This window comes from Scleropages formosus, chromosome 6, assembly GCF_900964775.1.
Source record: "Scleropages formosus chromosome 6, fSclFor1.1, whole genome shotgun sequence".
Taxonomy (NCBI): domain Eukaryota; kingdom Metazoa; phylum Chordata; class Actinopteri; order Osteoglossiformes; family Osteoglossidae; genus Scleropages; species Scleropages formosus.
In genome coordinates, this window is record NC_041811.1 from 8,168,981 (window position 1) to 8,457,338 (window position 288,358).

The following is a 288,358-nucleotide window of genomic DNA, read 5'->3' on the forward strand; positions in this document are numbered from 1 at the left end:
GCGCATGTTGGAAAGCGTTCCTTTCCAGGCATGGAGCCTATAACCTTCGGGTCACGAGCTCAGCTCCATTTTTCGTCATTAATTTTTGTTTTCCTTCTGAGCAATTTACAGTAAATAACGAACATACCATAAAATCTCATCTTTTTAACAACCCCCTCCACCACGCCACCTGGGACTAATGAAATAAAGTACAACCCTTAAAAAATGTATATAGATAGATATGCATATGCTGGGCGGCATGGTAGCACAGCAAGTAGCGCTGCTGTCTCACAGCACCCGGGTGGCGTGAGAAGATGTGGGTTTGATCCCCGCTCAGTCTGTATGGAGTTTGCCTGTTCTCCCTGTGTCTGTGTGGGTTTCCTCCGGGTGCTCTGGTTTCCTCCCATGGTCCAAAGACATACTGTTCAGGTTCACCCATAGGATGTGAGTGACATAGAGAGTGTGTTCCACTGATGTATGGATGAGTGACCCAGTGTAACTAGTGTATCTAGCAGTGTAAGTCACCATGGTGAATAAGGTGTGTGGGCTGATAACACTATATAGAGTTCATTGGAAGTTGCTTTGGAGAAAAGTGTCTGCTAAATGAATAAATGTAAATATACTGTGTGTGTGTATATATATATAGTGCTGCTTGAAAGTAGTGGGGTGCGGTGGCGCAGTGGGTTGGACCGCAGTCCTGCTCTCCGGTGGGTCTGGGGTTCGAGTCCCACTTGGGGTGCCTTGTGATGGACTGGCGTCCCGTTCTGGGTGTGTCCCCTCCCCTTCTGGCCTTACGCCCTGTGTTGCCGGGTAGGCTCCGGTTCCCCGCGACCCCGTATGGGACAAGCGGTTCTGAAAATGGGAGGGGGGGTGCGGTGGCGCAGTGGGTTGGACCGCAGTCCTGCTCTTCGGTGGGTCTGGGGTTCAAGTCCTGCTTGGGGTGCCTTGTGGCAGACTGGCGTCCTGTCCTGGGTGTGTCCCCTTCCCCCTCCGGCCTTACGCCCTGTGTTGCCGGGTAGGCTCCGGTTCCCCGTGACCCCGTAAGGGACGAGCGGTTCTGAAAATGTGTGTGTGTGTGTGTGTGTGTGCTTGAAAGTATGCAAAGCCTTTGTCTGTCTTGTTTTACCACAGTAGAGTTATTTAATGAGACGCAGTGTTTCTCGTGTGACATAATAGGTGTGTGATGACCAATTCCATATGTTGCTTTAGAAGAAATCGTGTGTGTAGCAGAAACACGCAGGTAGTGCGGGTGCAAAAATAAGCGAACTGCCAGTGGCATTCGCTAAAGCAAGTCGGCAAAAAGGAATCGGGTGCGTAAATCAATAATTTTTACTTTTTCTACGTTTATTTAAAGGATTAATATGCAGATTTTATACATTTATTTTAATATTTTATTCCCATCCCTATAAGGTTCACACATGTTAAATATACTGTATTGCACTGTAGATATACACACACACATCCATGAGTATATCTACATGCTCACTTAAGTAAAAAGTCACAAGTGCGGCTCCTCAGCCGTACGCGCAAACCCGGCCGCTGAGGTCCAAGAAGTCGCCGCAGTTCTTCACGACCCGATGAGATATGAACAGACTCGAAGGTTATGAAGAACCCATTAGGGCCTTTTGATTTACGGTGCGATCAATATTGGCAAGTCGCAGAGACAAAGACCATGAATGTCCATCAGTTAAGCTGAAACATGGCGGTCCATCACGGTCGACGTGTTCGAGCGAGGCGGCGGCTAATGCTGCAGTAATGTGACACACGGGGGGTGTGTTCGTGACACCTCTGTATCAACGTGATTGAATGCTGGATTTCTGCAGACGGCCCCAGGGGCGGCGGGGGTCAGGGGAATGTAGCGGCAGCTCAAGCCGCACCCCGGGAAACGGGCGGCACGCGGTCCGGAGCCAATTCCCGGGCTTAGCCGCGGCACCGTCTTTCTACATCTCTCATTATTTCTCCTTCCTGCCTGGGGACACGAGTCCATTAACCTTCCGGAACGGCCGCCATGTTCCCTTAATGAACGAGCGGGCGTGACATGCCCCGTTCTGTCTTTCATATTTTATACGTCTCTCTTTTCTTTGTTCCTTTCCAGAAGGTTCTCAGGGAGCTGGGGGTATAGCTGATTAATATCCATTATTGCAATCATAAGGGCATGGAGGGAAACTGCACAGGTACCAGATGACTGAAAATCTTTGCAGATTTCTGCAGGTAAGCGGTGGGAGTCCCTTGTAATTATGCACGGAGTTCGGGGGGGGGGGGGGGGGGGGGGATGCTACCATGATGTCACCAGAATTTCAGACCGTTGCTCCATATTTGAGCAGGAACTCTTTAAATTCATTTTGCATTTATTCAGTTTCCCACAAAGTGACTTAGAGTGATTTACCCATTTATACAGCTAGGTAGTCTGACCGCATCAAGGGTACGACAGCAGGAGCTGGGATTCGGAGCCGGATCCTTTGAGAAGAAGGTAGCGGCTGTAACCACTACGCCTCCTGCTGGCCATACCGCTTTAACGTAACTGCGGGAGGAGGAACCTAGAGACAGAGCGGCATCTTCTTTCACCGGAGCTTCTACTAATTATGCCACATCAAGGTGGGCGGAATGAGGCTCATCTCGGCACCAAACAGGGGTTGGGTGTAGGGATGGGGGGATGAGGACCCCGAGTGGTGCTGCTGCCATTAGTAAGACAAATGATCCAGGACTACGCAAGTGACAACAAGACCCTGAGGAACAGCACTCTTCATATTGCCACGCAATGGGAACTGAGAGATGGGGCAGGAGCCCACAGACATGTGCACACACACACACACACACACACACACACACACACACCTATTGATATCAATATTTCAGCAGCGGCAGCAGGTTCTGTAGCAGTTAGACCCATCACCTACTGTTGTACCCTCGACCATGTTGTGGTTTTGGGTGTTGGATACAGTACATCTGGGAGGAGGTGGCGCAGTGGGTTGGACCAGGTCCTGCTCTCCGGTGGGTCTGGGGTTCGAGTCCCGCTTGGGGTGCCTTGCAATGGACTGGCGTCCTGTCCTGGGTGTGTTCCCTCACGCCCTGAGTTGCCGGGTTCGGCTCCGGCTCCCCGCGACCCCGTATGGGACAAGCGGTTCAGATGATGATGACATCATGATGATGATATAGTACATCTTTGCAGTTTGAAGGTGCCGGGTATGAATCCCTGCGCCTGCTAACATAACATTTATGAAGGTACTTGAACTGATGCAGTTAAAATTACCCTGCTGTATAAGTGGGTCCATGACTGTAGTTAGCTCAAAATACAAGCCTTTCGTAATCAGTCACTGTGGATTATTATACATAATAAAACATGAATATTTGATATGTTTACATGCAAACAGTCAACACACATTTTTGTGGTCATAGACATACGTATTACATATATACTGAATGACCGCAACCCTAACAAAAACCTAAAAAAAGGAATACCGAGAAGGTATATTTCATTTGCGCCTTTAGAAATAGCATATTTATTTAATTGTAGATTATGTGCAAAACTGAGATTTATTCGATCAGCGGACGCTTCCTTCCAGAGCGACAGCCTGCGCGGAGTGCGTGACATGAAGCGCAGTGCAGCAGGAGGTCCTGTGATGTTTCAGTGCGGCAGTTGTGCTCGGTTTGCTTGTCCCCGCTGCTCTGCCTTTGCCCCTCGTGGCGCTCATCGCTCAGCATCTGTGCTAATCGGGAAGATTTTGTCGCTGCGGATTTGCCTCCCGAGAGGCGGCTCGTGTCTGCATTCATTGCGATGCGAGCTGCGCCGCAGCCCGAGGGTGTCTGGGTAAGTGGCTGCTGCGAGTGGGCACGGAGTAGGCGCTTTGACACCATGTGCCACGTGGCCTTGCTGGAGGAAAGAAGACTAACACCATGTGAAGGACCAACTTACTAGGCTGAAACCAGAGCGTCGAGCCAAAAACAAGGAGACGAGGCGGAGCTGGGCTTGGGGGGAGGGATGGGACCCTCGTAGCACGGAACTGAGGGTGTGTAACCTCTACAGGCCCTCCGGGTGACTTAACCTCATGGGCTCCAGCTAAAAATCCAGCCGTACAAATGCGTGAAACTGTAAGCTGTCCTGGCAGGGAAGAAACGCTGAATAAACAATGAATTGTGTTGATATATATCAGATGCGAGAGAAATACACCTTTCCCCAGTACAAGAGCCCCACACGATGAAAAACTACTACACCGGCCAATAGAAATATTTTTCATACATTGGACTGTTTATTCAGTACATTTTCTCCCAGTAATGCAGTCATTTTACTTGCACGGAAGTTATTTTATTCACGCCTACTACGTGCTTCACTCATCAAAGCATGTGGTTGCTATGCTTCTTCCTTCACAAAACAAACTACTGTATCTACTTCCTACTTCCTGCTTCCTACTTCCTGTAGCATTGACAGCCTCAACCAATCAGAGCCTAGCTTATGGTAAACCTAGCTCACAACTAAAATGGCACAGTCAATATTAACTAAGAAACAATCTGTAAATATTAACATGTAAACATTAGCTCAATTATTTAAATCATATAAAGACGTTTTATAGCATAAATACCCTTACACTACGGTAAATAAATTGTTTCTCTTGTGGTTTACAAGTAAGATTCTAAAGGTGACACTGAAAGTCCAAAAATTATTCACTCGCCACAATTTATACTCATATTCCATATCCATAAAAATTAAAAAAAAAACATTAGTGATGGAATTCAATCATTTTTTGCAGATATTATAGAATACGTCGGTATGAGCACTCCCACGCATAAAAATAATATTTATTTTGGTTCATTTTTAATGTTAGCTGACATGTCTTTTGCCAAGGAATCAAATTTTTTTAACATGAGAAATAATGAAGCAGCCCCCTAATAACAGTAATTTGCTAGACAGGGTGATTTTACTCAACAAATAAGACGAATCTATAGAGGGAAAGGAGCAAAATGGAAAAAAAAAACAATATGTTGTCATGTTTAGTTGTTATCGGTCCATATCTGCGCCAAACACTGCAGGAGTTTTTGACTTGAACAATCAAGAAAAGGTCAAAAAGGGGCCCATAGAAAAAAAAAAAAAAACAAAGCTCTTGTCTCACAGCCTTAAAAAGCCACAGAAGCACAAAACTTTCCCGCAGTAAGGAACCCCTGTAAATTAGCACAGGCAGGACACCAGGTGGCGCAGTGGTCAGAGCTGCCTCTCACCTTGCAGTTGAAGGACCTGGATTTGAATCCCTTCACCATCTGGAGTAGCTTTGACCAAACTACTTACCTTAAATTGATACAGTAAAATTTACCTGGCTGTATAAATGGATAAATCACTGTAAGCAGCTCGGTGTGCAAACCCAAAGCTGGAAGTCGCCCTGGAGATCGGTGTCAGTTTTACTGTAAAAACTGAAATGTAACTCAGCTTCGGGATCTAAATTTACGTGAGGAAAATATAAAGAAATAAACATTTGTGGGACTACTAATAGAAAAACTGGTGGCTTTGTCCAACACGCGAACGGTATGCTCCTCTTCTCGGGTCCAGGCGCAGAAGGGTGGTCACGGGTCAGGTGTGGCTATCTGGAGAGGGGCGGGTCGCCGTCTTCCCCATCCTTTCTCGCTTTCACAAGTGTCCCGGCACAGACACGGAGGTGTGTGTCGAGACACCTTTCGTGTCAATCAGAGCGTCCGTTTACTCTCACAGCCACGGTAAGGCCTGGAGTTATGCAAAAAAAACTGGGATTTTAGCCATTATTCACTGGGGTTCTGTCTGAGCGCGTGTGTGTGTGTGTGTGTGTGTGTGTGTGTGTGTGTGTGTGTGTGTGTGTGTGTGTGTGTGTGTGTGTGTTGGGTCGGCTACGCTGCGCCCCTCTGAGACCAATCAAACTTGTGCGGAATGACATTTTGTATTTAACAGTATATGAACTCTGCCTTAATAAATTACCTTTCTGTTATTTAATTGGCGTTGGCTCACACCAAGCAGACTGCTAATACACTTCTGGATTTCCATATTTAATGATGCATAATAGGGATGATAAATGATCTTTCGCAGACCCAGGAGAGAAACCTAATGGCCATCTTCGTCAACAAACGCACGGGGCCTCGCTGTAAACGATCCTTTGGTCTATTTTGCAGATTTGTCCCTTTATTCATTTTAACGTGCCCTTCAATTCTGTTATTGGAACAAGCCAAAAAATTTTACTCTTAAATTATTTAAATACTCTTTTAATTTATAATGTCTTAATTCATAATTTGGTCTCAACACCACTTCACTAGAACAGAGTCACATGAGGGTCCTGTGATTGACTTGCGGGGTTTATATGTTTCACACCCAGTGCTCCCAGGATGGAGGGTGTGGTGGCACGGCGGGTTTGGCCGGTGCCCCCTTTGTGGTGCATCTAGAATTCGAGCCCTGCTTGGGGTGCCTTGTGATGGACTGGCGTCCTGTCCTGGGTGTGTCACCTCCCCCCTTCAGCCTCGTGCCTTGTGTTGCCAGGCAGGCTCTGGCTCACTGCGACCCTGCTCGGGACAAGAGGTTGTTGCCATTGGTTGGTTGTTTCCAGGATAGGCTCTGAACCACCATCATCACCCTGCACTGAAAAAGTGGTTATAGGATGGATGGATAATATTTCATATTTATGCCAAAAAACACCCAGGCTGACAATTAAACGCAGTCCTCATCCCCCCGCCCCCTCCTGTTGGCCGCACCAGCCGCCGACTCCCATACTGATTCTTTGCTCCAGGAAATAATGGGGATAAATGGCAGTGCATTCCCACTGTAAATGAACAGGCAACGACCCGTGTGAGTGGACCGTCCACCTGGGAGACCGGCCGCCTCCTGAGTCCATTCCGCTGAGCCTCCACATCAGGGTCGGTGAAGCTTTCATCACCTGGGGAAATCATCTTGAGCAAGAAGGTCACTTCATATTGAGAATTTGCTACACAAAATAAGAAAGTCACAGGAACCTTAGTACTGATTCGCTGCAGATCCATAATAATAATAAGAATAAGAATAATAATAATAAAGGGGGCGCAGTGGGTTGGACCAGGTCCCGCTCTCCGGTGGGTTTGGGGTTCAAGTCCCGCTTGGGGTGCCTTGTGATGGACTGGAGTCCTGTCCTGGGTGTATCCCCTTCCCCTCCAGCCTAACGCCCTGTGTTGCTGGGTTAGGCTCTGGCGCCCCATGACCCCGTATGGGACAAGCAGTTTCAAATGGTGTGTGTGTGTGTGTGTGTGTGTGTGTGTGTGTGTGTGTGTGTGTGTGTGTGTGTGTAATAATAATAATAATAAATGGCACTACAGGTAGGGCACATAGGACCCTCACTTTGGAATCTAAAGGTCAAATCCTCGCTCAAGCAGACGTACCCTTGATTAAAGTTCGGATTAAGGTTAGGATTGCTCAGCACCGATACAGTAAAAATATTCTGCTGTGCAAGTGGGTAAACTAAAGGAGATCATCTACTACTGTAAGAGTCATAGAAATGGTATCGGTAACAAACGATAATGTGCAATTTCCAGTACCAGTCCTAGTGGTATTAGACAATATCTACACACCTCTCAGTGCTTTCTTTGTGTCGTCTGGCATCTTTCTTCAATTTCCACTATCGATTCGGCAGACTGTCGTATCAGCACCGATTACTGAGGCTCGTACCACTGACACGGTGCAGTCCAGCACAGGGACAACCTAGTCCGGACGGCTGTCGGGCCGTCATGACATCACAGTCGCCGCGAAGGGGTATTCCATCGTCCAAATAAATCACGTCTCCATTTCGCCGGCACCATCCTGGGCTCCAAACTCGGCGAGGTCCGTTTCGGCAGCTCGAAGAAGCGCCGTTTAACTGCGATTCAAGGGGAGGCTCAGGGCAGCACCTCTTGTGGTATAATTACACAATATAGTATAAATACACAATAACATGACTTACAGCATGGGGTTTGTAGACTAATTATTTACCTGTTTATACAAGTGGGATGTGCCATGGTCTCTCGAGACCGACGATTGCCAGTTTTATACAACTGGGTAATTTGGTGAAGGGGACTACGGTCGAAGTAGGATTTGAGCCTGGGTCTTTTTAGCAGAAGGTGCTGAAATTAACCGCTACGCCCCCTGCTGGCCAATTAAATGTTTTCCAACAAAACTTTGTGCCATGAACGTTTCTGACATTTCATTGCTGTTGAAGGGATTGTGAGACATCCAGCTGCGCAGCTTTAAGTATGTAAAGTTGTGTAACGCATGAGCCACTTTGGATGAAAATTTCGGACAAGCAAATCCATAATGATAATAATAACGGAAGGAACCACATGCCCCTCGCATCACGTTGCGAAGGGTGTGTAGGTCAAGCAGCCACTGCTGAGCCTGCGCTGATTTTCCATTTCAATACGGGGGCACTGGGCCGACCTCCTCGGGTGTTTAAAAAAAAAAAAAAAGTAAAAGTAAAGCTTCAGAGCTTCCGAAGTGAAACAAAAAAGGGTTTATTCATATTTGAAACGACACATAAAACTACCACAGTAAGACTTCTCAGTCCGGGTTGTAGTCCGTTTATAAATGAACACAAAACGTTGTTTTTAATACAACATTAGAATCACTGGCCACAAATCATGACTCGAATCAGGTTCCAAATTGCATACGATACAAAATCGGGAAGAGGCGAGGACTCGTACCTTCGGACGGGGTGTGCGGCGCCCCGATCGCAACACCGTCCAGACCTCTGCAGTGCTTATACACCATGAGCAACGTTCAAAATGGTTGTTTTTGTGAGTATTTACAACAGTTTTACTGTTTGCCATCCATGTCTGCAACTGTGTCATCTCACACACACACACACACACACACACACACACACACAGATGGCATCTGTGTGTTCGATCCTCATTTTAAAAGCCGCAGCGACGCAACTTCGTGTTCTTAAAATATACACTTGATTACATGACGGGACACAAAGTGACGTGATGAAAAAAAGTACAACTAAATTAAAACGTTAAGAAAAATCCCCCCCCCCCAAAAAAAAAAAAAAAAACCATAGAAGAGATATCATTTACAGAGGTAGTAAAGTGAGCACTCTAAGATAAAGAACATATTGAACTTCTATTGGTTCCTATGTGTTTCAATGAGGTAATAAAGCTGTGTTTCTATTGGTGGGATGGACACGCGTAAGATACATATGGTAATTTACAAGAGATTTCGTGAGGCCAACATGTCTCCGAGCCACATCCAAGACCAGGGTCGAGACGTTTCAGACGCACTGGGGGCTTCTTGGTAAAGCGTGATATTAAAGTCTCGATAAAGGACTAAATGTAATAACCTAATGGAAGTAAATGTGCCAAGACCCACTAAAATACATTTTAAAGGATTTTCCCTGTCTGCAAAGCATTGTCTAACGACTTCAGAATTATTGCGAATTGGTGACTGCGAGGCAAAACAATATTAGAAAAATAATAAACGATTATACCAAGCTGCCAATAAGTGCGACGCTTCAGCCCCATTAGATACACGCATCAGCACAAAGCTGCCGGGGTTCCATACTCGAACCCCGAAAATTTCCCAGCGAGCCCCTGGCTTAAAGAGTAAAGAATAAAGAAAAACGCAAACCAACCATGAGAAAAGACAACACGCCGACTGCTCGTATAAATTTCTGTACCGCGGTAATACAGTCCCTGGTGCGATATGTGGCAGGAACAGCAGCGCGCGTGTATTCCGTACGGCGAGCGGCAAATCGGACGGCGTGTCTTGATCAGTTCTGGGACAGCCGACTCCCGTTGACACCTGTCTCGGCGACGGACGGGGAGGGAACGAAGAACGTAAAAATAGAGCCCAACAAACAGGCCGGTCCAGAGGGAGGAGAACACGACAGGCGGTTCGCGGAGCTCAGCTCGCAGAGCTCCGTGGCGAGCCTGTCGTTGGCTGGTCTCCACGACAACGCTGCAGAGGATCCTGGGAGAGGTCCGCTATCGTCGGTTTTGTGTCGTAATACATACATATGCAGTAATGCAGTCATACGCATACCGTATAGATGTTCGTATCTGTATAAAAAGCATCTTGGAAAAAATAAATCAAACTCCATTGAAAGTGTGAAGCGGGTGCGAGCGGAGACTGCCGATTGGCCCGGAGAAACAAGAAGGGCAAAAACGTGATGGTCGCGATCGTCCAGGAGGGAAAATACGTGATCATCCAGAAAAGAGAGTTCGTGCGGGCACGCGGGACTAAATCTGCGGTTTGGCCTCTTGTGTTTCACGAGAGTCCGAGGTGAGGCGAGCGGCGGAAGAGGTCAGTTCGAGGTGTCGGAGTTCACGCTTCCGGGCCCCTCCGTAGGGGAGGTTACGGAGCACGGAGCGGGCTCATCCTGCCACCCCCCGTTGGTCTGCAAAGACAAAAAGACAGAGCACCATCTCTCATCGCACGTAGAAGTACAGAAAGTCAGCAATCACAGAATATTTAGACGACAGGAAGACGCAGGTATAATGGAGTACGGTAACGTCTGCCTACGCACACTGGCTCCTTCAGCTTACAAACATCTGGGACTGTTCAAAACTCCGTTTGTTCATAACTCCAGGAGTACTTTCACTTCTGAGGTTCTTTCACTTCACAGTCAACAAAAGCTTGATACAGCTGTCCTGTGATTTATTTACAGGTTAGGTTGTGTAAGTAAAAGTCCAGGAAAAAGCCATAAAAAAAAATAAATCGTACTTTTTAAAGCTTTTTAAAATGCTTTTAGGAACTTTGAGCCACAGTAAGGCATTTGCGGTACCTGGAAATGATTCATCCCATAAATATATGCAGCCTTTGTCATCTCTTTATTGATCGCAGATCCAGGCACATCAAACACGAGCCGTAAACACCGTGGAAGCGAGTTGAATTAAGGTGACCCCAGGCTCGTCTTCCGTTTAGCTGCATTTTATCGCCGTCAAACTGGCTGGCCATGTAAACATAGGATAAGTTCACTTTGCAGCAAACGGAAATTTTATGAAATAGATTAATTCGTTCATTCGATCGTTACTTTCTAGTTACCGCTTGTGTCCAATGCATAACGAACTGAAAAACATTTGTATCTTGGAAAATTTATAACCCAATAGTTCCTCACGTGAGGAGTCGGTGTACACCTGCAGAATGTACGTAAGTCGCAATCAAATTTAAAAAAAAAAAAAAAAAAAAAAAACCAACAACAAGATATTGCCGTAAAATCTAACTGCTGGGATGCTGTTTCGATCACGAGTGTTTCGATGCGGTATGGAATAAACAAAGTGAAATAGAGTTTTCCCTGTCGCAGCAGGCAGCTCGCTGGCGGCTCGCGTTTCCGTTACGCAACGGCGCCGGGGAGGGCGGCACTCAGAACTCATTTGCTGTACGTCGCCGCCGACGGAGGACCGCAGACGTCGGTGTTCGATCGGATTTCCGCCGGGGCGGAGAAGCTGTCACTGTGTATTCCTGTATCGCCAAGGGAGGACGGGGGGGGGGGGGCGCAGGGCCCTATCCGAGGGGGATACTGAGTGGAAGTGACGGTACGGGACGTTCCGGCAGAGCCCACCGCCAGTCAGCCTGACTGCGTTTCGCCAACGGTGGGAACGGGCCTCCGTGGGGTACCGCCAAAACCACGCCAAGGTTAGCGCGTGCTAATAATTCACGTATAATGCGGTTCATTTTCGGAACATGCATTGCTGCAAAAAAAAAAAAAAAAAAAAAAAAGTCTTGGAGAAAACTAATTTATGTTTCAACATCAGACAAACATATATGGAAAATGCATCAAAAGCAGCAGTCCAGTATTCTTCACTCACCATACAGCGTACGTCACATTTTAAAAATATTTTTTCAGCACAGACTATGAAAACACGCATGGATATGGCCAGATAGACCACTGCTTTGTTTCAAAGTAAGGCAGCATGTGGCATAGCGGTTAGATCCTATAATCAAAGGCTCTGGGTTTGAATGTCACTCCTGCTGTTGTACCCGTGACCAAGGTACTTCCTCTAAACTGACAAGGTGAAAACCAGCCATATATGGGTAAATGCTGTATAAAAGGGGAAATCACTGTTAAGTCCCATTGAAGAAAAGGCATCAACTGAATATATAGATATACTCACATACACATTGTCTGAACCGTTTGTCCCATACGGGGTCACGGAGCCTAACCCGGCAACACAGGGCGTAAGGCTGGAGGGGGACACACCCAGGACGGGACGCCAGTCCGTCGCAAGGCACCCCCAAGCGGGACTCGAACCCCAGACCCACCGGAGAGCAGGACCTGGTCCGACCCCCTGTGCCACCATGCCCCCCTGTAGATATACTGAGTTGCTAATAACTATAAATGTGATTCACAAATGTCCTACATCTCTGTGAATATTAAGTTGCTCTCCCATAATGCACTGCAGTTTGACCTAAATGGCAAAACCAAGACAAAGGTCCCGGCACTAGCAGGCGGAAAAGGGTGCAGATTGGCGGGGCGTTCAAGGTCACCTCCACGCGGTCAGGCGAAAAGGAAACGGGCAAAACCGATGTGACACCTCAACGTGCTAGTGCCTCTTACCGTTACTGCTTTTCCTTCTTCTGCTCCTGTTTTTCTGCCCGTGAAACACGCGATTAGAGCCAACGGGAGGTGAACGCACGGGCTCGGCCGTGACGCGCGTGCCAGGCTTGAGTCACCAGAGCCGCGGTTATCGGCGTCACCAACGCGGGCCGCAAAACGTTAGAAAACTGCCCGACCGACCACAGCAACGCTATTTTCATCCTTTATTTATTTCATTTATTTTATTTATTCTGTCCAAGGCAACATATAATTGCAAATCATTGCTCTGCACTGATTTGCAATAGATTCTGAACGAAGAGGTTCTTGGTTCAAACCCCCTGAGCAAGACGGTTAACAAACATCCACTGTGAAACGTGCAGTTATACGAAAGGTTAAGTATAAAATTGTTATTAGAACTAATCACCACTTAGCTGCCACCTTACAATGATTTTCCCCATTTATAGTCGGGAAATTTTTACAGTATCAAGTCAACGCAAGTGCTTTTCATCAAGGCTACTGCAGCAGGACAGACATTCGAACCCGGGTCCCTAATCGCAACGCCACCAGCTCGGCAACAAAAACGGGGCGACTGTCACGATCCCCGTTATAAATGCAAGAACAAAACTCCAAAAGAGGGCTATCGAAGCCATACGAGAGCAGCGTTCAGAAAATTACTCGGAACAAAGAAACAATAAAGAGAAACGCGACAAAAAAGACGACAAAAACATCCTTCGACGGCAGCAATTTGGCGAGAATTGACGAAGGGAGGGAAGACGCAGCGTGGGGCTGCGTGGCGACAGCTCCCCACTTCATCGCCGGATAAACAACAGAAGCCCATATTTCTCTCGGATGCCGCTGAAGGAAGGACTGTCATCGGGCGCCCCCCCGCCGCCGCCACACACCCCTTGCTCTTCAAATAAATTAATCTTTGCTCGCGTGGACTCCGATTGCGCTGCGCATTACACAATGTGTCTTATCAGCCCTCATCAGGCGAGATGGAGCTCGCCCCCAACAAAAGGCCGCGGGCGACCGCGGCTTCATATTTCATCATGTTGATAAGTTTACGGCAAATTCTCGGAAGCATTTCAATACCCTCAAATGAAAACGCGGCGGCCCGACTAAAAGCCTTTTCATACTGCTTTGCGACGCAGGTTATTACGGAAACGTCTGCGGAAGGGAAAAGGCAGCGGGGGGGGAAAAAAAAAAAAAAAAAAAACAACATTTTCATTTGAAAGGCTTTATGTGGGAGAAACACGGGCTTCTCGTTCTCCCCTGGCGGGTGCTGACAGGAAGTGACACGGGGAAGCACGGCGTCTGCGTCCCAGCTCATCTTCGTGGCTCCGCCCTTCATTAGCATATCAATCCTTCCCTGTAGGCCGTTAGCTAGAAAGATGTGCTGTTCTCCAGACAACGGTAAGGAAAAAGTGAAATATCCACACACAGTATCTGTCATCATCAACAATAACAACAACGGTTTGAATTCGGCATCACTACGAACATATAAAAAGCACTTACGTTCAGTCCATGTGGGCTGTAGAGAGAGTGTCCCCGCATGGCCTCACTGTATCCTGCTGTCTGACTGATAGCATGCCGTAGGGTATCCACCTGGGCCGAGAAAGAGGGCGGTCAACGCTGTCGCGTCATTCGTTGACCCGACGGCCACTTGCGGAGAAGACCCCGCCCACATCCACGCCGCGCAATGCCCTCATCCGGCGGCCAATAAACGATCGGCGTCCGTCACGGCAGCGGTCAAAGCTCATTGGATTTCGATCAACCGGTGCCGCCCACTTTACCGAGCGCGCCAATGATGTCACGCAGTTACAATTTTCTTTGCTATTATGCTGTGCTCAACATCTCGTTGGGCTAACAATGCTGTTCCAGCTCAACGTACAATATCAGACTCGTAGATGCGCAGCCTTATCGTTGATCAAACTTTTAAAATGAGCTGAAAATTGCTGCGTTTGCTGTGATTTAGCTAAACGGTCGTAGCTCTTGCAGCTCCGCTCCTATTTCTCTAAGAATCGAGATTGCCGGGACAGAACGGATCCGACAGAATGGTGCGAAACGTTACGAATGCTATATCGGGGGTCAGAACAGGAGAGGAATGAGAGGAATCGGCGAGGGAACAGAGAGGGAAATCTCCACCCAAGAGCTGAAGTCAGAGCCGTACGCATCCATGAACCTAATTAAGTCAAAAATAGGGAAAGTCTACGCACGTGACAAACCCAGTAATGCGCAGGTATTTCATATTGTGGTGACAAGCTCTGTTCAGACTGCCAGGATCTATTTTAATGGTAGCTGAAGCCGTGAGTGAAATACAAGCTGGAGTCGCGACCGGTGGAAAATGGACTCCAGTTGGTTTGGTCTCGTCACCACGGAAACGGCACCTAACGTGCGGGTTAAACAGTCACGTTCGGTGGGAGGCACGGGGCTGGTGTGGGGAGCGGAGGGGGTTCGGGGTTCGGGGTTCAAGCAGGGTTGGATGCATTCACTCTGTCGCTGAGGACCCGCACCCGTCCGAGCCTCCTACCTGCGACTGCACACCGGCTCCGACCTGAGCGCCCGGGTAAGAGTCCCCATTCAGAGTCGACATGCTCATGAATAAGTCACCAGAGTTTGGAAGGCTAAAAGAACCAGAGGAACCTGGAGGGGAGAGATGTAAGTGAAAAAAATAAAGAGGGGGGGGCGACAGCAAGAAAGACAGCGCAAAGGGCAGCAGACAAAGCAGGAGTCAAAGATGACAACCAGAACGGAAAGGAAGTGGGTCACGGGGTAAATATGTATTTTGGTAATTACCGCTTTATGCATTAGGAATATGCAAATCCGAAGGCATTTAAAGGTGTTGAAGTCGCTGGCTTGTCCAAATGTAGGTCCGTATCTACTGCTCAACCTGCCTCTGTGGGCAGCCCTTCCGGAAGAGTGATCCGAATTGACCTTTCACTGGTAACTGAAAACCTCCCCCTCGGTCACATCATCCCTTCCGTAGTTAATATCAAAATCTCGACAGGTAGTGGGAGTGAGCTCGAGTACACCCGAGGACAGCGAGTAAAAGTCAGGAGTCAGGTACCGGTAAACATGTTGGTCAAAAGGCTGTTCTTGCTTTCAGCAGAATCCAGCTGAAACTCCTCGTCTTTCATCTGGAACCCTAAGAGGGAAAGAACAGGCAAACGGGAGCCGTTTTAAGCACCTTCGCCAGCCTTGGGTAAAGGAGTGCGCAATACACTCCGCAATTAGCAACTGTGCGTCGACCGAGGAAGGAGGGGTGGAGCCTACCGGAGTTGGGTGTGCTGGGAGAGCTGGCCTGGCTGTTCTGGACAGCGGCGGCATGGGCGGCTGTCACGGCGGTCTTGGCGGCATACAGGTTGGCCTCCTCCTGGAACTTGCCGATATTCTTCTTGTACCGGATCCTCTTGTTGCCGAACCAGTTGGACACCTGAGGGGAGGGTGAGAGGCGGGAAGGGGGCGGAGACCGGGTAAGGAGGCGGAGTCAGGCATCAAGCAGCCCTGCAAAACGATGCAGTCAGAAGTGGGATTGTTCCAAGACGAGCTAATCGGATGCGTGGTGCATTCAGTCCCCGAACGCCTCCACGACTTCGCTGCAAAACACAGACTAATTAAGAAACAATCAGGGAGCCCCTGTGCGCCGCCGCCGATGTGAAACAGATGCCATTTTCTGCACGTCTCCCGGAAACACCGTGGCATACGAGGCCGCTTACGGCTAGAAGCACGCATCTTACGGTACTCCTGACGCAATTACAGCACGACGCCTACGGTTAATGGGAACGCGCTCGTTGGTTTGATTAAGACGTGAGATTCCTATCGCTGGTGGGTGGGTGAAAAACACTGGTTTTAGTTTAATTGCTGGGCTTTAGCAACCTGGGAAACCTGTAGCGGACTGCGAATGACAAAAAAAGGCACAAAGACACAAGGGTGCCGGCACAACGGAGCGTCGGGATGTAAATCACAACTGAGATGAGATGTGCTTTTGTGCTCCAGCATCTTCCGGAGAGCGGCAGTGGGAGCGGAAGACATTGTGATGCGAGTCGGGATGGGGACGCGCACGGGGTGCACCTGAACCACACCGAGAACAAAGCATCGTTCTCTCTGGACCCCCCATGGAGCCCAAAGCATGTTCTCTCATTGTGACTCTGGGCTTCACATCCACGTTACTGTGTCATTAGGAGTACTACTGCTACAAGTTATGGACAAAACTGTGTAGAACGGACCTTTTTTTAAACTTTAACAACCTTTGCATAGTAACTTTAAATGAAAATAAAACAAAAGCTTATTGAGCACATTGTTTATTTCAAAAACTAAGAAAAATCCTGTGATGTACACTACACTCGGCATTTCTTAATTATGTTACAAAAAATTACTTGTAATAGTTTGACACATGAAAATCAACAGCAGCAGGCGGCCCAGTGATCAGTGCCAATTCCATGTAATATGAAGGTCCGCTGACCCCGCTGCAGGACCCTAGATCAACGTATTTACCATAAAATAATACAGTAAAAATGACCCTGCTGTATAAATGGGTAAATCGGTGTAAGTCACTTTGTTCAAGAGAGTCAAATACAGAATACTAATAACAGCACTGAAATGCTCCACAACAGAATATTAAAGACAACCTCATTATCACACTATATATTTTCTTTTTAACCCTCTCCAGGCAGATGCTGCAAATTAGCATTAGCTGGTACAGATTTTCCCTACTGCTTGTATTAATTTTGCCTAAGAGAGGGTTAAAAGAACAGAGGATTGAGCCGTGTCCTAATGAGGCCCGACTTAAGCAGCGTAAGCACAGCATTACACTTGGTGTCGTTTGCGAGACGCTCATTCGTTAGGTGTGCCCATCGCCACCCCAGCCCCAGGCTTCTCCTGGACAATACAAACAGCAGCTGTCCGTAATGAGGCTTTATGTGATTTCCTTCCCTGCTCTGAAATTTTAATATCCACGGAAGCCTGGCCGAACCAGCGGAGACGGAAAGGCACACGAGACGGCGGGCGAGACGCATTTAAATCTTTAATATCGAGGCAATTAAAATTAATGAGCACTCAAGCGAAGGCACCCCTGGCAATGCGCGGCCTTGATGTCCATTGTGTTACCGGTTTACCCAGAGGTTAACCTAAGAAGCCGGGCTTAATTGGATGCGGTGAGAGGACTAGTCATCATCCCCTCTGCTTAACCTCCCGTGTGAGACTTTTCTGAAGGCAGAAGACAAAGAGCATCATTGACATTCAACCAGCTATGAATGTGGACAGAGGAGAAGGTTTAAAAATGTCTTAGAAATATTTAATTAAGTAGTAAAAATTATAAGAGCAATATTACGTCTAAACATTTATTTAATTTAAGGGCAGCAAGTGGCATAGTGTCACGCGGAACGCAGGGAGCCGGGACGGCTGAACCCAAGTGTAGCGTTGTTCGTCTGAAGTTGAGGGAAGAGGCAAGTTCTCAAAACCGGGGACGGGCGAAGGGTCGGTCGATCGGCGAACGGGACGGGAACGAGGATCCATGGACGTGGTCGGAGAACAAAGCAAGGAGTCAAAAAAATCCGGAGATCATGGACAGAGCAAGAGTGTGGTAACACGAGGAAGGGCAGTTGTCCCAAACGAGATTCCGCAACGGTACGGGAGCCGAAGAGGGTCTTTATAGGGTGAGCGATTACTCAAGAGCTAGTGCGGAGTTAGGTGTTGTCGCTTGTGTTGTGGGCGTGGACGTGACACATAGTAGTTAGAGCTGTCACCTTCCATTTGGTGAACCCAAGTTTGAATCCCACTTCTTACTGTAGGACCCTAGACCAAGGTATTTACTCTGAACTTATACAGTAAAAATGAACCAGCTGTATCATCAGGTAAAGCATCAATCAATAAGTAATTTAATAATGTAAGTTGCTTGGGAGAAAAGCGCCATCGAAACTATCATTATTAATCACAAACATCTGTCCACTGAAAAGCACAAAGTCTAGGGCACATATTGGATAGAAAATGTGCAAACAATCACTAATGATGATAAAGCAATAGAAAGCATTCAGGTATATAGATTTCATGGAAAACCTTGGGGGTATTCGCAATGGGATCCACACCTCATGGGATTTTGAGCTATAAGGTGAGGATCAGCAGACAGCGTCTCCCAGGACTTACAGAGTTGGGGGGGAGGGGGGGTCACAATTAAGGAGTCGCTCATCACCAGCAGAGTCTCAGCATGGAGTCTCATCTCTGCATGCCGCTTATGGCACAGTGGCACATTGCGATCGCACTGATTGCAAATTTATTCCGATGCCTGCTCGTTGCAATCACGGAGACGCAGTAATGACAGCGCAAATCCCCAATAAAAATAGTAAAAATGGCAGCACATTATTGCCGTCGTCTTCATCTTCATCATCATTATCATTACCAGCGCCATTATCATCAGTGTAAAATGGATACCTTACGAATTCTTCCTATTGCTTCTACAAATCTCCAAGAGTCATAATTCAATTTCATTACTATGTCATTCATTAAAGTTTGTTCCAAAGACATTTAAAAAGTTTTTTCCACAGATGAAAACTTTACAGATGTATAAGTGTAATCCACGATTAATATGTGACCCAAACTCAGACATCTCAAGGTTTTTCTTTTTGTGTTTATCAGGAAAGATGCAGCAATTGACCATCTATACAGCTGGGTATCCTCGCAAGAGGAATTCAGAATAAGTACCTTGATCAAGGAGTGGATTTGAACCATGAACCTTAAGTAACCCTAACCACTATCCTACCTGGTCCCCAAAAAAGAAGGACCTCAGGGTTAGGGTGGGGTACCCCTGATCACTTGGACACCTCAGAACTGATACGTGAAATAGGTTCTTGTGGTGGTGCTCATGAGGCTCACGTTCTTTCTTTGTTATTACTCTTTATTTAGCTAATGCTTTTGTCCAAGGTGACCTGCAGTGCTAGACAATCAACTTTGCAATGATTTACATTTTACATTTACTCATTTAGCAGACGCTTTTCTGCAAAGCGACGTACATCTCAGAAAAAATATAATTTGTGCATTACATTAGGAGAAAGAGACATGGCTGCAGACATGTGACTCAAGTAAACCTAGTTTGTGACTAACCGCTTGACGCACCGATGTTCATCGCTCTAGCGAGTGCATAAAATGCAGGATAGATGAATCCTGATCACCTTCCTACAAATTTTTTTTAGGTACACAAACATTTACATACAATGCCGGAGTAGCGGCTGTGTAAAGGCACATCTGGGGATGATCACGAAGTTACGGTGCGTGAACATTTACACCGTACGTGAGCCGGAGAGATCTTGGGCGAAGCGAGTCCGGAAAAGGTGAGTTTTCAGACCCTTCTTGAATGTAGACAGAGTTTCAGCAGTTCCGAGTGAGAGGGGGAGGTCATTCCACCACAAAGGAGCCAGAACCGAGAACCTCCATGTTTTACCTTTCGTGTGCAGAAGTAGACGAGCGAAGGGGTCTGGTTGGGGTGTAGCAGTTTACTCCTTTATACTGCGAGGTATTATTAGCGTATCCATTCAGCGTACATCGATCAAGGGTACTATACAGGAGTGGGAAGTGGAACTTAAACCAGCAAATATCTATGCGCTCAACTCCAACATTACCTGGTGCCCCCAAAGTAAATATGCAAAACTATAAAATGAATGTACAGGTGGTCCTACACTTACATGACTTACGACCAACTGGACTTATGGAAGTTGTCCCATCAACGTGAAATTATTTTCAAGGCAGGCAATTTGGTCACAACATCTAACGAAAACCGCTCCGCGTGCCGAACGATAACTTCGGCTGGTGGTGCCGCGGCGAGATACCATATTTCTTATTTACTCAGTCAGTGTGTCTGTCAGTAACTGCGCTTCATGTAGAAAACAATTGTTTTTCAGAATGTTTCCTTTGTGGTTCCATTCAAGATACGTTGTATTTACAGTGGTCAGCAAGCAAAAACGTCAGTATTCTGGCGGCACGGAAAAGGAAAAGTGAAAGAAAACTAATTCTGAAATGAAAATAAGAGTGAAGCGTGAAAATATATTATTAAATTTATTTACATGACACTTTTTTCTCCAAAGTGTCTACAATTATCTACCCACTTATACAACTGGGTAATTTTTACTGGAACAATAAAAAATTGCAAGTACCTTGCACAAGGGGTACTACAGCTGGATGGGGGATTTTTACCTGACGCTACCAGTCGGCTCCATTATCTTCTGATTATAATGCTGTGTTGTATTTATATAATTATTTCTCTATATATTAGTATTATTTTAACATGAATAGCATATTAAATTAGTGAAAAAATGTAACAAAAGCCAAATATAAAATATAATATTCATGCATATTAATTATTCTCCGGGCAAGTGGGTGATGCATCCTTGGGCAGGAGGCGGGATCTGCTCGACGGACGGTTCCCAACAGCCCATCTCGCCATCGTAGCATGATGACGACCAGCTGCTGCAAATGGGGGGGGAATCACGGAGGACTTAAAAGTGCGTGGGTCATTTTGTGTCTATTTCTAGTTCTTGTATATTATCTCTGAATGGGGCCATGTCACCATTTCCAGTTGGTTGTCGTTTGCAGTAATGCTCCTTGTTGTTGGACAAACCTGCTGTCCTGTGCCTTAGTCCCGCCCATGTGGGTCCCCATAAAAGACCAGTATAAGGAGATCTGGGACTTAAAACAGATGAACTCACTACGCGGATGTCGGAAGAGAACCCCGTCGTAACTGGAGGATCGCCCGCGTGATATTACCAGGCAGCAGGCCTGGGACCCAGTTACCATAGAACTGCGACATTATAGAGCCTTCCACCCAAAGACGACTGTTTCTCGCACCCATGAAAAGTGGCCACTAGGAAGTGGTTGACATCTCACCGAGTTTTCTTCATCTCCTTTGATCTACGGTGTGAAGATCTTACTTCCAGGTACTCAGTCCATCCCGATTGACTGTGCCTGCTCTGAGGAGGCCTTAATGAATCCTCAGATCTCATCTAAATCAAAATGCCACAGGTTGATTCCGAGACCCGGGGGAACGAACATTATTGGTGATGAAGTGGAGTTCATTAATTCTTAACGCATGCCTCCACTAAATATGTAATGGCTTGAAATATTGATGCTGCGTTTATTTAACTTTGCTTGGCTAGAGGACTACAAATGACTTTTCATCAGTACCTGCCCTTCCTCCACACAACCTCCCGTACTACAAAGGGGGAGTTGGCAGGTGGACTACCTCGATTCACGATTCTACCGCCAACTCACCCTTGTTCTCCCGGCAAGCCGTGACCAAACGGAGCGAAGTGACCCGTTGGGTTCGGCAAAAAGCTTCAGTTTCTTCATCAACGATCCTCCCCAGTACATACGGGACTTGATCACTCACTACACCCCAGCCTGACTTTGCTAAGCTGCTCCACCTCTCTTCAGCCGTGCACAAGAGGTTCGAAATCAAAAGGCGAAAGCCTCTCAACTTTGACTCCGCTGCGGTGGAATTGGCTCCCTCTGTCCCTCAGAGCCGCTGAATCCTTCCAGCACCGAAGTAGTGTCTCCAGACACATTTCTTTCAGACCCACTTCTCTCAATTTGTAAACTTCCACTACATTTTCTGTCTTTCCTATCAATTCTGTAGGCAGCTATGTTTGTACATTCAGGGGACAGCTGATAGCGTAGTGGTTAGAGGTGCTGCCTTTAGATCCAAAGGTCAGAGGTTTGATCGCCACCTCTGGCTGTAGTACCTGTGAGCAAGGTACTTACCCTAAACTGTTCCAGTAAAATTACCCAGCTGTGTAAATGGGTAAATAATTGTAAGCAGCTTAACGTTTTAAGTCGCTTTGGAGAAAAGCGTCGGCTAAATGAACGAATGTAAATATGTAATGTACGCGGCCAAAAACGGTTGTATTAGACAAACTGACTGTACTTTGAGAATTGTGCATCTGTACCTCTCCGGTAGAGTGCACTTTTCTTTACTCCGAGTTGTACGTCGCTTTGGAGAAAAGAGTCTGCTAAATGAATAAATGTAAAGGTAAGAAACGGTTCATTAGCCCCTCCCACCCAGCCACACTCGCCTTGACAGCCACCTCCACGACTTTCTATCAGCTTACGCTGATAAACAACTCATCCTGTTGCCATCGAGCCATTAAAGGCCCCAAGATGCATATCCCTCCCATTTCCGCTCTTGTACCACCACTGAGCAAAAGATCAAATTAGATTTAATATGCCCTGTCATTCTCACGCCTGCTTCTTCTTCTTCTTCTGTTCAAAAACACGCATTTCCCAAACAGGCTGTAAAAACATTTTCCCCCTTTTTTCCATGCTAATTTATTCTTTCGCTCGCTCAATACCCAGGGGGTGTTGGGCAAAAGCAGTTGCTTTTCATCTAATGGAAATGTCTCCGTTCACGCATGGATCTCTGTGGAAAATATTAGATTTTACCTCAGCAAAAATTTACCAAGCTCTGCAAAGACAAGATCCTATCCCAGGGATGGGATGAGTGCACCACTGTGTCAGTTGAAATCAGATCCTCGCTCTAAAATTTGATGGATTCTTTTTTTCTTTTCATTTCTATCCCGTTTTATACCGTTTAGTTGCAGAGCTCAGATCACTTTGTTTATTTAATTTGGACAGTCCACCTCCTCATGCACACTGAGCGTAGTAGGTGGTGTAGTGGTTATAGTTGGAGCCTTGATATAGCAGGACTCAGGTTTCAATCCCCTCTCCTGCTCTATTACCCTCGAGTAAGGTATTCACCCTGAACCGATGCAGCAAAATCTACCCAGCTGTATAAACGGGTAAACCACTGTCAGTAGCTTAGTGTACCAACCTTGCAGGCTGCCTTGGACAAACGCGGCAGATACGTGAAAAAGTCTAAACATGTGCCAGTTCGCCTCTTGTTTCCCCATCTGCTCAAGGGGTCGGATGGTACAGCTAAGAAAAGCGTGATGCTTTCCATCACGCAGGCTCCTCTGCTGAAAGATTGGCACCGAACAAACTATCACTATAACAGGAATGAAAGCCAGAACCAGGCAACGGTAACGCTGAAGACTTATTTCGTCAGGAAAACGAGCTGGAAATTCGGATAGCGGTCCGAGTAGATCGTGTAATGCTCAAAAAGATCAACATTACAAGAGCCGTATGCAAATAGCCTGGGGTCGTCAGCAAGCACTTATCCATAACGTGATTAAAGAGTAAAACCGAACATACTGTCTCAAAACCGTTTCCCAGGTATGCGTCTCACCCGCAGGCCCGGTACGAGCAAAGGACTGAGTGTGTTCTGGTGTGTTTGTGAGCGTGAGGGTGTTTGTCATAGTACACGCGCACGGAAGACAGGAAAACAACCAGTCGCTCAGTTGAAAAATGAGAAAAGGAGCAGCACGGCGCTGGCCCGGAGATGTCTGGACGTACCTGTGACACTGTGATGGTGCTCCCCACCCCCTGAAGGCAAAAAAGAACGGCTTTTACAGTATGACTCTTCAGGGCTGCAGCCAGACACCCTCCCCATACACACTGACACACACTCAGACTGTACACACTGGGAGAGCACAAAGGGAAGCACAGATGTTAGATCTGGGTCAAGACCAGCCTTGCTTCCGGAATAAACTTATACCAAGGCCTGGACCAAATAGTGACCTCACTCTGGGCACGCTTTGGGGACTCTGGGTACTGTGGTGGGGAGTTAAGGATGGATGGGAAGCTTGAAAAAAGAGCAGCTGGGGTATTTTTGACCAAAAAAAGATCCATGTTCGGAAAAAAAGCACTTGGGTAAATAGATTCAGCGCTGTATTTCAACCTTGCAGACAAAACTGAGCAGGCTGGACGAACAGAACACATGCACGGCAAGGGGAAATAAAGAGAGAGGTGGGGAGTGGGCGGGGCTAAGAGCAGGTAACCATGCCAATGGGAATTCAGTTGTAACTGTAGAGCCAATCAGAATTTGAGGTATGATGATGTCACCAAAGTGTACCACTACTGGCCCCCCTTGTCACCCACATGCCACCATGCCTTGCAGTCGGATATGGGGGCTGCCACACCCACCTGTGACACGGTGATGGAGCACTTCTTGGCCAGCTCCTCCTTGGCCTCCTCGCTCGGGTAGGGATTGCTGAGGTGCGAGTAGAAGTACTCGTTGAGGATCTCCGTTGCTTGCTTGCTGAAGTTTCGCCTCTTCCGTCTATTGGATGCGAAACGCATATGAAAAAAAGCCAAAATGAGACCAAAAAAAAAAAAAACAGAATGAGTTTCAAGTTTCATTCAAGCGATCCCTTCGGGTGGCTGAAGGAATCTGCGATTGACGCCTCTCCACATGTCCTTTAATTGGATCCACAGCTCGGCGATCTCCAGCCTAAGCAAAAAATTTAAATGTTTATTTAAAGCGGTGGACCGATGCAGAGAGGCTGAAACAAGCCCGGTCATGCTGGAGCATCACCACGTTAACTAACCGCACCACATCCAGCTGACCGTCCACCCGAAAGCATCCCTAATAAGCCCTGCTAATGATCTGGGCATCTTGCCCCAGGGTCCAGCGCTTCATTCCGCCGAACTCTCGCTTGTTATTCCCGGCCGTTTGCTTGTCTTCGCACACGAGACACGGGAAACGGCGCTTCCGCTCGATTTGCCTCTCCATCTGAATCACGCTCCACTGTCCCCGGGTGTCGCTAAGCGTCCACCACTGCAGCAAATTTGGTAAACCTGCAGCAGTCGGCCTCCCGCAAGCATTAGAACCTCTCTCATCGGTGTGTGAACCCAAATGGAGATGGCTAGGCTGACTGGACCACCATCAAGACTGCTTGCCTTGCGGTGGTCGGAGGTTTGGAGGAAATTGTCCAAATTCAGCGTAACAGCGTACTGGAAGAGTCGGCAGATCACTGGATTTTATGAAGGCAGTGTGGTGAAAATGATCTGGAGCAGCTCATCTCAACATGGCGACTCCCTGGGCCTTCTTGTGTTTGACCAGTGGAGTGTCTCTGAAAGAATTTCCAGAAGCCGAAGCCAAAGAGCTGAGAGAAGGTACGCAGCAAGGAACACGCGCTGTAAATACGCCTCGAGCCACAAGCACGCAAAAATGAACATCAAAAACACACACACATTGCAAAATCGAGAGTGTCGAACGGACTCTAAGAGGTGCTTCTCAGAAAATCCAGATCTCTTGTGATCTTACAATGTGGACAAATACATAGTAACAACTCGACACATGGAGAGAATGGTTGACCACCCCCGTGTCAAAGGAGGCACGGAAGCTGGGCATCATGCGCACGCCGAGATGCACCTGGCATCGAGGAACCTGGAGCGTAGGATCATGACGGCCTCGCAGGTGCTCTGCTTGAGCTGCATCTGGATGGAGCTGAACTTGCGGTGGATGATGCCCACCATGCGCTCGATCTCCTTGGGCGAGATGGGCCGGGTGCGCGACTGCTCCCGCAGCAGGTTCATCACGTGGGTCGTGAACTCGTTACACGCCTGTGGACCAGGGGTGAGGTTTGGGATGTGGAGATACACCAGTCAGACTAGTATACAGCATACAGAGAACTCATAAGTTCTCATTAAAAAAATAATTAATAGACTATTAACAATACCAGCTATTTGCATTTAGACAATCAGTTCCTGGATGCACCCAAAAGCGAGATATGTCCACTTCTGCAGAAAGTGTTTTTTACTCTCCAAAAAAGCTACTCTTAACCAAGCACTAAAAAGTTCCACAAACACAAAGCCCTGAAATACAAAAAGAAAGAACAGCCAATTGAAGACACTGGCACGTATGAATTGTATGCTTTCCCCAACTTATGAAAACATTTTCGACCGCAAAGTCCGTTTATAATTTGTTTCCTTTGCAACTCCAAAGTTTCTTTTACCACTGTCACAACCAATCGAATCAATAATTCACACGACTTTAAATTTATTTATGGTTTAGGTTCTGCACAAAATCTTGGATATAGCTGTAATAAATAAGAAATATTTTGCAGGAGTTTTAAAAAGAAGCATTAACGTCAAGCGCCATTAAAATTAAAAATAATGCAATAAAAATCTCTACTGGTGACCAGTTCATCCTATAAATAAGTATGTTCTTCATTTTGTTACCAAACGAAACCTATGAACAAAAGAGGATGGAAAATGAATGTAGGAAATCCCACACTGCTGTTCCCTTGGGTACTCTTTATCGCCATCTAGCTGCTGGTTGTGTAAGCACAAGTGGCATGAACCACCACAGACAGAAATTTCAGAAAACAGATATGTGGATAACCTGCCACTGAAAATAAATAAAAAAATAAACCGGAAGACGTTCGGACATGAAAACGACATTAAAAAAAATTACCGACGACGTGACCGGGCCGTTCTTTTAATGACGAGCCAATGAACACGGGCTCTTGCGTACCCTGCAGTCGGAGAAGGGTGTGCAAAAGCTGAAAGCTAAACAGGACATTGAAACGGTGCTGAATTAAACAGTGACGCTATTGGAAATGTGACACTGTGTAATATAATTCATATCCATCCACTGCTGAACCAGCGCCTTGACCAAACTGCCGCAGTCTTTATGTCGGCTACGAATAAATAAATGTTCAATTAGATGGGCGGCGCTTTGGCGCAGCCCAGGTCCAGGCAACAGGGACTCGGCGGGTATTTTAAGCCATCTCGGTCCCGTGGCGGAGCTGCGATATGTGCCGCTACAGTACGGAGGCAAGGCGTGCCGCCTAGGGAGTCCCCCAGATTCCTACGACCCAGGGGAAATATTAAAATACAGGTTCCCGCTGCCCAAAAAAGAGGCAGGGCAGAAAATCCCAAGGCAAGGCATCGCTGTGATGCTAATTAAAGTCTAGTAGAAATTTCCCCACGGGCGGAGGTTCCACATAGCGTGGGATTTGGGCCGGCACAACCGGAGAATGCACAAGGGCATGCGGCAGCTGAGGCAACTTCACGGCTATTTCTGGAACGTGCCAGTTGAGATTCCTTTAAAATAAACCCAGTCCTCATGTTACCGACGGCCGACTCGCACATTTTCAAAGTTGCTAATGCCCTCCGCTTCATTTATTTACTTTCAGTTGTACGTTCTTCGCATTTTCAAAAATCGGTAACGGAGCGAACGTGAGCTGCGCTTACCTGCTGAGCCGAGCGACGGCAGTAAACCTAGATTTCCGACTATATTCGAGATTTTTACATTGACATTTACTTGTTTGGCAGATGCTTTTCTCCAAAGCAACTTCCAATGAACTCCGGGTAGTGTTATCAGCCCACGCACTTTATTCACCAAGGTGACGGAACCAAACCCATAAATAAGTCAAGGCATGTATGATATCATCAAGCCTTTACTGATTCTGACTTAGTAACAGTGACTTTGACAACTCAAATAACTGACAGACCTCCTGCCAAAACTGTGTTCCAAAATTGAGGAGCCAGTGTAAACAAGAGTTTCAGTACCTTTTTATTGTCTTCTATCTATTTCATTCTATTATATTCTATTTTGGTAACAAGACATCCTTATCACCTTGCAGCTGTGATAAATACATCTACTTAACTGTATATGAATATTAGCAATATGGGGAACGCGTAGAGGGGGCGCGGTGGCGCAGCGGGTTTGGCTGGATCCCGCTCTCTGGTGGGTCTGGGGTTCGAGTCCCGCTTGGGGTGCCTTGCGACGGACTAGCGTCCCGTCCTGGGTGTGTCCCCTCCTCCTCAAGCCCTGCACCGTGTTGCCGGGTTCGGCTCTGGTTTGCTGTGACCCCCCCCCTCGGGGACAAGCGGTTTCAGACAATGTGGTTGTGTAGAAATGTTGCATCGGCACTTTCTGCACCACAGTGACAGAACCTTCTGGAACCTCATTACTTATAATGTGTGTAATGGAAAAAAATGCTGCTAATGCAAGACATTTACCCAGCTGTATAAACTGGTAAATAACTGTAGGAAGCCTCACACTGTGTGTCACTTTGGAGGAAAGCGTGAGAAAAATGAGTCAATGAGTAAACGTAAATGTAACGTACATTAGAGCCAAATGATGACCTCTTCCTGAAGAGACGGTTTCCGAAGAGTTGGGAGTGTTTTTTAAAGTGGTGTATCACGGATGCCTTTCAACCTTCCACAGCAAGCCTTCAGTGCAGTGCATCATGGGATCTGGCTCACCGCCCCCGCTCACCTGCTCGTACTTCTCCAGTTCCGTGTGGTAGATCTGCCGGATCTGCGAGAGCTTGGCCCTGTAGTCCGAGTGCTCGATGGAGTTGTCCGAAGCTCCGCCCGCTGCTGCTGCGGCTGCGGCTGCCGCTGCCGCCGAGCCGCCCCCTTTCTCCGGGCCCGACACACCCTCCGCCAGCAGCATGTTGTCCAGCCGCATGAGCTGGGGGTCCGGGGGGTCTTCCTCCTGGGCGCCTCGGATGCTGAGCCCTGAGGAAGCAGAGCGAGGATCAGCTCAGGAGCAACGAGGGCAGAACGCCCAGCCATCCATCTTATGCAGCCATACGACGAAAGGAGTCGATCAGTCAAATTCCGGAATTTTCCACGTCGCTCATTTGTAAAAACTCACCTTGTTTGTTTGCAGTTTGTTTCTTTCCACCATACGAACCAATCACACGAGAAGCTGCATAAAACTTTATGAGAACATCCACAATTCCTGATCGCCCTCCAAGTAATTTTTTAAGATACATAGAAACATTTACGTTACATTACAGCAGCTACATAAAGGTTTATCCAGGCCTTAAAGTTATAGTGCGTGAACATTTACACCTTACATGAACTTAAGAGATCATGGGTGAAGTGAGCCCGGAAGGGGTGAAATTTAAGACCCTTTTAAAATGTGGACAGAGAATATTTAAATCTACTTTAAATCTACTTGTTACTCTTAAAATGTATCAAATATAATCAGAAAATGAACCCGCCGCGCCCCTGCCCACTATGCCATCTGCTGTCCTATATTTACTTATGCAACATACCTTTATTTGTCATGCATAATATGGTTTGCTATGAGTGTGGGAAGAAAAGGAGTTTTGAGCTTGCAGAATGAGGGAGAACTGGTGGCAGCAGGTGGAGTGGTGCTTGGAGGCATCAGAGGGACCCAGGTTCACATCAGTAGACATTGGATAAATCACTGTACGTTGCTTTGGACAAAGGCATCGGATAAAGGAATGCTTGTGCAAATAGAGTGCAGAAAGGTATTCTTACTAACTGCATGAAACATGCATATTTTCCCAACACTGGTGCCTGTTGAAGGGGGCGCCGTGGGTTTGGCTGGGTCCTGCTATCTGGTCGGTCTGGGGTTCGAATCCTGCTTGGGGTGCCTTGCGATGGACTGGCGTCCAGTCCCGGGTGTGTCCCCTCCCCCTACAGCCTTGCACCCTATGTTGCCGGGTTAGACTCCGGCTTACTGTGACCCTGCTTGGGACAAGCGGTTTCAGGCTGTGTGTGTGTGCCGTCTGTTGGGGTGGTGAGAGAAGGAGGAGATTTGGAACAGAATGTGTTTCCATTTGGAAAAAATCAGTGTGTCCGGAAAAAACTTATACCAAGCAGATTACATGATATTTAAACATGATGCCCTAAGGAGAAAACGGGCTGCGGTGGAGGGGTGGGGAGAGTATGTGTGTGTGTGTGTGTGTGTGTGTGTGTGTGTGTGAGACTCAATTTCATTTGCATGATGTCCTTAATGTCTTATTAACTTTGTATGAGCCATACAGAATAGACTGAAGACAGCCCTTTTCATCATGCCGGACACCATTCCTGCCCCCCTCCTTGCGCGTGTGTGTGTGGATTTTTTTAGCGATGGGCTGCTCCCTGCCAGCTTGAGCAAAATGAATAGAGAGATGAAGATGGAAATGTCTCTCTATTGCAGAAGATTTTAATCAAGCCTCTTAATGGCAACGTGTGTTTCATTATGAAGAATGTTCTGGAAAGCCTTGGGCAGGAGGCCAGTTGTAGAGTCCAGACCCTGACTTTGGCTCAACCATCGTGGCCCTCTGGCTTCTGCGTCATCTCCTCTGTGCCTGTCTTTCGACAAACCCTAATTAATCGACAGACTAATGCACCTGCGGCAGAAAACAGTGTGAGAACGGATGACATTTAACATATAACAAAGATATGGAATTAAAAACTGAGAAATCGCATGCCCTAAACACAATGACTCGCCCCAATCAATATGATCCTCCGTTAATGCAGTGACCCGCCCTAAACGCAATGACCCAGCCCAATCAAAATGACCTACCCGAATCAACATGACCCGCCCTAAATGCAGTGACAAGCCCTAAACGCAATGACTCGCCTTAAACGCAATGACCGGCCCTAGACATAATGACTCCACCTAAACACAGTGAACCACCCTAAACACAGTGACCCGCCCTAAACGCAATGACCCAGCCCAATCAAAATGACCTGCCCATATCAACATAACCCTCCCTAAATGCAATGACCCGCCTTAAACGCAATGACCGGCCTAAATGCAATGACCCGCCTTAAACGCAGTAAACCGCCCGAAACGCAATGACCCGCCTTAAACACAGTGAACCACCCTAAACACAATGACTCCCCCTAAACGCAATGACCTGCCCTAAACGCAGTGAACCGCCCTAAATGCAATGACTCGCCCTAAATACAATGACCTGCCCTAAACGGAATGACCTGCCTTAAACGCAGCAAACCGCCCGAAACGCAATGACCCGCCTTAAACACAGTGAACCGCCTTAAACACAATGACTCGCCCTAATCGCAATGACCCACCCCAAACGCAGTAAACCGCCCGAAACGCAATGACCCGCCTTAAACACAGTGAACCACCCTAAACACAATGACTCCCCCTAAACGCAATGACCTGCCCTAAACGCAGTGAACCGCCCTAAATGCAATGACCCGCCCTAAACGCAATGACTCCCCCTAAACGCAATGACCCAGCCCAATCAAAATGACCTGCCCATATCAACATAACCCTCCCTAAATGCAATGACTCGCCTTAAACGCAATGACCGGCCCTAAACGCAATGACCCGCCTTAACGCAGTAAACCGCCCTAAATGCAATGACATGCCATGAACGTAGTTAACCGCCCTAAACACAATGACTCCCCCTAAATGCAGTGAACCGCCCTAAATGCAATGACCCGCCCTAAACGCAATGACTCCCCCTAAACGCAATGACCCAGCCCAATCAAAATGACCTGCCCATATCAACATAACCCTCCCTAAATGCAATGACCCGCCTTAAACGCAGTAAACCGCCCTAAATGCAATGACTCGCCCTAAATACAATGACCTGCCCTAAACGGAATGACCTGCCTTAAACGCAGCAAACCACCCTAAATGCAATGATTGGCCCCCATACACAATGACCTGCCTTAAACGCAGCAAATCGCCCTAAACACAATGACCCGCCTTAAACACAGCAAACCGCCCGAAACGCAGCAAACTGCCCTAACCGCAATGACCCGAATTAAACACAGTGAACTGCCCTAAACGCAATGACCCGCCTTAAATGCAGTGAACCACCCTAAACACAATGACTCCCCCTAAACGCAATGACCTGCCCTAAACGCAGTGAACCGCCCTAAATGCAAGGACTCGCCTTAACCGCAATGACTGGCCCCCATACGCAATGACCTGCCTTAAACGCAGCAAATAGCCCTAAACACAATGACCCGCCTTAAACGCAGTAAACCGCCCGAAATGCAGCAAACCGCCCTAAACGCAATGACCTGCCTTAAACGTAATGACCAGCCCCCATACGCAATGACCCCCCTTAAACGCAGCAAACCGCCCTAAATGCAATGACTCGCCTTAAACACAGTAAACCGCCCGAAACGCAATGACCCGCCTTAAACACAGTGAACCGCCTTAAACACAATGACTCGCCCTAATCGCAATGACCCACCCTAAATGCAGTGAACCGCCCTAAACCCAATGACTCGCCCTAAATACAATGACTTGCCCTAAATGCAATGACCCTGCCCATATCAACATGACCCTCCCGAAATGCAAAGACATGCCCTAAACGTAGAGACCCGCCCTAAACACAATTACCCGCCCAAATCAACAGGACCCTCTCTTAACCTAATGACCCTCCCTTAACGCAATGACCCGCCTTAAATGCAGTGAACCACCCTAAACACAATGACTCCCCCTAAACACAATGTCCCGTCCTAAACGCAATGACCCACTCCAATCAAAATGACCTGCCCAAATTAACATAGATTCCCTAAACGCTATGACCCGCCCTAAACGCAATGGCCCGCCCACAGATGAAGGACACTATACAGCTGATTAAAGCCCTGTTAAGAACCCAGCTGGCCTCAGGCTTACTAAGAGATTAGAGGTAAGCACAGTCGCCTGGCAACGACAGGAAGGGGTTCGCCTAGCACGGGGCCGAGACGGCGCAAGGACACACGATGACACTCAAACACGCACATCAGCAAATAGACAGGACAAACATCTAATTGCACACGACCCTGCACTGAGAAAGCAGTAATTAATGGGAAAAAATTAAAAGCATATATAATTATTTAGCAGCGGGTTGGACCGGGTCCTGCTTTCTGGTGGGTCTGGGGTTCGAGTCCCGCTTGGGGTGCCCTGCGATGGACTGGTGTCCCGTCCTGGGTGTGTCCCCTCCCCCTCCGGCCTTTCGCCCTGTGTTGCCGGGTTAGGCTCCGGCTCCCCGCGACCCCGCATGGGACAAGCAATTTCAGATGATGTGTGTGTGTGTGTGTAATTATTTAAGATGTCACAATAATCATTGGCAGCCGACTAAATACTTTGTTCGTACACTCTGCAGGTGTGATATGAGGTGAATCCCACACCTCCTTATGGAGACGACCCCGTGTTCAGCGTATCAGATAGAACGCGGTGTAGGAAGCACACGGACCTGGGGGGAAAACACAGTGAGGAAACACGCCAGATGGACCCAGATCACGTATGTCAGTTTGATTCAGGACGGAGGGATCACGGAATAACAGCACGGTTCCATCGTACTCTATCTCCGTTTGGAGCTCACCACCACCCACGGCGCCAGCTGATTTGCATTCGGGTGAAAAGGGCAAATCAAAAGCCCACCTCTCCCTCCTATTTCCTATCCAAACCCGTGAAACAAAGAGGCCGCTACCCCCGAGAAGCTCAAACCCCAAAGAGGATAACTACTGAACTTCTCAGCGCATGACCGCCAAGGCCCAACCAGGGCTTCCTCACTGCATGTGAGCTCCCACCGGACCACGTCCACGCTCATGTTCAGCGACATTCCCTGCCGTGAGGCCTCCCTCTTCCTCCGCACGCAGCATCTCCCCCGAGAGAATTTCATATCTCAAGACACATATCAATAGAATATTAGAGCAAATCAGGCCTACTTTCCTTTGTTCTTTTAACATGCCCAGCAGGTGGCGTAGTAGTTATAGCCGTCATTTAGCAAAGGGAGGTTCTCGCATTTGAATCCCACCTCCTGCTGTAGTACCCTGGTCGAGGTCCAAACCTCACATTTTAATTTACTTTGGAAAGCGAAGGTTCTGCCTTTCTTTACTCAAGTTGTTATTATCAAGATGTTGTATTTAATATTGTTTGATCTGAATTAAATATATAAATCATCTTCCAAAAGAAAAAAAAAAAACGGAAATTCCAGAGGTTTAAAGGACACCCTCGATGAAGAGGATCTGGAAGACACAGTGCTGGGCAAGCTCCGGGTATCAGGTTCAACTGGCACCGCTTCCTTCGGTTCGGTATCAACCGGACGAGCTGAAGAGGCCCCGCAGATCCGGGTGCGACCGAGGCACTCCCTGCCCTGCCAGTTAGTGACAGCGGTTTCTTTGTCCTGCTTTTTTTGTTGTTGTTTTTTCCATAACGCAGAGAACGAAAGGGTTTTCGAAGGAGCTCCATAAGCGTGCCGTGACGATGCTCACTCGAACCCGAGCCAGAGCAGTAAAAGGATGTAATATAAGCCCTGCTAACTGAATGCACACCATTATCCCAAGTTCATCTTCACCTTTAAACACTTCTCATTCTGGCCTCCCAAGAACCGAAATAACCCATAACCTGATATGGCGATTGCAGCTTCTAAATAGCGGATCCTGTCCCTAAAGTCGGGTGAAGTCAGGTCCCAGGTTCTGCAGTGATTCTGCGCCTTTGAGTTGGATGTCTGAGATGGATAATGCTGAAAATACATGTGCTGGAATAAACATTTCCATAGAAATCAAAAATGATACATAGATATTATATTCTATCTATCCATCCATCCATCCATCCATCCATCCAACTGCTTTGTCCTGATTAGGGCAGCGGTGATCCAGAGCTTATCCATGAAGCACTGGGTTCAAGGCAGAGGGAGGTACAGCCTGGACAGTTTGTTCTATATTTTATTTATGATTGCCAAGTTAAATAAATTCAATTTAAATAAAACTGTCTTAAAAGCACACTTTTAATTCCATAGTAAAACTGGTGAGTGTCATCATCTTCCTCCACATATACGTGAATTCAAGGGTATATCCGAAAGACTCGAACCTGTGTCCCGCGAGAGCAAGACGGGCCGTTAGGTCTTCAATGAAGGTCTTTTTCCATGTGATCTTTGGACGTCCTGGTTTACGCTTCGTCTTATATGGAATCCAGTTCATGGCTGTCCTTGGGAGTCGGGTTAGTGGTTGGCGTAAGATGTGACCTGCGAATCGGAAGCGTCGTTCGGCCACGGTTTCCGACAGCGGGCGCGTGCATGTTTGTTGATGGACTTCTTGGTTTGTGATAGGTTCTCGATGCGAGATGCCTAGGATTCGATACTTACTTGTATCGTATTTATTTCTATTTTCTCTCTAGAATGTTTCCGTGTCGCGACTCACACAACAAATATGAAATGTGAAAAACAGCCGGCCCTTTAAACAGCGGGCACCGTCGAACCCGAGCCCGGAAACCCGCCCGCGTCGGCACCAATCCCGCACCATCTCTGCCGTCCTGAAGACGGCTCTCACGGGAGCCCTAGCCTTGCCCCCGTAAATCCTCTTACGGAGGCCGGTGCTGAGCGGAGCACCCCGCGCAATCCAGTGACCTTTAGCCCGCCCCTTGTTTACTTCATGGCTCGAGCGGCACCAGGAGCGCCGTAAAGGGTGAGGAGCGCTAGCCGCTGGGCCCCCTGCTGCTCAGACAGTGTCAGAGCAAAGAGAGCGTGGAAAAGGGACATGGGCCCCGATTCTCCTGAACCCGAACGTATCCGTGGTACAGCATACTGTAAGTATAGGGTAAAAGCGTATGGGGAGCAGGTGGCGTGATGGTTATAGCTGCCGCCTCCGGACCCAGATGCAAAACCCACCAATCGCTATAGTGCCCTTGATCAAGGTGCTCAACCTGAATTGATACAGTAAAAATGACCAGGTGGGATAAATGGGCAAATCACTGTAAGTGGCTGTGGAGGAAAGCATCGGCTAAATAGTAAAACGGCGTAAAAGGTGAGGAGCAGCATAGCAGTTAGAGCCACTGCATTTGGATGCAAAGGCTGCAGGTTTGACTCATTACAGCTATTCATTTAGCTGATGTTTTCTTCCAAAGTAACTTATACTGCTAAGGTCACAATTATTCACCCATATATACAGCTGGGTAATTTTACTGGCTCCCAGCTGTAGCACCCTTGAGCAAGGTACTTACCCTAAATTAGCTCCGGTAAAATGACTCGGCTGCATAGATGAGTAAAGAATTGTAAGCTGCCTTGGAGAAAAGCATCAGGCGAATTAATAAATATGTGACGTAACTCCAAAATACCTTCCCATATTCGGCGAAGCAAAGGAACGGTAACGAAGGAAATGCTTCACACGCCGACTGTGGTTTTCATCTCCCCGGGAGCGATGACCCCTGACGGTCTCCTCGTACGCTGCTCTTCGGGCCACCCCCGGTATCACCTGCGTTGCACCTCTGTCACCGAGACACCCATTATTATCACGATGGTAGATTACACTACCTATAATTATTGACATATTACTACAGCAGCACAATCAGTAGCTCACATACACACTCAAGGGGCAACCAGGAGTCACCGATCCACCTGAAACATGTCTTTGGAAACCCACGCGAACCCCACGGAGTCAAAGCTAGATTCAAGCCCCATAACCCAAGAGCTCTAAGGTACCAGCACTACCCACTGGGCCATTGGGGCACCCTGCCTTACTCGCCCACCGAGTCACTTGGATTCGGTGAAAATCCATGTGGTCCTGGTATCAGAGGTACAGCGGTACTGTGGTCGCGACCCCCGCGGGGCTCTCCGCTGGCACAAGAGCGAGTGAGAAGACGAGGACTCGAAAAGGAAACCATCGCTCCGTGTTGCAGCATGTCGGGAAACCGCTCCGCCCCGCCTCCTTCCGGAGCTTTCCGCCTGCTCGGCGGCATAGTCGCGGCAGGATGTGCAAACTCAGCAGCCAAAGCTCCTTATGGAAAAGCCGTCGTTCGCTAATCCGCTCTCCGCCGCATCCACCTCCAACCAAATGATGGGGGCGCGTGCGCGCGTCCGCTCGGGTTGGGCTGTCCGTCTCCGACACTCAAAATTCCATACGGATGTGTGCATCTACAAACACGTACGATATGCATGCTGTTAGTCTTTTTCTGGGCGTGCACGTCATCCCGTGTGTCTGCGTGTGTAAGAGTGCTTGCATAAGTTCATCTACCCGTGTGTGTGCCAGCATGTTGGTATGCGTATGTGGTGTGATCTCATTCCATGCGCGTACGCGCCTGTCTGTATGGGCTCTGCAGTTCAGGACAACAACTTCCGTTCAAACACCGGACCAAAGATGATCCAAGAATGCAGAACCTCAGTCGGGGAGGTGGGTTACTCCATAAACACACTTGGTCCTTTCCTGCCCATCACAGAGAGAGAAGGTGTGTTTGAGCTCAGCCACAGTGCCGTTCGCTAACGGTCAGATCCCATCGCGGGACTCCGAACGAAACACCAACAGCGGGAACCGAATTCTACACAGAAAGGGCATTGGTTCAAGTCCCCCGAGTACTGGACTTAACCTAAAATTCTGCTGTTGGCCAGTTACATAAATGATTAAATACAAAACAATTATTATAATAAACTATCATCGACAGCCCCATTTACAGAGCTGGGAAATTCTTTACTGCATCAGTTCAGGGTAAGTACCTTGGTCAAGGGCACTAGAGCGGGAGGTGGGATTTGAACGTGGACGTTTCCAGGTGCGAGGTGACAGCTACGACCACCAGGCCGCCTGCTGCTCCGGGTACGTCGTGTGTTGTGTTATAGATGCCGCACCTTAGGTTAGAACAGCAATAACAGAAGGTATATTAATGCTTCAGGTAATGGACTGCAGGTGCAGCAGCAGGTGACCCATCTTGTATATATAATTTCCACCGGGCCCTTTGGGGGGGGGGGGGGGGTGAAAAATCACATTTTCAGTTGTTTTTATGCTCTTCTGCCTACTCCGCAAGAAAGTTCGCGTTACACCCTGAACTGCGGTCACTCGCCGAATGCGGTTCCCAAAGGCGCTCCGTGAGCCGGGAGGAGGGGGCGCCCCCGGGTCGGAGGAAACGCGACGCGCGCGCCGGCGCGGGGGTTAATGAGCCTGATTAACGGGTTAGAGGGCTATTCCGCAGCCGTGCTAATTAGCACTTAGCCCACTGACAGGAGGAGCGCGAGCGTATCGGCCACTGTCACAGCTCCAGCTGCGTTTCCCGCCTGCTCCTCGTGACGGCGGCCGCAGCGCAAGGACGGTCGCGGTCAAGGTGCGTCCTCATTGGCCCACGTGACTAAACGAGGTGTGAACTGCCATGGGATGTTTCTGTTTGGGGATGAGTAGAACAAGGGTTCAAGCGGGAGGGCTTTGTCAGGACTCATGTTACAAGAGGGTAATTACACGCCAGGTTAATGACCGTTACACAAACAGCCCCATCGCAGTAATTGCAGTGATTTACCTTTAAAAAGGGCAACACGACAGGCGGTGCCGATGACCGATTATTGATCGTAGATTGACTTCGATATGGATTTGCTGACAACAGGTTGCCAATCGTTGATCGTGAACAGCGCGATTTATTGGAGAACGCACCGCGTGCAGAAAAGAAAGCTCCAACAAGGAGTGGATCTCCAGGTGTAAGGTGGGACACGAAGCCACAGGGGGCCCTTTCTTCCTCCCACAAGGAGAAGCTGTCACACCTGAAGTGGCCCTTGCCAGGTGTGCTCTTCCAGGGACCTCCAGTGAAACTCCATCTCCTGCTCGAGTTGCACAGCGCCCACAGAGGGAGGCATTGTGGATTCAACAGGCTGCCCGGTTTCCCGTTACACGCCGCCGCCGTCGTGCGCCAGACCTCATCACGCTGCCCTTCGGGTCGCTTTGATGTTCCGTGCAGGTCGGGTTACAGAACATCGTTCCGCGCCGTTCCAGTATTGAATTCTTCGCTGGATGTCGAGTTCCTCGATGATGTGCCACTCTGCTTCCCTTTGATGCAACTAATCCTTCAAGGTTCTCCATCTCGGTTATCAAGCCACGGAGTAATGAGCGCGGTGGGTGGGGGGTTGGGGGGGGGGGATTGGCGGTTTCCCTACAGATCCAGCTGTCAGTCCTCCCACGCAGCCGACTCCACCCTCGAGCAGGTCGAGTCCCATTTCCTGTTTGCAGCCCCAATGGGGTGGCGATGACACGTGCTGGGGCCCCGATGGAAACGCCATTAGGTGGGCAAACAGCGTGACAAAAGCATCCTTATCCGATTATCTGACAAAACACGAACATTTGCGGTTTGCGAAAGGAGCCCTTCAGAAAAGCAAATGTTTGCCCGGCCACCTCGGCCGTTTCGCCTGCCGTGTTTATTTTTCCTCGTCCCCGCCAGCTGCCGTCGCCACGAGCCGCTCGGCCGACTCTCTCGACACGGAAGCTGCTCCGAAGGATTTGCGCGTTTCGTGCAGAGCGGCGAAACTCCGTGAGAGCGATAATCTGAAGCGGCTGTCGGCTCACCTTCCAGCTCATCTCTTCTCCTGCACCTCCGCCGTCCTCTACCGAGCAGCACTCGGGCTTTGACGCAACTGGCACCAATATCTAATCACATTCAGGCATGGAGCACACAACAGCTGCGTCATACAGACACGCCGTCGGTTAACGTACGACGGGCCCTCCGCTCCAATTACCTCATCGTAAGTCAAAAAACCCTTGAAATCAACCATAAACCTATACAACCAATTAACTACCATAAATGCTACATTGTACAGTGGGCTTTCTTATATTTTTTTTCATTATTCATGTCAAAAGATACTACTGTACAACAATGACCATGAATACTGTACAGTATTATGGTTATAATACTGTATTATATTATAACCATGAATACTATACAGTATATTTTCAAGCCATGCTCTTGTTTTCACTCTGAGTTCTAAGTTTTAATCTTTTTGCTTTTTCTTTCAAAACCACCAGAATACTCACCTTTATTTCCAATGGCTGGTAAGCAGAAAAGAATCTTGAATGGATTCACAAATAAAACATTACGTAAACGAAACATCACCTGTACATACTCCTCACGTGATAAAAAAAGCTGGAAGAGGTTTAATACTTTTTTTTTTTTTTTTTAATAGCATTTTTTTAATTCATCTCTTTCCTAAAAATTCTGAGCGGAAGCGACCTGCGTTTAAGCAGCCAGCTGACAGGTGGCGGTAAAGAGCCCCAGAAACCTAACAGGAGTTCTACAGTGTTTACAACTCATGTCTGGTGTTCCTCAACGTTAGAGATGAGTAAGAAGATGAGGAACACTGCACATGTTCATGCGATGACTCAGGCAACAATCAGCCCTGAATAGCAGTTCGCGGAGACAGTATACAGGTGGTCCCCGATTTAGGATGGGGTTACGTTCCGCGAAACCCATCAAAATTGAAAATATCGTAAATCGAAAGCACATTAACGCACCACGGGAAAATGCACACCTAATCCACACCTCGAGAGAGAGTATCGCTCCGCGTATCGTTTGCCCGGAAAAAAAAAAAAAATCAAAATCCAAAGTGCAGTTTCTACTGAACGTCGTAAGGTCGAAAAAAATCGTAAGTCCAACCATCGTAAATCGGGGACCACCTGTATTTTTATTTTTAGTCATTAGCTATTGTTCAGTATTAGTTTGAATATAGTACGAAACTAAAAACATGAAACGCCATACAAAGCAATTTTTTTTTATCACAGCTTTATTAGATATACCTTCCAAATGTACTCCTTGAACAAAATGAGTTAAATCTATATTATTAAACTTTTCATTGTGACTTATTGGCTGAAGTGACTTGTCATTTATGAAAGTAAACTAGAAAGAGGTTTCTGGTCCCAACTGTATTGGCAAGCTGAGGATCCAGTGTAATTACACAACGCGTATACACCCTCACGACACATTTCAATAGGGGGTTTTGTGCTTCTGAAGAACCATAGCAGACGGTTTAGGTCTAAAGACAGAATCGTTGGCAGGGATACAGGAGACCCAAACACGATGAAGCCACTTCGCTCCTTCGTAGTACCGTATCGCCGACTACGTTAACCAGTGACGCACTTAAAGTCAACATCCTTCAGTCAAAGGATCAGGGTTCAAGTCCCCCTCCTGCTGTAGTACCCTGGTCAAGGCACTTCCCTTGACACGATAAAGTAAAAATGACCTAGCTGAACAAATGGATAAATATTTCACTCTGAGCTGTACTTTGCTTTGGAGCAAAGCATCTGCCAAATGAATAAATGTAAAAATAATGTTATTCATTGGAAGTAGCTTAGGAGACACAACCCATTAGCTAAATGTTTAATAATATACCACAGGCATGGAACTGTGCAGTGTGAGGAGCATCTTCAGCGCAAAAAGCAGAGTTATTTCAACGTTCGCGAGCAGAAAAGCCAGTCTAGTTAAAGGAAGTGGAGAGCAGAGGAGAAAGGAGCTCATATCCCGAGCTGAACTGCTCCAGGGACTTACCTGCACGCCAAAAATAGAGCGCAGCCCTGGGAGCCTGAGAATGGAAGAGCCTCTCTGGTCGACAGTAAACAGCCCGTGAGTCTCAAGGCAGGGAGGGGGTCCGAGAGCCCGTGTTCCGAGTTCATTACGTTTCTTTTTCATTCCATGTTCTTCTCTGCTCCCCCGGTCATTTAAATGCTCTCGCTCCCGGGGTTTCCGCAAACCACAACGAGCTACACGTCGATCAATAGGAATCCATCACGGGGCCCCCGAATGCGACTTTGATTCATTCCTTCCGCGGGTGATGTGGGTTTGATGATTTAAGTCTGTGTTTATCAGCTCGCCCTGCCATCTTTCAGACCCTTGCCTGTACACACACACACAGAGCAAAAAGCAACACAACTTCTCAAGCCTACATAGCAGCGAACAGGGAATAAAGAACATTAGCAGCATAAATATAGTGCTCCGCATTTCCGTAGCCAGATGTTCCGGCATAGGTAGGAACAGTAGGGTACTCTATTTGTATCCTTTCCACAAAGTTTTGACAAGTACTCCTCTACACAGAAAAACTACAGCAGCATGTTGAGAATGTGCACTTTGGGCCACAAAGTCGCTTGGTGTTAAGGATCCAATCCTGGTATGGTAGGGGCCAGAGAGTAGCTATATCGTGAAGCTCAACCTCTGCAAAAGGACCTCCTAATGGGCCTTGCAGAGGGTCTCTAAACCACAGCAAGGGGTTGCATTTGGGAATCCTTCAGGTTTAGGGGTGGATGTGGCTGCATGCAGGAGCACTTGGCTTCTTCCACTTTCCTGGCCAACAGTGAGACGTCAAGTGAGGCCAAGCGCTGCTTGATATGTCCAGTACCGCGATAGCCGAAAGCAGCAAGATCTGATCCTCAGACCTGCGGTATGAGTGGAATACTATTAAAAATGCACCTTGTAAACGGGACATTTATGAAATACCACCGTCCAAATGTCTAGTAAAGCTTCAGCGGGCCCCGAATCCAACAATATGATCCTTTGAGCTACAGGCGTACATGAGTCGTTTGCTTCTACATCATGATTTTTATTTCGCTGCCAATGAATCACTTCATGAAAACATTTCGTATGTCTGCCATCAGGATAAAGCCGATCGTGTCTTCTGCATTCTGACGGAATGTGTTTTATCTAAGAAGTACAACCAATACAGCAAGCCCGTTGCGTAGAGTTGTCCACGCTCTGAAACGGCATAAACAAAACTCAATTAGATTGATGATGCCTATGTTGGCCCGGGTCTCCATGGCAACAGCCACACGGCAGCACGCTTGTTACGGCAGCAATGCCATTAATATGTGTCTTATGTGTCCGCTCCCTTTCCCTGCCTAAGTAAAGCGGTCGCCTTCGCAAACTTGCCGAGCACACGGGGGGAAAGTCGCCGGCGAGCGACGGCTTTATTCTGCGTGACAGGAGTGAGCGCGGATAAATGCATAAATAAATAAATAAGCGGGCGAGGGATCGAAGCCGTGCACGTTTTCACAACAAACCCTCGTTACCGCTCTGTGCTACACAAACACACGTTCCCCCCTCCCGGGAGAAAAAAAAAAAAAAAAATTCAAATCACTTCGGCTCCCATTTCCAAGTATAATTTAATCCCTTTCTTTCCCCTCCGACACTTGACGCTTACTCCATCGCAGTGTAATGACAGATTAAGAAGTTGTTGAATTAAATATTAAAGAGGACTGGGGGCAACTGTGAATTTTTGAAAAGAGAGACACAGATCGGAGCCAAAATGAGGAACCTAACTGCATTTTTTATGCCCCAAAGAAAACCACACATATATTTTCCTGCACGCCACCTACTGCGCGCCGAACCGCAGGGTGTTCTTCTCTTCTCTCGGCATCGATGTTCATCATCGCTGCTGGGCACACACACATTACAGCCACGCCACCGCTGGGACTTACTGTACGAACAAATGCAGTCGTCCCTGCTTATGTATACGGAATGTATTCAACAACGGCGAAGAACATTCCGGGTTCGCCGAGTATAACACGTCGGTTCTGAATCGCACGTTGCTTTTTGAATAGTGCATAAGCCTCATCGAAAAGATGGACCAGCGAGACCGGGCCGGCAGCCAGAATCGTAACCGCAAGCCATTCATCCGCAGCGTTACGAAGAGCGGCCGGACTGCAGCCTCTGCCCTTTGAGCCCTTCCCCTTCGTTTACTCAAACATCTCCCCTGCACTTGCTAAGCGCGAACAATGGCAAGTAAGGATGTGGAAGAGGAAATGTTTTATTATTAAAGCATCTTAAGCTTCGGGGTGCTGAAACAGCATCCTATTTGCCACCAAAATTTGCTTATTTCTCAAAAAAAAAAAAAAAACCATACCGCTCATCCATAAAGAAAAATGGAAATGCCGACCACAGGCCTCTGCCATTAGCAAATCGGATTTATCCGGTGTGCACAATTTTCTGGCTAAACAAACAAAAATCCGCCCCTTTAACATCGAAGCCCGTCACCGGGGCACGGGTAAAAATCACCAGCTGAAAGTCAACAACCTCCATGCTTACCGAATCTCCTCGAACCCCTTATTGGTCTCCCGGAGTCTACGTCTGCAAAGCCGGCACGCCCTATCATCCTCGCCTCTCGCCGCCTTCGCGTTCATAATTAATTCCGCTTCCGATAAACATAGGCGAGCATTGCCAGAGCACGTCGGGCGCGTTCGGTCCGTGCACGCCACCGTTTCGCTGCCCTGTTGATGAAGTTTCTCTCATCATTTTTCCATCGAATCAAAGAGCATCAGATGTTCACCAACTGCGTGCATTTAGCGCGCTGAGCCATTTACGTTAGCTTCCAGAACCCACCATTAGAAAGCGTGCGTGGCGTGGCTCTCTTCTGGCCATTCGTCGCTTAGCCGACACTTCGGTCCAAAGGGACTTACCGTATTTGACACATTTTTACTGTATTTATTCAGGATAAGTACCTTGATCAAGGGATTCAGGCTCAGTGCCAGCTACCTCCTGGTTATATGTCCGTAGCCGTAACTACGACAGTAGCGGCAGTCGTATTCCTCATGAGGAAACGCTGGAACTTCACCTTCAAGGCGATTACACCTTTGAACCACCTTCATATTTCTCCGACAAAAAAAGTGCAGATCTCTCGTGCGGCGGTCGGCCTTTTGCTGCTACCGTGCCGCTAACGCGGACTCATTTGTTTTACTTAGGGAGCGAGGGCGGCGGCGGCACCGCAACGTGCTGACCTTGTTACTTAGCCGCCGTCTCACTGAATCGAGCAGAGAAGCACGTTTCCGCCTTTGCGGTAAACAATGGAACGAAATACTTTAGTGATGAACGTTTTCGGAAGATCGATGGCTAAAGATCCTTCTCGGACGCCTTAAAAGGACGATCGGGCACCAAGGTAACATTTGGGATGTGTGTGCTGCTCTCATCACGTGACCTAGCTAAAGCACCACACTGAATACTAAGCTTCTTACAGTGAATTACTCATTTAAACAGCTGGGTAATTTTTACGACATCAGTTCAGGGTTAAGTACCCTGATCGGTATTAGTAATCAACCTGGAATTCTTTGCACTTCGTTTTTCTCAGATACTTCGACCGCATCGCAATTATCGAAAATCGAGTAGCTATAAAACTACTTTCACGTTAAGGTGACACGTCAGGCAACGACAGTATCGCAGTGAGCTTTTTATAAAAAAATAAAATTAACGGATCGGTCTTTTACTGCTGAAGGATGTTCTGGAACGTTTTTTTTTTTTTTTTTAAACTGTTTGGATCCCGTCCAGCTCCTTCCTGGTCCCCCTGTTAAATTAGCCATTTTATTGCGCTGCCGGGATCTTAAACCGAGTGTTAATGGCTTAACACCTGGGGTTTACAGATCAGGTGGTCCAGCGTGCTCCAAATGAGCCTTTCGTATAACATGAGAGGACGTTCATTTCATGGATGCCAAGGCTCCTGTTTGTCAGTTAAGCTTGCTTAAAGGGCTTGATGACTCTCCATGTTTTTTCTGTATTTTTTTTTTTTTTTTAACCAAAATCGACCACGTGAAGAAACCGGCGACCGCTGGGGCCGTGCTGCTTCTCCCACCTGAGGTCGGCGTGGCGTTGAGACCGCAGAAGCCCACACGAAACCCAGGACGTTGCACGTCTCGTTTGACGGCTCACGCTTCTACTCGGTGGGTCGGGATTTTTACCAAATACGGTCAAGCATAAGCTCTGAGGGCAAATGGATATTCCATATTCCTTAGGGTCACAGTAGACATTATACGATGTGTGCCCGCCCTCTGGCCGCGAACAGCTCATGCCCTTGCACCGCGAGCTCAGATGGTACGATTCCCTGTTTCAGTACCACCGCCAGCTCGCCCAGTCCACCCCCACGCTGGGCACCGATTGGCACGTGCGCCCAGCCTCCCTTCCAAGGCTCCGCCGTCTCCAGCTGCAGCTTAATTTCCTGTGACTCGCCTAATTACTGTAATTAAGGATTAATTGCCATTAATTATTCACACATAAGCTCATCGCAAATCATGGGGTAAATGTCTTGTGAAAGCTGCCATACAAGCCGTGTATAAACACACTGGGATGCCCCCGCCTGCGGGGGCTGTCACTTAGCATCCCACACGCGCGCACACACATACATACATACGCACACGCACCTCGGAGCAATTCTCCCTGGTGCACTTCATGATCGCGGCAATAACTGTAACAAACGCCTCCGTTCCAGCCGGATGACGGAGTCGTAATTCCACTCTCGGCGTCGCCGCCTTTCCTTTTCATTTGTCCTCCGCTTTTTTTTTCCAGGGTTCATGCCAACAACCTCAGGCCACTTTAGATCAGTGTAAACCAGGGTAAGCGCGCTTTAGATCGGCGTAAACCGGTGTACATCTGAGCCCCGCTATAGAAGGGGCCTTATTCGGTGTAACGCCGCGCTGACGCCTTCAGGCTCCGACAGCCTAATCTAAGTGGGCTCGACCCGCGACAGCCTCCTTATAATAACATTCGCACCCAAACCCTCTCTTACATCACAGGGCGGTGTGGTTCCAATCAGAGGAGAGACCCCAGTACTCCTCCGCCTCACACACGTGCTGAGCGGCCGCATGTTCACAAACGCTTAGGGAGCCATGTCAAACGGCACGTAATTTGAGCGCCGAATCATCGGCCACACTTCCAAGGCAATGCTTTTGAAAAGCTCGCAGTTCACGTAGGAGGAAGCCGGACTGCGTCGCAGCACCAGTGCGCAGGCGGCGGAAGCCACGCCACGGTCAGGGGGCATGATGCCACTTGCGAGGTGCAAATTCACAGAGGGACACTCGCCGTGAGCAAGGATGAGGTGCGGACTGCGTCGCCCTTGGCAACCAGCCACACAAATACAGAAAATATAAGGGCAGCGGGCAACACGGAATGTAGAGCTGTTGACTTGCAACGGGAAGGTCCGGGATCTAAATCACATCCCCGATGACAGTAACCTTAATCAAGGTATTTATCCTGAACTCATATAGTAAAAATTACCCAACTGTATAAATAGGTACCATGACTGACTGTGACTTTTCTTTTTAAAACTTATCATTTGTTTGTCTTACAGACATTAATTTGAAGTGTGTACATTAATGAATCTTCCTCATGGGGAAGCCACGAGAGAGTTTATGCAGTCCCTGTGTATCTTGAAGAGTGGATTTAACACAATCGATTTTACTGTGTTTACCACACGCTCAGAACTCTCCTGAACATCTGGGACGTCCGTCATTTGTGTGTGTGAGTGCGTGTATGGGAAGACTCGAAAGTGATTTGTGTGCCGACTCGTCCCCCACGCATTTTTCCCAACGCGACCTACAGCACGCACACACACACACACATACACATACACAGACACACACTCCCCTCTGCATACTGCCAGCCCTTCCTTGCATCAGCAGACAGACTCCTCCATGTTGCATGCTGTTTATGGGCTCCTGTCTCCCCCTTGATGGAGCTAATTAGAGTTTATGTGTTAATTGGCGTAAATACAGAGATGGGAGTCGTAGGCGTAAGTCTCCCGGTGAAACAAGTCCATTAACTGAGCTTCCGATAAGGAGGGATGCAGTGCGGAGAGAAGCCTTCATCACCGACATGTAGGAGTGTGTTGCTGTGCTGTTGCCTTACTGCGATGCTGACCACACCAGAGCGGCTTCCATGTGCGTTCTCAGCTTTCCACATTTAATGTACATTTTCAGCCAATCCGTTAGAAATTCTGTTTTTTTTATCAGTTCCCGGTAGGCCTCCTTGCTCATGGGTTCAATACATTTACTCATTTAGCAGCAACCTTCCTCCAATTATAATTAACTAGCAGTTAGCAGACATCTTCATCCAAGGAGGCTTACAATGTTAAATACGGGAAACTCTCTAGAATCATACACTGCTCTGAGGTTTGAATGGGGAAAACACACACACACACACACAATACAGCCAGTTCAGAGTCACCAATCCACCCGAAACACAAGTCTTTAGACTGTAAATCAGATCAATTACTTCTAATGGAAAACGGTAGGTTTCTATCAGTATCTGAAGAATCAACATTCCGATCAACGCTCCAGCACGACCACGTTTGTAGGCTGTACACTAGAAGTCCCAACAAACCCTGGCACAGTAAAGTACTCCCTTTGCCTTGTTGTTGCTTAGCATTGTTGAGTTGCGGTCCTTGTGGTCAACTTTTGGCGAACGCGTCGTTTCTCCAGAAAGTTCTGTCCTCCAGTTGTGCCCTCAGTGTTGAAAGGGGTTTGCCCACTGTCACCGTGATTGAGTCCATCCCACTGGTTGCTGGTTGTCCTCTTCTTCTTTCCTCCAACTCTTCCAAGTGTCACCGTCTCTTCGAGAGAATCCAATCTTCTCATGTTGTGTCCAAAGTACGATAACCTCAGCGTCATTATGTGTTCTTCCACATGCTCATTGTAGTTCTGATTTGATTTGGTCCAGCATCCATCTGTGTGTGTCCTGGCTGTCCACAGTGTCCTTAAAAGTCTTCTCCAGCACCACAACTCAAAGGAGACCGTGCTTTTCCTGCTCTGCTTCTTCAGTATCCACCGTCCACATTCATAGCGTTACAGGAAACACCATTGATCAAACAACTCCAATCTTCTTTCTTATGGGTATATCAGTACATTTGAGGACCTTCTGAAGATCTTAACCTCAGCTCTGCCAAGCACTGGCTTCCAATATCTCTCACCTGCTAAATCCCTTCTTCTTGCTCAGTATAATTCTAGCAGAAGAAAAGCAAATGCATGACATGTCCAACTAAAGGGGTATCAATGAAGTGACAACAGACAACTCAACAAACCACACTTTGCACACTGTTCTTTTATTCATGCAGCACAAAAAAATAAGCTCTTAGTTCTCCTTGAAAAGCACCCACAATCCCACAAAGGACATGAGGTGCAACAGAAGACATATTGACGGTGGGCAACCAAATATTAGAGATACACATGTACGATAACCCACCCCGGTGACTCAACGATCGCTAACAAAAAAGAACTGACAACAACACACCATATGCCTCCTAAACATAGTTAAAACAATAGATGTACACTAAAGGGCAAGGGATGATGGGAAAGGCCCCACGACCACAGAGCTGCATGCTTTTGTTTTCTTTGAATTCTATTTACTGCATCTGAGAGGAGCAGCAAACACTGGCAGAGCAAAGCCTCGAACTGTCTAAAATCTACACTGAGCCGTAGTTTCGGTTCTATTTCTGTCCCAGGGGTGAGCAAACCAGAGCCCTGAGGACTCCAGGATGTAGCCCAGGAGTAGCAGTGGTTTAACCCCTCCCCCTGGAAGCCAGGCACTTAACCTAAACTGCTTTGACCGACATCCAGAAAATGCGAAAATATACAATATTTACGGAAAGATAAAATATTACGTTTTGCAAGTGGACCAAGCAACTGCTGATCATGCAAAGAGTAACGAATAATTAGTCAGACGAGAATAACTGAAAAGAACAACACAGTACAGATGAAAAGACCTACTACTCAAAGACAGAATGGGGTAAGAAGATGAAAAATGTATAATGAGCGAGACTAACGTCACAGGCTGGACCACCGGGACGAAGGGTTCGAACATCTGGACGTGTTAAACATTAAACAGGAGCATTTCTCTCCCCTTTTCTTATTCCTCGGACTCTTTAGGCCACTGCCAGATGCCCTTCGTCAGGGTGGAGTCAACATCACCATAGAAATGAGCCCCAACCGAGTCAATGACCGCGCCTCCCTCCTGCCACTCAGTTTGCAAATGATGGTGTCGCCCAACACGGCTCTTCCATCAATCAAACCCTGGAACAGGGGGGTGGGTGTATGGGGTGAACAGGGCACATCATGAATATACAGAGAGGGAGAAGCACCCTGTGGCTGCCAACGCGCCTCCACACTCAGCTTTAGTGTGTCTGCGGGCATGTGTGTGGCGATACCAAGAAGCTCCCCAGTGCTCACATGTCCCTCTCCACTTGGGGGTTGGGGTGCAGACACACAAACAAAACCCAGGACGCCAAATGTCACCAGCACCCCCTCACCTAGGGCTGACTGCCCTCGCCTCCTCCACCCCCCCTTGGACCTCCTGATGCCCCATCACAGCTGTCAGACAGCGGGTCCGAATTAGGAGTCCAGCTCGTTCCTCGCTTGAGCCGCGGTACCAGGAGGCCCTAATGACCTCCCCGTGGAAAGCAGACCTGATCGTCGATGGTCGCTGATCAATACCGCACGCTTGCTCACTTCCCTTTGTTTCGGGAAGCCTTCCTAAGCCTCGCAGCGGGGGCTGCTTGTTAATACCAAAGACACAAAGGCAAAGCAACTCACCTAGAGAGCGAGAGTGAAAGAGAGGAAGACATTCTTAGAGGTCCTCGACTTGTTATAGTGGTATTATAATATTACACAAAGTGTTAGGATATATACACAATTAACATGCACGAATGATGCAGTCCATAATAAAACTTTAAATGTTTTCACTAATTTCACACATTATTCATGTTAAAATAATTCTAATAGAGAATAATAATAACATACAGTACAATACCATAACCACATTTCATGCCGGACTATTATTTTTACTTTCATTTCTAAATCTATTGTCATCCGCCTTTTCATTCCAGCAGAAACTTACTTCTTACGCTTGCTAGTCGTTTAAAATAAAAAGTGGCTAGAAGGCGATCGCGAATAAAAAGTTTTGTAAACAATCACTGCGAGCCACACGATGAGAAACTGTGTCAGCTGATGTGACAGTAGACGGATCGTTAGATGTCACGACCCAATGTTGGTACTAAGAAATTAATCAGATTAATGGGAGGGCTGAGTGCTCATAAATTGCGTATGTTTTAAGTCGAAGACCACCTGCACGAGTGGAGATACCCAAAACAGCTCACTGTTCTTAGAAATTGCAGGCAATGGACCCATGAGCAGGATGCAAGCGCCCGAACGTGGAAGCAGGGCAATCGGTTCTTCTCCCAGAAGGGTCGCCCATCGGCCGCCCACGTATTACCCTTCATGGCAATTACTTCCATGAGATTCTTGATAAAGGAAGCACCCTGACTGTGGTTTGCATTTATGAGACAGGTACAACTGGACCTATGAGCTGAGATCTCTTCTAGAGTCCACTGGAGGTGCTGAGGTCTTCTGCGACTCACCAGCTCACGTAACAGGAGGGCCAGGGTTGGAGAAAATGCCAATCTGTGGGGCTTGACTGGCTTTTCTGCCAGCCATTACTTCTCTAAGATGGGACTTTTTCACCCAAACTGGTGGAGCACCTCGTGGGGTTCGGTCCCAGAGCAAAGTTGAGCACCCCCCCAGCTCAGCACCACCTCAACCACCCACGTCCATTATGACTATCCGTCATTAGTCCGATCCCAGGCTGGCTGGCGGCAGAACTACATCGCGCTCAAACTGCACGTTGACTCTGCCAACTGCTAATTGGCCTGTTGCTGGAGGACTTGCGCGGATGCCCAGATTACGGCAGATAACTTCATCAAGAGGCGCTGCAGGAGCGACCCGCGGCGAGCGGCGTCAACAAACACGCTAACACGTCCCAAGACATGCACGCTCGATCCAAGAAATTACGCCGAAAACAGCCAAGAGCCTAGGAAACACGCGTCAGAAGCCTTGGCCCGAAGGAGGTGCGTCGCTCTATTTGCCGTCGGACCTCTGGGACGTCACCTCTCAAGGAACCCGTAAGCCCAGCTACCCTACACTGGAGCAAACGCTCGGGCTGCGGGCTATCGTCCGCATGTGCGGTTGGTTCCTGCTAAACGCTACTGAACAACCTCAATTTTGTCTCCCAGGTTGTACATTGTAGGGGACTCCACTGTCAGCATGAAAACTGCTTCAAGATAGGGTTTCGCCTCAACGGTATTTTGTACCACAAAATATGGCAAAAACAAGGACTTACCAAAGCGTCCCTCCACTGATCGATAGTCGTGTGTTTTGCTTAGCTAAGCAAAACACACAACTATCCATTAGTGGAAGGGCGCAGCAAGTGGCATAGTAGTAGTTCGAACCCCTGCCTTACGCTTATCGGGCACAGGTTTGAACCCCACGTCTTGCTGTCGTACCCTTCATCAAAGCACTTACCCTGAATTGATACGGTAAGAATTTCCCACCTGTACAAATGGATAAATAACTATAAGTCGCTTAATATTCTAAGCTGCTTCAGAGAAAAGAGTACACAAAATAAATTAAGTACAATAAGTAGGCAGAAGATCAGGGGAGCTGCCCTGTGAGGAGACAATCTTCAGAGGAATAAAATTAACTGCACATCGTACCGTAATCTTGAAGATATCAATCGTTGCGTGGACTTAAATTACGGTTTGCTAAGAGCTGGAGGGACGGCGATAGTCAATCCACCTCTTCTTCAACGTTTGCTGAGCTTTCGCTATAAAAGGAAGTATCGATCAGCACCATTTCCCAGGATGCACGGGGAGAGCGAGTGCACGAGACAAGTGAGTCCCAGCGAGGCCTGGCTTAATGAAGTGGGCGAAAGCGAAGCCAAGAAGAATCGCATCGGGGGGAAAAAAAAAAAAAGAAAAGAAAATCTTTCTTTAAAGCAGAACAAAAAATATAGAAAAGCCAAGTGAATACTGTGGAAATTTAACCATATCTATTTCTGCCATCTGAAAAGATCCAAATGAGCTTCTTACACAACTTTCATTCAAACTAAAATGCAACAAACCTGCTTATATAACTAAAACATACTTTTATTTTTTCATCTTACACTTCCCTCCAAAACGACGGCAAACTACCTACAACGACTCACTCGTTTATACAGCAGGGTAATTTCTACTGTATTAATTCAGCATAACTACCTAGATTAGGGGTACTCCAGCATGAGGTGGGATTCAAACTGAGGTCCTTCAAGCGCAAGCTAGTCGCTCTATCCACGATACATCCCGCTACCCTCCACCCATAACCTTTCATGATTAAGAACATGGCTGTAAGTTGACAGATGACACATTAAAACTCTACATTAAAAGTGTTGATCACTGTATCACTGGTCAGTGGTATTTTTTGATGTCAGAAAGGGATTGTCATGGGAAAGACTTTGTCTTGATAATGTGTTTTATGTAATGGTTGCCAGGGGTGTGGTGGTGTGGTGGCACCGTGGGTTGGACCACAATCCTGCTCTCCGGTGGGTCTGGGGTTCGAGTCCCGCATGGGGTGCCTTGCGACGGACTGGCGTCCCGTCCTGGGTGTGTCCCCTCCCTCTCCAGCCTTACACCCTGAGTTGCTGGGTTAGGCTCCGGTTCCCCATGACCCCGTATGGGACAAGCGGTTCTGAAAATGTGTGTGTGTGTGTGTAATGGTTGCTTAGCAACTTTTGTTGACCAACTGTAGGAAAATGGTATTGGGTTTGTTGGATTGTGGATTTTAATGTGTTGTTTGGTTGTGTATTATTGATAACTTTACTAAATAAAGTTTAAGTTAAAAAAAAAAAAAGTGTTGATCACTGTATGGTATGGGGTATGATCAAGTTTTATACTGTAATTTAGAAGTATTTTATGTGTTCTGAAGGATGCATGTATATGACATGATGACTTTGGTTGAGCTGCTATTGGGGGACAGTCCTTTCATGGGTATGTTGGTGTGGGGAAGACGTGGGTCAGTTGTCTATCTTGAAGCCAGGAAGGGGGATTGTTATGGGAAAGACTCTGTCTTGACAATGTATTTTATGCAATGGCTGTTTAGTAATTTTGTTGACCAACTGTAGGAAAATGGTTTTGGGTTCGTTTGATTGTGGATTTTTTTATATTTGTTTTTAGGTTGTGTATTTTATTGATAACTTTATTAAATAAAGTTTAAAAAAAAAAAAGTGTTGATCACTGTGTTCCTTCAGCGGGTAACAAACCCTTTCAATCCCTGGAGCTCTGAATCGACGTTCGTTCAACTGGCAGCCCAAAACGCACCTGGTCGCCACCGTTGAAGACACTGCTCCACCCTAAAAGACCTATGAGCTGTCAGGGCTCATTGGCTACAAGCAAGAGTGGCGTTTTGTTGGGGGCACAGTGAGTAGCGCCACTGTCTCGCAGCACCTGGGTGGTGTGAGAGGACGTGGGTTTGATCCCCGCTCAGTCTGTGTGGAGTTTGCACGTTTTCCCCATTTTCTACAGGTGCTCTGGTTTCCTCCCACGGTCCAAGGACATGCTGTTCAGGTTCCCCCCTAGTGTGTGAGTGACAGAGAGAGTGTGTGTGTGTTCCACTGATGTATGGATGAGTGACCCAGTGTAAGTAGTGTATCTAGCAGTGTAAGTCTTTGGGTGCTCTGGTTTCCTCCCACACTCCAAAGACATGCTCTTCAGGTTCACCCACAGTGTGTGAGTCATGTATGGATGAGTGACCCAGGGTAAGTAGTGTATCTAGCAGTGTAATTCACCGTGGTGAATAAGGTGTGTGGGCCGGTAATACTACATAGAGTTCATTGGAAGTCGCTTTGGAGAAAAGCATCTGCTAAATAAGTAAATGCGTTTTCCAGTTTCAGTGTGTTATTTTGGGGAGCTGCCACCCCACCAGGGGTGCGACGTCCTTCTGTGTGAGCAGGTACAGAAGAATGACTACGGTTTCGGTGCCGCCTCTGTTTGTCTCATTCTATGCGTGTCGCACATTTCTGTCCCCTTGAGCCTCTCAATCCACGCTCTCTCTAAGTTCCATTCTGAGAACCCGCATACGCTGACGCCGTTAACCATCTCTTTTTTTTAGTCGGTGATAGCTGCTCTCAAATTGTCGGCGCTTTGTAACCAGCAGCGACAGCAGGTTTGAGCACAGTGACAGCAGGCTGGCTAACTCTCGAGCGCAAAGGAGCCGCCTCGCGTCTCGCTCAAAATCTCGCCCCACCACTAACAACCTCGAGGGCTGCTGTTCAGATATTGCTGCTGTAATAAATCTCACTCCTGCCAACAGGCCAAAGTTCAAAACTCCCGGGCTAAACCCATAACGTGAAACAAATGCCAAACGTTTTTTGAGAAGCAACCATTTACCCAGACTTGAACCAATGAAACAGAGGAAGCTACCGAAAGACTGTGGAGAAAGGGGAGGGGCTTCACATGGAGCAGAGTAACATAAAACACAGGCAGAACGGGGGCAGAAATAAGAAAGGGGGTGCTGGGCAGCGCAAGGGGACATGGGTTCCATCCCCAATCAGTCTGTGTGGAGTTTGCAAGTTCTCCCCATGTGTGTGTGGGTTTCCTCCGGGTGCTCTGGTTTCCTCCCACACTCCAAGGACATGCTGTTCAGGTTCCCTCATAGCGTGTGAGTGACAAAGAGTGTGTGTTCCACTGATGGATGGATGAGTGACCCAGTGCAAGTAGTGTATCTAGCAGTGCAAGTCACCTTGGTGTATAAGGTGCGTGGGCTGATAACACTACATAGAGTTCATTGGAAGTCGCTTTGGAGAAAAGCATCTGCTAAATAAATAAATGTAAATGTTGCTGATGAAAGTGCATGACTGAACAGGGATGGGGCTGTTGAAAAAGGACAGCTGGCAGCGTAGCAGTTAGAGATACCGCCTTTGGACCCACAGGTTTGAATCTCACCTCTGGCCATAATACCCTTGAGCAAAAAGTACTTACCCTAAATTGCTCCAATCAAAATTACCCAGCTGTACAAATGGGTAAATAATTATAGGCAGATTAACACCGTAAATCACTTGGGAGAAGTTTCCACTTAATAAATAAATTAAGGTAAAAGGAAAGACCAGGAGCGCGGTGTGACTACACAAGGGAAGGGGGCTTCATAGGCACAGAGCAATCGCTCCACCGTATGAACGTTGCTCCCGAAGAAACGCTCATTTGGAGCAGCTCACCCGAAGGCAGTAAAGACCTTTTGCAGGTGGCGTCCATGGCGTCGTTTCAGTTGAAGGAGAACAAAGCGCACGGTCAAAGCCTTGAAAAAAACAGTCGCGGCCATTGCTGCCGCCTTCGCTGGGTCATTATCTTTATTTTTACAGCCACTTGCCGATAAACGTGGATTTTATTAGAAGAACTACCCTTATGTCAAACGTGAGCGAAGCCCAGCCTGCAGAGCTCCGTAGAGCCCAACTCCGATCCTGCATCTACGCCGTTTCATTCCCGACACCGTCCATCATAAGCGAATAACTATTTTCCTCTATTATGTTTCATCCTCCGTTCATTTTCGTTTTTTATTACAAACATTAACAGCTATGGTACAATAACAATAACAGGAAATTGCGGCCTTGGTTTTTTTTTTTTTTTTCCCTCCCTGCCCCGTGAATATTAATATGCATAAGGATATGAGCAGGCTGTGTAATGAGATCGATATTTCCCGTTTAGCTCGGGGACAGACCCGGACCGCAGCTCGGCCCCAGCGCGGCGACGCGCTGGTCACTCCGGCCTGTCAGCGCTGATTTATTGCCTACGAGCCGTTCAATTTCACATTTCGTCCTCGTCATATCCTCGCCTCACGATCGTGCGCCACCGCTGACCCTTGTAGGGCAGGCCAGGAATATTGATAAAACAATTATCTGCTCGCCGTTCATTTGATTTTCCATTTCAATTACGGATCGCGGAGGCAAGGGGGGGGGGGGGGGGGGAGAGATTGCACCATTGATTTTTTTTTTTTTCCTTCTCTCCCCCTCACATCCCCTTCCCCTGCCTTTGACGGGAATCTCTCCTGGAACAAGACGGTCAGCGGGGCCCCGTAGCAGCAAACTACTGGTCCTGGTGGGCTTCCCCATTTATCGGCGAGCGGCTCGCGAGGAGCACAACTGTCGGACCTCGGTGACGGGCTGCTCCGCAAACTGGGTTCGCAGCTCATTCCTTTTGTCTGAGAGTCAAAAATGACTGTTCGCAAGTTAATTTTATCTTCTCCAAAAGATGCATAACGTTACGCTCCTTACAATCATTAAGCTCTTTCCACAGCTGGGTAGTTTTTACGGTTTCAATTCAGGGTAGGGTCAGCGTCATCCATCCATCCATCCATCTTCATTCACTGCTTGTCCCGATCAGGGTCCTGGTGAACCGGAGCCCATACCGGAATCACTGGGCTCCAGGATGAGGGCGGTACACCCTGGATGGGATGCCAGTCTATTGCAAGGCGGCCACACACAAACACACAAATACCAATCATAAATGGCATCTGTGGTAATTTCAGGAACCTAACCTTTAAAAAGCTATTAGTCTTCAACACTATTTTGAGAAACGAAGCATTTATAATCAGACCCTTCATATTTTAGCAATCAACATTAATTTTAAACTGTATTATCAAATTTTCCATGAAAATAAAACGAAATAATCTATAATCGAATGCATAGTTTTTGATTAACTTTTATAACATAAAAAATTAAAACTACAATAAATATTTTATATTTAAACACACATACACACACTGAGTCTGAAACCACTTGTCCCAAGCGGGGTGGCGGTGAGCTGGAGCCCAACCTGGCAACACAGGGCGAAGGGCTGGAGGGGGAGGGGACGCACCTAGGACGGGGCGCCAGACCGTCATAAGGCACCCCAAGCGGGACTCGAACCCCAGACCCACCGGAGAGCGCAACCCAGCCAATGATGCATAAATATTGTTAAAAGATAAAGGAGAAAAATGCTTTAATAGAAACACTGTTGCGAGGACACGTTTCTCATCACGTGACGTTTTTTTCCAGTATTCTTCTCGTATTTCCAGACAAGGCTTAAACACAGCCCCGATTCTTCCGCGGTGCCTCATCGAGAAGTGAGGATTGCGGATAAAGACAAGATGAGCCGATGTTTTGTTTTTCTTACCTTCAAGCGTGATCGTTGTCTCGGTAACCCCTGTAGCACCTTGGGTTCTCAGAACTCATGTAACAGGCTCTTACTGGAAATTTTAAGGACGTTAAAATGATGATTATTCGCTTTGAGACACGTTCAACAGCCTAAGATGACAGCAAAATGTTTCCTAAATCACGCCTCCACCACTGCGAGCACATAGGCTAAGGATTCGCATCACCTGCTTTGGTCTGAAGTTGACAAAACCGACCCGGTGAGCACCTTCCATCAAGGGTACTAGGGCAGAAGCTCTACCCACGACGCCACCTACCGGCCCTGCTGCGTGCCGAAGACGAGCTGAGATTTCTGTCGCCCGCGTCCGAAACGGGACGACGCTAATCTCCTAGCCGGTGACGTTCGGAAGCGAGGGATCTGCATAAATGCATACGAAACGCGCACAAGTCGTCCCGAGTTCAGCAAGTTACGAAACGAGAGCGGAGTTTCATTAACTGTTACGCAGTCGGGAAGACGGGCCCATATAACACAGTCCATTACCGCACGCGGAGCAGCGGACGGTGCGGTAAACGGCGCATTTACAGCCAAGCTGACATTCGATGGGTGTCTGGGGAGCGCGCGTCTGACAGAATGCCTTGCCGGGGGGCATGGGTTCGAGGGAGGGTCTTCAATAAAGTGTAGCGAGCGTGAGGGAAAGACGGAGGAAGTGACGTGAGGAGGGACACCCCCCCCCCCCCTTTGGGAATGATCTCAGGGACAGGCAAAGGGAGGAGTAGCGGACTCGACAGCGGTTAAAGAACTGGAGCTGTGAGCAAACGGTGGCTGAAGGTTCCAGTCCCGGGGACAGAAGCTTTTGCCCGTTGTACTATTTTTTTGCACCTAAATGCCTTCAATGTCCAGATGTATCAACTGTAATTTGCTTTGGATAAGAGTGTCTCCTTTGCTGCCTGTCCAAGTCAGGGTCACCGCGGTCCGCGGCCTATCGCGGAAGCAGGGTGCGCTAGGCTAAGTGGGGTTAACCCTGGAGAGGAGTTCATCGCCAGTCTATCGCGGGGTAGCCACTCACTCGCACATTCACACGCTAAAGGCAGTTCAGTCACCAGTCCACTTGAAACACCTGTCTTTGGGCTGTGGGAGGAAACCAGAGCACCCGGAGTAACCCCACTTAAACATGGGGCGAACGTGCAAATTTCACGTAGACCGAGCCGGACTAAAAGCAATGCCCACGCGGCCCAGGTGCTATGAGTTTGGTACCCACTGCACAACACACTACTTCATTTTTATACCAATTATTTTTGTCTTGCATTAGCGGACAGAATCCTCGAGGCAATATTACATTTATTTATTTTTCTGATGCCTTTATCCAAGCCACTTCACAGCGCTTTACAAATCTCTTCATTACAATCTGGTTTTCAACTGCCCACCTGTTACCAGAGTGACTCTGCTCATCAAGACAGGTAGATATTCCTCAGCCCAAGATCTGCAGTGGGTTCTTCTTTATAAATTGATCGTACATGTCTTTCAGAGCTGGTATAAGGTTTTCATCTAGCAGTGAACTGGTATGACTGGAAGAGGAACCGGAGTCCAGAATGGATCCAAACGGTCATGTTTTCAGATGCGTGCGTCTCCACTGCTCCGAACGGCGTGGACCAAGTTGACTACTTCTCCACGGCTCCTCCTTTGGCTCCTTTACCTTCCTGAGAGCAAGCTGTAGTTAAAACTGGGTAACCCTCGCAGGGCCTTGGAGTCAGACGTGGCAAACGCCGTCACCTCTCTTCTTAAAATCAATACAGGTTGAGAGAAAGGACGAAACTCCGCATGCAGCGGTTTGCATCGTCCGGCGACCATGTGGGAAGAAGCTCAAAGAAATGCCACCAGGTACCAGTGACGCCAAACGAATGGAAATCAAAGCTGAGATTGAGCATCCTATAAGAGTGTGTGTGTGCTTTTCCTTCTGCGACCACCCAGCCCCCCAACAGGCCTGCCGGTCACCTTTTCATTTTAACACTTTTTTCTTTTCCAGGAACCAAACTCCAGTCCACTCCAATCTCCCCTCTCCGCTCCTCTCCATACTACATTAACCCCCAGCAATTGCCTCCCGGATGACCCCATTAAGTCGTAATTGCCTCCGCAGGCTCGTTCTCCCCCAGCCCCTCGAACCTCGGAATCAAATCTCCCAGCTTCTTTTCTCGACGCGCCGGATCAGCAGTCCATCCTTCCTTGATCCCTCTGATTTGGAGACAACGTGTCCAGATATGGACGTCTTGCGTCGGAACGAGCGAGCAGTCGGATCCTCTCCTTCAGGTGTGCCGAGACTCTCTGCCGGCAGTCCGCCTACCCTGGGGGTGGAGGGTGGTGGTGGGGGGGGGGTTGTGTCAAGACCACTAAACTCATTCTGCTGATGGCCTCCGAGTAACCGGACACGTCAGCGCAGGGAGGGCTCGCTGACAGTGATGCATTACAACTGGCTGCAGGTATCACAGCAAGACATGGGGATCCTTGTGGGTGGTTCTGGGAGGGTGGTATAAAAGAACAGCATTGATACCTTGTTTAAGCTACCCCATCGACTCCCAGGCACCAGCCTCTATCTTAAACCCTAACCCCTCCCACAACAGTCCACAGCCCCACCCCTTTCTCTAAATCAGTGCCTCACGGCACCAAATCATCACTACGTAGAGGGACCGCATTATATTTACACTACTTACAGCTATTTACACTGATTTACCCATTTATAAAGCTGGATAATTTTTACTGTACGATTTCAGTGTGAATACCTTGATCAGGGGTTCCGAGGTGGGCTTTTGAACCCACACCCTTCGATTGCAAAACAATTATTCTAACTGCTCCCACTGCAAAAAAAAAAAAAAAACAATACTCTAGTTGCACAGTTGTCATAACAGACCACTGGTCACCTTTGGCCAGAGGGACTTACTGGTACTCAGCACAGGTCTTCATAACTGTTAATTGGGGCAGCAGGTGGCGTAGTGGTTAGAGTGTCCATTTTATAATTGAAGCTCCGCCTCCCACCTCCCGCTGTAGTACTTGATCAAGGTACTCACCATGAATTGATGCAGCAAAAAAATACTGTAACGACTCATGTTACCGGTTTTGTGTAAATAGTTGCATTCTGGGAAATCTGTAAATAACGTGTGTAACCACTGGGGGCACTTCGGGGGAAAATGGTGGGGTGACTGTTTCCCAGTCTGTTTAAGAGAGAGTCTGGAGTGTTAAGCAGGCTGGGAAGACTGGCTGTAAGTGCAGGTCCCAGAGGAAAGAGGGTGCTTGGACTGAGCACCTTATTTCCCTGGTGCTGCTGTTCTAATAAATCGTTAATCATGAACTCTACCTCCGTGTCCCTCTTTACCCCATCCAAATCTCTAGTGCTGTGTGCCACAGTACCTTGCTGTAAGAAAGTAAATGTAGATGTTATTTTGGAGAAAGAAGTCTGCCAAAGGAATATCTAAAAAAAAAAAAAAAATGTAAATTTATTGTTGATGCTTCCATGAGATTTGAACCTTGCGTATATTTGATTTTGATCGCACAGAGCCATCATACGAACAAGCCCCCAGCTCACCACATGCAGTCAGGCGCTAAAGACCCCAACGGCTCGTGCAGACCGCAGATCGAAAGCAAGGTCGCGAACCACACCCTGCCGTTCAAGCGACATCGCATGGTGACGGTTCCAGAGCGTTTCATAGTGGCACCGCTCCACTCAGGACGGCGAGCTCCCTGCCTCCGGCTGACCGCTCACGTGACACAGGCCTGGTCCCCGTGCTTAAAAGCGTCATCAATTCCACGTGTCCCAGGCCAAAGAACGCAGCTGTTTCAATACAAAGCACACACGGACTGAACGACAGCCAGCAATAAACTACAACTGACACACTCTGCAATCATCCAAAAATAGCCCTGGCGTACCGTGTAAGGTCGCCTTGGCAACCGCAAGCTAAACCAATCACAACTGAACGCTCTCCAATACCTAACAAACAAATAAAAAATATGCAATTATTCCGGGCAGGTTTAAAAATAACTGCCGAATTAGCATCTACTGCTTTATTTAATTAAACGTTAATTTACTTGTGACAGACGTTAAATCCCACTGTTTTCTGTGAGGCTTTATGCAACTGCCATAATTTTTAATTAATCCTTAATTAAAATATATTACTCCGCAGCTCCTAACCCATCTCTCTTGATATTCTAACGCAATCAGTTCAACACTATTTACATAGAATTAATTAAAAGCTTTTCTCTCTCATCATTAAAAGCCATAACAGGGCTCTGTTTCTCATTAAGCCTCTGAGAAGGAAGGGAAAGTAAGCAAGGTGCTGAAAATCAGTTCCCGCAAAAAAAAAAATCACGATCGTTCACTTCGGCACCCTAAACACCCACTATTCGTACATTTGTCGCCAGGAAACTTTGCAGGTTGGCTGTTGTTCGTGGTTCAGCGAACAAAGAGAGAAAGTACAACATGACACTTTCTTCTCCTTCCTTTTACTAGAGCAAAAACGTGATCGATTTAGCTATTCTCCCAAGAATCGTAATCGTTTGCTTCGGTACTTTGAAGACCCGCTATTTTTACGCTCGTCGACTGAAAAACGGAGCCAAACTCCACTTCACAGGTCGGCCGTCATTCCCGGTACACCTGACGAAGGGGAATCTACAGCACGACACTTCCCCCCCCCCCACTTGCTGACCTTCAAGAAAAAAAGTAAAACAGTTCACTTCGGAGTGTCAAAGACTCGCTCTTTCTACGTTCGTCGCTTCAGCGCTCGGAAGCCGCCGTGACGTCAGCATCACCAAAGTGCCAAGTACACGCGCGAAGCAACGTCTTCTAAATCACGTGCATTTGTTTCCCCGTCGATCCAATACGAAATTCCCGCTGAAACCGAGCAGCGTGAATTTGAAACGCGACGAAAGACAACGGTAAGAAAAGCGGAATTCGCGGCAAACGCTCAGCGTGACTCCAGAAGATGGACAAGGGACAGTTGGGATTATTGACGGGTAATGTCATCCGCGCCGTGATTTTTGTCACCTGGCTATCGTAAGGGGTCCTGGCATCGTGACATGGCTTAACGAGACCTGCCGGCTTGGGTCATTCGCTCATGGGGACGTGGCTGTGCTGACTAAAACCATACATGACTGCTCTTACACATAGGATAAAAGCCAAAATTATAACTAAGGCCACCTTCACTCAGAAATTGCAGCTCTATATGTGTCACGTCCACTCCCACAACACAAGCGACAACACCTGACTCCGCACTAGCTCATGAGTAATCGCTCACCCTATAAAGACCCTCTTCGGCTCCCGTACCGTTGCGGAATCTCGTTTCGGACAACCGCCCTTCCTCGCGCTACTACACCCTTCGCCCGTCCCCGGTTTTGAGAACTTGCCTCTTCCCTCAACTTCTGACGAACAACGCTGCACTCGGGTTCAGCCGTCCCGGCTCCATGTGTTCCGCGCAACACTATGAACGTTTCATAGACTAATACAACGATATAATCCCCACCGCTTCGCACGGAACAAACACCAGCGCGAAATTCGGAACGATAATGGCACCAAACTGCTAAGCGACGCAGGTGAACCGCGTTGTTAATCGCGAACGTAATAATAAATCCACTTACAAGTTAATAGCCCCACATTACCTTGCAACGCGGTTTTCGAAACACCGTGCAGTTACAGCTCCGAGTGCCTGAGAAATAAGGAAAATGAGATAAAAACTGAATAGATGCTTTAAATAGAGCATGCAATGTTTCGCACCGCATAAATTAGGCTTTATGCACTCTGCCAAATCTTTACATACAACGCTGTGTGTGTGGATGTGAGAGTGAGGAGAAAGAAAAAAAAGAGACTGTGAGGATGATGAACATAAGTGTGATACCAGGGAAAGGAACACTGCCAGCAAAGAATGTAGAGTGCCCGTCGACCCTTCCTCCCGCTTGATTGTAAATGCCCTGCGGACGACCCGGCGCTTTCTAAAGAGAACTCGGGAAAGGCGCTTTCCTTACCATCCCCGTCCCCACGGCCACGTCTGTTCTGCCGCCGCCATCCGTCACGCTTTCCCCCCACTTCGAGCACGTAAATACCCGTCACCCGGGAGGCCGTGGGGCACCGCTCGGCCAGGCGCGCCCTCCGGTTTACCTCGCGGCCGAGGACGACGGCGGCATGGGCCCGATCTGAGAGGTCTGCATCTCCGATGTCGCCGGAGAAGCGAGAACCGGGCCGTTTCGGATGCTGCGGGACATTTATGTAAATACGCACATTGGACATTTGCTGCTCGCTCTTCTGTGGAATTCCGAAGTGCCCAGATCATGTTAAACGCTCCGAACGCTTGGCCCAATGCAAATGTATCACGAACCCGTTTTTCTTAGTACCCCAAAAGGCTACCTACCTCTGATATGTTGCGTAAGGAGCGTTTCTTGGAGTGTGCGTACTCCTTAAATGCTCTACAAAAACATCAACAAATAATTTTATACAGTATATGAAATAAGAAGCTTTTTATTTATACAGGAGCTACAGCTCCTCAAGTCGCGGACGTCAGAATCGCAAATTTCCGACGATGAAAAACGTTTAATCAATTTTTCCCGTTGCCTTCTCTTAAATACTTTTGACTTTTATTGTATCTACATCTGAGATCTTTCTGGAATTAAATAAATAAAAGAAAACAAGGAATTGCTGTATTATTTAGCTTTTAACTTGCATGCTCATACACTCACTTGACAGATGTTAAATAAGATATTAACTCTTCATTATTATAGCAGGAGCGTTTGCAATTCTCTTTGTATCACGTACATGAGCGACTGCTCGCTGAGTATCTGAGTCGGATGCGGTGATTTGATGCAAAGCAGCCTTTTTCACTCCTTCGCCAGGAGGGTGTGGGGTCAACACTGCGACCCCAACCGAATGCATCAGAGCTCAGGAGCCGCGTCACTTTCCGTTTAATAACTGAACAGGCCACTTAGCACTGAATGAATCATCAATTTTGGCCACGATTTGACCCCCCCCCGCCCACCGAAGACCTTGGATCCAGTCCCCGCGTTGGGTTTACCCATTTACATCCGCTTTTAAGTCCTTACGCTCATCTTACCACTGGCTGCAAAGCGGCGCTTGTCAAAGGTAAGGGTGGAAAATCACAGTGTTTGTTATGAATTAAATATCAGACATGGCTAACGCGGCAGCCAATGAGAATTATTTGCCTTATTAAAGCAGCACAGGACCCTGATTAAAGTTTCATCGCGCTGCAGCCTTTCTTGTCCCTTATTTCGGCTTTCCGTTCGTCATTGAAATGCATGAGATGCCTGTCCGACAGCCACGGAGACGGGCACAAGAAGCATGCAAATACTCGAGCCAAGAGATCAGGGTCTCGCCCCTTTATTCCCGTTGCTTATCCGACGTTGTCATCCAGGGCAACTTGCACCGCCTGCGTTGCTTCCCTTTCCAAAGGCCGAGTATTAATTTATCACGTTCAGCTGGTTCGCATCGCTTTCTCAAGGGTATGGCAGCAGGGCGCTGAAAACCTTCAGACGCAAGTCCTTGTCCACAAGAAGTAACTTCACGTGCCATTCTTATAATTTGCAACGCAACAGAATTAGAATTGTTCTTTCTCAGCTTTTTGTATTACACAGTTAAGGAGATAAAGCTCTATTTATATCTTATTCATTATTCTCACACACGCACCATCTGAACCCCCTGTCCCATACAGGGTCGCGGAGAGCCGGAGCTTAACCCGGCAAGACAGGGCGTACGGCCGGAGGGGGAGGGGACACACCCAGGACGGGACGCCAATCCATTGCAAGGCACCCCAAGCGGGACTCGAACCCCAGACCCACCGGAGAGCAGGACCCGGTCCAACCCACTGCGCCCTCCTCTTATTCATTATTCTTCCAACCGAAAAAAAGATCTTGAAAGAAATTGGGGTAAATAATTATGAATTAAGAAGTTTTACAATTATAATCACTCATTCACTCATTATGCTTAATGGTCCGTGCAATTCAGGGTCACGGTGATTCAGAGCCAATCCCGGAAGCACAGGGTACAAGTACGCAGCACTGTGGACAGCACGCCGGTACATCTCAGTTTCTACACTGACCCTCTTTGTGCTAACAATCACGGCATTTCCGCAAGCCCATGCCGGCAGACACACCCGAGCGACACGTAGACAGAACCGGGAAACCGACCCCAGTAACCCGAGAGGACAAACACGGCCCTGGTCCCCTGAAGACCCCTCTTGGTGGCAACTGTCAAGCGCATCAGATTTCAGCATTACGGGTGGCCCATAATTAGTGCGATAACCCATAGTGACACAGTGTTGGTTAGCTAGACGGAGCAGCACAGCGGCTGAGGGACAGCAGAAGGTTGCACGTTCAAAACCAAAGAGTGGCCTGGTTGCTGTCACAACACCTAACCTGCTTCGCTTACCATCTACCATCCCGTACACCGGGTACAACCCGGGCCTCGCGGCTCCTAGGCTTTGGGTTTGAATGTTTTCTCCATGTGCACGTAGGTTTCCTCTGGGTACTCTGGTTTCCTCCCACAGTCCAAAGACATGTTTCAGGTGAAGTGGTGGCTCCAAGTGTGTGCGAGTAAATGAGTGCACGGGATCGGCCTGCGATGGAGTGTTGTCCCATCCAGGGTGTATCCTATCTCACGCCCTCTGTTTCTGAGATAGACTCTGGACCACTGCAAACCTGCACTGGATAAAGACCTATTAAGGATGGTTGATTGGATGGATGGATGGATGGATGGATGGATGGATGGAGAGGGGGGTGCAGTGGGTTGGACCAGGTCCTGCTCTCCAGTGGGTCTGGGGTTCGAGTTTCACTTGGGGTGCCTTGCAACAGACTGGCATCCTGTCCTGGGTGTGTCCCCTCCCCCTCTGGCCTTACGCCCTGTGTTGCCAGGTTAGGCTCTGGCTCCCCGCGACCCCGAATGGGTCAAGCGGTTCAGAAATGTGTGTGCGGATGGATGGATGGATGGATGGATAGACATGTGTAAACCATCATTATGTTTTATATAATATTTGTAAGCAATATATACAGATATGGTGCATGTATATACACACACGTTACATATATATTATGTTGTATATAGCAAATCTCAAAGTGCGCTTTAGACATGTAGATCACACCCAGAAGATGCCTTCTCCCTGCCCCGAGTGAAAGCGAGGTGGAAAAAATGCTTCCGCGTATTCGCTCTGGCAGGGTAGGATGTAACCGTGACTAAGTAATTCCATTATCCATCACAACAGGTGCAAACATGTCTGCGTGCGCATCGCACATGTGAGGAAGGTTGAATTGCCTCGCTAATGTCATCTTTTGCTCCGTAAAATATGCGCCGTAAACACCGCAGCGGGCGGACGAGCGCAAAGCTTTTATCCCCCGTGACAACGTTATTGATGGCGACGCATCACGAGCGCCACTTATTTCATATACATGTCAGGGAGAAAATGTAAAATATTAAAGCAGCCACGGTAGGTGGAACATTTACTTCTTTAAATGAAAATTTAATGTTTTGATGCCGGGCCGGGATTCGGTTAGCGTGGCGAGGGGCGGCGGAGCCCTATTCGTCAGCTGCCCCTGCGGATACGTGACACCGGGCTGCGATCGACGCCGTGGCAACGGATGCCGTGGCGACTGATGCGGACGACTCGCGGAGCACGGCAAGCTTCCCAAAATGCTGCGCTTTCTCCACGTGAGCGGGAGCACCAGGTGGCCGGTGGCACGGTAATACCGTGCCCCTTGACCTCGGGACACTTGGGCCCCAGCTGAGTTAGATAAATAAGGAAATAAGGTTTTGTTTTGGGGGGGGAATGTGAATTAAACCCGATACCAATCCGGAGGAGAGGCTAATTGGGTTGGCAGGTCCTCTGATTAATTCAGCTGTGTCAACGAAGCCCCATTAGCATAACAATAGCCATACGAAGACAATTTAACCAATGACAGTTGGAGGGAGATGGGGGGGGGTGTGGCCAAGTGCGACAAGGAGGAGCCCGGCTGTGATTCGTTCATATCTGCGATTGACAGGCAGCGGGTGAGAATCGGATGGATTCCCTCCGAAATATCAATGAATATTACAGTCTGTTTCGATAGAATTTTCAAATCTCATTGCCCATCAGTGTCTCGCAGAAGCAGGACACCGAAGAACGTAGCGGTGCGGCCGTTTTACGTGTGAAGGCCACGTGAAGACACACGGCGGAAGACCAAGGCACGCGCTCCTTCAGAGTGGCTCTGGCTAACAGTGAGGGATGGTGTGTGTCGAGTGTATGTGTGTGTTTCGGGGGGGTCGGGGGGGTCGGGTATTATCATTCCGACATGGATCTACGGAGGCATCCCGAGACGGTACCCTAAGACCTTTCTGACCCAGTTGAAAACAATCATAACAAAGGGGTAATCTAGAGCGGCATGTGGGCATGGGTTCGAGAAGAGTCCTGGCGTGGATCCTGCATCTTAGAACAGAATTCTAACACGGTTCTGAAAACAGGATCAAGGCAAAGATCTAGATCAGAATCCTGCCATGGATTTGGGAGAGAATCCTGTGACAGGATACCGCTCGGGGTTGGGAACAGGAGGACATTCTATGACAGAACCCAAACGTGGATCTAGGCCAGAATACTCTGTCGCGAAACAGAATCTTCACGACGAAGTTTCAGACCAGAACTCTGATAGAATCCTAGAATCTCACACACGCTGCCTACGACCGCTTGTCCCGGAGGGGGGAGGGGACACACTCAGGACGGGACGCCGGTCCATCACAAGGCACCCCAAGCGGGACTCGAACCGCAGACCCGTGATTTGAGAACTGAAACAGAATCCAAGCGCAAATGCGGAACAGCATCCTAGAACAGAATGACGCGGTTCTAGAGAACAGTCACGGAACTAGAATCAGAATAGAATCTTGATGACGGGATATGGGAAAGGAGTGTTGACAGGGCTGGGGAACAGGAGTCCAGCCGTTTTTTTTTTTTTTAAGAAGGGAACTCGAACAGGGCTTTGAAACCGAATCCCGACATGGTTCTAGACCATGCGTTACATTTAATTAGCAGACGCTTTTCTCCAAAGCGACTTCCAATGAACTCTATGTAGTGTTACCAGCCCACACACCTTGCTCACCGCGGTGAGTTACGCTGCTAGATACACTACTTACACTGGGTCACTCATCCATACATCAGTGGAACACACACACACTCTCTCTGTCACACACTATGGGGGAACCTGACCAACATGTCTTTGGAGTGTGGGAGGAAACCAGAGCACCCGGAGTAAATCCATGCAAACTCCACACGGACTGAGCAGGGATTGAATCCACGCCCCTCTCACACCACCCAGACGCTGTGAGACGGCAGTGCTACTCGCTGTGCCACCGTGCTGCCCAGCTGGCACTAAGCAGAACAGCATGCTGACATGGTTCTCGATCAGAATCATGACACGGTCCTGGAACAGTGCACGGTATGGCTCCAGCCAGCCACGGCGAGCACTGCCCCACAAATCGGGTTCAAGCTGGGCTGCGGTGCTTGAGCGGCACAGGGTAAGGCGGCTCCGAGTAGCTCCCCACCCTCTCGGGATCCAGAATCCCCGCTCTCCTGTTTAACTAGCCACACGTATGTCTGAAACGCCACTATTAACCGGCACGGTAAAAAATGCGCAGCTCTCCCGCTAACAGCGCGGCTGTCTGCCATAAAGACTAATTTGCATACCGTCTGTGCGAGAGGCAATAACGGAGCAGAGATCACGCAGAAGGCTGAGGAACACGCGTGTTGGCAGAAGGAGAAGACAGCTTAGCGTTCAGCACTTTTATTCTCTTGCACCCTTTTCCATAGTAGCCCTCCGCATACGGTCCCTTGCTCTAAGGTCATAGGGACTCTGCAAAGACTTCACCCTAGCAGGTCCAGTAAACAGGGAAGATGATGTTCATCAGTCCTGCTCGATGCCCTGTTTCATTTTTTCCGGGAGGACAATTGGAGATACCTTTCAGTGGCTGGGTGGGGGTGGGGGGCACATGGTCAGCTCCACAGATGACCCCTGGCGTCTGGAATCCTTGATTTCAGCGCAGTTGAATGCAATTTGGCCACGGTGCTCCTTGACTGCACCGCAACGGTCCCCGATGGATCGGGGGTCCAGAAGAAGGCCGATGGACTGGCGAGGGCAAACGGGCGCAGGCCGAGAGAGGATCCCGACGCTGCCGCCCCACTCCGAGGACTATAGACCAAACGCTCCCATGCTGTTACGTGACGGTCGGCAGGGAGGCTTTCAAAATGAGCAAGAAACGGGTGCAATTCCAGTCAAACTGCGTCCCCGTAATTTTAACTCCCGGCCTCGCCGAAGAGAAAGTAGACGACACCTGGCACCGAGTCAAAACGCGCTTCGTGCATCGAGATGCAGTAAAGCGAAGACAGATTTACCGCGAGTTTACCGCGAGCTGCCAACAGACTGAGCGCAGCCTACATCTGACATAACCCACGCTCCCTCCGGCCCCGTTCCAACTCCAGGCCAGACGTAGGCTTAGACTCAAGTGATGCCCGGGGGAAAAAAAAAAAAAATGACCTAGGGTAACACAAAAAGCAAAACAAGTACGATCCACACAGAGGTAAAAACGTTTCGCGCTTCCATGTCCGACCGCGCGGTCGCCCCATGTAAACGCAAAGCGAGAGAGAGGACCGAGAAATCTCCTTATGGAAGAAAACAAACAAACAAAAAAAAACACAAAAAAAAAAATAAAAAATTTGCATGCAGCCACTTAATCTCATTTCTTGTATAATGCCCCCTAATTAGCATATCACAGTAAATTAATGGTTCTGGAGCATTAGTGGCACGGAAATCAGCTTTAGGCATGCAGTGTCAGTTTGGAGGCTGCCAAGGCGCCTTCGCAAATACTTGCGTTTGAAGAGCTTCCGAGCGCCTTCACTCATCTCACGTACCCTCACGTCCCACCGCGTTCGAGGTTCGCGGCGCCAGACGTTGGGGACCGCGAGGAACCAGGGGCACGCACATCAAGCCATAGTGGTATCAATCTATCTGTTTCAGCCTGGGATTATTCTTAATATTATAATAGAGAGGGGACACGGTGGCGCAGCAGGTTTGGCCGGTTCCTGCTCTCTGGGGGGTCTGGGGTTCGAGTCCTGCTTGGGGTGCCTTGTGATAGACTGGCGTCCCATCCTGGGTGTATCCCCTCCCCCATACGCCCTGCGCTGTCGGGTTAGGCTCCGGTTCGCCGCGACCTCGCTCAGGACAGGCAGTTTCAGACAGCGTGTATATTATTAAGCTGGCTCTCTTCTCCAAAGTGATGTATAACATTTAGTTACTTAAACCTGTTATTTAGCCATTTAAACAGCCTGGTAATTTTTACTGCATCAGTTCAGGGTAAGTACCTCAACCCAAGGAGTAAAATCTGGATCCCGCAAGTCCGAAAGGAGCAGCTCTAACCACCGCACCACCTACTGGGAACTCTTGTCGCTGTGCGCCCATCATAATTTTTACATCCGTTTTGCATACATTACGATTACGAAACTGCGCCGCCCCCTTTAGAGATTCGCTTTGGCCGGCTCTGTGTCTGGAGAGAAAAGGAGCAGAGGGTGGACTGTAAACCCACCTGCTGTCTAGGGGTTCCTACCGAACACGTGTAGAGCAGCCCGGAACGGTACTCTCCGCGTGCGCGGTGCGGCCGATACGTGCGGCGAAACATCGGCCCGTTTGGAAGATCGCCTTCAATCCATTAAACGGAGCCGGTGATGCTTTCGGTCTGGCTGGGAGGGTTTAAAGACCGTAGAAACGATGCCACGGGGACCAATGAAGAGCCGCCTGGTTGCACGAATAGCGTCTGGTCAGGCAGACCACAAAACGTCGCTCTTCTTCTTCTTACGGGCGCTGGGGAAGGGGAAGGAGTGCTCGTTCTGTAATTGTAAACCTGCTAAACCGTTTTATTTATCCTGACGCGTGCCCCGGCTGTTGGCGCAACGCCACCAGCCACCACCCGCAAATGACCAGTGGCGCTTGATCGCAAATCCGTGGTGTTTTTTTTTCTATTTCTCTCATCACCTTGGATTTGCACAAACTCAAAAGGACAAAAAAAAAAAAAAACCCACACACACTATTATCACACCCCCAAAGTGAGTTATAAGTATATGCCCATTTAATCCCCTGGGTTATTTTTACTCCATCAAACAAGGGTAAGTACCTTCATGAATGGAGCTTCAGCAGGAAGTGGGATTCGAACCCAGAGCCTTTCACTGTGAGGTGTAAACTCCAGCCACTATACCATCTGCTGGCCCTTCGAGGAATTACTTCACGGGACAGCTGGTAATGCAAAGGTTAGAGTTACTGCCTTTGGATCCAAAGGTCCCAGGTTCAAGTCTCATGTCCAGCTATAGTACCCTTGAGCAAGGTCCCGTCCAGGTGAACCGCTCCAGTAAAATGACCCAGATGTATAAATGGGTAAATCATCGTAAACAGCTTAATGTTAAGTTGCTTTGGAGAAAAGTGTCAGCTAAGTGAATAAATATTACATTAATAATAATAATAATAATAATAATAATAATAATAATAATAATAATAATAATAATAATATACACCATCCAGCAGCACAAACAACACATCTTAAGTCCTGCCGTAAACTATTTTTGGCTCAGACAGATAATACCGCGTGTATACATGATCACACACTCCTGTCCCTGCTGGGTTCAGGATTCATAAGGAAGTATAAATATGATAATTTACCGGGGTTTTTTGAACGCTGCGAGTAAAGGAATCGCTGGAGACAGACATACTTTTCATTTTCACGCTCAATATACATTTGATTAAATATGCAGACGTGTGTTTGATGTATGTATTCGCTTGGAAAAGAATGTTGAAAACTGAATTGAAAGAGTATAAAAATAAAATAAGGGGGGGGAGGGAAGGGGGCACCAGAAGGACGACCGGGCAGCGTGAGGTGGGAAAGCGCCCATATGGGGGGGATGCGGGGCCCCGCGCCTCCAATCCTGAAACCGCGCTCCCACTTCGCAATCAGTGTTTTGCACGGAGGTGAAGATGATGACAATCGAAACCGATGTGAAAAGAATACCTCCCCATAATAACAATAAGTAAAATATCCTATAAGTTTGGACTTTTTCCCTTCTTTAAGCGGGCGAACAAAGCGACTGATAGAAGGAACTCACTCAGGAAGGGCCTCGTCGTGCTGGAGCCTTCGGGAAGAAATCCCCTCAGACAACATGGGGATTAGAGGAGATTAAAACAATTCAGCGGGTAAACAAGCTCATTAAAATAATTACCACACTTAGGGACGGCGTTCTCGGCGCACAGTCAATTACGCCTTTAACGCAGCCGAAGCGGCGTCGTTCTGGTTACGGACCCGAGCACAGATTTGTTAGAGCGAGCGCTACAGGTGGAGCCGGGACTGCAAATTCGGAGCGCGCCACGAAAGCCCCTCGGAGACCCCCCCGGAGACCCCCCCCCCCCTCTCCATATTTAAGCGCATCCTAATCGTCTTTTACGTGTTTCAATTGCGTCCCAACGGGCATTTGTATGAGCGATGGAGAATTTCCCGACAAAAGTATACGGCACCAGGAGTGTCCTCCTTCTGCCTAATAAACACGCTGGCGCTGCTTCTCATATCCGAAATCACTCAACGCAATATCATTTTCGTTCTGGGCGCTCCTGAAAAAGCTAAACGCGCTGTTGCGCTTGCACGGTTCATTAATAAAGCAACCCTTTTATTTCAGGAAAAAGGCCTAAGGTCTCATTTGAATTTGCTTTTGATTTTAAATTGCAAAGTGTTTAACATATAGCCAGGGACATATAAACTAAAGGACCAGGCTGTAAACACATAAATAACAGCAAAGGGCCTAATTTCAATTTGGTTGCAATTTTATTCGCAAATTCGCTATTCAATTTGCAAAGTTCCGACAAAAAATATTCGAATTCGACCTGTTTTTCCTCCCTAAAACTCCTGCAATTTTCCACCAGGAGAAAAAAAAAATACATATATCAGCTCTACGTGACATTTAAATTGCTTGATTTAACTTGCAGGAATACATACATCACATTTTAAAGTAATTTTTTTTTTAATGTATGAAAAAACGTACACGTGACGTACCATATATTATCTAGATGCGATTCTTCCATTGTGGAGACACACGCCGAAGACGCGGCGGCACAATGGCAATGGGCCCACGGGCCGTCTGCACGCGCAGATAAGGCCGGTTAATGTGAAACCCATCTGCGAGATAAGCTCCCGGTGCGCTCTTTGTCAGAGTGATGCTGCAGCATCCCACCGCCATGACGACCACGGGCCCTGCTCGGTATCGCCCCACCCCCCCTCCATCTCTCACCCCGATCCGCCATTCGACAGACACCTCCAGCCACCGGGAACTTCATTACCTTTTTATGATCTTCTCCAAGTCATTTCTGACTGGGAGGCCGCAGTTCTCCAGCGCCTCGAACCCACCGTTAAGGAGAGGCGGCACACGGATGTCAAGTCATTTAAGGTGCGCCGGATGGCCGTGCTCACTTCTTCATGGTCTGTTTAACGCCACTCAATAGCAGCATCTCCTCATTAGCTCCAGCACTCGCCTCTGATTGGCCCACGCTTCCAACATCCAAATGAAAAAATAAAAAAAATCCAAAAACCAACAATTAAAAAAAAAAAATCATAACGTACTGATGGATTCGGCTGGTCTGTGTTATACGACTGGTGACCTTTAACCTTTTTTTTTTTACTTTTTATTCCCAAGTCACTGAATCAAAAGCACAGCTGTCTCTCGTATTTTTGGGACGCACTTTAATTTCAGACAATTTAAATGTCTATTGATACTACTTCTCTTAGATTTCTTAGGGAAAGATATTGTGGATTACAGCTTTTTATATTTCAGCAGCATTAATTTTTCCAAAATATGTCATTTTAATAACACATATGGATGACTATGTATGTTAAACATATATTTCGGCTATAAATATATGGATGTTTAATAGCAAAAGGCAATAAAAGTAATCTAAGGTCTACAATCAGGTAAGATGATGTTTTAGGCATCCTACTTTCATTGATGTATGTTTGGGTTTTACAGTGTGTGAAAAGTGGCCAAATTAAGGATTTACACCCATGTCGAACCCGACTGTTCTCAAGGGCCTCCAGGACACCGGCTTCCTTATTGCTCAGGTACTGGTTTTTAGCCACGAGTTACCCATGCTTTTTAAGTCTATGCCCGATTTAGCCAGTGAATTTTACAGCAGCCCGTTTCATTTTAGGAACATTAACACTCAGAGGAAATCTGGAAAATAAAAGTGGCGGTTTTGGCGGGGCGACGTCCCTCTTCCGAAGTTCGACCCTTGTGCTCATTACACCTGGATGTTGTAATAAAGTGATGCGGGAAAAGTCACGTTTTCCTCCTTCTCTCTGCTCACCAAGGGACCGGACCCCATCCACCTTCTGGAGAAGCCCATCACGAATCACTGAGATCTCGCACCTTTTCTAAGCGCCACTAAAAGTACAGTAGTTATTGAAGTAAACCAGCAATGCCATACCCTACTGCATGCCCTCTTTTTACCCTTATCAGAGCATCGTTTAGCAACAAATCCAAAGCCAACATAAACGTAGACGGTCATCGTGTCCCATGCTGAGCTCGGAATAAATGATGACAAAAATACTACTGTAACTTTAGACACGTACATTTCAGATGATTTCAAAATGCTGACGAAAATGGAACAAAGCTTAAGGATGAACAAAGAAAATACGAGGCTAACGTATCTCCTGCCAAATCACAGAAACCCAGTTATTGCTGTTAACCTATCTGACTCCGCTGTATGACGCGAGTTACAATGTTAGACAATCAACTTTGCAGTGATTTACCCATTCAGGGTATTCTTACTCTATCCATTCGGGGCAAGTACCATGATTAAGGGTAGTGCATTATAAGTGAGATTCAAACCAACAACCTTCTGACTATAAGGCCTTAACATCAACAATATTTGCTGTTTGTTATATTTTGTACGCATACACAGACACACATTATAGAATTATAATCAGCTGTCATAATCCACAACATTAATTTGCCAAAATTACTTTTTTTTTTAAATAATTTGCCTAGAAGGTATAATATTTCTCAGCAGCAATTAAGGGAATTTCTGCCACTTCAAAGTACAGAAGTGCTGTTGCATGTATAAATACTTCTTTAAAAAATAAAAAAATAAAAATAAGGGAGGAGATGGGTTCAGAACGTAAAAAGTCTAAGTCACGCACTGGGTTTACTTCACTGGGTGTGTATGCTGTCCAGCATCCTGGTGTACCACTGCACTCTGTGTGTGTGTGTGTGTGTGTGTATGTATTTGATAGAATCTTGCAAGTCTTCTGCAATAATTTTACAAGTATTTCCTAGAAAAAAATCACCACCAAGCAAAATACACACACACACACACACACACACACACACACACACACACACCATTTGAACCACTTGTCCCATACGGGGTCGCGGGGAGCCGGAGCCTAACCCGGCAACACAGGGCGTAAGGCTGGAGGGGGAGGGGACACACCCAGGACGGGACGCCAGTCCATCACAAGGCACCTCAAGCGGGACTTGAACCCCAGATCCACCGGAGAGCAGGACCCGGTCCCCCCCCCAAGCAAAACACCAGCATCAAATTCTCCCCTGGACACTGTGCTGTACTGCTTCTTTGAGTCTTCCTTGGATGATTAAGCTGCCCGAAGCATGGAAAAGGGGCAGAAGATGGCGGAACAAACACACACACACACTCTCTCGCGCCTCCCAGGCCGTCAAGCCAGCACCACTACGGGCGCACAGTCACACATAACTCGAGCGAAGACCATTCCGTGTATAAAAAAAAGCACTTTTGTTACCTGTCTTCTCCTTGATCTCACAGAGCACGCTGAAGAGAGCCGGTTTCATCCTGTGACAGTTGAGCCCGTGTTTCCTGATCAGCGTAGACAAACGTACAAACAGACAAACAAACAAGCATCATCATCACATTTCATCAGTCCATGCAATAATATGCAAATGAGCAGCATCAGCCCAACCGCTGTCCGCCGACGAACATGAAGCAGCAATTTCAGCACGAATGTGTCACGAGTACAGTAAGTGTGTGTAACAGGATGTGTGTGTGTGTGTGTGTCTTCATCCCATACGCCCAGCCTTCACAAGCCATGCCTCCCTATTCCTGCGATTCCCACACAATCCTGCCCAATTCATGTCTAAAACAGAATGTATTAAACCACCCTGACATAACTGATTTATTTATTGCTGCATTTAACTCTACTTTATTATTAATGACAGGGGCCATAACCTCCTCTCAGAGCCAATAATTCTGCACAATTCCAGTACAACAGCAGAGAGAACTCTGCAGCAGCAACAAGAAAAATAACAACAATAATCACAAGCGTATAAAACTAAGGTGATGGAATAAGTAACATATTAAATATGCATACGCATGCGACGTAATTAAGTAATTAATTTGGACTTGGCAATATATATCACAGCCGTGATTAAGGAGAACTACGGACCTGCTCCGGGTACCACATGTACTGTTAAACGATGCGGTAAAAAAAAAAAAAAAAAAAAAATCAATGGTACCGCGTCGCGCGCAGCGCAGCACGTGGCAAAACAACAACACGCGAAGACGGAACAATAACAGGATTCCTTCATGCGCTGATTGGACGCGACAGTGATAAAATAAGGGATCCGTCACGCGTGGGGGGGTACGCACTTTGCCTGTGCCTCGTCCAGGCTCTGGTCCGTGATGGCCATGATCTGGTGCAGGATGTCCCCGATGTCCTGCTTGCGCGCGTCCCCGTCGGCGCCCTCGTGCCCGTGCATGGCCACCTGCACCCCCTGCATGCCCCCCTGCACCCCGCCCTGCACCCCGAGGCCGACGCCGCCGAGCGCGTGCATGATGCGCGTCTGATCGTCCATCGTGGGCCGCCGCCGCAGCAGCAGCAGCGCGCGCCCCGCGGAAGCGCTCCTCCTCCTCCCCTCTTCTTAGAACGTCTCAAAATTTCAAATAAACCCACATGCGAGGGCAATTCCTTCCTCGAACACTGAAATTTTTTTTTTTTTTTTTACCCCCCTTTCCAAAATTCCTGCCTCAGTTTGTTGGGAATAATTTGCAGCGGAGAGAACGCGCGTGGAGGAAATCACTTTTTCTGGCAAAAAGAAAAAAAAAAAGAAAAAAAAAAAATCCCTCGATCAGAATCCTAGTGGTGCTTGTTTCCTCTTTATCTTCGTGAGTGTGTCGTACACGAAATGGGTCCGAGGTCACTTGAACCGCTGGAAAAAGACAGTAAAAAGAGAGTAAGAAGACAGTAGGTCGAGTTCTCCTCCTCAGCTCCTCGGCATCTTCGCTGTGACTTTATTATAATTATAATAACTGTAAGAGAGTGTGTCCGCGCGGAGCTCTTCCAGCCAACTTGTCCCAGTCTCCGCGAGCATCGTCCCGATCCACTGACAGACAGACACACACACACACACAAAACCCTCAATGTGTAAAAAATGAAATAGCGATCAGCTCAACCGCTGCGTGCGCAACGAACAAGTTCATCGCAACAGGGAAAATAAGAGGGAAAATGCAAAATATTGTAATAAAACGACGCTCAAATGTCGGAAAACTTTGAAATTAAAAGGAAACGTGCAAGCGCACGCGAAAAAATCGCTGGAAGAAAGGTGCCGAGAAAGGCGCTCGCGGACGCGCGCGACGAGGAAACGCAAGTGAGAGCGCGCGCCTGCAAGTTGTGTGCGGAGAAGGAGGGCGCGCGTGCCTGGAACGGGCGGCTCGCGCCGTGTGCAGCGGACGTGCCGAAGCCGGGAAACCGAGGGCGGGAAGGCGGTGCACAAAAAAACGCCACACGGCTCGCCCCGCCCCCACGGGGGAGGGGCTGGGGCGCGCGCGCGGCGCGCGCGCCGAAGCGATGCAACGATAATAGGGATAATGACAGTGCTGTATTATTAACAGAAAAAAGGAGACGTGCAACGACATGCACGCTTGATGTTTTTTTTTTTTTAATTTTATTTATTTCTTCAGTTCAGCATGCTGAGGAATGCCACCCCCCCCCCCCACACATACGATTTATTAGAAAATGGATGAGCTACTACGCGCTGTCCTCGTGCCCGGTGCGCGCGGCTCTGTCCCACGCTCAAGGTCCATTGATGATTCATTCCATGCGGTCCACTCCTAAGATCCATTCTCCCCGCGGGCCTCCCTGTGCGCGAGGAATCGACCCCGTGGACCCGGCGCGCGCCACAGGGTCATGCGCAAGTCGGGCAACTTGCTACCGGCAGTTCGCACGGGTGACATGGACCATGCGTGCCGCTAGGGGCGCTGTTGAGCTTGGCTCTCTGTCCGTTACCATGGCAGCAGCGAAGGGCGGAGGGAAGTTGGGGGTCTGTTCCTGAAGGATGTTCTCTTAAAAATGTAACTCTAACCATTTTGTTGCATGATAAGCGCATTTCCTTTAAAGATGTATTATTAATTTTCTTTTGTTGCCCTTAAATCCTTTTTTATTCTGTTCTGGTTAAAAGTCCGTCACTCCGAGACTTTCTCAAAGCATAATTCGTCTTTCCTTCATCTCTTCATACGGCAATTACGTGCGTTTAAGTGCAAGTTTTTAAGTACAGTACAATGTTTTTCGGAAAAAGCAATAATGTAAAAAAAAAAAAAAAAAAAAACACCAGTGTGTGCTTCTTATTTATCTGAACGTGGCGGTCTTTTAATAATTCATGTCAGTAATCACAATAATTTAAATCTGCTCACATATAAATGACCGGGTTAAACAGGGATTAAATTGTTTATGTAAATAGCCGACAGGGTGGCACAGCGGGTGGCGATGGTGCTTCACAGCGGTTGTGCGGTGTGTTTGGACGCGGGTTCGAATCTGGCTCAGTCTGAAAGAAGAAGGGGATGGAGTGTCTCACAGTGTAACTACCAAGCCGGGTGTGTTACTAGGACAAAATTGATAGACACCTACTGTTGTACCCTAGAGTAATTGATCTGAATCACCACTGTTTCTTTCTCAAAGGTGCTTGTGTGTATTTTGATGATCAGAAACAAGATGCGGAGTCCTCACGAGGAACTCCGATGAAGTGCGATGTGTCACTATAAACACATCAGACAGGTCTCACCTTCGGAGAGCAGCTCCCCCCCCCCACCACTCACCCAGGCCAGTTTCCTTATACTGTATATGATCATCCCAGAATCAGTGTACAAGGATCCAAGAAAAACATGGTTATGGCCAGCAGGTGGCATAGTAGTTAGAGGTGCGGAAAGTAACCTCACTTTTACAAAATGTGTATTTCATTAATTCAAAAATTCAAAAAATAATCTCATAAACACAGTTCATACATAGTGATTAGTGCATCATTTACATTTATTCACTTAGCAGACGCTTTTCTCCAAAGCAACTTCCAATGAACTCTATGTAGTGTTATCAGCCCACACACCTTATTCACCGTGGTGACTTACACTGCTAGATACGCTATTTACACTGGGTCACTCATCCATACATCGGTGGAACACAATCTCTCTGTCACTCACACACTATGGGGGAACCTGAACAGCATGGGTTTGGACTGTGGGAGGAAACCAGAGTACCCAGAGGAAACCCATGCAGATACGGGGAGAAGATGCAGACTCCACACAAACTGAGCAGGGATTGAACCCACATTCTCTCGCACCACTCAGGCACTATGAGACAGGAGCCCCTCTTGCTGTGCCACTGTGCTGCATCATACAGTAAACATGCAGTACAGTAGTTTATCACACAGTTCCTCACTCTGTCAGGGTGGTGCTGACTACTGAAATGTTCCTGATGATCCTTATTTATGATTTGCACCATTTTATATTTTTTGTTATATTTTGTTTTCACCCTTTGATCTTTAGTGTGAATGTGATATTTATTCCAGTGTTCTCGGACACTTCATTGTTGTATATATTGTGGCTGAATCTAATAAACAGGCAAGACAGCATCTGCAGCATTAAAAGTGCTAGTCCATCCCTGAAACTTATGTGCTTCTGCCCAGGGTACGAGGACGGACCCAGGATGCTCCCTCCAATCTTTGAGAACTCCAGCTGGTCACGCATCAGTGTTTTCACAATCTTGTTTCTTTAGCTACAGGACAGAGATTACTTTTCATTTCAACTTTTCTGAAGACGGCAGCCCAGCGAGAAGCACTACTGTCTCATGGCATCTGGGTGGTGCGACAGGACTTGGGTTTGATCCCTGCTCAGCCTGTGTGGAGTTTGCATGCTCTCCTTGTATTTGCATGGGTTTCCTCTGGGTGCTCTGGTTTCCTCCCACATTCCAATGAAATGCTTTCAGTTGGTGACTCTAAATTGCCATAGTGTGTGTGTATGTGTGACAGAGTGTGTTCAGCTGGTGTATAGAGCAGTGATTCACTGTACATATTGCATCTAGCAGTGCTAAATAAAAAAAGACTTTTTAAATATCAATTTATATTGCATGTTTATTTGATCTGCATATGTGTGCTGGTCTGTGCGTTCGTATCTGTCTTTCTATCTGTTGCAGAGAACATTTGCATATTTTATGGCATATTTTGTCAAAAACACTTCTGTTAGTGTTTTGTTGGAAATGTCAGATGAACTAAAACCCCAGACAATGTTAAATTGTGAATTTCCATGCAGAGATTAATGAGGTATTATCCTATATTCCCCTAAATTCCTGCGCTGCATAGTCTCAGTCAAATAAAAGCTACACAAAGCAATTTCTCTAATTTGGTTCTAATTAATTGCTGTGTGCCTATTTAAGGAACTGTAATTAAATTATTTGTACAGGTTCTGCTTTACGACGGTTCCCTCGAGTCCCGCCTTTCAGTGGCATAATCATTGTTCTCATTGGCTAATTGAAGGGGGTAACGTGTTGGAACATTCCGAAAATTCTTTGGTTCAGTCAGCTGTCTGTCAAAACCATTAACGCTACCCATTGGGTGTTATCTTGCAACTGGTAGCTCACTTCCTGCATCACGGTAAACCGGTGGTGACTGCAACGTCAGGCAATGGAATAAACACATTTTCAGGAAGTTTTCTGTCACTTTGTAACAGCTCAATTCGGCACACTAATATTCAAGAAATGAGACATCGTGGTGACGGATATTTACGGCTTACACCGTGCGCCCCGTGCTTTCCTCTTCTTCCGGTGTAAGGCATGCATAACGGTACGTGGAGATGCTTAGCTAGCAGAGCTATCTTAGCATAGCTAGGCTAGAAAGACCACGGTTAGTTTGATAATTCTGTAGTGTATGGCCATAATTTTATAATTGTTGAGGTCATTGTGGATGTAATAATTAATGACATTTTCTTTGAAGTGCTGTCAAGTCAGCCAGTGAAAGCCAAAACGAAGTAATGTTTTTGTTATTAACTAGCTGGTCTGGCTACCTACTTCTGCTCTGGCTGCGTACTAACTGTCTGTGGACTTTTTCTTTAATTTTGATAAAAATGTATTCTTATTTATTTTTATCAGTGGATTATCCAGCTTTTTGTGAGGCTACTGTCCGGTACGCACAGTTTTTAAGTTGTTTGGCCTTCAGTTGAATCGCTTGTGCGCTGCTGTGACTCTGACTATTTCTCTTGTAAATATTGTCAAGTTTAAATCAATGTACATTTACATTGATTGAATTGACCGGTGTCGGAGCATGCGCATTTTTATTTTAGTCTTCGTCATACATGTAACATGTACATGTGCATCGTTAGTAACTACAGCCTGTGTTAACTGTCAAAAACAATGATGACACATGTTTGGTTTTCAAACGTTTCCACAAATAATTATCTTTATCAAATCACTTCCTTGTCACTTTACCACAGGTGTACAAATGATGAAAATCATTTTTCAGTCAATTTCAATTGTTTTCAGTCTATTTTTTATTTACCTGATGTTATTTTTGTCCAAGGCAAACATGTAAGTACTAAGGGTACTTATTTACCATTTTAGACAACATGGTAATTTTTATTGTGTGTAATTCTGGGGGAAGTACCTTGATCAAGGGTACTATAGCAAGAGGAGGATTTGAGTGGGGGGTGTTGAGGTTTTAAGGCAACGACCCTAAGGAAGTTGCCTGCTATTTGTATTGTAACACCATGTTTTTGTGATATCATATGATGGACATTGGGTGTCTGTAGTGGAGGGTAATTATAATGGGGATGAGTGCAGCAGGATAAATCAGTTATAAATTCAGTCTGTCCCTCTGCCAAATTGGAGGGCTGTCACATTCTTGGTTTTGGCGCTAATGTGGAAAAACATGCTCCCTCAGTCCCTCAGAACTGCTGAATTCATCACAGCTTTCAAAAAGAGATGCTACCATGTGACAGCTGGTAGTGAAGTGGTTAGTGCTGCTGCCTTTGGACCCAAAGATTTCAGGTTCAAGTCTAATCTGTAGTACCCTTGAGCAGTGTACTTAGCCTGAATTGCTCTGGTAGAACTACCTAGCTGTATTAATGGGTAAGTAATTGTGAATAGATTAACATTGTAAGTTGCTTTGGAGAAAAGAGTTAGCTAAATGTAAAAAGGATCTCAAACCCATCTCATTTTAAGGCACGATCGTCTGCTGATCTCCTGACAGCTACACAAATGAGTCCAGCTCATATAGTTAGTTATTTTGCAGGGTAAGTGCCTCGCTGAAGGGTACACTAGTGATCTCAAGGGCCAGTACAAAACCAGCAATTTTCAGGGTAATGTCCCTGTCCTTAACTGTTAGGCTACTTGCTGTTTTTGTTCTCCCATCTCAATTTGATGTTGTGTTTCCCCCCAAATAAAAATCCAGTGGCAGCTGTGTGCAGCCTCTCCCATGGTTGTCAAGGTGCTATTGGAATTGTGTCTTTGTCCTTTATGTGTTAAAGCCTGTTACTTTACATGCCATGGGCTACATGAAATCATGATTGCACGTGAGGCACATCTCAGGCTTCACAGGTTTATTAGCTGTATTTTGTGTGGTTGGTAGCTAAAAATGCTTCCCTCCCAAATCAAACCTGCCTACAAAGTGATTTAGTTTCCCACCCCAAATTGAACAGTTGGCATCAGGGGTGACTGTAGTTTGTTGTGTTATGATTCCCAAATCTATGGTTCTCCATCCTGGTCCAGGTTACTTCAGGCATGTTGGCACCCAGTGGAGCTAACAGGCTACAATGGCATCTCGCTGATGCACTCTTGGTTCTGGAGTTATTTTCTTTTTTCAGCTAGTCATATTTGTACAGTTAAATTCTTCCGGGCAAGCCAGTGCACCACAGGATTACTTATTTCTTGACTTTTACTTTAGAAAGCATCGAGAAAGTCCAAACGTTAAGTATAAGTGGTCCCTGATTTATGCTGGTTTGTTTGACTTGCCATTTTTTTAACTTTGTTTCAGATTCAGTCATAGGTACAAGTACCATGTACAAGTATCATGAAATTCTTGAATGCTTCTCCACAGGCTATGAATGAAAACAATAATAATATGGTGAGCTGGCAATAGACATTCAGTAGAAACTTTTGAATTTTAATTTTTTCCCGGGCAAGCGATACGCAGAGCCATACTCTCTCGCGATGTTGGGCAGCGACAGCGATTCGCGTCTCCCAGTCTGTCATGCAGAGGTGTGTCTTAAATGCATTTTTGAAATACAGTGAGTTTTGGGGAACATAGCCCCATTGTAAATCGGGGACCACCTGTAGTTAATTTGTTGGTTTGATAAATCTTATAGTGGACTGATATTTTTTTTTTTTTTTTTTTTTATATAAAAACTAATCATTTGTTATGACCAAACAGTTGTCCAGTACAGGGTTGTGATGATTAGGAGTTTCCCCTGGGAAGTATAGGACATGGAGCAGGGTACACCCTGGATGTGACAATAGTCCACCTAAAGTGGTCTTACAAACACACAAGATGTTTACAGTCAGCAGTTCACCAGAAACATCTGTCTGGACTTTGGGAACGAACCCATGTGAACTTGGGAACATGCAATCTCAACACAGCCTGAGCTAGACTACATCCCACAGCTCAGGAGCTGTGAGGCACCAGCTCTATCTGCTGTGCCACTCTGCTGCCTAGATAAAGTGTTGATTTTGGTTATTATCACTGTAATGCTCTTGTGAAATTCCCTGCCACAATCTGGGAACTACGTAAGACACCTTGAGTTTAGTAGAGGGTTGGGGTTGCATGACTTCAGATTGTCTTGCTTTGCAAGAATGACAATCTGTATTCTCAAACTGAATGCATATGCTGACAACAGACAGATTATACATAGGCTGTATGCTGTGTGTGTATATCTGTTTCTATATATACAGATATGATGGGACATTGTAGCCAGGTTAAAAAAAAAGCTTTTTTTGTTTTAAAAATTAAAAACAAATTATGACTTAACTATGTTTAAAAACCATTTTTTTGCTCAAAATGTGAAATATTTTAAATATGCCTCATTTACTTTCTTGCTGTCATATTTTGTTGTACTTTTGAGTTATTTCATTTTGTGGTATTTTTGAAGAACCTGCATATAAACTAATTGAAACCTCGCATAATCCGTCAGTGCTTTCATCGAACTTGCTGGCTTCGCTCCGAGTTATTGATCATAAGTTAACGTGGATCACTAGGTGCTTTTCAAAAGCAGCAGGAGAGTGTCCTCTTCTTACAATGTTGGGCCACACACGAAATCTTCAGACGCTCATTGTAATACAGCCCCGCGCAGCACCATGTTGTACTAGATTGTCTGCGATCTCTGAATATATCATATTATTTATCAGTAAATAGCTCCAGAGTGGATATTTCTTTCCAAAGAAGACTGCCAATGCTTTTACGTCCAGGTTAGGCTACTTGTTAGACGTTTACTTTTTTAGTAGGTGCTTTTCTCCAAAGCAACTTCCAATGAACTCTGTGTAGTGTTATGAGCCCACACACCTTATTCACCGTGGTGGCTTACACTGCTAGATACACTACTTACACTGGGTCACTCATCTATACATCAGTGGAACACACTCTCTCTCTGTCACTCACACAGTATCAGGGGAACTTTAACAGCTTGTGTTTGGACTGTGGGAGGAAACCAGAGCGCCCACAGGAAACCCACATAGACACAGGGAGAACATGCAAAGCCCCCAGAAACCAAGTGGGGATCGAACACATGTTCTCTCGTGCCACCAAGGCATTGTGAGACCATAGCGTTACTTGCTTTGCCACCGTGCAGTTAGACTGGAAATATTTTGCACTTTGGTCATAATATTTGGTATTGTGAGATTTTGTTTTCTACACTTTGTATGATTAAATGAAAAGATAAAATTATTTAACAAGTCCTTTTCTTTTTTGTGTGTGCTCAGAAACAAAAAGTTGTTTTTCCCATTTTTCTGTTAGTTAATTCATTATTTGTTTTTCATTTGTAAAACAAAAAATTAATGAAGGCATCATAATTCTGGGGGCGTGATGGCGCAGTGGGCTTGTCCGCATCCTGCTCTCTTGTGGGTCTGGGGTTTGAGTCCTGCTTGGGGTGCCTTGAGATGGACTGGTGTCCCCTCCAGCTCTGTGCTCTGTGTTGCCGGGTTAGGCTCCAGCTTGCCGCGACCCCGCTTGGGACAGGCAGCTTCAGGCAAGTCTGTGTGTGTCTGCATCATAATTTGCATTTTGTTGTTCAATTTCGAATAAAGAAATTTAATGAACGCATCGTACATGGACCAGTTTGGATCGATCCTCTGGTAGTGTTAGTGGATCCCTTTTCAGATGAGTGTGCGTTGCACTTATATTTTTGTTGTACTTTAGGATGGACTTGCGTATTTTGCAAGTGACAGTAGCGCAGGCTTCATCTTTAGTGACGTATTTCCACACACTTGATGAACCGCTGCTGGTTTACTGCAATGATCCACCAGGCTCCTCACCCGTTGTCTTCTCGGAGGCGTCCGTGTTGTTAGTGTCATAATCACGTGATCGGTGACTAGTCGACGTGAAGTTTAAAGCGTCATTGCAGAGCAGTAAAGTCAACAAATCGACTAGTCTGTTCAATCCCTAGAGGGACATTTAAGTGAACCCTTAGCCAAAGAGATTTTTATGAAACTGAATAAAAAATATTTTTGACAAGTGGATGTTGAAACGTTGGCCTGTTGCAAAAGATTAATGTTTTTGAATGAGAATCACTGCCGTTACTGGTACGAGTAAAAATCTGAAGAAACCTTATTACATTTATAAGACTGAAGATGATTCGAATGGAATGTGGTTGGGTGTTTGACTATCCTGCTTGAGATGGCTCCATTTTTGGTGTGTCGGCAATAATGAAGTTGAGTGACTTGTTCCTTTCTCCGTATTTCGTGTTTTTGCGCAGAGAAAAATGTGCATTGCTGTGAGCTCCCAGGGCAAAACATAGATTTGAAAGGCAAGCGGTTAGCCCTGTTGTTGTAAGCTGAAGGTTTTCGGTTCAAGCCCCAGGAGGACCCCTCGAGCAAGGTATTTGTACTAAATTGGCCCTTCTTTTGGTGCGTCCCCCCACCAGCATCATCTTTCTCCCACAGCGAAGGAGAAAAACCCCACAAGTGACGTGGTACACCGCGACCTTGTTGTCATATTTCCTTCACAAGCCCCCCTGAAAACGGTAATTGCCTAATTAGCCTGTTAATTAGCTCATTAGCATCGTGCTACATTTATGTAATGGCCTGCACTGGTGTGACTGAAGCGATTTTATAGTCCAAGCAGGGAAATTACGGGTGAGTTTCCTTTTTATAACACATTCGCATGTGCAAAACGAGCCTGTAACTTTGTCAAAGCCATTATTAAATTTCAAGAGCTGTTTATTTTGAGTAGTACCGCAGTATAATAAATTTTTTGTGCTGTCAAGAAGGGCAGTTTCCTGCTTTCTGTCCAGCATTCCTAAATTTGATTTTGTGCCTTCTGTCTATTAATGATGCCTACTGGATCGGCTTACCTGATACAACTGCATTATGGCTTATTTTGTTGCCGATTCCAGTTCTACATCAGTCAAGCGAGCTATACTTAACAGAAGCATCCCTCATGGGCCCATGGTAATACCCCTCCTGGGTATTAGTGTATGTGGCTGCTGGTACTTGGCTCAAGATGATTGTTTTGCCCCAATTCTTTGACTTTTTTCCTTTCCTCAGTTGCCATATAACTTATTACACATTGTTACATTATCTGGTTTTGATGGTGGGCTTTGTTTCTTTTACTTTGTTCACTTGTGTGTCACTATGTGCTATGTTTTTTATTTAGTGTTCCATGTCACTTTTTTCAAATGAATGGTGCAATGGAGGACATAGTAATTCATAGTATGTTCACCAGCTCCATTGTCCTGGTAGTTGCCCATTGGGCCATTTTCTGGTTACTCATTTTTCACAGATCTGTTCCATTTAAAGAATAGATGCATCATGCTTGAAGACCTGGATTGTGTTCAGTGCATCCTTAGGTTCTTCAGGTTACATAATAGAGTAGTACAGTACACACATATTCAGAACCGCTCGTCCCTTAGTAGTACAGTAATGTAATGAAATAAAAACAGATAAGGGCAGCAGGTGTTTGCCTTGCACTCAGTGAACCCAGATTTAAATCCCACCTCCTACTATGTTACCCTTCATCAAGGTATATATTCTGAACTGATATAGTAAAAGCTGCTCAGCTGGAAAAAATCACTGGAAGTAGCTTTGTGTGCTTCCTTAACGTAAGTCAGACTGCTACACTCTTCTACATCTGCCCACTTGGTGGTCCCATGCACGAAAGGTCAAGCACGAAGGTTCTGGCTCTGTTCTGGTGGAACAACCTCCCCATCTCTCTCAGAACTGCTGATTCTCTGCCCACATTTAAAAAGGGTCTTAAAACTCACCTCTTCCAGACTCACTTCTCCCATGATTTCTTAAGATCATGTAAGGTATAAATGTTGGAATTGTTGATATTCTGATAATTGTTAGGCAGCTGCTTGTGCGATGAACATTGGTTCCCATGGTGGAAAGAAACAAACTGCACTTAATCACATGTCTGCATCTGTGTGTCTCTTCCTACTAATGTAATGCACACATAGTATTTTCTATGAGATGTAAGTCGCTTTGGAGAAAAGCATCTGCTAAATGAATAACTGTAAATGTAAGTTGCCCTGCAAAAAGTGTCTAAATTAGACATTTTCCTATTATTATTTATTAATGTGGGATCTTCCAATATGGCTTTTGTAGTTGAGGGGGAAGCGCCTGCTCCCTCTTTGCCTGAAACATAGGAAGACAGAGGCCCAGTGCTCTGTTTCCTGGACTGAGAGAAGTGCACCAGGCCTTGTGCCATTAACTTCCTTGGGACTTGTCACTTCATTTCGCAGGGAGGTGAGCTAGCAGAGCAGCAAGTGTGTCGTAAACGACCGTTTAGTGCCCACACCGTTATGTGACACGTTGATGGGGTGGCTGTAATTTCTGATTGGGACTTTATGAACCTTCTCCTGGCACCTTTCATTGTGACACCTCCTTGGGGGAGGAGTACTTAAATGAACACCTCTCAAAACAGCTGAGTTATATAGGCGTTTAGGGGGTATGTACTCATTATACCTTGGGGCCTTGATCAGCCCTGGTTGAGGGTGCTGTGCTGTGGATGGGGGTGATTGCTGTTAATTTACCTGCTCAGCCTATCTGGGTATGTATGATTTGGTCACAAAGGCACTCAGTACCTTGAACTGTCCAGCCTTATCCGGGAGAAGCGCAAGTCTTAATTGCACTGTGCTTGCTGGAGATTGTGCTTCATGAACAGTATGGGTCTTATCTGTGATTCTGTGATGATCCAAGAACTCCCCCATAAATAATGAATAAATTTAAGGGAGGGGGAAAAAAAAACCAAGACATTCACGTTTCGAACAGAAAATCGCAAGCTCAGCCGAAAGTGGCCGAAAACAATCCGAAGCATACGTCAGTATCCGTGGCCGCCTGGGGCCGTGCGAGTGGCCAAAAGCAACACCTCCGTTCTTTGCAAACCTGGCTGCCCTATGAGATTTTTGTAGCGTTCACTCCTGCTGTGAGTTTAATTACTGTAGTAGTGGTTATGGCTACCTCTCTTAAATGACCAACGCTGGTCATGTTATTGAGTTCAGTAGAATGCACTTCTGGCATTGAGACTTTACTGTATTACTACTACATGTAGTACAATGCAGTAGCGGTACTGTAGCAGTTGTATGAGGAGGACCTACTGTATTATGAATTGAAGTGTATATTTGGCAATTGAGGTGTTTAGAATCACGCTGCATAGTAAAATTATGGTTGAGTGTTAAACTAACATTCCTCCTTTTCTTTTTCACAGGCGGGCACACATGGTAAAGCATGGGGAGGAGAAAATAATTTGTCGCAGAAGAAAAAGACGCCGCCGCCGCAGAAAACCCTCGATTAGCCCTGATCGATTGGGACAGCTGTATTGACTCAGACAGGGAAGGGGAACAAGAGAGGGAAAGAGGGGGAGCGGGAGAATGGCGTTCCTGGACAACCCCGCCATTGTGCTGGCACACATCCGGCAGTCACACGTGACCAGCGATGACACCGGCATGTGCGAGATGGTCCTGGTGGATCACGATGTGGATCTGGAGCGGTGCCTGCTCTCCGCAGTGCCAAGCGGGACTAGCACTGGTTCTGCAGACTCTGGATCGCAGGTCGATGCCACTGGGGAGTCTGGAACCTGTGACCTCTCCCAGTCTGTGGACATCACTTCTAGCTGGGACTTCGGCATCCGCAGGCGCTCCAACACAGGTACTGGGACGGGCTATCAAACCGATGCTGGTTGGGTGCTATTCTGTCTTGCAATGAGCAGGTGAAATATAATCTATTTGATTGACTTTGTTATTGGTTAGCATGCAGCTCCTGAGGCATTTTTTGTGTCATAAGGTTTCAATTTTTTTTTTTTTTGGGGTCAAAAATGATTTCTCTATCTGTCTCTGCTGCTGTGTATTTCTTTCTTCTGGGTTTGATCACAGATGTTTGGGGGGGGTCAATGTATCTTTAATCGGGGTGATTGTGGTTGATTTGGGTGAAGCGCTTCTAGCAGAGCTGCATATCATATGGTGTTTTTTTGCACTGCTGTCGGCTCGTTTTGAACCCTTGCACTCATAGACACGGGTCCCGTCTGCCCCGAAGAGTTGAGTTTAAACATTCAGTGGCAAAATGTTTTAATTGGGAAGGAAAGGAAAACTGGCGGCTTGCTCTGTTGGCCAGTGCTCAAATTCCCCATCACTGATTGAGAGTGAATATACAATGAGAGTCGGTGATCCCAAGCAGCGGTAACCACCTAAACCGTTGCTCTTGAGCCCTGTCCCAGCGATGATTGAGTGGAAGGGGTTGGAGTGTGCCCTGCTGGGAGGTGCTTTACCCTGTCTAGGCCCTGCCAGATGATCCTCATCACTCTGTTTTCAGTACCTCTGTAGTTTGGAGTCCCCTCTGGAGCTCCTTTGGTGGGCCAAGACCGGGGTAGTGCCAGTTTTTTGCATGAGCCCAGGGAAGTCCAAAGGTTTGGCCCTGGTCCTTAACCCCGCCCTCACCCCCACTCACCCTTTGGACTCCGAAGTTCAGGCCTTCTTTTGGGCTCATGTAGGTGTGACGATCCCAGGAAACAAAAGTGTTCCTCCTCCGAGAAATTCCCTGAGAGTGGCTGTCTCTCCAGGGATCCCAGGCAGACGCGGGAGGTCAGGGGCAGCCGGTAAGCATGAAGGGAGAGGGGAGTGCTACTGGGCCTCGCCTCGCTACGGTCTACCATGCAGTAGTTGTATCTGTGACCGCAGTGACCACAACCCCCTGGAAATGTGTCATTTCTGCACCGGCCGGCAACGGCACTGTCACCGGTTACATGGTCACGGTGTACTAGAAACATGGAACCAAGAGCATGCTGCAATTCTGACGACATCGAGCGAAAGGCAGAGAGACCAGCAGAACCATACTGGTGGCAACATGGTCATAGCAGAGCATGAGCCCAAGTTAACCACCTTTCATGAGGCCATCTTAATGCATTTGTAGGTGCCTTATTGTAAATTGCATGCTTTAAGTTTAGGGAGTTGAGCAAATTCCACTTATGATTTTATTTATTGTGGTGCTTGTGTGTTATATGTATTTACATGTACATGAATGTTTGTATGTGCAGTGTATGCAGTACAAATACACTCTATACAAGGGAATGCATTAAATTTGCAAGATAAGACATTAGTTGTTATAATGCTTCTTTCCTGATTTTGTTGTACTGCGTTTATAGCATTTCCTCGTTGCTGGTGAGAATGGACAGAATTATCGTTGATGGAGAACATCTTGATGCACAATCCCAGTGGAAAATTTTGAGTGCACCAGTTACTGTAAACTAGTCTTTTTGTTTTTTTTTTTTTTTTTTTTTTCTTTTATCATCTTTTCATCAATTTGGTGATGAGGAAATGAAGGTCCATGTCTTCCTCGCTCTTCTTCACCAGTTCTCAGAGACGTAGGATGGTTGTGTGTTGCTTTGCTTCCACTCTTGTGTCTAGTTCGCCTCCCATGTAAGTATTATCCTGATGGCTCATGTGGACTCTCTCACGTTTCACTGGTACTGTATACAACGTACTTTGGCCCACTTTGCTGATGCCAGTGATCCTGCAGGATGTCCTGGTACTGGAATTGGTGTGGTTGTGTTGTTGAGTTGAATGCTGAGTAGTTGTTCAGTTCCTGTTTGTTTTCCTACGTACATGCCTATGGTACCAGGCCTTCGCCAGCTACGGCTCAGGTAAGGTGAGCTTCAGCAGCTCTTCGTGGTGCTCTCAACGCGTTGGATTGACCACCAGCACGAACAGTTTCCTCCCAGCACACACCAGTCATCCTCAGCACACCCAGTCAGGACCCACATGACCTGGAACCTTGACCACAAACTAGAGTGTGCCCTGTAAACGCTTAAATTGTACATCGAGTCTTTTTTTTTTTCATGCTTATAGAAGATGACTTGTATTCCTTTTTTTTTTTTTCCCCCCTCTTTTCTTCCTTTGTATCCTCTCAAAGCTCAAAGACTTGAAAGACTGAGGAAAGAACGACAGAATCAGATAAAATGCAAAAACGTTCAGTGGAAGGAAAGGAATGCTTCGCAGTCAGGTGTGTTAATTTTTACTCAAACTTCTTCATTTCACTGCTTCTCTGTTACTCATGATTTAATACTTGCTATATATGTAGTATAACAATATTGATGATGATCATCATCATCATCCTTTTTGGGGTTTGAGTTTGCCGTGTTCTTGGTGCAAAAGTGACCTGTCTGCTGACCCCTGTTGACAGTGGAGGACCTGGGCTCACTGTTCGAGAGGAAGGACTTTAGGGATCGGCCACGCTGCCAGGGAAAACAGTCGGCCCTGTCTCTCCGCCTGGAGCAGTGCCCCCAGCAGCTCAACAATCCCTTCAACGAATACTCCAAATTCGACGGCAAGGTAGGTGCCTTGCCACCCTGCTACACAGTCTCTTGTGTTCCCAGTTGACTGTTTGTTTGAGTTGTTGCATTTTTTTTTTTTTGGCTCTAGTGTATAGTTGAATCTAATGCAACTACAGCAACTGTTCCTGACTGCTGGTATTCCTATAATACAATACCTATGTTTTACTAAGAGGTAATAACAGTAATGAAATTCCTTATTAGTGTTAACAATAACTTTGACATGCGTAGTTACACCCTAGAGGGGCGCGGTGGTGCAGCGGCACAGCGGGTTTGGCCTGTGTCTGCTCTCTAGTGGGTCTGGGGTTTGAGTCCTGCTTGGGGTGCCTTGTGATGGACTGGCGTCCCATCCTGGGTATGTCCCCGCCTCCTCCTCCAGCCTTGCGCCCTGTGTTGCCGGGTTAGGCTCTGGTTCACTGCCACCCCACTTGGGACAAACAGTTTCAGACGTGTGTGTGTGTGTGTGTGTGTGTGTGGTTACACCCCTCGCAAATTCCACACTCTTCTGCCTCTATCCACCTCATAAGGTCTTCAAAATGTTAAGCCCCAGTACAATGACAAACTCTTACTGTTGTTTAGAACTGCTGAATCCCTATAACATTCAAGATGGTTTTCCGTACCCAGGCTTTTAGACCCGTTTTCCTTCCAAGCTCATGATACCTTTGTATCTTAGTCTTCCAACACCTGTTCCTTTTTATCCATCTGTTTCTTAGTTCCTATAACGGTATGACAGATAGCCACTGGAATATATGTGAGCTATAACAACAACAGTGTTATCAAACACCCAAGCTGCGGTTCAGTAATCACGTGTACATGTATCTAAGCTGTCTGTCTGCTGTGGAATGCATGTTCATTTGCTGAGTTGTACAGCTTCCAAATGCAAAAATAGGGAGACATGTCAGAAGTCAGTGTTCCTGACTGATGATTTTGGTAGTGTTTTCATTTGGATTTTTTTTTTTTGATTTTGGGGTGTTTTCGCTTGTGATGTAGCTGGAGAGAAATGGGAAATGAGAGGGTGATCCAAAAGCTGTCATCCGGGCAGGATTTGATGCTGGGGGATGAGTTCTTTTGTGCCGGGCTTGGTGGGGGGCTTTGATTTGAGAATTTGGCATTTTTCAGTTGCTGCGGGTGCAGGGATCTCAGGAGTGGCCTCATGATGACAACCCCACACTCGTCTCAAATGGCTGACGCATTATGTATCTTCACATTCCCTAATCCACACACTCATCAGATACTACTTATATGCTTTCGCTTTTAAATGAACATAAAGTAAAGAAATTGTCTGTGATGCAGGAGCACAAGGCAGCATAGAGGTTAGTCATCAACTTGGAATCAGGAAACCCGGATTTGATTCATTGCTCCTGCTGTAATAGCCTTTGTCCTAAGCTACTTACAATGATTCATCCATTTATGTCCAGAATTGGTACAGTAAAAATTGCAGTGTATAAATGATTGTCGGTGCAAGCAATTTGGTGTACAAACTTTATTGTAAAACACCTTGGACATTATCAGATACATGAATAAATGTAAATCTGGTCTTAATGATCACTATAGTAATACTGCACATAGTGTGCCATTATCAAGGTTTTTTTTCCTCCACCACTTCCTGTATCAAGTATTACAGTTCTTTCTGTTTCATTGACGCTTTCAGTCCCTGTGATCTACAAACTCCAAGGGCATTCCGGAGACTGGCGTACATACAGATTGTCCCCCTCCGTAGTGTAGCTGAATTGCTCTCAGGCTTGAGGCTTTATTTCTTGCCCCCGTTCAGCGAGGGAGTTGTAGGATCTTAAGAAAAGAGCAGGCTCTAAGAGCCGAGCGCTGAATAAATGTCACCGCGAATCATTCGGGCCTTTAACGGAATTTGCAGGCAAGCGCAAAGGTCAGAATCCTGTGCCGAAGCGGCGCTCAAAACCCTCCGGCCAGTTTAAACAAATATTATTACATTTTTTGCTGGATTTGGTTTTTGTTGATGGAATCCGGGAACTGATATTTAATCTAGAGGAAAAAAGTGTTTATCCCCGGTGATTACATTTTGGTAAGGGATGAAGGAAAATCAGTGTTCACTTTCAATTCTGTGAACTATGGATGAATGTCCCTGACGTGACGGATGCCTGGTTATGCTGCTAACCCTGGCAATCAGCTAAGCAACACACTCGTTTGGGCTGTTCCAGAAAGTAAGAGTCGCTACAGGGAAGATGTGAGCGCGACAAGGTTTATGATCTTTGATTTAGTTCTGATTTGGCATAATTTGTTTTTTCGTTGAGAAATGTTGGTTGCTAGGTATTTCGGGCCTCTGTTCTGGCAGATTTCTGCAAGGTCCTTGCTTGGGTTGTTAGATATTTTTGGTATTTGAGCTGTGACAGCTTGTAATGTAAGAATGAGTTTCAGCTGAACTGGGTTCAAAATGTCTTTGTTGGATATTGAATATCTCTGGGTATTCAGATTGTTTTTTTTGTATGTATGCAGCTCTTATAGTTGAATAGCGGTATGGTGGTCAGTACATTCGTCCAGTTCTTTTAAGCTAGCAGTGATTTTAAAATTCCGTTCATATTTTGTTGAACAAGTGTGTGTGATAACTAATGGGTTGGCACCCTGTCAAGCTGCCTCACCCTCTGTGCTTCTGGGTTAGTCTTTTTGAACATCAGTCATGCATTGTGCAAGCAGTTTACGAAAATGAAAAGAAAGCAAAATTTTGTTGGCTCCTTTTGGTTTTCTGATGCTCTGTCCAGTTACCTTTTCTGGTGTTTCCTTGACAGAATTTGTTAAATGTAAATATTTGTAATACATACGTTACAATTCCAAAGCTATTTATCTTCTTTCTTGTAAAGTGTTTTGAGAAGCTGCTTTTAAATGCACTATATAAAATAGCAAGTATCATTATTAGAATGCTACCTAACAAGGCCACTTTTGTTTTTGGAAATCCCTCTCTGCTGGGTGGTTTGTAAATTGTGATAAAGGAATAGTAAATCACAGAAAGTCATTCATAACGATATTACCTCTCAAGTGAATTCTATTCATGTTACTCGATTTTTGAAGACTTTGCAGTTTGAACTTCAGCACATTCTTTAAATCTTTATTTGCTTCGGGAGTTGTTATAGGTAATGAAGTTGCAAGATTTCTTGTAAGCTGGCACGCGGTTGACGTGTGGGTGAAGCCAAGACCTGTGTGGAGGATGAGACCTCTTGTTTTGGGGTGGTGTTGCCAAAGTGCATATTTTGCATTGAAATATTTGTTCTTTTATGACTTTTCTTGAGAGCGTCGATGGCTCATCACCCAACTTTTTGAGCACAAATTATGTTTGCTCTTAATTTGCACTTAAAGTCATGCGCCGTTTAATGACCGATCACATATACAACGGTGGTCCCATAAGATTATAATGGAGCTGAAAAATTCTTTGCGACTTGCCACGTCGTAGCCATTGTAGCGCAACGTGTTACTCTCGTGTTCATGGTGGTGATGGTGTAAGCAAACCTACTGCCCTGCCAGTTGTATAAAATTATAGCACATACAATTATGTACAGTACATAATATTTGATAATGATAATAAATGCCTATGTTACTGGTTTATCTATTTGCTGTACTGTACTTATCGTTATTTTACTGTGTACTCTTAACTTCTAAAAAAAAAAAAAAAAAAAAGTTTACTGTAAAACAGTATGCTGTGTTATACCAGCAGCAGCATCATAAATCTCGCGTCTACCACGTCTCTTGATTGCATCGAGGCTATACTATCTAGGTTTGTATAAGTACGCTCTATGATGTTCGCACAACGTCGATACCCACCGTTAAGCGACGCATGTCTGTATTGTAGCAGCAGTATGCCTTTTATGAAGGAACCTGTATTTTCACATTTTAGTTGTGTACATATAGTATGTAAGCATAAGTATTACTGCAAATGCCTTTGTGTGTGTGGGTGTATGCATGCATGTATAGCTGGGTGTAAGAAGTGTACGGTCCAGATGGAGCTGTCAGCGTTGCGCCTGGGTAACCGCATTCAGCAGGCTCCAGGCCTGCAGCTGTCTGAGCACCCCCAGCTGCTCTCCGACCACCACCACATCCCAGCGTGCTGAACAAGTGGCTGGCCGCATCTGGAGCTCACGGTCCCGCTGGAAAGGAGTCGACGGTACACGCTTCAGAGCTCCATGTGAGCGTGGATGTAATGTGAAGCCATATGCCATGAGGATTTTTTTAAAAAATGGATGGAATGTCTCAAATCCCAGAAAGCTCTCGCGTTTTGTGTGGTTGTCCGGCAGGTTATTTTATTCAGGGGACTAAAAAGCATACTGACTGTACATAATTAATACCTCTTATTCCCCCCCACTAGTTTGGATAAAGAACCTCTCTCAAGGGTAAAACAGGGGTGACCCTGCTTCAAATGTGAATATATAGGCTTTCAAGTTCTTTAACCATTACCCTTCCTGCACCCCACTGTACATTACCTGTCACCCACTTTTGCAGTAATCCAGTACAAACCGGACTTAATGTGAGCACACGGTGGGGAAATGAGCAAAGTACTGTCTGGTACATGAGAGTTACCAGGAGTTACAATCCAGTTTGGAGCAAGAAGCTGCAGGCTATGTTTCAATGAGAGGTCTGTGTGTGGACTGGGGTCTGCGAGAGTAATTAAATCAGACGTCTTTTTCGAGCAGCTAGAGCTGAATTCCAGCTGACACAAACACCTGTGTGCCTGGGGCTGGGGGACAGTGGATCCCCGCGCTCTGTCTGAGATCCCCATCATCCTTCACCCTTCCCGAGATGGACTATCCACCATCCTGCAAGGGTTACCATAGAGCACCAGCTGATTGAACCCCCAGCCAAAAACCAAGCTGAGTGTCCTCACAGATGAACAAAGCAATTGCTTCTCAAACAGCAGTTGCTTGTTGTATTTTATGTATATTTTACAATGGAGTGTTTTACCAGAGAAGTTGAGGTACCTAACTTGAGGGATCAGCAGAGGAGCCCTCTTTGTATTCCGTCTGGTAAGCTTTTGGCAATAAAACCCATTCTTTGACACTGCTCATCCTGTCTGTCAAGTGCACAACATACACTCCCCCCCCAGTACATTCGCAAAGCAGCAGCCGTCGCAGTCTCCGTCCAGCATACTGTCAGAACCTTCCCAGCGACGCAAGATATGAGCGATGCCCCATTTATTTTAGACTCCATTTATTTTAGATTTTTTTTTTTTAGGTATATGAGTGAGGCAACAGGATGCAATATAGTTCAAGAGGAGCTCTGTACAGCAGGAGCAGCAGCGACAACAAAAGCAGCTGTTTATTAGCATCAAGTTTGTTCAACTCTACGTACTCACAAGTCCAGGAGCACTTGGTTAAATTACGCTTCATTGTCACACATGTCCCTCAATGCACCTGCAGTGAGTAACATAGTCTTTCAGTTTAGCCAGTGGTTTTGTTTTTGTACTGGTGTAAAAGAACTCTTCCTGACAGGTTTGGTGTCTAATTTGGAAATTGCCCCCATGAACATAAAACGGATTTAGAAAGTATTTGCTCTTTACTTGAAATTGCCCCAAGCGTGTGTAGGTGTGTGTCATCACCGTGCAAAGTGCTCGCATCCTGTTCAGGATCTTTCCTGCCTCACATCCTGTGCTGCTGAGATACACTCCGGACGATCGGAGGCCTGCGATGGACAATTGCTGTATGGATGGTTTGATTTGGCGAACGAGCATTTTAATCCCTGTCCTACCAGTGTTCATTCTTTCATCCTCCAGTTCATGGTCATGTTCTCAGTTTTATGTGCTGTTATTTGCAAGAAGCCGACCCATTTCTTACTAAGTTACATTATTGAAAATCACCTGTGTTGATGTTAATAGGGGCACGGTGGCACAGCAAGTAGCGCTGCTGTCTCACAGAACCTGGGTGGCGTGAGAAGATGTGGGTTTGATCCCCACTCAGTCTGTGTGGTGTTTGCATGTTCTCCTCGTGTCTGTGTGGGTTTCCTCAGGGTGCTCTGGGTTCCTTCCACAGTCCAAAGACATACTGTTCACCTATACTGTGTGAGTGACGGAGAGAGTGTGTTCCACTAATGTATGGATGACTGACCCAGTGCAAGTAGTGTATCTAGCAGCGTAAGTCACCACCGTGAATAAGGTGTGTGGGCTGATAACACTACATAGAGTTCAGTGGAAGTTGCTTTGGAGAAAAGTGTCTGCTAAATGAATTAATTTAATTTATCCAGAAGGCTTCGTTTAAATCAAGAATATTACATTTACCATGCAAATTGTATAGTATACAGTTCTACACCTGAAGGCTGAGTTTTCACAAGTAATTCACAGAGCACGCGAGTTTCTTTGCCGTACAACGGTTATTCTCTTGTTGACCTTTCAGACACAGTATGTGTGTCCCACTTTGTCTTTCTCACGAACGTTCCTCCATGCTGTTGTGTCACCTGCGTTGTCACTAATGATCAGGCTGTAATGACCGCTTCTGACCAGGGGGCACGAGCTATTGATCGTCACAAGGCGAAGCTCGTAATGATTTACTAGAGAATGTAGCCGAAGGCTCTTTAGCTTTCCCATCCCCCACACCCCATGTGGCTAATTGCATCTTGCCAGCACACTGCTGTTGTCTTAGCATGGGCAGAGGGGAGGTCATCACTTCCTGAATGGGCCTTTTCCTTGGGTTCACCAGCACCCATGCCCTGTCCTGCCCTGCCTTCCCCTTGGCGCTGTCCTTCATTCTTCCCTTTGGCACGTCACCTCTCTGGAGCCTAAACAGTCTTTCTAGCCCCCCCAGCAGCTTTACGGCACCGTGTCAGACATGTGGGAGCATGTGTTCAGATATGAGACAGTGCCCACGGCTGCTGAGGGTGTTGGCATGGCGGCTGCCTGCCCCACGGTCCAGATGGCGTTCGTGTAGCTGAAGCGGCGGGGGTCTGAGCCTGCGAGCTATACCTGTCCGGGCAAAGCTTCCCCAGCGACCATGGCAGCGTAGGTAGGGGTGTTGTCATCAGGTCCTCAGCTCTGGCAGGGCACACAGAAAGAAGTCTGACTTTGTGCTAACAGACATCTGGATGCTTGTTGGTTTTGGCAGCCTGCAGCCCAGATCCAGCTGGGCACGCTTAGTGCAGTGCAACTTCATCATAAAGATGACATTATGGTGGAATGAAGCATTTTCCTGTGGAATGAGCCTTTCCCTCCAAAACATGCTGTCCTGAGATGCTCCAGGATGAGCTAGAGCATGCAGAGGTTTCCAGCTGCACCGAGCCTGGACTCTGTACCCAGCGGCACCATCACGTGCAATAAATGGGGCAGCAAGTGGCCTAGTGGTTAGAACCATTGTCTTGGAATTGAATGACCCAGGTCTGAATCCCTGCTTCTGCTATAGTGCCACTGATCAAGGTACTTACTGTGAACGGACAGCAAATTTACCCAGCTGTTTGAATGGGTAAATCGTTGGTATCGAAGTAGCTTAGTGTATTATCTGTTTTGGAAGTGACCAGGTATGAGGTGACTTAAAATGAAGTTAAAAAGAACTTTATTATAACCTGAAACTTTATGAAAAGAATAAACTCAATCACATACCCCTGCCTAAAAACAAAGAAATCAGTCAGTTCTGTTCCCAAAATTTTAATACTTGAGGCTTCTCTGACTGCACCTAGTGCTCATCTCCTCCCCACGAGTGGGTGATAGTTCAGGAGGTGAGGTATGCTCTCAATTCCTGCATGGCACATATATACAAACCGGTCATCGTGAGTTTCCTGGCACAAAGACACAAGCAACATGATTGGATAATAATAAATAATAGCTTTATGTCCTCTTAAATCTGCAGAAGGAATTTCTGTGCAATTCATACCTCGATAGGGATGTTTATTACCTTCATCATTTCTGTCCACCATCATCATCGCCACACACTCTCGCCTTCTACCGCTGCTCTGTTTGTTAATAAGTTCACGCTCTTATCTTGTTTCATTGTGCCTGGAATACGTTCAGCATTCTTGTACTGCTGTTATTATATTATCATCGTTAAGGAAGTATGACAGAATGATGAGAGAATCCAATTTAAGAAGGCGTTAAGTACATTTGACCTTTCTATACTGCATAGTGCATAGCAACAGAGGAACACAGCCTTCTTTTACGATACCTCATTAAACAATGTCTGTTAACGATACGTATGGTGCCCTGCACCAGTGCATGCGGTAGAACTGTACAAAATGTAATTTACTACAGTGTTTACAGTACTTCTGGACCCTTTGGCCCTAATGGGGTTACTGTGATTTATATGTGATTTATTAGCATTGTTGGTTAAGGTGAGTGTGAAGTGAGAAAATACTTCTTTGGACTACTGATGTGGTTGGAGTGGATGACTCCCCATGGTTGGCTTTTGGCATCTGGCCTTCATTGGAGGGAGGGAGAAGAAATCAGTTATCAGAAGCACTTACACTCCCCTTGGTCTTGTTTTCAGGGGGCTATGATGTGTAATGTGAGTCAGCTTTAACTCGGGGATGTATGATTTAAATGTAGACCTGTCATATGTGTCCCTGTTAGTGTAGATATGGCTTGTTACCACTGATGTTTTTGTTAGGCTTATTTAATTAAGTGGATCTCTATAAATAACAGCAGGAGCAGCAGCAACAACAAAAGCAGCTGTTTATTAGCATCAAGTTCATGCAACTCTACTCTAGCCCAGCCAATGCTGAAGGTAGGTCAACATGCTTTAAGTACAGGTGGTCCCCAGTTTACGAAGGTTCAACTTACGGTTTTTTTCAACTTTACGATGGTGAGCTGGTGGTAGACATTAAGTAGAAACCGTACTTCGAATTTTTTTTCCCCCCGGGGCAAGCGATATGCAGAACGATACTCTCTCGTGATGCTGGGCAGCGGCAGCGATCCGCATCTCTGTCTGTCACTCAGAGGTGTGTTTTAAGTGTATTTTCGACTTACGGTATTTTCGATTTATGATGGGTTCCGCAGAACGTAACCCCATCGTAAATCAAGGACCACCTGTAATTTAATAACGCACTTTTAGCTTAACTTTTGAACTCAGTTGCGACCAGAAGTGGGATCGTAACTCAATTATTTCTAAGTCCAGAAACTACATCACAATCAGTAAAATCTTAATACAGCTTAATTCTTTGGTTTGCTTGTGGGTCAGTTGCTTTTAACATCTGTTAAAGCTAAAACAAACAGAAAATGTGCTATAGGAATTTATTCTGTTTCCAGAGGCAGCTCATACAGTGCACAGTCTGTATTCCTCTATACTGGAAACATTGTTGGTGATGCAGGGCACAGCATGGATGCCAGTTGATTATCTTTTATTGACCTGAAGCAACATTAAACGCTATTTCAAATACACTGGAAATGAAGACATAACTCATGTCCACAACTTCTTGTTCAGAGTACTGTGTCCTGGCAGATAGAGCCGCATTCTTCCAAAACGAGTATCGAAAGTTGGGACAAATTGATGATAGGTGTGTTGCTTTAAACACTGACTGCGTGTCTCAAGTGGAACTTCGCTAAACTGGCCAAAATTAAGTGACCGACACATCCCATAAACATGTTATTTAGCATCTGGTTAATTTTGTTTTTGACAGAAAACAGGCAAGAGAAATTGTCTGAGCTCGTTTTTTTTCGGAAGGTGGAACCGCAGGCTATTTTCACTCTTCCACCAGAGAAAGTTTAGAAAGTAGAAAGGTGAAGAAAACGTAATAGAAATGTTTATGTCTCGGAAAATTAAGTTTATTTTTTCAAAGTCGCCCATGTGTATCACAATGTATTTGTTTTCGGTGGAGGAATCGGGCTTGTTAAGCGGATGCATGTTGGTTCGTATTCGTTCAGACTCCACCTCCACTCTGTTGCATTTCCCTGCAGGTTCAGCCAGACCCCTCTTGTCCTTCAGGTTGAGCGTCACTGTGAATAACAATGGCTGTGCTCGCAAAGGCTGTGCCTGGAGTTTTTCGGCAGAGAAAAAGTGAATAGTTGTTTACAGCTGGAGCTGAAGTGTTCCAGATGAAGAGGTTTGCTAAGAGTGGCTTTCCTGTCGAGGTGATGAAACTGGAGCACTCTTAATGTGTAACTTGCTGTACTCCAGTGCTGGTTGCTGGCCTTCCTTGCCCTCCAGAAGTGTTGCTGCTGTTTTTGACCAAGGTTTGTAAAGATCATCCTTCGCCTTTGGCATCAGTGAGACCCTGGCCAGGTCACTTGCAGCCCTGACTACAATGTGTCCACGGTTTGTTTAACACAAAAGCTGGATGATTCATTGGAAAGACTCCCCCCGTGTTGAACATTTCCAGGGCTTTCCGCGCTGCGTTCGAGAGATGTGCGCTGCAGTGTGAGAAGAGTGTCTGCAGCTCTGTGTCTTTACATGCGGTCTCCGAGGAAACATCTGTCTTAGAAAACATCTTGGAGGTGTTTCAGTGTTCTTTTTATTTGTTTTCTTGCCTGATATTTTAAATCAAACTTCACAGCTTCAGCTTAAGAACCTCCCACACGGGTACACCAGCAGGGTTGTCCAGCAGCTCAGCATGCGACACAGTAATGAGTTTGGGTCCCACATGATGTTGCATTGTTCTTTATGGTCAAGTGGACCAGCAGTCTTACATGTCTCCAATCTCTCTCTCTCTCCCTTCATCCCCGCAGGGCCACGTGGGTACAACAGCAACCAAAAAAATCGACGTCTACCTCTCAATGCAGGCTACACAGGAGAAGCTGCACCCCATGACGGTGGTCACCATGGCCAACGCCCGTGTCCATGACCTCATCGGCCTCATCTGCTGGCAGTACACCAGCGAGGGCCGGGAGCCCAAGCTCAAGTGAGGGAGCACCCGTCTCTCTGATCTGCCCATTAGCTGATATAACTTTGTCTACATACCGTTGCCTATACACTGAATTTGACATGGTTTGATGCTTCTTCAGACACATCTAACATAAACATCATCAAAGTGGTAGGAGTGTCTATATAGTAAAACATTTTGAAGAAGGGTCTATTAATAAATGATGCACCGACAGTGCAGTACTATTACTTGCAGCAGTGTGTTCGTCTAAGTAATGGATGGAAAAAGCGTGAAGTGGACTTCAGAGGGTGATGAGGGACCCTGCTTGAGAGCAAGATACGGTTTTTGTGCCTTGTTGTTTGGGCACTTATTGCCCAGTATTGCTACCTATTAGGGAGGAACTGAGAGATGAGATGTGGTGTTTTAGAGCAGCGTGTCCAGTCACACCCGTTATAACGGTCAGCAGTAGAGCTGTGATAAAGTACTGGACTGGTAGGTGCCCTTTTCCATTGGGATTTTTTTCTTCTTATTACCGCACTTTATACCCCCTCTCCATTTCACTGGTTTCTGTGGACTGTGGCCAAGACTGGCCTGGAATGCTTTTTGGGACTTTAAGCATAGCACTTGAACTTCAGTGTTGCATTAAAAACTGAATACGAGGGAAATCAACAACAAAAGGGTGCTCCCGATGGCTGTGAGGAGGTACCTGACGTGCATGACAATCAGGAGGTGCCTCCCCCCACCCTGCTGTGGAATGGGGCACAGTACACTCTGCAGCCATGGAGACATCTTGGCTGATCAGGGAAACAAATGGATTGCTTTGCTGCTGTTTTCTAGGAGGCTTGAGTGGTCACAGTGCAAGGGCATCATCGTTGTCAGCAGGGTGTTTGAGAAAAGGGTTAAATAGGCATTATATGGCAATGTGTAGAGGAAAAACATTAGGCTTGTTGAAGACCAGTAAATTTTTAGTCACATTTATAAAGCATTCAGATCCAAGAAAGAAGATTCCTGTTTAGGGGCAGCAGGTGGTGTATTGTTAGAGCTGTCACCTTAGTGTGAAAGCACCTGGTTAGTACACCTCATTAAAGTTCTTACCCTGAACTGATGGTGTTAAAATTACACCGACATACACTATAAATAGGTGAATCACTGTACATAGTTTAATGTGCAATCCTAGCATTGAAAGTCACTTTGAAGAAATGTGTGTAAATAAATATAAGAATATCCAACAAATAAGCAAACACAGAATGAAGAGACTGGTGAAGATAAATATTCCTTTGGGCTGCTTATGAATGTCTGAAAATGCATTGCAAATAATGGCGGGATGGAAATAAATGTGAGCTTTGAACAGGAAAGGTGATGTAGTACGCTTATCTCAAATTCTAATGTACTCATAAAAATGATGAGTAGATTTAGAGGTGATGTAAAGTAGAGCAGTGGGAGGTGTAATAGCTCTCTCTCGCTCTGCCCCCTCCCAAAACCAGTGAAAATGTCAACGCCTACTGCCTGCACATCGCAGAGGACGACGGTGAGGTGGACACAGACTTCCCTCCGCTTGACTCCAACGAACCCATCCACAAGTTTGGCTTCAGCACGCTGGCACTCGTGGAGAAGTACTCGTCACCAGGCCTTGCTGCCAAGCAGTCGCTCTTTGTCAGGATGTACGTACCGAAACGGCCACTCGCCCTTTTGTTAATTTCACATAATTTTTTCAGCAGTTGCATATTCTAGTTTTTCCAAATGAATTGCTTGTCCAGAGGATCACTTTTTGGCCCTGGATTTTAAGATACCGGGCAAACATCTGTAAACACTGGACTATCCATCCTGAACCATGTATGTTAATAATGTTTGTGTCATTGCAAGCCAACTTGAACTGGGGCTAGTATTGCTGTATCCCCTTGTTTCAAACATGTTGCATAGATAGGGCTGCTGGTAGCGTAGTGGTTAGCTGCTTTTGGATCAGAAGTTTGCTGGTTCAACTCTCACGTAATGCTGTAGTACCGTTGAGAAATACCCTTAACTGCTCCTGTAAAATTAAATGGTTAAATAGTTGTAGGTAGCTTAATATTATAAGTTGCTTTAGAAAAAAGTGTTGGCTAAATGAATAAATGTACATGTAATGTAGATAGTTCATATTGGAGTCTGGCCTGTAGGTATGACTCCTGCAGTTTTCCTACGTCTGTCAAACTTTCCAAATTGCTATAAAGGGATGGAATAACAATAATAGGTTCACTTGGAAATATGGGGCTTGGGCAAAGCGCATAAAATACACTAGTAATCACCTACTAAGAACTCATTGCACACCCAAAATTAAATTAGAATTATTTGCAGATATTTACCATTTGCAAATTATTACCAAAAACTTCATCTGTTGCCAGTAAATGATATAGTACATGAAAGTAAAGTTTAGCACTTTTTCATTTCTTCTAAAGCAATTTATGACAACCAATTTCTATTCTGCTGTTATAGACTTTCTTTAACAATGTCCACCAATTCTTTGCCCACCAGAATACTTATTTAAAGTCTTATTATTAAGCCTGCAATGTTGAAGTAGTAAAGTAGATCAAAGTTAAACACAATATGCATAATGTAAGTTTAAATTTTCCCCACTGAGAATGTGCTGTTCCCAAATTGCTCTTGGAAAGTTTCACAGAGCCATCTCCAAAATTGAATAATCAAAATGCACATCTTGGCAAAACTTGACTTCAAATGATTTTAGTGCTTTAACTCAGTATAAGCACAAACAATACTGGCATCCCTCAATTTACAATCTCTTTATCTAAAATTTCTGTATGATGGTTCTTGGCTTTTGACACAATATTTTTGATTTAAGGAGGGGGGGAAAAAATCGGTAGAACTAATTTTATCCAAAGGCTGTCTAAAAGAATGAAAATTGTACGTTGCTCGAGTGAAGTGGAAGTGCAGTAATGTAACTGTAGTTGGAGCTCCTGGGTCCAGATTTCTCCTTCTGTTTATGTGTTAGGATTATGATTATTGCTTTAAGAAAGCAGGGCATTATTGGGAAGTTTATGAAATTCCACAGATGTGTCTGTCAGCTTGTCATTAGTTTTCACAAACTGATTGTCGTAAGTCAAGAGGGTGCCTGTATTTGACTGAGGAGCACTGAAATCTCCTTCAGTCTCTGTGAATTATATAGTGTATATAACAATTACAATCTGAATAAATTTTATGTGGAAAAAGTGGAATTTTTTTCACATCAGAATTGCAGTGCATAGTCAGCAAAACAAGAGTAAATCTATAACTGGATAGTGTAGTACTTACAGCAATCACAATCAAATTGAAGGACCCAAGTTCAAACCTCCATTCTTGTACCCTTGATTAAGGTACGTACCCTGAGTTGATGCAGTAAAAATTACGCTGCTCTATAAATGGGTAAATAAATTGCTTAGTGTATAAATGTAATTAGATTTGGAGAAAAGCATCAGATTGATTATTCATTTTCCTCATTCATGTTTGCACTTCTCCCAAAATACATATGTCCCCTTAATATTCCCTAAAAACTTCTCCATCCTGTAATTATTGCATGTGGTGATATTACACATTGAGGGTAAATAACTTAAGATAATAAATATAAACATTGCACATAGTGATGTAATCAGTGGATAAATGTCAAACACCACATTAAACAGTTGAATGATGGCATCAGTTGGACTTCTTGAGAAACTTTAATGCAGTGGGAACAAATGACCTAATTTTTCCTGTCTGAGGTTTCTGAAAAACCTTTTTAATGGGAGAAGTTTAAACTGGGAATGCAGCGGGTACTAAGGCTCAATAATTGCATCAGATTTCCTCTTAACACCTTTTTAAGTCACTGATCAAGCTGTGCCTGCTGTCTGCCTCTAATTTCACTAGCCGTGTTTACCGTTCCTGCAAGTTTATTTATGCACTTTGTACAGAGGTTGCTGTACCGCGGAGTTCTACTAAAAGTTAGGAGGCTGTCCATGTTGAACCACGGTGCCAACAGTATTAAAAATCCTCAGTAAAAGTCGTTTGCCGATCGATAGAACACATTCGTGAAACGGGGTAATCACATCGGTGGGCACCTTGGGTTTGGCTCAGGCATGTACATCTAATTAATGACCCTTTGACCAAATTCACATCCTAAATGTAATGGCCTTATTGACATGGTAAAGGATTTAATAGTGCTTGGTACACACCTATTAGGGCTAAGAGTAGGTACTATTGAGTCAAAGTCGACTCTTAGCACTCGTGGGGTTTCCAAGTTAAAGGAGTGGTTTACCTTTGCTGCCTTCCATGCGTTTGTGCCATGGAATGAAACTCAAACACGTACAAATTCTAAATGAATGAATGAACGTAAATACAGATTCTGCTGAGAAGACACCAAACCCAAGATCTGAACCCTCAGCCCAGGAGCTGTTGGACACCAGTGCTACCTCCCACATACCGAAACACTTTCTTGCTAATTCCGTACTTAGTAACTACAGTGTCATTCTGAGGCTGAGCAAAAAAAAAATGGTTTTGGTTATTTTTTGGAAATTGCTAAGCTCCTATCATGGTGTCAATGAAGGGCATAGAAGGCACTCTCTCAGGTGCATTCGCAGTCTGCATTGTAGCATGTATGGTTTGGGAGATGCACTCAAAAACACAGGTCCTCTGCAGTGGATAGAAATGAATGGGTTTCAGGAGGACAGGTAGCCATTGTCCAGTGCCATTAGTGTTTATAATATTTCCATAAAGGCTCTTGTCTGGCATGGATGGGGCCAATCTGTTGTCATTTTATAATCTACAAATACAGGAAAATAAATGAAACACAATTTGCACCATGAAGGTAAAGCACCGGGTGAATTAGCAGAGATATATTTGGGAAAAGGACTGAATGCCATTAAAGTGTGTACTTCGTTTTTTTTACTGACATAACTTCACGGTGTAGATCTGCAATATGCACTGTTACTCTCTACAAATAACTGATAATTTAGTTGTATGGTTTTTAAATTTGCCATTCTGAATGTACCAATGTGTCTTTTCTTGAGACAGAACATCACACATGTCTAAGAATGCGGTTTGCCCGGCCAAGACAAAGAGTGATAAATACTAAAGAATGTCTGTCCTCTGGCAGGGTTAGTATTAATCACTAGAAGAAAGACCATTAGAATCCAGCTGCATGTCACAAGCAAATATATATTTTGGACTAGAGTTAACATTGCTGCATTGTGGCTTGATTTCCGCTTTGGCACGAGATGGTCTGGATGCCGGTCTCCTGATTTTCATTTAAGACTTGAACCATGAGGAGCCATTTGTAGACAGAGGATCTCCGGTAGAGATGCAGTGCATTATTGTGCTGTACGTCAGCACCAGGTAGACACCCGCTGTGTCTCGCCTCCTTTCTACCAGTTCCAAGACATGCGCGCACACACTTTTTCCACTGCCACTCACAAAAAAGCAAAAGGCTTTCATGTCTTCCAAGAACCCCTGAAGTCAGGCTCATTTTTGCCAGCACTGGGGTGTCGGAGATTCTCTTTGTGTGTTTTGCGTGAGAGATTTGAAGGGGTTCATGTTGCAATGCCTTCCTCTGTCTTAATGAGGACAATCTATAGTCTCTGGTCCTCAAACCAGGAGGTTTTTGAGCTCTCACACATCCTAGTCTGAGTGTCTGCATCTACCCCCTGACCCAGTTCCCCCATATCTTTTATACATCAAGTGTGTCCAGCTGCAGCCCAAGGTTTCCAAACCCTACGCTTCCGCTTGGCCTGTAGGTTTATCCAAATCCATTTGCGGACGCTTAAGTTTTTGTGCCATTTGCGCCAAAAATAATATAAAGCACAGGTGAACACACACTTTTGCTGGCCCTTGTTGAAAAGGGAGCCAAATGGATCTCTACTTGTCTAGCATGTCGTGTGGCGTGGAGACAAATGAATCCATCCACCCACCTACTTACCATCCAGCGTAGGGTCATGATACTCCAGAGTCAATCTCAGAAGCACAGGGTGCCAAACAAATGAGACAAATGAAAAATGGAATTAAAGTTAAGGTTTTGTGAGTCTGAACAGTTAAGACCTTGCCAGAATAAATTGAGGATGGACTGCTGATTGTCTTCAGGACATTTCTGGTCTGTCTAACACCTGACAGGGAGATTCCCACCGAGCAGAAGATGCCTGAATAGGTGGGTTCAGATTGTGAGATATAAAAGGAGTTTGTTGCTATAGTTGTTTTTCTGATCTTGAAAAAAACGCACCCTGGAGCACAGTCTCTTGCCCATTATTTGCTCTGTTACTTGAGTCACATGACTGAGGTGCTACAGGCAGTCCCCGAATTACAAACGAGTTCTGTGTCCTCAGTCCATCTTTAAGTTGGATTTTATCGTAAGTGGGAACGGTTATGTATGGTGGGTATCTGTCATTTTGTCAAATGTTTGACCTAGTATATCGTATATCACGTACCTTTTTATGCATAAAAAACATTAATGAAACACTTTGGATACACTAAAACATTTTTAATATAACAATACAGTGTAACGATGCAATAATAATGAGATGTTCGTCACTTTGGAGAAAAGTGTCTGCTAAATGTAATGATGATAAATATACCTACAGTATTTATAATAGAGAGAGACATAGAAAGGGATAATAATAAATGTTACCACTGTGATGATGAACAGAGGACATGGAGGCTGGACTCAAGTGCAGGATCCTTTATTCAGAATCAAAGGACTAGACCTGTTCTCGTGGTCGGGGACGGGCAAATGGTCGGTCGATCGGCAAACTGAACAGAGGCGAGGATCCGAAATTGTGGTCGAGGTACAAGGCAGGCGGTCGTTATCAAAGAGATGTAGAATGGGGAACGATGAGGGACAGGAGGTGTATAGCAAAGTGAGGTAGGTTTGAGAATGTGCGGCGGGGGGGGGTTTCTCGAGTGAGATTCCACAACTGGGAAGAAGTGTCTTTTATAGCTTTTGTAGAAGTGTCTTTTCGCTTTTTCCATTGTTCGTTGGCGTTTCACCTTTCGTTTCATTATTTACTCTTTAGTTTCGATCGTAATCATTTCCTTTTTCTTGGATGCATCACCATCACTTGCATCACATTTACAATTTGGTGCCATGGCTAGGAGGGTAAACTTAAAGCCAAACGCAGTAAACACGAGACACCGTTAACAGGAAAAGAAGGAAGTGTGTCCTACCTCGGGCTCACGTGCCCCGCCCACGAGCCGACATACCGCTGTAGAGCAAAGTTTTGATGCGCTTCGTGAAGTAGCGCCCCTTTATTACAAACCATTGCATATACAGGAACTTGCCTATTTTATATAATAGGCTTAATTATGAAGTTTTCATTTGATTGTTACCTAAGGGTGACCAAAAAAAAAAAAATATCAACTTCCGGTCACTTAAGGGTTCATTTGTAAGTACAGGTTGTACGTAAGTCGAACGTTTGTAATTCGGGGACTGCCTGTAGTTGCATTTGACACACTCTAACTTGAGACATGGCCATCCAGCAACCGCGTCACTACGTCCTTAGGTTTCTAGACCAGAAAAATAGGCCGCAGATTCAAAGCCCATGAGGGATTGTGCTGTTTAATCCCACACCAAGCAGTGCAAATGGATGGATTATAGAACTGTCAAATTAATGTAAGTACCTTTCTCGCCATAGACTTGTGAATAATGTACAAGTTTTAAATTAGGCAGGGGGTGCAGCAGGTAGCACTGGTGCCTCACAGCTTCTTGGCTTTGAATTTAGATGTTGGTTCAAGTCTAGCTGGGTCTGTGTTGGTATGGGCTTCCTCCCACAGTCTAAAGGTGTGTGCTTTGGGTGAGTTATGTGTGATTGCTCTGTGATGGACTGGCGTCCCATCTGGGGTGTACCCTGCCTCATATCCTACGATTCCACAACAGAATCTGGGTAAGTAAGTAAATTAATGAATAATACCTATTGTGTGGTAACAAGGCACCAAAGGGTATGTGACTATGTAGTGGAAGTAACATCACTCTATGTCGATAACTTAGCACCATACTTCCACACAGTAGGTGCACGGTGTGAATAAGATGAGGAATGCGGCAGACTGGGTGATCGAAATTTCACATTATCTGAGCCAGGGATATTTTGCTGCTTGAAGTCTGTGTAGGTGGGTCGCCAGGAAGTGATCTTGGATACACACTCCAGGTGCCGAGGCTTTGCAGCATTTAACACGGTTGTTCTGGAGATGCTTGCAGCGAATTCACTTCTTCGTTGACTCTTATTGATGATGCTGCACTTTTAATGCACTCCTGTGGAGAGGTTGCCCTTGAGCCTTTTAGAGGGGTGGTGAATCTGACTGAAGGACCGCCCTGTCCCACTTGGCTCCTCCGTCGTCGTCTCCCGTAAAGGTTTTCAGCAGGATGACATGGCAACCAACACTGATCAGCTGTTGCATTAATGAGCTTGGGCAAGCGCTCTTTAATTATAATTGCGTGCTGGATTTGGAGAGGGCTGTGCCATGCCAGAGAGTGCTTGCACTTGGCAGTGTGGAAATGATGATGATAACGATGAGCGTAATAATAATAATAATAATAATAATGTGAACTTAAATCTCAAGGGACCCAGTTCCTGTGTAGCTTATTGAAGTGGAACACAGCCAAATAATGTGCCTTTAAAGGGACAGTTTTTCTGCAATCCAGAACTTGTCAGTTTACATGGCACAGTGCCATCCCACGGCGGTGCTGGGGAACAGCTGGCACCCTGGCCGGCACCCTGTGGTCCGCATGGGGGGAAGGAAGTGGATCTAATGAGTCTTTGATGAGATCAAGGAGACTTGTGTAGAAGCTGTCGATCCAACTGCTCCTCTTTGGCATGTTCCAACTTTCTTACTGGAAACGATGTAGCTTCGGCGAGCCCCTCTGGACTGTGTGAACGTGCCGGTTCATCCAGAACTTTAACTACTTTGGCTTTAAACCAGCACTTTCTAATGCAGGTCTTTTCTTGTAAAAAGGGTACATTGAATTTGATAGCTCTTTTTGAACTTTGTGTGCTACTGATTCCTGGGCATTGGATGGTTCTGTTTTTCATTCTGCATTCTGCTGAAGTCACTTCTTTGAATAATGTGGCCTGAAGAACAGAATTGACATTTTTCTCACATTAGGAACAAATAATTGTTCTTTTGGAACATAGTGGCGTCTGGTATGATTTATTAATAACACTGCAAAGGAAACGGGTGCCCAAATTTTCATACACTCTTAAAGCATCATAATCAGGGTTAAAACAGCAGCGTGTGATGCTCCATAGAGAATGGTGTAAACATGCTATTTACAGGTGTCCAGATGAATTTTATGAAAGGCATCCGAGATCACAAATCGTGTGTTCGTACCCTGAATCGTCCTGCGCTGCTCTGTAATAGTCTTTCCCTTGACTGGTTTGGGGTTGGCTTCATACCTGTGTGTTTGCACATCCTCAAAGTTCACATGTTCTCTCTCACGTTTCCCCCTCCCAACAGAAATGCCGCTCACGGCTTCTCCCTCATCCCGGTGGACAGCTTAAAGGTGACCATGAAGGAGATCCTGCAGAAAGCCTTGAAGAAGAGGAAAGGCTCACAAAAGGGCTCAGGTAGCACTTACCACATGGTTGCTGTCACACAAGCAATTTACCTTTTTGAACACATAGCACATGGACCCAGCAATGCTTATGGTATAGCATCTCCTACACAGTCTATTGAAAAACAAGGACCGCCATCCTGGATCGCACATGTAGCGCAGAGAGCCTGCGGGGGGGCAGGGAGACACAGTCGAGTAATATGGGAAGAGACAGTGAAGTTGAGCAGAGTGGATTATTCAAATCTGCCTCAGGGTCCTCTAAGAACCCGCCGTCACCGCCACGTAGCCACCAAATAGTGGCATGACTTCCCGACTCGCTGCACTGCATTCTATGTGTCTTCTCATCGAGTTTGCTCGCACCTCCCCAACTCCCAGTTGTTTGGCACAGTTATATTTTCAGGATATCCAAATGGAAGGTAACATTTCTGTAAACTGGACACAGCAAAACTAAGGAAAATATTTTAAAAGCTACTTTCAGAATGGACAGCTTATAAATGTATATCTTTTTTGAGGTCTTTTATTTTGAAATTCTTTTGAACTAAAAGCATTTTTATGGAACTTAATGCCACCTCTTCCCTCAGGCTACTGGATGCAGAGCCTCGTCGAGCAGCATAAAATTTGAATGATACTGTTGCAAGTGCTGCTTATGCCTCCGGCAATGAACTTTTTTTTTTTTTTGCTTTTTTCTTTTTTCTTCTCCTCCTTTTTTTTTCTACCCCCCCCCCCAAGTATTTTTACTGCCATCACCACAGACCAACAAAATTGGGGGGAAAAAGTACAGCAGAGAGTTGCCGGTTTTACAAACCTACAGCACATTCTTTTTATCGAAGGAGAAAAGCTTTCATCGTTTGCTACAGTGATCCCCTTTTGCTGGCTTAGGTGAATCTCAAGCTCTAAAGTCTAAATACTAGTTGGGAACATCAGGATTTATTTTAATTCCCCCCCCAGGTCCACTGCAGCTGGAAGCTTTTTGCCATTTTAATTTCATTCATGCCTCATTAAACTACTTAGCATGAGTTTAGACCGTGCTTAGCCTTTGTTTTAGAAATGGGCTTGTCGTTTCTTAATTAACCTCGGTTTTTCTAGTTCAGCAAAATACACTTTGATAATCTTGTAGAGATATTAAATGTAAATTTTTTTTTTTTTTTTTTTTTTTTTTTTTTTTTTGTTTAATTTTTTATTTTCAGAGAACAAAAATACTAACTTGTTTTCAGTGGAGGGGGGAGGGCGCGCAGCAGGTTTGGCCAGGTCCTGCTCTCCGGTGGGTCTGGGGTTCGAGTCCTGCCTAGGGTGCTTTGTGACAGACTGGCGTCCCGTCCTGGGTGTGTCCCCTCCAGCCTTGTGCCCTGTGTTGCCGGGTTAGGCTTTAGCTCACCGCGACCCCGCGTGTGTGCAGCGGCTTCTGTGTGTGTGTGTGTGTGTGTGTGTGTGTGTGTGTGTGTGTTTTCGGTGGTAACCCTTTACCATGAATTCAGATGGTGGACTTTTGGTGGAATAGCACTGCATCTGGATGGTTTTTGTAGTCCGTAAAGGAATATTAATTATTGAAGTAACTGTATGCACAGACATTCTAAGGGCAATTTAGAGTCACTATTTAAACTAAAACATGTCTTTGGACTGTGGGAGGAAACCAGAGCATGTGGAGAAAACCCATAAGAACACTAAGGAACATGTAAACTTGCCACAGGAGCTGTGAGGCACCAGAATTACCTGCTGTGCCACATGTGTTAGTGAGCTCACTGACTTGCTCCTCATCTTCCTTTTCTGTTATGTGCTTAAATACTGCAGTGATGTTGTTTGCCAGCTCAAGACAGCTGTGTGCCTCCTAAGAGGTAATATACTTGACCACATGATGTGTCAGGGAAAGCTGCTTTCTCCACAAATGTGTCTGCTAATCATTAAAAACAAAATGACCACAGAAGTAAATGACGGACGATGTGGCCGCAGTCAGCAGTTCTCACCCCCCCCCCCCCCCAGCTGTTGCCATCGTGGCTGTTGTTCCTGTTTATTACAATCCATTGTGGTTTTTTTTTAAATTATTTTTACCATTTTGGTGCCACTCTTTACTGATTCCAAGAATCTCAGAGTTGTTCCTAAAGATCTTCCGCAGTTCCTAATAGGCCAGGGGAGATCCAGCATGGGCAGTGTCAGCCTTTCAAGGCCAACACTTAGACTTGTTTATTTAGATGATGCCTTTCTCCAAAGCGACTTAAAGCGTTAAGCTGCTTACACCGATTTACCAATTTATACAGCTGGGTAACTTTTACTGTATCAATTCAGGCAAAGTACCTTGATCAAGGGTACTACAGTAGGAGGTGGGATTTGAACCTGCAGCACCTACATCTACATGTCTTTGGTGAACACTTCACCAGTGAGTTCAGTGGTGCACTTTAACTTTTGGGATATTCTGGAAGGAAAATTTCAATGTGCTGTAAGAAGAAGAGCAGGGTGAGCAAAGTGGTCGCTGAGATCATTTAGTTGGCACCCATTCCCCCCAGACGTGACCTTTATTTTCCACCGAGCACTGATGATCAATGACTTTGCAGTGAACTGTGTGTGAGCGTGCGCGTGTGTGTGCTCGCGCTTGCATGTGTGTGTCCACATTATTGTTCTGCCCTTATGGGAAAGATGAGTCACACTGCGGGTATAATTGAGTGCAGATGTGCTACAATAACATGAGGGCCTCCTCCTAATGTCAGTTTCTCTGGGTTTTGATTATGCACAGATTTTTTTTTTTTAAAAAATCTCTAAGATGTGAGATTGAAACTGTTGAAAGGAGTCTTGGGAACAGTCTGCATGCCGTTCCTGATGGGTCTCGACCTGAGCTTAGTAGAAAACGGAGCAGTTTATGAAGTTACAATCTTCGCATAGCTTGAACTAAAGCGTGATAAAGCATATCTTTGAAACCTTCTAGGATAGGGTATAGGAAAGTGACACAAGGTGCATAGTTACAGCCAACAAAATAAACAACAAATACAAAACTGAAACTTACAAGTTAGTTACTCCAGGCAATAACACAATAAAACAAGTGCAACGACTAATAAGGTACCGAAGATACTTCTCTGCATTGCTCATGGTGGTCTTCAGGTTCTGTTTGTCATTCTCCATGATGGACAACCGTTTGTAAAGATCACATTCACCTTAAAGTTCATAAATACTTATTTTTACTATTACTTATCTTGATGCCTTTGTTTGGGTGATGTTAAATATTCAGATTTACAATGATTCACCCATGTATACGGCAGGGTAACTTTTACTGTATCGATTCAGGGCAAGTAGCTTCATAAAGGGTACTACAGCAGGAGTGGGGAGTCAAACCCAGATCCTACAGTTGCTAGGCTGCAACCCATTATTATGAGACCTACTGTTACAGGTGGCAAAGGAATTAGAACATTAACATAAAGATGACGGGTTTGAGTGTCTTTCTGTTTTGCCGGGAGTACAACAGAACTATGTCTGTGTGAAAAGAAATAATGTCCACTTGTCATTCTTGAAAGCACAAACTGTCCTTCATCTGTTGGTGTAGGTGTAGCACTCCAAACGCTTGAGTTCTTCGCGCTGCTCAGTTGGGTCATGTGTATTTGTTCGCTGTAATCGCATGTAGATACAGTGAAATCTAGAGATTAGCTTCATTGCCACCGCAGCAGTGAAACAAAAAAATGATAAACATGTTTGTAGATGGATTTTATAGACATTCCACTCCTGGATCTGACTGAGATAAAGAATGAGATTTTAATTGTGATCCTCATGCCAGCAAGTTCCAAGCACATGGTTCCAGTTGTAAGTCCATAGACCCAATTCCCACATTTTTCTAATTTTTTTTTTATAGTCTTTAGATAAACATCTTGCATCTTTCAGGTCTCAGATGAAAGATGTGGAGAGGCTCGCAGCTGTTTATATTTTTAGGCAGTTGAATTTGTTCTTTCCATTTCAGGCTAGGAAGACTTGTAAGGACGACACTTTGGTTTATATGTCCCTTTCAAGCAAGGCCTGAATGATGGTGATTTGGTTGAAGCCAAGCGTCTGTGGAAAATGGGGTGGTTGATAAAAAGCCTCGCTATCAAAGGGGGGCTTCTTCTTTCTCATTTACATTTAGATGAGTATCGATTATTTATTTACTCACCAGGGAGGAGTCCTTCTCCATTCTTATCTCTAGTTCGCCTCTGCATATCACTGGGGGGCGGGAAGAGATGGAGTTCATGACACCTAAGATAAGAGGATTTTGTGGAACAGATATTAAAAAAAAAAAAAAATTGGGATAACATCCCATCCGTGTTTGCCTGACAGCGTGTTTTTGCCAAACAAAAGAGTTGAGGTAGTTTAAAATATATGGCTGTGTTTCTGGGAGTCTTGGGACATTGTAGGGATCTTCAGGTACTGTGTGTGCAGTAGTCTCATGAAAGACCCCCCCCGCCATAAACAGATAATGTTTATGTAATAAGTGTGACAGTAGCTGGAAAAAAAGGATTAAGGATCAGACTGGCTGGTAGGATCTGACAGGGCCCACCCTTTGTGTTGATGAGTTGGCTATTCCCCCATCGACCTTCACCGTCTCATTGATGGGGAGCTGGGAATTGTTCCTGTGGTTGTTTGACATGCTCCTGCTCAAGTCTTTGAGCTAGTGGAAGTAGTCTCTTTCGACGGGGGCTGGAAGTGTGGTGAATTAAGGCCGTCCCATATTCCTGTTCAGGTGCATTTTATTGACACCTACGGTCTGGGCGCTTAATCACCCGCTGCAGTTGTACTGCCGTGAGCTCTGGATGGTGGGTTCAGACCTCACTGAGCCCTTCAATCCACCTCGCAACAAAATCGACTCAGACTTTGTTCTCCAGAAAAAGTGAACTTTTTCCTGTGTTTTCAAGCCACTTGAATAAACTATTTCTATATGCAAAACTCTTCCAGGTTGTCAGTTTTATTTTTTGATTCCCAGTTAATTCAGAGGTAATAATTTTGACTGACTTTTCAATAGTCTTGAAATTAGGGACATCAGGTGGTGTGTGGTTAGAGGTGCTGCCTTGGAGTTGATGGACCAGGGTTCACTTACCCTGAAGTGATACAGTAAAAATTGCCCAGGTGACTTAAACAAGGGGTAAATCACTGTTGGTAGCTGAACGCTACAAGTCCCTTTTGAGAAAAACATCAGGTAAATGAACAGATAATTTAAAGGAAAGGTGAATTCGTACTTGTAATGCTATCATTCCAGTTTGATTTGCGAGGAACAGAGAGGCTGATGGTAGTCTGCAGAAGGAAGGTGACTTCCTGCTTGACAGTGGGGAATCCATTTTTCTTGATTAATCAATAAATCATCACATTGTTATGAAGTAGGACCCCCCAGCAGCAACATAGGGGGTCTGCACTGTTTCTTCAACTGGCCCTAACCAGTACAACTTCAGGGGGCAACCTTTCATTTACCCAGCAGTCTCAGTGGGTCCCTCCATGGCGTTCTGTGACATATGAATGTTCAACATCAAAGATTAAGACCCAAGAGTTTGAGAATATGGACTTTGTGAAGATAAAGTTCACATGATCCGTTGAGTCCATGACTAGACTATATCAGTTTATAAATCCACACTGTGCCATTTGGCGTGTGGTTAAGAAATTATAAAGCCATAAGGAGTTATGTTTGCCCTGAAACTCAAGAATCAATGAAGGGTCCTTGTTTAAATATTTTCCGTTCAGTTTTCTTTGCTTTGTTCCTGTGACCACAGATCTGTCTTGGGGTTGGGGGGGGGGGGTAATACTGAAATGGGTGTGTGTGCACTCAGACACACAGGCACACACTCTGTGTATGGGTGGATGCAGAAGGTCAAGCCGTGTCCTTTTGCCGAGCTGCGCCGGTTGGCCGCAGAACTCTGCCCAGCTCAGGAAAGTAAAGGTCATGTTTTGTGTCTGTGAATTAGTTACACTGCTCGCTTCCCTGCTGTAGCGCAGAGCCGCTGGCTGCCTCGGCTTCCTTCTTTCCCTCCTTTTTCCGGTACTCTCTCAAGCAGAAATGAAGACATCAAACCCCCGTACTGGCATATACTGACCCCTGCATTCCTTGACCCAGGTCTCCTCAGTCACCTCACCTCAAGTTGTGTTTATACGGACTTTGCCTGGCTTTGGCCTGCAAGGAAAGAAATGCCCCGGAGCTGCGGACACATGGAGGACAGGGTTGAGCACTTCGAGGGCCCCAACTGACATTTTGGGAAAGGCGGAACTTGCGAAAGGGTAACTCTTGCCCACAGTGTTTACCCTACGTAGAGTGACAGCACTATGTGAACAAGCACCAGGTAGGAGGGTGTATGCAGGGCTGACCTTGACACCCCCGGGTTGTGTGCTCACGTAGCAGAGGGGTCACTGGTGCTGAACCCTTGAACATGATCGCCTTGGGTAGACTGCGTACGTTTATTCTTTCATTTCACTATGTGTAAGTCGTGGGGGAAAGCGGTAGCCAGGTAACCACCTTTTTCTTTATTTTTTCTTTCTCTTCCCCTCCTTTCATGCCTGATGTGTGCAGTACTGGTACAGTAAGTCCTGTTCATCATAATCATACTTTATTAGTCCCTCTAGGGAAATAGATTCTGAACCACATGCAAGTCTTTGGGCTGTGGGAGGAAACCCATTTGAGTACAAGGACAAGATGTAAACTCCACACAGACCGTCGAACTCGCGTTCTTTTCCACCATCCAGATGCTGAGAGACAGCTGTGCCACCAGGTCTCACCACCACTTGTTCCTGCTACTAGGTTTGATAATGTACCTGTGGGATAACATGGCTAACTACCTGTAGAGCACCATCGGTACCAGATACTATATGGTCGGAACTATTTACATTTATTTACCAGTTAGTGTTTAGGTACTTTATGCTGATTTGCCAGTTTATACAGTTGGGTGATTTTTTTTATTTTTATTTTTATTTTTTCCTTCTCCCTTCTTGTATCACTTTAGGGTAAGTATCTTGCTCAAGGTTACTACAGCAAGAGGTGTGATTCAAGCCACTCCTGTAAGTTTAAATGCAGTGGCTCTAACTTCTATTGTACCTGTGACCCTGTATGTTACTGAACTGTATTGCACAGTGTTTCTGTACTGTATTACTGTGGTAGTAATACAGTACAGAGCCACGACCAACCAAAGACGTATAGTACTGAACTCAATAACATGATCAACACAATTTTTCAAAATAAGTGAAATACTCTTAACAGAAGTCCTAACCTGCGCTCAGAATTGTTCAACTGTCAGATAAATGAAATTGTTGGATTTTTTTTTTTTTAATATAGAATTTATGGGAGGGCCACTGGGTGAAGAGGACTCTCTGTACTCACTGACACGCTGTACTTATGTCTACTAACCTCCCCAGCATCCAAATGCAATTGATATTGATTCATAAAGACTGGCCGTATTGGATTTTACGCACGAGTATAAATCAGCAAGTGCTCTCCTGCGTCGCACTTCCTTTTACTAATTCACTTCCTTACCTTGTTATTCCTGTAAAACATTTAGTAATGTACGCTAAAGGAGGCACGGTGACTCAGAGGTCAGCTCATCACTTGGCTTCTGGGACCAGTCAGACTTTGACAATGATTTGAAAACAGTTTTTGAGAGTAATATGCTTTTTTTTAATAATTATTTTAATAGTGCAGTTATAATTCACGGTTGAGTGTTAAGAAAATTGCATGGAGCCGTTTGAAGAAAGCTCTTTAAAAAATAATAAGAATTAAGAGTTATTGTCCTTTGAATCTGATTTTTGGAATGAAGTTGAAAAATAACTGAATATCAAACGGGAACTGGAAAAGCCAATGAAATCGCATCTCAGCCTCCGCATCCATCTCCTCCCCTCTACCACTGGAGCTTCAAAGTCCATGTCCTCAGAATCCTGGCCAGCGTGGTCCAGACTCTGCTCGTGACCCACCATTAAAATCTCATTAGCTCTAATCACGTTAGAGCCGCGTTAGAGAGGAAAATATAATAATCAATTAACGTGATTAGTGGTCGGTGGGGAGAGAAATGCTTAACTGGTAATCAATTCTAAAATAGTTCCTTATCGTCCTGCTGTCGTCTTGTTTTGTGAGCATCTAGGAAATTAGCACGGTTGACATAACCCAGCGCTTTGCTGCACCATCGTCAGTCTTTCTGCTTTTCATCTATTGATTTTATCCATATGTATACTATATATATATATATATATATGCTGTACATGTATATGTGTGTGTACTGTGTATATCATCTGCCTGTTTTTACAGCTGTATTCATTTGATGATTAACATAGGGAATGGATTATATAGATGGTTTTTTTTTTTTTTTTTTTTTTTTTCCCCCCCCTGGGGGTTGCAATGGTCCATTTGAGCACATAGTCACGTGTGTATTTCAGGTCCCATGTACCGTTTGGAGAAGCAGACAGAGCCCAACGTGCCCGTTGAGCTGGACTGCACGCTGGAGAGCCAGAGCACGCTGGAGTTCTGCCTGGTCAGAGAAAACAGTGAGTTCTGCTCTATGGTCTCAGCACACACATCCATGAAGGAGATAATCGTAACAGTAGACATCTTGGATGTCATGTCCATGTTAATTGCTAAGTGCCAGCAGGGGGTGCTGTAGTTAAGGGACAGGAATCAAAGTAATGATACTAAACCTTTCAAACTTCAGTAAGTTCTATTTGTGGAACTATAGCAGTCGTTAGTTCCTCAGAACAAGACATTTAAGTAACTAAACAATAAAGGGGCAACACATGGTGTAATGGTTAGAGCAGTCATCTTATAGTCAAAGGAATCATAAGTTCATATTCCATCTCTGGCTGTAGTACCCATGATCAAGGCATTTTCCCTGAATGGAAATTACTCCGCTGTATAGAAAACTTTGAGAATTACTTGGTGTACAGTGCTGATTTTATAAGTCACCTTGGAGAAAGCTGTTGTTGTTGTTATTGTTGTTATTATTATTATTATTATTATTATTATTATTATTATTATTATTAACTCATTTAACTGACAAATTTGGGTGCTTTGGGGCCGTTAAGGCAACAACTCTAACCATTACAGTACATGCTGACCCCAATAAAAATAATGGTTAATAATTTAAGAACTGAAATGATTTAAATGCTGCTGTACGACTAATCATTATTTCTGTTATCAGGACCAGTGCTGGCCTTTTAGTCTAATTGTCCCCATTTCTGCATCCTCCACCCCCGAACTGTTATATCCCTCCAGGTTCCAGAGGCGAAGAGAGCTCGGAGGAGGACCCACCTATTGACATCACCACCGTTCAGGACATGCTGAGTAGCCATCACTACAAGTCCTTCAAGATCAGCATGATCCACAAACTGCGCTTCACCACGGACGTCCAGCTTGGTAACGACAGCGTAGAACCAGCGCCACTAATTTCCACTCTAATTCATGTAGAGGGCTGCCACTGGAAGCCAGGGGTGTCATATGTCCACGTGATAATTTTGAAAAAAGGTCTCATTAGAGCCTTAAGTAAATGTATTAGGTACGACATCTGTCACAGCAATGTTCCAAAAGAAATGGCGTCATTTACCCTATTGGGTTACCAGGGATCTGCTCGTTCTGTTTTGTTTCCTATTAGTCAAGTACGCTTGAAGTTTCTGAGGCCACTCCACTGAGGTGGGTTCAAGAAGATGCATGCAGGCAACCCTTCTGAGGGCAGTGGAGTCACCAGGTCATCCATTGGAGCCTTCAGTGGTTTCCTGTTTACAGAGATCTGTTGCACACATACTGGTGACCTGCAGAGTGGGCACTGTAATCAGCCTTAATTCTGTCCTAGGGTAGGGTCCTGGGGGAGGAGTAAGTGGTGGGTCTCTGCCTCTTTACACACCAGTGTGCTTTTGACCTGATTACTCAGATGATTTACCCTTCTGGAGGCCAAAGGAGCAAGAGCTTTTGAGGCTTTTTTATGTGCAGTCTTCCCAGCATCACAAGTGTAATTTATTCCTGGAAATCTGAATTCTTGAAAAGTTAACTCTTAACTACCTTTAAATGGGGCAGGGAATAAATCACGCAGGTAATATTACCTTTTAAGGAAATGATTTGTCCTTTATCACTTTCAGTTTTAAACCAATAGGTAAGGGTTTCCTTTGCCTTTCCAACTTAACACTTTCTTTTAAAACTTGAATTGATATTTCTAGTCTTGTGAAATGTTTCGCCTAACAAGTTGTTGTGATTTTTTTAGGGTACAAATTATACCTCATAAGCACAATTTCTTTATTAAAAGTATTTAAGTGAGGGGATGCGGTGGCGCAGCAGGGTTTGGCTGGGTCCTGCTCTCTCGCGGGTCTGGGGTTCGAGTCCCGCTTGGGATGCCTTGTGGCGAACTGGCATCCCGTCCTGGGTGTGTCCCCTCTTCCTCCAGCCTTCTGCCCTGTGTTGCCGGGTTAGGCTACGGCTTGCTGCGACCCTGTTTGGGATAAACGGTTTCAGTCTGTGTGTATTTAAATGAGAGAAGTCGGTATTGGCATGTTGATTATTCTTCAATTAGCTTATCATGAAGGGGGTGGGTGAAACTGTGTTTTATAAATCTGGGTGGTGTTTTATGAAGAAAGTTATGTTCATGGTTGAAACCCAGAGGTGCAACTCAGTGAACAGTCATTTGCATAGGGCTGAAGAGCTCTGCCCACTCAGTGTGTCTCTAAGACAGTGGGGGTAGGGTGCCACAGGCTTCTCCTCTGTTGGATGAGCTGTACAATGGCCATGCGTGAGATGGTCCCAGTATGTCAGTTTAGATAAAAGTTTGAGGAGAAACAGAATTTGACAGAGTAGAGCTTCCCTAACGAACCTTTTGAGTGCTTCCGGCTCCCAGACAGCTCGGGGATCAGCCTTCACAACTCCGTGTTTATTATATTCACTTCTCATTTTCTCTACACGTCCCGCTTGTGCCAAGGTGTCAGACGCTGGCTGTGCCAATTTACCCCGAGGGCACAAGCCAGGCAGTCCTGGGCTTCCTCTTCCAGGGAGAGAAAAAAGAAAGCCCAGACATGCTCTGGAAGGCGGCGTGGGCGAGGTGGTGCTAAGCTGGCAGTTTCAAGGTGCCCATCACTCGAGAACAGCCCACCTGTTGTATTGCTAAGAACCTTGGGCTCTGGGGAAAGATGAGGATACGTAGGCTGTCCGTCTCCATGACAACAGCTCTGTTTCCCCCCAGAAGCCGTGTCCTAGCAGCGGGATGCACGCAGCGGTATTTGTTGGCCAGACACGGCCATGCTGGGTCCATTAGCTGGTTCTTCAGGTGCTTGAGTGTGCTGCTTCCCGTTTCTGTCACTGTCACATCTCCGCCGCTGGTCACGGGCCATACAGGTGCTCGGCACTACCTGTAGGGGGCAAACCAAGGTGCCGGACACAGCAATGGCGACCAAACTCCACACAGACTGAGTTAGACATGAAATTACATTGAAACCCACAGTCTGAGAACTGAGAGGCACCAACACTACTGGCTGATCCCCCCCATCACCCACAGTAAGCACAGCTTTTGTACCTGTCCTAGGAGTGAACCCACTAAAGCATCCAGAGACATTTTTACAGTTGTGCTCAGAGAGAAGAAAGTGGGCGGATGCTTTTCATCTCAATTTCACAATAAAGCAGGGCATGATGCACCGTCTGATCATTTTGGATAATGGTCCACATAACTTGACCACCATTCCGCAATATTGCATTACATTTTATTATGCCTGCCTTGCCTAGATGGGAGAGGTTTCAGAGCTGTAATAAGAACAGTAATCATCATCGGGACAAGAGATTGTGTTTCCTATCATTTTGTGGTACAGAACAGAATTATAAAACATGGAGAACTGCAAAACCACAGCTTTAATCATCTGCTAAATTTAGTCTGACGTGAATGAAGAGAAACCCAAATAAAATTTGATACGTTTCTTTATTGCGTCCCCAGTCACAATCATTTGCATTAAAAACAGAAGCAGCTTTTGTAGTCTGCTGGCATCCTTTTACTGTCTGCCATGTGTTTCGTTTACAGGGAAATCTGTACTGCACTACTTCTATGATCACCCTCAGTAACTTCTGGGCATGTCAAGAGTCACCGAAGTGTGTTGGTGCTACTAGGGTACAGTTTCAGATGACGATCTATAAGATGACGTAGCTCGTGTGGGTGGGGATGGTGGTAGAGAGGCGGGGCTGGGGGGGTGGAGCTCCGAAACTGCAGCCGCGTGAAGTACCCTATCCCCTGCGGAAAAGATTGATGCGGCCGGGTGTGACCTTGGCCAGCAGCGGGAGTGGTGATGTATGTACTGGCATCTCCCTGCTAAATGGACCCAGGTCGGCAGCGCTGACGTACATACGGCCCCAGCGCCAGACTCGCCTCGGCCATAAATCAGCCTCCACTTTGGGTGTCATCCCTGCTTTGTATTCCACCGCCACGTTCATTTGTGTCACCGTCAGCTGTTCGTCTGGAACGAGCCTGTGTCACTTCGCGGCGGAGGTGGCTGACTGACGAACGCTATCAACTCAGCCAGACTCATTGGCGGCGTGTGGTACTCTCTCTGCTCTCAGAAGCCTTCAAATGAAAGAGGTGCTACAGTCTTTAGCACTCTGCCTTGCTTTGGTTCTAGGTTCTTGGTTCAGGTTCCTCCCGTGGTCAATTGAGGACACTGCTGATGCTCGGTTCTGTTTCAGTATCTCTGAGAGGTGGCCCCACAGAGTACTGGTGAGGTTGATGGAATCTGATAACTCCTCAGATCCAACCAGGCTGAGAAAACAACAAATGCAGGTAGTTCTCGACCCGGACTTATGATGTCAGTCTCATTAACCTTATTATTTTTGAGTCTACTTTTGGTGGCAATGTCTAAGGGCGACCCTCTGCCTGTCATACGATAACATTGGCTGGAAACGTATTTCTTATTCTTTTGGCCTTGGATAGTGGTTCTTGTGGTTCATCAGCAGTTCTGTTTTATTTACAAAACATTGTTTCTTTTGTTTTCCATTCGTTACTCTTTATTTACAGTGACTAGCAAGTGAAAAAGTGAGTTCTAGGGTGTTAAAGGAAAAAGTGAAAGGTAGCAGATTTAGAAATGAAAGTGAAAATGGTGGAAGTCTGAAAACGTATTGTATTGAATTTATAATCGTTCCGTATTAGTATTTTGAAAGTGTGAAATTAGTGAAAAAGTGTATCAAAGCCATATTGTAAAACACATGCATGTTAATTTTTGATCTCTCTCCTTATGGTTTATATAATGTGGTATAAGGAGGGTTTGCTCCTTACGATAAGGTGGTCAGAATGGAACCCTGTTGTAAGTCCAGGGCCACCTGTAAAACGTTTCACCTAGTGATCCTGGCTGGTGCTTTTTTAAAACACCTGACTGGATCTCTCATGGGATGTGGACCAAATTGCAAAGCCCAGACACCTGACTTTTACTTTTCTTCTGTGTGTTTTGCGGGGCCTCGCTGTGGTGCAGTGGGTAGCGCCGGTTCCTCGCATTAGTGCAGAATACATACCCTGTTTTTATAAATGGATAAATCATTGTAAGAAGCTTAAGTCACCTTGGAGAAAAGCATCAGCCAAATAAGTACATGTTAAATGGTGAAGCAGTTTATGTGAACTATGTGGTTCAGTGGTACAAGAACAAGGTGCCTCCTGGGACTTGAAACTGGAAACCACTGGACTCCTGCTGTGAGTTGAATGAAACAGACAAGCCCTGCAAGGGTGGTAACTGTTTTTAAATGGAAGAATAACCTTAAGTCGTACCCAGGCCCAGAGAAAAAATGCTGCGGGAATAGCTCCGCCCACTGGTCTGCAGAAGCAGGTTATTACTGTCAACACTAATGACCAGCCACACACATTAATTGCCCCGGGTGACAATGGCACTGTCGCTCGGGCGATCCTGAGCTCGGTGACAACGGGGTGCCGCACAAAGTGTGCCCCGCTCTCTCCATTGTCACACGTTGTGTGCATGTGCGCGTGTGTTTCTCTCTGGCAGTGTATAAAAATACTGCTCTTAAGAATTAAACTGTCAGTGGGGATAGGAGCACTTATGTAATTTGGGTGTGTGTTTTTTTTTTTTTTTTTTTTTTAAAAAAAAGCTGTAGGCAGATGTCCTCTGAAAGTAATTTTGTGTAATTATTCCTTAAGAGCAGTTGATGTTGGCCCAACCCTTCCCCGCTGGAGAACTGTAAATCCTGTGTGGCATAACCAATACGGACAGCGACTGCTCTGTCGTTCAGCTCTGACTGGCTTTATGAGTTTAGTTTTGGGCTTTGATGCACACTTCCTGCTTTATTTCATTCGATTGCACCAAACCTGAGCCGCATGACCGGATGTGCACATTCAAGGGAATTTACTGTCCTCTAGCACCGTACCTGAATTTACTGTCTTCCGGCCCTGTACCTGGCTTGTAAAGGAAGCAACCGTTAGTTAGGAAGACGAGGACAAAGCACGGAATATCTGCTGTGGTTGGTTTCCGTTGCGACAGAAAAATGGCATTTTATCTGTGTAACAGTCATTTAAAAGGGTTGGCTTGAAGATCAAAATTTATAAAGAAAAACGATGTTTAAATGTTCCTTTTTCTTGTTGCGAGAGGGTTGGGATTCTCTGCTAGTAACAGGGACACTTGCAGCTTTCCGCATACATCGCGGTGTCCTTCGGCATGCTGTGATGCCTCATGAAACCTGCAGCCCGTACAGTGAAAAGAACTGTGTGGCCCACATCATACACATTGTAGGAGGAGTGTGTTTTGGTTCTGCCCCCTTTGTTTCTGCCAGCGAGAACAATAAAAGGGTTAAGGGGGCGGGAGGTTGAAGGGAAGCAGATGGCATAGTGGTTATAGCTGTCACTTCGAAATCAAAGAACCAGGATTCAAATATCTTTCCCTGATCAAAGTACTTTACCTGAATTAATACGGTAAAAGTTACATAGCTGTGTAAATGGGTAAGTCAGTGTAAATATCTTAACATTGTATGCTGCTTTGGAGAAAAGTGTCAGCTAAATGAATAAATGTATAATAATGCACAAACTGCTATTTGTGTTTGGCCCATGTCCAGGTGTCTCTGGTGAGAAGGTGGAGATTGACCCAGTCACCAATCAGAAGGCCAGCACAAAGTTCTGGATCCGACAAAAACCCATTTCCATCGACTCGGACCTCCTGTGTGCCTGCGACCTGGTGGAAGAGAAAAGCCCCAGTAAGCGCCTTCCCCGCCTTGGTCGCGGCTACGTCTCCTCCTGCTGTGTGTCACAGTATGAATATCGAGGACTGCTGATTCCTTTCTTTATTTTGGGCCCATTTTTAATGCTGCTCAATTTAAGGAAATTTAAATTAAGAGCAGGATAACACTGCAAAGACTAGTGTAGACAGGTAAGCGGAAGTGTGTTACGCGAGCGGCATCTACTGCCCAAACGGAGGTGCTGCTGCGAGGCAGGGTCAGCGGTCCAGTTGTGCTTGTTTTCACCCTCTATTTTTGTCTGTACGCTTGTATGCGTGTACCTGGTTGTGTTTTGACCTTCTTGGATCTTCAAAACACCCTGCACCGGAGTGTCTGCCGTAAGAATAAATGTCAAAACCTACTATCGACCTGTACTGGTGTGTGTGTGTGTGTGTGTGTGTGTGTGTGTGTGTGTGTGTGTGTGTGTGTGTGTGTTTTGCATGGTGAAAATGAGTGCCACACTAGTGTAATGCAGTCATACTGGCAAAACGAAAACACATTCTTGCATGCACACACAAAAATGCACGCCCTGCTTTAATCACACCAAATTAAATAAACTGAGATTACCGCGGTACTCACGGTGACGGCCATCATAGTCTGCTTGCAGACTGCCTTCCTGCCCCCGCGTCACAAGGAAATGACACAAGTGCTACTGACTGCCTGTATACAGGTGACACATGACCTGCCATCACACACCTCAAGTTGTCATCGTATCGCACTTGGCATTCACAGAAACCGCCAACGGAGAAATACTCTTTTTTTTCCATTGTCGCTGTGCGACTCAACTCTGGTTTCACACAGCGGAGTTAACACTGAAGTGTTGTCGGTTTTCCGGAACGCAGGCGAGGGTCCCGCAAGGCCGAGCTGGAACTTCCACACTTGAGGCACACGCCACAGGTCAGTGTGTAGTTGCTGCGCAAGTGTGTGTGGTAGCCGCACTTGATTTTTTTTTTTTAATTTATTTTTTTCTCTCCCCTTCACTCTTTAACACAGTGTGTCACTAATTTGACGCCTCATACATCCTCACAAAGCGAGGAAGCCAGTTCCAGTTCCAGTGCTGATGCACTTACACACCATCCTACCATAAAGCCCTGCTGGTGCAGCCCCGACGGTTTCCCATCAGGCAATGGGGCTAAAGGCTGCATTAACCTAGTAATTTGTACCGCGACACACATGCCACACTGCGCGGCATCCAGCAGTCCTGCATGACCAGTTAGAGGACATGGCATGAAGATTAATGAAGGGCAGCAGGTGGGGGAGGGGACGTGTGGGGTGCTCTGGGGGTGCCTCTTACTCGCCTCCTTTCAGTTTTCTTGTTCTTATTCGTTTTGCATCCACTCCCACATCTCCCATGTTGTCCTTTGACCCCTCGGCCTTTATCTTTGGTGCAGCGGCTATAGTTTGATTGATCTGTTTTCTCAGCGGTTCCAGAGTCAGCCGCCGTTTGGTCAATTGTGAACAACGTGGTGGTATAGCCTGTTTGTCTCAAAGCAGAGCTTTGTTGGGGCCCTCTGGAGGTGGTCTCTCTTCTTTGTGTACATTCCCAAATTAAAGTATATTTGTGATAAACCTCAGGTATGTGTTTGATTGGCCAGGATGTCTAAGAGTATACCATGTAGGCGAATGTCAGAGCTCTGATGGAAACGAAGCCATTGGGTCCACACAGTGGTCATTGGTCTCAGAGTATTAACTCCGTTTCAGAGTGAAATTCATCTCCCATTCTGACTGTTTCCTATTGTTTTCTTTCCAGTGTGTTAGCGTGTGCTTTGACATGTAGCGAAATGATGGAAAGCAAAGCACCTGAGCTCTAATGAGACTTGGGATATTTGGCAGCTCTGGAGTTTGCTCTGGGGCTGCTGGGAAGAAATTGAGGATTTTGTGTGTGTGTGACTGCAGAAAGTTTAAGATTTTGAGAGTTTGAGGTGACAGGAAGTGGATGAGTTTGGGAGTTTGTGGTGGCAAAAAGTAGAGGATTTTGGGTGTGTGTAGTGGCAGGAAGTGGTGGATTTTGGGAGTGTCTGGTGGCGGGATGTAGTGGATTTTGAGACTGTGTGGTGGCGAGAAGCGGAGGATTTTGGGAGTGTGTGGTGGTGGGAAGCGGAGGATTTTGGGAGTGTGGTGGCGGGAAGCGGAGGATTTTGGGAGTGTGTGGTGGCGAGAAGCGGAGGATTTTGGGAGTGTGTGGTGGCGAGAAGCGGAGGATTTTGGGAGTGTGGTGGCGAGAAGCGGAGGATTTTGGGAGTGTGTGGTGGCGGGAAGCGGAGGATTTTGGGAGTGTCTGGTGGCGGGATGTAGTGGATTTTGGGAGTGTCTGGTGGCGGGATGTAGTGGATTTTGAGACTGTGTGGTGGCGAGAAGCGGAGGATTTTGGGAGTGTGTGGTGGTGGGAAGCGGAGGATTTTGGGAGTGTGGTGGCGGGAAGCGGAGGATTTTGGGAGTGTGTGGTGGCGGGAAGCGGAGGATTTTGGGAGTGTGTGGTGGCGAGAAGCGGAGGATTTTGGGAGTGTGTGGTGGCGAGAAGCGGAGGATTTTGGGAGTGTGTGGTGGCGGGAAGCGGAGGATTTTGGGAGTGTGTGGTGGCGGGAAGCGGAGGATTTTGGGAGTGTGTGGTGGCGGGAAGCGGAGGATTTTGGGAGTGTGGTGGCGAGAAGCGGAGGATTTTGGGAGTGTGTGGTGGCGGGAAGCGGAGGATTTTGGGAGTGTGAGGAGAAAGAAAGTGAGAGATTATTGGAATGACATGAGAAGAAGGCTGTAATTTATAAGCATACCACAAGGGCTGTTGATCCAGACGCAAGGTGTGTGTGTGGATGCCTGGTGGAGTTGATCCGAAAGACCCTTAAACAAAAGCTTGGTGTTACGTCAACAGGCGTAGATGGAACTTAATGAAATACGTTGAAATGGGATGTGATTTGAGAGGGATCACATCTGATTTGGGAAATTAAATCAATCACAAAAGACATGTTCCATTGTCCTAGTAAATTAATCCATCCATCCATCCATCTTCCTCCGCTTTTATCCGGGGCCGGGTCGCGGGGGCAGCAGTCCGAGCAGAGTACTCCAGACCTCCCTCTCCCCGCACACCTCCTCCAGTTCCTCTGGGGGAACCCCAAGGCGTTCCCAGGCCAGCCGGGAGACATAGTCTCTCCAACGTGTCCTGGGTCTGCCCCGAGGCCTCCTCCCAGTGGGACAAGCCCGGAGCACCTCCCCAGGGAGGCGTCCAGGAGGCATCCGGAACAGATGCCCGAGCCACCTCAACTGGCTCCTCTCGATGCGGAGGAGCAGCGGCTCTACTCCGAGCTCCTCCCGGGTGACTGAGCTCCTCACCCTATCCCTAAGGGTGCGCCCAGCCACTCTGCGGAGGAAACTCATTTCTGCCGCTTGTATCCGCGATCTCATTCTTTCGGTCATGATCCAGAGTTCATGACCATAGGTGAGGGTAGGAACGTAGATCGACCGGTAAATTGAGAGCTTCGCCTTACGACTCAGCTCCCTCTTCACCACAACAGACCGGTACAATGACTGCATTACTGCAGACGCCGCACCGATCCGTCTGTCGACCTGCCGCTCCATTTTTCCCTCACTCGTGAACAAGACCCCAAGATACTTAAACTCCTCCACTTGAGGGAGCAACTCCCCCCTAACCCGGAGGGAGCAATCCACCTTTTTCCGACTGAGAACCATGGCCTCGGATTTGGAGGTGCTGATTCTCATCCCCGCCGCTTCGCACTCGGCTGCAAACCTCCCCAGTGCACGCTGCAAGTCTTGACTTGATGAAGCCAACAGGACCACATCGTCCGCAAAAAGCAGAGACGAGATCTCGCGGCCACCAAAACAGACACCCTCCGTTCCCTGACTGCGCCTAGAAATTCTGTCCATAAAAGTAATGAACAGAATCGGTGACAAAGGGCAGCCCTGGCGGAGTCCAACATGCACCGGGAACAGGTCTGACTTACTGCCGGCAATGCGAACCAAGCTCCTGCTCCGGTCATACAGGGAACGAACAGCCCGTAGCAACGAGCCCCGAACCCCATAATCCCGAAGCACCCCCCACAGGATGCCACGAGGGACACGGTCGAATGCCTTCTCCAGGTCCACAAAACACATATGGACTGGTTGGGCAAACTCCCACGAACCCTCCAACACCCTAGTGAGGGTATAGAGCTGGTCCAGTGTTCCACGGCCAGGGCGAAAACCGCATTGCTCCTCCTGAATCCGAGGTTCGACTATCGGTCGGATTCTCCTTTCCAGTACCCTGGCATAGACTTTCCCAGGGAGGCTAAGGAGTGTGATCCCCCTGTAGTTGGAACACAATCTCCGGTCCCCCTTCTTAAAAAGAGGGACCACCACCCCGGTCTGCCAGTCCAGAGGCACCGTTCCCGAACTCCACGCGATGCTGCAGAGGCGTGTCAGCCAAGACAGCCCCACAACATCCAGAGACTTGAGAAACTCGGGGCGGATCTCATCCACCCCCGGAGCCTTGCCACCGAGGAGTTTTTTGACTACCTCAGCAACTTCAGCCAGGGTAATGGACGAGTCCCCCTCCGAGTCCCCAGCCTCAGCTTCCTCTACGGAAGGCGTGTCGGAGGGATTGAGGAGATCCTCAAAGTACTCCTTCCACCGCCCGAGAACATCCTCAGCTGAGGTCAGCAGCGCACCACTTCCACTGTAAACAGTGTTCGTGGAACACCGCTTCCCCCCTCTGAGTCGCCGGACGGTTTGCCAGAATCTCTTTGAGGCCGACCGAAAGTCTTCCTCCATGGCCTCACCGAACTCCTCCCAAGCCCGAGTTTTTGCCGCGGCGACTGCCAGAGCCGCGCTCCGTTTGGCCCGTCGGTACCCGTCAGCTGCTTCAGGAGTCCCATGAGCCAGCCAGGCCCGATAGAACTCCTTCTTCAGCTTGACGGCATCCCTTACTTCCGGTGTCCACCACCGTGTTCGGGGATTGCCGCCGCGACAGGCACCGGAGACCTTATGGCCGCAGCTCCGAACAGCCGCACCGACAATGGAGGAGCGGAACATAGTCCATTCAGACTCAATGTCCCCCACCTCCCTCGGGACCTGGTTGAAGCTCTGTCGGAGGTGGGAGTTGAAGACCTCTCTGACAGGGGCCTCCGCCAAACGTTCCCAACAGACCCTCACTATGCGTTTGGGCCTGCCAGGTCTGTCCAGCTTTTTCCCCCGCCATCGAATCCAACTCACCACCAGGTGGTGATCAGTTGACAGCTCAGCCCCTCTCTTCACCCGAGTGTCCAAGACATATGGCCGAAGGTCAGAAGAAACGACTACAAAGTCGATCATCGACCTCCGACCTAGGGTGTCCTGGTGCCAAGTGCACTGGTGGACACCCTTATGCATGAACATGGTGTTCGTTATGGATAAACCGCGACTAGCACAGAAATCCAATAACAACTCACCGCTCGGGTTCAGATCAGGGAGGCCGTTCCTCCCAATCACGCCCCTCCAGGTATCACTGTCGCTGCCCACGTGGGCGTTAAAGTCCCCCAGTAGAACGACAGAGTCCCCAGTGGGAGCGCTTTCCAGCACGCCCCCCAGGGACTCTAAAAAGGCCGGGTACTCTACACTGCCGCTAGGCGCATAAGCACAAACGACAGTGAGAGACCGTTCCCTGACCCGAAGGCGTAGGGAGATGACCCTCTCATTCACCGGGGTAGACTCCAACACATGGCGGCTGAACTGGGGGGCTATTAATAAGCCCACACCAGCCCGCCGCCTCTCACCTTGGGCAACGCCAGAATAGTGGAGAGTCCACCCTCGGTCGAGTAGAGTGGTTCCAGAACCCAAGCTGTGAGTGGAAGTGAGCCCGACTATATCTAGACGGTATCTCTCAACTTCCCGCACCAGCTCAGGCTCCTTCCCCGCCAGTGAGGTGACATTCCAAGTCCCAAAAACCAGAGTTGGCGCCCGAGGTTTGGGTCGGCCGGGCACTCGGCCCCGACCACCGCCCATATCACAACGCACCGGCCCCTTATGGTTTCTCCGGCAGGTGGTGAGCCCACCGAAGAGCGGCTCCACGTTGTGGCTTCGGGCTGAGCCCGGCCAGGCCCCGTGGGCATAGACCTGGCCACCAGGCGCTCGCATGCGAGCCCCCCCCCCCAGGCCTGGCTCCAGGGTGGGGCCCCGGTGACCCCATACCGGGCGGGGTAAACGGACGCCTTGATTTTATTTTCTTCATAAGGGGTTTTTGAACCGCGCTTTGTCTCGTCTGTCATCCAGGACCTGTCTGCCATGGGAGACCCTACCAGGGGCATATAGCCCCAGACAACATAGCTCCTGGACTCATTCAGGCACTCAAACCCCTCCACCACGATAAGGTGGCGGTTCACGGAGGAGAGTAAATTAATCATTGACCTTAATTGTTATGTCACAAAGGTAAATATGATTGGCGCATATTGAATTCTTTTTTGTTTTTTTGCCTTTTTTTTGGATTATTTTGATGTTGAATGTTTTGATCAGATTTCACAAAAGTCATAATTGGAAGCAGCAAGCGAATGTGATGCCGAAACATTTTTCTTTGTCTTCGCCGCCGCTGTTTAATAATAAATTCAGTTTGTTACTTGTATGGACAGAGTGAATGTATTGCGCTGTCCGTTTAACAGATCCGGTCGCAGCCTATTAATAAGCTGCTACATCCACTCTGTCTAAACAGTCTGGCACGGTTTTCCCATTTAATTACACCGGCTAATTAAAAGGGGGCAGAAGGAGGAGGGAATGGAGCAGCATTCTCATTGGCTTCCCCAGTGGTCGCTCTGAGTGGATGTGACATTTACACGCCCCCACCCCATACCCCCCCCCCCCGCCCCCCTTTTCTGGGCAGACAGACAGCAGCATGATTGATGAGGGCCGGGCGGCGGGAAGCGGGCGGCCGCTGTGTGAAAAAACCCGCTCGACGCCCCTGACAGTCGTTTTCGCTGGGGAACGATGCTGTCATCTCACAAGAGGGAGTACTACCCCACCCCACCCCCATATCACCACTGTCCTTCTGTCCTGTTAAACCCATTGGCTTTATTAATACCTTGTGGTGAGGTCAAAGGGTTGACGCAAATACCTTAATATGCGTGGGTCAGATTTCATAAAGGCGTGACATAAATGAGACGTAGTGGGAGGAACTCACTGACCTCGAAGTTGAGCGGTGGTATAGCGTGCAGCGCTGGTAGACCTCCCTGCTTTTGGGCTGTGGGTTCGAGTGTCGCTCAGTCCGTATGGTGTGGGCGTGAATTGATCGTAGAGCACGTGTGTGAGATTGTCCTTAGGAGCGGCGTACCGCGCAGGGTGCCCCCTGCCTCATACTTCCAGGATAGATTCCGAACCAGCATGACCCTGCATTGGACAAACTGCTATTGACTGATAGCTGGATGCATTGATTGGACGGGTTTATTGATTGGTGACTTCTCTACCATCCCTAAGCATATACATGCATTGGATGGTGGTCACTGTTTTTCTGATGATTAGTTTCATTTGAATTTAAATTCCACATTGGATTTATTTAGTAAAATCTGTGCTGTGTGTGTATTAAAAAAAAAAAAAAAAGGTTAAGGGTATTGAATTGAGGGAGTTTGGTAGCTATGCTTGTGGCAATCAGACTCTTTCCTGGAAAACCCTGCAGATGTACGGAGGTTATGTTCATTCAGGGAAGGAGTAAAGCCTAGTAGTTGCCATCAGACAAGACTTCAGCTCTCGGGGAGAATAGCATATTATTCCTTTCATAAATGTTCATACAGAGTGCTGCATTTAACATGTTTTACTTCACAGTTTGTCTGAAAGCCACTCACCAGGCAGTGAAAACTAAAGTGAGAGGAAAAAGTGAAGAAAGCACAGCTGCATGGCGCCCTGATGCGAGCTGGCTGGCCTGTCACTGGATGCACACAGCCTTTGTGATGAAGCACAAAGAGCCGTGTCAGGGTTAATGAAGGAGTGCATCGTTCTCCAGGGGCCCATGCGGAGTCAGTCCTCCAGCGCGCTCTTCTTGCGTGTTTTCGGCTGGCTTTGGTCCGTTTGTCCAGCTTTTACTTGGCCTGACTTTTTAAACACACCCTTTATGTAAGACTAGCCAAGAACATGCTCAGTAGCACTTCTGCCTTTTATGCCACCTTGAACGTTGCGTAGAGCAAGTCTCGCAATATCACTGTGGCCCTGAGGATCTGTGCTCGTTCTGCAGACCCCCGTGAGGGAATTGCCCTGCCGCCCCGTGCGTCTCCTTCCCGGGGTACCTCTGGAGGATTCGTCTGTAGCAGCGACATTTATGAGCGTGTTGAAAATGTCTGTCAAGGTGAAAAGTGCTGTGGTCCTAACGTTGATGAATGACTCGGAAAAGGCTCACAAATGCAGAGTCGGTCTCCCTGGAGCACAGTTTTTAAGGACATTGTCCCACTTTTTGAGGGAGGATCTTACCCACTTTCGGCGCATACCTTCCCGCATAACTCTACCCCCGCTGATGCCCCAAGGGAGCGACTTTTCCTCAGGGTCTCTCGTGGAGTTCTCGATGTCTACAGACCATTCTTCCTCTAGATTCTCATGCAGCAACCTTCCGGTGACCCATCCCAGCCTCTTATGGTGGCAACATAGAGCGTTGGGTATAAGGGGTGCCGGACTGAGGAAACGCTAACTGGCTTTGCAGTTTCCGGAGCCACAAAACAAGGTGTTTTCCGTTGTCTTCCTGAATGGGTAGCTGAGCGGGAGTGACGACCAATTACTTTGATGATAATAATGAGCTCTTTAAAGTAGACTAATGGTCGAAAAGCTATTTTCAACTGAAAATTCCTTAATAGGAGCCACCCCTCGTCAGTTTGACATATTGTCTTTGTATGAATTTTTATTCCCCAGGATACGTGAAAGAAAAGTAAATTAAGTACCCACTTAAATGCCGTAATGGATTATAGCCGTCCCCCTGTACGCAGGAATATGAAACCATCCATTTGGGACTTTTTTTTTTAATTTACATTGTTAGCTTTTACATGCTTTCCACGGCCTCTCAGTTGATTTGCATTAGTATGCATTAACATATGCATTAACATTAATTAATTCAGCGGCGAGACGGCGAAATTGCCGACTTAATATGAAAGAGTTGCGTTTCAAATGGCCTGATTGCGCCATCAGGATGGGCTGATAAAACGGATTTTAATGGAGTGGAATGGAAGCGTGTCTCTCTGTGACCTGCCTGCTCTGGCCTGTGGGAAACATGATTAGCATTGAAAAACATTGTCTCCAATTAAAATCAAAAATGGTGTATTACATATATATATTAAAAAAAAGTCATCCTGTAGTTTCAGAAGTGAATGGCGCGGGGGGGAGCATCAGCAAATGTGTCTCCTACTAGTAGCCGTGAGTATGGAGTTAATCAGCTACCGCATAATGTGCATACATTATCATGCTAATTAGCCTTCAATTAGGAAATTCAGACTTTGCTTTCGTTAAATGAGACTTTTTAAAATAGATTGAACATTAGCAGCACCAGAGGCTAATTTGTCATATTCTTTAAAGGTTTTTGAATTAAATTATTAGACCATTTCTGGGTAGGGAATTTCTGGTAATAATTAGTGTTTCATAATGATGTTTAATTATCATATTATGATAAAATGCACGGCCCTCGTGTTTTTGACTGCAGATTCATCTAAGATGCAGGATATTGAGATGTTTAGGTGCTCGTGGTTAGCTGTTTGGCTGTTACAAATGGGCTCTAAGATCACATTTGTCAGAGTGAATAGATGTTTTAAGAATAGTCTGACACCATTTCCCTTTGCTGTTTTCAAGTTGGGTCTTTTTGACTCACTCTCTTGTGGATTATAGTGTTTATGTTTATTCATTTAGCAGGCAGTTTGCTCCAAATTCAGGACAACTGCATTTGACGATGACAAAGACCTTTAGACACACGATTTTCTTTAGGTTTGTTTAGCCTTTTTGGGGAGCCTTGTGTAAAAGTGTGGAAATCAGCTTTGATTTGTCCCTCGAGTTTCAGCGGGATGCAACCAGAAGTCTTTGTTAGTAGGAGACCGCGTTTCTCTGAGTGCAGGAGGGTAGCCTTCCCAGCCCAGTTTAGAAATTCAGGTTCAAACGAGTGGATGCTGAGAAAAGATCTCTTATGATCACCATGGAGGATATGGCCAAGCAAGTTTTTTAAATAAAAATTGATTTATTGAATTTTAAATTGTAAACTGACTCAGCAGCATTCCCCTGCCCACCACCGAGGGCCAGAGCTGACCCAGTCAGCCAAGAGCAATCTCTTGTGTCCCTTCTGGTGCTCCAAAGGGACCCTCCGCCATCTGGTCCTTCGCTTCCTCATTCCTCTTTGGTCTCGCTGCAGGAGCTAACATTGTCTTTGTCCTCGCTCCCCAGGCCATGCAATATTCAAGCTCACATATCTCAGCAACCACGACTACAAGCCTCTTTACTTTGAGTCGGATGCTGCTACAGTCAACGAGATCGTGCTTAAGGTGAGGTTATTGTTTGCCCACTTACTATTGGATGTGACTTATGAATAATGCAGGACGCATCTCGGCAAAGTTTTGTTGCATTGCCTTAATAGGCAGAAACGACAATAAAGAGGTGTGTGTGTTTGTGTATGTAGATTAAAATGGAATATGATTCATGTTGCAACGGATGACCAGCAGGTGGTGTAGTGATTACAGCCATTGTCTTGCAGTCAAAGGATCTGGGTTTGAATCCCTGCTTCCTTTTGGTACCCTCGATCAACTTACCCTTGATTGCTCCACTAAAAGTTACCCAGCTGTAAAAAATGAGTAAATCACTGTAAGTAGCTTTGTAGAAAGGCATCAGCTAAATAAATAAACAAGAAGTGAAGCAGAACATGGAAAAATAAGTATTTTATCCTGTTCAGAAGCCTCACGTTCATCCCTGTGGTGTTTCATGCAGACACATGGATGTGCTTTTCATATTCAGCTAATTTATTTATTTTTTGTTTGTTAGATCTTCAGTGCAGTACCTAAAGTTTGCTGCATGTATTAGATCTTAATATGGGCCTTTTTAAATTTTGTATTTTTTTTTTTTGCTGCTAAGGTGTGCAGTGGGCACAATGTGCAGTACAGGAGGTTTTGCTGTGTTACAACAGGGGGTGCTACTGCAGGTGTGATGTACCTTACATCTGCTTGCAGGTGAATTACATCCTGGAGTCGCGGGCCAGCACATCGCGGGCCGAGTATTTTGCTCAGAAGCAGCGCAAGCTGAGCCGCCGTACCAGCTTCAGCTTCCAGAAGGACAAGAAGAGTGGTCAGTAGAACATCGCATTGCATCACAGTGCCCCCTTGTGTTCTGGAGGTGCAGGCCAGAGCGAGCCACGCTGCCAGGCACACAGAAGAGCACAGGGGGGACGCCAACGTGTGGGGGACGCCCCGCCATCTCGGCTGAGCCCGGGGAGTCGTCATCTGCTGTTGGAGCCCTCGTTCTCCTTCCAGCCACGGTGCCCCCCGCTACCCTGCTCCCAGCTGGAAGCTCCCTGCTCATCAGCCATAACAGAAAATAGCTGGTTTTCTGCCTTTTTTTTTTTTTTTTTTTTTTTTTTTTAAAAGAAAACTTTCCTGCAGAATGTGCATAAGATAACAGAGAGAAATCAGTGGGTTAGGAACCCTGTGAGATTGCATAGAAGAAAGCCAACGTTTTATTATTTTTATTTTTAAATCTTCAGACTAGGAGACTTTGGAACAAAACGAGGAATGAAAAACACAGCCGCTACGGCGCCTCCATCAGAAACGGACCAGATATTGTCCACTGCGTTCAAAATCAGCTGTACATACACGTGTTCCCGGTGCAAACGGAGGGGTCGAGCGGTCCGGTGAAACGCATCTTGACCCCTCCCTCTTCCCTACCTTATCCGTAAGGGTGCATACCCTTAAGGGTTTCAAGGGAATAACCTTGCGTTCGGTTCAGGGCCAACATCGTGTAAAATTTGTTTCGGCTGTCGAAATTACAGCTCCAGAACACGGTGTTATACCATATTAATGAAATCCCCATTTTACCAGTGTGTCGTGAGGTTGTTTAAAGGCTCCACCCTCGTTGTGTGCGTACGGAGGACACCCCTTGGGTCACGTGGGCTGGGCTGTAGCGAGTGATTTTTACAACCACTGATGTAAGTACCTGTACTTTTACTAGGGTATGTCAATGTATTTCTCTGCATTGTATCTGTTGACTGGAAGGTAATGGGGACATTCTTTCCAACATAACTAAATATTTGTTTGGACTGTCCATTTAGTGGCAGTTAGGGAATGTATGACATTTATACAGCTTTTTTTTTTTTTGTTAAAGCAAAGAAATTATATGAAATCTACTCATTTCCAATGTGGGATTGTTTTCATTTGAATCATGTTGTATTTTTCAGGGCCGGAGACATCGTTAATGTGACTCATGCAAAAACCGATGAATGAATTTTTAGGGTTTTTTTTTTTTTTTTTTTTTTTTTTTTCCCCCCTCCAGGTTCGTGTTCAGACTCAGGTTTCTACTCGTACAACTCATGTTTGATCTTTTTTTTTGTTGTTCTTAATGGAAAATGACAAGTGCTCAATGCAGTCGTTCCCTGGGACTGGTAGTCAGTTGTGCGTGGTGGAACTGCACCAGTTTTTGGATTAAGTGCTAATTAAAGACATTTTGAGTGATTCCGCAACAGGATGGGTTTATTTTATGTATTGTAACCGCTCTACAGAAGCCAAGGAATAAAGAGCAGCCAATGCCAAGGTACAAGAATAGCTCAGCTAAAGACTGGACGTAATGAAAGACTGAGATGTGATCCTTCCTGTCTGTGTATCCATTGCCATTGAAAAAAGGCCTGCAGATCTTTATTGATCTTGAAATAAATTCTAAAATGTGTCACGTGTTGAAATTCAAGTTTCAGAGGAATCCCTCTCGTGGTGTTGCGGTGTGGAAGGGGCTGGGCTAAACAAACGTGAAAGGTTAAAAGAATTACTGTATTTGTAATCATTACAGATCAGGAACGGACTTGAACGTTTAGGGTTGCAGCTTCAAGACCCAGGAAGGATGCACCTTTTGCAGCCTTGAGGTATTTTTCCCCGTTTCTTTCAAGGGTTCTTCCTCATGTCTCGAATCTTGCCCTCAGGGAATATGGCATATCTGATCAAATCCCAAATGAGTAAAACTGCGTGGGTTTACCGACTGAGCCGGCAGATAAAATGCACCCAGACAGAAGATTTTGGGGCCACCTTCGTTCCACTTACTCGATGCCTACAACTCGTGTCCGGTGCTTCTGCATTTTGGTGATCAGTAATGATGAGGAACTTTGTGAAAGGTTTATGGGATAAATCATCCAGCAGTCTGCACTGAATAGAAGTTTGTGGAGACAATGTACCTCTTATCACTCAATATTTGAATAAAAATATTTAAAAATGTGTCCTTCAAAATATTTATAGCAGCTATAGCTGTAACTTTTTATGACTTTACAGAACATAATCCTTGAATAATCTGAAGGACATCTATTGACTGTGACTTCACTGATAAAGTAGATTTGGAATTTATGAACAAAGTGAATTATGAACAGACTTCCGGTCCTAATTTTATTTTGTAAATTGAGGAGCCAGCCTATTAAGATTATTTATTTATTTTTTTTTGGTAGTGGCCATGCATAGAAAACCAATCAGTTTCAAGTTTGGGGGGGGGGAGTAAAATTGCATTTATTCAGTGGAACAACTTCACCATTTGTATGTCACACGATGGTGAGAAATGATACATTAATACTTTATAATTCCAAGGCTTTGTTTCAGCCCCAGTCTGACAAAAGGCAGTGGCTCTTTAAAGGAAGGCGAGAATGTGCGTATCGCAGCGTGTATCGCACAGGGTCCTGCAGCGACATCGCTGGAGCTTCACCCTCCAGTGCTCTCGCCTCTCGGACGCACCCGTCTGGCTCCCCTGCTCCCGCTCAGCCCTACAAGCAGCGCCCCGGTTGTCCGTACCGCCGTCTTCCCCTCCAGCTCTGCAATGTGTCCAAGCCTGAGGGGCGGAACGGGACACAAAAAAGTGGACAAACGAGTGCGGCTTTGTCACTCAATCTGTTGTTAGAGACGAAAGGTGAGAAACGCAATCTGCATTTCACGGCTCTCCTGTTTTCGTGAAGTTGGCGTCCACTGTGTGTAAATTATACAGAGTAGCTCCCTTACTGGTCTCCGCAGAGTATTATATACCCACTCACATTTCACGTCTATCTTATTTATCGTATTTTTATTTCACTTGCTGCTCAGTGCTTAAAATGTGTATATATACCAATTTGTAAACAACTATTTACCAATTAATATAGCTGGGTAATTTTCATCGTATCAGTTCAGGGTAAGTACCTTGCTCAAGGGTACTACAGAACACACACAATGTCTACAGCTACTTATCCCAAGTGGGCTTGCGGCAAACTGGAGCCTAACCCGGCAATACAGGGCCCAACGCCAGAGGAGGAGGGAACACACCCCAGACGGGGCACCAGTCTGCCGCAAGGCACCCCAAGCGGGACTCGAACCCCAGACCCACCAGAGAGCAGGACCTGGCCAAACCCGCTGCGCCACCACACCACTACTCCCTCCTGTCTACTACATCGGTATGTTCAATTCAAACTGGCAGCCATTGGATCCAAAGGTAGTAGCTCTAACGATGACACTATCAGCTAACCAACTCAGGTTAGTACCTTGATCCAGGGCTGTACGGTAGAAGGAGGGATTCAAACCTGGATCCTGTGAGTATAAGGCAGTGGCACTAACCCCAGTGGCACCTGCTGATCTAGTGTTCCCGAAGGGTAGAGCGGCAGGGTCAGTTGTCGGGTTTGAGCTATTGACCTTTTCGGCCAGTTTCTTAGCTGCCGTTTCACCTGCTGGAGAAAAGCTCGTGTTTCACTATGACTCGTTCTTCCTGCGTTGTTAGACAGGAGGCGGGAAGGAGGGTTCTTGTCATGTTCATGAGCAGCTTCCGGAAGATGTGATGAATCCTTGAGGAAAACAGAATAACGCCAGCTTTAGAGGACCTGGACACACGGAATTGCAGCCAGCTGTCCGGCCCCGGCCACACACGCGAAAGCTGTGGATCTCGCTGTCGGCTAGAGTGTGTCTCTGGCCACGGGTGCAGTTCTCCTCTGAGACTTCAGGAAGGGAAAGGCCACCGGTGTAGTCTGCAGAGATGTGCAGTGGGGCAGGTTTGCAGCCCTCGTGTGTTGGTCTTCTGCAGTGTGTCGACTCGTGTGTCACTCCCTGTCCCCTATTTACTAGAGTAAAGATACCTGCGTTCAAAGCCAGCAGCGTGAGCCGCACATAGAGAGGAAGTAATATGAAAGGAAGGATTTGACAGCTTTCCCCCCTCCCCTGCTTATAGCCACCCTACCCCCAGGGAAGGATGAATCGCACCTGCATCCAGTGCTCCAGGTCAGGTGGTATTGGCAAGGGGATCTCTGCCAACATAAGCGCCGTTGTTCTCCACAGTGACTTACACACATTTACCATTTATACAGCAGGGTAATTTTAACTGTACCAATTCGGTGTAATTACTTTGATCGAGGGCACTGCGGCAGGAGTGAAGTTGAAACCTGGGTCATTCAAGTGCAAGGCCATGGCTCTAACCACTGCGCCACCTGCTGGCCCCCGCTCATCGTAGTCAATGTCCCGTTTTGGAGCACCGTGGAGAGCTTCCCCCGGTTCTTCCCTCTCCGCCCTTCTTCTGTCGCTTTGCATCAGTGTGCTCCGACGAGCACGGTGGGAAATGGGCACCGGTCAGGGCAACCGGGAGGAAAAGAAGAAACGCGCCGTGTCGTCCTGCGTTGGGTTTGCACCTCATAGACCTGACGCTGGGCCTTCGCTGCTTGCTGAGGCTATGCCACCTCATCCCTACACTATATGGCGCTCTCTTCGTAAGGAGTGCTTTCTCCTCCCTAGTCCATATCAGTGCCGAAGGGACGTGGATTATGGCTTGAAATCCCGTGGTGCAGCACTGAATGAGTGTCTAGCCCACCCTGAACGTGCTCCCCTGTTCGGATCCGTGGAGCAAAAGCGCAGCCATTCAGCCGTGTTCACGGTGTTGGCCGGTCGAATAAATAGCCTACGAATAATGAGGGAGGCGCGCTCATTTCGGTCAAGCACCCCTTTGAGTAGCCAATTAACCCCCGTCTCTCTCTCGGGGGCGTTCAGGGTGAGGGTAAATCAGCCGTGCGGACGGAGCGCTGATTTGAGCTCGCATCCCTGCTGCAGTGCTCTCTGAGGCGTGGGTTTTAAATTTGGTTACCACACTGCCACTGCTTGTTGCTGCACCCCAACCCCCCGTGACCAGCGATCGGGATCTCCGCAGGACGCCGTCGATGGCCAGGGGGATCAGCCAACCTCGGCAGTCTGCGTAATTTCATCAGCGCGGCCGATTGTACCTCGAAAGCACCGCTGTTCCATTTGCTGCGTCACCGAGCTCCTCCGATAGTCGCAAAAGCTGAGTGAAAAAACGTGATGGTCAACGAGACTTGAATCGGGCGGCTCTTGCTCTTAGTTGGATGGACGTTGCATCTGTCCAGGGCTCGCGAGCATTCGGCAGCTGGTGTGGACTTTGGGGAGTGTGTTACTGCAGTTACTTGGTCCATTTGATTGGAGTGTGTGTGTGTGTGTGTGTGTGTGTGTGTGTGTGTGTGTGTGTGAGAGAGAGAGAGAGAGAATGTACTGTCAGTACATTCCAGTTTAAAAAGGTAATTTGTTCCTGGAAAACCCTTCTTAAGGTGAATTCTCATGAATCAGGTGTAATTACCATTAGTTTTGATGTTAAAAATCCTATTAAATTAGACACGGTAACATCAATAATTAACATTAGGAGTCACAGCACATCATCGGCTGGTTCCCTTTTATTAATTACTTTAAAATACCGTACACGTAGCTGCACTCGCTCAGCCCTTTTTCGGAGCGATTATTACCCAATGCACGTAATGCTCACGAACAAAACGTACGCTACCGGTCAAAAGTTTTAGAACACCCCCATTTTTCCAGGGCCGTGAAGCGCCGCCGCTGAACTACTGAAGACTGGAAGAAGGTCTTATGGACCGACGAATCAAAATTTGAAATCTTGGGTTCGTCGCGCAGGGTTTTTGTTCGCCGTCAAGCGGGCGAAAGGATGGAATTTTCCGAACAATATTTGATTTCCTTCGTAGAAAGAATGCCACGAGTGTGTTCGGCTGTTGCGTCTGCGAAAGGTGCCTACTTTGATGAGTGGAAAAATTCAGATCAAATTTTGTTAAAACGATTCCACGATTTCATTTTTATGTCCGATAGTTTATTTGTCCTATGCTTTAGTTTGAGAGTACACGGAGACGAACAAAAACTGCGTAAATTTCAATGAAAACTGGAGAAATGGAGGTGTTCTAAAACTTTTGACCAAACTCAGTACTGTAGTTATGGATTAATTCAACCTTTAATGCAAAAAAAAAAAAAAAAAACATACAAACGGGACCATGATCACTGAGATGATAACAGGTGATGCTGCCAAACCAGGGCTGATGGAGGGTGACAAATGTAGCACGAGCCAAACTACCTGAAAAGAAGACGACTACAAGGTGGTTCTGGTCTCGCTCTGCTCAGCCGTTGGGTGCAGCGCAACATCCAAATTCGGTCCTCATCAATGGAGAGAAAAACCTTGTTAAGCAGAAGCAGGGACATCGAGCAAAATTCCTCGCGAAGCCAAACTTTCATAGCCCGGACGCACGGATCTCGGGCTTCGACCGCAGTCCGTTTGTCTTGGGTTTATCCAGCTCTCCACCCGCATCGTCCTGGCATCAACTGACCAAAATTTCACCCCGCTACGCTGAAATTCCTCTAGGGTGATGTAATCGGCACCGAGATTGTTACAAACACGGTAACTCTTGCTTTTTACCCTGTGCTGTACCCGGCTGCCGAAGCTCATTCTCCCCAAAGAGCAGCCGACCAATAGGAATCGAACCAGAAACCCTGATGAGAAGATTTAACAACTTGAGATTTTTTTTCTTGAAAGCTGTCATCTCTGCTGTGGTCTCCAGCACCCTGGAGAGACCCCCCCCCGCCCCCCCCAGAAGTTTCATTTTGATTATGGTAATCAATATGATTTCAGTGAGCGATGATGGTGGATATGAATATTTACATGCTGCGCAGTAATGAATAGATTTTAAAGGACATTTATGACTCAACCCAAAGCAACAAAGTGACGAACGTTCCTTTATGTATCCAGTTATTTGCTGTTCTTTTCTTGCGCGTCTTTGCGGCAAAGACGCGTCCGGTTGTCTCGCCTTCTACATTGCGTTCTGCTGCCCAACCAACAGGCAACGTAAAGCATATTGAGTAGAAAAGCGCTTTCGACACAGGATTATTGTCACACAGCCATGGCCTTGCACCACCATGTTCCTGGTTCACATCCCTCAAGCAGCTACCCGATGAAGTGACATTCAAATAGCAAATATGTAGATAATCATAGCAAATGATATTGGACTCATTTATGTATTTGTCAGGAGATCGGGAGAGAAATGGGTCTGAAGAAAGGAGTTCCAGACTCTTCTTGAATACTGGGAGGGATTCAGCAGCTCTGAGGGAGAGAGGGAGCTCGTTGCGCCTCTGAAGCCGAGAAACCGTTGATTTTCGATTTAGGACCGCTTGTCGTTGAGACTACCAAGGGCCAGAAGTAGAGAAGTTCAGTGCTCTTGCGAGGGTCTAGGAAGGGCTCGAGTCCTGTAGAATACAAACCTACGTAGCGGGTGAGGTGGTTCATAAATCGAGGTCCGTCTTATAACTGGGTCGTTCTCCAGCTTCATCTGAGGATCCCACAGCTGTTCGTTACACGTCTGTACTGATGCACGTGAACGTAAAAGCACCATCCAAAGCGCTCGCATACACACGCACGCCTCCTCTTTATTACTCGTGCACTCCTCTTGACGTTCGGAGCGCCCTCCTCAGGGGAAAGAGGAGATTACAGGCCGTGCTCTAATTAGCCAGCTTCAGGGCAGGGGAAATGCGGGGGTCTCCAGGAGGTCCCCCACAGCTAAAATAGAGCGCTCTCGCGGCAGCTCATTAAGCCCACTTCCGAAGTTGGGGGTAGGGTGGAGATGAATAAATACGACCCCGGGGTGTTATTGTTTCACGCTCACTTAGATGAGTTGAATGGGGGGGGGACACTGGTGGTCATCATTATGCATGATTCCAAGTAAGATGACTTGGGCCGTGCTTCGTATTCCGCAATCACCGTAAAGGCACTGTATGCCCATGCTGATATTACCACTTCAAAGCAGCCGTTGTGACGGGGCCTATAAATATGGAGAAGTGTGTGCGACGCGCCCTTATTAAGTGTGTCGTATCGGGAATGCTGGTGGCGTCGCCGCGACCGTGTCATCGGCGATCGCTTTGCTCTTTACCGAAAAGCGGACGTTTTATTTAAATGTTGGAACGGGTCATATTATGTTTTCTTGAAATCCGAGCAGGCGGTTGGGCCATTGCCTTACAAACTGAAGCTCTTGGGTTCAGATCCCTCCTCCTGCTGTAGTACCCTTGGTGGAGGTGCTAATGCCCTCAGTTGATACAGAGGATATCCAGCTGAATAAATGGGTAAATCACTGTAAAGCTGATTAACATTTGCTTTAATTGCATTTAATTTACTTTGTCGGAAAGTGCCAGCTAAATAGATTAATAAGGGTACTGAATCTGTTCTTTTAGGTGTGGTATTATATTTACCGTCACCAAAGGTTGTGATTGACTGAGATTGCATGTGATAGGAAACAGGAAGTTTACACGGGAGGTGATTTTGTTATGAAGAAGTACTCTCATTAATAAGCGGTACTGCGGATAATTTTTGGCTGATCCTGATATTCGCATAAGCCGTTGTAGCGGTTTTTTTATTTGCATGGTGGAGCAGTGAATGCTGTGGTCTCTCAGAATATGGGTGGTGTGAGTGGATGTGGGTTCAATCCCCAATCAGTCTGCATGTAGTTTGCATGTTTCCCCCTGTTGCCATGGGTTCCTTGTACTCTGGGTGCTCTGGTTTCCTCCCACACTCCAGACAAGCTGTTTAGATTCCCCCATAGAGTAGGTGACAGAGAGTGTGTTCCACTGATGTATGGATGAGTGACCCAGTGTATCTAGCAGTGTTAAGTCGCCACGGTGAATAAGGTGTGTGGGCTGATAACTACATAGAGTTCATTGGAGAAAAGCATCTGATAAATAAATAAATGTAAGGTTGGCTCTTTCTAACATCCAGCTGAACACAAACTCATCCCGTTGAAACAAATGCGGAGTGCGCTTGTCTTAAAGCGGTGCAATTAAAACAAAAAAAAAACCTGCATTCAGTAATATCAGCGCATTTCACTGCTTCTATTTTTTTTCCTTTACATAACGGTAGCGATGAAATTATTCAGGTGCCTTTTACCAATGAGCTGTTCCTTTGCTTCGATTTTGAGCCGAACGCTCAAATTGTCTGCGATGCGCAGAACTCGCGGGTTCCTCTCGGCCCCTCGGCAGCCCTTCCTCCCTCGCTCGTCTCTGTGTCGGAGGAATAAGGGCACGAACAAAAGGGGGAACGGAGCCGAGACGCGTTCCTGCCCTCCCAACCCCACTCGGAACATTTATTTAAGAACCAAAAAAAAAAAAAAAAAAAACAGCTTTGTCATGTATCACAGGGATATGGGAACATAGATGTGATTCCCGGAAGACAAAAACCCTGTCGATGTTTAGCTCCTCCATAATTACAAGAAGACACGGGATGCTAAGCTGCTCTTACATTTGGTCTAATGACTGGCCAGGAGTGTGATGTGGAAGTGAAGGTGGGAATATTAAAATGAGCTGGGGTCAACCCAGCGCAGATCAGCCCGAGCCCTCCAGCACCGGCGGCTTCTCGTACCGCCTTCGCTGGAAGAGGACGACGCCCTCAAAATAATACTGGGAGAGCACGTGAGAAAGAGGTGTGGTAAAGTCTGTCCAGGTTACTTGGTTACCTGGTGCAACAACATGGTGAAAACTCTCACTGGGACTAAAACGGGTTCGGGGTTCCTAGTAAACAAATATCTGACTCCGCCGGAATGTGGGTGGAACAATTAATGTCCCGCATTATTAACGACAGGAATTGTGATTGCAGGAACTGTTTTCTACTATAACTACAGTCAGGGCAACGCGCAAGTGTCCCGTGTCTCCGGGAAGTGCTGGGAAGACATGGGTCCTCATTGCATTTATTACATTCATCCTCTATCCATTACTGTACTTCTGCCCATCGCACTTTGTTTACCAACATCTGAATGTGGAAACAAACCAGTCTCCAGCAAAGCGACTCTCACTTTTACCCTGGTACTGGTACTTGGACATAAGGCATCTAAGCAGGACCCTAAATGTGGTTCTTGTTCTTTCACTAGCTGGAGCTGTGTTGGCCTCCTCCACAGGATCCATGTGCACTCTGGCTTCTACTTTTCCCTCTCTCACAATCACACACATACTCTCGATGTCCCGAATGAGGCGCAAGTGCAGCGAAGACCATCCATCTGTTCACAGTGACCCACACTCCCTCGCGGTGCGTCCTCTAACGGCAGCTCCAGACGGTCGACCGGGGGCCGAGGGGATCCCGCGAGCAGCTCTGCATCCTTTTTGAACCCGGTGCCGCAGCAGCTGAGTCGTAAATATTCAGCGCGTTAGCGGGAGGACAAGGGTGGGGATGGAGACAGAGTTCGGTTACAGGAGAGCTGGGGAACACGGCGTGTAACGAGCCCACCCTGTGCAGCTTCGTGGTGGTGGTGGGGTGGAGGCGGCACAGATTGAATTCCTCTTCAGTCTGAGCTGCTCTTCAACACCATGACCATCCTGCTCCCACAACTGCAGCTCTGCATTGCTACATCACCAGTCATCATTTGCACGTTCTACTTCACGCTGGACTCAACAGCAGCTTCAGGAAAACGTCTATCAGGGACAGTGTGGCTCTGCTCCTGCGTGCCATAAATATATATACACTGCTGCTTATTTTTAATGTGCTACCAAGTTTACACACACTCACATCATCTAAAACTGCCTGTCTAATACGGGGTCGCGGTGAGCTAGAGCCTAACCTGGCAACACAGGGCGCAGGGCTAGCAGGGGAGGGGACACACCCAGGATGGGACGCCACTCCATTGCAAGGCACCCCAAGCGGGACTCAAACCGCAGACCCAATGGAGAGCAGGACCCAGTCAAACCCACTGCACCACCACCTCAAGTTTACACCATATATGAAAAGATATTAAAATTATATATATATATAGCTTCCAGTCATAGGCTCATTTCCTGGCTTGGCCGTTATGTGAAAAAACGGTGAAGTGCATCGGTTCCCTCGTTAACTTGCACGGAGTGCCGCACGCTGGCAAGTCTTAAAACGTATTGAGAGTCCCACATAATTGGTGCTCTATAAATCCGCTGGCTTGGAACTGATCTGCATAAATTTTTCATTATAATAGTGATGGTTGAGGGCATGACCTTACAGCCTGAGGGTTGCTGGTTTGAGTCCCACTTATTCTGCCGACACCGGTTTACAAGTGTGTCACAGTAGCAGGAATAAAAGTATAAGCTCGTACCCAAACAGCGAGGAAATGGAGCAGCAGCGATGTTCTAGTGGAACTATGAACACCCTCTGTGCGCCATCTCAAGGTCATTTCACTTAAATTACATTCACACAGTTGCTCTGCAATCTTTACAATTATACATTTCTATTAAAAATGAAAAAACAGCATATTAGGTTAAGTATATACTGTATAACTAGGCTGCTCCTACAGTTTTATAAAGCAATTTTTTCCACCACCGTATTAAAACACTCACTTGCAATTGGAGGAATGAGGCCAACAAAAGCTGCCTAATGATGCAGCAGTTTGAAGCGGAAAAAGTAAAAGCAGTAATAACCGATATGTATATGATTCGTTCCGCCGCCCCGGAAGGCTTCCTACGTGCATTTTTAACAGGGTACAGAGTGGCCACCACCAGGACTCGACCCCAATGCACATCTGCTTATGAATTATAATAGTTAATTATATATTTTTGTGAAGTCAACCTGCTGGGCAATAAATCACCATGTATTACTATAATTTCTTAAAGGGGACCATTGCACAGCGCAAACGAGAGCATTTCAAAACAGTACAGCTACTGCAGTCAGACTACAATACAGCATTAATAGTCCATACAACATGCTAAAATGCCCCTATATGGAACCAAAGGGTAAATAATATTTCCAAGGAGTTTGTACAACATGCACAGCTGCTGCTTTTCTTTAGCTAGCATGTTTGTAGCTTGAAGCAGGACGACGCTGCCACCTGGAGGACAGAAGGAGCACAAAGCCAAGGGTGCGAGATGGAACTGCGCAGCGCGAAGAGCACCAGCGCCCCGATTCAGCAAGTCGACTCCAGCTTTACTCATACGGTATGACAAGTTCAGTGTGTTAGAGTAACTGGCGAGCCTTTCCCTGTGAATGAGAGACAAATGGTTAAGTTCTGTACAGCATATTGGAAACCCTCATCAGTCCTTTAGTGATTTTTAAAGAGCAGGACCAGTAGGTGGTGCCCTGGTTAGAGTAGCACTTGATCAAGCTACACACACCAAATTGACAGTATGGATTACCCTGCTGTATAAATGAGTAAATCGGTGTAAAGCTGACCCAACGCTTGTTCATCGAGGATGCAACACAGTTTGCGCTAAAGCACCTGTAGAGTACAGTGGTATTATCAGGGATGCAAAACCACACCCCTCTGGCTCTCTGATGCATCGGAACACTTTTAAAAGGTGCAATTACCCAAATATGGGTCTTTTAGGCCCCCAATCAAAGAACTGAACCGAAACTGTACTAATGCATCACACTTGTCCTAAATGGTCAACAATTTGGAGATGAAACATGAGTGATGAAACGTTAAGGTTGCACGAGGCACAGCAGCAGCTCAAACACATTTTAATAACTTTCTACAATGATGTACAATCAAATCACATTTAAGTCAACTTATTTCCTCCACATTTCCCTGATTGTTCAAGCTTATAAAAGGCTCTTCTTCCAGTTAGCTTTCCCACACAAAAACTGGAATGTCAAAAATAATTCACGTTCAAATCCAGAAACAAACAACTTTTGGCACATTTTGGAACATGTTCGTGTTTGTTTTTAAGACCAGCTTGTTCCACAAACTCCATTTTATACAAAGTGAAACCAAAGATTTTCTTTTATTTCCATGGGCTCGCAGCTCACTTCTGTCCACAACTCAAACTACACCAACAGGATGCAACAGCACATATAAAAAAAACACACACACTAAACAAATGTAAATATATTTACGCTTGCGTTGTTGGGTCAAAGTGATCTATTGTTCCATTGAGCCACGCAACCATTACTGCTCACGTCCGTTTTCTCACACACGAAACACAGCACTTCGTAACACACTCCCGGCAGTCGACCAGCCCACTTAAGCCTTGTAAAAGTTGACACATTCCTACAGCAACATGACTGCACTCGTGGTGAAGTAATGAACATATTTTGTCATGAGGACTACACTTCATCGTATGTCATTCTGGCCATAATTTTCAAACCGTTCAAATGTAAACCAAAACAACAACAACAACAACAACAACAACAACAACAACTCAGGTACAGGAACAGTGACATTTTTTGGCACTTTTGGGAAATTCAAGTCTGTACCCTGTTATTTTGTGATTTCTTGGCAGCTAACAGCACAGTCAAGTCCTAAGACTGCCTGCTGTGTGGCGCTGTTGTACCATTTCTGCAGAAGGCATGCAACAGCAGCTCCTCACAGCAGGCAGTCTTAGGACATACTGACTGTGGTGTGTATGTAGCTAGGAACTGTGGGACATTCCTGATCCTCATTAACAACAACAATGTGGAAACTGACTTCTGCTGATAAAACGCTTGCCAGCTTCTGACCTCAGACACCCCTGGAGCAATAAAGTTTGTGGATCAGCGCCATCCCTCATAGAAATGCCTCTGCTCATCAAGCACTCGCCCCTAATGACGTACAGCCATATTTTGTTCGCTCGTATCCCATATTTTATGGCATCATGCAGACGGTGGCTGCATCTGAACACCTCGAAGGCGAGCAGGAGAGAGATGAGACAGGTAGCTATGTCCCAGAAGCAGACTGAGCCACTCCTCAGACCGCTAATGTGAGGTATCCTCAGTGTGACAGTTCCGTAAAAAGCGCCTTAGGTAAGGCTCAAGGAGATTTATCACAGTCATTAGAGGCATGTAGATGATTATTAGAGACTAGAGCTGCACCACATGGGTTCCGGTTTAGATGAAGAATATGTATTAATGACCCAGGCAGCTTGACACACACTTCTTTAAACACCTTGACAAGCTATCAGCAGTATAGATGTAACCACAATAGTCAACTTTAATGGCTTCAGCTCAATTAGCTACATTTGAATAATCTGAACCGTTCTATCTTAAATTTGGCCGTAACACAGCGTTAAATGACGTAAAATATGTGGCACACAAGTGGACTGTTCATTGCGAGACCCAGCACTGTCCAAAGGACTCAAAGAACGAACCTGGAAACTACTGCTGCGCTCAACTCACACACTAAATAAATGCCACCAGAGGAGAGCTGAGGACACAGCTGAACAAGTAAGTCGAACATGGGAGGAATTGCAGTGCCCAGTGCGAATGGTTGCTCCGCCTCCTTCACTCGCGGTCATCGATGGTCTTGATGAACTCCACGGCAGCTGTGAACTGCATCCACCAGTAGCTCTCCTCCCCACTGAGTCGGCTGCCATAGAAGTTGTTAATGTACTGGATGGTGGACAAGAGGCAGGGTGGGTTGGCCTAGGTTGTGGGATGAGAGGGGGATTACTACACAGGAGAAGTTACCCTCGGGGTAAACACACAAGGTTAGAAGTGCGCACACAGACACTTGAGGGTACCTGTGGTGAACTACAACGCAACATAAGACACCTGGGGGGGTGGGCGGGCATGAGATCGCGAAGGCAGGTGGCGAAGGAACGCACCTTTATGAGGACAAAGACTAGCACGGGCAGAAAGTCGTCGGCACCCGGCACCGAGGCCTCGTTCGCCAGGCTCAGAAGGTTCATGATGCAGGAACACATGCGCAGCACACACTGCACTTTGCCCCGCGGAGTCTTGTACATACTCATGGTGCGGATCTCTGCCTGTGCTGAAGGCCATGGCGCCTCCTTCAGATACACCTAGGGAGAGTCATGCATGGCACAGGTGTTTAGGTTCACTCACTATATGGTAGTTTTAAAAAAAAAAAAAATATATATATATATTACATACACAAAGGTGTACATGTGTGAATGTTAAGCCTCTTTCAATACAGCTAAGTAAAGATCAAGGGCAGAAGGTGGTGCAGTGGTTATAGCCATCACCTTGCAGTCAAAAGACCCAGGTTTGAATGTCCTTACTGCTGTGTTGGTACGCCCATATTACTCCCACCAAAGTACTTACTCTAAAGAGATATAGTAAAACTACCCAGTTTTATAAATAGGCAAATAATTGTGAGCAGTTTAGTGTACAAACCTCACACTGTGACTTAAGAGATCAGATAAATGAATAATAAAATAGATGGCTTCAAACCAAAGGCAAGCAAACCTAAATGTGAACTTGTTTTCAGTTACAACACTGGGATGGTAATTCATTTAGACAGTGACAAATGGACACTGGTACACCAATCTCCTGGAGATATTAAAAACAAACACAAACTGTGAAAATGCTCATTTAAATTTTAACTACTTGCAGGAGACTCGTGGGATTCCTTTAACGGATTGACACACAAGGTGTGGCTGAGCCATGACAAGGGATAAAATCCCAGGCACACACTGCAAAGTGAAGGATCTGAAGGAAAATGTAATGGGAAGGGGTATGAAAGGGTGGGAACGGTACCTCTGGGATCTGGAGAGAGCGATGGTTGGCTGTCACCACTCTGCTGAGCCGCTCTATGTGTTCCTGCAGCAGCCTAGGAAGCAAAAATTACAGTGTTACCTCACCCAAGTCAGGCTTTCCTGGGGAACAAGATTAACAGCAGAGAAGGGTCACAGACTGGGATTAGGGTTAGTATTGGTTGAGCCCACTGACTGGTCCCTCAGGATGTCGCCATCCTGATTGGGATAGAAAGCCAGCTTGAAGATGCGGTTCATGACTGTGCGCTCGATGGCCATCTGCGCGTCCTGCAGCTGCTCCTCGCTGGCAAACTGCCAGATGGGATCATGGGCCATTGCCCCGTACAGCTGGCGCAGGAACTCCTCCATGGCCGCAGTCTTTTCATCAGCTGCCGTGAAGGCCTGGAACGCTACACAGGTGGGGACCAGGTCAGACAGCAGAAAAGAAACTGCTCCGGAAACTACAATTCTCCTCAGTGATTAGTTACGAACATGAAATGATTCAGGTATGAACGAACATGACGTGAAAATGAGCAATATCTTTATTAAAATTACAACAAAGTGACTGCAAACCCAGTTTTTAAGTGAGAAAAAGGTGCCTTGGTAGCGGCTGGTGGTGCTAGTAGGGCGTGGCAGCCAGGCAGACCTCTGGTGAACTCGAGCATCTTGACTTCCATGCGCCGGAGCAGCAGTCGCACACAGACACCAGTGAAGCAGCGGTTCACCACCTCCTTGTCCCGTAGCACGCGCTGGAGCAGACGCTCCAAGTACGCCTGCGAGGTCTGCAAACCCTGCCGGCAGCGTGTCAGGTAGGCGACGTAGGGTGCCCGTTTCCTGCAGAGGGCACAGGGGCAATGGTGCAGTCTTATTACCAGTACCACTTGTGTATGTTATTGTCACAGTGACCTGGTGCAGGGTGCTCACCACAGCAGAGCCACGTTGGGGCCTTAGTACAAGATACATGGCTGTAGTTACTCAAAATTTACTACTCAAATTTATTCATCTACCTTTCCTGCACAAATACATATATGCTGGCTCTTTGTCTTACAAACACAGCTATAAACATTTTCCAGTTAATCTACTTTAATTACATTTTCTGCACACATCCATTTTCAAAAGTTTCAGTCTGCAGTGGAGCAGACGCAGCCTATATTTACAGATGAAACCAACAGATGGCAGTAAAGCACAGCCAAACAATAGTGTGGATTCAGATTCGCAACTTGCTTTAAGCAGCTTCTTACAGCTCCTGTCTGCTGATCAGACGCTCAGGAACAAGATGAGTAACACGGCACAGGTTTACGGGAGGACGCAGTCAATTGGAGTTTGACCATTATTTGAGTTTAAAAATATCAAGCCTTAAAAAGTATTATAGCGGTATCTAAGTCCTTAACAGAACCTGCCGCAAAAGCTGTAAAACAGATGTCAATTAACTTTTTACCGATTCTGATTTGGTTGTAGAAATTACTAGTTTCTCAAGTTATAAATACACTCCTGGCCCCAGTTATACTCATAAGATTGAGAAGCCAGTGTTGTGCACTGCTCAAAGTAATATATTTCATAAAGCAGATTACCACTGATACACACCAACAAACATGGTCATTTGCACATGCTGGCCAGCTAAAAACAGCACACCCCACCAGTACCTGTGCACTACCACCCCCCCTACCTGTAGTCCTGCGCCAGTTCTGCCAGCAGCTTCCTGCAGGTATCCTCATCGAAGCGGTTCACACAGCGCAGTGTCTCCTGGATTTGGGCCATCAGGTTCTTGTTCTGCAAGTTGATGGCTTCTGCCAGTTGCACCTTCAGAAAGCAGACCAGCTCGCTATCTGCGGGAAGGGGTTGGGTATGGGTCAGGAAAGAAGCCCTCACACCGAATCACAGACGCTCCTGTTCTATCAGGAGATCATGGAGCTGATCAGCCCCAGCAAAAAAAGCCATTATACCTTCAGGTTCGGTGGGGTCAAACAGACCATTGCAGGTGGAGTCAGAGGGCATAATGGGAACGATGACAAAGTCGGCCAAGGACAGGGCCAGCCTGAGCTTTTTCTTGGCATCGCTGGAAGGAGTGGAGAGAACAGAAAGGCCATCAGAGATGGGCAACCTCCACACACATAAATAGCTGGAAATCTACTCCTCTACACTGCCTCTCTCTCTCTCTCTCTCTCTCTCTCTCTCAGCAGGAGAGTGGACTGACCTGAAAGGAAACCTGATGGGCTGAGGCCGGGGCGTTTCAGGGACAGACTGAGGTGCGTCATCTACGGCAATCTTCTGTGACATCTCCCCACTGGATGACTTGGCCACACAGTCTCCCCTTTGGGGCACCTCTGAGCACACACACATTTCCATTTAGACAGGAAGATACACTCCATACTCACATAAAACAGCTGGCTGTTTATTGAAGGTGACACAAGAAAAGTGCCCCACAAAACCACTGAGGGTATTAGTCACATGCGTGTACCGGGACTGCTGTATGCCAGCGCAGGGGCGTCACAGCTTGTTCGCTTGATGTTCCTGTACTTGTCCAGGATGTCTTCAGCCAGGGTGGGTGGGGGGTCATCTGGTCAGCAAAGAGACAAGATGGATGGGGTTACATCTCCACAACCCTTCCTTCCTTCACAGCACTGTTTGGCCAAATCCACCCACAGTCCTGTACATACCCTGCTGCCCATAGGTGTTGCTGTGATCACCGCCAGGGAGAAAACCCCAACCTTTTCATCCACTCAAGACAATACAGTTCAAGTTGTGCTCCTTGGGCACTCAAACCCTTTGAAACACCACAGGGAGATTTGTATAGTGTGAAAAGGTTGTGGGGGTGTTCTGAGACTGAAGTTATTTGGACGTCAGCCCACCTGGTATACTACCGCTAAATGAACATGCATGCCACAACCTTGTGGGTTTCTGTGTTCAAGGATCTGCCAAGCTCCTGATGTACAAATCCACAAACTTCACGATGGGAAGGCACTACAGTCACGAGGCATTGCTGATAGTTGTACAACTGGGATGGGAATGATGATGAAATTTCACACACCTGGCTGGACTTGGGCCTGCCCTGCACTCTCTTTCTCCTGCTTGTCCTTTTTCCGGAATGGTGCCATGTGGGCTGGGGAGACAGGTGTCACTGTGACAACACACACTCATCTACCAGTCACAACACAGTCTAGTGGATCTGAATTCATTTCTGCCAAATCAAGGACATTACACTTTTTGAACAGCAAATAAGTGAGTATTTTTATAACTTATTCCACAGAGATTTTCATTTTTCATAAACCACAGCAAAGAATACAAAGAAACTTCAATTTAGTACTATTTTTAGCTCCTTAAAACACTCTTGTGACAACATGTTTAAATATACAGATGCAAACAGAAAGTTAAGAAGTCTAGTTTGGAAACTTCAAACGTGAAGAGATTGTGATCAATATCTGTTTATGGTCTGGAGTCCAAGACAGACCATAAACATCTTGGTTGTACTTCCAGGACATGATTTATGATTAATTCCCCCGCCCCCTCCTTCTTTCACTTTTAGTCAACAGTATATCATAACAAGCCACTTGCTGAAAAACAGTAATGTCACATCAAAGGTGGGAGATGTCCACAATGAGTGCAGTGGTTCAGAATATTGCTGTAATGTAGAATTTGCACATTCTTCCAGTGTTTGTGTGGGTTCCCTTCAGGTGCTCTGGATTATTCCCACACTACTAAAAGATATGTTTCAGGTAAACTGCTCCTAGTGTGTGTGTGTGTGTGTGTGTGTGTCAATAAGTGTCCACCTGAGAGTTACATAGCTCTCTTGTCTGGATGGGGAGATATGTGCATAGTTCAGTGTAGTGCACCTAGCATAGTCCAAGGTGACTTACAAGGGCTTCAGCCATGGACCAGCAATCACATGACAGCAGTGACTAACACACTGCTATGACATAGCAAGCATACATAGCAAACATATGTTTTACTGTCTCTCACACAGCTGTTGTTGCCCGGACCATCTACCATGAGGAATAGCAACAAACATGTGACAGCTCACATTCAAGTGTTCAATCCATTCCAAACACACCATTCTAGTGAACAATGAAAGCAACAAAACATCCGTTTGATGATTATTAGCTTCCTCATGACTGTAAAAGTACAGAGGACGCTGCTGCTATGTCTGCGACACATACGCTCACCTTTTGGAATGGCTGATGCAAGACGCTTCTTCCACCAGGGCCGGCTCCGGTCCAGCTTCTCTTCATCGTTCTCTTTCTTTTCCCCCAGCTGCAGAAATGAAACAGCGAGCAGCTATTAGCGCGAGACAAGATCTGCTGTTTCTGTGTGGAATAAGAACTTCAGTTAAACAAACACACATGGTAATGACTCAGTATTAATTTTACCAGTTAGCAGGTTGCTTTGAATTAAAAAAGGTAGGAGTGTATGAATGCTTCCCAGGACTGGTGGTGGGCCTTACCACTCCCTTTAGGGAATCCCCAGTGGCAGAGGATAAGGGCCCTGTGGGGAGTCTGCCAGACAGGTCATGACCCTGCAGTGCCACCTGCCGGCAGAGCCCAGGGTCACTGAATGGCCGGCGGGAGGCACCCAGGGCATCACTGTCAGCATCACGTATCTGACTGAACCGGTCTGGCAAGGAGTGTCGCTGCTTGGCCTGGTCCCCTTCAACTCCCTTTGCTCTAACCACTGCACTTGGGACACCTAGACGTCACAGTGACACCAACCACATAAAATTCATCGTAAGTCGCTCGATCATGGTAGAGATGACCACCCTCATAACACACAAAAAAAAAATCTATATTCATACAGATATGTGAGCTCAGTGTGGGTTAGTCATTTATTTTAACTCATTTCCCATATAAAACAATCGCAATGAGTCGACTGATACCTGTGACACTTCCCTTTTCCCCGTCATGACTTTTTGATAGGTACTTCCTAGCTGCTAATCTGACTTTTTGTGCCCTGAAATTTAGCTTCTCCACAAGTGTAACCGTAAACATATTGGTGTGTGATCCAAGCCCCCTTTCTCATTCTCGGATGGAGTCTATTCAAACTGCCAGCAACAGGCACATTTCACACAATTTGTGAGGCTGTTCAGCTCCTTTGTTCTGTAAATGACATCCTGGCAATAACTACCTTCCACTGATGATGGGGGGTTAAACTCAAGCAGGGAGTCAGTCTGGGAAGGAGGACAGGTGGTAGTGGGTTCACCTAAAATAAATACAAGAAATCCAATTAATAATGCAGAAAAGGCAGTTTGTTAAACACACACTTACTAAACCACACATACAGTCTATGTTCTCATACTCTGGTCTAGTTCCTCTGGAAGGGGTTCTGCCATCAGAGTTTTGCTGCCACACTCTGAGCTGCACTCCACTCGCAGATGCTCAGCCTTTTTTGACGTGTCCTCTGATGTTGCGCTATTACCTGAAAGTACAGGAAATGATTCAGTGGTTGACAAACAGGGAGGTTTATATGTATCTCAAAAAAAAAAAAAAAAAAAAAAAAAAAAAAAAAAAGCTACTAGGAAGGTGATTAGGAATCGGTGATATTCTGATAGTTTTATGCAGCTACTTGTGTGATGAACACCGGCGCATATGAAGGAAACTAACTGTACTTAATCACATTTGCAGCTATGCCTCTCTCTCATAAGGTAATGCATAAATTGTATTTTCTGTGAGATGTACATCACTTTGGAGAAAAGCATCTGTTAAATTAATAAATAATGTAAATGAGATGCTTAAGATGGGACCTAAGCCTATATTATTGTAGAGCACAACTTGCCTGTAAACAGCTGGGAGCTGAGCAAGCGTAATTTCCTTTTGATTTCCAAAAGCAGTGAACACTCCAGGTGAAAAGCTACTTTTTTGAAAATAAGGGTGTGTACTGCTGTGGTCCTTGACGGCTAGATCTGGGATTAGGGATATTTAACGAAAAGAGGACATTCTGATACCTGAAACGACACTGAGCTCCGGAGTGCTGGACCGGCTGTTGACCTCCCTGACCTCTGCATCATCTGACACGCTGCCGACACCGGAGCAGCTCTCCACCTCCTGCAGCCGCTCATCCTGTTTGAGGTCAGCAGTGTCTGTGTGTGGAAAATAAATGGAAAGAGCCATGTAATGTGTTCAGAGGCCTGGGTCTTCATTCATATTGAATATGTCAAAGAGAAATATTTCCATAATTTGAGACTGTCAGACTGCTGGGACCTGGAATTTCATTTCTTTACTCTGGAAATAGCTGAATGCCACCTTCATGGCACTGCTATCCTGACTACAGCACTAATTCCCTGGCTGTTTTGGAGAAAGAGGGTGGAAAAAAAGTGCTGCTCAATCACTCTCCTTGGTCTATATCTACACTGCTTTTTTACAAAGCAACTGGTCCACTTAGGAAGGCCTCCACAGTTAGCAGTGCAGCATGGAGAAACTGGACTGGCTGCCCACCAGAATCGCTGGCCAGGACCTCCACGCTCCAGGCATCGCTGGCGGTCTCAGAGAAAATAGTGCCGGTGAAGGGGTCCATGAGGGATGAGGAGGACTCTGAATAGCGCAGGAAGCTCACTCGGGGGGGCTCCGCCATAGCTCCTGGACAGAGCAGAGACCTAGCCATATGAGACTGCTTCCTTGAGAAGGCTTACAGAATCTTTTTTACTGTTTGTCACAATCTGACAATCTAAAGTAACTATGACTGCATTATACATCTTTTAGAATGCATGCTGTGACACCCAGGTTTTAAAGAACGGACAATACTGCAGGTAAAACATTTCAGGTAGATAATAAAAAAGCATCTAAAATTAAACTGTGCAATCAGAGCAGTCACAGAGCAATAAATTGCACAACTTCGGGCAACCTGGGACATTCTGGACTGCAGCGTGACCACGTGTCACCAACAAAGGTTGCTTAAGACTAAGGCACACTGTTCTGTCAGCTGCATAACTAACAAAAGGTGAAAAGGTCTGAGTCAGAGTGCACCACAAGGTGGCAGAGTATCACCAAAAAAATTAAAAAATTAAATTCAAAAGAACGACTAACAATTGCATCTCAAACAATTTACACCCTACACAGCATGTCACAGTTTACAAAGTTGTCCTTCACAAAAAATGCAAAACCTGTGTAGACTACTGGCAATGAATGCCATTTAAAGTTTGTTTTTAAAGATGGAGAAATCTGCCCACAAAGAGGAAAGACAAAGCAAGTAAACAGATGTCAAAAGATGACACTTGGCAAATCTCCAGCTGGGGCAGCAAGTAGTGTTGTGGTTAGAGCTGCTGCCTTTAGACTTGAAGGATCCAATTTCAAATCCCACATCCTGCTGTAGTGCAATTAATCAAGATACTTAATATGAACTGATACAGTAAAAATGACCCAACTATATAGATGGGTAAATCACTGTGAACAGTTCAATACTGAATGTTGCTTCAGGAGGTGGGGGGGGAAAAAAGTGTCAGCTACCTGTGTCCAAACACCACGTCTCTGATCCCCAGATAAAAGCAAAGAAAAAGAGGTGTGCCGAACCTGCAACATCCTCTAGCCGGTCCTTGTCTACACTGAACTCAAAGTTGCTGACCAGCGGGTCCATGCTCCAGGTCTCGCTCACAGTCTCGCTGGGGTCCCTGTTGTCTGCCAGCACAAACTTGTGCAACCTGTCTTCTAGGATGGCCCCTGTGGCAGCTGTGTGTGCGCATGATGAAGGGAGGAGGGAGAGGAGGAAAGGGGGGAAGAAGAAGAGGGGGGAGAAAAAAAAAAAAAAACACACACCACCACACAGCATGAACATGATGTCTGACCACAAAGTGAAATGAACAAGAGGTACAGACCAGGCATTATTTAACTGGCACATTCCAAAAATTTTCTTCTTTCCAGTAGTCGCCTTTAACGAAACTCAACATCCAAAAACTTGTACATTTTTGATACTTGTTTCGAATGTTATGAATCATTTTCTGCACTAATGTGAAAGGAGTTGTGAATGTGTGTCCGTACGTACACACCGTGCTCATACTGGAGCACCCGCAATGCCTCGGCACCTGCGCTGCTCTCAGGCATGCGCTCCTCTCTCTCCGACACAGACTCCACCTCCAAGTCCAGAGAGGAGTCAGAGCTGGAGCGGTTCCGCATCCCTGTATCAACAAACACGTCTGTTTAGGTGACTGCGTACTTCCCATTTCACTTCTTGAAGAGTATGAGGGAAAGGGTGGATCCGCTCACTCACCCTCACTTGGGGCATCATCCGGTGAGAATCGTTGCTCCTTTTCTGCCTTGCTGCAGAGCTCCAAGTTGTCAAGAACTGAAGCATCCTCAGCGCCATTTCCCACCTGCAAGGCAAGTACCTGAAGGTGGAGATAGTGGTGTTAACAGTTTAAAAACTTTACTTTTTCATTATGTTTTATACACCCCAATATTCATTAACCCGCTTCAAATTAAAAAAATCCATAATGGGTCGACGGCATGCCCCACACCTCGGTCTCAGACATCATCCCAGGAATGGTTTGTGAGGTAACTCCCAGCGAGATAACTAGCACTTCTTCTGGCATCCCTTCCTGCGTGACCTCCTGAAGGTTGGTGTCCAGCTCGCCATCCAGAGCCAGGGCACTGCGGCTGAGGGGAGTTGCTGGGGGAATGGGAGAGGAGGATTTATTCAGCAAGCAAAGGTGCTCTTCTGAGCCACATCAAATTCACCACTTGTAGCAGCCTGCTGCAAAATGCTATTTTGGAATTCTGGGTAAATTCTAACTGTGACATCTACTGCAAATTAACGTAACAAAGTGTGCCCAGCTACAATGACAGACTGGAAGACATGATGGCAGTCAGTACACAATGTGACAAGAACAAAAAGTACAGGGCACTACACTAAAGCTACACTAGGTGCTGAAATGCAGACCGTGGTGGGTGTTTGGCAAGCAGGAGTTAGTGGACAATCTGTTCAAGTAGCCCACTTGAGTTACCCTGTTGAGAACCCACCAACTGGGAGAGCTAAAGGGATGTGTGCACAAATACTTGAGTCCTGGAACTGCAGAGGATAATGGTTGTCAGTTGGATGTCTTCATCAATGAGAATGTAATAACAAGGAAGAAGGAAACTGGACTGCAGCAAGCTCACACAAAGGCTTGTACTGTAACTTCAGCTACTCAACTGTGCAACATTTAACAAATCGGGAGGAAGGTGGGGCACAAATGAACACAATGTCCTTCAAAAGTTATGGGTACTGAACCAAATAAAGAGAAGCTTCACAGAGAACCAGAAGAGTGAAATAAAACGTGAAATATGAGCTTACACTTCTGCGAAACACTGAGTCAACTTACTGCACGGATCAAGGGTTTTACTGCAGTCACATGATAAATATCTATAAGGCTAAACTGCATTGACAGGATGTGCATGAGGGCACAAATGTTAACCAGCTGCATGATTTATGAGTAGTTTTTTTATAGAATATAGCTCATATTTCCTTATGGCACACGGATCATTAAGTATCCACAATGCTTGTGTCATTAGGCATTCAGGATTGTCCCGACAGGAAGTATTATGACAACAGAAAGGACTGAATAAAACAAAGCAGTCTAACATGACAAGCTAATCATGAAGGGAAGTTGGTACCTAGAGACACTTTACTCTTCCTGTTTGGAGAGACCAGGGAGGGTGGGGTTCGTTCCAGACTCCCGCAGCTACCAATGGGGGATTGGGGCACTTCAGACAGCAGGCTCTCCAGGGTGAGCTGGTCCTCCTCACATAGGTTACCTACCGCTGCCACCCCACGCACAAAGTCCACCTGGGGAGGGGAAAGGGCACATGGTGTTGAGTGGGCAGGGTATTGTACCTTGATTAGTAACAAAACATTTGCACCCGAAAACGGCAAACTTGGCAGTAAACTAAACATGTCTTTCAGTACAATGTCCAGTTGTATTAAAATGATCTCCTGCTCATCTGTAAGCACTGCATGTCACTCAAAACAACTAGTGACCCAGGAAGGTCACTATGATGTTTAGTGCATTTGCATCAAGCCTCAGAAGTGAGAGTAATGCTAACGTTTAATACAATCCATTTCTTCATTTTTATGTGTCTTCCAAATGTAGTTATTTGAACTGAATACAAATTTATTTTTGGTTGAAAAGACTTTGATAAATTGCACCCTGATGTAATTAACACTGTGGGAGTAAATTATAAAACCTCAACTGGGATGCGATGAGCAGCAGTGTTATTTGCCTAATCTAATCCACATTTAATTGTGTTCATGTAAAAGGATTTCCTGTGAGGGATTCTGGTAGGAGAGGCGGCTGAAATCATTAGATCCAGGCCCCTCCCCCACACTGCAGTGAATGTCACAGACTGTACAACATTGTTCATACACTAAGCTGCTTGCAATTATTTACCCCTTTACACAGCTGGATACTTTTTACTGTATGAATGCAGGCTAAGTATCTCAAACAAAGGTACTACAGCAGGAGTGACATTCCAGCTTGGGATCTTCAGACTGCAAGGTGATGGCCCAAATCACTACACCACCTCTTCCATAAAACCTTAAACACAAAGTGCTTGTATAACAAGTATAAAGAACATTGTGAATAACCTCACCAGCGCGTAGAGCTGGCTCTGGGTCATATATACGGCAGTCCTCGTCAGTCCTTCAAGAAGGTCTGTGGAAGATGTTGGTGGGCTCTCTGAAACCCCTCCACCAATTACAATGTCCAGGAAGGCCGTCACATTGCTCTGGAATACAAACGTCAGCCGTTCAGCTTCCAGAATGTTATTGTTGAGCAAAAGTTTAATTCACTCTCTATTATGCACCACTGTGCACAGTATCCATGAATGCTTCATTTTGAGATCCAGTGCCATTTATTTAAATGGTTCTGTGCACAAGCCCAATATGAGAGACTGATAAAATGCACAAAGGGACAGAATCAAAACTGTAGCCAACATTGGTGTCCTCATCTCTGGAACAGCAGTTTACTTAAATGGACTTGAGGAGCTCTGCAACAGTGCACAGGTATTCAATTTCTTTTAATACTACTGGTCCTGCACATGGCTCTTACTTTATCCACCTTGGACAGGACACACTTCCGCTGAGGGTCTCCATCACTGGGGTTTGCCATGGCTAGCTGCTGTAGCAACTGGGCCACCTACAACCATCAGGGGAAGGGGACAAGATGGTATAATGATAGAGCTGTTGACATTGTTGCATTTACCTTCTGTCAGGATGGGATTCAAAAAGAACCCAAATGAAACCAGTGAAACCACCTTAATTCCATTCGCACTATTTATAGCTCATCTTTAATGTACTTGGGTGTTGGAAATTACTAAGAATGAATGATGAGCATGTTTATGGGATGACTGTCAGTTATCAGCACTGAATAGGAGCTTGTGAAGACATGGCATTCTTATTTTCAACTATTTTAAATTTTAATGTTGCTTGAAGTTAATAAGTCTTAAAACAATTTTTTATTATAACTACATCCCAGATTTCAACATTGTTAATAAACCAAGACAAAATAAGACATCTATATTATTGAGCTTTAACTGACTGACTTGAAGGGACTTTGGAGTTAAACAAAATAGTTCCAGCCCCAGCTGCATTTCTAAGCTAGATGCAAGTAGATCCGAAATGTACCGTTGAGAATTAACAGAACTCTCTAAATGTGCTTAAATAAAACATCAAATCTAAGAGTCCTAGAAATCAACAAATGTATGTTGTGTCTCTCTGGAGGAAAATGTTTGCACCTGCATGAGATTGAAGCGGGCGGCCTCATTGACAGGTGCATCAGAGATGACTCCATATTGCTCAGGGTTCATGATGGCAAGGCACAAAAAGTTGGCGAAAAGGAGCCGGGAACATACAGCACGCGCTTCTTCCTCCCCTACTGACCCTGTTCCCTGGACTCCCACCCGGGCCAGCAGCATTTGGTGCACCTGCGCGAGCACCCAGCGCAACCCGGGAGGGAAGCAACGGGCACTGCTGCGCAAGGAGTTGGCAAAGCGGCTCACAAGGGCCGCCAACTTGACTGCATTGCCCTCGGCAGTTGCCTTGGCCCAACCCCTGCGCTCCCGCTGCGCTGGCTCCAAGCGCTCCAGCAGTTTTCCAGGGTCCGTTTCTAGGTGGTCCTCATCGTCCACTAGCAACTCCATGACAGGTCCGTGCAGGGCAGCTGTTAGGAACAACCTGGCAGAGTACAGCCCCTCAGAAAAGAGGCGAAAGACCAAGCTGAAGGCGCAGGAGCGACGATGCAGCAGCCGGATTGCGTCCCTGCTCTCCTGAAGCTCCACCTCCACCAGGTAGCGAAGCACCTAGATTATAGGAATCATTGTGGTGGGGAAAGGGTCATTTCAGCACTGAACTCCTGTCATAAATTTTGATGTCACTAAAGGTAAAGAACACCTTCAGAAGCAAAGGCTTATGAGACTGTTACAGACTGGGATTTGAAACTGTGACTTCCTTGTCCTACTACCAAGGCAATGCATCAGCATGCTGTAATGCTGCTTTGTGACATGGTGGCCCAATGCATGTGGTCATAATTCAACAGACCTGTAGCAAGTAGACCTCATCCTCCTGTGTGACACAGCCACCATAAAGTGAGGTGAACACCGTCTGCACGGAGATTGGCACACATTCCAGGCTCAGCTTCTGCCCTACTGCCAAGCAGCAGGCCAGCAGTCGGGGGTCCTCTTGTAAGCGGCGCAGCAGCTTGCCGTAGGCCCCCTCCTGGAAGCCCAGCACCCTGTGTGCATCTATGAACTGAGTGTCCTCCAAGAGCTGAGCACTGTGGCAGCACTCGGCAGGGGGCATGTCAGCGCTGGGGGAAGAACTTTATCAGAGTTCCTTGTTCCACCGAGTCCAGGCAAACAACTCACATTTCATTTATTCAGCTCTTCCTCCTTTATTTGGAATGCTTTTGGTCCAGGGAAACTATCCAAATTTACATATTTTATTAAGACTATTTTATCCACACAAACCATGTTCAGGCACATAAGAACAGACCCCACCCCCCCCTCCACAGAACATGTGCAACCTACAGTTAACGACCAATTTCTAACCAATTTACTGCTTCTTATCCCTTAAGCCCCTTTTCCTAAAAACTCTTCTACTGAAGGTATGTGTCATTAAAATTAGGTATGAATGGAGGCTTGTTGCCACAGTAGCTAGCCTGTGTGAGGGGGTAGAGGAGATACCTTGTGAGGTTCAGCTGGTCAAGGTTGACCCTCTGCTGCCTGGCAATCCATGCTGCCTGGTACAACTTCTCAGCAGTTTTAAGCACCTCTGTGTTGAGCCTCTGGATGAGCTGCTTCTCCGAGGCCACATAAAGTCGCTCCTGCTTTAGATGGTGGGCTAGGGTGTGGACTGTCAGCTGTGCCATCTTTGCGAGGTCCACCAGAAGGTGGGACAACTGTCTGAGGAAAAGAGGACTTGTGTGATATCCAGAGGTCATGCATGACTTGAAGACAACCACAATCTGCAAAAGCAATGGTGTCTTCAAGACTCTGGTTACAGCCTCAAGACAATGGATCAGCATGCTGATACCTACAGGATCTGATCAGCAAAAGCACCATACCCCTTCACTTCTCCCCTCTTAGTGAATCCACTCATGAGAATTCCAAAACTGAAAGGTCATCACTTCTCAGTTTTGGCCTTGATATGAATGAACTCCCTCTATCCTTCAAATCTGCAGAATCCAGGATTTGGGTCTAAATCCCACTCTCCGCAAACAGCTGTGACCCATTTCATCATTCAGACCCATTTCTCCACAAACAGCTATATAAATGAGTACAACAATCTGCTATGATTATCTGTGTATTTTCAATATGAATGTCATTTCTATAATTGTGTGGTGCATACCAGCCAAATGATGGTATTAGACAAACAAGCTATGCTTTGGTTATTCTGGGTGAAAATCTCTTTGTTGTGGAATGCACTTTTGTTCACTTTGAGTTGTATTTTACTTCGGAAAAGTGTGCGCCAAATGCATGCTTTAAACCCTTTCCCACACACATTTTGTTTCTCCTCCCGAAGGCGCAGGGCTTCAGCAGACCGGATTGTTCAGTTTTCCTTCATGCCCATAAAGCCCCACACCTAACACAAGCATTAACATGCTGGTTTGTTGTTCATGACACTCAAAAAGTATATCAGTCACCCTTGTGAGTGTTTTCTTATCTGGTTTGTCAGTCTACACACACTACATTGGAAAACTTCAAACTTTTGTTTCTTCAAAATGTGTTCCATTTATAAAATTCAAACTAAACTTCAAGGCACAGCTGATACATTCCATACTCTGAACACAACACACCACATATAACATCAAGTAGCTTCATTACCTAAATATGGGAAGGTCAACAGAAGTAGTCAGTAATAAACCCAGTGGCTAGGAACGGACATCCCTTTTGTGACCATGGTCTCATAATGGAACGGTGACGTATCTGGCCCTCTGACCACTGTCGCTTTCTAAATGTGTCGAGAGACAAAACCATGGTCCCACTTTCTCTTCCTCTGTACCAGGGTTCCAAAAACGGAGGCGGCTCCTGCACCGTATTGCTTCCAACCACATACTCCATGCATCACAGCCCCGTGCAAAACTTCCATAAACTGCTTCACTTCATGTTTCAGTTTCTTAGCTGCTGCATTTTCTGAAGCAAAATTTATAAACAATTCATGTATATTTAGAAGAAGCTTTTCTCAAAAGTGACTTATAATACTCTAGTTTTTCCGCTTATACCTTTTCACCCAAGGTGACCTACAACGCTAGATATCACTACCTACATCTAACCCGCTAAACTAGAATACACACATATACACACACACACACACACACACACAATGTGCAGTTTAGTGTTCACCTGAAACATTTTTGGGCATGTGGGAGGAAACCAGAGAGCCTGGAGAAGACCCATGTGAATACAAGGAGAACATGTTAACTCCACTCAGACTGAACACACTGTTTAAAGATACAATAGTAGGTCCCACCTCATTTGAACCTTCAGCATACCTGTCAGCCTGTTGTGGCTTTTGCATGTTGTAAAGCATGCATTACATCACTATTAAAGAATACAAATATCTTTAAATTGATTAAATTTTTAAAACTTATTACTTTGAGATTTGGCCCAGTAGTGTCACTGCTGAACTGTTTTTTTTCCCCCCTTTTTGTGCACAGATTTAAAAACACAACTGGTCTTAAATATTATAACATCTGTTCATATTTGACCATAGCCAAAGCCCAAAAACATTACCCATAGTTTGCTCTGAGTGGTTATTTCTTTTTAAATAAGTATGCCATAAGCATGACTCAACTCAGTACCAAATGTAGTTGCATTTTTAAACCAAAGGGAAGATGTAAAGCAGACTTTCAGATTCTGCTCTAGTGCTCCTTTGCTTTCTGGGTCATACACCTTGAGAGGAAAGATGGGCAGCAGGGAAACTATGCTCTGACACATGGGCTTTACACACTATCCTATCAAAGTCCTCACTCCAAAACAGCTTCCAAAAGGTGGGTGGAGGAGCTCTTCTGCTTTCCTAACAAATGTAGCCAACAGACTGAAAGGTGGTAAGGCCACCCCCTCTGTGACACGCCAATTGTAACTTCCTGTGGTGATGGCAGTCTACTTCCCCAATCTTACCTTGACTTTACTGAAACACACACTTTGGCTCATTTACCCCTTTGCTCACGCAGGCTCGACTCACCCAGTCATCGCTTCCCCACCCATTCTTTCAAGTTCGATCACTTATACCTCAACCTGTTTGTCACCACACAAGCATTGACACCCCACACGTGTTCCTCACTACACTCATGCAGTCTCCATTGTCCAGGTGAGACAGCATAGCCTAGCTGACCATCTGATCAGTGCCTCTCCACCAGACACACAGCAGAATCCTACAGCAGGCTACTTTACCACTATGACATCACCACAGTGACAACTGACACAGAACACCACCCAGAAGCAAAAACCAAATTTGTTAAACTTCCCTGCTTTATCTTAAATGATACATTTTCAGTAAATGATAAACAAATTTGAAAGGGAAACTGAAAGAAGCCTCTCAAAGGGCCACCACTGAAAATGGACAGTTCCCAAAAACATATATACAGACACACAAACAGTACAGCCACACCTGTAATTTCAACACTGAAGGAAGGAATCTCACCTACAGTATTCCTACATGAGCAACAGATGAGCTTCAATATGTTTTCTATCTGGGGGCTCAGACGCATAAGTTATAAAATGCCAAGTCCAGAAGTGACCAACTTAATTTGAAGAAATTCTGTCTAGGCCACAGTTTCATTGTGTCTTCGTCAAAACAAGTGTTTGATTTGCAGGTATTACTGCATCTACTCAATAGAGAACAGTAAATTGCCTTGTCTGCCATTGTATAGTACCGTAGAGCACTCTGGGTAACGGCACCTGGTAGGAATGGGACTCTGCAACCTGGCCAACCAGAGCACCTTGGGAGGTCATTCTCTGATGGGTCTAGGAGAGCCAAGAAAAGGTGGGGAGAATAGGTTCCTCCAGGCAGATAGATTCTGCCCCCCCCCTTACAGGAACCAACATGACCATACATTTACCTCATTCTGCCTGGCAGTCACAGACTAAGTCACTTCACAGGACATTGTCTTCTGCAACCACTAACTAGGTTACATGATTACGGAAAGAATTTGAGCACAATCTCCTCTGACTCTGCACGGGGTAAGGATTCAAACACCTGTTATTGTGGCTCTTAAGACCATAACATCTAGATGGTTTCGTGACATGGACCTCAGCCCCAATCCAGTCCAAATACTATTCAGTCCTAGAACTATGATAGGCCTCTGCCCCATGAAACAGTTCAAGAGAACTCATCTTGGGACAAATTACGCAGCTGGTTTGCATTGCCTGCATCGGAGTAAAAATATCACTGGAGAGGTAATAAGTAAGCCATCAGCATACTTCGACCTGCTACACCTGACAATTTACAAACCTCAAGATTAGGAAAATTGCCCTCAATGAACAATGGCTCCTGGACTCAATTAGTGAACACTTCCTCTCTTTGGGATTCACCTTAAACAGTCTTTCACCACAGTACTCCAAAGATCAGTCCATCCTGTGCAAATGGCGATGCACGATACTTTAGCAAATACAAATCAGGACTGCAAAAATCAGCCTGAAATTGAGTAAACTGCTGAAGAATGTGACATTATCACACCAAAAACATAAAGTCAGAGAGTACACATTATTATCCATTACAGACATGCGCTACATGATTTTCAGAGAAAAAAAAATTAGTTACAAATCAGCCAAGTCAACCAGACACCGCAGGCACGCATCCAAGCAGAGTGCATGTAAAACGAGACTGTTTAACTCTTTCCCTTCCCACACCTGACTTGGAAAATTGCAACATGACTTTTAGAAGAATCAAATGGTGTACTATAAATTCTAACAGCCAGAAAATCACAGTAGCTTCACTACAATCCAGCACACAGAAGTTAGGCATAGCCCTGTATAGAAGATACAGGGAGCGGGAGACGCTTATATGAATGTTTAACTATTAAAATAACTTTGCCTGTTTAAAAATATGGGTATTTTCCCCAGTGTCAGCAGAGAACAGGAGGACTATTATCATTTAAAAGTACAGAATAAGGCCTAAAAATGGGATTAGGTCTCAGCATTGTGGATGTACAGTTTAGGAGGCGCACTGAAAAACGCATGTCCTCTAGAGTAGACAGAAATGCATGGCTGGATTTCAGGAGGATGTGCACCAAGCTACTGAACAGACAAGTATCAAGTGAACCCATTAGCCACTTGTCACTGTTTTCACAACTTTGTTGCACTGCACAGGCAGCACGGTGAATAGCGCTGCTGTCTCACAGCACCTGGGCGGTGCAAGAGGACATAGGTTTAATCCCCGCTCAGTCTGCGTGGAGTGTGCATGTTCTCCCCGTGTCTGCGTGGGTTTCCTCTGGGTGCTCCGGTTTCCTCGCACAGTCCAAAGACATGCTGTTCAGGTGCGTGAGTGATAGAGTGTTCCACTGAGGAGTGACCCATTGAAAGTAGTGTACAGTAGTATCACTAAGTCACCTTGGTGAATAAGGTGTTTGAGCTGGTAAAACTACATAGAGCTCGCTGGAAGTCGCTCTGGAGAAAAGCAACTAGTAAATGAATAAATGTAAACGTGTAACCAAGAACTTTTACAGACAATATTACAGCTATTTTAATGTGTATTCATTTAAATGATGATTTCCTCCAAAGCAAATTATGACAACTGGTTTGTACAGTAAGCTATTTACAATTAAACCGCTGGGTATTTTTTCCTGTATCAATTCAGCGCAAGTACCTTTATCAAGGGTACTACAGCTGAAGTAGGAATTCAAACCCGGGTGTTTCGACTCCAAAGCAATGGCTCTAAACACGATGCCCCCTACTGCTCCATACTGTTCATTCCCCAAAAGGCCCTGATGTGAGCTGTAGTCAAGACAGCTTTTCTGTCCTGGAGTCCAACCTCAGGCATTTTAATCACATGGAGTCTATTTTTACATGATCTGGACAATCTGAGGTGGTAAAAGCAGGACTGTTTTCTGCATTCCGACTGTAAGTTGCACTCATTCTCTAGCAAGGTATTAGAAACACAAACTAAATATTAGATTAAAATATAAAAATATATATAAACATGATTTTACTTGATTAACACTGACTGAAAATGGCAGAAGAAAAGCTGTACAGGGACATGATGATGAATGGGACATATCACATGCCATGGGTTCTCGACTTTCGTAGCCCAAATTACTTGCAGCTATAAACCCCCGGGGGGCGCGGTGACACAGTGGGTTTGGCCTGGTCCTGCATGTGGTGGGTCTGGGGTTCGAGTCCTGCTTGGGGTGCCTTGCGATGGACTGGCGTCCCATCCTGGGTGTGTCCCCTCCTCCTATAGTATACTATAGGCCTTGCGCGGCCCTGTGTGTTGCTGGCTTAGGCTCCGGTTCACACCACGACCCCGCGGTTTCAGACAGTGTGTGCGTGTGTGTTTGTGTGTGAGAACCCACAGAGGCAAGAAAAACACGATTGGTGCGGGAATTAAACGAGTAATTAAACCAGGATAATTAACGTAAATTTCCGCACTGATCCCAGATCAGTACAATCACAATGAATAAGAACGGAAAACAGCCTCACTCCTCCTCCAACCTTCTGAAGTTATACATGGACCATGGTGGTGGCGAGAATAAATCTACACACACAGGCCTACACATATAAAATATAACTTTACTGCAGCACTTGAACAGATTAAACTGACACCTTACGGTCATATCACAATTCCAATTAAAGCGACGGTCGGTGACGTGACGCCGGCCAGCTTCGAAAAAAAAGGAATATCAATATGTAATGTGGTGAAACAGATATACGCATTTTTTTAAATTTAACCACCACGATTTATTTGTCGTTTGTTACTTACTTGAAGTGTGCCCGGACTCCTCTTACTTCACTTTTTTGTTCGGTTTTCTTGCTTCTCTTGCCTAAAGTCTCCGCTTTACTTTTCCCTCTCGTTCGCCTCAGGAGCGCCGCGCGCGCGCGTCCACTCCCCGACCAGCTGCCTCCCTTCACCTGACCTAGGGCTCGCTGTGTGCGGGACCAGCTGCCACCGCGGAAAGCGCGCCACGCCCGCGCAAACACATTCGCACGCGCTGTGAGGGACAGTCGAGGTGCATCCTGGGAATTGTATTTTTACAAGTTTGAGGGAAAACACGAGACTTTATGACTCTATCCAAACTTAAAACAATATTGACACCAATTGTCATCAGTTATTTTAAATGGAATGCCAATATTTCAACGATTTTTTATTTCGCGGAAATTTGTTTTCACATTTTTATGCGCTGTACATTTTTATTCCGAGAGCTAGTATCTTAATAGAACATAGCTAAAGCTTACATCATGTGAAAGAATCGCAAGAGGACAAGTGATATGGCAGACATTTCTTTATCATAATCAAACAATCAAATATGCAAAAGGACTCAAGTAAATAGTTGAAATGCGTGCACAGAGTAATTGACCGGAAATGTAGATATTATAAAAGTAACTTTCGCCATCTTGTGGTCTCATATTAATTCTTACCACTGTTAATAATAATAATAATAATAATAATAATAATAACAATAATAATAATAATAATAATGCACCAGCTTGGCCAGCAATATGAAGAACATATAAATAAGTTGTAAGAGCATTAAAATCGAGTAGCTTTATTTGTACTGGAATTATCTGTTTATCTATTTACTTTTTTTTTTTTTTTTACTGACTTTAATTATCACATTTTGATGCAAAACAAGTTTTCACACATTTTGATTTGACCACAAGATCTTGAAGATGTGCTGTGTGACTAGAATGTTAATATTTTTATTACAGTCTGCTAGGATTGTGGAATTTTGTGACCCAGGTATCATCGACTCCTACATGGGAAGAGAAGTATAAATGGAAATGAAAATGGAAAATAAAATATGCTAATATTCATTTGATGATTTCACTAAACAGAGAAGTAGCGAATTTCTGCGACGTGCTGCGAGTCCGTTCCTACCAGGAGGTGGCGCTGTTTCCACGCGTTGCCATTTCAGCGCACGCTTCTATTCCCTTGAGGGTTTGCGCTCCATCAGCAGGCACAGTATAGAGGCCCCAGAGGCAGTGCCTACGAGTGTCTATTGGGGCCTACAAGGAGGGGAAAAGGTGAAAAAGGACAATGATGGGAAATACACAGAATCGCTGGTGAATGAATCTGCTGTTTTGCCGGAAGTATTATGTAGAGGTAGGAGGAAGTCATACCTGTACAGGTCATGACCAAGTGTCGAGTCTTTCCCTTCAAGCAATAAACAAGTGAGGTGGAGCCATAATTAGGAATCCATGAGTAGACCTATCATAGATATAAGCTATGAATGAACTGTTTTATTGTGGAATTACATTTTGCATATACAGGTGGTCCCCGATTTACAAGTGCTCGACTTATGATTTTTTCGACTGTACGATGGTGAGCTGGCGATAGGAATTCAGCAGAAACCATACCTCGAATTTTGAATTTTGATTTTTTTTTCTTGGGCAAGTACTATGCGGTGCGATACTCTCTCACGATGCTGGACAGCGGCTGCGATCCGCATCTCCCAGTCTGCCACGCGGTTGTGTTTTGTGCATCCATCATGTCACAGAAACGCCCATCTATGTGTCCCCTTCCACTGGTGGGAAGAAGAAGACGAGGTCAATTACTCTTGAGGGGAAACTCAAGATAATTGCCCAGCATGAAGGCAGCAAGCCAATGGCCATGGCACATACGCTAGGCTATGATGTTTGGTAGGTTAGATGCATTAAATACATTTTCAAATGACGATATTTTCATCTTACGGGTTTCTTGGAATGCAACCCCATTGTAAATCAGGGACCACCTGTATACAATTTCCACATTGAAACAAAGTTACAAAAGAGAAAATGCCAAGCTGTAAAAACAAAGAATTAACTAAATAAATATTTGCTCTATGCATTCTGGAGATTTTGTTGTACTCTCCTGGAAAAAGTAAACGGTGATTTTTGACTGCTGAGGGTCACTGGTGACCTTCATGTTTGGATATTCTTCATATATGCAAATGTGAAATTTGAAATGAAGGAGAAAACCTTTTTAATTTGTTAATTTTGAGAAGTTTATAATTCTGTCTGAAGCTAAAGTGTGAAAATAGCTTACATTCCAATTAATGCAATTACTCCATTCCAATAATTTACTTCCCATTGCATTGTAAAAATGAATTTGGAAATTCTAAGACTAAATGAACCCCTTATTCTGGGTTCAGGAATAATTTTACTCATAGCAGAAAAAAATAGAAGAAATGTTACCAGTTCACAAATTAAAAAAGACTTTCCTTGTCTGTGTGCTTGCTGCAAAAGCTGGAAAATGAAAACTCAGAGTTATGAAAAAAAAAACACTTTTTCGGAATATTTGTCACGCCCGCTGCCGCACCTGCAAGCACTCAAAGTATGCGAGTGTAAAGGGAACAACCAGACCAGGGCTGATTGTGGAACCTCATACAAGCCACTGCTCCCGATGCCTTTCACTTGGTACTTACCTCGCTGTGCTTTTTCCCTGCTTCCTTATCCTGGTTCCCCCATTGACGTCTCTCTCGGCTCCCTGACTGTGTTTCTGTCTTTGACCTTGCTTCTTGAACGCTCCTCTTGTACGACGACTGCGAATCGAACGAACCCCAACTGGCCCCGACTATTCTTTTGGATCTCCCTACAATAAAGCACCTGCAATTGAGTTCACCGCGTCCGTCTCCTGTGTCTGACATGGCAGAAGGTTCTGCTTCCCAACTGGACTCAGCGGTGCTCGACCACCTACATTACGCTGTCTCCGCTCAAGGCGCCATGTTGGGGGCCCATGAGCAGTCCCTGCGCCAGCTGGAGGAGACACTGGAAGGGCTGGTCTCTGCCTTGGAAGAGAATGGGGTTTGAGGGGTGACTCCAGCCTCCCCGGAACCCCTCTGCGCCGCCGCCGCAGCTCCGCCGGTGCCGGCTCCAGCTCTGGACCCCGCCCACACCGCTCTTCACTTGGTTGCTCCTGAGAGGTACGATGGGTCTCCGGAGAATTGCCAGGGGTTCATAATGCAATGTGAGCTGGTGTTCTTGTGCTCCCCGCATCTGTTTGGCAATGACGAGATCAATCAATGGCGAGATCAAGTGACACTCGCTTGGGAGGGAGGTCTGGTTCAGGTACTGACAATGGTGGATTCCTGAGCTGCAGGGTGCTTCATGGATGAGGGGTTTGCATGTCACTTAGGCATCCCCATGAGGGCCTGTGATGTATCATTAAGGATCAGTGCCCTAGATTGCCAGCTGTTGGGTTCCGGAGTAGCGGACTATATCACTGAGAGTTTACAAATCACGGTGGGAGCGTGCCATCAAGAGGGACTGTCCTTTTACGTTATCCAGTCCCCACAGACCCCTGTGATCTTTGGTTTCTCATGGCTCGTCCGGCACGATCCCGTCTTTTGTTGGAGTTCCGGGGAGCTGGTGTCCTGGGGACGCCAGCGTACCCACACATGTTTAACTCTCTCCAGTCGCGCTACCTCTGTGGAAGGTACAGGGGGAAATGGAAACATGTGTCCAACCTGTATTCCCCCGGAATACAGTGACCTCAGCGAAGTTTTCAGTACCACCTGGGCTGTCGCATTTCCCCCACACCGTAACTGGGATTGTACGATCGACCTCCTCCCAGGCACTACACCTCCCCGCGGTTAGGTATACCCCCTGTCCTTACCAGAGGAGAGGGCCATGGAAACTTACATCGTGGAGGCACTGGAGGCGGACGTCATTCGACCACTCGCATCACCAGCCTCTGCGGGATTCTTCATTGTGGGAAAGAAGGATGGGGGGGGCGGCGGTCGTGTAATGATTACGGGGGTTTAAACGCCATCACGGTGCGTTATCCGCATCCCCTGCCCTTGATCTCAGCAGCACTCAAACAGGTTCATGGCTCCGCCTGGTTTACCAAACTTGACCTTAGAAGCGCTTACAATCTTATCCGGATACGGGGGGAGATGAGTGGAAGACCGCCTTTAGCACCACCCTCAGGCATTACAAGTACCTCATCATGCCGTTCGGCCTTCCAAACACGCCTTCTGTATTCCAAGCTTTTGTCAATCATGTCTTGGGTGACCTTATCAATGAGTGCGTTCTAGTCTACCTGGATGACATCCTGGTGTTTTTCCCTGACCTGGAATCAGCATGTGAAGGATGTCAGGGTGGTTCTACAATGACTCTGATTTTTAACCCACAGGTTTTGCGAATGGCTGTACTCTGTTAGTAGAGTTGTTTACAAGCCCAATTCCAAAAAAGTTTGGACACTAAAATGTAAAAAAACTGAATGCAATGATTTGCAAATATTATAAACCCATATTTTATTCACAATAGAACATAGAAAACATATCAAATGTTTAAACTGAGGAAATGTACCATTTTAAGGGAAAAATAAGGTAATTTTGAATTTGATGGCCGCAACACATCTCAAAAAAGTTGGGACAGGGCCATGTTTACCACTGTGTAGCATCTCCTCTTCTTTTAACAAGAGTCTGTATACGTCTGGGAACTGAGGAGACAGTTGCTGGAGTTTGGGGAGAAGAATGTTGTCCCATTCGCGTCTGATATGGGATTCTAGCAGCTCAACAGTCCTGGGTCTTCTTTGTCGTGTTTTTCATTTCACGATGCGCCAAATGTTTTCAGTTGGTGAAAGGTCTGGACTGCAGGCAGGCCAGTTCAGCACCCGGACTCTTCTACTACGAAGCCATGCTATTGTAATAGATGCAGTATGCGGTTTGCATTGTCTTGCTGAACTATGCAAGGCCTTCCCTGAAGAAGACCTCGTCTGGATGGAAGCATATGTTGCTCTCAAACCTGTGTATACCTTTCAGCACTGATGGTGCCTTTCCAGATGTGCAAGCGGCCCATTCCATAGGCACTAATGCAACCCCATACCATCAGAGATGCAGGCTTTTGAACTGAGCGGCGATAACAGCCGGATGGTCCCTCTCCTCTTTAGTTCGGCGGACGCGGTGTCCGTGGTTTCCAAAAAGAACTTCAAATTTTGATTCGTCTGACCACAGAACAGTTTTCCACTTTGCCTCAGTCCATTTTAAATGAGCTTTGGCCCAGAGGAGACGGCGGCGTTTCTGGATCATGTTCACATGTGGCTTCTTCTTCGCATGATAGAGCTTTAACCTGCATTTGTGGATGGCACGGCAAAGTGTGTTCACACAATGATTTCTGGAGGTGTTTCTGAGCCCATGCAGTGATTTCCATTACAGAATCATGCCTGTTTTTAATGCAGTGCCGAAGATCACGGGCATCCAATATTGATTTTCGCCCTTGCCCCTTGCGCACAGACATTTCTTCAGATTCTCTGAATCTTTTGATGATATTATGTACTGTAGATGATGAGATATTCAAAATCTTCACAATTTTACATTGAGGAACACACACACACTTTCAGAACCGCTCGTCCCATACAGCGTCACAGGGAACCGGAGCCTAACCCAGCAACTCAGGGCGTAAGGCCAGAGGGGGAGGGGACACACCCAGGACGGGACGCCAGTCCATCACAAGGCACCCCAAGTGGGACTTGAACCCCAGACCCACCGCAAAGCAGGACTGTGGTCCAACCCACTGCGCCACCACACCCCCCATTGAGGGAACACTATTCTGATATTGTTCCACAATTTGTAGATGCAGATTGGTGAACCTCTGCCCATCTTTAATTCTGCGAGATTCTCTAAAATACTCTTTTTATGCCCAATCATGTTACAGACCTGTTGTCAATTAACCTAATTAGTTGCAAAATGTTCCTCCAGCTGTTTCTTTTTAGTAACACTTACTTTTCCAGCCTTTTGTTGCCCTCATCCCAACTTTTTTTGAGATGTGTTGCGGCCATCAAATTCAAAATGACCTTATTTCTTCCTTAAAATGGTACGTTTCCTCACTTAAACATTTGACATGTTTTCTATATTCTATTGTGAATAACATATAAGTTTATGAGATTTTGAAATCATTGCATTCTGTTTTTGTTTACATTTTACACAGTGTCCCAACTTTTTTGGAATTGGGGTTGTAGTTTTAGTGATTAGTTATACCTTTAGTCAATTAGCTGTAAACTGTGAATATCTGAAACTAATCATCTTTGGTGGGGGTGCGGTGGGTTGGACCACCGTCCTGCTCTCCGGTGGGTCTGGGGTTCGAGTCCCGCTTGGGGTGCCTTGCGACGGACTGGCGTCCCGTCCTGGGTGTGTCCCCTCCCCCTCCGGCCTTATGCCCTGTGTTACCGGGTTGGCTCCGGTTCACTGTGACCCCGTATGGGACAAGCGGTTCTGAAAATGTGTGTGTGTGTAATCATCTTTGGTGTTGATCCATCTGCCATAGCTGGTTATTAGCCTGTGAAGTTTTTCTGCCCCTGTCAGCATGCTCAGACTCCTCAGAATGCTCAGAATGGGGCTGCACAGTGGCACAGCAAGTAGCGCTGCTGTCTCACAGTTTCTGGGTGGTGTGAGAGCATGTGGGTTTGATCCCCAGTCAGTCTGTGTGGAGTTTGCATGTTCTCCCCGTGTCTGTGTAGGTTTCTTCTGGGTGTTCTGGTTTCCTGCCACAGTCCAAAGACATCCTGTTCGGGTTCACCCATAGTGTGTGAGTGACAGTGTGTGTTCCACTGATGTATGGATGAGTGACCCATTGTAAGTAATGTATCTAGCAGTGTAAGTCACCTTGGTGAAGTTACTTTAGAGAAAAGTGTCTGCTAAATAAATAAATGCAAATGTAATCCTGATAAAGTATGCTGCTGTGCAATAGACTGTTCGTTAAAGATAATGAGCCAGAGCAGGTCTACGAGAAAAAAAATAAGAACAACTGAGTTGATAGACTATCAAGTCTTCACAAATTGTCTCATGCCAAAGTTACATCCCAAGTCAGGGATCATGAAGTCTAAGCTGAGTAATTTTTTTATGCACTGTCAAGCAAGCCTCAAGTCCAACAACTTTGTGACTTAAGCCCACCTCGAGTCAAGTCAACTGACTCAAGTCACCCACCTCTGTTTATTAGTATTTTTCTAGTGGTCACACACACATTTTCAGAACCACTTGTCCCATATGGGGTCGCGGGGAACCGGAGCCTACCCGGTAACACAGGGCGTAAGGCCAGAGGGGGAGGGGACACACCCAGGACGGGACACCAGTTCATCACAAGGCACCCCAAGCCCATCACAAGGCACCCCAAGCCCATCACAAGGCACCCCAAGCGGGACTCGAACCCCAGACCCACCAGAAAGCAAGACCCGGTCCAACCCACTGCGCCACCGCACCGCCCAGCTCTAGTGGTCAATAGAATATAAATCAATGGCATTGATTGTGATCTGAGGATGAACCTGATTAATTCTTTTCCTTTGAGTACTGTGTAATGTTACTCTTGATCTATTCATTGTGCGCTCTTGTCTTGCTTATCAATGTAATTATCTTCCATGTGTGATACTTAGCATGCTGCTACCACTTGTTTTCTTTTCTGTCTTTTACACGGAACTGAAACTACTGCCAACCTAGGATGTTTGGTGTATAATAGTTACTTGATACCATTGACATTATAGGACAACCAACAGAACCATCAACCTTGGACTTGGAAAATGAGTAATAGCATCTATAAAAGGTAGCATGATCTTGACAGTTCATCTGCACTTTTTTATATGTATTAGACATATCTACACAGGTCCTTTGTTACCATGGGGTGGGCAGCCATTGGTACTTGGTCTCCTAGAGGTTTATAGCTCCATTACTTTACAGTCAGGGGTCTTTTTGTTTTCCTCTCCTCAGCTGTCATCTGGTTTACTCTATTGTTATTTGTATGTGTAATGCTGTAATTTTAGATTATTTTCAGTAATCTTGTTTAGCACGCTAACCTACTATGGTGCTCTGGTGAAAAGAGTGTTTTATGAAAGTAAATTGAAGTCAGTTTAACCCCTTGTCACCTGGGCAGTCTCAGAAGGAAGCCATTATGCAAGGTTTGTTCCTGTTTCCAACCAGGAAATTATTATACGACTATTTTATTTTATTTATTTATTCATTTATATGAGGCTGTCCTGGGGGGGTGCAGTGGCGCAGTGGGTTGGACCACAGTCCTCCTCTTCAGTGGGTCTGGGGTTCGAGTCCCGCTTGGGGTGCCTTGCGATGGACTGGCATCCCGTCCTGGGTGTGTCCCCTCCCCCTCTGGCCTTGCTCCCTGTGTTGCCGGGTAGGCTCTGGTTCCCCGTGACCCTGTCTGGGACAAGTGGTTCTGAAAGTGTGTGTGTGTGTGTGTGTGTGTGTGTGTGTGTGAGAGGCTGTCCTCCACTGTCTTATAACATGAGGTTTGTACTTTAAATGATTTACCAATTTTTACAGCTGGGTAGTTTTTGCAGTTTCAGTTCAGGGTAAGTACCTTGATGAAAGGTACTGCAGTAGGACTGGGGATTCAGACCCTGGTTCTCTGAATACAAGTTGGAGAGAAGATCAGGGAGCACACATGCAGTTCTGAAACTTTTCAGTCTTTAAAAAGGAAACAAATTGCTTGCAACTTTGGAGTTTTTTTTTATTCTTAGGGGAAAAAAATCAAAGGGTCTTATGTAATATCACACTTATGCCTGAGGAAGTGTTTGAAGCCCATCTGAGGGTTTTTGGCGCTTTGCTGTATTATGAGGTCAACATTAACACATAAGGAAGGCTTAGCTGTTCAACCTCTGCAATACTGGCAGTGTTTTGGACAAAAGAAACAGGAGGATGTTGAAAGTCTTTCTGTTGGTGTTGTCAAGTGTTCTACAGTGCTTCCAGAATGTTCTGTCCTCCACTTGGTTCCTTAACTTTCAAACGGCTGTGTGCCACTGTCACTGTGAGTTCATCCAACTTGTGGCTGGTCGCCCACTTCTTCTTTTTCCTCCCCCTTTCGCAATCACAGTCTTACCACAAGAATTCGTGATTTCCAGTTATAATAGTCACACACCATAGTCTTTCTATTGCATTCAAATGAAGCGGAGTAAACTTGACTCTGTTTGCAGTTTGCCGAATTTCATCACTTAACAGTTTGTTTCTTCCTGAAAGACCCATGCGTGCAGAGCTGATTTCTTGCATGTCTTTCATTAATGATAAATAGCCAATAATCCATACTGAATGGCTGTTGGGGCTGAAAGGCAGGAACTCAATATAAGGGTCACTCTGAGTTTTAAACATCTCCACGGGGATTCCTGGCAGTTATTAGTGCCTGCTTGGTGCCACCCCTCCCCCAAACACATCCCCACTAAGAAACACACATAGACACACGCACACCCCCCCATCCCTCCTCGTTCCTGACCCGACCTATATTTTGGACCACTTTGACAAATGTCCCCATGAGAGCAATAGTCACTACTGGAGCAGAGCTGTTAATGGTTTCAGGCTTCAGTGCTCCTCTGGAGGTAATGCAAGAGGGCAGAAGGCTTTGCTGTTCCACAAGCGCTGACCTCCCAAGCACCCAATACCCCTACCACTCACCTCCACCAGTCTGAAGGCCTGTTCACCGAGAAAACAGATTCTGAAGGATTTCCTGGACAGCCACATATCTCACACTGTGTCTGTGTGTGTATGTGAAAAGCGATGGTAGGGATAGCCTTGAGCTCAAGAAAGCACAAACACTGCCACCCCACACACACTAGGCTCTTGCCACAGTTCCTCTCCAGAGTTATTGGCCTATGGTATGAGAATCCACAGTGACAGAGATAAAAAAAGATGCTGATGCCACAAAGACCTAAAAATCCAGTCCATTCCCCAAGCAAATGAATACAGACACTTATCCTTCAGTTTCCTTTATTAAATACGGATTATAAATAGTCAAAAAACAAATGACATTATGAAAGTAAAAATACAGGTCAATAACTTTTAAGATTTTTTTATTATAGGAAGTTTCCTTTATTTATAGAATTTAAGTAGCTGTTCCAAAATCAAATCCATTTTGGCAGTAGTGAAAATTTAGAGCTCATATATTTTTCTAAAACAAAATATTTTCATCTAAGTATTCAAAAATATTAGTAATCAAGCCATCTACTTCATCTTCATTATGATCGGCCATATTACCCTGGTGAAAATTTTAAATATAAGACAAAATCTCAACGCTTTCAATGAAACAGTTGTCTTCCTTTGCGGGTAATGCATACAATCTAGCATGCACATGATCCAAACATAACATGGGCCTTTCCAATAAAATTCGTGCATGTTATAACATATTATATAAATATAACAGTTAGAACATAATTCTCTGCAAACAATCTGGGTGTGGAACCTTGTCTGTCAAGGCCTGAGAATGAATTAAGGGGAAAAAATAACACAGTTGTCATAGTGGCAAGAAATAAATAGAGAAAAGGAGTAATATACAATTCCATGGGGCTTCTTTAGTCTAATGATGTATTAAATATTAAGCTTTAGAGTATCAAACAACAGTCAAGATATTAGAAAGGACAAAATATTTTTTCTAGAGGACATTTCCTTATACCGCATGTTTTCATAATAAAGTTCAGAACTTTGAGGCTCACAGGATAAAAACAGTAAAGTGTTAATATATTCTGTTTTATTTCACCACGTTAAATGTAAGTCCATATTGGCAATGTTGTAGTAAATAATTCACAAACCAGGCACCAGTTACGTGCTGTTTATGTTAATAATTTAGTTGTTAATTTTTCCCCCAGTAAAATGACCAGAAACGTAAGGAGTTTACAACATACATTATCTGACATTTCAAGAATGCCTTTGAAAATTGTGAAGTATTTGTACCACACATAAGCCAATTTTATATGAAGTTTTTTATGAAGTACAAAGGACAAGTGGTTTCAAACCACTGGTTATTAATATAAAGTAATTGGACGATAAAGTGAAAATGGCGATGTTTAACACTGAACGGAGTGTATGTAGTTTCCCATTCAAACTGACATTACAAATTAATTTTGGTGTTATACAGCAACGTGTTTTTGAATTCTTAGAATCAGAATCTAAAGGTGGACTTCTAAGAGACAGTGTGACAGCAGAGACAGTGTGTCCTGACTATATTATTCGTTGTACCCCCGTTACAGTTTATTTCTCAGATACGAAGATCTAATCACAGCGCAATAACTGTCTCTTGCTGGCATATTTACTTTGCAAATAAAGAAGCCAATGAAAATGAACGTTCCTCTAGAGATTTGGCTTTATTTCTCTGATTCATTTTTCGGTTCGGCAAAAGGAAACTAAGAACTGCGACCAGCACATGGAATAGAAAATCCAATTATATCTGTCAGAGAATATAAAAGGCATTCCTCCTTTTCTGGAAAAAAATTCTCATGGTTTTTTCTTCAGTATGTCTCATCTGATAAAATGCAAAAAAGACCCAAAAGCAAATTACAAAGTCAAACAAAAAAATTTGATCAAACTGCAAGCATTTGAAGCAAAAAGGCAAATGATTTGCCTCCTAAATCATATTACGATTATTACAACCGGCACCATTTTTATGACGAATATTGCTAAATGCTTACAGCCACCAGTGACTGCTATTAACACCAAAAGCTTTGCTGCCCATAATATGAGTTTCATTAAGGACAAATACGAAATGAAAAAATTGAACTGTGCTGTAGAAAAGGTCAGTGTGGTTTATAATCAAACGTATAATAGCATATAGCCAGATAATCTCAAATACTGAACACTCCAAAACTGATACGGTGGCAATCTAATAGGGTGCTGTACATTTTATTATGTAATGTACAGGCAATAATCTGTAAATGTGAATATTACTGGCAACAAAACTATGAATATCTGTTTCTTTTTCAATAGCAAAATACATATCTACAAATATTTGTAATAAATAGACTCATTATATAGATATGTATAACAATATATATGTATTTCTATTCATATGCGTACAACATTTGAAGCTTAAATTAGCTATATGATGTCATCAAGGAGGTTGGGAGTTCCAAGCCAGTCGAGTGTCCGTGGTTCGGATGCAGCCATAATCATGCACATAAACTGCTTGCCAGTTCGCTTGTCAATTGGATAGATGGTGGTAGGTGTGAATCTCCTGTTGCTCTCCACAAACTCGCAGAGCTGCTGGTAGATTGTTGGGTACTCGTGCCGCAGGAAGACCCCTCTGGTCCGGAGTTCACGCTGGATGTTGATGAAGCATATCTCCCTAGCTTTCCTGCCTTCCTCCCCTTCTTTGTCAATGTCTGCTGTCCCTGGTGGTGGAGTGAGGATCAGCGTCTCCATGTCACCATCCTTCTTGGGCACTGTTTTTTCAGGGCTGGAGGAGGCCAGGGACACCTTGGCATACTTCCTGACCGTTGGGGCTTGGACTCTGGGCGAAGGCGCATCAGGCACTTGTTCACCAACGGCAATTGATACATTCAGGAGGAAACATTCACTGGGGTTATACTCGTTGCCTGCTTCTTGCAGCTCTTTGCAATACTCCCCAAGGTTATCTTTGAAGCCCCCCAGCTCTCTGAGGGATAGGTATGTGGGGGCCATAAGGAGGCTCTCAAGGCCATACTGCAGAAAGTTGTTGGATGACCCTGGGTTAGGGAAACCCAGGAAGAGGACTCCTCTTCCACGGGAAAGATAGCCTACTTTGGCAATGCGTGAGAAGGCTTTGTGAACTTCTGGGGTCTCTCGACAGTGTTTAAGGATTTGTCTGCAGATGCTACTGATGCGCCCATACAAGCAGCTCTCCTTGTGCACATCCCAGTCCTCTCTACGGCAGTTTCGAGAGCAGTAATAGGTGTAGCAGCTGTGACAAGACTTAAAATAGAGGCATGCATTAAACAGGGTTTCTGTACGCTGGCATTTACTGTTGGAACATACCATAGTGTCATCCTCATCTGGACTCTGTTCAGGGGAGCATTCTGCACTTTTCTTAAGTCGGTCACAGTTGCTATCTGTGTCCTTTAGATCATTCTGGGTTGTTTTGGTTGAAGCAGACTGTTTATTCATAGGACTGGAATTGTCTGATTCCTTTGAATCTTCCTTTGCTGGATCGTCCTTAGTTGCATCATTCTCATTGATCAGCTTTTTGAGTTGATCCAGCAAGTCCTCGCTGGACCTCCGGCTTGCTGGTGGCTTATAGTCAATTACAAGATCGGCTAAGAGCTCATCAAGCTGCTCCAGACTTTGCTGCAGAGAGGAGCTGTTGTGAGTCTTCTCTTTGGTTGAGTCTATTGAACATGACCTTGGCTCCTGATAAGTATCTTCTACAGTTTGATTTCCAGAATCTAGTATGTCCCAGCTGGCTGAACGCACCTCTGTTTTGTTGAGGTTACCTCCACGTAGGTCATTGTCTGTGATGGTAATCTCAGGGGTTACATACCAGAATCTGCTCACGGGATTCTTCCCACTCTCTGTTGGACTCCTGTCAAGCAAAGAATTTTCAGAGAGTGACAATGCAGCATAACGCCGTGGAGAGCTTGAGAGGTTGACCACTACTGGCTGACGCCTGTTGTCTGGGGAAAAGGTCCGCTTCTCTTGAGAAAGGAGATTTTCATAGCTTCGACCACGCTGAACTGGCATCTCCCTCTCGAGACGCGGACTGAAGATATTGTCCCAGGACTTAGAGAATGGTTTAGCATCTGCACCAAGCCTTGCTGGCTCCATGTAGGGATTAGCATACCATGGTGTGAGCAGTGCCTCTTGTCTCACTCTTGGTGGGGTGAACTGTGAGGCATGAGCTGAAGGATGGACTGTGGCATAGCCGGATATGTCAGTACTATACCAGTCATTAGCTGACTGGGGCACTCTTGGCCCCCTGCGTCCTTCGGTGTGATATGCTCTCAGTGGAATCGTTTGCTCTGGTGGCGGTGCAAAGGGCTCATTTGTATAGAATATCTTAGAAGGGTTAGACTGAATTTGGTAAGCTTTGGCATCCTCCCCATAGTATGTTTGGCCTGACGGTGTCTGGATAAGGTATGGGCCTGGTTCACTTGTGGAGTAAGCTTTGGGATACATAGGGTGTTGATAAGGATCTATCTCAGTGTAGTATCCGCGAGCAGGTGCAGTATGAACTACGCGAGTCCTTGGGTCCCGCACATACTGGACTTTAGGTATAAAGTTTTGGCTAGGGATGCCATAAGGATCCTCCTGATAGTAATTTCTAGGGGTTGATGGGTACATCCTGGGGTCATCTGCATAGAATAATTTGGTTGGCACATTGGGACTAGAGTGAGCTCTTCGTTCTCTTCCGAAGTAGCCTCTGGAATCTGTGGGTGAAGGCATCCTCTGCAGTGGTATTTCTAAGGGTTGAATATAGCTGTTTGGCATGTAGTTTGGATACTGAAACACCTGCCGGTATTCCCCGCTGAAGGAATCCGTTGGTGTTGGTGTTCTGGAACCAGAAAACTTCCGTGGTACAGTCAAGCTCCGGCTGCCACCACTGGAGTAGCGCTGCCATGGGATCTCAGCCCGGTAGGTGGATGACTTCCGTGTTGCGTGCTGTAGCACTGCCTCATCTGGCTTGATGTCCACACGACACCTGACATGGGGAGTGGTAGCCGGTTTGATTTCTTCAAAGTGATCAGACACGTAAATGGGAGAGCTGAGTCTAGCTTCCCCCTTCTGTGGCTGCAGTTTGATCGGGTGCACCTCATTCAAGAGTGCTCGGTTCGGGGTGCTCGAAGCCTCTCTGCGGGGGGATGATTCCAGCTTCCTCAGAGGTTCCCGTGGAGTCCGTTGGACATCCCTCCCCCTTCTAGCCACAGGTGGGGATATCTCAAAGGGCACCGGGGTTAAGGATGTTTTGACCCTTGGGGCACTCTTTGACCGGGCTCTGGGATCCAAAATGGCTCTTGCTTCGCCGGCTATGTCAGATCCAACCATTTGGGTGGGCAGTCTAGTGTTGAGCAAATCTGGTGATGAGAATCGAAGGTGAACCTGCTGGCCTAAAGCATTCCAAGCAAAATCTGGGTGCGCACCATGCCTGTCAGTCTTTCTGTAAGGGTACTCCATTGAAGAACTGTGAGTGATGGGGTCGTCTAGCGACCAAATGAAGTCAAAGCTACGGCAGTGCCTTTTATTGTTCTTGTCCTGCTTGTCTTCCAGTGTGCCCTGGGTTTGGAAATCACATCGTTCAGGGGGAAGGGAGAACTCTGAGTGTGCAGAGATGTGGTTTGCTTTTATGTCTTGATGCACAGTTGACACCAGTATATCAGGCGGGTCTGTGCGTGTCATCTTAAAGGGACTCTTTGTGTTTCCCCCATCAAAATGGACCTAAGGTTTTTGTGCTCTACAAAAATGAGAAAAAAACATTCAAATTAGCAAAACTATTTTTACTAATTTGTTTGCTTATCCTTTTAAACACTCTAAACTGCATATTTAAATGTATTTTGAAACTGTACACTGAATAAAAACTGTACAAAGTAATAACGTCTACAAAAAGCACACAATTTCAATAAATAACAGAAATACATGACAGTGAAGGTAAACCAGAGCCTTCTGAAGGTTGATACTGAGACTTTAAGTAGATGCAGTTATGGTTCAGTAAAGCTGGTTGGTTGAATGACATCCTAGAGGTAGGGAACAAGTTCAATTTTGGTATGGAAGGATACAAGTTCCGATCCCAAGAGAGATGCTTAAGACTTTTAGCTTGTATTTTTTCTGGTAAATTATGAAAAACATAAATGTAGGATGAGGGCCTCTGTAAAAATAGGAATTAATCCATAAACAAAAGGTCTCACCCATCATTCTGACAAACTGACAAAGCTAACTGGAGCACATTTTGCCTGCTCCCCTGTGTGATGTGCATTCCTCATGACCTCCCAATTTCTTCAGTGGAATGGACACCTGAACTCATGCAAAGACCCCTTTTTTATAAAGACTGGTTCCTGCAATTGTGAAGTCTTAAGCGAATGTAAGAGCAAATTCTGCATGACTGCAAAGAACTTAACTGTAATAGGCAGTACGAAACCATAAACTGTGCAGTGTTTTTCAGTCCAGCACAACCACATCAATCATCTAAAAGCATGTGGATGAGATAGCCATCCCTAGTCGAATAGGACTCCCTGCAAAGCGATAAATCTGAAACACTATACACCACACATGGCAGAATCTTGAAGAGCGCAGCATTCCTGGCAGCATGCTTCCGACCTGAAACCACAACAGCTTTTGTGAATCACTTGACTTCACATCTCTCTGGAGAATACAGTTTACTGTGGGATGACACAAGTAGGCAGACATTACTATGCGCCTGCAGTGGAATCTTTCCAAAAACTCCCAGAAGAATATGGCACTTTAATAGGTATACCTAATGTCACTTAGCCAGCCTTGCACAAGATAAAAATCTAATTGCTGATTCATAAAGCATTGCTGGTTGCTGAATAGATGAGTACAAAAACCAAAAAAAACATCACTTGCATCAATGAATAATTTACAGTGGCAACATAGGAGGTGAACCTGGAACCATATCAGTGGACATAAATGTTCTATTAAGAAGCAAATAATGCAATATGAGCTTATGAAGAACTCACCCTTATCATCTGCACCCTTAGATTATCATACTTGAACAGAAGTACTTGTTTCATGTTTGGGAACTATTTTATGTCAACTGCTTTTGGGTTAAAGAAGTTTGTGAACTGAATTCATACAGTGCATGTATGATTCTTTTTTCATTTGGGGGACTTTCCTTCTTATTGTTTTTTCTTATTTTGTCTTGAGAGTAGTTCAGTTCCAGTAGATTATACCAGGTGGACATGGTAGTCTATCTTTGCTATGCAATGGATACGACTTGAGTCATCCACATGTGAGCTGGTGGGGGGTCCTTTTCAATGCACATTTACTGGCAACTGACGGAGCACCCAAAGCATCCATTGCACTTGTTACTATCACTACCGTGTTCCTGGGTTGAACTGATTTTCCTTTTATAAACGTTTCACTAATGTAGGAGCCAAAAAGAGCCTGAAGAGGAGCAGAAATTTCACTGAATTACTGTACATTCGGCATCTGACACTGAATTACTGTACACTTCTATGCGTTTTTGTGTGTGTTTTTCAGGAAGCTACTGTTTGCTAGTATAGGCGTCGTCCGGTTCTGGTACGGCTGTGATAAAAATTTAACTGGTACGGCCTGAGCCGTTCTAGCACTATACTTATAAACAGAAGAAGAGATCTTCTGATACAAGAAGCAGTCATCTTCAGGAATAGGAATCTTAAATAAAGCAATAAACAAAGAGACAAAACAAATAATTTGTGAATCAAATCATTGAGTTCTCTGTCAGGGAAGGACCGCTTGAATGGTCACTTTGTGTGTCCTTTCTAAAAGAGTGACAAATATCCCCTCCCACAGCCCAACAACTGTCCACACTGAGTGAACAATGCACTTGGCTATGATGATTGTGATGTAACATCTCTGCACAAGAAGCGATGTGTGGGCACCATCTTCACCAGATGCACGGTCAATCTGGAGAGCAAGTCACAGCATGAGAGAAAAGTTGTTTACCATAATGCCAGCTCCTACTGCTTGTACGAGGAAAGCAGAGCCATCCTCAAAGTGTGAGACGAAGAGCTCTACAGGGAGCAGGAAGACCACTGAAATCACATTACAGACTCAAATTGCAAATCAATACCATTCTTACCCTCTTCCTGCCAAGTATCACTACAAGAAAATACAACACCATTTTGTGATGAGGAGGAATTATTGTAATGCTGCATGGCCTCACATCGTATCCATGCAAGTTGCATCCTTCATGGGCCTGTCCTTATCTCCTTAAATACTGGAGGGGACTTAAATTGGATTGCTGAACATGACCAGATTCCGTGACTAATGACTGAAAATTTGGCTTGCTCTAGGAATTCTTTGTCTGTCCATCAAACGCTTGGTTGAGTCTCCTTTCAAGGTGACGATCAGGGGTGGCGATGAAGTTAGGGATGGGGGGTTTCGTGGGCTGCTGGGGGAGGTCGTACAAATCCATCAAATCTGTTACAGCTCTCATTATGGAGGGCCAGCTCCCGTCAGAAAAGAGGAGCAAACCATACAGCGGAAGACTGAAGGAATAACCACTATTGTTACGATGTCTCTGCTGGATGTCATTTTACATTCACATTTATTCATTTAGCAGACACTTTTCTCCAAAGCAGAGTAAAACTCAAGAGTAAGCAAAAGTGCATTATATTAAGAGATGGAGAGGTACAGCTGCAGGCATGCACTTTTCACAATTCAACCACTTAGTGCAATGCCATCATTTATCTAGAATACATAACCCAAGTAGATATGCATAGAATTGTTAGAGAAGGCTGATTTTCTTTTTTTAAACAGATAATGTAGTGCAAGTTTATGGAGCATATCAGGAAAGAAATGGGTCAAAAACAGACACATTTCTTTAAAGCTTTCTTAAATGTTTGAAGGGATTCAGCAGCTATGAGGGACAGAGGGACTCACTGCTCATACTGAAGCCAAAACTTAGAACCTTCAAGCTTTTGATGTTGGACCTCTAGTGCATGGGGCCACCAAGTGTCCAGAGATGGAGGAGTGTAGTGGTGAAGCCTCCTTTATGTACTGCCAAAATTTCAAGAAGGTCCATTCCCAACTCAGTCAAACTTTCAGTAATATTTCCATGGACATCTCAGCTGTGCTTCAAGGCTACTCTAGGTACCTTGGTACCTATGTTCTGGGAATCACCATAACCTTGACCCTAACACTATCTCTAAACCTACAGATACAAGCTTATTGGAATGGTGTTCATTCCATCACAATTACAATTACAAGCTTTATTGTCACATCATCATCAACATAACACGTAGATAAGAGTGAAAAATCTTGAGTGCAGCTCCAGAAAGTGCTGTATCATTCAACAGATCTTTAGCAAAAAGTTAAAATACAAAACATAGGTTGATTATTCTTACGTATCTGGCAAGGATATGTACAGCATATTATTGGTATTGTCAAAACCAAACACCACCTCCACAAATATACGTGGTTGGCTTAGCTGTATAATTTTCTTCCACTAGAAAAGTTACCAGTTGACCTGGATTTTAACTGTAATGATATCTGGAAAATTTTAGCCCCTTTCATAATTTTTCAGAAAGTTCTGTTCTTTGGTTAATTAAAAAAAAATATATTTATTATACTCTAGGATCCGTCAACAGCTTTGCTATGAGGAACCACCGAGGAAGGCTGAATAATAGCTGCAGTCAAAACTTAGATGGTCTTTCAGCTCATTCCAAGAGCTTCTCAGCACACTTAAGAAAACCAGCAGTGGCACTAATCAGTTTTTTGAACGAGCCGTCGCCCGCACGCCCAGCTTTTAACCGCCGTCATACTTTTGTCCGAGAAACAGTCCGCAGAGCTGCGCACACTAACCTCTTTCTGTCAGATGGGCTGAGTGTCAAAGTGATGTTCTGTGAAAGGAGCTCTGTACTTCATTATTCTCCATATAATCATTTCATTTTCTGCAGAATCACAAAGGGTTGCAGGGGATCGTAGTGTGTGCGCTCTGTGCTGGGGACATGTATTCAGGAGCGGAGTTCAGTGCTGAGTATTTTTTGGTGGATGTGAAAGACAGACAGCACAATGAAGCAGAGGAGACTACGAGGGCAGCGCGGTGCCAAGAGCAAGTTCTGTACTGAGAAATTACAAGTGATGCATGAGAAGACTGGATTTAGAGGGATGTTTTTCTTCTAAAACCGTATTTCTGGTTTTGCATTTCGGGAAGTTTGGTAGCTTCAATTAATCCCAATTAATAAATGATGTCGCTGGTGACCATGACTTAATCAAAAGGCGTTTTAATTGGACCTTGCTCGGCGGCGCATCCTGGGAGCCATCTGTTTGTCCTGGACCCCTCGATGTTTCGGCCTCCATGCGTGTGTTTTCCGGCTGAGGGACATGAGACAACCCTCACCATCACCCCAAATCAACCAGTGTCTGTGTCTGCCGTCCACCCTGAAGATCTTGCAGTGTGAAAAAAGGGTCATCTTTCCTCGATAAATCCAGACCGCGTTTCCGATCACGTCTCCGAAGTACATCTACACCTATTTCCGACTGTTGTCGTAAACGTGGACCTAAACTCATATGGATCGAAACAGTGGGTTTCCATAGACGGGTGAACTCAATATCTGATGCAAAAGGAGGCATGGGAGAAAATCTGACCTCCACACCCCCAATGCTCCCATTGCCCCATTGCTCCTTTTTCGATGTCCACCTGCTGGTTAACTCAACACAGAACGAGGACCACTGAGACGCCACCGTGGATGCAGGTCGTCCATGTCAGGGCTCTTACAGGGCATGCTGGTTAATGTAATTAAAAAGATGGCAACCGTGAATCGCCCGTGCGCTCTGCAGATGGTGGGTGGAAATGGAAAGCTGCCATCCTTCCATTATTTTCAGACACAGGAACACACATCTCTACGAGTCCCAATTTACAACGACAGGCTGTGCCGTGGTTAAAGAGCTGCACCTATACATTCAAGTCCAGTTTAATGCCAGGGTGGGACCCCAGGTTTTCTACTCTTGAACGTGGAACTTCAACTGAACTGCATCGATCAATTAAATAAGGTACAAGCGGTCCCTGACTTACAACGGGATTACATTCTGATAACCTCGTAATAAATTCATATCATTGTAAGATGAAAACCCCCTCCCTCATAATCTATTATATAAACCATAAGTATATATAATCAATGAACACACATGAATGGCGCATTGTATAATAGGGCTTTGATGTACACACACACATTGTCTGAAACTGCTTGTCCCGAGCGGGGTCGGGGTGAACCGGAGCCTAACCCGGCAACACAGGGCTGGAGGGGGAGGGGACGCACCCAGGACGGGATGCCAGGCCGTCGCAAGGCACCCCAAGGGGGACTCGAACCCCAGACCCACCAGAGAGCAGGATCCAGTCAAACCCACTACATGCGTGCCACCACTAGGATGTACTTTTTCACCAATTTAGCACATTATTAATGTTAAAATAATACTAATATGCAATAATAACACACAGCATGGCATTATAATTATATTTTCATGCTGTACTATTACTATGACTAATCTCAAAATCTGCTTTCTTTCACTTTTTCTTTTCTGCACCATCAGTGTACTCACTTTTAGCTTACTAACTATTGTAAGAAAAGTAATGCGAATAGAACGACAAACTAAATGTTCGGTAAGTAAAACAATGTTTTTGTAGATATAATCCAGTAACTCATAGACACAGTGACCGAGTAAAAAAGGAGTTATTGTGCCCTGCAGGAGCTCAACCGATGCTATAGCAGATGGAGCGGTCGGTTTTAGACGTTACGACCAAACACCGGGACTCAAAAATACTATAATAATGTTGATGAGATGGCAGCGACAAGCTTGAGCAGTTATATGTAGCATATGTTGTAACTCAAGGACCACCTGTAGTAAGCGACGCGTATCAATTTGGATAAAGAGTCTGAAGTGTAAAGTACCTGTTGGGCAGAAGAAAATGCAGTGCTGTAAAAACATTAAACTGACCATATGGTCAGAATGTGCCAGGTGTGAGCACACTCTCCGAAAAGATGAACGCTTTTAATTATGAACATCAGTTCTCCATGTGGGTGTGGTGGTGCAGTGGGTTGAACCGGGTCCTGCTCTCTGGTAGGTCGGGGGTTCGAGTCCTGCTTGGGGTGCCTTGTGGTGGACTGGCATCCCGTCCCGGGTGTGTCCCCTCCCCTTCCAGCCTTATGCCCTGTGTTGCCAGGTTAGGCTCTAGCTCCCTGCGACCCTGTATGGGACGAGTGGTTCAGACAATGTGTGTGTGAATTCTCCATATACATTCTCTCACCGGAATATGTCGATATGTCTTCTATAAACTGAACACAGATGGATTTTTTTAAATTTATTTTTAGATTAGACTTTTGCCCAAAGCAACTATGATTTTTCCCTTTTTTATCGGATGAACAGAGCAGCGCTGGATCAGAGCAGCATAGAGACAGAAACGGCAAATACAACCGCAATACATTAAACAGGATAGGACAGAATATTTAAAGGACAGCATATTTCACAGGTGCGATCATGCAACAGTATCTAAGAGCATCTAAAAACGTGTCCAGACATTCCAAAATTCGTTGGAATTACGCAGAGCAAATGTTAGTTTTTTAGCGGAAGAAAGTAAAAGGTTTTGATCGCTGGCAGAAGATACTTACAGGGGGAACTTCATGTGTGCGATATAACAGGAAAACACATTTCCTTCTTCTTAACAGTTCTGTCTATTTACATAACCGTTTATTTGACTGGAGGTTAGCAACCTTGCGCAAGGGTTCGAGAGGGAGGCCAGCTCGCGGGATTTGACCTGGCAAATGCCCGGTTGCAAATCAGCATCCCGAACTGCAACGCTGCCTGCCACCTCATGATAAGAGCGGACAGCAGACACGCTGGCTGAAGCTCAGCCGGGATTAAACCTCCATCTCCCGCTGGATGGAGGAGGTCCAGATTCCGACTCAGCGGTCCAGTCTTCGCTCACCCAGGCTGCGCCCCGGGTTCGATGTGAGACGGTTCCTGAAGTACTAACCGCTTGCGGTCTGCCGTCCCCGACCATGAACAGGACATGCAACCTCTACCGTTTACATTACCACGGTAATTTTGATGGGGCACTTCTAGCCTCGGGACACATGCCACGAGAAAAAGATGGAACGCCATCTGAGTTTAGACCTGTCATGCTTCATCCCAAAGGATTTCCAGTACGTCTGTACTCAGCCTGTCCCGTGCAGTACTGCAGTCTTACGGCTTGCTCTTTTCCTCTACATCAGCAGCCAACACCTCATTCAGTCCACTATTATCATGGAGTTTTGTTTGTTTGCCTAATGCCTGTGTCTAAATTGAATTAAAATGTCCAGTTATTGCTAAGAACTCATATTTTACAACAATCCTTTTTAATTCTCCTATAATTTGGATTTCTTAGAAACATTTTGAGGAAATGCAAATAACACAAACACACTGGGTACAATATTTTTATGGTGATTAAAAACAGAAGAAGAAGATGCTGATGATATTATTATTATTATTATTATTATTATGTTGGTTTAGCTGACACCTTTATCTGTGCCAGTTTAAAGTGGTATGAGGCATATTGAAAGCAGTTTGCAATAATTCTTGTGTTTTTCAGTTCTTGGCAAAATTCAGAGGAAATGCAAATAAAACTAACACTTTTGGTTCAGTATTTTCAATGCAATTTTTTAAAACGTATTATTTTTTGCTTAGCTGACACCTTTATTCAAGCCAATGTAAAGTGTTGAGTTATACTTAAACAGTTAGCAATAATCTTTATTAATGTCCTTATGGGAAATTAATAAAATTCCCATAATGGGAATTATGGGAAATTAATATTACACACACACACACATACTTTCTGAACCGCTTGTCCCATACGGGGTTGCAGGGAACCGGAGCCTAACCTAGCAACTCAGGGCGTAAGGCTGGAGAGGGAGGGGACACACCCAGGACGGGACGCCAGTCCACCGTAAGGCACCCCAAGCGGGACTCGCACCCCAGACCCACCGGAGAGCAGGACCCGGTCCAACCCACTGTGCCACCGCGCCCCCCAGAATTAATATTATTATCAATTGATTAATATAAATTAATTTTCACTTCCTGGCAACATTTGGAGGAAATGCAAATAAAATAAACACAGTGGATTGAGAACCCAGCTGGCTTGATAGGTCTAACCTGACTGGTGCTCGAACCCACAACCCACCATGCTTTTCATGGAAAGCAAATACTGGGGGAGTAACACAGAACCCCACTAAGGTTTGCTGCAAGCGCCCTACTGAAACGGTACTTGACCGATATGTTTATTCATCTTTGTAACAATTCTCGTTTTTATTCACGCAAAGAAGTCACAATTAGATCACGCAAGTATAGACTTTTCTTTTATACGTTCCCAAGCCATGATGCATAACACGATGGCACCTAAACCTCACAGCTTCGCTTTGTTTTGAATACCAAGCTGTTCCTTCCTTTCTGTCCTGCTTCTAAAATTAGTGCATTTTCCAGCACTGCTTTACTAACCACTTTTTCTCATGCTTCCCGAAAGAAAAAAAAATCCCGAGGTTTAGTTTTGAAAAATATATGACAGTTTTTTTCAACCTGATTTGAATTGCAAATGAAGTGGAATACCAGAGCGCAATTTTTTCCAAATGGCCAAGCAAGATATTAAATTACATTTTCCAGCTCCTTTTATGACCCAAAAAATGTTGATTAGGGCCATGGGTATATTCTAATAATTGCAGAGACCCTAAATTATTCCTCACAGTAATGAGATGTGGATCTCCGTCTGATTTGCATATCGGCAGGTATCATCCACCGGCAGGTATCAGCATCACAGAAGACTTAATGTCACGAAGGTCGTGATGACCTTGGTGTGCCAAGCCCCTCCAACTCTGGGCGGAGTCCAGCTACCGACAGCTGGTGAGAGCGCACCATGCTGGAAATCCCTTCATGATGGAGCAAGCCAACCATAACCTAAGGAGAAGTACGCTGGCTACCCAAATTAGAGCGCTGTGCCGTGTCATTTTTGGACATACATGACATATGACAGCTTGTCTACTTCTCTTTGTGTCATCTTGCGGAGACACGGAAGGAAAACGTACAAAAGGTGATGCTGTGCTCCTGGGGTTGTAACCTGAAGGCTCTTGGTTCGAATCCCAGAACCGGTCTTGCTCTTGCACTCTTGAGCAACCTAGTTGATGTGTGCAGCTATTTGTACAACACGTACAAAATGCTGTACAAATGAGTCGGAAGTTGATTTGGACTAACATATGGGGTATTCGGATATCATAATATTATATCGAAGAATGGAATTTAATCAAGTAATAATATTAATGAGTGGGGCATGGTCGCACAGCGGGTTTGACCGGGTCCTGCTCTCCGGTGGGTCTGGGGTTCCAGTCCTGTTTGGGGTGCCTTGCGATGGACTGGCGTCCCATCCTGGGTGTGTCCCCTCCCCCTCCAGCCTTACGCCCTGAGTTTCCGGGTTAGGCTCCGGCTCCCCGCGACCCCACATAGGACAAGCGGTTTCAGACAGTGTGTGTGTATGTGTGTATGTGCAATCTAATCTGGGCAAGTGAAATAATTTCACATAAAACAGAAAAAATACAGAGAGGGGAAAAGTTGTTTCGATAGTAGCTGAGGAATCTTGAAAGGTTTTGTTTTATAGGATTATATCCACGTTTATTGCGATTAAGCGCAATCCTATCCTGCTCCCCAAGAACGACACGCATTCTCTTGCGTCTTATTTGAAGGGGACAAATTGGCGTTCTCTGTAATCTGATGAGCAGCACTGACAGCGCTGGAATTCATTATTTTTTTCCAGGGCTATGTCTCATGGCATCGTACACGTAAGCATTTATGCAAGTGTTTGGGAGAGAGAGACACACACATAGGGAAAGAGTGTGTCTTTTTAGACTTTGCGCTACCAGCGTATGAAATGAACTTAATTCCTGTTCTGATTCAGCCACAACATCCCTCAAGGACATGAGAACCAGGTCAGTACATGGCACACGAACAAGGGATGCGTTAACGAATGTAATTGAAAAGCCATTGATCTCACAGGCAAACGGAACATTCTAGGCCAAGGACATCCTCTCCGGCGGATGAGACCACGATTACGTCACACGGTCGAACCTGCTTAGCACACGGTTTTATCCAAAGTGACCTCAGGGTGACACACATTAAAGAGCTGGAGTACACACATACTGGAGCATCACGGGTTCTGCACCTGGACAGCAGGGATGCGAACACGCACACTTCTGGTTACAGATCAGTTTATCTTCAGGCAGGACACATCCTACCCTTTCATTATTTTTATTATTATTGTTACTATTATTATTATTATTATTATTACCACTTTTGCCAAGGCCAAATTACTACATGTGTGCTAAGATACTTAAACTGATTTACCATATTTATACAGCTGTATCAATTTAGGTTAAGTACACAGACCAAAGGTACTACAACAGGAGGTGGGGTAAGAACCCAAGACCTTCTCACTGCAACAACTCTACTCACTAGACTATACCCTAAAACTCATGTGAGCTAAAAAACAGTTCAGTAGCTATAGGAGTAGTAATAAAAAATTATAATATAAAATACACACAGACACACACTTTCTGAACCGCTTGTCCCATACGGGGTCGCAGGGAACCGGAGCCTAACCCAGCAACTCAGGGCGTAGGGCTGGGAGGGGACACACCCAGGACGGGACGCCAGTCTGTCGCAAGGCACCCCAAGCGGGACTCCAACCCCAGACCCACTGGAGAGCAGGACCCGGTCCAACCCACTGTGCCATCGCACCCTCCTATAATACACACACCCACACACACATTTTTGGAACCGCTTGTCCCATACGGGGTCACGTGGAACCGGAGCCTACCTGGCAACACAGGGCGTAAGGCCGGAGGGGGAGGGGACACACCCAGGACAGAACGCCAGTCCGTCGCAAGGCACCCCAAGCGGGACTTGAACCCCAGACCCACCAGTGAGCAGGACTGTGGTCCAACCCACTGCGCCACCGCACCCCCCTATAATATATATATTATATTATAAATTATAAGTATGGTTGTGTTTCTGTTCTACAGCTATGTTGACAGATAAAGGTCCATGAGTGTTATTTATGATTAAAGGTGTGAATCTCTGAAAGCACGAGGTGCACCTGTTGTACAAGCCGTGATGGCCTACATTTACAGCACGGTCGTGTAAACTGCCTCCGCTTCGGTCGACTCGTCCCCGATACAGCTGTCGCAGGTGCCCGATCCGTACGGCGCCGTCCCTCTGGCCTCTCTGAGGTCGCGTACCTTCGCAGATGTGTTTTTGATGTCACATGAGCTGATGCTACCTTGCATTTCGGGTCTCGCATTCATCCCATTCTGGTGCGCTCTACTGTGTAGCTGCAGTAGTTACTGTAACCTGTGATAGTGACTTGGAATTATTGATAATTAATATGTCATTTATGGCATATAAAATATGTATGGTGTCTATGACATGATCCACTGTGACAGATAACTCCAAGGAAATTATAACTGCATGCTTTTAGCTGGCCGCACACACACAAAGATCAATGGTGCATATTCCTATTCATTTTTTTTTTCCAAGGAAAGATGCTTTTTCAATCAAAACCTCCAAATGCTCACCAGCATCACTCATGTAACAGTCATCACAAAATTATTTATATAGCAAAACTCCATATAGACTAAATAAAGTAAATGGTGACAAAAAAAAAGCAGCTGTGACCTAGTGGTGGGAATAGAACCTATAACATCGGGAGCTCCTTAAAAAATAATCTACAAATTAAACAAATAGCGATGCGAGGAAAATTAATGAAACAGAAATGATCAGCAATACATAATGTTTACTTAATAATAATAATAATAATAATAATAATAATAATAATACATGTAATTTAATGTGTATATAACATTAAATACGGCAATAATATAAATTAACAAAAAATGGTCATAAGTGTTCCATGCTCCCAATGATAATAATAATAATAATAATAATAATAATAATCAGAAGAAGAAGAATAATAAGTCTAACCTATTTTTATATATTATATGCCTGAAGATATTCTGTTATTATTAAATCTTACCATTTCAGTCCGCAGCACGGCCTTTTATCCTCCTGTTTTACAATACGATCCTCCGCGGTTCGTTTGGTTCACAGATATTTTATTATTCCACCATTTTACATGATGATGATGCTGATGATGATCTCCGCGCTCATCCGTCCTGCGGGTCACTCGTGTCTCCGCCGCGCTCCGGTTGCGTTTAAAGGGGTGTGCCTACGTGAGTGCGCGTCCGCGCGCGCGCATATGTGTGTGTGCGTGTGTGTGCGCGCGCGACCCTATTTGTGCGCGTGTCTGTGGTTTTGTACGTGGAGTACACGAGAGTAGATTGGTTGCCTTGCTTGATGGACGGCCTCCCCTATCCAATGAGATACGAGAAATATTGAAACCCCGCCCACAAAATACAAACGTGTGTAATATTTGGTGGAATACGCCGTTAATAATTGTGGCCGAATTCGGGTACAAAGTCGTGCTCTTATTTTAAGTTGTTTGGTAAAGGTATAAACTGAAACTTAATATATATTTACATTTTGAAATATCCGTTATTGCACATAATAAAAAATGATTTCTATTACTTTATTATCATGTAGGGTTTCTGAAGACCCCTTGCTCATTCCACCCTAGGACTCTGGCAGGGTTGAAGGCCTTATGTTTGAAACCCCCTGCTGTAATACTGTTCATTTCATTTAGCTGACGCTTTTCTCCAAAGCAACTTACAATATTGAGGTTACAATTATTTACCCATTTATCCAGCTGGGTAATTTCACTGGAGCAATTTAGTGTAAGTAAGGCCCATTCCACATTCCTTGAGTCAAGGGTACTATAGACTAGTTAGAGGTAGGAATCAAACCCATGACCTTCGGATCCAAAGGCAGTAGCAAGAACCACAACTCTACCGGCTATCCCTTTTTAGTCATGTACACACCCTGAATTGCTCCATTAACACCCAGCTGTGTACATGGATAAATAAAGAGCAATAATGATCATATCCCATGCAGTTTTGTGTGTATTGCAGCAGTGTGACATTTGGAAACACGAGGGGCCTCCCCAGGGCTCCTTTGGAAGGTGGGGGGGCAGTACTACATCGAATTAAGAATCTATCCAGGTGCTGTTTAATTTATTAAACATTATTCAATGTAAGCAAGGAGTGATGAAGTGTTATGTAAGGCTTAGCCCCTTTCAACTGTGTTCTAATGTCTGAGATCTAAGATGAACACATAAGGCTCATATCTAGTGCTACCAAGTGATTCAAGCTGCACAGGTCCCAGTTGGGACATGATGATGTTTGATATTTGCGTAAAAGAAAAAAAAAAAATTCTCACTGCCTGATGTCTTTGTCTAAGATAATTTACAATATTAGGCCTATACACTAACCTCCCTGCAAATACCGACCCATTCATACAGTTGAAGTATTTTTACTGTATTCATTTACAGTAAGTACTTTGATCAAGGGTACTATAGCAAGAGGTGGGATTTGGACTCAGGACCTTCTGACTGCAAGATGGCACCTCGAACCCCTACGCTACTTGTTGCTGCCAGTGATAAGTGCGGAGCTCTGTGGCGTAAAGTAGCGGCGGGAAGTGAACGTGGTAAAAGACAGAGTGTTGCACTGAACCAAAGCCAACAGATATGAGGATGTTCTCATCGTATCTTGGTTTTATAGACGAGGATCAGTCGAGGCGATTGATGGTACTGCTGTTGATTTGATCTAGACACCAAGTATGAAGAAGAAGTTTGTGCAATACTTAAAAAAAACCTGTTTCAGATGACCAAACACATGACTCTATTGTATGTATCATATGACTGTATTTGCTCAGCCACATCATCACAGCCTCGGACTTGGCAAGGTCTACGAGCCCCGCCATGTCAGGTTGGTAGAGGTGGTTTCACATCGAGTTAATCAGGTTATCCTTCACCAGCTGTGGAGTCTGTGGAGCACTGGGTGTGTTTTCCATGTTTACACACAGGACCTTGAGATCCTCTTACAGTAATTCTCTTTCAAAAACATGCACAGAAAGAGGTCACTGTGCGTTATGCATGCATTTGAGCCCAGTCCCCAGGAAGGCTTCAGAGGGCAGTGAACCTTTCTTAACCAGTGGACCTTGCCTTGATCCATGTTAATATGTAAACTTTGTTTTCCCCGCTGTCAGAGAAAACCTCCATCTTTCTGTTTTACTGCTCTTGATTCAAAGAAAGTATCAGAGGTCTGCAGGTCCCCTTAGGTACTCAAATGTGGTGGACAGGAATTTTCCTGGAAGACATACATGTTGCTGCACCTGTTCCTTTTTCTGAGTTAACAGTCTTTAAATAAACAGAGATGGCAAAGTACTGGAAGAAAAGTATCACCAAGAGACAAAGAACTATGCTGTGGATACACACAGAAGATTACTGTGTGTCTGATGCCACAATATTTCTGCTTCACATCCCTCAATAGATGCCTATACAAGTGACATTCTAATAGATACATAGATAATCCTAGATGGTGTTGGACTCATTTGTGGAGCTGTCAGGAGATCGGGAGAGAAATGGGTCTGAAAGAGATGGGTTTGAGACCATTCTTAAATGCTGGGAGGGATTCAGCAGCCTTGGGGGACAGCGAGAGATGGAAAACAAACACTGGTCTCAAAAGTATACAGCAGAAACTGCTGGTAGTGTAGACTTCTGACACAAGTGTAAGAGGTTAACATCAGGGATGGGAACTTTTCATTGCACTTTTGAGAAAGGTACATACTCTAAACTGATGCACAACCTGAATTGATGATACTCCCAACAGTCTTACAAATATTTATATATTAATCATTTCGTCATATATATGCACAAAGCATGACTCCCATTGAGAATGTACTAATACACTGAGTGACAACAGTGCCAATGAATAATTCTCCGTTAATTCAGAGAAATCTTTTTATGTAAACCTCCCATAAGGGACAACGATTAGACTTTAAGCACATTTATCTGCAGCACATTAAACATGAAAAGCATATAAAAACCTGAAGCTGTTCTGGGTATAAGGAACGAAGGGATTTTTTTCTCACAACCAAGGATGGCAATTTGTAAAAATCCCGGAGCGAGTCATCGATTTCCATGGCACTCTGAGCAGAGCCATCAGCCCTCGAGGGTGATTGCAATTTGTCACGTTTCCATTTTTCTAGGATTATAAAGACTTTACTGTTATTTTATTTAGACTGCATTGTAAAAAGATTAACTATAACAGCCAGGTTGGTCTACCTCTCAAATATGCCTTTTGGTCTGAGATGACAAGAAGCTTCAACCGCTTTGGATGTTTAAACCACTACATTATAACATCAATTGTCAGGATTAATACGTGTAAAAAGAACCAAAAACAGGATATTAGTATATGTGCCATCTTCGGAATTGTCAGATTCAAGGAGTTACCCGGCAAGGGAAGGTTGAAGCAGGACTTCTTATTGACTTTGTTAAAATTTTTCATCTTGTTTATCTTAACCAAACTAAAGCATTCTAAAGTCCAGTCTTCTATAAGGAACTCTTAAATAGTCACTTGGCCACACCTGGTGCTCATTTCTCCTTAAGAAGTTGACTCCAGATGCACTTGTCAGTATTGAGAAAAGGCGTAGCCAGGCTGCAGTCTGCTACGAAGCGTGAATGATAAGCACTTCACATGATGTTGAAAAGTCAACCAGTAAAACATGGAACGTGCAGAATGGGCAGGACTTCTCTTTAATCAACGAGTGTCAAACCATAGACATCTGAGAAGCTCCTGAAGGTCTCCTGGTTCTTTCCTCACGATGGAACTATAATATAATTTTATGAGTAGGCTGAAGATGATTGAGGAGACACAGCGAGGAATGGGCAAGGTGATCAACACCACCCACAAATGTTATCGCCCAGGTAGAGGGAACCTTCACCTGTCACTATAATTCTGGAGAACAGGAAAAGAGGGCACTTTTTCATGGAGAAACCCTAACAGCAAACAAATTACAGCAGAAATTTTTTAACGACAGTACTGGAAAGCACCACAAACACTATGACTGGGGTTCGGGATCATTCAAACCAGCAGGAGGGTTCTGTCATTTTGATGATCATAATGGAGTTGTGCCACCTTCTCCGGCCAGTCCATATTTAACATCAGTTGCTGTGGACATCTCGCTCTTGGAGCGAGTCCCCTGTCCTCCGTACAGATTGCAAGGAACAAGTGAGTGATGCCGTGAGATTTTTCATGCTGTTCTTTTAGCTGGATGGTCACGGGCTGGAGAAGCATGCCTTGATACCACAGTGAAACTGGGAGCAGTTAAAGCTGCTGAGGATAAAAGCATCTTCTGGTGGTGTAAATAATGAAACACATGCACTCTTACACAGATGCACATAACACATTTATAACTATGCACGTGGGCAACACTGGTGCCTCGCTTCTCCTGGGCTGAGGGTTTGGAACGGGGTTTGAATCTGGCCCTCTCTGTGTCAAGTTCGCATATTCTCTCTGTGTTGGTGTGGTTGTCCTCTTGGTGCTCTGGTTTCCTCCCACAGTCCAAATACATGTATTGAAGTAAATTGGTGAATAAATTACCCTAAGGGTGTGTGTGCGTGTGTGCGGGGGAGGGGGGGTTGGACTGGGTCCTGCTCGTCAGTGGGCCTGGGGTTCGAGTCCCGCTTGGGGTGCCTTGCGATGGACTGGCGTCCCGTCCAGGGTGTGTCCCCTCCCCCTCCAGCCCTCTGCCCTGTGTTGCCAGGTTGGGCTCTGGCTCCCTGCAACCCCGCATGGGACAAGCGGTTTCAGATGAGATGTGTGATCGCCCTGCGATGCAGTGGCATCCCATCCAGCGTGTAGCCTGCCTCATGTTCTGTGCTTCTGGGATAGGCTTGTGAACACATCCAATATGTGAGAAGGCACTTTCTCTCTTTTTCCTGGCGCAGCAGTGCAGTGTGGACTCGGGCTCCTCCGCACTGGCACGTGCCCATGAATTATTAAAGTGCCATAGACTCAGAGCACGCTGTTAATCCAATAAGGTTTACACCCCTGGGCAGATGGTAAAAAGGTGGAAATGCACAGTCAGAGGATCGGTGGGGAACCGGAAGGGGGAGGGATTCAGATAGTCTTTCTATGGACTCCTCTACATCCCTTTTGATCGTTGCAGCTTTTGCAGCATCCCAGAATCTTCTACTGTGTAACTTACAAGGCGCATCTGCTTCTTGGTAGGCAATGTTTGTATTGTGGTGGGGAGGAACAGTAGTATTGAATGTTACTGCTCAATTAATGCCATGGATTCATTATCATTCCCATCCCTACAAATGTTCAAGCCAAGGTTATCTGTGCTTCTAGCGCAGTGGGGGATCCATGTACCTAAAGTGACTAATGGCAGCACAGGAGATAGTGCTGTTGCCTCACAGGTCCATGGCTATCAGTTCAAATCTGACTCAGTCTTGTGTCCCACACTGGGACAGAACCTTATGTTACTGGGTGTTTTTTCTTTTTTTTAAATTTGATCATCCTACAGTAACTATGTACTCTTTGCATTATGATTGTCTTAATTTTACCATTAATTAGTCCCTTATTCTTTATGTCTTTAGGTCTTTGTGTCTAGTGCCAGGAGATGCGATATGTTTGGGAAGTATAAAAAGGACCATGTTCCACTGGAACTTTCATGGTAGATAGCATCTGGTGAGCCTTTTTTACACTTTAATTTGTCCTGTGATTAAAACTTTAAAGAACCTCAAACTGGAAAAGATCAGTTCCAACACAGGAAACGCTCCGGACCAACTTGACCCTACAACAGACAAGTGGCTGTTGGTAATTGATGGATAAAGCAACTTCTGTTTCCAGTTCTCCCCATTTCCTACACTGCACACCACAATTATTATTATCGAAGCAGCTCCAGTCGAAACCTCTGCCACATCAGTTCCTCTCTTGGGTCTTGAACTTGTAACCTTCCGGCCATTTCTTCTTCACATGCAGTCCTCTTGAGCTGCAAAGTTTAGCAACATTAGGAAAAAGTGATGAAATACTACACCCATTAATACACTCCCGCACTGCACGGAGGAAGTGGATGGGTTTGCACTCAGAGAGATATTAAAGATGAAAATTTACACCATTTTTCTTTACTCATATGCCACTCGCCGTGGCCTACAGTCAGTCTTGAAGGGTTGCGGTAATGATTCTTGAGATGATGTGTACACTTCTCCAGCTATTCTGTGTTGGTGGTGAGGTTTTAATTTTTTTCTTATATATTTTTCTTAAGTGAAATGGGCTTTCTTCTGGGGCTGATGTTCTTCTTGTCCCTGGTATGCCCTGTGATGTGGCTGCAGATTACCGCTTCCTCTCACCAGGCACGCCAGCATTAAAACGATTAAAGCCCAAAAGCCTGCAGATGGATTTTTGTTATTTTTTCCAGGAGTAACAGGGTTTCGGAGAGCTACGGAGATCGGAAGAAAATCTTTCCCCAAAGTTGTAAGCGCTATAGAAAATGCCCCCCCCCCCACCAATATATATCTTTTTCCAGTTGAAAGTGTGATGAAAAAATAGATTTTTCATACAGCATAAAAAGCTGAACTCTTCTTGAAAAGGACACTCAAAATGTAAGGTGAATATCAGACAGAGCAGCAAAGTGAGTGCAAATTCAAAAAGCTTTCTAACTGTTGGAATTGGACTTTTTGTGAGGTAGAACAGTAAAATTTATCAAGGTTACGCAGCTGCCAGGTAATCGGAAGACTTGGATTCAAATCCCATCTCCTGCTGTAGTAGGCATTTACCCTTAACTGATTCAGTAATAATTACCCAGCTGTATAAATGGGTAAATCAGTCAAGCAGTTTGCTGTACAAACAACATGAGCACCAAACCACCAAGTCATTGTGGAGTAAAATGTTTGATAAATAAGAAAAATAACAGTAACATGGCAGGACGCTTGCATTTCACCATTACTACACGCACACTGTCTAAAGCCACTTGTCCCAAGCGGGGTCGCGGTGAACCGGAGCCAAACCCGGCAACACGGGTCGCAAGGCTGGAGGGGACACACCCATGATGGGATGGCAGACCGTCGCAGGACACCCCTAGCAGGACTCGAACCCCAGACCCGGCAGAGAGGGGGATCCAGCCAAACCCACTGCACCACCACACCCCCTCTAACCAGTTCCACTGCTATACAATCCTATCTATAATGAGCTGGTAGTGTAGCGGGTAGCGCTGCCACCTTTAGATCTGAAGGTCAGAGGTTTGAGTCTCACCTCCAGTTATAACACCCTTGAATTGCTCCAGTTTGCCACAACCTTCCTAGTTGTAGAACTTCTTTGAGACAACTGTCCCTCCTACAGTCATGGCACTTCCATAGCATCTTACCCGTGTACCTCCCTGTTCCTGTCTCGTATTGCATCAAACCTCACTTTGCTTCATCAACCACATCTTTGGATCCTCTCTTCAACCATGTTTGTACCTCAGATTCACCACGCTTGTCCCTGACCATGAGAATTGCCTTGTCCTTAGTATCTTTTAATAAACGATCCCGCAATTGGGTCCACACCCGGCTCTGTTCTGTGCAACACAATAAAAAAAAAACCTAGCTGTATGAATGGGTTAATAATTGCAAGTAGCTTAACACTATAAGTTGCTTTAGAGAGAACTGTCAGCTAAATGAATAAACATAAATATTACAGATTCTGGAGTCATAAGTCCAGAATATATTCAAGCAAGGCAAAAACGTACAAGTGAAATGTAGAACCCATGTGGCTTAAACCATACACATTCCTTCAGGGTTTTTTCTTTTCTTTTTCTGTTCACATTCCTGGTCCTGGAGGTGGTTGGTTCTTTTGACACCTAAAGGGGCATCAGTTGTTAAAACCTTTGAGCCTGAAGGACCCAAATTCGATTCCCACATCCTGCTGTAGCGGCCTTGAACAAATGTAAAGGACTCTGGGCAGCGGAGTTGGGTGTGGTGGAGGGTCATAGGTTGCCAGATGCTATGTGACTCATCTCCATGTCCCTTTATAAGGTCTTGATCCTTGTGGGGGTCCATGGTAGCTACAGCACCACAATGAGCACCAAGGGAGTCATCAAGAGGAAAAGGGCTCCCTGGAGGGACTGGGCGTGTTCAGATATGAACCACGTGCAAAGGCTTACTGCTTCTGAACAAATCCTCTACTTGGAGTTGAAAAAACATCTATTCATTTTTATATTCTACATCAAATATGAAGAGTGAGCTAAAAGAAATATAAAAGAAATGCTGTCAGTGCATTAGGGCGACAAGGGCAATGTGAGATGAGGAGGAGGGGGACAGCAAGGAGATACAGCAAGAGACATGCCAGATCGATGAGCGTGATTAAAGGCCTGGCTGCCAGGAAGTAAGGAGGGGTTGGATCCTGTAGGGCGCCGTGGGCTCCTTGTCTAATTCACACCGCTGGACTCCTCGTAAATCCAGCCTGGGACCATGTCCAGGATCTACCCCCACCTACCGCGCACTGCTGCGGTCACTGCACCTGCCAGGGCCTGGATCTTTCTGAGCTGCTGCTCTGTTCTGTTTTTTTGGTTGGTACTGGGCTCATATTCCATGACTGAGTTGCAGACCCAAAGAGGGAACTCTGACTGGATGAGAAGAGCACCAGGGCCCCATTTCACACAAATAAACAAAGACTAATGTCACAACCTTCCCTGTATTATGAAATGTATTGGATGAACAGTAGAGGGCATAGTTCAAGTAAGGGAATGGTTTATGTTTTACAGTAATTATCATTGATTTAAATAACTTTATTTAAAATGTTTGTGGGGGGGAGATGTGGTGGCGCGATGGCGCTGGGGGGTTTGGCCAGGGCCTGCTCTCTGGTGGGTCTGGGGTTCAAGTCCTGCTTGGGGTGCCTTGTGAAGACCTGGCATCCCCAGCCCTGCGCCCTGTGTTGCCAGGTTAGGCTGTGGTTTACCCTGACCCCCGCTTGGGACCACTGGTTCCAGACTCTGTGTGTGTGTGTGAAATGTTTGGGAAAAATATATTATTATTGAATTTATTTTTATAAAGTGCTCTTCTTTGTATTCACAGTGACACAGAGCTCTGAACACAGACACACACTTTCTGAAACCGCTTGTCCCATACAGGGTCGCAGGGAACCCGAGCCTAACCCAGCAACACAGGGCATAAGGCTGGAGGGGGAGGGGACACACACAGGGCAGGACACCAGTCCATCACAAGGCACCCTAAGCAGGACTCAAACCCCAGACCCACCGGAGAGCAGGACCCAGTCCAACCAACTGCACCACTGTGCCACTGCACCCCCCAGTCTGAACAAAGGCATAAGATAAATCAATAAGACAATTGACTATATACTAGAGTAATACATTATCCATGCAGTTATTAAAGCTGTAAGTATTTCTACAGGCCATGGAGGAAAGGAACAAAAACTCCCAACTGAAAATCAATGGAGAAATAAAAAATCTCTGGGGGTCCAAGTGTCAGTGGCTGCCCACCCCCCCAGGCATTATAGATTGAAAAAGACTTTTAAGACAGTTTACAACTAATAATAACATTGTAGCTGAGTTTTAACTTGATGTCCCAGTTCACATAGGTATGTCTCGTCCATCATGGCAGGCGGTCATCACCTTCAGTCAGCATGGGGTGTTGCTATGATAGCCGGCCAGCCTCCTCAGGTCTTATCATAGAGGAACAATACTCAACAAGAAATAAATTGTTAGTAAATGATGACTTAAAGAGATTAGACAGGTTAATACAGAGGGGAAAAAAGCAAAGTCAACTGGAATTACACTGCTTAGTGATATGCCCAAGTGAACATGTAAGTCTTTAGCCTGGATTTAAAGGCTGAGACAGATGGGGCATTTCTCACACTCACAGTAACTGGTAAACTATTCCAGAGTTTAGGTACTCTATAGCTAAAGGCATGCCCTCCTACCGAGATCTTTTTGATCGAGGGTACTTTAAAGTAAACCGCATCCAATCACCGAAGACACCATCTTGGAACATAAGAATCAATAATCTCACAAAGGTAAACTGGAGCAATGCCACTGGCAGCCTTATAGGTCAAAAATAGGATTTTATAATCAACTCTAACCAGGAGCCAATGCAGCAATTTCAATATCGGTGTTATATGATCGTACTTCCTACTTGTAGTTAATTCTCGAAGCAGCATTTGGTACCAACTGTAGCCTGGATACAGTCTGGTACGGACAGCCCGATAGTAAAGCATTATAATAGTTGAGCCTACTTCAACGAAAAGCATTAACCAGTTTCTCAGCATCTTGTCTACATAGGAATCACCTTAATTTAACTATAGTTCTCAACTGAAGGAAGCACGGCCTAGTCAGTGTACCCACATGAGACACAAAGGACAGCTTTCCGTCCAACAAAACACCCAAGTTCTTAACACAATCTGTACGCATGAAGCTTATACCGTTGGTGGTAAAGATTGGCACGATTATGTCAAGAGTTTTGGCATCACCACCCACCACCCACCACCCACCACAAGGCATTTGAAGATAAAAAATTATTACTCATCCATAATTGTATATTGGTAAAACAATTTGTTAAAGACACCACATGTGATGGGTCATCTGCCTTAAACGAAACACATAGCTGTGTGCCATCAGCATACGAGTGGAAACTTACATTATGGTCACGAATAATATCACCCAATGGTAACATATAGAGAAATGCACATACACATAGTGAGAACAATAATGGACCCAACACAGAGGTCTGAGGCACAACATATTGAATCATAGATGAGAAGGAAGGGGCAAAGTCATGAGATTTCAATACAAATTGCTTACGCTTAACTAAATACAAATGAAACCACTTCAGAACAGCATCCCTTAATTCAGCCAGCTTTTCAAGTCTATTCAGAAGGATGCTTTGGTCAACAGAATCAAATTATTATTATTAATGATAATATTAACGGGGTCGCGGTGGCACAGCAGGCTTGGCCTGTGCCTGCTCTCTGGTAGGTCTGGGGTACGAGTCCTGCGTTGGGTGCCTTGTGATGGACTGGCGTCCCATCCTGGGTGTGTCCCCCCTACACCCTATGTTGCCAGGTTAGGCTCTGGGTCACAGCGACCCTGCTTGGGACAAGTGGTTTCAGTCAATGTGTGTATGATAAAATTAACAATAATTTTTATAATAAAGAGATTTTCTTAACGTTTAAAGACTGTGCCACAGAGCTGTTTCTCACAAAACACTTTGACAATGATCCTTCCAATCCCCTTGGGGCTCACTGTGAGGACCATTACCCTGTCTATGCAGCACAGAGGAAATAAGAGCCTGCTGGGTCTGGACTGCAGGAGTACTGTGCCATTCGGTAGGCAGACCTGCACATGAAGGCTGATAGCTGTGATACGGTGGCTACTGGTCCCGCTGTCCGAAGCTGTCTCCTCTCTTCCCACTGTTGGGTGGTCCGACTCAGATGTACGTCGCTTTGGAGAAAAGCATCTGCTAAATGAATAAATGTAAATGTATTTACCCATTTATACAACTGGGTTACTTTACTTTAGGGTAAATACCTTTCTCAAGGGTACTACAGCTGGAGGTGAGGTGAGGTGAGGCTTCTCTCTTCAATTTGATGACAGGTTCAAGCTCAGAGAAGTGGGAATGAAACGAGTCCTGGTTCCTTCTTTGCTTTTTCCCAAAGGACAACATAGCTATGCTGTAGATGGAGTCCCACATGACATTCTCCTCCAGTGATGTGGCTGTACTTTTCCATCTGTTCTTCCACCTGTTCCAGTGACTTGGTTTGGCTGTCTTAGCTGTGTTTATACGCAACCTTTTTGCCTGGAGTGGTTGAATTTCCTTGGCTGCAGCTGGAATGTGCAGCACGCAATGGAGTGGTTGGTGTCACAGCTGTGTGTGACAAGCACACTGTTAAGGGCAGCTCATCTGGTGAAGATCAGGTTCAGCTGGTGCCAGTGATGAGACCTTGGGTGTCTTCAGGAAACTCTGTGGTGGGGCTTAGTCTGGAAGAATGAGTTGGTGATGCAGAGCTTATGGTAGGAGTACAGTTCGAGCAGCCTCTGGCTATTGTCATTTATCCTTCCAACTCCAAAGTGTCCCAGGCAGTCTGGGAATGAACTGTGATCCACAGCAGCTCTTGCGCTGACGTCACTCAGCAGGAAGAGTTGCTCAGAGTCTGAGACCCTCCTAACAGCAGCATCAAGATCTTCATAAAACTGTTCTTTTGTTTCCTGAGGGGAGCAGAGTGTTGGAGCATAGACACTCAGGATGTTCACTATGCTGGACGATGTTGAAAAATGAAGAAGCTGGATGCATTCTGAACTACAGGCAAGAGCTTCTATCATGGACAGCAGGTTGTTTCTGACTGTGAAGCTGACGCCATGCAGGTGAGGTTCCACAGCGGGTCTGCCCTGCCACAAGAAAGTGTAGTCTCTCTCCAGTAGCGTACCGTAGCAAGCCTCGTCTCTTGAAGTGCTGCAATGTCCACATTGACCCTTCTCAGTTCAGAGTTAATGACTGCTGTTTTCCTGCAGTCATCGATCTGTTCTAGGTCATTGATAAGGCCAGGAGCACATTGTTCTGATGTTCCATGTAGTCAGTTGCATGAGTGTGAGTATGATTTTCTTATTTATATTGTGGTTGCCTGGTGCGGTATTACCCATCTGCTTGTCGATTTAGTTGCACGCTCCAAGTAAAGTGGTGGAGGGTCGACACCTCATTCATCAGGGGCTGCCTGGCTTGAGGCGGGCAGTAGCTGACCAGTGAGATACGAAAATCTCTCGCACTGTCGGAGGCAGCCCATAGCATCCATCCCTTATGCCAATCAGATTAAACGTATAACTCTTATCTGCTGCCTCCTGTGTTTGTTTCAGCTTTGTGCCAATACCGGAGTGACTTGTCTGTGACACAGGCCTGGGCGGTAAGTCTGGAGATCCTGGCCTGCCCAGACATCAAGACCCTCCCCTCAGCCTTGCTGGTGTGGTCCAAAGGAGTGTTAAATGGTGTATTTGGCATCAGCTTGGCTGCAGGAGCTGCCGGAAGATGACGAGTAATGTCGTCCAACCGCCTGAGGGGCTCCGCTCCTGATTCATGTAGGTTTTACTCCTTAGCCTTCTGTCCTCGCAGAGACACCCACAAGGCAGTGAAGCCATTTTCCCATGACTGTAGTACGGTTGTTCAATGCCTCTGTCTTTCTGATCGTTGGAACTTTCTGATCTCTCTCACCCAGTCTGCCAATGCTTTCTTAGCATGCAAGGACAGGGTGTCCTCATTTGCCAAGGGTGAGACCCATTGGCTACCCTCACTTGGTTTTGCCCGCCTGTTGAAGTGGTTTGCCGGGGTGTGGCCACTGTCTCAGGCAGACAGCTACTTGAAGCCACAGGTGAGAATCAAAGATGGATGGGTTACCCTACCCTATAAGGGAAGGGCACAAAATGCCCCTCTCATCAGAGGTACTAACCCTCCTTGAAAATCACATACACCCTGGGTAACTGGACCACAAGACAGGTTTCCCTCTCTTAGAGTGAAAAGCGGGAATGAACTGGATCTGTTCCGGAGTGTTCTGTGGAATTAGTGCTGCAAATACCGCCATCCCTTCTGCCACATGTTTCACATGGACTTCGTGTTTGAAAAGATTAAATACCAAGAAACAAAAAAAACAGTGCAAGCAAACAGTTGTGCTATTACCTTTCCACAAAAATAGGTAATTTTTTAAATCAGCTGATTATGTGGGTCAAGGTCAGGGAGGTTCAGAATCTGTCCTGGAATCAAGGGGCATGAGGCAGTTCATCACAGGGTGTCCATCACAGAGGGTCCAGAATATAACGACTTCTCAAAATCTATGCATACCAGAGGATGTTAAAATACATGATGAAGTTGAGCTTTAATGCGCCTGAGATTTGCTTCCATGGAAACCAATATCAAGTTAATCAGAGGACTGCATGCCCTGCTTATGAGAGAGCAAGGGAGAGAGAGAGAGAAAGATGATCTTCCCCAGGGGTCCTCCAGAAAGCATGTCCTGAAACAGTACAACGCAAGACACGGTTCATGGAGAGCTAGCAGAGACAAGTGTTTTGCTGACGGCCCATCTTCACACGTGGAGAGTGGGGGCGCTGCCTTCACTTATCAAATTTTGCAGAGCTGGAAAAGCAGCAGTTCCCCGTTCCTGAGCTCCTGTTCAACCTGACACCCTTCAGCGGCGACAGCATCGCTCACTGCGGACGCTGTTCGAGGATGCCGATTGCTGCACCACACAAAAGCGGCGCAAAAGCGCTGGCCTGGACTGTAAGGTTGAAACCTGTGATCAAGTGTTGATCTCCTGTGACAATCCTCATCATTTCTCATTCAGCAAAGAATGCAAGTGTGTTAAACAAGTCTAAAACCATCTACTTTTCACATTTTACTCATTTATCTTATGCCTTTCTTCAAAGCAATTTACAATGTGATGTCTGTACTCTAAGCTACATAAAATTATTTACCAGTTTCTACAGCTTGATGATTTTTACTGTATCCATTCACAGTAAGTACCTTGATCAAGGGTATCATACTGGGAATGGGATTTAAACCCATGATTTTCAAATGCAAGGGCATAGCACTAACCACTACACCACCTGCTACCCCATTTGAGTTATTTAACTGGTGTCCCTGCTGGCACTTTTTCTACTTCATAACAAAACTTGATATAGTTAAGAGGGCAGTACTGCTGGGTGGTGGAGGCATCAGTCTAGGTGTCACGACAGGCCAAGAGTACCGGGACGGAAAGATCCAAGTACGGAGTCGTTCATCTGGAGTCAGAGGATCAGGCAAGTTCTCGGTATCGGGGACAGACGGAGGGTCGGTCGATTGGTGGTCGAAGTCAGAGCGGGAATCCATGGGCGAGGTCAGAAGACGAAGCGATCATCGGAGTTGAGACGAAGATCCGTAGACGTAGTCGAGAAACAAAGCTAGGGGTCAAAACCGGAGAACGTGAACTGAGAACTGGAGATGCGTATGAGTGAGAAGTCACAAGAAAGGGCGGTTGTCCTTGACGCGATTCCGCAAAGGTATGGGAGCTGAGGAGGGTCTTCTAAAGGGTGAGCGGTCAATCAGGTGCAGGAGCAAAATCAGGTGTTTTCGGTTGAGTTGTGGGCGTGGACGTGACACTAGGAGGGCTTTAAATGGTCAGTGGTCTATATAATGTATATTCTATAAATATTCTGTGCGGGGGCCACACCATTGAGTCCCCAGGCAATGTGCTAGCACGGCATCAGCTTCCAGTCTGAAGACATGACAGATGATGAAAGCTTCACTCCGCGATGCGGCAGAGAGCCCAGCTCCACAAGGTCACTGCAGACGGCATCGACCGACATCTCCTGATCCCGCTGTGATGGTATCTTAATAAATCAGACATTCTGCAAGAGCTGGGGCGTTTCAAAACACACACTTCATCTACCTGACCATCTGACGCACGTTGGAAGGAAGACGAAGCAGTCGGCATGATGGGTGCAGCTAGTGTTAGCAGAGTGCTAAGAACTATCTTACAATCAAAGGATTCTGCTCCCACAGTCATATCCATGATCATGGTACTCACCATGAACTGATACAGTAAAAATAACCCGGCTGTATAAATAGGTAAATTATTGTGAGTAGCTTAGTGTACAAACCTGACACTGTAAGGTGGTTTGGCAGAAACAGCAAAATTTCTGGCACCCCTTGGCAAGAATCATTTTAGCACCCTTCGGACTTCTTTCTCTGAATTAATAAAGGCACACATACACACAGATATATACAGCAATATGTGTTATACAGTATATACTGTATACCTTGTGTATGTACTGTATATATATCTCAAATATATAGACTTATTATAAGGCAGCAGATCTGTTTTCTGATCTTTTAATTTTCTGATAAAACTTTTTTTTATTAAGCAAGGGTTTTCAAATATTTTTCCTGATTACATTTTGTTTTTTGGTTTTAGTTGCAAAATTTGGCAATTCCAAATTTTGGAACCCCTAGGTGATTGCGTAGGTTTGTCTAATTATAAAATCGGCTCATTGTGTTTTAGAAAAGCTACAAGTAAAGACACTGAATCTTCTACTGCAGTGGGCTAAATTGTTTAATTTTCTAGTCTTGTGAGGCTTATTGTGGGTTTTGACATTATACACCGATAACGAATGAGTCTCTCATCTCCGTACTGATGTATCCTGACTTGTTAAACGGGTCAGAATGACCCGTTCATCTGCAGCCAAACCAAAGTCTTCACTTTTGCTCCTGATCGGTTAATTCCTTCATTTCACTATAATGCATTTTCACTTGTTTTCCAAAATCCAAAATAATTAATCTCACTGCGCAAACCCACACACACACAGATATTCACACAAATAAAATTTTGTTTCTTTTAAATTGTATTTTCTGGTTAAACTTCATATTATTCTTACTATAATATTAATTACAAAATAATCTTGTGTAGGATATGATTGTTCAACCGCACACCCTGGCTGAAACCGCCTGTCCCCAGTGGGGTCGCGGCAAGCCGGAGCCTAACCGGGCAACACAGGACGAAAGGCTGGAGGGGGAGGGGACACACCCAGGACAGGGTGCCAATCCATTGCAAAGCAACCCAAGCAGGACTTGAACCCCGGACCCGCCAGAAAGCAGGACCCAGCCAAATCTGCTGCCCCACCACGCCCCCCATTGGTCAACCATTGCCAGCCAGTGAAACACGCTAAACCCATGTAACAGTAATACATATATATGAGCTTTATTGCTCATATCCAGCAAAAGTATTGAACCCCCACTTCACCACCCACCCTCAAAAGAACTAACCCTTTCCTTCAGCCAAGGCTCACACACACACACACACACACACACACACACACACACACACACACACACACACACACACACACACACACACAGGGAGTGGGGTACCCTGCATGCGTCGGACTGCTGGTTGGAGAGAGGTGTCAGACGAGCTGCTGCACTCGGCCACGTGGACTGGCAATGTGCCGCAGAGCTCAGCCAGCAGAGAGACATTTCGGCAACACGATTATTGCATTTGCACATCAAACGCAAGGTCTCGGCACCAAAGAGAGGAGGCACCGTACTGCAATTTCTCCTCATGGCTCCCTCCATGATGCACGAGATACATCAAAATGAGAAAAAAGATAAAGGCGGACTGCTGAGTGGGTGGCAGGTGGCTATAATTTTACATATTTATGGAATATGGGGTGTATAGGGTTCCATCAACAAGGCTCTTCACCTGATTTACATCAGTTAAATCATCCAGATGTCAGAATGCGTGGTGTACATCCTTTCCAAAACACCTTTTATGTAGCTAAAAATTAATTGCAAAAATTCACATTTTTCCTCACATCACTCAGATGTCATAGTTATCTCAACCCACATACCTTTAAATGAAAACATCCAAGGATAGAGAGAAGACCGTATCGATCGGACATAATATTCTCGACTGGGCAAAGGCAACAAAATATTAACATCAAGAAACGAACCTGGGAAATACTTTGTGTATCTCATGGAATAGTCTGGAGGAGACTGTCAGAGACAGAGAAGATCCAGCAGCATCTTCTGCTCAGTGATCTCCTGCAGAAGCGTCTGGGAAGGAATGAGGTCACCCGATGTGGAGCATCAGAATTTTCCAGTTTCTCTGAGTCATGACACCTTTCGCAGGGCGTCATGGGAACTCAAGAAACATCGGTGAAGAGGCAAACAGTTAATATCAAGGCACCACCGAAAACCACGTTCATTATATTTTATCCGTGTTGATACGCAACAATAAGTTTGTGCACTAAGTTGTTTACAGTGATTTACCCACAATACAGCTGAGTAATTTCTATAGTTTCAAGCAGGGTAAGTGCCTTGATTGCAGGGTACTACAGTAGAAATGGCAGTCGAACCCATGTGCCTTGTTGGCGTGGAGACAGCTGTAACCAATTCACCACCTGCTGCCCTCAGGTACCTCCACTACGCTGCCAGTGTTAAGGTAGACTTCTCAAGGGGAGGGTTCCGTAAGGCCTGGATTTTAACAAGGGTAATTTTGTCTTGAAGATCTGCTCATTAAGGGAACTCTCATAACCTAACGTTCACCTTATGAGACGAGTGTCTGGTTCTTATCAAAAGAGGACGTGGAGACAAAGAGTCTGGATTCTGCAGGGTTTTATTACCAGACTCTGCTCTCCAGTCCATCTACACCTGTCTTCTCGTTGTCAAGGAGAGGTTTAAACACGGGAGCCATGGCAACTCTGTCCTTCTTTAGTGTAACTAGGTATCTCTGTTGGCGAGACATGGCAACCAGCATGGTAAGTGGGTACAGTTGGTGGTGTGGGGATTGTTGGCGTGTGTATACATGTAGCATGTGCACATGCATACTGTATGTGTGTGTATCTGTGAGAACATGCATGGTTGACATTGCATCATATTGTATGATGTAGAACCGGGGGTGCAGTGGCGCAGTGGGTTGGACCGGGTCCTGCTCTCTGGTGGGTCTGGGGTTCGAGTCCCGCTTGGGGTGCCTTGCGATGGACTGGCGTCCCGTCCTGGGTGTGTCCCCTCCCCCTCTGGCCTTACGCCCTGTGTTGCCGGGTAGGCTCCGTGACCCCATATGGGACAAGCGGTTCAGAAAGTGTGTGTGTGTGTATGATGTACATGAATGTTTTGTCTCCCGAGTGCAACACTGTAACTTAAAGTACAGCTGCCAGTGCTGCTATAGCTGTGATGTGTGTGTGTGTGTGTGAGAGAGAGTATGTTACTCTGCTGTAGTGTATAGAGGAGTGATTCACTGTTGGAAGTGTACCGTAGTATATCTAGCACTGTAAATCACCTTGGGTAAAAAAGGTGTCAACTAAACACTACAAAGTGTTCATTGTGAATTGCTTTGAAGGAAAGAGTTTGTTAAAGGAACAAATGTGACCCTAAATGTGTGATGCGAACCACATCAAGGGAAGAGGGGAATTGTGGGTAATGTAGTTTATAGTAGAGCAATAAATGTTCATCTCTGCTGTTTCTGTCTGTCACAGCTTGCGCAGGCTAGCAAAACAAACATGCCTTAATTGTTAACATGAAGAAAATCTAATTCAAAACTGAGTCTGGGATATCAGAACCACTCAGGAAACCTTTAAATTTAAAACTTCAACCTTACACTGACAACCAGGCTAACGGCCCAAGGTGAGATCTCTTCCTTTCTGTCACCTCTTAAGCAGCAGAAGCACCTCTTAGACGGCAAGCGTAGAGCAGCGACAGCGAAACGCCCACGCAGAACAAGAGTGCTGGCCGCAGCCCCCGCAGCCCCCGCAGCCAGAGCCAACCCACGCAGCCAACTGCACGCTCGCACAGACCCCAAATGTGCCGTTCATTAAAGAGAAAAAATGGGCAAAAATGCAATGCAGGCATCTACGAAATAAACTTTCTTTGCTGGAAACACTTGGCCTCGTGTGTATTTCATTGCTCTGGAGCTTCGGGTGAAAACGGACCCAAACCTTGAGGTAGATGCCTTTCTATCTTTTGCATTATTCTCCCGGGGGTGTGGTGGTGCAGTGGGTTTGGCTGGGTCTGGCTCTCTGATGGGTCTAGGGTTCGAGTCCTGCTTGGGGTGCCTTGTGATGGACTGGTGTCCCCTCCCAGGTGTGTCCCCTCCCCTCCAGCCTTACACCCTGTGTTGCTGGGTTAGGCTCTAGTTTGCCTCAACCCTACTTGGGGCAAGTGTGTGTGTTGTTCTCCCAACAAATGCAATTTGCATATGTAATCAATTGCTGACAAATTTTTGAGTGAATGGAAATATTAGTTATTGGGGATTTCATTATTTACCAGTTACCACTCACACACAATGGCTGAAGCCGCTTGTCCTGAGCGGGGTTGCGGCGAGCCGGAGCCTAACCTGGCAACACAGGGCGTTGGGCTGGAGGGGGTGGGGGGGGACATACCCAGGATGGGACGCCAGTCCGTCACAAGGCACCCCAAGCGGGACTCAAACCCCAGACCCACCAGAGATCAGGATCCAGCCAAACCTGCTGTGCCCCCCTACCAGTTATCAATCACACTCTAATGGTAACCACTGGTCCAGTGCAGGGTCACGATGATCTGGAGTCCATGTCTGATGGTTAGAGAGTAGGGCATTGTACTGCCTGAATGGAACAGCACACCACTGAAGTTAATCACACACACACATACACACACACTGGGTAGTTTAAAAAAAAAAAAAAAAAAATCACTCGGGATTTGTGAGAAACTGTTCTTGGCGTCAAATACGCCAATTCGATCAAGCCGGGTGCCACAAGGGGGCGATCACAAAATATGGAACTTGTTATGTAATTTGCAGAATCAGGGTAGCACAGAGGAGCATCGTGCTACATGTGCCCAAAATTTCAGGCTCGCTTCAGCTGTGGTGGTTGTGGTTAGAGAAGGCTGTTGGGTGGGATCTGACAGATTGGAGGCCTGGTGGCTGGGGGAGCGGCGAGGCCATCTGCCGTCGTGAGCTGCTCACCCGTACGTTGTCCCGGCATATGCACAAACACACGCGCACACGCGCTTGTCTGCTTCCAGCCTGAGTAAAAAGTGCCCATCCAATTAGATGCACTCCATCACACTTCACTATAAATTATTTGTGCAAGACAATATTTTTCTAGGCCTTCCGAGCTTTGATCTCCTTTCAGTGATGAAAAGGCACAAAATGAGGCACGGGCGTCCAACCTGAAGGGATTCGGCGTTCCACAGAGACGCCAGACCAGGCTGCTTCTTGTCCTCGCTAACAGCGAGCACAATTTTTCCGAAAAAAATCAGAGTACACATCTAAAGCTAAGAAGAGACAAATGCTGAGATTTCAGATGAAAGACATTTAGTTTTTTTTTTTTGAAACATCTCCTTTTCTAGCCACGCTAGACGTTCTTGTTAGTAACGCCGAAGGAAGGAAATTGCTGGTATCTGTTTACTTATCTCGACATACGGGAGATGTTTGGATGCCCCGCTTGTTTGTAATGAGTTAATCATACCTCACAGTCACCCGATGGTAATAAATACAGACCCCAAGTGGCAGTGCTGGCGTCACGTATACAGCGTCAGCCCCCGGATTCCCTCCCTTTGGAGCTAATTACCCAGGCACGTCTGCGATGCGCGGGACTGGATTCCCGATGAGCGTAAACGGCGGAGACTGGAACAGCTGTCCGCAGTTATACTAATCCAATGTGCACTGTCAAGCTAAAAGCTCAGAGGCTTTGGGACGCTGAGTAGCGAACAGCAACATGCCGCCAGGACCGTTGGCCTCTTCGCTTCAACCTTCGCAAGCTCAACTTCCAGTAAGATTTGTGCTTCACGCTGAAAAACTCAGTTCGGATCACACCACGAGGGGCTTAAGATCGAACGTGCTTTTATGTGGGTGTTAATATTTAATCTGTAATTGCCTATGCTAAAATGATGCCTGGGATCCATCATCAGGGAAGACACCTGAGCTAAAGCACACAACCAGATTCAGAGTATCTCTTTTGCCCTTGTTTGCATCGTACCCATGAGGTCAAACTATTAATGTGTGGTCACGTTTCTAATCTGGACCCACGTTAACACAAGTCAGCCTCTGTTACAAAACTTCCTGTGGTTGATCCATGTGGACAAAGATGTCATAGAGTGCTAGATATTGTGCATTTGAAAATAAAAACATTTCTTAACATACTATGGCATTATTCCATGGTTTACACTCACCGCCACTTTATTAGGTACACCTTGCTAGTACAGGGTTGGACCCCCTTTTGCCTTCAGAACTGCCTTAATTCTTCGTGGCATAGATTCAACAAGGTGCTGGAAACACACCTCAGAGATTTTGGTCCATACTGACATGATAGTATCACGCAGTTGCTGCAGATTTGTTGGCTGCACATCCAACATGCGAATCTCCCGTTCCACCACATCCCAAAGGTACTCTATTGGATTGAGATCTGGTGACTGCAGAGGCCATTTGAGTATAGTGAACTCATTGTCATGTTCAAGAAACCAGTTTGAGATGCTTTGAGCTTTGTGACATGGCGTGTTATCCTGCTGGAAGTAGCCATAAGAAGATGGCTACACTGTGGTCATAAAGGGATGGACATGGTCAGCAACAATACACAGGTGATGCTCAATTGGTACTAAGGGGCCCAAAGCGTGCCAAGAAAATATCCCCCACACTATTACACCACCACCACCAGTCTGAACCGTTGATACAAGGCAGGATGAATCCATGCTTTCATGTTGTTTACACCAAATTCTGACCCCACCATCTGAATGTTGCAGCAGAAATTGAGACTCATCAGACCAGGCAACGTTTTTCCAATCTTCTATTGTCCAATTTTGGTGAGCCCGTGCGAATTGTAGGCTCAGTTTCCTGTTCTTAGTTGACAGAAGTGACACCTGGTATGGTCTTCTGCTGCTGTAGCCCATCTGTTTCAAGGTTTGACGTGTTGTGCATTCAGAGATGCTCTTCTGCACACCTTGGTTATAACGAGTGGTTATTTGAGTTACTGTTGCCTTTCTATCAGCTCGAACCAGTCTGGCCATTCTCCTCTAACCTCTGGCATCAACAAAGCATTTTCACCCACAGAACTGCCGCTCACTGGATATTTCCTCTTTTTCTGACCATTCTCTGTAAACCCTAGAGATGGTTGTGCATGAAAATCCCAGTAGATCAGCAGTTTCTGAAATACTCATACCAGCCCTTCTGGCACCAACAACCATGCCACGTTCAAAGTCACTTAAATCACCTTTCTTCCCCATTCTGATGCTTAGTTTGAACTTCAGCAGATCGTCTTGACCATATCTACGTGGCTAAATACATTGAGGTGGTGCCATGTGATTGGCTGATTAGATATTTGCATTAACGAGCAGCTGAACGGGTCTACCTAATAAAGTGGCCCGTGAGTGTATGTTCTTAAGTAATAATAATCATAATGGAGTTATTAGTTATAAAAACACACCTCAAAATACATCTTGCCATTGTAAGTAGTGTATCTAGCAGTGTAAGTCACCTTGGTGAATAAGATGTGTGGGCTGATGACACAACACAGAGTCCATTGGAAGTCGCTTTGGAAAAAAAGCATCTGCTAAATAAATAAATGTAAAAGTAATGTAGGGTAAGGATTCCGGGTGGCAGCGGGTGGTATCGTGGCTAAAGCAACTACCTTGCAGTTATAGGATCTGGGTTTGAATCCATGTTCCTGCTGTAGTACCCTTGATCAAGGTACTTTCCCTGAAATTATAGAGTAAATGTTACACTACAATACAAAATGGGTAAATAACTGTAATTGATACCTTAACACAGTAAGTCATTTTGGGAGAAAGTATCGGCTAAAGGGATGCTATATGACTAAATAAAACTGAGCGGTGCATACACAGAAATAATGGAGTCCCATTATGCATTAATGAGCCTTTTTTTTACAATTCACAGACTTCAACGTGTGGCTAAAAACCATTTTTAAAATGGACAAGTGGACTACTTTGATGATAGGATGCATCTTTAAAGGAAAATGCTGCCAAAATTCTATTATAACATAGACTGTTTCCAGAGCAACCAACCAAGACAGCCTATGGGACTGAGTCAGATGTCTGATTTCTGATTTTCAGTCAGTGCATCCACCCATTCATGCGTTCATCTGTCCATCAGCATCCCTCCATCCATTATCAATAACCATCTGTCCAACAAAGGGTTTAGAATCTATGCCGGAAACATAGGGTATGAGACAAGGATCACCAGCCCATCACAGGGTAATCTCTCTCTCTCTGACACATACACACACACACACTCAAAGGACAATATAGTCACCATGTCATCTGAAACATGTATTTGGACTGTGGGGAAAGAAACCACGTGAACATGGGGAAAACATGCAAACTTCACCAGACTCAGCCAGATATGAACTCATGTCAGAATCCATGGTTCAGAAGCTGTGAGGTATTATATTAAGTATCCTTCAGTGAAAGTTTTAGACGGCAACATTTCTGAAAGACAACATTATGAAATCGTACAGGAAGGCACATTTAAAATACTATAATATTTTACACTATGTAAGTAGCTGTAATAGTGCTGTTACTATGAAGTTCAAGCTCATGGGAATAAAAAGATGTTAAAAATATCTCTGTTTAAAATATAATGCTCTACCCATTTCCGATAACCTACAAACCTGAATTCAGATCATTCCAAAAACAGCTCTGAGGTGCTTACAGAACAGAGGTGGAGCTGTCAGACTGGAGATCCTCAGCTCTGTGGGGGAACACGAAGGCCTAACACCAGCTGTACAAGCTCACATTGATGTGTTCTGACATGGCCTGTTAAGGTGGGCTTAATTCATGGTATTTTTTTGTGAATAACCTCGGAGAACCGCTGATTTCTACCAGCACAAGTTAATTCATTTTTCCAGTGACCTTAGATCTTTCATACAGTAATGTCCCATCTGTATATTGCACCATAAGGCATTGAGTGGATTCAAAGTTTACCTTTTATTTTTGTAAAGTAATTATAAATGTGAAGAAAATTTTCTCCTTGTTTTTCACTTGGTTTTTTTAAGTATTTTCTTCACTCGCTAACTGTTCATATACAGTCTTGCATGTTTAGCATTACTGAGACTGATGATTTGGAAAACAGAATTATATAGATGGTACAAAACTGGTACATAATAGTATACAGCTAAAGACATGGTAACAATTTTCTGCTTATGAATAAATTAGATTAAAATTTTTTTTTTTGCCCATTGAACTGTGTTTATGCAATTTTATTCTGCATTATTAATTCCAGTGATCTGCAAGGGTATTCAGGTTGACATTGTGTCAGATGTATTGAAATGTGACAGGAAAAGCCAAACAAAAGAATAAACACATGATGTTCAATACGCAACAAAGAACTGAAGCCACTTATACTTGTTTTTTGATCCAGTAAAAAAAATTCTGGTTATGGTTAATGGCTGTGACAACACAAAACACACTATATACTTTCTCCAGGAGTGTTTGCCTTCACCAGAAGCAATGTGTGCCATATGTAAAATTGACTCTCATAAGCATCCAGGAATCATCCGACCTATGGGCCTAATTTAAGGGACCTTATAGGGTTCCTGTGAGCGCCTTCCCTAGAGACTCCACTGGGAGTTGTTGACTGTTTTTCAAAGATGAGCCTCTCTCTCTACCCCTTTCGGGGTCTTTACACATATCCGAAATGCTCAGAGGACGATAGGCAGGGTTCCGATGAGACTATTCAAAGCGAGGCCATCCTCCAGGCGATGAAAAATTCATTTGCAGTGGGGCTGAGGGATTCTCTTCAATTAAATATGCATTGGAATTACGGCAGGACCCATCCCTACGGAGAAGGCCGGCGGCCGACGCGATAATGAAATGCACACATTGTAATTAATACGGTTGTAAAAGCTGCTGCACTTCGCTGAGATGGCATAAATCTGTCAGGCAGTGAAAATGTGTAGCGTCGACAGTGGGTGCAACGTTTTATGACGTGGGAAGTGGTGACCCGCATTGACCGTAAATTTACATTAAAGGCAAACTTAATTTATTGGTGAATGACCTCTTAGCAATAATTTTTAGTCATTGCCATCTTTTTTTATCATACACAGACTTAAAGTCTCTAAAGATTTGCAAGCAAGTTATAAGGATACACTTCAGAATACATGTCGAGCACGATTTTTCTATAAGTGCATCACTTACAGTATTCTGCCCCCTGGTGGTTGGAAAAGGAGACTAGCTGAAAAGTGGTTAGTGGAAGGAGAGTAAATTCATGTGGATGAGGGGTATATGTGAACATGTCATACCTGTGCTTCGAAATCGCATTGATACTTTTAACTTCTTGCAGTCTGAAGTGATCTGAATTTGTGTTCCACAAAAATTACCCAGCTGACTCAATGGCCAAAAGAAGCTCAACACTGTACATCGCTTTGGAGAAAAGTGTGAGCTAAATGAACAAATGAACATGTAAACAGGCAAGTTTGGATGTCACTGCATAGTTTGGACAAAATCTGCAAACCCCAAAACAGCTGCTGAGAAGAAAAAGCATTTGCATTTATTAGACAATTTAAACACAGGCTCACAAACAGAATGCAGTGCAGAACGAAGCATTTCATGGAAAGAAAAGTCTCCTCTCCTCTCTTCTCCCTATACTTTATACACTTCAACAAAATTTACAGCATGTATCCACCAAGATTTAGACAACAACGTGAACGGGCCACAAAGGTCAGCTCTTACCAATGCATAGTCCCAGAATTAAAAATAAACCAAAAAAACTGAACGGCAAACAATCATTTATCATTCCAGGTACAATACAGTACGCAGTAAAAATGTATTATAATGCATTCTTTTTTGGTCAAAATTATTTTAACTTCAAACTGAAGAACAGACCTTCAGTAAGATACCATTCCATATTTACATGTAGCCTGCCGCAATGTGTTCACAAAACAGATGGGCGGGACCGTGCCGCAGGACCGAAATGGAACGTGGAAGCGCTAAGCAACTGCCTGTAATAATTCCTGAATGGCATTTGCAAGGCTTTGTGATGAACGCACATTTCCTCGAGGAGCACAGATTCCCACAAGGCTGTTCTATTCAGGCTCGTCCAGCACCCTCGTCAAATAAAAGTTTTCCCGCCCGTTAACCAACACAAACCAAAACCGGAACAAAAGTTCGAAAACGGGGGGCGGGGGCTAGGTGAGTAAGGTCAACTATGGCGCTGATGGAGGACCGCGTGGAAGTCGCAGGGCATGACGCCACAGGGAACGCCTTAGTCACATTATCGCATGTTTATTCTTCACCCGGATTCGGGTTAGTCTAAACCACGAGGTATTCAGAAGAACAAGATGACAGTTTAACACATTCTGTTCATCCAGAGTTTACTGAGCCCACTCAACTGTGACACCGCAAGTCAAGAGTAGACCTGTAATGAAAACAAACCTCTTTGCAGCTAATTTTGATATATGTATATATACAGTATATAATTCATAATATAATACATATAACTATACAGTATATCACACACACCCATATATAGTTCTTCCTGAACTTGCAAAGATAATTTGTTCCTGAAAAACCCTTCATAAGGAGAACTCTCATAGCTCTAAGATAGAATTACAATTAGCTTCAATGGTAAAAAAGTTTGTGTTCCAGAGAGCAAAATCGACACCTTTTTATGCTAAAATTTCACAAAACTGCATTAAAATGGAGATAAGCTAACATAACAAAGCAGTTTTATGTCATTAATTACTGCATAATACTGTATGGCTGTCTACCTGTACTTGTTCAGCTCTTTAGCTATTAGGTACCATATACAATGTGCAAGATTCCTCCAGGTACTCTGGTTTCCTCCCATAGTCAAAAGACATGTGTTTCAGATGAACCATATACACACTGGCTGAAGCCACTTGTCCTGAGCAGGGTCGTGGCAAACCGGAACCTAACCCGGCAACACAGGACGTAAGGCTGGAGGGGACACACTGAGGACAGGATGCCAGTCCATCACAAGGCACCTCAAGCAGGACTTGAACTTCAGACCTGCCAGAGAGCAGGACCCAGCTAAACCTGCTGCGCCACCGCACCCTCCTCGGATGAATGAGTGACTCTAAATTACCTATAGTTTGTATATATGTGTATGTACTTGGAAAAGTGTGAATGACATTATCTCTGGAGAAAACCATCTCCTAAATGACTAAATGTAAAGGTAAGAAATCCAAATAGTCATTGTAAATGCAAAGAAATGCCTTGCAATCCAAAGCAATTAAATGTTACTCCTCGTAAGGTTGAATTTTAGTAACTCGAGTGAACGTATGTCGGGGTGAAGAAGAATGAGGTATAATATGAGAGATGATAAAGGAAAAAAAAAAAAAATCTCCCTCTCACCCCCACATGGGGTGCTATGTGTGTCTTCCTCAAACTCAGGTCTCCTACCAGAGGCCTTGGGAGTTTGAGGGTTCTGTGCAGTATCTTAGTTGTTCCTACGACTGTACTCTTCTGGAGACTTCAGATGTTGTTCCCGGAATCTGCTGGAGCCACTCTCCCAGTTTGGGGGTCACAGCCTCAAGTGCTCCTATCACCACTCTGGACTTCACCTTCCACATTCGTTCCAATTCTTCCGTCAGCCCTTGGTACTTCACCTTCTCATACTCCCTCTTTCTAATATTGCTATCAGTTGGGATTACTCCATCTATCACAACTGCCCTCTTCTCCTTGTTGACCATCACTATATCTTGTTGGTTGGCCAGCAACTGCTTGACAGTCTGGAACTTCAAATCCCACAGGATCTTAGCTCTGCTGTTTTTAACCACCTTTGGCGGTGTCTTCTATTTGGACTTGGACACTTCTAGTCCATATTCTGCACAGACGTTCCTGTACGCTATCCTAACCACTTGGTTATGCCTCTCACTGTCCCAGCTTGCATCTTTCACCCTGCTACTATGTGGTGGACTGTTCCAGGGGCATCTTTGCAGAGCTGGCACCATGGGTCCTGTCTGCTATGGTAGACCCTGGCATCTATGGATCTGGTGCTTAGGGCCTGCCCTTGTGCTGCCATGATCAGAGCCTCTATACTGTCCTTCAGACCGGCCTTTTCCAGCCACTAGTAGAATTTCTTGATGTCAGCCACTCCCTCTCTCTGTCAGTGATAGAGCCTGTGGAGGGGTTTGGTCTTCCACAATGTCTCCTCTTCTTCCTCATTAACCTCTATCTTCTGCTGCCCAAGGTACTCATGTAGCAGTTTGTCCTGGAGGGCCATCTTCCTGATGTACTCTTGGATTGTTCTTCCATTCTGGATAGTGACTCTGACACTCACTAACCCTCGGCCCTCCTCTTTTCGCTTATCATACAGTCTCAGGGTACTGGACTTTAGTCCAGAGACGGAATATATTCAGTCTGGCCATGACTCTTGTGGTCAGCTCAGAGGATTCAGCTGTCATGGTCGGTAGGGTTGTGTCAGTTCTATAACCTTGCTCTTCTCCAGCAGGGGCAGCCCTTCATTTCCATGCTGCTGAGTGCCATGGCCATTCTGTTGTAGCCTCTCCATCTCTAGCTGTGACAGTAGCTTCTTTCTATTGATGTTTAAGCTACTAGGTGCTTCTTGATCAGTGAGGATGTTGGTCTTCTGCTCATCCATAGTTCCCACATATGGTGCATGTAACCCCTGTCCTTGGGTCAACTGTTATAGTAGCACTCCATTAATTCCACGTTCTCAGTCCGTGTTCATGAATGTCTTGTTCCAGTAGCCCACTTATCAGGTTGTCCTGGTTTCCCCAACACCTGACATGGATGTTGTTAAGCCGGCCGACATATGGCTTTAGTTGTATTTCTCTCGCTCCTCTTCCAAGAGAGGCTTGTGTATAGCATTAGGACTGTAAGCATGAAGATTCTTACTGGAGGCCTGCCCCAACTGGGATTCAACCCCTAAGCTCCTGCGCCAAAGTCGGTGACACCACCTCTAGGTCATCCAGCTGCCACACACACAGACTTCCTCGAAGGTACGCCTACATAGTGGCCTTCTTCAGTTAGTTTGACTCATGCTGCATTAGTCACTCTCCATCAGCCCTTGTTTGCCACTGTCACCTGTTATAATTTCAGTTACCATGGTCCCGTTTGGACTGTTCAAACCATGTCTACTTCTTTGCCATTCAAGCTTCAATTAATTTTCATTGATTTCTATTGTTCCGTTTTAGCATTTGAGGGGGCATGGTGGTGCGGCGGGTTCAGTCGGTGCCTGCTGTGTGGTGGGTCTGGGGTTCAAGCCCTGCTTGAGGTGCCTAGCGATGGACTGGTGTCCCGTCCTGGGTGTGTTCCCGCTCCCTTCGGCCTTGCGCCTTGTGTTGCTGGGTAAGGCTCCGGCTCACCGCAACCCCGCTCAGGACAAGCGGTTGTTGATGATGGATCGATGTTTTTGCATTAAAGGTTAAATTAATACATAACCATTAAGGATCATAAGTATGTATGTTTTGTTTGTGAGCATTTTTTAAATGCACTGAATGTCATGAATGCAATGAAAGCGCTGAAAGAGTGCAGGTAGACAGATAAACAGTATTTTAGGGTAATTAATGAAAGGAAACTGCTTTATGATGTGTTATGATAACTAATGTTAACTATTGAAAATACTGTGTCCATATTAACAGCATCTGGTAACATTTTAGCATAAATGGGTGTATGTTTCGAGACTCTGGAAGGACCAAACAAATGTTAGCATTGAAACTAATGGCAATTATGTCTTTGAATTAAGAGAATACACCCCAAAAAAGATTTTTCAAGAACAAATTACCTTCATAAGATGCAGAAGACTGCACCTAAAAAACTGGGAGCTGCATATTCATATTAGTTCAAGGTTTTGCCTTGCAATAAGAGAATCCCATCTCCTGCTGTAGTATCCTTGATCAAGGTATTTACCCTGAATTGATATAGTAAAAAAATTCCCTGCATTATAACAGGGTGAATCATTATGAGCAGCTAAACATGTTAAGTTATCCTTGGAAAAAGACATAAACCGAATGAATAAACAATAATTATAACGGACGCCTATAGAATGAGCCAGGACGGAAAATCAGAAATAAAACGCCTGTATCGATGTCATTGTAAATCCATGTCCTTACTACAGATTCGCTTGCAATAATTTAGTCTTGAATAAGCAGGTACAATAAATTAACCCTAATAATTTTATTCCTCTTTTGCATACTTTTAACCGAATTTTGTAATTCAAAAACCCGCACTGTTTTCTTACATATTCAAATACGAATGGAAATGCGAGAAATGTGTTTCGTGCATATTTTAATCCACATCCTAAATAAAGCATGAAAACCAAATACACCAATGTCTCTGCATACATTTAAAAATATATTCCGGACCTTTTCCTAAAATGCCTGTTTCAACAGCAGTTTTCACATGGGATTTGCTTTTCCAAACAAACCGTCACCCCTGCCATAAAAAGCAGGTTTTATTTTTCAAAAGTGATGCTTTTCGAAGCAGGGGCTCCTTCGCGTCATTGTTTAACGCCACGAGTGGAGAGATGAACTGAAAGAGCAATAAAAGCAGAGAAAAGGTTGGACGGCGGATTCCCGCGCCTGTACTGTAAACAAGCAAGGGGCAGAATCAGAACCTTCCAGAATCAGCTGGTATCCCCAGCACAGAGCAGCAGTCAGATTGACAGAGACGACAAATCCGAGAACCGACAGCACAAAGTGCAGTACAAAAGTGAGGAGTGGTTCGAGCACATTCGATCGCACCGAGAGCCCTGCCGATCTTATTTTTACACGTAAAAAGACGACAAAACGAAATCGTAACATTCGTGAGCTCTGCACACGAGCGATGGTTGCCAGCATGTGTATGCGCAGTAATCTCGCAACATTCCAGTAACATGGACCCCATATGGGATGCAACAATGGGTGTATAGGAAAGAAGGGGACATTCCGCAGCTGGATGGGCGCTCAGCCACAGAAGGTAGTGTCGCTGAGGTTAAGCGCCTCCTCTCCATTCTGCGTTTAAGGCATCGATTGCAAAGAAGCGCCAGCAGCCCGGCAGCAAAGATGGATCACAGACAGTGCTGTCAGCGTGGAATCCCTGCGCTGTGTGTCACATGAGTTCTGATTTCATCCGATTTGGTTTCGAACCCGAGAGACGAAACGTAAAAAGAAACTGGCAAAAATTGCGATTGCTCCAAAGGTGATGTCACATTCGTTTGAATGTTGAAAAAAAGAAACAATTGAGCAATCCCGACTGTCCGTGGTGTGTCTATACTGATAGAAGGTCAATCAAGCAATCAAGGCTTTAATTTATGATATCTGAGTAAAATACGATGGGGCTAGAACAGAAATGTGTTCTTTAAAACGCACAAAAAAAAAACCCACTTTCAAAACTGAACTGCTGTCGAACCCATTACCACTTGGATAAATGGAGTGTGCCGCCATGCGCACAAGTGAAAACAAAACAAAAATAGCACAAGTCCCACTTTGCAAAGAGGGAGGGACTTGGGGGGGGGGGGGGGGGGGGCAATGTCATGCTTGTCAGTGATTCGCTGATGGGTGGAGATTGCACATGTCCATCACAACAAACCTCAAGCCCTGATTGGATGAGCAGCACTCTACAGCTCCTCGTATTCTCCAGGTGTGGCCTTTGTCTGCCCCTCCCCTCCAGCCAAGAAGGTCTCCAGGTCGTCCACATCGGTTCCCTTCTTGCTCCTCGACTTCTTCTTCTTCTTCTCCTTCTCTTCCCCAGTACCGACCTCCTCCTTCGTCTTCTTCTTGTGCTTGTGTCGCCTTTTGCTGCTTTTTTCCTCCTCCTGTGAAAAACAGGAGCTTTCATGACCCGATCTCTCCGTTTGATGGATGTATTAAGTGCAGAGTGACAGACAACACTGATATTCCCATGTGGATGGATTCAGTCTGGTTTTACAAAGAAACGTAATAAATTTCGGTATAAATTTAAAAATTCCACAGTACAGTTCATCCTCACGTGGCTGTCCCAATTGGGGCTCCGAGCATGTCGTTTACCCGTCACTCCAGAGTTGCACGACGCACGTGATTTTTTTTTTAAAAATCATTTTCATCATGTCACGATTGTACAGTAAGTGAACAACCTGGGTTTCATTTCGCCAATTAACCAACTAATCAAGATTCATAACAAAATAGTTTTAAAAGTTTTATACAAGTAAATTACAAGTGAGGTCTGGTCATGCACAGATGGAACTGTAAGTCACATCAGAAGGTTAAATTTTTCAATGAAGCTCCATAAATTATTGTTCCAGGAGTTGCTTTCACATCAGATTAGTGTCATACCTCTTTGCTTTTCTTTTTCTTCTTCTTATCCTTTGACAAGTGTTTGCCTAGCTTATCTGTAAGGAAAGAAAAATTAACATTTGACCTCTTGGATCTATTTCCCGTTACTGTCTCCAATGGGCTGCGATCACAAAGAACCCCGAGGGTCTCACCCTCACCCTCCTCGCTGCTCTCCCTGGCCTTGGCCTGCACGTCCTCGAAGCCCAGACCAAAGAGGTCTGCGTCATCCTTGGTTTTGAAGGAGAGGACAGACGACTTGGGGTGCTCCGCTGACGGGACCAATGGATGGGGCAGTTCGTCATCCGACAGGTCAGATAGGTCGTCCCGCACGGGGAAAAAGTCCTGAGTGAAAGAGGGGCTATGTTACAACTCATGTCAGTGTCTAAATGAATTACGATCCAAAATGTTGTTACTGAAAAAAACAAGTTCACATTTAGGTGTGGATTTCAAACTAAAGGAAAGCAATAAATCTTTTGTTATTATCTATTTGCTTATTTGATGCTTTTCTCCAAAATGACTTACAATGACAATATGTCTGACAATGCAGGACTGTTCTACCCGTTTATATAGCTTGGTAATTTTTACTGTATCAACTCAGGATAATTACCTTGATCAAGAGTTCTACAGCAGGAGGTATGATTGAGAAGCTGAAAATCTAACCAGAACACTACCTGCTGCTTTCAAATCAACCCAGACACAGAGTTGCTGCTAAGTGAGGACTTATTTCCACTCAAGGTGGCGCTAGACAGACCTTCCAGTTGGCTCGACTGTTTACTACACGGTTTATTGACAGTCTGGAAATGGACAGACGACCTTATTCATCTTCTGCGTGTCTGAGCCCTCGCTCTCGAAGTCGGGGTCATCCATGACAAAGGACAGCAGCTGCTTGGCCACAGGTGCCTCGAGGTCTGTGTCAGAAGACTCTCCCTCAGTGGCGCCCCCTATCTTCTTAACATGGCTTGGTGGTTGAGTGGAAGCTGGCTTCTCTGTGGGCTTTGGTGGCTTGCTGTCCGTCGTCTTGGTAACCAAACTGCCAGATGAGCTGAATCAAAAGCAGCGTAGTGGTTAAGGTTTAGGGAGGTGCTGTAGCCATTGAAAGACCCTTAAATTCAGTTATGTCGTTAAACATTCAGCTCAGAAAAACTACAGATAAAATGCAGCATTGCCACGCGTGCAATCAAATACATACCAGATAAATAAATAACTTTACAAAGATTATCAAGATTGGTGTTAAAAAAAAAAAAAAAAAAAAAAAACTGTGCAAAACTGTGCTAATTTTCCATTTCAATTTTCAAAGCCATTATCTGGACTCACCGTCCGGCATCCAGTCTGTTCTGCTTGTCCCCATCATTTCGTGCTGCGGAGGGTACCGACGGTCTGTCCTCCTCGTCGCTGGACAGAGCCACGTCCATGCTTGGAATCACGGCACCAGATGAGCGTCCGGCTGGAGCCTTGTCATCGGGATGAAGGTCGTCCTGGAAGCCGGCCACCATGGGGTTCCCCGCCCTGCCGTCTCCATCGCTGTGTGGGGGGAAACATCCTGCTTCATCACAATCCAGTGCCCCAAAATAGGAGATTCACAAGTGGCATCAGACATACGAGGTGCGATTTCAGTTTCACAGCTACAATTGGCGAAGGTTTGGAAACCTAAACAAACACGCAGCCTTAGTTAGCTACACAAAATAAAAATACACCGGTTACTCACATCATAAAGAGTCAAGCTGTGAATTTTCCCAGGTTGCAAACATCTTAAATGTCACTCACTTATCAAAAAATTTGTTTGTTCCGAAACGAAACGGACCCACGTTTATTTGCCATGCAGGCAGGTGGCGGTAAAGCGCAACCTAGGAGAACAGGAGTGTGAGGGCTGCCTTGGTCCAACTCAGTTCCACGATGTTTACGCCTTGTGTCCGATGTTTCTATGTGTGTGATTAACAGCAAGATGAGGAGCATCGCACGTCAATGGAATCAGTCAGCAAATAATCGACACTGAAAAAGACTGAAGAAAACTTTCCTCAGTCATTTTAAATTAATTTTATTTTAATGTACCTGGAATTTAATACAAATAACAAAATAGAGTATTTTTTTTTAATTATAGCTACAGCTGAGATTTTAACAGAATCTAACTGGCGAATGCTGAAATGGACCTATGTGTTATTAGTCTATCTTTCATAGGGCTTATAGCTTGTCTGTTGTTCCTGAGCGCTCATCATTAATAAGTTAAACCAAGTTGCACACGTTCATGTGATTTATCAGTCAACAATCAGAACTCAGCAGGAGTTTGCAGAGACCAGGTGTTTATATTTTCTGTCCGTTATAATTTAGTTTTAATTTGAACACAACTCCAAATCAACAAAAAAAGAGTCTTGCAGCCTTTTTATTTATTATACCCATTTCCGTGATTTTTACAGAACCTGTACCGCAAATGTAAGCTTTGTTTATTGATAATGAAGAAAGCTGACAATGGCTAGAAGCTGGGGAACACTGGACATGATTTTTTTATTTTCAGTCACTTCAAAGGAGTTCTGATTTTGATGTAGTATAACTTTTATAAGAAACACACACACACACACACACACACACACACACACACACACACACACACACACCGTCTGAAACCGCTTGTCCCATACAAGGTTGCGGGGAGCCGGAGCCCAACCCAGCAACACAGTGCGTAAAGCTGGAGGGGGAGGGGACACACCCAGGACGGGACGCCAGTCCATTGCAAGGCACCCCAAGCAGGACTGGAACCCCAGACCCAATGGAGAGCAGGACCCGGTTCAACCCACTGCACCACCGCACCCCCAAGAAACAAGAAAATAAAAGTCTTTTAATAAATTTTTTATCCTACCTCCTATATCTGAGGTTTTTAAAGAACCTAACCCATAAATGAATGGAGGTATGCCTGTATTATTATTTTATTGACTGTGGCAAAAGTTATTTTAAACTTGCAAACAAACTGAATTACAAACAAGTCTCAACTCTGTAATGTAAGGTGCCAGTGAACAAATAAAAATAAAACAGAAGGTTGATGTAATCTATAATCATCTATGATATGAAGAATTATGAGATGATTAACAATGAGAAGACAACACAAGACTTGCTGCAGAACTGTCTTTATCCTGGGGTTTGAGTTCACTCTTGGAGCTGAACTGCAGCCTTTAATCACATGTTAAGGTTACAGTGCAGAATTCGTTATTCTGGGAGTGTGACTCTGGACCATGGCTGTTAAAGACCATCTGTTTTTGGCACCATACTAGCTGACTCAAGGAAGTGGAACTGAAAAACCCTGAACAGATGCCATACCTGTTTTTTATTCATTGTCTTGTTATGTCACTTTCTGTATTAATCTTGTAATAAAGGTGAAATAAAGTGCTGCCCAAGGACAAAATGAAAAAGAACACGGTAAAGATGGTTGTTGAATGCCGGAGCACAAGTGTCCCCAAAGCAGTGAATGAGATGTCCCGAGAAACAACCCCTCGACCATGCTGCGCACCCGCTGCCCCAAGCCTGGTCACCTGTCGCTTTCCACAGTGAATGCTGGCCGGCCTTTGTCCTTGGCCTTCGCCGGGGCACCACCCTCCAGGAAGCTGCGATCCAGGCCCTCGTCCGGCATAAAGTCGTCCACGCTCTGCACCTTGGTCTGGGGCACAGTGTCAGCTGGACCGGCTGTGTCTGGGGATACAGCCGAAAGTGAAACTTAATCTAAGTCATTCTAAGCACTGGGCTGAGGAGCTGTGACAGTATGTAACGTAACATGACACACTACCTGGTGGCCACTTGCACGACTGCAGCTTCTGACCTCACGATGTCTTTTTTTTTTTTTTTAGCTCTGCATTATTTCTAGAACCGAAGTGCCCTCCACCTCATCTATCAATTTTTTTAAAATGCTAATGACCAAACTCTCTATGAAGCCAAATGTCTGTGCAAAAGTGGGGGTCGTCATACAACAAAATTTAACCTGCAGGATCATATGCAATGCCTCTCTCATCTGCAATGCAAGAATGCGGGGATGGAGTGGCATTTTGTGTGTGTCAGTGTGGGATAGCTGGGTGTTAATGTCTGTCAACTTGTCCCATCCCTTCCCACATTCCATTCTCTTCCCACTTCCTGCAGCTCTTCCATTGTGGGCCCCCCATGCAGATCGACAAGCGGCACTGTGAGCCCAACTGGCCCGAGTGACCCGCTTGCTAAATGTCGTTACATGCTTCATTTGCCGTGGAGGCCAACGACACACCTCAGGCCTCTTAGTGCTTCCTTTTCTCCGTGCAGCCTAAGAGCTGTCGGACACTGAAGGATTCTGAATAAATGTAAATTGAGATGAACATAGCTTTACTTGAAAAAGTTGTCAACTCTCATTTTCCATTACACCATCTGGTTATTACAGTTGTCCTCCACTGTGCCATTTTCCATTAGGACCAATTAAGTTCTTACCTACCGACCTATCTATTCATCCACAACAATCTGTCTGTCCATCAGTCCCTCTATCTAAAGTGTGTTACTTTCATGACCATTTTCATAGGAAGTGTTTCAATGGCCTCCTTAGACAGTCTGCGTTGCAAACAGGGTGCAGCGTGAGCACAAAATTCAAACACTTCCGTCTTCGAGCAATGACTCCGAAATATCACTGCAGCGTATTCCCTGGAAGTTTCCCTCGCACTGTAAAACCTAGAGAACGAACCTCGTAGCAGTGAGTGTATGTTGAGAAAATGTGGTGAGGAACATATTAAATCAGAGTCACACCTTGCTTACCTGGTGAAACTTCTGGCGTGGAGGGGGTTCCAAAGAGCCGTGACATGAAACCTCTCTTCTGAGGGGGCGGGGCCTGTGGGGACGAGGAGGGTGCGATCTGCTCAGGAGGCTGGGGTAGAGGCTGTGTCTGAGACGCAGAGGGCACTGTCGCTGTGGCAACAGTAGGATGAGGGGGAGGACAGGGGATCTGAGCAGGGACTGGGGGCTGCGGTGTCCCAGGACTGGAAGTGGCCGTGGAGGGTCCACTGGGGGGCACCACTGGTGACTGGGACCCGGAGGATGGGCTCTGGCCGTTGCTGGGGCCTGGGGAGCCATACACCTGGCCGCGTGCTTCCATCCGCTCCAGGAAACTGCAGTGAGCAGAAGGAAGAGGAAGACCTGTCTCTTTAACCACATTAATTGATTGATTCTTTCTGTGGATTCTGCCCACCCTGCGCTCACACTGCTGCATCCTGGGAGCCCTGGAAGAACTCCCAACTACTGGTCACCTTAATGCCAAGAAACCTCTTGCCCTGCCTCCCATCCCTGTGCCGCTGTCATCCCTGGACCATCTGGGTCTCTCTCTCTCCTCCCAGGAACTGACCTCTGCCCCTTCTTCTGGTGCAAACATTCTGGACCCCTCAAACTATCCTCCAGCCCAAATAATCTGAACTTCTTCCCTTTATGCTCCCTGTGAACCTGCCCACCCCCCAGAACACATTTTGTGATGTGATGTGTTTGTCAGTACAGAAATATCCCCCAAAATTTTTGTGTGTGTGTGTGAGGGAAACAGAGAACATCCACCCAGAGCAGTGCTTGCACACGTACATGTCGTAGTTCTGGTCCTCTGTCTCCTGCTGCACTGTTAACTCCTCCAGCGTGGCATCCATGTCCAGCTGATTGGTCTCTAGCTGCCGCAGGAGCGTCTCCCTCTGCAGAGATGGGAAAAGAGGGCGGGGATTGTAGACCAGAGAACCATAGCAAATCACATGCCAGGGAGCCCATGTTTTTATAAAAGAGCCCATCCCCTTCAGGGTGCACCATCAATCAAGTGAGGAGAAGGTGGGACCTGTGAGCCCAACCCCCAGTGGTGCTCCCAAATCTCTGGAGGAAAGTTGATCAGTACTGTCCTCCGCTCATTCTGCCTCCGAGTCATCAATAATCAAGCAGGACGAGGGTGGACCGTGTTTTCTGTGTCTGAGTGGCCACAGGGGAGAAAACAAAACTCCAACCAAAAACAAGTTCTACAAGGTAGTGAAGCTTTACCACAATTCCTCTAGTAAACAGTGCATGAAAAGTGTTTCCTTAGCAAGCGAAATAAACAAACGCTGAAATATGCACAGAATTTGCACATTCTCTCTGTTTTTGTGTAGGCTTCCTCTGACTGGCTTTCCTCCCACAATCCAAAGATATGTGTTATATTGTGTGTGAGTGAATGAGTGTGTGTAACTTGCACAGCAATGGCCTGGTACCCCATCTAGTGTGTACCCTTCCTCATGCCCTATGCTTCTAGATAGACTCTGGACCACCATGACCCTTTATTGGACAAGCAGCAATTGATGATGGATGAAAGAAGTTCACCCACAACGAACCCGGGAATTAACTGGAAAGAATTTAAACACCTTAATAGCGTATGAACTCCACAGGGTATTGGCATTGTTTCCACCACAAATACAAAAATCCATTTTCCTATTGCGGAGGCTAAAAATGTACGGTAATCAAAGGTCCTGTTTGGCTGCCCTGTGTCAGTCAGTCTCAGGTAGTGGACTGCAGGGTCAGCTGCCAGCACTATGAATATTTGCTGGATCATTCTGAGGACAAAACCCCAAGCTCGGTAGATAAGTGCACTCGAAGGGAGGACGCCAGGGCTCGACGGTCACCAGAGCCGCCATGTTGAATAATGTAAAGGCACAAGGGGAAAACAGCAGGAGTGTAAATGTTTAATAAGAATCCATTCTCGATGGCACAAGCCACAGAAAGACTTGTATCTCGCTTCTACTGCTTTGGCTTTGATAAACTGAAAAGTGAGCACCTGTGGTGGGGGTCCTGCTATGGGCAGCTACTAGTACTTGGACCCCCAGAGGTTTATTTTTCTCCTCTTCTTCACGGTGGGTGTTTTTTTGTTTTCCTCTCCTCCACTGCCAGCTGGTCATTCATCCCTGAACCATCCAGGCCCCTCTTAACAGATAACTATAAGTACAGCAACTCCATATTGTCTCTTTCCCTGAAACTTTGTTCAGTGCTCTGTGTTCACCCTGATGAATAGAGTGCTCTCTAAAAATAAACAAACTGAAATCCCTCAATGACATGCAGCCCTTCCACCTGAGCACATACAGCTACAGCATCTTCTAAGGCTGACAAATTACTTTGTTGGTCAAGTTCTGCATGCCAATATGTCCTTAAGTGGCACCAGGCATGCTACTGGTGAAGAAATAAAGTACTAATCAACCAGTGTGGGCTACAAAAAAGCTGTGCACAAGGTATCAGCACTTCTATAGAGACCTTCAAAAGTAGAAATTGGCAGTATATCCCAACAGATGACTAATCGTAAGGCTACACTTTCAGAAAAGGACAGCATTTGTTTTACAGCAAAACGAGTAACCTTGACAACAAAAAGTAGTATGATTTTTATTATATGGAAATGTAAGAATTTAAAAAATACATATGATTCGTACTTCACAGGCAGCAAGTGTGACAAAAAACACACAACCACCAAAATGACGATTTCATGAGACTGACCTGAAGCTGCAGGAAGGGGATGTTGAAGAAGCGGTGGAGATACTTGAGGCCGAAGCCGTTCTTCATAGATGACTCTGCGTAGTGGATGTAGGACGAGCCGAGAGGTCTGTGGGGGAGGGGAGAACCAAGTTAATAACACAGCAAGTGTAGATCATGCAGGTCTTATGACCGTCTGCTGACCGAAGTGGGCTCCTGCCTCTACCAGACTGCATGAAAAAACTTTTGAAAAAAGGAAAAAAAAAAGAAAAAAAAAAAACAGACGACTTTCAAAAATACAACTTTTTACGCTTCCTTTGATCAGCTTCCCAGCATTTCTGAGTAAAGCCTTTGTTCAAGAGTGGGTGGTGGTGAAACGGTTAAGGAGCTTTAGCCTGTTATACCAAAAACCCCGAGCCTGAACAACAGCTTAAACATAGAACAAAAATCGGTAGCGCCCCCTGAAGGCTGGCATCCACTGCTCAACCGCAAACCCAGCTCACCTATTGAGGCCCGAGATGAAGTCACGGATGTCGTCGGGCAGGATGACCCGGTGCTCCCCCATGTCCCGCTGGTTGCCTAGGACGCACACGGGTACGTGGGTGGGCACCTTGGGCAACTCTCGCAGGATGTAGTTGAATGTCCTGCGAGTCGGTTAGGGGTGTGGGCGGGGACGCCATGGAATAACAGAAAAGACTTTAGGGAAATCACACCATTCTGGCTGAAATCTAATATCAAAATCAATTATTATTGATTTACCTGACACTTTTCTCCAAAGCAACTTACAATGTTCAGATACATAGAACTATTTACCCATTTATAGAGCTTGGTAATTCTACGGGAGCAGTTTAGGGGTAAGTATCATAATCAAGGGCACTACAGCAGCAGGTGGGATTTGAGCCTGCAACCTTTGGGTCCAAAGGCAGCAGCTCTAACCACTACACCGTCGATATATCGATTTAGGGGACATACCCTGCTCGAGAGTACTACAGCAGAAAAGGGGATTCAGACATGGGTCCTTTGACTGCAAGGCAACAGCTCTAACCACTACGTCACCTGCTGTCCAAATATGCAATACTGCGATATCTTTTCAATTCTCCAGTTGCACAGTTGTGCTTTAACAGATGTTCTTCTTTGGTTCACTGTTTCAATGTGTATGCCGGGTCCTGGAAAAGTACTTCTCTTTTTTGTTACCCTGTTATATAATCCTATAATCCTATTACATGCATCACAGGACAAAAGTCTGCAGACTTCTCAGGTCATAAAACCCGTAGAAGCTAATTAAACCTCTCACTAAACCTTCATAAAAATTACAAAATATATATTTGTTTCACACACACATTTTCAGAACCGCCTGTCCCATACAGGGTCACAGGGAACCGGAGCCTAACCCGGAAACTCAGGGCGTAAGGGGACACACCCAGGACAGGACGCCAGTCCGTCGCAAGGCACCCCAAGCGGGACTCGAACCCCAGACCCACCGGAGAGCAGGACTGTGGTCCAACCCACTGCGCCACCGCACCCCCTTATATTTGTTTCAGTATTTCTTAAGTGAACCCCTTTATAGGATTCTAGGTGGTTACTGACCTGCAGTCTCAGAACAGATACTAAAAGGCTTTGGGGAGGGTAAAAGTACCACTGTAATACAGATATATAGACAACCACGGTGTTCTTCCAGGTCTATTAACATATTGTGTCAGAAAAAAATCCCATGTACCATTGCTTTGTGATGTCAAACATCATTATGACCCCATTGCAGTTCTTGTACACGTCCAGGAACTCTGCATCCAGGGCCATCTCCGCTTCTGACTGGAGGAGGAACGCGGTTATTCTATCATTTTCAATAAACCGAGTCAGAGGATTTACACAGTAGGCTGTGTGTTCAAGTCCCAGAAAGGACAGCCAGACTGTGAGGTATTACAATTAATTCTTCAAACAAATACATAACACACATTAATTAATAACACTTGATTACAGCAATTTCTTAATGCTGATGTTTCATTAAGCTGAGTGCTCATGTCTAAAAGGACAAAATGGAAAATTGTGGTTAAGTAAAAAACTGTCCGGTGGCGTGAATGTGTTGGGAGGGGGTGTAAGTGTGGGAAATGAGGGTGAAAATTAACTCCAACAGCAGGTACCTCACAAAGGTCAGCAAATCAGGGTATGGAAGATTCAGCGCTTACCTCCTGAGGCTCGTTTTCCAGTTTCAGGCTTTCCCCCCGCTTTTTACCTTTCCCTGCAATAGTAAACGAAAAATAAAGAAACGACGCCGTGCAGCCAGGTAGGTAGAAAAGTTGGAGCAGTGGGAGATGATGCAACCCACCGCAAACATGTACAGACAAGCTCACGCCGTCGATGTCACCGGAAGCCAACGGCTCCATCCACAGAAGCGACCCTGTTCACCTTACCTGAGGTCCCTTCTGATCTCAGGAATGGGAGTGGGGTCAGGGGGAGACAACCCAGAGCTGTCTTTGCAAAGCCCGCTGCCAAAAATCTGACATCACCACAGAGAAGCACAAGCCTGCTTATGGCATCGGACTTTTAGCTGGGGTGCCGTGCTGTGATTTCGGTCCACTGTGGGATCCTAAAGTGGAGGAGGGGAGCTGAGCAGAGGGGGTGGGGACAGCAAGGAAGCTGCCCAGGCACCACGGTTTTGCTTTTTGGGCCAAGGAGAGTTGGCGTCGAGCGGTTTAAATTATTAAGCTGTTCCGTCCTTCCATCTGAGACCAGCTCTTGTGTTTCAGCCACAGAGCTCGAGTCCGAAGCTAAGGCCTCAAATCGGCCGAATGCGTCACCAAGAAACAAGGGGAGGCTAAATACATACACCGGCTCTTCATAATACGAACAGAGAAGTTCCCCCAGAACATTTCAAAGGGATTTTCAAACATGAAAACATTTTCTGATTTACTTATTGACTGCTTATTATGGCATTTCTGTCACACATTTTCTAAAATTCCTGTCCATTGCAGAGCAAAGTGGCTTGTGGTTATCCTCCGAGACAACAGATGGCAGTAAAGTGCACCCAAAGAGAGCAGGAGTGAGAGTCCGCCTTATTTAGACTCACTTCCACAGTGTTTACAGTTGGTGTCCGGTGTTTCTAAGTATGGGTGATCAATAACAAGACGAGAAACATATATTATTATTCTGTCATCCATCGACATTGAATAGGGGTTAATGCAATGTTAAAGAGCAGCTGTTAACAAAAAATTTGTTGTATTTTTAATGTAATGTTAGTCTTTCTAAGTATTTTTATTACCGCTATTTACTTGTAATTTATTTATTACTTCTTCCAAAGTGACATACAACATTAAGCTACTTTTTATTATTTACTCATTTATAGTCATGTATTTTTTATAGCGGGGGATGTGGTGGCGCAGCGGGTTTGACTAGGTCCTGCTCTCTGGTGGGTTTGGGGTTCGAGTCCCGCTTGGAATGCCTTGCGATGGACTGGCGTCCCGTCCTGCGTGTGTCCCCTCCCCCTCCAGCCCTGCGCTCTGTGTTGCCAGGTTAGGCTCCGGTTCACCGCGACCCTGCTTGGGGCAAGCGGTTTCAGTCAATTGTGCGTGTGTATTTTTATAGCTATAGTTGACTAACATGTAAATAAGTGGAGAAATAATCATTTTCAATCAGTTTTATTTTTAATGTAGCTCAAAATAAATAAAAATGTTAAAGTCAAATTATTTTTCATTTAACTATTTAATGTTATTTAATTATTATTACGTTTAAATTTTTGGAACAGGACTTACAGACCTAAGCAACTTAGTTATTTTCCATTTACACAGCTGGGTATTTTTTACAGCGATGGCTGAATAACCTGTAAATAGATAGAAACATCAGTATTATTACATTTTTGTTATTGTACCACCATGATAAAATTGACTTTGGGTGTACAAACGCCAACAATTTACAAAGCGACTTCTTACCCTGGTTGCGTTTGTAAGTTCAGGAGCTAGTGTTTCCATAAATGGACAAAAACTTGCAGGTTCAAATCCTGGGAGGGCATCTATGTTGTAGCTACACATAGTATTTAATATAACTTTCATTTCATTGCAAGCTATTCAAAAGGCTTCAAAAAGCAGCACTGTAACTGAATACTTTTTTTTAAATACAGTCTGGCCTCAGATGCACAGGAACGGAATAAAATGCATCGATGAAACCCAAAACTCTTTAAATTCGGTGATGCAACTAAGCTTTCACGTATGGCGGAAGCCTTTATAAACCCACTTTGGATCGAGCACTACTCTATGTAGCCTCACACAGACAAACCAAGCAAAGCACCTTCCCCTTCTAGCTCAGGGCGACTCTCACCTAGACCTTCAGGAAGGGGGTACTTTTGCCCTGGAGGCATGTCCAGAGAAGAGTAAGAGTTAGAGAGTTAACATGGTAAACCGTTCAAACGAGCTACTTCCAAGTACAAACCCATCACTAAGGACGACAAGAATGTGTTATTAGTTGGATCTTCACTCATCCCAGGTGACTCACCTTTGTCCACCACATCCCATACCTCCACCTTGACCACATCATCGGTTGCTGTGTAAACGGAAAAAAAATTATTTTATAAACTACAAACAACAAGCAAACGAAAAGGTGGTGCTGTAGTATGGTAAGGATCACGTCAGTAACAATGGCAAACAGCAGGTGGCACGGTGGTTAAGGCTGCAATGAAAACACAGATTAAAATATGCACTCCTGTTGTAGCGCCCTTGAGAACGGTACTTACTCAGTAAAATTACTTAGCTCTATAAACGGATGCATCAGTGGAAGTAGCTTAGTGCACAAACCGAACGTTCTAAGTCGCTTCAGAGAAAAATGTCAGATAAACAAACATGAATAAAAGAAAGTATCATATTTGTTGAATGAGGTAGGGCCCAAAACACAGTCCAAACAGTTAGATTATTTAATCAGTTAGTTCTCTCCAAACAGAGAGCTTAATGTTATACTTTGACATTCATTCAAGGTTGAGGTCCTCCTAGTGGGTTCATGACCCAAGCAGGGTGATTATTCGTGTTTTTGTGTCCTGGAAGCTTCTCCTGCATGGGAGATCACTATGAAGGTCTGGAGCTAGACTACAAACCTATCACCTACTGAATGGTATGTGTCAAAACGTCCTTTTGACTCCACCCTATCTAGGCAGCTATCTAACATTCAAACACAGCATTACGGTAAATATTTACCTTGTTGGGACACCCACATCTCAAATGAAATGGAAGGGTGTGGTAAAACAAGAGACGGAGGACAACAGTAACTCATCTCGGACTGTATGAGCAAGGCAGCGGACATTTAAAAGCCAGGGTTCGAGGGTATGCAAGCGCAACGTTCAATGCCATATGGGGGCTGCCAGCTTCCATGATTCTGCAGCAGCTTTCAAACATTGAGGTGGGTTGAAACCTCACTACGCATCCAAACCTGAAGCTATTAATGCAAGTGTTAAGAAACCATTCTTTACACAATGCACAGTCAGCCATTCATTTTTGATCCACTGTAGAGGACATATTTTTTTTTTTTAAGTCTCTCTCCCAGACTGCACATGCTACGTTGCTGACTCCTAACGCACCTTATAGAGGACAGTCTAAGCTTTTAATTTATACCACATTTGGGGTGGGGCTTGGAAATCTTCCAAAATCCGAGTACAAAACCCAAGACCTGTTTTTTTTTTTTTTCAACTGGGCATGAGGAGAAAATTACATCAACCTGGGTGTTATTGATAGACATTAGAACACGTTACATTGTTTTCCATGAATATTTGTTGTTTTTTTTTTTTTCCTGGAGATTTCCTTGTACCCCTGATTTGAACAAACACGTGACGGGGGGCAGGAAGGAGGAAGCCCTCACTTTTGTAGTTCCAGTGGATGCTGGTGACCTGGATCTCCTGGGTGGGGATGTACTCCTCCTGGAACTTCTTGCCCTGGAGCCGGTGCCATAGGGTGCTCTTGCCTGTGTTGCGGTCCCCGCGGATGACAATCTTCACTGAGTGGGTTGGGGAAACAGCAAATGACCATATGATCACATAACCTGCTGCTGATGAACCATGCTCAATATAAAGAAAAATCACCATGACCCAGTAACCTACGAAGAGGGGCATCGTATTAATATATAATGCATGCAAAGTAAAGAGCCGAAATGGATAAATAATGAATTTCACTTAATGGATGGATCTAAAGAATATTAGATTTTTTCAGTTAACTAAAGGCAGGATTTATGTCACGTTAAATCATTTCAAAAGTCCCAATAACTGACTGAGGGTTTTTGGCTTTGAAGCCAATTTGTCCCTATTTGCCTATTCATTTGTCCATGATTTAGTAGACCTGTAGTAATATCAACAGCGTACATTTCGTTCTGTTTTACATGCCAACAGTTTGGAGTTTTCTGTGTCATGGGGAGGGGGCAGGGGATGGGGAAGAGAGCACTTACTGTTATACTGGACACCCTTGGCAAAGCGCCTCTGCAGGCTCTGGTTCATGGACTGCAGGCCAGCAGGGATGGTCTTGTCCCTGGGCAGCACCCCTTCGGAGCCCACCAGCTTCCTCAGTGCTGAAAACATCCCGAGGAGCTCTTCTCCAAAACAATTGCAGTAAAACTAAAATATATATATATTTATGATTCGGCCTGAACCAGAAAGGTTTCAGGCACAAACTCTGCCACTGGGAAAAAAAGTAAATAAAAAAGAAATAATGACACAATATGATGTGCCTGCGCCGCAGCTACCTCGCATACATGACTCCGTCCGGCTGCACTTTCAGCCAAGCGGGGCAGCTGCAGCCTCCAGAAAAGGGACCGGGGACGAGACCCAAACACTCCCCTTAAAACGGCACCGGCGGGAGCTCAGAGGAGGCCGCCTGTCTCGGAGGACGTCTGCCAGCGTTGCATCTTCTGGACAGAACAGCGGCTTGCTGATGCATATTGTCCTCCTCCGTCCCACTTCAGGACACCGGCACCTCCTCTAGGGTTCAGCGGAGGGGGATCCGTCTCTGTGACCCCGTTGGGGGTGGGACCCGGTGACAATCTGAAAACACAACACGTATTCTTAAACATATCTGTGATCCAGCCTTAGATGCATCAGTTTCACGTGTGAAACACATCCAATAGGGGCAGCAGTGGGTATAGAGGATAGTGTCGCCTTCCAGTTGAAGGACTTGGGTATAAATCCAACCTCCTACTGTAGTGCCCTTAATAAAGGTACTTTCCCTGAATTGGTACAGTAAAAGGTACCTTGCTGTGTAAAAGAGTAAATATTATCATTAGCTTAGTGCTCAAAGCCCCTTTGGAGAAAAGCTTCAAATAAAGTCCATGTACTAATAATTAATACGACACACAGCGCTGATGAGTCAAGTGTGAATGTTCCTCTGCCTCCACAGGAAGGACGGGATGGGACCGGGGGTGAGAGTTCTGTGAAGGATCAGCTCACGGTCGGCAGTTCGGCAGCAGTATGAGGACACCGTGACGGGACAGGTACATCAACCACACCAGCAGGTGACCGGATCGGAACCCAAACTAGAAGAAGTGTGTCGCGTGTGTACTCAACACGACACTCTACCACCGCTGCCCCTATTGGATGTGTTTCAGATGACATGGAATTAGGAAGTGCTGCAGGACACGGTGCTTAAGGACACGGCCTTGTAACATGAAGGATGTTGGCTCGAGTCCCACTCTCATACTGCTAGTGCCCTTATTCCAGGTTCTTACACTGAATTCCCAGAGTAAAACGCTCGCTGTAAAAACGAGTCAGATATTATTTCTGCAAGTTTCTTAGGACAAAACCTTAAGCCCAATCAACATAATAAAAAGTAAATAAAAAGAAAAATTTAAGTTTGTGGTGGTCGAGTCCTCCTGCAGATATAATAACCAGCACGAATACTGACTCAACGCACGCAGGGCAGGCACATCCGCTTTTTACAATATACATGATGATTTTCCAGGCAGTGTTACTTCGTTATTATTTCTAGAATCATTCAGACTGGCCACAAACTCAAACCGTTACCTGCAGAGCTGCCTGTGCGATCATCACTCGGTGCGGTCGATGCGCATCCGAAGCATCACTCCTCCGCAGCGGCCATGTTCCTCCGGCCCGCCGGGGACCGCGGCGTCAGCAAGGACGAGCTGGCCGCGCTCTTCTTCCGCCCCGCTCTTGGTCCTCCCCTCCCTTCTTCCGCCCCGCTCTTGGTCCTCCTCTCCCTTCTTCCGCCCCGCTCTTGGTCCTCCTCTCCCTTCTTCCGCCCCGCTCTTCGTCCTCCTCTCCCTTCTTCCGCCCCGCTCTTGGTCCTCCCCTCCCTTTTTCCTCCCCGCTCTTCGTCCTCCTCTCCCTTCTTCCGCCCCGCTCTTGGTCCTCCCCTCCCTTCTTCCGCCCCGCTCTTGGTCCTCCTCTCCCTTCTTCCGCCCCGCTCTTGGTCCTCCTCTCCCTTCTTCCGCCCCGCTCTTCGTCCTCCTCTCCCTTCTTCCGCCCCGCTCTTGGTCCTCCCCTCCCTTTTTCCTCCCCGCTCTTCGTCCTCCTCTCCCTTCTTCCGCCCCGCTCTTGGTCCTCCTCTCCCTTCTTCCGCCCCGCTCTTCGTCCTCCTCTCCCTTCTTCCGCCCCGCTCTTGGTCCTCCCCTCCCTTTTTCCTCCCCGCTCTTCGTCCTCCTCTCCCTTCTTCCGCCCCGCTCTTCGTCCTCCCCTCCCTTCCTCCGCCCCGCTCTTGGTCCTCCTCTCCTTTCTTCCGCCCCGCTCTTGGTCCTCCTCTCCTTTCTTCCGCCCCGCTCTTGGTCCTCCTCGCTCTTCTTCCGCCCCGCTCTTCGTCCTCCCCTCCCTTCTTCCGCCCCGCTCTTGGTGCTCCCCTCTCTTCTTCCGCCCCGCTGCTTCTTACGCTCAACTCTTGTTCCGCACTCTTCTGAAATAATAATAATAATAGTACGCACACATTTTCTGAACCGCTTGTCCCACGGGGTCGCGGGGAACCGGAGCCTACCCGGCAACACAGAGCGTAAGGCCGGAGGGGGAGGGGACACACCCAGTCCGCCGCAAGGCACCCCAAGCGGGACTCGAACCGCAGACCCACTGGAGAGCAGGACCCGGTCCAGCCCACTGCGGCACCGCACCTATAATAATAATAATAATAATAATAATAATAATAATAATGATAATAATAATAATTTTTTTTTTTTAATTTGAAAACATGTTATCCTCTTCTACCACGTCGTCTGTTGCACTGACGCCAGCGATGAGTGGCACCTGCAGACTCTGAAGAGAATTTTTGCCATAAATTCGCATACCGCCGCCGCCCACTGCTTTAAATAACGGGCACAGTAATAAATAGCAGCCTAAAGTGCTCCGTAGGAAGAACATCGATTTGGTTCGATTTACGGTGCGGGCCAAAGTTGTGGAAATATGTCTTTCATTAAAACGACGTACTTATACACTGTTTTGTCCAGACGAACAATCTGTGATAAATAAAAAGCTAAACAAACGCATATTAAGTGCCTTCCTTAATAAAATTCCTAGGTTTTTTTAGAAAGAAGTTTAATAATAATAAAAATAATAGTAATAATACATTTTTCTTATTATCATTATTATTATTATTTCTCTTCTTATTAATAAAATTATTAATCATTTAACAATTTATTAATTATTAATTATTATTATTGTTTTATTATTAAGAAAAGAAAAATAATAAAAAGAAAAATAATAATAATTATTATTATTATTTAATTCCTGGATGGAGCACATCAGCGACGCGCACAGTTATTCAGACTCCCCCCCGAACAGGTGTGTGTGCACGTCGTCATCCGGAGTCATCTGACCACTGAAAGCCAAGCTGAGAGCAGCATCATCATGTTGTGGGGAAAGACCGACGTCGGAAAATGAAGCATAGCTCCGCTCGGCCCCGTGTATCTTTACGCCTGTGCATCAGTCTAACATGTTGCCTCTGAAATGACTGCGTTACGTTTTATTTATTATTATTGGCCCTGCGATCAGTGCGCGTGCCCGACTGAGCCGGCCTGCCTGGGGATGAGTGAGTGCGGCGTGAGGGGCGTCAGCTTGTGGCTCTGCTCCTGAGCACCCCGACCGACGCGGCACGTAAGTCGCTCTTATTATATACACATCTTTCCAGCGGGGTAACTTACACCGCGACAGCCTGGCGTTGGAGGTGCGCGGCTCTGATTTCCCGTCACCGCAGCTGTCGGATTCATGAGCGCTGTGTGTGTGTGTGTGTGTGAATCTGTGCGATCGGACTGCGCTGGGGCGTGCCGACAATTCATGATTTACATTCAAAAATTTACCACCATAGAAAACATAGGGAAGGCTGGTAGTGTTAATAAAATATATCGGCTGTGCGTTGATACGCTAAAAAGCGGGACCAGCATCATCTCCCCGTCCGAGTGAAGCCTCTGCTGAAAACACAGCATCATGAACAAAAGAAATGGGTCCGAGGCCCTTCTCCTCCCGCTGTGTCCCGCATTCATACTGTACTCTGTGACACATGTACATACTGACAGTCAGAGCAGTGACAGTGGCGCCCATCAGGATCAGGTGTCATTGTGATTGTCACTGATGCGGGTAAATACGGTCAGCATCATTGTCCGTGATGTGGGTAGCTATACTGAGCATCATTGTCAGTAATGTTGGTAACTACTGTCAGCATCGTCAGTGATGTGAGTAACTGTAGTGAGCATCATTGTCAGTGATGTGGGTAACTATTGAGCATCATTGTCAGGGATGTTGGTAACTACAGTCATCATCATTGTCAATGATGTGAGTAGCTATAGTGAGCATCATTGTCAGTGATGTGGGTAGCTATAGTGAACATCATTGTCAGTAATGTTGGTAACTATAGTGAGCATCATTATCAGTGGTATGGGTAACTATGGTCACCATCATTGTCAATAATTTTGGTAACTATAGTGAGCATCCATTGTCAGTGATGTGGATAACTATGGTCACCATCATTGTCAGTAATTTTGGTAACTTTGGTGAGCATCACGTTGATGTGGGTAACTACGGTCAGCATCGTTGTCAGTGATATGGATAACTATGGTGAGCATCATTGTCAGTGATGTGGGTAACTACAGTCACCATCATTGTCAGTGATACGGATAGCTACGGTCAGCACCCTTGTCAGTGATGTGGGTGACTACTGTCAGCATCATTGTCAGTGATGCAGGCAAATGTGCACTCAGAGTTGTGTATTAGGTGTATTAAATGCATTTTCAACTTATGATGGGTTTCACGGAACATAACTCCACTGTAAATCAGGGACCACCTGTACTGGTGTTATTATCATGCTTGAAAATTCTTTTTATTTTTGATTTTTTTAATTAATTTTATGGCACATATTTTTAAATCAGGATCTGATTTTCCCCCACGAGAAACAGTGCTACTTCAACCCCCTCACAATAAGAATTCAGCAGAGTGAAATCTCAGAACAGATGAATCCCATTGTGTGAGGAATGGCTGTCTTTCCTAGTCTCTCTGTTAGTTTCTCTCAGTATGTGTACAGTGCTGCTTCAAAGTATGAAAAGCCTGTAGGGATGGTGAGCATTCTTGGATGAAATGTTAAAAATCTGCATCTTAACCCTTAAAATAAATGTATAAAATGTATAAATGATCGATTTAAGCACCCGATTCCTTTTTGCCGACTTGCTTTAGCGAATGCCACTTGGAGTTTGCTTATTTTTGCACCCGCACTGCTTGCGTGTTCCTGCCACACACGCGATTTCCTCTAAAGCAACATATGGAATTGGTCATCACACACCTATTATGTCACACGAGAAACACTGATTCTCATTAAATAACTCTACTGTGGTAAAACAAGACAGACAAGGGATTCGCATACTTTCAGGCAGCACTGTATATCCTCATCCAAAGCCTGAAGAATGCAAGTCTTGATTTGTGTGGGTCTTGATATGTGCCGGGGGCACGGGGGCGCGGTGGGTTTGGCCGGATCCCTCTCTCTGGTGGGTCTGGGGTTCGAGTCCTGCTTGGAGTACCTTGTGATGGGCTGGCGTCCCGTCCTGGGTGTGTCCCCTCCCCCTCTCCCTGTTTCCGGGTTAGGCTCTGGTTTGTCGCGACCCTGCTTGGGACAAGCGGCTTCAGATTGTGTGTGTTTATGTGCCACATTTTGTTTGTGCTCTCAGTAGATCGAGGGTGTTCATGGGGAACGATGACTACCCAGGACCTGTCGCCCACATCCATCCTGGAAGGTACCAAACCTGGATTTCCCAAGGACATTCTGGCCAACAAAATTGAGGAGAAACACTTGTGCAACTGCTGCCAGAACATTTTGCGGCGACCCTTTCAAGCCCAGTGTGGTCACCGGTTCTGTTCGTACTGTTTCAACAGGACCGTGAGGTAAGTGGTTAGGCCTGTATAGCCACACTTGCTGGCACTTGTAATGCAACCAGTACCAGGGTTACTGCCTATATTCTGTATATCAACAGTATGCTTTGTGTTTAACTATGGACCCAATGTAGGTTCATCTTTAGATAATAAATTAATATTGAATAAAGTGTCGTTCTTTCATCCGTTCAATACTTATTAGTGTATTTATTGCACCCTGTAAGCTGTGTGAAAATTTACTGTTGATCCTTGAATTATAAATGGCGGAGTTACGCATTTCCAAAGGTATGATTTTTTTCCCCTCTAATTATGTACTTTATTTAATATAAATTTGCCTGTTCTGTTTACTATTTACTTTCATTTCTGTGTGTTGAAGAAATGACTCGACCCGTGTTTACCCTGCAGATCAATAGATAAAGAGCACCGAAACAGGACTGTGGGATCCCCTTACATGACATTTATTCATTTAGCTGAAGCTTTTCTCCAAAGTGACTTGTAATGTTAAGTTACTTGTAAATATTTACCTATTTTTGCAGCTGCATCATTTTTACTGGAGCAGCATTCAGGGTTGAGTAAGTACCTTGCTCAAGGGTACTACAGCTGGAAGTGGGATTTGAACCTGCAACCTTTAGGTCCAAAACTACCAGCTCTACACTAAATTCTTTCCCTACCTTAATTCAGCTTATTTCAACAGTGTTTACAGTACACGTTCTTGTGTGCTTGTGCTTTTGCTCCAAAAAGAGTTACTGTTAACCATAAAGATAATAGAGTGGAAAAGTGTCAAGAAGAAGAGTAACTTTGCATATACAGGCAGTCCCCAGGTTACGAACGTCCGACTTACATACAACCCGTAGTTACGAACCACCCCCTTCCTGATCGGAAGTTAATTTTTTTGTCACCCTTAAGTAAAAATAAGATGACAACTTCATAATTAAGCCTAATATATTAAAAATTCGAATTACATACAATGGTTCTAATAAGAAATGGGTGCCACTTTGTGACGTGCATCAAAACATTGCGCATATTCAGCGGTTTGTTGGCTCGTGAGCCCGAGGTAGGACAACAAAGACTTTGTTCTTTTCAGTCGGACTATCAGTATCACGCCCATGACTTCGCCCCAAACATCCGCATCTTCCCGAAATCAGAGCAGCGGAGTGTAAAGAAGCTGCTGAACCCGCACACCCTGCTTGCGGAATCTCATTTGAGAAACCCGTCTCTCCTGCTCTCTCTCTCTCGAGTGAACCGGCGACCGTTGTAACGATCTAGCTAATGAGTTAGCCCAGATCCTCACGTGGATTCCAGAAAGGCGTATAATTATATAAACCCAGACGGACACGGAAAAAAGGAAGCTCTTCTTTTTAATATCTTGTAGGCAACTATGGATGACATATTTCACACAGCTGTCTTTACGATAAAATAAACAACGTTAAAGTAAACTCCAAAACGTGCGAGGCACAAAACGGCTACACAGCCAAGTATATCAGCCTGCGCGCGCGCGGGAGAGAGGACGGAGGGGAGGAGCAACCCCTTAGTCTCCACCATAATACGTCATCATTACACTGTCTTTCCAGTCCCTCTTCCTCCTCAATCCCTCATTCCCGCTCCTGAAGTCGACGGTTCCCGACACTTGCATCGACTCCGACATTGGATTCTCCCCAAGACCTACGTTTGCGCATCCCCGACCACGAATCTCGCCTGCTCCCTTGTGCACCGACAATAAAGATGCCGCCATTTGGGTCCACACACACACACACAAACACACAAACCTCAGACTCAGTTTCCTGCCCGCTCAGTATGACACGGACAACGTTGCTGTTAACTTGTCTCGTGTGTGTGTGTGTATTTGGCTTTAATGTACAAAAAAGGTAAAGCGAAATACAGTAATACACACGAAAATGATCACAACTGAAACTAAAGTTGGAATAATCGGAAAAGGTGAAACACCAACGAACGTTGGAAAAGCGAACATTAAAGTTTGTTTAATGTTTTTTATACCTACACACACACACTCTCTCTCCTTCTCTCTGTATTATAAATGCTGTAGTAACATTTATTATTAGTATTGTCATTACATCATTACGTTTTATTATTATTACTGCATTGTTTATGTTAAAGATGTGTCAGTGTATCCTAGTGTTTCTTTACTGTTTTTTACGCATGGAAAGGTACACGATATACTAAGACAAACATTTGACGTTAGATACCCGCCATCCCTAACTGTTCCGATGTCAAAATCCGACTTAAAGAGAGACCGAGGAACGATCTGAGGACTGCCTGTATTTACATTTACATTTATTTATTTATGGATGAATTTGTCTTCAGCTGTGAACATATTCTTTTCAGTTATCTGAAATGTTTTAATATCTATCGAAGTTAATACAAAAAACAAAATAGTTTTTTTTTTAAAATGCGTTAGACGTTGATCTGAGATTTTTACAGAAATACCACTCAGGTTAATCCAGACCGCTAGGTTTTACTTATGGGCGAAAGAAACGTGCATTTGCAGCAGGTTTAAGCCAGTATCATACAGCTTCTGAGCTGCTTGATGCGCATGGGGTTGGAATCCAGCCCAGGAGCGTGTGGAGTTTCAGTGTTTCTTGTCGTGTTTGCATCGAATTTTATCAAATTATACTCAGTGGCATTTCCATCCATACATTTACATACAGGAGTATGGGAATATTATACTACGAAATGTATTGAAAAGGAAAAATCTGTCGTTGGACTTGTGACGTTACAAGAATCAGCTCACTGAATTCTTCCGCAGAAGCATGAAGACAAATTGTTTTTTGAGCTGCTTATTTATATTTTCGTGTGATGAGCACAGCAGGCGTATAACTGCCTGCGTGTTTCTTATTATATACGCTCAGTGAGCTTTTCTATAAAAATGTGAAATCATACATTCCCCGTTTTGTCCTCACAGTTCCGGGCCACAAAAATGCAGTGCCTGCATCAAAGAAGACATATTTGAGGAGCCAACATCTATTCTACAGCAGGGCTGTGTAAGTGTCTGTGTTGTGTTGTGTTTATCATCTCTGAAGTTTTGACCGTAATAATAGCGTAAACTACACAGACTAACATATGTGTAGAAAATACAGAAAAAATATGGTTATTGAAGTAAACCTGGAAGTGAGGTTGCAAACATTAATACGGTTTCATCGCTATTTTTTTATGATTATGATTATAATTCTTGCTGTCCACTCTGGATGGAATTCTCAACACCATAAAAGATACTATGGTAACATGTCCTTAACCATGTTTCATTTCGGTAGTGCCTATTTAGCGTCTGTATCTCTTTAAATATGTATGTAACTTTTCATATTCCTCGTTGCCTTCATAGGCCTTCCCGGACAATGCTGCTCGGAGGGAGGTTGAGGGCCTGGCTGCCGTTTGCCGAAACGAAGGCTGTACGTGGAAGGGCAGTATTAAAGAATACGAGGTACAGTAAGGCTTGTTACCTTATTGTCATGCCAGATCATGTTGCATGGCAGAAAGCTTTGTTTAAGGGCTCTTGGAAATTTTTTGTGTGTGTTTATACAAGTTTTGCAGATAGATACTGTACATTCGAAGCAGCAGGTAGTGTCTTGGGTAGTGCTGGTGCTTTGTAATCAAAGGAGCTGGGTTCGAATCCTACAGTTACTACAGTTGGAGGTGGGATGTGACCCTGCGACCTTCGGCTCCAGCAGCTCTAACCACAACACAATCTGCTTACTACAGTAACCTTAAAGTCTTGTTTGAACACACAGCACAGACTCTATGACACGTGGGGCATGTTCTGATTGCTGAAACCCGTGCCCCTCTGTAGTCGGCCCACGAGACCAAGTGCGAGTTCGCGATCATCCAGTGCCCTTCCTGCAAGGAGCACATACGGCTTAATGAGCAGGAGAGGCACAATGAGCGCGAATGTCCGGAGAGGACGCTCAACTGCAAGTACTGCAAGGAGCCATTCCACTTTAAAAACATTAAGGTGAGGAGATTGGATGAGCTGGAAAAATATATTATTATTATTGTTATTATTATTATTATTATTATTATTATTATTATTATTAATGGAATAATGTGGATTTCTAGGCTCATGATGAGATCTGTCCAAAGTACCCAATGATCTGCGAGGGTTGCGCAAAAAAGAAAATTCCCAGAGAGAAGGTGGGTATCGAGTACTGAGTATGAGTTTATGTTCAAGCCCAGATTACTCCAGCGCATGGTCTATATAGTTAGTTCTCATTTTCGTGGGCCATGTAGAAGAAAGGTGATTTGTTGAAGTGCAAATGGGCTTTTTGAGCCCTTAAAAGCAATACAATTACAGTCCATCCCTGGAATATGAGGGCCAGTAGTGTCTGTTGCTCTAAAAAAAATATATATATTTCCCGGATGAACTGTACTAAGGATTAATTAACTTGCTAAAGGCTGGTGGAATTGGAATCCACAACTTTTTTGGTTCAGTTCCTGAACTTTCTCATTGCTGCAGTCTCTCGTCCACAGTTTTGCAGTGTGTTGAAAAAGCTGATTTGCTTAATCTGAGTAAAATGTATGTTGTTTTTTACAGTACATGGATCATATTAAATTCTGCAGTAAATTCAGGACTCCATGCAGGTTCCATGTTGTCGGGTGTGATATGTCTGTAAGTAGACCTCCCGCAGACCTACTGTAAGTAGTCTTATGCGTATATGTTGAATATTATTGTTATTATTCTTGTTACTGAGATATTTTGTGGTACCACAAAACTACCATTATTGTCCAAGCATCTGAACAATCCCAGTAGCTGTTTGTGGAATGCTGGCTCCTCAACTTATGAACACAATCAAAACCAGACATCTGTTTGTAACTTAAATTGTATGCATGGTCAAAGCCACTTTAACTATAAATAACCATCAGTAGACACTTAGTAGTACACACACACACATTGTCTAAAACCGCTTGTCCCAAGCGGGGTCGTGGCAAACCAGAATTTAACCCAGCATCACAGAGCAGAAGGCTGGATGGGGAGGGGACATACCCAGGACAGGACGCCAGTCCATCACAAGGCACCTCAAGTGGGGCTCGAACCCCAGACCCACCAGAGAGCAGGCACAGGCCAAACCTGCTGCGCCACCACACCCCCATAATAGTACAAACGCCCCTTTGATTTCGACGTTTTAGGTTCTTTAAAAATCCCATAGCTATAATTAATACTTCTAATGGTAATATATTTATTAACCTTGAGCTGAAGTAAAACTAATTAAAAATGACTGGAATAGAAATGTTGTCTCCGCAAATTACTGTTTGCTGTTGATTTTTAATAGATTCATCTCGTTAATGTGCAGAACTCTTGTTATTGATCAGTGACAGTCTGTGGAAGTGATTCGAGTTAAAACCGATTCCATGTTCTTACTTTGTTTAGGTTGTTTTTACTCCCACCTATGAACTTGGTGTGAATACGGGTTGCTTTTGCTTCATGGCAAAAATACATTTTTGGAAGTAGAAGGTAGTACAGTTCGAAATTAATAAATGATCTGATATGTTTGTCTATTAGAACATTTGTAACCGAAATATGAGGAGCCAGTATTTATTATACAATATTATCTATTTTAAAAACCACAAAGACTTTTTTTTTAATCTTGAAATTTGATGTATTTAACTTTAAATCTGCATAGGTGCTTGTTGGTAGTGAAAGAGCTCGGTCAGCCTGCTTTGCTATGCACACGCCTTGTTTGGTACGTGATTCCTTGGCACTTTCCGATGCTGCTGAAGGTGGAGAAGGAGAAGATCCATGAGCATGAGCGCGCCTGCTCCTACGAGCACCTCAACCTCTTGCTGCACTACATCATGGGCCTCAAGGTGAACCTGGAGGGCATGCAGCCCCAAAGCCTGGAGCTGGCCAGCCGTAAGATCCACGAGCTGCACCAGTCTCTGCGTGACCTCGAGGTCAAGGTGGGCCAGCTAGGCCCGATGGGGGCCCCTGCTCCAGGTCCCTGCGCAGCCCCCCCACCGCCGCCACCTCCGCCCACACTGCCCACGTCCTTCACACCACTGCCCAGCGCCGCCGGCGCTGCCCTAGAGCTGCAGCTGCAGAGTGAGAAGGCTAAGGTGGCTGAGCTGGGCCGCCGGTGCCAGGAGCTGGAACTGAAGGCATCCACTTTTGAGAACGTGGTGTGTGTGTTGAACCGTGAGGTGGAGCGTGCCGCCACCACCTTGGAGGCCAATGTCCGCCAGCACCGGCTGGACCAGGACAAGGTGGAGACGCTCAGCAACAAGGTGTGGCTCAATCCTGGGGGTGTGGTGACCGGTGCCTGGTGCCCTGGGGCTGGGGGGTTGGTGGTTAGGAGATAAGGCCTGGTGCCTCATGCCCTGGCATCTGGGGCCAGTGAGGGCCAGTGAAAGGTCCTCATTCAGAGGCTACATATGAAGTCAAGCACATAGTCTTAACATGGTACACACAATTTAGTCAGTTCTCTCCTGAGATGGATAGTCCATCACACAGCTAAGCATCCTGTAACTCACGCAGTATTTACATCTATGTGTGTGGTTCGTTCCTTGTCTGTGTGTGTATGTGTATGTTAGTTTGTTTTGCTGTTCATCCATCCATCCATCTTCCATCCCGCTTGTCCTAGTAGGGTCGTGGTGGCAACAGGCAGAGCAGAGAGGCCCAGCTGCCCCTGTCCTCTGCAACTTCCTCCAGTTTAGCCTGGGGGATCCCCAGCCGTTCCCAGGCCAACTGTGAGATATAATCCCTCCAGCGGGTCCTGGGTTGACCCCGGGGCCTCGTCACCTTCCGACTTCCACACAGAATGCCCTCCTGGCCTCGACTGTGCCTTGATATCCTGTCCATGAAAACCACAAACAGGAGTGGAGACAAGGCACAACCTTTGCGGAGTCCAACACCAACATTGAACAGGCTTGATTTAATGCTGAGTATGCGGACACAGCCTTCGCTCCATATGTACAGAGACTGAATGACCCACAGTAGGGAGTACCCCATTCTCCCTAAGCACCTCCCACAGAATTTGCCGGGGAACACGGTCATAGGCCTTCTCCAAGTCCACAAAGCACATGTAGACTAGATTAGCGAACTCCCATGCCCCTTCAATTATCTGTTAGAGGGTAAAAAGCTGGTCCACTGTTCCACGGCCAGGGCGGAATCCGCATTGTTCCTCTTCAGTCTGAGCCTCATATCCAGCACCCTGGCATAGACTTACCCAGGGAGGCTGAGAAGTGTGATGCCCCGATAGTTAGCACACACTCTCCGGTCCCCTTTCTTAAAGATAGGGACTACCACCCCAGTTTGCCAATCCAAAGGCACTGTCCCTGAGGTCCATGCAACATTGCAGAGGCGTGTCAACCATGACAGCCCTGCAACATCCAGGGCCTTAAGCATTTCTGGACGGATCTCATCCACCCCTGGTGCTTTGCCACTGTGGAGCTTACCAACTACCTCAGTGACTTCCACCAGGGAAATGGTCTCTGACAGCCTGAAAGCTTCACGCCCTGACTCCTATAAGGGAGGCATATCACTTGGGTTTAAGAGTTCTTCAAAGTGCTCCTTCCACCTCCTAACAATATCCTCATCAGAGGTCAGAGTCTCTCCGCTCCTGCTGAACACAGCCTGAGCGAAACTCCTCCGGCTACTTCTGAGCTGCCGGATGGTTCTTCAGAACCTTTTTGAAGCAGACCGATAATCGTTTTCCATGGCCTCTCCAAACTCCTCCCATGCCCTGGATTTTGCTTCTGCAACCGCAGCCGCTGCTGCCTTTTTCGCCTGCCAGTACCTGTCTGCTGAGTCAGGAATCCCCAGAGCCAACCAGGCCCTAAAGGCCTCCTTCTTCAGCTTGACGGCTTCCCTCACCACCGGTGTCCACCAGCGGGTTCTTGGGTTGCCGCCCTGGCTGGCACCAACAAGCTTTTGGCCACAGCTGTGCCTGGCTGTTTCCACAATGGAGGTTTTGAACAGGGTCCATTCAGACTCCATGTCCCCTACCTCCTCCGGGACATGGGATAAGCTCTCCCGGAGGTGTGAGTTAAAATCATTCTGGACAAGGTCCTCCGACAGTCGTTCCCAGCACACCCTCATTAAACACCTGGGCCTACGTGGTCTGTCCATCAGTTTTCCCCACCACCTGATCCAACTCACCACCAGATGGCGATCGGTTGACAGCTCAGCACCTCTCTTCACCCGAGTGTCCAGAACATGTAGCCTCAATTCAGATGAAACAACTACAAAGTCGATCATTGACCTTTGGCCCAAGGAGCTCTGGTACCAAGTACACTTATGAGCATCCTTGTGTTTGAACATGGCGTTTGTTATGAACAAACCGTGACTAGCACAGAAGTCCAATAACATTTCACCATTCGGGTTCAGATCGGGCAAGCCGTTCTTCCCAATCACCCCCCGCCAGATTTCCCACTTATTACCAACGTGAGTGCTGAAATCCCCCAGCAGAACTATGGAGTCTGTAGGTGGGGCCCTGTCCAGAACCCCACCCACCCTCTCCAAGAAGGCTGAATACTCTGAACTGCTATTTGGTGCATAAGCACACACAACAGTCAAAGTTTTCCTCTCTGCAACCCTAAGTCGCATTGAGGCGACCCTCTCGTCCACTGGGACAAACTCCAACTGTATGGCAGCCAGCCGGGGGCTTGTGAGTATCCCCACACCCGCCCGGCGCCTCTCACCCATGCAACTCCTGAGTAGGAGAGGGACCACCGCCTATCTAGAAGTTTGGTTCCAGAGCCAACACTGTGAGTGGAGGTGAGCCCAACTATATCTCGTTGGTATTTCTCAACCTCCTGCACCAGTTCCAGCTCCTTCCCCCCCAGTGAGGTAACATTCCACGTACCAAGAGCCAGTTTCTGTCACGAGGGGCTGCAAAGCCATGTGCCGCCATGCGCCACCCTGCCCCCTACCGCCTCCTGGTACACATTGCACCCAACCCCCATGTTGGACCTTGCAGGTGGTGGGCCGACATGGTCCCCCCACGATGCCTTTTCGGGCTGAGCCCGGGCGGGTTACGTGGGCTGTCTGGCCACCGGGCACTCGCCTAGGAACACTACCCCTAGGCCTGGCTCCAGGGGTAGGTCCCAGTGACCCTATTCTGGGCCGGGTAAACGTTCTTTTGTTCCCATTTTCCATAGGGGTTTTTCGGATCGTGTTAGTCTGGATCTTCACTCCAGACCTGTTCACCTTGGGAGGCCCTACAAGGAGCATACTGCTCCCAATGACATAGCTTTGGAGATCCCTAGCTCACGCAAGCCCTTCCGCCATGCCAAAGCCCCGATCTGTTTTGCTGTTTCTTTCCAAATTAATTGACACCCTTGGTAAAGACGAGCAAAAAAGGCAGTGTTGGTCATCAACTTTGTCTCAAAGTATCATAAAAATCTAACCTTTTACCAAGGTGTAATTACTGAAAGAAAGGACAATAATAAAGAAAAATTCTGAAAAGCAGATGTGTCACAATTATTGCTACTCCTTGAAGTTGTTATGCACAAACTGATATTGAATTACATTCCAATTGATTTTTTAAGCACGACTGGGTCTGTCTTAAGTGGTCATTCGTGATTTCCTGTTTCACTGGGGTATGGCACACAGGTCACATGCCCTTAGTCATCATGAACATTGGAAAGATTAGAGGATACACAAATGAAATGTGTCAAAGTTGTTGACCTTCATAAATCAGGCAACGGCTCTAAATAAACACCAATGTCCACTGTTAGGGCAAGAATTACAAATAATGACAAAACTGTATTTTTAAATTGTGATTTTTGGAGGAAAAATGTATGTGACACAAGTCATTTTTACTCTGAAAATATTGGCACCTGTATTTAGTATGCTGTTTGTCCTCTCTTTGCCAAAACATGAGTTCCTATCATGCTTGATGAGAGAGGAGAACATGTAGGGCACCCTAGGTGTAATGTGTGTGTGTGCGCGCGCACACGTTTGCGTGTGTCTCAGGTGCGCCAGCTGGAGCGGACAGTGGGCCTGAAGGACCTGACCATTGCAGAGATGGAGGGGAGGCTGCGCGAGATATCGGCCACCACCTTTGACGGCGTCTTCATCTGGAGGATCTCCGACTTCACAAAGAAGAGGCAGGATGCCATTGCTGGCAGGGCTCCTGCCATGTTCTCCCCAGGTAACCTGAGGGGCGGCTGAGTCAAATCCCAGGGATGCTACCTTTGTATCCTTGAGCAGGGCACTGAGATGATGTGTAATTCAGTGTAACTGATGGATGGTCTTCTGGTTTAGTCCTTCATATGATTTAATCCGCTGATCAATTCACCAGACTTGCCCCTTGAATCCCACCTCCTCTGTCTTCAAATGATATAAATGAAAATATGTTCCATGATATTAAGAAGACATTTAAAAGTCACTCCGTGTCTCTTTGGCAGCTTTCTACACCAGCAAGTACGGCTACAAGATGTGTCTGAGGATCTACCTGAATGGCGACGGGACAGGACGTGGAACTCACCTCTCTCTCTTCTTTGTGGTGATGAGGGGTCCGAGCGACGGCCTGCTGAAGTGGCCCTTCAACCAGAAGGTGAGGGGCTGCGGGGGGTTATGTGTCATCGAGTCAAAATTCAACAGTGCTTTTCACGGTAAGAGATCGTACAGAAGTGGTTTACCACTGTATCCTTCTGCACACATCTTTGATTTGCGGGAGGAAAGCCACGCAAACATGGAGAGAACATGTCAACTCTATGCAGACTGAGCAGGAGCCAAACCCAAGTCCCAACCTACAGCCGAAAGAACCTACTGCATCACCAATCTGTCCATAATTAATCATGTGAAAGGAATCATAGCCATTAATTTAACTGAAGGCTGAATGAGTTATACTGATAAGCAGAGTAATTATCTTAGATCTAAATTATACCAGAGAATTTAAGATGACATAAGGCTCGAGTCCAGTGCACCTTAACATTATTTTCAAATGTATTTTCCAGAATTTTCAAAAAACTAGAAAAAAATCCTAAATCATTAAAATACCAATAGATTTGAAGTGACTGTTTTGCTTAAATGTTTTAATGACATAAAAAATATTTTCGTTAAGTTGCATTCCAGTTATTCATTTATTATTCGGTAATTTTTTTCATTTTCACAAAAAATTCCTTTAATCAACAAAGAGATAGACGTGCAGTTCACAAAGTACAGTTACTTAGCCTAGTAACACTGGTTTTGCCAGCATGCTTTTCATAAACGCCTGCATATAAAATCGAAAAGGAGTAAAATAAGTAAAAAAAACTTTAATTTTATTACAAATGGAGGTATGGTAAGGGAGTGTGGTAAATGCTGACCCATGTTCGAGTAAGTGGTCCTTCCGAGTGGTTAGTAAATTGGCAATAATAAAACCAGAATTGTTACAAAAAAATCACTTCAATCTGTCAAAATGAGAAAAAAAAAAAAAATGTTTCTGAAACATTGGAATGACTGGTTAATTGCATGACCGAAGCCCTGCTCCCCCCATTAGTCTGGTCATAAATAAATGTAAATAGATTTTGGCTGCTCAGATTGCCAGATATTACAAGCTTGACCAGTCAACATCTCGGTGTGTCTGAAACATCTCAGCACTTCAAAGAGTGGAAATTGTGCTGAGATCACATTTTTTTGCTGTTTCTTTGGCAAACCAAACCGGTGCCCAGGTGACACTAATGTTGCTGGACCAGAGTAACCGTGAGCATATCATCGATGCCTTCCGGCCCGACGTGAGCTCCAGCTCCTTCCAGCGGCCTGTCAGTGAGATGAACATCGCCAGCGGCTGTCCGCTCTTCTGCCCCCTGGCCAAGCTGGAGGCCAAGAACAACTACATTCGAGACGACACCATCTTCATCAAGGCCATCGTGGACCTGACGGGCCTGTAGTGCCTCCTCCCCGACTCTGCTCTGCCCCACATTGTCAATGCTGCTCCTCGTTTCTCCTTCGCTCCGCAGACGCTGAGCCTGGTGCTGGACCCTGCGAGGATGTGTGTGTGTGTTGTCCCCATTGCTGTGCAGTGTTGTGTAATTCTGCTAAGAGGCTGCGTTTGGGCTCAGCTGGCCAGACTGGAACTCATTTGGGTGCTATTGTTGTCCTTTGGTAGAGCCAGTAGGTGGCATTTTATAGCCACTATGAATAATGAGTCTGGGCAAAATTACTAAGCATATACAAACAGTCCTTGACTTATGACGTATGTGTCATATGACAATCCAGATTTAATGACAGTGGTTCCGTCAACCTTGTTATATTATTTTTATGTCCTGATGTTTGGTCATAATTTCTAGTGACGACCACTTTGTCTGCTGTACAATATCATCAGCTGTGCATGCTCGGTGTGTCTATCAGCCACTGTGTTTTGCATGGGATTTACGACTTACGGTGAACTCAACTTACGCTGAGTTTGTCAGAAGAGAACCGTCATAAGTCGAGGACCACCTGTGATGCAAACATTGCCAAGAGGAGGATGTAGCTGAGCTTTTCCAGAGAAATATGTATTATTTCATTGAAATTTGGTAATAGAAACGCCTGTCGTCCACATGCTTTGTACGCCAGCTCCCCTTGTTACAAATGACAGTTACGAATTTTTGACGTTATGAAAATTTTCTAGTTTCCTTGTTTAGATTTAATTGCATTTTTTTAACTTGCCTTTTTTCTAAAGTTTGTATTTGCAGCAGATTGAATATGACCCGTGTTTCCATGCTGAGCCAATAGGTGGCAGTAATGCACCCCAACACAGTCGGAATGTTGGATTGCTTTAATTCGACTTACTTTCACTTTCCAGCTTGTGTCTGGTGTTCCTGAGTGCTGGTGATCAATAACAAGGTGATGAACATTGTACGTGTTTATGGAATGAATCAGTGAACAATCAGCATTGAATAGTGTCTTGTGGAGATGACATTTTATTTTTTGGTCATTTTAAATGAGTTTCAATGTAGCTCAAAGTTAATTAAAATATAAAAGTAGACATGAAAAATACACAATATAAACATAAAACCTCTTAAAGTTTTTTATAGTTATTATAGCTTTATATTTTGTATTGCTCATAGCTATATTGAAGGTTTTTAGAGGACCCAGAGTCAAATTTGACCCATGTTCCTCTGGGCTTCTTCCCACACTCCAAAGACCACTTCTACACCCTCTCCTGCTGTGAAAACTACGCAACTGTTCACCATGAGTTAAATTCAACTCAGCGGCACTAACCCTACCTAGAAAACCTAACCCATAAATCAATGAAGGGACATTTAAGTTTTTTGTTGATTTTGACTTAGTGATAAAACAGATTTTGGAGTTACAAACTGGCTTATCGAGATCTGTTCATAGTTCCGTTCATAGTTGTGTTTGTCAGGGTACATAGAACAAGCCTTCCCAGTTGTGAATAGCTGTGTGCCCTACAGTGGGACACAGGTTCAAATCTTCATAGTGCCATATTAGCCTTTTGTGGCTCCCATGGAGGCCTAGGGAGCAGCAGCTGGCCTGTGTTCTTAGGGTGGCTGACATGGAGAAGGTGTGTGTCTGTTTTCATCTCACCTGAGCTGCTGTGGTTATCATGTTTGGAAGGGAGATGTAAGGACTCAATCATGTGCGCAACCAAATTACAAGTAATTGATTGCTAAATTGGATGACATGGGGGGAAGAAGAGTGTGAGATACTTACGAGGTGTGTGTGTGTGTGTTGTGTATAGGGCTCATGACACGTTGATGGTTTTTTACAGCTCCCCTAGGAAACATCTAGTGCCAATTGCTTTGTGTTTACTGGGCCTGAGTGTGTTGTGCTTATCTTTGCCTTATCTTCTCTAAAACTGACTTTCACAAGTGTGGAATAAAATGAAATACAAAGAAGCTAGACTTGTGCACGTTACTTCATGTTCTTTTAAAAAATTTGAATGTAACTGCTTTAACCTGTTTCTTATTAATGTCCGTTCGTGTATGTTTGTAATGACTCGATTTTTTTTTCTCCATTGCCTGTTTTTCCGTTTACAAGTTGCAAAGAATTAATTCGCATTTTTGATCAGTGGAAGATGTGATTGAATAGTCAGCAGATGACTTTCTGTTGAAATAAATCCTTTTATGAACAGAAACCTAAAGTTTGAGCGTAGTGATAGTCCAGTTTTTTAAAAATGTTATCTTATTATGATTATTATTATTATTATACAAATAATGAGGAAAACTATCCTTTACAATGATCTTGCTTTGTACAATGTTTTCCAAATTAACTGTACTTTGTCATTAGTTCTGAAAGATATGAGGACCATAATGAGTTGTTTTTTGATACTTGTATTTACATTTCATATATATTAAGATATGCATAATGCATATCCGCTATGCCTAGAGCATCATGTATAGAGATGCATTCAGTTTATTCATTTTAAAATTAATATTCTTTGTTTAGTATCTAATACATTTTATGTCACCGTAAAAGGTCTTGTAAAGCAGCTGAAAATGAGAAATGTGTGAAAAATTAAATATAAGTTTACATTTATTATTCTCAGGTGTGGCTGTAATTTATTTTTATTAGCACAACATCAAAGATGTGTTTCCATGATCAAAGGTAGATTATTTTACCTTAAAAAATACCAGTCTACAGACATGTGCCACAATTTTGAATGCAGTACCATATCCTGAACTCCACAGTATAAAGCTATTGAAATATGTAATTTTCGTAATTCTGCAGTGGAGTGTATTAGTTGCCCAGGCACTGATTTCTGTTCAGTGGTCATGATATGCATGGATATTTACATCATTAGAACAGTTAAATTAAAAGTCCCACTAAACATGGAGTCACTTTAGATTTATTTATTGTTTATTATTTTTTATTTATTGTTATCCGCTCATTTTCTTGTTTGTTAATGAAGCTGTATATTTTTAAATGTTCATCAAAACTTTTTTGGAAACAAAACAGTTCTGATATGAAACTTTTTTTAACTCTTGAATGTAATTTTTTTTTTCCCCATAGGGCTATTACATAATATTATAGAAGTAAGGTGGTTTTAACAAGTTTTTAAACCTAAGTACAGTATATAGATATGTGTGCACATATGTGTGGGTGCATATCAATACCCAAGAGCTATAAACAGTTGTGATTGTACTGTTGTGATAAAGGTTTTTTAAGTACACTTCAAGTAACTGTCCCACAGATCCAGTGATTGTACTGCTCTAATTTTCTTTGTACAGAGACATTTTGTAATATGATTAGAATAACAAAGAAGTATAATTGTGCGGTTTTTAATAGTGAGAAATGACTTCTGTATGTATCTGAACATTATTGTTGTTGGATGGTGCTGTATAGGCCATACAGGGTGATTATTATGATTAATACATGGGTGGCTGAGATTATTGAGGGTTTATTGTGTGCAGTTGTTAAGAAGCGTTCTTTGTGACTGTGCTTTAATAAAATGCTTCTGATGATAGACCTATGTTTTTATGACCCCTGAAGCCCCTGCTGGTTTTATATGAAATAATGTTTGACTGTTTGTTGACACATGTAAGCAAACAACTGACATGCAACTGTAGTTTGCCGGGGTGGAGCATTTTGGATTTATGTAAGAATCAGAGTTGATAGTTTTATTCTCCCTTGAGGAGGGTCAGCAAAATGTTCACTCATGGACTAACTTGCATTTTACATTTATTTGTTTAGCAGATACTTTTCCTCAATGTGCGGTGATTTCTACGTAGTATTTAACTGACACCTTTGTGCAAGGTGATTTACAGTGTAGATGTTACAGTAAATACCCTTTAGTCATTCACCCATCTGTACACTGGAGCAAAGTAACACACTGAAAGTGGGCAGTTTAGAGACCCTAGTTCACTTGAAACGCATCTTTGGACAGTGAGAGGAAACCAGAGCACCCAGGGGAAACCCACAGGGAGACTATGCAAATTCCACAAAAACTGGCTGGACATTGAATCACTGCGTGGAGGTCAAAAGCTAAAGATGAAGTCTTGCCATTAACCAACCAGACACGTTATGACTCAGACCCCCCCCCCCCCCCTTTTTTTTTTAAACAAAGAAACGGGATTTAAATAAGCAACAACAACAGACTCTCTTGTCTGAAACATCTCACTGTTTAAACAAAAGATTTTTACACAAGACTGTAACCATAATATTTCTGATTATGTTGTTTAATGGCACAATTACCCCTGCATTAAAAACAAGATTGGATATGCATTTAATCCTTCTCAAACTATCATTTTGGTTTAAATTTTATTTCATTTCCACATTTTTTTAAGGTGTGTAAACCCTCCCTTCTCATGGACTAACACAGTTTGTTCAGAAAGGTGGAAGCACTGACTAATGCTTGAAACCCAGATTTGACGAGCACCACCGCATTAAAATGTATTTACATATATTAAATTGGTGAAGTGAAAGAAACACACTGGAGAACATGATGCAGAGCAGTGTGCTTTATTTTACTTTCCTCCTTTCTTTTACACCATGCCAATGTGAGCGTCACCACAGAAATAAATTGTTATAGTTAAATTAAACTATAACATAACTAACAACCTGCAACGGATGTCTGTCAGCATCCTGCAGTTTCCGGCACTTTCTTTCAGTTCACAATGCTGATTTACATTTTTTCAGCCAGGATGGAAAATCTGAGTGTCTATTCTTTGAGGCATTCTGGCATAATTATGATATGGATATATATATATTGGACATATTTTTTGACTGTGGATTACTTCTACTATGTGAAAAAGAGCATTGCCCAGCTGGCAGTAAGACTCGTAATCTTTCATTTTCATTGATTTTACACCATTTTGAATGCGCTTACTAAAATCAAAACTTAAAATATTACAAATTTGTGGTTTTTTCTGCTTGAAGGAAGAACGACCCTCATTTTTTGGTTCCTCGGTAGTCTAGTAAACAGTTTTTGAACAACAGTTATACTGGCAGATACTTTAGTAGCAGAGCTGTTACCTTGCAAAGTAAAGGTCCTGGGTTTGAAATCTTATCCTGCTGTAGCACCCTTGACTAAGGTACTTACCCAAACTTGGTGGAGTAAGAATATAGTTTTGGGTATAATATGGGAAAAATTAAAAAGCTGTATGAATGGATGTAATTGCAGTTTTAAGACACCATGAAATCAACGTCAAGCCAAAATACGAGTTAAGGGAATAAACCTAGTGGGACAGCTGCTGGCGTAGTGGTTAATGTTGTACATTTTGCACCAAAAGGCTGTAGGTTCGATTCCCATCTTGACGTGTAGTACCCTTAAGTAAGGTACTTACCCTAAAATTCTTCAATAAAATTACTCAGCTGTGTAAATGGGTAAATAATTGTAAGCTGCTTTGGAGAAAAGTGTCAGCTAAATGAAAAAAATATAAATGACACTGTTTTCCACTATTAAAATGTTTACTTATAAAAAGTTAATTCCAGTTTCTCGTTCCAGAGTTTGAATAATGAGGCATGAATAAGCTTAAACTAAAGTACATAATGCAGACATTGAAACTATATTCAGTATTTATAATGTGGCCCTTTAACACATTTTTACGGTTTGTTTTGTTTTGTTTGGCACATTAACTTTTTTTTCCCTTTGTGACAAGACAACCGAGACACAGCAATGTAAAGACAAAATTGAGGTTTTTGGGTTATGTCACCCTCATGCAAATACAATAAAGTATAGAATATAACCAATATTATGTATACTGACATAATATAAATAAAAGCAAAGGGTTGCAGAAATTAGTAAGGGAGGTGTCTGTCTTATTATCCATGAGAAATTTGGGGTCACTATTTGGATGAACATTCCGGAGATGATTTTTTATGATGGGTGCAATAAAAACTGACTAGAAGTTATGGTCCTAAAATAACGTGAACTTTCACCCTTTCGTCACCACATATCATCGGGAGAATACAAGAAATGCCGTCATAAGCTCACAAATGAGTTTTGCACATTGCCACAACTCTCAGAGTGGCAGTTCCGAGACCGGGTTTAATTTGTAAAAACAACGTACTTTTTCACACAGTGTGCCCAGTAAACCTCCCCAAGAAACATTTAGCGAATGGAAACTTCTGCAGCAAATCATCTCATTAAAAACGTGAATTTGGACACATTTCTGTTCTCTTTTTCTCTGAGCTGAGAGAAGTGCTCTGATTTATCAGGCCACCACAGGAGACCAGCTGTCTCAGGTTAACCATAAATCATAGTAAGTCTGGGGCTACAAAAATAATTACCTTCAGTGGCCCAAATATTTTCCAGAGATATTATTTGTTGACTTAGCAGATGCAGAGTAACTCACTTTGTATCACCTTACTGATATTTATTGAAATTCCTTCCTGAGGAATATGCTGAAAGCAGCGCTTCTGGCCTTGAGACCTGGTAGGTACCTTCTAACAGCTTTTAGTACCTCTGAGTCCAGATTAGGATTTTGCACCATTTAGTAATCAAAAATAAATACTTTGCATAGTATATTAGTTTGAAAGGCATGGCTATGACTCTTTCACCACTGCCCAATGCTTAGCAGTTCAACTTTAATTTCAGAGATGAAATAACAGCAGTAATAATATTGACAACATTAATAATATTAATAACTGATGTACAGCTCAGTCTGGGATATGTACATTTTTTTTACCAGTCAGCACCTATAGATTATTCCCCAGCCCCACCCCAAAATTTCTGTAGCAAAGGTGTGAAGGAGGAGTACAATGTCTTCTTTGCTTCCAGAACCTTGTGGATGGAATATGGACTTTAAGACTCAAAGCAATCACTATGAACACATCTTGTATTATTCTGGTCTTATTCAAATAAGTTCGACAATAGAATAGTTCTGCTGGAAATTAATTCAGTCTTCAGAATCCCTTTATATCAATAAATCAAGCAATAGATGGGTCCCAAGCAGTCATTTTCAGCTGTGTAGGAGATGTTTAGGAGTAATTCAATTTTTTACTGGGCTAAAGCCAATCACAACATAGACGAGCATTGCCAGTGCTAAGTTTTTGGTAATAAATGAGGAAATGATTTTCCTGGTACAAATGCTGAATCTTGGTGTTGTGACAGCAGGTGGCGTTGTGTTTGGAGCAGTTGCCTTGAACTTAAAGGACCCAGCTATGAATCCAATCTCCTGCCATGGAACCCTTGAGCGAGGTACTTCCCCTAAAATTGCTCCTCTTAAAATTACCTAGGTACTCACATGGGTAAAACAATGTAGGTAGCTTAACTTTGTACGTAGTTTTTGAGAGAAGCATCCACTGAATAAATTTAGATCTTAAATGGTTTTCAGACTACCTGAAATGTGATTCTAAATTACTGCTGATCTAATCATCATTAAATTTTATTGCTAAATTAAATATTTTTGAGTTAACTGGAAAATCTGGAAGACTCTGGTAGCCTTAGTATGGAATTTTTTTACCCTGGACTTGACCAAAGCTTCCAGACTATGCTTACAAATCCAGGATCTTGTTATCATATTACAGGTATGATGGGTTACCTTTCAAGGGGTGAATCAAAAGCAAGACATGGGCTCTGTAAATGAGCTGCACAATTGTTACAAGTAGTTGATCTGTTGGTGAGCGGAAAGGGCTTGTATGGTTTTCTGGTTTGAATGCTGCTGGGCCAGACGTACGTAAAGGCTACGGGAAGACTTGGAGGAGGCAACACAGCTGATGAACTGCTGCTACACATACGGCACATTCTAGGGAACAGTATCTCCATATTTCTACTCTTTGGCTGTCAAACACATTATGAAGCTTTTTAGGACAGAATGCAAATAGGAATAAATGCACATATTTATAATAACTGATACGCCTTCTATTTAGACTTGTATATAACTTTTTGCAGGTGTTATTATTGGTAGGCTTTCAGTTATACCATATGCACAACTTATGGAAATGTTAAGAACTTGGACAAAATGTTCACCCTTGGGTGGAAATATAAGAAAAGCAGTTTTAGACCACTGGTGTGGGGAAATATGGAGGCTGGACTGTAATTAAGTCTGACAAGCAAGACAGAAACTGGTATGCAGATCAACTGATTTTCATGAAATAGCTATACTCACAGGAGGTTTCTTGGATTGTTGCCTGAAAACTTTGCAAAAAATATGGCTGAATTGAACTTTTCCGTGCAGTCAGTTCTAGATTTGTCTTGTGGCATCAGAACTATATTTTATAGGGTGTCTAGTTCAGCCTTTCTACGCACCTACAGGGCTTGAACTTGCAGCTTTCAGGTTACTAATCCTAGTAGGCATACATTTACACTGCTTTTATTTAAATAATTAAACTGATGGGTACATGTATGTGGCTTTCTTTCTTTCTGAAAGAACGGAATGCTCTATTTCAGTTGTGATTTTAGATTTCCCTGAATTGAAGGATGTGAGTGCTTGAGACAGATTGAGAAGAGGGCAAAAATTGCAGTGTCAAAATGTTTAAAGCTCATACTTATCCAAGCAGATTCAAGGCTTTAATTGTAGTCAAAGATGCCTCGACTAAATGTTGACTTGAAGGGGTCAATACTTATGCACAGTTATTGCATCTTAAATTCAGAAGAAATTACGAATCACGTTTTCAAAATTACATTGTACAAAAAAAAAAAAACGTTTTCACTTTGACACACACACATCATCCGAAACCACTTATCCTATGCAGGGTCGCGGGGAGCCGGAGCCTAACCCGGCAACACAGGGCATAAGGCTGAAGGGGGAGGGGACACACCCAGGACGGGATGCGAGTCCATCACAAGGCACCCTAAGCGGGACTCGAACCCCCGACCCACCGGAGAGCAGGACCTGGTCAAACCCAAGCTGGACTCAAGTGCAGGACCATTTAGCTAAAACCCAGGGGATAGGCAAAGAGTCGGTCAACTGGCAGTCAGAGTGGGAGTGAAGATCCACAGACGAAGCCGGGGAGCAAAGAACAGGACCGAAGAAGCCCAGGACATAGACACAAAGGGGGACAGTTGTCTCGATGAGATTTGAGAAGCACAAAGAGCCTGAAGAGGGTTTTTTTTAAAGCTGAGCACTCCGATTGTCATCAGGTGCCCAATCGGTGTCAGGTGCTGTTGCAGAATCATCTAGAGACTTCTGCCCTATGTGTGTTTGTGACTGTATGCTGCTCCTTGCCTCTTCCAGTTTGACCTCTGCCTGAACCTTTCAGCTGAGATATTGGATCTGGCTCGTGGATGATGTTTGCACCTTGGCTTTTCACCCATGCTTTGTTCTTCAACCTCCAAAAAGACCTGCCAAAAAAGCACCTCCAGAAATAAAAACACTTGGGTCCTATCTCCTGCATCCCTGGGTCTTTGTGTGTGGCAAAAAATGGCATTTCCATATTTAGAATTCACCATGAATTAAGCGTTAAAAACTCACTTTGACTTCAAGATGTGGAAAATCTTGGACTCCTCAGTTTGACCCTCTTTTCGACCATGTGCAAACATTATTGTGAACTGGAGGTACACATGCATTACTGGTACAATGCTCCACACCTCACCTATCCTCTGTATAGCTGTGTTTTCAGAGATGGCCCACAGAGGAGTTGAGACTATGACTAGGTGCAACACATCTGGTTGGGGATGCACTTTGATTTCTTCTCAACACAACTCAGCAATAGAGGAAAAGACTTGTTTAAAAAATCCCGGAGGTTCTTGTTTAGCTTTTAAATGAAGTCAGACCACCCAATTGCTCCTGAGAGGTTTCTGGAAAGGGCAGTACTGTATTTACACAGATTTGCACCCTTGGCGCTCTAGGGCCTGCGGCAAGTGCTGGTGTCCAGGTTGTGGTAAATATACCACCTGATGTGTGTTTTCTGATGTGGTCACTGGAGGGAGCCACAGTCACCTTGTTCATAATCTCTACAGCATCACCTGAGCTCTTCCTACAGTTCAACAGAAATTTCAGCAGAGTCCATCTGTTCAGGTCTTTTGGTGAAAAGGTAGAAGCTGGATTTTGATGTAAATTACTCCAGCTTCATTCATGAGATTCAGATTTTGAGAAAAGTGTCAGGGAAACGAGTGCAAGTAAATGCTGTTAAATGAAAACCTAAGTAAGTATGGTTTCCACACATTTTTGTTAAAGTTTCTTTCCACTCGTTTTGTTTAGTAATGTTTTTTTTTATGAATACACACAAATTCACAGTTCCCGGGAATTGTTTTTGATTGTGAACACTCTTTTTTGTCCATGGCAGATGTTTTCTTCTCTTAAACAAAATTCTTGTGCCAATCAGCTGTGAAAAAACCGTCCAGCAGTCAAAATATATGTAACTAAAATTGTAGGGCTGTTTGCCTCTAAAATTACTTTGGAATTGGAATGTTCCAGGTTTGAATTCCTAAACTAAAACAAAAGTAAAAAATTACCCAGCTGTATAAATGGGTAAATAATTGCGAGACAAGCAGTTATTGAAATGAATAGATAAATGTTTAAATATTTATAAGCAGCTGAGTTTACAAAACTTAACTTTTAAGTGACCTCAGACAAAGACATCAAATAACTAATTATTATTGTAATTACTGGGCAAAGTTTCTTAAAAAAAATTTACAGTTCACTCCACATACCATGCTTTAGTTATAATTTGACTTTAAATTTAATTGTTATACAGTAAACGGATCTCTGGGTGAGAGGTTTATATTGATGACTAAAGGCTGTGATGGTAAATGTTTCTATTCAAACAGCAGCAATGTTAAATAGCACTATGTACCACATGATAAAAATTATCAAATGACTAAAAACAGCACAATTGTAAAGAAATTTTATTTACATGCTAATGGTGGAAGATAAATACAATAAAGCAGGGCAGACTAAGGAGCAGGCCTGCAGTATTATATTATATTATATTATATTATAATGGCACAGGCGAGCTGATAAAGCACAGTGTAAATAGTTGTTATTAGTGTCAATTTCTGTACATAGTCTTGTGTTCTGTTTTGATTGGTTGTTGTATTGCTTATGCGTAGTTGGCCACAGGGGGAATTCTGGGGGGTTCAAGAGGTAACCCCTTAACCATTGTGTGAGAAAGGGGGGCTTAGAGTGACCTGGGGGAACTCTCCAGTGTTCCAGGACTGCTTAGTAGTGTCTTTTTTTTATTTTTATTTTTATTAAAATGCTGATATGAAAAAAATAGGGGCATGGTAAATAAAATGCAAGTATGTTCCTGGTATGTTCAGGGGGGATGCTCATATATTCTATTCCTTTTCTTTATATTAATTTTAATGTAGGGTAGTTAGGAGCAGCTCATAGCAAAATGGTTACAGCTGTTGTCTTTACATGCAAAGGTCACAGGTTCATGTCCACCCCTGGCTGTAGCTTGGTACTTACCATAAGTTTCTCCAATGGAATTACCCTACTCTGTAAATGGTAAATAACTACAGGTAGATTCACACTGTAAGCTGCTTCGGAGAAAAGCGTTAGCTAAATGAATAAACGTAAACATTGGAAGTAGAGTAGTTGGAGCAGCTGCTTTGCAGTCAGAGAACCTCTATTGGAATTCCCACTTCTACTATAGTACCCTTCCTCAAGGGCACTACCCTTAATTCAGCAGGTAAGCTTTGGTTCCTACAAGTAAGCTCTGGGCTTCGGATTTTATTTTTTGCTGGGGAGAGGGTTCAGTTTCTGATGTAAAGTCCAATACTCTCCGAGTTCCCATCGTCATGAAGAACACGTGGTGTGGAAATCGCTGCGTTCCTGAGGTGTTGTACGTGGTTTTGGCAGCCAGTTTTGATCTTGTCTTTCCACCTTTTCTTATTGTGTCTAACTCACTCATATATTCTCTGAAAGTGGCAATGGCAAACTCAGACAGCAATGCTGCTTCCTCTGTATTCTCTTGGAAATGATAGGTTCAGACAGTTCCAGATTATTTGAAGTTTTAATAGTGAGGTATGAATAAGATTTTAAAAAGTTAGAAGATTAAAAAAAGTGGTTTATTACAGTTTTGCAACATCTCCCCAATGTTATTCCATTGCAAGCTGCCACATTGTCATAGTGTCTTTACCACAGTTATATATTCTCACTCTACATTATCTACTCGAGGCCATAAAAGAGACCATTCCCAGTGGAGCCTGATATTCCAGAAATTTCCTCAGTAGACAAAGAGAAGGCAAAAAAGAAAAATATAAGGGAGTAAAAGAAAAACATTAATATCACACACACACACACATTTTCAGAACCGCTTGTCCCATACAGGGTCACGGGGAACCGGAGCCTACCCGGTAACACAGGGCGTAAGGCCAGAGGGGGAGGGGACACACCCAGGACGGGACGCCAGTCCGCCGCAAGGCACCCCAAGCGGGACTCGAACCCCAGACCCATCAGAGAGCAGGACTGTGGCCCAACCCACTGCGCCACTGCACCCCTCCTACATTAATATCATGTAGTACATAAAGTAAATCACACATACACATTGTCTGATCCACTTGTCCCATAGGGGGTCAGGGGAGCCAGAGCCCAACCGGGCAACACAGGGCGTAAGGGGACACACCAAGGACGAGATGCCAGTCCATCTCAAAGCACCCCAAACGGGACTTGAACCCCAGACCCACCAGAGAGCAGGACCTGGTCAAACCCGCTGCACCACCGCGCCTCCGCTTAAAGCCAGTCATAATAATATAATAAATGGTAGATAATAACATAATTATGAAAAAAAAATAATTATATTCCAACATTTCCAGGCATTGAGATTGAATTTTGATGCAACAACAGTGCAGGTTCAGAGGCTGTTACAGTAGAGCTACCAAGAGGACAAATGACCATGGCAAGTACAGAAAAGAGGATGTTGTTAAATGGCAAGTGTCATGAATATTTCATTTTCATATGTACATAATCCATTGTTTTTGACAAGTAATATATTTTGTCTTTATGGGTATTATTGCTCAAAAAACTGAAAATTTTCCACAAGGTCTGTTGATTGTCTTTAACAGTAGATATGGGTCCAATTTTTTACTTTTCATTTTGAATGATTCTGGAAGTTGCTTTCAGTCAAATGTAGTAAGTGATGAAGCAGTCAAGTCCTGTTACATGCATTTCTTTTACATTTACATATATATTTATTCATTTAGTAGACGCTTTTGTCCAAAGCGACGTACATCTCAGCAAAAGTACAATTTATGCATTACATTGAGAGAAGGAGACATAGCTGCAGACATGAAAGTCTCAGGCAAACCTAGTTTGTTCCCTACCACTTGCTACACCAAGATTCATCGTTCAAGTAGGTGCATAAGACAGAGACAAATCCCGATACCCACACCAATTTTTTAAAAAAATTTTTCTTACATATTATAAGATAAACAAATGAGCAGTACAATACCAGAGTAAAGGCTGAATGAAGGTTGTATCTGGGGATGCTTCTGGCATTACGATGTGTGAACAGTTACACCATAGACGATCTGAAGAGATCTTGGGCAAAGTGGATCTGGAAAAGGTGGGTTTTCAGACCCTTCTTGAAAATAGACAGTTTCCACAGTTCTGAGTGACAGGGGAAGGTCATTCCAGCACAACTGACCCAGAACCGAGAACCTATGAGCTTTGCCTTTTGTGCGCGGGACCACCAAGCGAGCAGAAGTAGATTTGTACACAGTAACCAGGGTTTTGAATTTGATTCGGGCAGCTATAGGAAGCCAGTGCAAAGAGGTGAGTAGAGGAGATACATGGGAGCGCTTTGGCAAATCAAGCACAACTCGTGCAGCAGCATTTTGTAGAAGCTGCAGAGGTTTGATGGCAGTAGCAGGAAGGCCACACAGGAGAGAGTTGCAGTAGTCCAGATGGGAAGTCACCATGGCCTGGACAAGTAGTTGGATGGAGTCAGTAGTGAGGTAGGGACGGATCCTACGAATATTATGCAGGATGTATCTGCAGGACCGGGTTGTGGCTTCAATATGTTGAGAGAATGACAGACTCGCATCAATTGTTACTCCCAGACTCTTAGCAAAGGAGCTAGGCGAAATGAGTGAGTTGTCCAGTTTGATCGAGAGGTTGTGACAGGAGGACAGGCCAGCTGAGAGGTAAAGAATCTCTGTTTTGGAGAGGTTGAATTGGAGGTGGTGATCATACATCCATGAAGAGATGTCCGTCAGGCAGGCAGCAATGTGTGCGGAGATGTCTGACACACCAGGTGGAAAGGAAAGGAAGAGCTGGGTATCATCAGCATAGCAGTGGTATTTGAATCCATGGGAGGCTGTGACTGGACCAAGGGGGGAGGTGTAGATGGAGAAAAGAAGAGGACCCAGTACTAAGCCCTGTGGAACACTGGTTGAGAGAGGCAGAGGAGAAGAACGAGAGCTCTGCCAGACCACTTGATAGGATTTGTCAGAGAGGTAGGAGTTAAACCATCTGAGTGCCACACCGTTGATCCCAAGCTGGTTCTTTTCTCATGAAGTATCTTCGTCTGCCTGAGGAGCTGTTTTCTCCTGGTTAACAACTACTGTACTGTTTATGTTTCTCTTTTTGCTGATGATCTTGATTTGGCACTTAGTGAATTGGGTCCAAAATCTATGCTTTCACATCATGTGTCCTGCAGAAAAGAAACGCTGGAAAACAGCATTGCAGTGATTTTTATTTATGGAATATTTTTGCTGCCTGCACTCTTCAGCTCCCGAAGTGTATATATAATGAAAAAGGATTAATTGTCTTTTCACATTGGCTTTTTTCTTGACATATGATTTATATTATATTATATCATATTATTGAATCATATTATATATGAGTTCTATTGTATTGTATTATATTGTAAGCTGCTTTGGAGAAAAGTGTCTGCTAAGTGAATAAATGTAAATGTAAATATTGTTATTTGCTCAGATTGGCTGTATGTGCACTGGTCTACACTTTGTGCACTGGAGATAGCATATATTTATGCAAAAGAAAAACAAATGAATAACACACACATCATCTGAAACCGCTTGTCCCATGCGGGGTTGAGGGGAGCCGGAGCCTAACCCAGCAACACAGGACGAAAGGCTGGAGGGGGAGGGGACACACGCAGGAGAGGACACGCAGGACGGGACACCAGGCTGTTGCAAGGCACCCCAAGCAGGACTCAAGCCCCAGACCCACTGGAGAGCAGGACCCAGACCAACCCACTGTGCCACCGTGCCCCCCTCACAAATGAATAAGAACATTTTAAAGAGAGTTAAATAAATACACACACATTTTCTGAACCGCTCGTCCCAGACAGGGTCGCGGGGAACCGGAGCCTAACCCAGCAACACAGGGCATAAGGCTGGAGGGGGAGGGGACACACCCAGGACAGGACGCCAGTCCATCACAAGGTACCCCAAGCAGGACTCGAACCCCAGACCCACTGGAGAGCAGGACCCGGTTCAACCCACTGCGCCACCGTGCCCCTCCTAAATAAATACACACACACATTTTTAGAACCGCTTGTCCCATACGGGGTCACGGGGAACCGGAGCCAACCCGGTAACACAGGGCGTAAGGCCGGAGGGGGAGGGGACACACCCAGGACGGGACGCCAGTCCGTCGCAAGGCACCCCAAGCGGGACTCGAACCCCAGACCCACCGGAGAGCAGGACTGTGGTCCAACCCACTGTGCCACCGCACCCCCATCCTAAATAAATATTAATATTAAATTAATATTAATATTGCAGTATTGCAATTATCCCGTACACCCATAAAAAGGAAAAATAAAACATTGCCACTGCTGCTTTTTTTTTTTTCTCTTTTGCTCTGGATCATTTCAGCATAGCTGAGAGCCTCAGATCTGTATGGAAAAAGAGAGGTAATCGAGGAATACCTTTTTGACTTGTTTGATCGCAGTTAGAAAAAGGAGAGGAGCTTTCATTCCAGAGAAATGATATGATGGAAATAAGGCGCTAGAACCCGTCTGATTTACCTCAGACACTGCATCACTCCCCCTCCCGAAAGTGAGTAAGTAGCTCAATGTGCTTGTTTACTGCTGAATGTTGCTCTGACTCACTGACCCCCCCCCCCCACCCCCCTGCTGTCTGCTATGAAACCACCTTTGTGAAGAGAACAGTGAAATCTAACAGCATTTAAAGGATGAAGAAAAAATGTACTAAATAATGTCTATTTGTGCATTTATGTTTGTTTTTTCTCACACTCGTCCAAAAAAAACCTGAAAGCATTTAGTTTAGGAGTTAATAAATTGCCACAGGTCTGAACACCTGAAGGATGCTGCTCTTGTACTTTTGATAAAGCGTCTTGAACTAGTAAAAAATTTCTGCAGGTGGCAAACTGCATGATAATTTGATATGCAAGCACTCTGTTCCTTAAATTAAAAAAGATACATATGAATTACTATTTACCACTGCAAACACAGTACATACTGGTCAGTTTAATTCAGCAGCTGCAATAAACAGTGTGCGATATACCTGTTGGATGCCACAAATAAGAGCAGCAAATAAATAGCTGAGCCTTGACTTCAAAACACCCAAGTGGGTTATCCCATAGATGACATCTTAGAATGACCTCAGTGATTCTTTGGGATCCTGAAGATGTTGTTTTTTCACCTGATTTTAGAGCTTTACATGAACTGGTAGAGTTTTAAGGCCTCAACATGTAGGTTTAAATTCAGTAAAAAGCAGATTTTCCACATCTAACCTTTATCCATCCTTCTCTGCTTCATTTCTTGGACGGGTTATAAATGGAGTATAAAGAGCTATTAAATAGGTCTTAACATGGAAAAATGTCTTTCCAGGAATCATTTTTGATTCAGGTTTGTAAGTCAAATGTAACCAAGTAGTGTTAACGGTGGGGACAAGCTGGACTAGTGACCTATTGGTGGCAGCGAGCATATCATGAGCCTGCATCAGAACAGGTTTGATATTGCATTCAGAAGTTGGATTAAAATGTTAGGTTAACGACTTTAGATAAAACCAAAGAAAGAAGGTCGTGAGCTAATAAAACCTTAGTTTGACTCTTTCATCTTCAAAAAGCACTTAAGAGCTGGCATCCCTAGTGGAACAGAAATAAGCACAATGACGCCCCTACTAACATATTTGTGATGGATCTCTTCCTCTGACTCATGGCTTTGACCCCAAAGGCTGCCCCCTGCTGAGAGAGTCCTCAGTGACCCCACAGCCAAACGGCAGCATAACTTCACCAGTGTTGACAGATTTGCTTCACCGTTGAACCCTCTGCTCCATCTAGGGTACTCACCTGGTACAATTCAGGGCTCCTGTATGTCGGTTTGATGGGCAGTGGGTAACATAGTCGTAAATGAGCTGGTCTGCTAACTGGAATATCATAGGTTTAAGACCCAGACAGTTACATTTTTTACATTCATTTATTTAGCAGACGCTTTTCTCCAAAGCGACTTCCAATGAACTCTATGTAGTGTTATCAGCGCACACACCTTATTCACCAAGGTGACTTACACTGCTAGATACAGTATTTACACTGGGTCACTCATCCATACATCACTGGAACACATTCTATCTCTATCACTCACGCACTAAGAGTCCTATTAGACTCTATTGTGCCATGTTAGCCAGGGTGAGACGGACCCAAGTGCGGTTGCAAGGTTTTAATCTCCACAGGATCGGCAGGCGGAAAGCGTAGTATCAATCGTAGCAAAGGTCACCGATGAGCAGACATCAATAAAGAGTCTGAAGTCATAGTCCAAGAAACAAAGCTAATGGTCAGGGAACGAAGAGGACGAGGAGGCCGAGGAACAAGGAGGACAGGAACAGGGCAGGGTAGGGTAGAAACGGGAATGGGGAGAAAACCAAATATGCAGGAGACTGCAGGTATGAGTGAGCGGATGGCTCAATGAGGTTCTGAGACCTGCTTGGTCCGGCGTTATCCTTTTATGCTCCGTCTCCTTGATCATCCACAGGTGCACTAAGTTGCGATGAGGTCATGGGTGTGACAGTTTGAATGCCCACTCTTGGGACCATTGGACTGCGATCGTATGACCGATGAATAGTTTCTGTCGAAATGTTCTGAGTGAATTTATCAGTTGTTTAGATAAGTTTTATACTATAAACAAACTAAAAATCTCAGGGATTTTATACAGAAGAGTAGTCCAAGGCTGATGTAAACCCCTTAAAAGATTACCGTTACAAAGTGCGGCCTCCCTTAAAGCCGCCATCTTGCTATTAAACTCTCCAACCATTTCACCTCTGTCATGTGTTTTCATTCCTGTCCATTTATCAAATGTGATAAATGTCTGATGACTCTTTTGCTCAGCTGAGGTACCGAAACTATTATATAAACTCACGCTCGGTGCTTGCTTATATGAAGGTAATTCGCCGCAGATTTGAATGATTTGTAAATTCAAGGATACAACAACAAGATGAACTATTGGAACCAGCAACCATTATGTTCACAAATTCATCACCCAAAGCCATGTTTGCAAGTCGGCACTGTAATGCCAAAGTGACAGTTCCAGCGCCTTGTCCTCATCCCTCTTACACCTCGCTCAGTGGCTCGGTGCACTGGTAATGATTCAAGGGCTGGTTTTCATCGAGGCAGCGCGGCGTGCCTGATGTCATGTTTTCCACATCCCTGGCAGGGAGGCCGAGTCTTGATGTTTCTCTCGAGCTGCCAGAATGTTCTCCTAGCCCTTTCCTGGGTGTTTATAAGAGCAGGACGTGTGGGTTTAGGCCCAGAAGGTCTCTTACGTAAATGAGTCAGCACGTATTGTTTATGGGACACTCCGGTGCTGGACATTCCTAGAATTGAAGGTAATGCGCTTACTTTGCAACATTGGTGATGTCACCAATTCAGGAAATGGCTTTGTGAGAGAACCGGAAGGCTGCCGGTTTGATCATCTTGCAGTGATTTGAAGGCTCCCATTAAATACCCTCTCTGTAAATGGGTTAAATGTAAAACTAAACTATGAAAATGACACAACTGCAACCCCCTGGGAGAATTCATACAAGGAATGAGATAAGATGTAAGTTGTCCTACGTAACCTCAAAGGAAGGAATAAGCATATCTGTTCAGAATTTTTCTTTTTTTTTTTCAATTTGCTTCAGCAAGAACTTCGTTTCTCTTTCTTTTTGACTGCTTTTTTTTCCCTCTTTTTTTTTCTTCGTTACTTTCCTCACAATGGATCTTCTGTGCGGTGGCTGCCTTGTTTGACAGGTCCTTACTAACTTTTAGGTGGTCCCGAAAGCTGCGTCATGTTTTCCATTTTCATCAGTATGAGTTTTTAAAAAGATGGATGGGAATGCAAGAAACCATCTAACCCCCTTAGGTAAATGCCCAAAAACATACATGGTGCCAGAAAGTAACAAAACTACAGTGAGAGATGTAAATGAAATCAATGGGCATTTAGAGCAAATGTCAGGAAGAGATATGCAGAGCAGATAATGCATGGGAAATGCACTTTTACACCTCTTTGGGAGAGCTATTATTGGGATTTGTCTCACAGTTGCTCCACCCCTCAGAATAAATTAAATTTATGAGCTGAGTGTACAATACAAGAGAAAGTTTATTTAAAGTAATGTTCAGTCTGACTAGACTTTTTTTATTACCTTCATTTAGCTGATGCTCTTGCCCAAAGTGACTTACAGTGTTAAGGTACTTACAATTATTTACCCATTTACACAGCTGGGTACTTTTATCAGAGCAATTTAGGGTAAGTACTGCAACAGGTAGGAATCAAATCTACAACCTTTGGCTGCAAAGGCAGCAGCTCTAACCACAATGCTACCAGTTGTCCCAAGTTACTGGACTCATATACAACCCATTACGTAATGTACGAGTACTTCTGGATGTGTGTGTGTTTATACATACATACACATACTTGACCACATTATCATCCACATAAAAATGTAATTCTTTTTTAATCACAAAATCTTCTGTGAAATTTCCAGGAATCTTAAGCTGGAATTAGCTGGTGTTTATAGAAAGAAGTCATTTTTCTGTCATTTATTTACAGAACATGCTTGTAGCAGGAAAGCCTTTTTTCAATGGACAAACCAGCTTGTTGCATAGAGGTTGTTCCGTCTCCACAGCATACAGCTGGTATCCAAGGCTACGGTTTAGAATCTGTTGAAAAATGTTGATCCATGCTCTACTGATGCTCTATTCCAAATAAAAAGCAAAATCTCCTTTAGTGTGCGATACATATCAATTTCTAGAAACGGGGAAATTGTTCTTTGGAAACAGACATTTTTTTACATTAAATTTGCACTGGGAGAAACTTGCCTTAAAATGGGAGAAACTGTCAACCTGAGCAAATGCCTCTCTTACTGTGTATGGTCCAGCAGTTACTGATGTGCAAAACAACAGCTTCATCATTATTTCACACCTTTTCTAATCTGCTATTGGCTGACAAACATCTCAGTAGAGTTTTCATTGGCTGATCAAATTTTGTATGACGTCTCATTTTAAGCGCCTCCGAGAAGATGGAAACACAAGGAATGAATATTTCTTGGTATCTTTTAATTAAGATTGTGCCTTTTTCACAAAGAAAATGCTAAAAAAAAGTTTTGTATCCAATGTCTTAAGAAACTTTCCTTGTTAACATGCTTACTTCACTTAATCTCATTTCACATGTCTTATGTAAGCCGGAACAGAATATTTGTAACCTGTGGAAGTAACAAATCCTGCAGCAATCCTACTGCTATCAAATCATTTCTTGAGGCTTGTTTCCTTGTTCACCGCCTGTGTGACTGCTGTGACAGGCTGTTTGCCAGAGATATACAGTATATTGCAGCAACATGACAGCGGAGTGATATTGGTTTGTGGATTTATGAACCTGTTAGGAGCACCACAGATTTGGACTGTATGGACAAATCTGACCCTGAAACGAACAACCTGTGACACATGCTGAGAAGGGAACATAAATCAACACTGCCAGTATTTCTCTGACAAGTAAGTGGAGGACAAGGATGTAGTGGTACTGTTTAATTTATGAGCACAAATCTATAAACCCAGCATAATCTCCCTGAGAAGACTGAGATTCTGAATCATTTCAAAGCTGCTAAATGAAGTAAAACGGATGAACCGGCACAAAATAAGAATTTTTCTGCCTTAAAAGGTCAGTCTCACTAACACTGAGTTACTTTGTGAGAAAATCATCAGCTCAGTTTATTGTCACCAACACAGCTCCATGGATTTCATAAAATTAAGCACAAAATATGTGTAAACAAACGAATGAGGTTTAATAGGCAGTAGCTTGCTTAAAATGGCACCTCTGTTGAGGTTTGTAATAAGCGGGTAGAGATGCCTTTTTTATTTAATAAAAAAAAATATATAAAAATTAATGTATTAACAACATGCTGAGTTTTGCGCTAATGCTGCCATTATGGCCAGTGAAACGTCCCCTGCTGCCTTTCTGTGGAGACAGTCCTATTGTATTGAATCCTATTACGAGCTCCCCCGGTTAAGCCGTAAAATATTTTTCTTTTTAGTAAGGGGGGCAGTTTGTCATGTAGTGCAGTGGTTAGTCCTGCTGATTTGGGACCCAAAGGCTACAGGTTTGAATCCTACCTCTAGCTGTTGTACCCTTGAGCAAGGTATTAACCTTTAATAAACTACCCAGTTGTGAAACTACAGGTTGCTACATAAGGGCAGTCAGTAGTGTAGTGGTTATAGTTGCTGCCTTTGGCTCAGAAGGTTTCAGGTTCAATTCCCCACCTCTGGCTGTAGTACTGTTCTGCATAGTATTTACTCTAAAAATGACCCTATTAGATAAATAACCTTAACATTGCAAGTAGCTTTGAAGCAAAGCATTAGCTACATGAAGAAATTCAAATGTTACCACATGATGATTTGGTCTGTGTATGTACAGTACTTCCAAGGAATGTGTGTTCCCTCTTAATGTAAGACAGATCTAACAGCATTGGCCAGTTGTTTAAACAAAATTTCCAGCAAACTAAATTTTCTTTATTCATTTAATTGAAGCTTTTTCAGGAAGAGACTTAATGATGTAGGAGGATACACAGTTGGGTAATCTCCGCTGGAGTAACACAAGGTGAGGGCATTAGTCAAGGGTACTACAGTAGTAAGTAGGGTTTGAACCCAGAACCTTTAGATCTTAAAGCAACAGCTGGATTACTGTGCTACCTGCTACTCCTTGTACAGATCAGCATCTTAATGTGTTTGAATGCCTTTTCCTTATGTCTTCTAGGCCTGGCTGGGGAGC

General features: G+C 45.2%; 6 protein-coding genes across 18 annotated transcripts; 2 read left to right on the plus strand and 4 right to left on the minus strand.

Moving 5' to 3' along the window:
• Window positions 1–8,973: 8,973 nt before the first annotated feature.
• On the minus strand, window positions 8,974–78,109 carry LOC108922599 (pre-B-cell leukemia transcription factor 3-like). 4 transcript variants are annotated; one of them, XM_018732821.2, is made up of 11 exons: window positions 77,177–78,109; window positions 76,314–76,387; window positions 28,573–28,817; window positions 25,717–25,907; window positions 24,486–24,621; window positions 23,856–23,885; window positions 15,738–15,897; window positions 15,532–15,609; window positions 14,995–15,107; window positions 13,980–14,069; window positions 8,974–10,325 (listed from the first exon to the last, which is right to left on the minus strand). In XM_018732821.2, the coding sequence occupies exons 1-11, from the start codon at window positions 77,380–77,382 to the stop codon at window positions 10,233–10,235; spliced, it is 1,416 nt and encodes a 471-aa protein (XP_018588337.2). In that variant the 5' UTR covers window positions 77,383–78,109; the 3' UTR covers window positions 8,974–10,232. The 4 variants fall into 4 exon arrangements, with proteins under 4 accessions (XP_018588337.2, XP_029109041.1, XP_029109043.1 ...); XM_029253208.1 differs by lacking the exon at window positions 14,995–15,107 and having other exon boundaries at window positions 10,272–10,325; XM_029253209.1 differs by lacking the exons at window positions 8,974–10,325; window positions 14,995–15,107 and adding an exon at window positions 13,817–13,860.
• Window positions 78,110–81,441: 3,332 nt separating this feature from the next.
• Window positions 81,442–139,729, plus strand: mapkap1 (MAPK associated protein 1). The gene is made up of 12 exons (XM_018732794.2): window positions 81,442–81,633; window positions 89,698–90,137; window positions 92,394–92,483; window positions 92,664–92,812; window positions 103,406–103,578; window positions 105,024–105,200; window positions 112,978–113,087; window positions 121,424–121,531; window positions 122,256–122,396; window positions 128,046–128,183; window positions 138,555–138,652; window positions 139,331–139,729. The coding sequence occupies exons 2-12, from the start codon at window positions 89,861–89,863 to the stop codon at window positions 139,451–139,453; spliced, it is 1,584 nt and encodes a 527-aa protein (XP_018588310.1). The 5' UTR covers window positions 81,442–81,633; window positions 89,698–89,860; the 3' UTR covers window positions 139,454–139,729.
• Window positions 139,730–152,067: 12,338 nt separating this feature from the next.
• LOC108922688 (GTPase-activating protein and VPS9 domain-containing protein 1-like) lies at window positions 152,068–174,627 on the minus strand. 3 transcript variants are annotated; one of them, XM_018732982.2, is made up of 27 exons: window positions 174,398–174,627; window positions 168,163–168,377; window positions 167,519–167,786; window positions 166,717–167,280; window positions 166,032–166,118; window positions 165,574–165,708; window positions 164,599–164,770; window positions 163,464–163,615; window positions 163,217–163,334; window positions 162,996–163,124; window positions 162,523–162,678; window positions 161,452–161,592; window positions 160,962–161,096; window positions 160,316–160,435; window positions 160,145–160,219; window positions 159,468–159,709; window positions 159,190–159,277; window positions 158,058–158,129; window positions 157,488–157,586; window positions 157,224–157,353; window positions 156,973–157,085; window positions 156,696–156,855; window positions 155,676–155,863; window positions 155,226–155,439; window positions 155,034–155,106; window positions 154,139–154,336; window positions 152,068–153,956 (listed from the first exon to the last, which is right to left on the minus strand). In XM_018732982.2, exons 2-27 carry the CDS (start codon window positions 168,345–168,347, stop codon window positions 153,816–153,818), a joined length of 4,155 nt encoding a protein of 1,384 aa, XP_018588498.1. In that variant the 5' UTR covers window positions 168,348–168,377; window positions 174,398–174,627; the 3' UTR covers window positions 152,068–153,815. The 3 variants fall into 3 exon arrangements, 2 of the variants coding, with proteins under 2 accessions (XP_018588498.1, XP_018588497.1); XM_018732981.2 differs by having other exon boundaries at window positions 168,163–168,381; XR_001965155.2 differs by lacking the exon at window positions 152,068–153,956 and having other exon boundaries at window positions 154,260–154,336; window positions 155,191–155,439; window positions 168,163–168,381.
• Window positions 174,628–186,397: 11,770 nt separating this feature from the next.
• LOC108922582 (apical junction component 1 homolog) lies at window positions 186,398–202,260 on the minus strand. The gene is made up of 2 exons (XM_018732799.1): window positions 202,048–202,260; window positions 186,398–189,738 (listed from the first exon to the last, which is right to left on the minus strand). Exon 2 carries the CDS (start codon window positions 189,681–189,683, stop codon window positions 186,414–186,416), a length of 3,270 nt encoding a protein of 1,089 aa, XP_018588315.1. The 5' UTR covers window positions 189,684–189,738; window positions 202,048–202,260; the 3' UTR covers window positions 186,398–186,413.
• Window positions 202,261–233,879: 31,619 nt separating this feature from the next.
• LOC108922676 (rab-like protein 6) lies at window positions 233,880–250,261 on the minus strand. 5 transcript variants are annotated; one of them, XM_018732954.2, is made up of 17 exons: window positions 250,102–250,261; window positions 248,535–249,126; window positions 247,956–248,090; window positions 246,606–246,653; window positions 246,432–246,461; window positions 244,307–244,359; window positions 243,841–243,932; window positions 242,627–242,767; window positions 242,148–242,253; window positions 240,237–240,340; window positions 239,430–239,779; window positions 238,196–238,352; window positions 235,992–236,198; window positions 235,491–235,719; window positions 234,830–235,019; window positions 234,678–234,733; window positions 233,880–234,181 (listed from the first exon to the last, which is right to left on the minus strand). In XM_018732954.2, the coding sequence occupies exons 2-17, from the start codon at window positions 248,662–248,664 to the stop codon at window positions 233,984–233,986; spliced, it is 2,226 nt and encodes a 741-aa protein (XP_018588470.1). In that variant the 5' UTR covers window positions 248,665–249,126; window positions 250,102–250,261; the 3' UTR covers window positions 233,880–233,983. The 5 variants fall into 5 exon arrangements, with proteins under 5 accessions (XP_018588470.1, XP_018588469.1, XP_018588468.1 ...); XM_018732953.2 differs by having other exon boundaries at window positions 234,836–235,019; window positions 239,421–239,779; XM_018732952.2 differs by having other exon boundaries at window positions 239,421–239,779.
• Window positions 250,262–251,903: 1,642 nt separating this feature from the next.
• Window positions 251,904–267,238, plus strand: LOC108922584 (TNF receptor-associated factor 2). Of its 4 annotated transcripts, none has more exons than XM_018732802.2 (11): window positions 251,904–252,171; window positions 254,229–254,442; window positions 257,351–257,429; window positions 257,768–257,866; window positions 258,233–258,394; window positions 258,499–258,573; window positions 258,974–259,048; window positions 260,158–260,661; window positions 264,353–264,530; window positions 264,787–264,935; window positions 266,035–267,238. In XM_018732802.2, exons 2-11 carry the CDS (start codon window positions 254,255–254,257, stop codon window positions 266,251–266,253), a joined length of 1,728 nt encoding a protein of 575 aa, XP_018588318.1. In that variant the 5' UTR covers window positions 251,904–252,171; window positions 254,229–254,254; the 3' UTR covers window positions 266,254–267,238. The 4 variants fall into 4 exon arrangements, with proteins under 4 accessions (XP_018588318.1, XP_018588319.1, XP_018588320.1 ...); XM_018732803.2 differs by having other exon boundaries at window positions 254,232–254,442; XM_018732804.2 differs by having other exon boundaries at window positions 264,787–264,993; window positions 266,035–266,150.
• Window positions 267,239–288,358: the final 21,120 nt, after the last annotated feature.

Bases quoted from the DNA above. Each gene is read 5' to 3' on its own strand.
- LOC108922599 (XM_018732821.2), bottom strand. From the start codon at position 77,382: ATGGACGATCAGACGCGCATCATGCACGCGCTCGGCGGCGTCGGCCTC. The intron at 15,610-15,737 runs GTAGGCTCCACC...TTTCCCTCTTAG, and splicing joins TCCCAGCACACCCAACTCCG to GGTTCCAGATGAAAGACGAG. The intron at 14,070-14,994 runs GTAGGAGGCTCG...TTCTCGGCCCAG, and splicing joins GAGCCGGTGTGCAGTCGCAG to GTGGATACCCTACGGCATGC.
- mapkap1 (XM_018732794.2), top strand. From the start codon at position 89,861: ATGGCGTTCCTGGACAACCCCGCCATTGTGCTGGCACACATCCGGCAG. The intron at 92,813-103,405 runs GTAGGTGCCTTG...TCATCCCCGCAG, and splicing joins ACTCCAAATTCGACGGCAAG to GGCCACGTGGGTACAACAGC. The intron at 138,653-139,330 runs GTGAGGTTATTG...ATCTGCTTGCAG, and splicing joins TCAACGAGATCGTGCTTAAG to GTGAATTACATCCTGGAGTC.
- LOC108922688 (XM_018732982.2), bottom strand. From the start codon at position 168,347: ATGGCACAGCTGACAGTCCACACCCTAGCCCACCATCTAAAGCAGGAG. The intron at 156,856-156,972 runs GTATAATGGCTT...CCCTTCCCGCAG, and splicing joins TGACCCCACCGAACCTGAAG to ATAGCGAGCTGGTCTGCTTT. The intron at 155,107-155,225 runs GTCAGTGGGCTC...TTTGCTTCCTAG, and splicing joins GGCGACATCCTGAGGGACCA to GCTGCTGCAGGAACACATAG.
- LOC108922582 (XM_018732799.1), bottom strand. From the start codon at position 189,683: ATGACACGCACAGACCCGCCTGATATACTGGTGTCAACTGTGCATCAA.
- LOC108922676 (XM_018732952.2), bottom strand. From the start codon at position 248,664: ATGTTTTCAGCACTGAGGAAGCTGGTGGGCTCCGAAGGGGTGCTGCCC. The intron at 242,254-242,626 runs GTGAGCTGGGTT...CCTCCCCCACAG, and splicing joins TTCATCTCGGGCCTCAATAG to ACCTCTCGGCTCGTCCTACA. The intron at 234,734-234,829 runs GTGAGACCCTCG...CTTTCCTTACAG, and splicing joins GAGCAGCGAGGAGGGTGAGG to ATAAGCTAGGCAAACACTTG.
- LOC108922584 (XM_018732802.2), top strand. From the start codon at position 254,255: ATGACTACCCAGGACCTGTCGCCCACATCCATCCTGGAAGGTACCAAA. The intron at 260,662-264,352 runs GTGTGGCTCAAT...CGTGTGTCTCAG, and splicing joins TGGAGACGCTCAGCAACAAG to GTGCGCCAGCTGGAGCGGAC. The intron at 264,531-264,786 runs GTAACCTGAGGG...TCTCTTTGGCAG, and splicing joins TCCTGCCATGTTCTCCCCAG to CTTTCTACACCAGCAAGTAC.